The 254,396-nt window shown below is 42.3% G+C and overlaps 15 protein-coding genes and 4 pseudogenes across 68 annotated transcripts; all 19 read right to left on the reverse strand.

Annotated features, from left to right (window-relative positions):
• Positions 1-11,976: 11,976 nt before the first annotated feature.
• Positions 11,977-180,526, reverse strand: LOC120818130 (protocadherin gamma-C5). 50 transcript variants are annotated; one of them, XM_078101229.1, is made up of 6 exons: positions 25,784-26,302; positions 23,549-25,690; positions 19,186-19,244; positions 18,291-18,344; positions 16,026-16,123; positions 11,977-14,680 (listed from the first exon to the last, which is right to left on the reverse strand). In XM_078101229.1, exons 1-6 carry the CDS (start codon positions 26,009-26,011, stop codon positions 14,391-14,393), a joined length of 2,871 nt encoding a protein of 956 aa, XP_077957355.1. In that variant the 5' UTR covers positions 26,012-26,302; the 3' UTR covers positions 11,977-14,390. The 50 variants fall into 50 exon arrangements, with proteins under 50 accessions (XP_077957355.1, XP_077957333.1, XP_077957334.1 ...); XM_078101207.1 differs by lacking the exons at positions 23,549-25,690; positions 25,784-26,302 and adding an exon at positions 177,883-180,526; XM_078101208.1 differs by lacking the exons at positions 23,549-25,690; positions 25,784-26,302 and adding an exon at positions 177,883-180,517 and having other exon boundaries at positions 11,977-14,677.
• On the reverse strand, positions 33,918-36,823 carry LOC144406193 (protocadherin gamma-C5 pseudogene; annotated as a pseudogene). The gene has a single exon (XR_013467397.1). The product of XR_013467397.1 is annotated as a protocadherin gamma-C5 pseudogene (transcript).
• LOC120818135 (protocadherin gamma-C5) lies at positions 37,782-40,339 on the reverse strand. Its single transcript, XM_040174985.2, has one exon. It carries the CDS (start codon positions 39,970-39,972, stop codon positions 38,035-38,037), a length of 1,938 nt encoding a protein of 645 aa, XP_040030919.2. The 5' UTR covers positions 39,973-40,339; the 3' UTR covers positions 37,782-38,034.
• On the reverse strand, positions 40,908-44,098 carry LOC120818132 (protocadherin gamma-C5). The gene has a single exon (XM_078101252.1). The coding sequence runs from the start codon at positions 43,755-43,757 to the stop codon at positions 41,277-41,279; it is 2,481 nt and encodes an 826-aa protein (XP_077957378.1). The 5' UTR covers positions 43,758-44,098; the 3' UTR covers positions 40,908-41,276.
• On the reverse strand, positions 44,431-47,080 carry LOC144406194 (protocadherin gamma-C5 pseudogene; annotated as a pseudogene). The gene has a single exon (XR_013467398.1). The product of XR_013467398.1 is annotated as a protocadherin gamma-C5 pseudogene (transcript).
• On the reverse strand, positions 44,431-50,518 carry LOC120818136 (protocadherin gamma-C5). The gene has a single exon (XM_078101251.1). It carries the CDS (start codon positions 50,516-50,518, stop codon positions 48,035-48,037), a length of 2,484 nt encoding a protein of 827 aa, XP_077957377.1. The 3' UTR covers positions 44,431-48,034.
• Positions 49,815-54,107, reverse strand: LOC120818134 (protocadherin gamma-C5 pseudogene; annotated as a pseudogene). The gene has a single exon (XR_013467396.1). The product of XR_013467396.1 is annotated as a protocadherin gamma-C5 pseudogene (transcript).
• On the reverse strand, positions 109,071-112,471 carry LOC144406192 (protocadherin beta-16-like). The gene has a single exon (XM_078101250.1). It carries the CDS (start codon positions 112,469-112,471, stop codon positions 109,967-109,969), a length of 2,505 nt encoding a protein of 834 aa, XP_077957376.1. The 3' UTR covers positions 109,071-109,966.
• On the reverse strand, positions 111,884-116,387 carry LOC144406200 (protocadherin gamma-A10-like). The gene has a single exon (XM_078101259.1). The coding sequence runs from the start codon at positions 116,385-116,387 to the stop codon at positions 113,982-113,984; it is 2,406 nt and encodes an 801-aa protein (XP_077957385.1). The 3' UTR covers positions 111,884-113,981.
• On the reverse strand, positions 115,485-120,162 carry LOC144406197 (protocadherin gamma-A11-like). The gene has a single exon (XM_078101256.1). It carries the CDS (start codon positions 119,880-119,882, stop codon positions 117,420-117,422), a length of 2,463 nt encoding a protein of 820 aa, XP_077957382.1. The 5' UTR covers positions 119,883-120,162; the 3' UTR covers positions 115,485-117,419.
• LOC144406201 (protocadherin gamma-A2-like) lies at positions 124,300-127,492 on the reverse strand. Its single transcript, XM_078101261.1, has one exon. The coding sequence runs from the start codon at positions 127,239-127,241 to the stop codon at positions 124,839-124,841; it is 2,403 nt and encodes an 800-aa protein (XP_077957387.1). The 5' UTR covers positions 127,242-127,492; the 3' UTR covers positions 124,300-124,838.
• On the reverse strand, positions 135,329-148,287 carry LOC144406144 (uncharacterized). The gene is made up of 4 exons (XM_078100920.1): positions 145,732-148,287; positions 143,670-144,543; positions 142,878-143,519; positions 135,329-138,086 (listed from the first exon to the last, which is right to left on the reverse strand). The coding sequence occupies exons 1-4, from the start codon at positions 148,141-148,143 to the stop codon at positions 135,583-135,585; spliced, it is 6,432 nt and encodes a 2,143-aa protein (XP_077957046.1). The 5' UTR covers positions 148,144-148,287; the 3' UTR covers positions 135,329-135,582.
• LOC144406195 (protocadherin beta-11-like) lies at positions 148,886-154,467 on the reverse strand. Its single transcript, XM_078101253.1, has one exon. It carries the CDS (start codon positions 153,603-153,605, stop codon positions 151,137-151,139), a length of 2,469 nt encoding a protein of 822 aa, XP_077957379.1. The 5' UTR covers positions 153,606-154,467; the 3' UTR covers positions 148,886-151,136.
• LOC120818139 (protocadherin gamma-A2 pseudogene) lies at positions 159,882-163,791 on the reverse strand (annotated as a pseudogene). The gene has a single exon (XR_013467399.1). The product of XR_013467399.1 is annotated as a protocadherin gamma-A2 pseudogene (transcript).
• Positions 166,123-169,909, reverse strand: LOC120818146 (protocadherin gamma-A10). The gene has a single exon (XM_040174997.2). The coding sequence runs from the start codon at positions 168,842-168,844 to the stop codon at positions 166,427-166,429; it is 2,418 nt and encodes an 805-aa protein (XP_040030931.2). The 5' UTR covers positions 168,845-169,909; the 3' UTR covers positions 166,123-166,426.
• Positions 180,527-214,762: 34,236 nt separating the features above from the next.
• On the reverse strand, positions 214,763-219,590 carry LOC144406196 (protocadherin beta-16-like). Its single transcript, XM_078101255.1, has one exon. It carries the CDS (start codon positions 219,267-219,269, stop codon positions 216,804-216,806), a length of 2,466 nt encoding a protein of 821 aa, XP_077957381.1. The 5' UTR covers positions 219,270-219,590; the 3' UTR covers positions 214,763-216,803.
• A 656-nt stretch (positions 219,591-220,246) lies between these two features.
• On the reverse strand, positions 220,247-223,413 carry LOC144406199 (protocadherin beta-15-like). Its single transcript, XM_078101258.1, has one exon. The coding sequence runs from the start codon at positions 222,771-222,773 to the stop codon at positions 220,353-220,355; it is 2,421 nt and encodes an 806-aa protein (XP_077957384.1). The 5' UTR covers positions 222,774-223,413; the 3' UTR covers positions 220,247-220,352.
• Positions 223,414-231,561: 8,148 nt separating this feature from the next.
• Positions 231,562-234,127, reverse strand: LOC144406198 (protocadherin gamma-A4-like). Its single transcript, XM_078101257.1, has one exon. The coding sequence runs from the start codon at positions 233,983-233,985 to the stop codon at positions 231,562-231,564; it is 2,424 nt and encodes an 807-aa protein (XP_077957383.1). The 5' UTR covers positions 233,986-234,127.
• A 1,659-nt stretch (positions 234,128-235,786) lies between these two features.
• LOC144406191 (protocadherin beta-15-like) lies at positions 235,787-238,710 on the reverse strand. Its single transcript, XM_078101249.1, has one exon. The coding sequence runs from the start codon at positions 238,337-238,339 to the stop codon at positions 235,787-235,789; it is 2,553 nt and encodes an 850-aa protein (XP_077957375.1). The 5' UTR covers positions 238,340-238,710.
• Positions 238,711-254,396: the final 15,686 nt, after the last annotated feature.

The following is a 254,396-nucleotide window of genomic DNA, read 5'->3' on the forward strand; positions in this document are numbered from 1 at the left end:
AGTAAATTTGTAAAAAAGTCAGTGTATGTGAATGTCCAAAGAAGTGTACTGAGTGTTTGACATTAGAAAAATGAAAAAACAATAAAGAAAATCCTCATTCAAATATTAAGATATTGAAAAGAAACCGACTAATCATAACTTTTATGAACTAACAACACTATTGTATGTCAATTTTTCTGTATTTCTAAATGTTATAAAAGACAGAAGAAGTCATAGTATACACGTTTCTTGACATGATTTACTAACATAGTATTTATAAAGTTTGTGCGTTATACTATTTATTCATACATTTTTTTATAATTCATCACGAACATGAGAACAAAGGTCCTAGTTCAGCATAATTTAGCCAGAATATTTTAAACAATGTCATAAAAAGATCATTGTAAAAAGTGATTAACAGTTTCAGAAAGAAATGCTTTGGGTGGCATTTCATAAAAAGTCAAATATTTATCAAAAAAGTCATTGTATTGCATGAAAAACGAATACTATATCATAAAAAGTCATGTTATACTGTGTCCTAAAAAGTTATATAATCATGGTAAAGCTCAATTCACTGGTTCTTTAAATCATTCCACACAGCGCCATCTCATAAGAAGTCATCACACTCAGTATATCGTGTATTTGCATGCTAACATGCTAACAAGGTAAACATGGTGGACATATTACCTGCTGGAACTCTCTAGCGTGGCTAGACTTCTATTATTGCCCCGCAAAGAAGGAATACATTTTTAACATGAATTGGTTTGTCACTTTGAAATCAACCTCATTATAATCCGTGAATTATTTCAGAACATCAGCCCTCTAATCTGCAACAGAAACCAAACATGCTGAGGTTTAGTCCAGTAGAGTCCGTTCAGAGAGACTTCTCATATGTTCAGATCCTCCTGATTCCCAGACTCCTGCCTCTTGCTGTCACACTCTGGGCAGAAGGGGCGTGACCTCTAGACGTGGGCGTCTGCGTGGACGCCCTTATGTGTGTGAAGGGGGTCCGCTGGAGACAACGGGTCTGAACAAAGAAAGAGGGGCAGTATAATTGGCTTCAGCACTGCCAGACGACACAATGACACAGCCACTGATGGCGCAATGAGTTCCTGGGAGCGGCGGACCAATGGCCGAGCAGCGGCCTGTTTTTCAGAGCTTCCGATTGGCCGGTTGAGGGAGGCTGTCGGTCTCCAGGTAGCGGAGTAACCCCCCCTGCCTCCTGGAGGAGGGAGGGAGCACTGGATGTGGAGGAGAAGACGTGACCTCTGTGGAAGGAAGAAAAGAATAGATTCACATGCACACCTCATATTGTCATTCATTTTTGTGCGACTACCCTCCTATTTCCTTGTCGCTTCTACATCGAACTGTCTTCTCCTCTTCTCAGACCCAGACGTTTTGTCTGTGAGCTTTTCTCTGGCTGCCATCAGCTCCCACATTGCCAAGGCTGTAAAATAAATGGGCTTCATTTGTGTCTGACTTGGCTGTACACTCCACAGCTTCTCCCGTTGTCCATTTCAGAGAACCGCGGATTAAAGCCTCACTTCATTTGTTTAGATTGGCCATTTCTCAACCACCCTGCTGCTGCAGGAGAGAAACGCACACTACGGGGGCCATTCAACTCCAGAGAAACGGGGTTTAAATAACTAGTGAAAAGGGGGAGGAAGAAAAAACCCTGCTTTAACTGTTCAGCGACTGCATATTTAGAATTCATGCCATGTGCATTTCTGTCCTTATTTTCTATCATTATGAATTTTCCTGACAGGACATAAATTCACGCGCCTGCTTCGTAGTGTGTAAATGTGTCCCTCCCTGCATCGGCCCTGATATCTTAATAATATCACTTAGATCAAATGACTCGCTTCCTTGTATAACACTCTTCATGTGACACACAATTAGCAGACTATTAACATGGAGGCCAGGGAGCGTCAACCGATTGGCTGCGCCATCACACCGATGAGTGACATCTCCATCACCACCGCGCTGCCAGACTCGCCCCGAGGCGTCCAGTTAAAAGCCACCGCCCGCCCGCCTGAGAAATCTGTGTCAGTCTGGTTCTCCTTCTCCGTCAACCCATCTGTTGAGTTGGTTATTTTTCTCCTTTATATTCCCTTGCATCCTGTCTCGCTTCCTACAGGAAGACTTCTTCCTGCCTTCCTCCATCCCTTTGTTTCTAATTATTTCCCCGTCTCCCGCCTGCCGTAAGATTTTTCCGACTATACCTCTTCAGTTTGTGTGTTTGTTCATCTGGAAGTGAAGCTCTAAAACAACGGGATGTTTGTCTGATGAGAAAACCTTCAGCATGTTCTGCAAACAGGCATGAACTTTTGTGACCCGCAGGCTCTTATGATGTGTGTGTGATCTGAAGACGCCGAACGTAGAGAGACGATCTAATCATTGAATCCCATTAAAGAGAGACTGGTGCTGTCTGAAACAGACTTTTTGTGTATCTGTATGTTTTTATAGGAAATGTGTAAAAGTTTGACAAACCAAACAAATTTGCTTGGCTCCGTTTGCTCGCTCACTTTTCTGTGTTACCCATCATCCTCGTCAATAGTCAACACGCTATGATGAAATATCGATCCATCATGTATTTATGCAACAGGCTTGTTTATGTCGACATTTTCCCCTTCTATTATTGAGGGAAGCTGATCTCACGCATGCGCATATCCATGAACCCCACAATCCCTAAAGCCCTTCACATAAATACAAATAAATCCTGCCATCACCCCACATTTTATTTTATTTTTTCTTTCCCTAATCCACAATATTATGGCTCATCCCAGCAGATCAGTGGGTTTCTCGGGGGAAAGATTTTGTGCCATTTAGTGAGAAGAGGGTCTGTCCGCTCAGGCCGATGCAAACAGAATATCAATAAGGGGTCACACAGCCACATTCATGGCCATGAAGCTCTCTCCCTCTCTACCACCTAGCAGTAAGGAATACATACACAGTCCTCCCTTGTATAGTAAACAAATACAGATACTTATGGAAGAAGCACGTTGTTTGTTGCTTAAATAGACAAAGGCCCTTGTGGAGGTTTTGAGACCGGTAGCAGTACAGAGTGGATGCACTGCTTTGGTGCGATTCTCTGTCACATAAGTCCAGTGTTGTGTGAGCCGCGCTTCCTAATGCTGTTGATAGTTCGGACAAAGTGTTAATGTGACTAAAGCTGAACGGGATGGGTTGTGAATACACTGCAAGTTTAAATGTCCCATCTTTTATCAGGCAACCAGTGATTAGAACAGAAATTTAAAAAAAAATACATATTTTGAGGCCTCTAACACAAGATTAGTGAGCCTGAGGTGTTTTTGCTGAATAGTTGGGACAATGGAGGCGTTCTGTATGTTTGTGTTTCATAAATACTGAATGTTTGTGTTTCATAAAAGACAGTCATGGTTTTTCACCCCCGTGTCCAATGTTGCTCTCAATGTGCTTTGCTGTGTTGGCGTGAACCACATCTTCTAAATAGTCGTCATTGATGAGACAAAAACTGGCACAAACTGCCGAGGTGCAGTAGACTGTGACGGAGCGCTAACGCTGACCTGAAGACGCTGATCGCGGCGTCCACGTGGAAGCCTTGGGGCTGTTGCGTCTGTCCCGACTCGGGCTCTAATCACACGGGTCTGAAGTGTGTCTTTCTGTTTCACACACACACATTGTGTTTAAGTTTACTGGTCACATTTTCAGGATATTGTGAAAGGAGGGATCAAGCATTTCTTTCTTGAGTGTCTTTGGTTGTGTGTGTGTGTGTGTGTGTGTGTGTGTGTCCCTGCCCCCTATCTGTCCATACACATTGATGGACGTAGTCGATTGACCTAAATTAGCTGAGCCTGCAGCAGTCTGATTTCCTCGAGGGGCAGTAAAGTATAACCCCATCAGAAGAGGGTGAACAGGGGGGGTGAAGATAACCTGTCTACACCCACAGTGACATTTAGGGGTTGAATGGCGCGGACTCTAACGCATACAGACCTTTAAACCTCACACAATGCCGTTTGTCTCAAAAAGATGTAGATGAGTGTTGGTGACAGATTATATTTCCATGTCCAAGATCCTTTCTGATAATAAAGGGACTGCATGTCCATGTTCTTAATGTAGACTTCGATCTATGTGCAAAACGTCCATAAACACATTTTCTTTTAGTAGTTGATTAATACACAGAAAGAAATTACATTTAAATAACATTTAATGTTAACACTTTCTTGAAAAAATGCCGAATCAGATTTTATGGCTTTTCTGTCTCATATTTTTTTAATAATGAATTGTTTTTAAAACAAAAAGCTATTTTTGTTCTGGGAAATTCTAATTGGTATTTTTTTTTGCAATTAATGACTGTTTATTTTCTTAATGAATGTTTTAAATAATCAAAGGATTGATAATTATCTTATGTCAGATTAGAGCAGATGTTGCAGCTTTTTTCTATATATGAAGGACATGAAACAAGGTTTGATGAAAGGAGAAAAGGGGTTTTCAAAGACATGAAACACAAATATGTGATTTACAGGAAAATGGCTATTTTTAAATAAATAACCCTTCCCTATTTATCTTCACCCTCAGCCGTTTAAATAAACGATCGTCACTGACATACCCGCCTCCCCAAAAAAACACTGCCACTATCTGAGGCAATGACATCATTCCTTTGCTTAGGTTACCATGGTTACACGTACCTCCTGCTGGCCCAAATCGTCTCCCATACCCGACATTCCTTGATTTCCCAGCCGGTCTCGTCTGCTTTCCTCACCTCTCGGTCTGCTTCACCTCAGTGTGTTTCTTTGTCTCTTCCTCTTCTCTCATCATCAGGGGCTCCATGTATTTTGTCTTCAAATCTCGGATGGTTTCCTCCTCTGCTGTTTTACCTTAAAATGGAGGGATAACCAGAGACCAGATTGAAACTTGAAAGAAGGGACGCACAGATGTGAAATCACTACAGCTGCAGCTGAAAAGTCACTGAGTCTTTAATGGAGGACGTTAATCAATCAGGCATAAAACCGGAATTGCGGCAGAGTGCAATGAGAAGAAAAGATCAGTCCTATAAACAAGAACAAAGTGACACTAGTGGACAGTTACAGCTGAACCGTTCCGGCTTTATGGTTCACCGCTCTATAGATAAGGCAAAGGGACAGAAGGGTCAAGTGCTGCATTCAATTCTAGTCGTAGTTTATCAGAAGGGAAGCGTATACAACGCGCTGCGACACCCTGTATTCAGAAACGCTACATCCCAGAAGCAACACTGTAAAGAGGTACATGAGGATGGGGGGGGTCGGCAGTGCACTGCATTACAATCCATTTTGCAGACAGGCTGAGTGAGTGGGGGGTAAAAGAGGAGTATTAAGAGGCATTGTAAAGCTGTATTATAGTAAGCAGCTTACAGTCCCTTCGGCGGGCTGCTTCTTTATGGGGGGGGGGGGCATTGAAAGGACAAAGAAGCAACACAGAGGAGGGCATCGGGAGAGGCACGCGGATGGGAAGATCTGACTTGGTATCCTCCTCTCTTTAGAGTGGTTTGTTTTTTGTTTCTTCATTTGATGTAAAATGACCAAATATGTTTTATTTGCCATTATTGTCTGTTTCTCTCTTACCAACATGAATTATTAGTGGTTTATATCCCCTCTCCTACCCCTCCATCCTGGTGATCTACTTCCTGTGATGCTAACATGTCTCCCCCTGTTGCTACATGTTGCCTCCCTAACCACCCAACTGAGTGGAGGAGGGGAGGGGTGGTGGAGGTTGCCATGGAAACTGGGAGTCTGTTTCCGCCGACATCATCTGTTGTCACTCGGTCCGGAGCGGCGCATGAATATTTGAGCTTAATGGACACGGACAGACGAGTGACACAAGTGCTCCCTGGACCTCCAATGCCACCTCGGATGGGAAATGCAGGAAGGTTACCAACGGGGGACAGGAGGGAAGGCAGGAAAGGGGTGGATGGATGAATGGAGTAAAGGCGGGGTCACAAATGGAGACTGACAGACCTCCATTTCATCTAGGGCAGAGTATGTCTGGTTTTCTGGGTTCAACCAGAGTGATGAAAAAGATGGATCTAGGGACAGTGTCTGAAATAAAATGAATAAATTAACTTAAATAAGTATCACGTGCCAACAGAAATGCGGGGGGGGGGTAATGGGAGGCAGAGAACAAAGACAAAGATGAGAAGGAGGAGGTGGGGGAGGCGTTAGATGAGAAGAGTAAAATAGGGCACAGGACATTTTTTCCCCCCTGCTTCCCCCCTCCTTTTCTCTCCTCAGCGGCTTGCAGTATTTTCTGGTTGTTCCACAAGCCAGTCATGATTCCCAAACATTCCCAAATGAGAGCATGAATTGATTTGGCGAGTTTGACTGTGCACAGTCTGACTGCACTGCGTCAAAAGGCACAGAAACCAGAACAAATAGGACCAATGTGTGTCCGTTACCTCGCCAGATCACCACTCTGTGTCATCATGCGTCACATGGATTTTCTTACATTCTTAAAATAAATGCTAGAATGGGTCTCATGCAGTTGGAATGTGTCTGTCTGCCATTATGCATATGATCAGTTTACACCTCCGGTATGTCTCGCATTCGAGTATTTTCCATGGTGCAACGATTCACTCAGTTCCCAGTTTTGTAATTGTCCTCCACTTGCATCAATAGACCATCATCATATTTAACTATTTAATTCCCGGGCAATCAGACCTTGGAGGGGTTGCTGAGTTCTAGACAACGTGAGAAACAAGTATATTTACGCTCTGGCAGCAACGCTCATCGGCTTTCGTAAGACAGTGCCGGGCGAATTTGAACTATAGTTAAAATATTTTAACTTTGGGGAAAAAAAGCAATTTATTTGCTTCGCTCCGTTTGCTTTTTCACATCTCCCGCACAGCGCCTTCTGTCCCCTGCACCGCCGAAAATTTGCTTCCTCCTCAACCATTCGGGTCAGTGCATTGGCTTTGCATGGAATAATTGGCTCTGCTTTTTATATGTTAACCTATATAATTCATGGTTTGTAGGAGAAAAGCCCTGCAAGTACTTTTTTCCCTGCAATTTGAAAATCCTTATTTTAATTATCTGTGTGCCAAACAAATATATAGATATACATACTGATAGGTAATTGGTTAGCTTAGCATAACGTCTGGAAACCCCTGGCCTGTTCATACTTCTGCCTGTACCAGCATCTAAAAAACTCCATTGTATCTTTTTTCTTTCTTCTGTACGTAAAGATAAAAGCTTCTTATTTTTCAGGCAGTTGTAACTATTTCTTGGTGAGCAGTGACTCCTTTGAGTCTTATTGAGGTTGCCGGCAAGAGTTACAACACGTAACTCCCTGTAAAAACACAACTTGTTTTGAAATGTTTGTTCATGCACATATTAAATAAACTAAGTATTATTCTCATTTAATACTTGTAAACAAAGTAAATAAGTCTTTCCCAAAATGTCAAATCACGTTTTAGTGCGATTATAAGTACTGATGCTTTCCGGGTACAACATGTTTGTGTTTTTGGATTAATATTACTCAGGTTTGTTGTTCATTGTATAAGTTAGGTCATAGCAGGTCTTAGGTTTTTAAGTTAAGTTTTCGAAATGTTGAATATGTTTTTGGGGGGGAAAATCTCCACAACCTGCATCTGGTTTCTTCTATCAACCAGCTGAACATGTACTAATCAACGCGGTTATATGTTTAGTCCTTTAATAAGGACACTCTCTCTAAAGTTTGCCTTCCATTCTCCTGAATCAGGCAGCGTTGTTTCAGGGAACAAGTAGAGAGGAGAGAGAGAGAGAGTGGACAAGCTTCATGGTCCGCGCTTGTTAGCCTGAAATATCCATGCAGCAGCTGCGCCATTTCCGCGGCAACACCTGTCGCCATGGCGCTGAGTTGTCGAAATACCCCTATGTCCGAGTCTGCATGTCTGGGCGCTGCAAATTCATAGCGTGTCCGACCTCTGTGAACCCTTGGACCCCCACACGCTGAGACGAGCACATCCGGAGCACACGCTTACTTACCCAACCATTGCTTAGACGTGTGCAAAATCTCACACTACATAGCACAGCATCTTAATATGCATCGGTGTCAACAGCTACACACACACACAGACGCACCCATAACGGTAGTGTGTAAGAAACCGTTGTAACGAAAGGACATTTTAGCTTAGCGGTTTCTTTGTTGCCTTCTTACACGGCTCTCCTTTCTCCCCTGCTCCCTCTTCTTTTTATTCCTAGTCACGCAGATGGGGAATTTTGCGTTTCCATGACAACGACAGCGGTGGAGGAAATGGATTAGATTCTCTGCACTGCTCTGGGGTGTGATGGGGGGTTGCTGTCTGTGTGTATGTGAGTGCTGAATATGGGGGATGGGGTACTTATGGGGTGTATGGCTTGTAGAGAGGGATTGGGGGTATGGTTGAGTGCAGTTTGTGTATATACGCGTGTGTGTGTGTGTGTGTGTGTGTGTGGCAGCAGGAGATGCCCCCAACCACATTACACCAGATGGAAGCATACGAGCCGTTCAAAACACACCCATTGTTCTATCTGCGCGAGGGAATGAAGAACGAATAGAAGTCCATTGGATTTCACTTCATTTAGTTTTTTTCTGCCTGTGAGAATATCACATGCTTTATTTAACACACTGTACCCTTGACTTGTAACCTTTACAAGACACCATGAAAGGATATTTCCAGTGCTCATCTTCTGCCCCCCAAACTGGTTGCAGCCAAATTATACTGAGGCAATTAACCCTGTTTCTTCATCATCCTAATAAATTCAAACCTCAGTACCACTTAATGTGTCCTCTCCTCATTCATTCCTGTCTTCCCTGTCTCCCGGTCTCCCCCCATGTCGGATTTCCATCCTTGCAGCTGGGAAAACAGGGGCGAGAGCTCTTGGCAGCGATGAAGGCAGAAAGGGAGAGAAAAGGAGAGTAGAGAGGGGGCTTTTCAGAAGAAGAGAGAAAAAGGGTTTTCTGCTTTGAAAGGGAGCATTGTCTTCTTCTTCCATTCTAGCTCCATCTCCGTGTTAGTCGAGCCAGCAGTCAGCACATTACTGTGTCTCTTTAGATCAGGGTGCTGTTAGCCTTAGCAACGTTCAGGCTCCAGTGCTCCATTGCTCCTGCATAATGGCCTCCTCCTCTTCTGTCAGCCAAAGACCACCGAACTCCCTGTTAATTCTGCCTCAGAGGCACATTCCAATTGAATGAAAACGGACCTTTTGGAAGTTACATAAGAAATATGTCAACTACAGTGTGCATACAGACGATGATTACAACGGTAAGACAATGCATGTATGACGTGTTTTCAGGAGAGCAGTGGGACAGGCGCTGTATTTATGAAGCGGCCTGCTGTGAGTGTGCCAACCGAGAGAAAGTTCTCATTACTGTACATTTTTTACCAGGGACATCAATCTAGTGTCTTTCTCTGCGCAGCACGAGAATAAATCACAGTAATCCACTGCTGTCTGTTTCTGGGTTTCTGAAACTTTCAGCTGTAATCTCCACAAAGTGTGTCATTTGGATTTAGTCCCTGCTTAACTCGACTCTGTGATAAAACCTATATATTTACATTGACAGAGTTTTCCCTTGCAAAGTCCAGATTATTAAGCTCGTCGTCCATGTGTTTGTGCATATCCATAGAGCAGTGCTCTGTCCTTCAACACGTGGCGACCCAACACTGCAGAAACAGCTGCAGGATGGGAGGAAAGAGGGGTGGCGGGCTGGGGAGGAAGTCAGGGGGGGAGGATGACAGAGGTGGTCTCGCTTTTTGCTGCTGAGCTTCCTTTCGCGCCACAAGCAGCCGTGGCGTCACATCCTTTTCTGATTTCTTTCAGATGTGATCCTCCACGTCCTGAATGAGATCCTCCGTCTTCCCCCTGCTCATCCGGCAGCTCACAGGAAGGTGTGAGGGAGGAAATGCAGCCCTGCTCTATTTGCTTGCCCAATAATCCGATGAGAATGCAAAGAAAATATATTTTTTTAGTTAGAGATTTTTCTTTTAAGTGCAGTGTTTAAATATGTGACATTCAGGGTGGGATGTTGCCTCTTCTTCTTACTCATGTCCAGGCTGTCTGACTAATTTTGTTATCACTCACAGACAGTCCATTGTGAAGTTCCAGTCTGCTACTACTTTTTCCATGCGTGTGTGTCACTGTATTGTCCATATCTCTGTGTCTAAGAATGTGCTTGATTAAGCGAGATGGCCGGTGTAAAGGGGGCCATAAAAGAACAATCTTACCATTCTGCTGTGTCTCCCCTCCAGGGGATGGCTGACATATGGGGACAGTGAGGACAGCAGGAGTCTCTGTGTCTGTGAGTCACGGGATGATAAACATCAGCTGACAAAGTAGCTCTCGGGTTATTGTAAAGCCTAATGGTATATATGTAGTGCCCATGTGAACAATTTCCTTGTTTCTTACCATCTCAAATAAAAGCTCACACTGGTCTCCAGTGAATCAAACTAGGACCAACCCACAGTGTGTTATTCCCTCTGACTCATCCACTCTGCGGATCTGTGTGGGATATTTGCATCCTTCCTGCATATGCCTCAGAGCTGCCAGGGTTCGGTAATGACTGGATATGTTTGTCTTCTTGCTGGTCATTCAGCACAGCCAGACCCGAGTGAAGCCAATAATGGCCAATGCATAAAGCTGTGGTGAAGATGTGGAGAACAGAGAAAAGCATGCACCGTCTATGGGGCTGACAGTTGCTGTGGCAACCACATCACAAATAATTCAGAATTATTCAGTCGAGTCGGCCATTTTGGGAATGTGTCTGCAGTGTTTGATGTTGGAATGCTGTCATGTGAACTGGATCGTCATGTTGGAATTTTTTACAGAATTCTCTTTTAGCTCAGGCAGTAAGTTTAATTTGGAGAAAATGCATTAGCTGGACTGAATAGATGCCACGTCTGATTGAAGAACACGTTCATCATCTCCATCCCTCGAGCTCCTCAGTCCCTCCTTCCATCCCCCAACATATGCAGCAGAGCAGTGGAAGCCTGCTCCCTTTGTTTGGCTCAGTGACGTCCCATGGGCTATTTATAGGGACTTTGGTATTGTGTAAGACCTTGTGAAAGGCAAAAAGCAGGCTGCCGTGTTCCCTTTAGTGGCCCCGGGATCTGTGAGAGGAAAGCTAAAGAACATGTAGCTCTTGAATGGTAAGAGGAGGAGGAGACAGTTTAGATGGAAAGAACCGTATGACATTCTTTTTTATTTGATACCATCAATTTATTCTCAATAAATAGATAATTGCAGACAAGATACAATATATATTGAGGCCATGCTCTTTTACCTTATATCAAATGCATTAATCATGACTATAAAGAGAGCAGTGGGGGAGTATTTTAGGTATTATCTGTACTACAGGTTATTATCCTCAAAATTAAAAATGATTGAAAATATATTACATAGAAATATTTTTTAAAATATGCTAAAGTGTCTTTTTTTTTGCAGCTGTAGTGTCATTGAGTTAATTGTCTTCTTGCAGCAAGTCAAAGAGAATTTCAGTCAATTCAATAACAATGCAATTGCCGTTTGATTTATTGGATATATTTGTGAATCATTTTCAGTAAACAAAGGTAGCATGGTAAGTAAGCGTCCCATTAATAACTCCCATGTATCATATAACAAGGGAACCGTATTAGCCTATGAGCAATGTTACTTTAACTGTAGATAAGTGGCCACATTTGGTCTTTTTCTAGTCCTTTCTATCTGCCACAGTCAAACATGACATTCAGGTTTGCATCAGTGCCAGACTGGATCTCCGGTGTGGGCTTAACCCCTCGACTCCACCACGAAAGGGTGGTCTCAGACTTCTGTTGACTCTTTAGCCCTTTTCGAACTAGAAAGCTTCTGCTTTTCTGTCTTCAGGCCAACTAGTAGCATAATTGTGTCTTTGTTACCACTAAATTTAATGTACATAACACAAATGAAATAAAATAAAAACTACAGCAAACATCCCCAATGCACAAAATGTACTCTCTGTCTGTTTCAGAATGACATACACACACAAGTGTAAAACAAACAAGCCACGCATGTATTTTTAAATGATTTCAGAATCTTTTTATTTGAAATGTCAGTGTTCAAGAGAAAATAAAACAGCAATATAAATATTAGCATCAAAATAAGAGTAACACAGAGGGGAAAGCGTGGGGGCTAAGCATTTGATAAGAAAGATAATACAGCAGGATAGAGTAGTATTAATTCAGCAGCAGACGGACTTACACATATATAATATTTATAATCATTTGCTCATATGGACAGAAAGAGAATGAGAGGCATTCTTTCACAAATGCACAAGATAAAATCACCGCAAAAGAACATTAAGAGGTTACAGAAGGATAGAAACATTTCCATATTTTTTTTTGTTTTGTTTTGTTTCTTTAAAGGGTGACAAAAGATAGTAGAGAGAAACTGAACACAAAAATATGCGCAACACATATCACAAGTTAACTAGTCTACGTGTGTCACTTTGTTTACTTATCTAAAGTTGTCTTTAAGTCATTTATTTACACGGGAGAGTTAGTTGGCTTCCATGGTGCTTAGTTACTACATTGCAACACAAACTGTTGAAGAACATCTCAGATTTTTATTCATTATTGATTCTTTTTTTTTTTTTTTTTTAACTGTGGTTTTCTTATTTTTCTTGAAAAACAAAATGCAACACATTCCAGTAGTAAGCCACGCCTGTGGGAGGGAGTTGTATTTTTAAACCGTTGGACGTGGTCCCTACTATACAAACAACTGGCTCATACGACAGGAGTTGTGTTTTATTTACAGTGAGGAAGAGCCTCTAAAGGCCAGGGAGCGGAGCAGAGAGGCGAGTGGCAGAGAAGCTAAGGTTTTTTTATCATGTCAATAGGGGAGGGGAAATTTCAAAGAGCTCTCGAGTGGTATCGCCTTCCCGACAGGGACAGCTTTGCTCGGCTCTGTTGACCTCTACCTGGGTCAGTGTATTGGAGAAGGTTTAAGGGGTGGGCAGATCAACAGTGGTTCCCCTGTACATTCAGTGGGTAGAGCTAACGTTGTTCATCACCCCTCTGTTTGATGTTATGGTGCCACCTCAGTCTGTGAACCCCTCACCGCACCCCATCCAGTCCCCCCTGACCCAGCCTGCGAGACGCTTCTTCTCATGCAATAGTATCTGGACCGAGGCCTCAGACAGATGGACGGCAAAGTAAAGACTTCATGTCTTGTACAAACACTTCTTCTATGCCATTGAATCATTATCTCCCAAAGGAAAAAAAAAACATGTTACTGTGTCACATCGAGAAGTTCTTCAACCCTTCAGGATAGTGAGGGGTAATACTCAGTCAAAGCCCTCAAATTTACCACCCCTATATGCATTTCCCTAAAAGACCGAAGTGATTATTACCCCTTCGTCGTGTGATCTTCAAAATACAAACAGTGCATTTTTCTCTGTTTGGCCCTCGACGTGGGGCGGTGAGAGAGGGGAGAACACAGGCTGGGTGTGAGGAGGGGAGGGTAGAAGGTGCAGGGGAGCAGGACATGTTTGTGCCCATCTGGAGTCTCTGCTGCTACACCACCTTTATGGACAGCATGTACAGTGAGTTGATGACACAATACCGTGCCCCACGCCACCCCACCCTCTGCCAGCCCCTTTCCTCTGGATGCATGCTCAGGTCATACAAATATCAGGAGATTAGGATTATTATTTTTTTAACTATGCTTACAAAAGTTATTTTTATTCTGTGTCAAGTAAATGCTACATGTGCATCACACTGACCTGCGATTGGAGGGGAGATAATGGATTCAGGATGTCCTCCTCTTTGCTTTTGCAATGCATGGTTTGCAACTATAAACTAGAACATGTGGTTTGAACCTTTAAGAGCATGCAGAAGAGTTTGTAATACCTGTCAAACAACAGCCTTATATCCGCAGGACTCATGGTTTAAGACCCTGCAAGGCCGACCTTATATAGTAATCTAATTGATGGCAAATAGCGTACTTTACAATAGCTGACGTTCCATGTCAGGGAAAGAGCACAATAAATCCAACGTGAAAGACGTTAACATTTCATCTCTGAATACATCACTGAGTACAGCCGTGTCATCCCAGCAAGGTTCCTTACAATGAATCTCTTTATCCAAGTTCATCTGATTTTACGAAAAGAAAAAAAGAAAATCACAATAACCCCCCCATACCCCGCCGAAATGATCTACCAAGAGAGAGTATGTGAGCAATACTTAAACCTTTAGCACAGCACATGTTATCAACACCAACAAAAAGCCTTCAGAACATTCAAGACACTTTCAAAGAACCATCGACATCTATCCAACGTCCATGTGGTCAAAAGCAATCACTATTTAGACCGTGGCTAATGAGTGACAGCAGAGCGGCAAGATACCTTATGGGGGCGGGGAGTATGAGGGGGTTAGATTTATCATCAGATCAAGCCAGGTTCAAAATTCCTCCACCTCTCTCCGTCCAACTCTACTTCTTCTCTTTCTTGGTGGACTTCTTCTTGGAGGCAGGGGTCTGGGCGGCCTTGGGCGGCTCGGACTGAACCTGCTGCTGCTGCTGGGGCGGGGGCAGCGCCTGCTGGGCCGCCTGCTGGGCCGTCGCCTGCTGCTGTTGGGGGTTGGAGGTCAGGGTGGCCGTGCTACCGGGGATGTAGACGTTCTGGCGATAGTCGGGCACGTGCTGCAGGGTGAACTGGGGGCTGTAGCGGGTGCTAAGGCCCATGGTGCCGGGCCCCAGTGTGGCCGTAGCCTCACCAACTGCTGGGGGGGAGAGAGAGACAGAGTGGGGAACGGACAGGGGGAGGAAATTTGTTAAAAAACAATATTTCTGTGTTATATTAAAGGAGGAAAAGCAAAATGGGTAATAAAAGGAGTTTCGAACATGAGATAAAGTACTTAATTGAAGGGAGATGCTGTCTGAATATTACATTTGATATAAACAAATCCCACTGCTCAGGCAAACCATGAGGTTGCAGTGAACTATTGAGTGGCATGAGCAGAAAAGCATGAACAAATGAAGGGCAAAAGATGTGCTCCACAGCTGATTGGGCACAGATGCATTTTTTCTCTTAACATAGATGATGATACTGTCGCTTCAACATACTCCTCATCCTCATTCCCTGAGTGTGTGTGTGTGCGTGCGTGACGTAGCTGCTCAGCTCATAATTCTCCCACAGCCCCTGCATTGCAGAACCAAAGACACAAGCGCTCCCTCCCCCACCGCCTCTCAGCCTGCACATATGCTCACGAAAACTGTACTGCTGCTCACTGGCTTCCAAAATGTCAAAGCAGTATGTGGAAACATATTTTATGATAAATCTCTCTGCCCTCACGCAGTTTTTTGTTACGGGTTGCAGGATTACTCCCATGTTGTGCTTAATAATTACAGACCGGAGCTGTTCCATGTTTAACACAGGCACTATTTCTTCGTTCCTTCCGGATGCCACTAACATGTGCATTCTGTTCTAACTTTGCTCTGACATGCCGGTTACCACAATGCCCAATGCAGAGTCTTTTCTCTCTCTGTTCACTGCAATGGAAAAATTCCCCGGAACGTCCAATGCAGTGTGAAAGAGGGGCGAGGGCGGAGGGGGGAGGGGAGGATTGTGTGTCTTGGGGGAGAGAGATGTGATTTGTAAATGTTGTTTTTTTTAATCCATCTTTTCTTCATATTTCTTTTGTTCTCAAGGCCAATGTTACGTGTAGTTTTCCCCCGTCGTTATAAGGCGTCGACGTTGAAAGCTCCGTGACGAATAACTGTGTGTGCCTCTGCAGTGCCTGGTTAGGCATGCACTGCAGGAAAAGAGAAATGGGGCAGTCACATTGTGCAATATGGGAATCTTTCGTTATGTATGCCCCTAAAGGTTGTGTGTTACATAACTGTCCATATAGGTCTATAGCTTATGCGTATAGTAAAACACAAATCAACTATCCCAACATTAATGTGGATGGAGAGAGCTTTATTAATGAGCGAGTCTTGCTAGTTGTCCTCCTACCAAACAGGAACATAAATAAACAACCTCTGCCCAAGCACCCTCACTAAGGTTATGAAGAGATCGATGAATCGATAGAAGGGAGGGAAATGACAACAAAGTGTAGGACTCACCGTTAGCTGCAGCCATCAGGGCCTGAAGCTGCTCAGCCTCAGTTGGGGGCTGGGGCCAGGGACCAGTTCCCATGGCAACCTCAGGTCCTCCAGTGGCCCTATGGTGAAGACAAGGAAGGACCGACTGTAAATAACTGGTTGTTCATCCTCTCCAGTGCGTGTTTGTTTAGCTCACTGGTTTGACAGTCGGTGGTTTATTACGGCAAAGCAGCTGATGGCCAAACGTACAGCCTGACAGGAACTCGGCAAAGGAAAACAAGGATGTATAGTTTACAAAACAGGGTGTGTCCCAAACAAATACGCACTCTTAAACACACTCTTGTCTTTCTGCACAATTACACACAGAAGCAAGCGTGTTCGCGCAGTCACACAGTCAACATTGTACGACGTTCACACTGTCTCTACTATGACCATGAGCACTGCGCCGTCTAGCAAATCTTAATAAATATTTAATGATCCCACTTTTAAAGAAAGTTGCTGTCTGCCTAGTTACACATGCAGCGCTCAGCAGGAACTGAGCATTTCCATCTGGGCAAACAGGACCTTCAAGAGGCCTGTTTATTTTAAGTCTGCAATTTGCCCGTGCAAAGAACAAAGGAGACTGCGATCTATTATGCTCAACTTATTTACACCTGTGACACACCAGCAAAAACCGTACAACTAGATGTAATTTGCAGCGCTTTAATACTGACTCTGCTCCTTCTCCAAATGTGACAATAAACCTCCATAATGTTATATTGTACTGTATTATTTCTATAAAATAAAATTTCTCTGGTACACTGTCAGAAAATAAGAACAGATACATTTCTCTTCACTTTAATATAATCTCAGCAGAGTCACAACAAATTGTATAAAACCTTAATGGATTCTGCTTCTAAAGACGTGTGAGTGTTTTTTACGAATCTCTCAAGCTGATGAATTGTGTGTCTGTGTGTTAAATACATTAGTTGTTTGACCCAAGGACATTTAGTGGATGATGATTAACCCACAGGGACATGGGTAAAATGTTCTGGTGGAGTTGAAAGGTCCAAAGAGGACAGTACATTACAAATGTTTAGTAACCGATGAGGAAAACTGGACTGTATAACTAAAGATAGCTTGTTGAAGAGATGGGAGATAAAGAGGGACCTTTTCTTATTTCTAATGTAAAACCACCAAAGAAAAATCTACATTAGGGCGTAAAGGGCAAGTAAACAACAAGAAAGGAATTTAACATAAAAAGAGGCATTTGCTCAAGAGCAGGTTGCCAGATCTTGCTGCCAAAACTCTGAAGTGGTTCTGAGTTCGGCGCCAGAGACTGACGGAGAGAAACATGTTCGGTCTGCCCCAGACAGCCAATGAGTAACAGGCAGAGTAAATAAAGCCAGTGCAGCCATTTTGTGCCTCTTCACATCCTTAGATAAAGGGCATGCTTAATTTGAGCTAAATTAGCATCTTTCTGCTCTGTAATTTCCTATAATTTCCTCTGGTTGTGTTAGGCGCTTCCTGTGGTCGGGATCTTCCCTTCCTATGGGCGGGATTGTCAACTGTGGTGTTGTCTTTGGTCGGGCAGACAATGATAGTGGTTCCCTCTGCAACGTTACGTGACAAGTTGTTGGCTCTCTTTGGTGTTTTGAAGAGAATCTTCTATGACGGTAACTTCAAAGTTAGTTTAAGCCGTTCAACCAGTCACATGGGGTACATGCTGGAATTTGACCTCAGGAGTTTTACATGAAGTGTTGTTTACAACGTTGTAACGCCTAATGGGTGTTTTAATGAAACCAATCATGAAACAGATGTCTGTATTGCCTCTTTCATTTCGTTGCCACGTTGATAAATCACATGAAAAAGTCACATGTAGTGATGTTGAGCTACAATCATCACAGACACACAGCAAAGTCAACGCAAAGTTTGGTAAGCCAGTCTTCTCAGCTTAAAGGGTACAATGACTATATATTTATATATATGGCACACATAAAAAGGCATAACAAATCTGAAAAAAAACAATGCACGGGAAGTCATAACTGCCACAATCCTTTCTACACCACAGCAGGCATTGTGGCCTAAGCACATCGATCAACAAACCCCAGCAAACTTTTAGGGAGACTAACAAAAGCTATGGGTTAGCTACATCTACACACAGTACGGCACTCCACTGCAGGACACTATCTAACATATGTTAGACTCTCTGCCCTTATCAGCTGAACAGTGACTTGACAAAAGTCACCACTGATCCGCTTCTAAGGACAGAAAGTGAGCATTTGGTTTCTACGTCTAAATTAGTACCTTGTCCCACTCTTCGGCGTCCATCGTATGTGTGTACCGTATGGCATGTGGGGACTAAAAACACAACAAGTTATACAGCCTGCAAGAACCATCGTGTATTTGACTGAAAGCCGGAGTTAGGGTTAGTTTGCTTTTCCCCCCACCACCAACGACGGCGGTATTTGTGTCGGTGCGTGTCTAACATTTTCCTAACTTGGCTCAAAAGAGCATTTTGCCACAGCTGGTGTGTTTCGGGGCGATGTCTTGACTCGTGGAATGTGTGGTGCAATCATTGCTGTGAAAACTGCTACTGCCAAGCACTCCATTTTAGCCGACTAGATATGGGCAAAGTAGACATGATTAAAAACTGTCCTCAGCTCACTAAAACACGCGACTGAAATAGATTATCCCGATTATTACAGACTGAAAAGAGTGCAAGAAGGATAAATACACCGTCCGACCCCCACTATCTTTGGTCACCGCCCCTCATCAGTAGTACTGAGTGATGGCGCACAGGCTGCACGGAGGAGAGGAACAGGAGGCGAGGGGGAGGGGGAGCAGAAGCTGCGGCAGCCATTTTATAAAGCAACCAGGAGCCAGGCAGAGATGCTCATTCAGGAGCGTAATTCTAGAATTGCAATTCATTGAGCAAAATCATGCAATGAAACCATCACCACGATGTGATTTAAAGTCCAATTCAAATGGTATGTATTGTGACTTTAATATGATTCGTTCTTCATAATCAGTACTCTGCAGGCAGCGTGTTCTTATGGCTGCAGCGCGCACTCCCATCCCCCTCGTTTTCACTCCTCATCCTCAGTCACTCCCTCTGTCTCAGAGATAAGCCTGACTCGTGCAGCACAACATTACCGGGCATTTAATCATTGTGTGTATGTATTTGTCTCAGTTTACTCACCCACTGGGTCCAGGTCTCGGTCCTTGGGTGAAGCGCCAGTCATTGTTGGGGGGCTTTTGCTACAAAGAGAACAGAATTTGCAACATGAATTGATTGTGTCATTGCAACACCAGCAAAGCGTTTTTGGAAATTCCACCTTTGGTTCAAATGATGCTTTGTGACCGACACATCTGTGTGATGGTGTATATCTGTCTTTTAAGAAAAACTGTTCGTTTTTTTTCAATGCGTCTAAACAAAGGGTAGCAGATGGGAAAAAATGGACAAAGGTTGGGACAGGATGCCAAAAGCTGTGGAGCAGTAAATGCTGCAAAGGAACTCGCGCACAAACACGAACGAAAAACAAACAAAACAAAGACCCAAACTGGGGCCCCACACATAAAACGACACTCGCATCAAAAATTAAAAGCAGGTAATATCAAAAGGAGAGTTACAGGGCCGCGTGCGCCACAAATCAGTTATAGAAGCCAAAAAACACTGCAAGATCTTTGAGAAAAAATTCTGAAAGAAATAGAGACAAAATATGACACCAGAACATGACTTTTTGGGGTGACAGCTTGGTGAGTCTTCCTGCCAATTGAGTAGCTACAGAGCTCTCCTAAGAATATGTTTATCAGACGCAGAGGACAGAGAGAGTCCTTGGAAGGTAACACAGTGTTATTTTAATACCAAAACATCATGGCGATAAGGCAACGTTTGTGGCTCACCAGCACTAAAAGCCTCTCTCTCCTTTATATGTCCCTCCTTCTCTCCATTAATGTCTTCAAGCCGCTCTTGTCCATTTCTACCTCGCTGGCCATACCGCCACGTCTTTCCCATCTCTGTAGCTCTTTCCCTCTCTCTCTCAGGCTCTCTTGTGCATTGATGCGGTGAATAAACCTCGGCTCGGCTCCAGATTCTGCCGTCTAATCGACACAAGAGCTCGCAGGAGAGACGGGCCAGCAGGATAATGTGCTGCATTATTAAAAGGGATGTTCTACCCGAGGGAATGATGGAAAGAAGCGGGAGAGCAGGAGAGAAAAACGAAAGAGTAAATACCTAGACAAAAGGAGAAGCTGAAACTGGAGCATCTATTAGCATACCGGTAAACATGGAACAAATGCACCAGTGAATGGAGACTTATTGAATGCACAGAAAGAACAGACAAGGAACCCACGGGTGGTTAAAACAAGTGGAATCGGGAATAGTGTTTAGTATCCATAACAAGCGACTTCCACGCCACAAAAAGACCTAAATAGGAGGGAAAGAAGCAACTTTTGTATATTGTCTGGTCTACTTTGAAGGACACCACACAAAAGGACACCACAACTAGTGACAGGGAGAGAGAATGATGATGTGACGAGCGAGTTGTACGGCAATTAGTGTTTTTTCAATAATCCACCTATTGACCAACGCTGGCTATGATCCATGAACTTTTGAGGAAAAATTGTTTGTAAAAAAAAATTTGTTAATAATTATTTGATTTCCATTTCTTCTTCAAAAGGGTCCATTTTTACTTTGGTGGCTACTCAACAAATAAGTTAAGTGTTAGACACTCAAGGAAAATGTCTGAGGAAGAAAAGTATACTTAGAATTCACAAGCTGTCACTGGTTCCACAGTAGTAGATGAGGATGAGAAGAGGGGAACGGAATCTGCTCAATGTTTAGAGTTAAAAGTAGACTCAAAGACGTGTCTCTGTGCGTAGGCATGTAAGTCTGCCGGAGCTTTGGTATAGAGAGAAAAAAACATTAGCGCTGAGAGTAGGCAGACATCCGCAAAGAGGCCCAGCATTCCAGCCGTGTGACCTGCTCTGACCACACAAACAAGACACACGCTTGTTATTTCCAAGGTCTAATCGCATACAAACATGAATAATAAAGGTTAACAGACTTATCTGGCCCCACTGCTAACTAAAGGTAAACAGTACCGTATCCTGCATGCCGAAAACTACACACCAGAGGAAGACTGGTAATATCCATAATAATGAGTCACTTGCCAGAGAAAACAAATTTCATGCCAGGTCTCATGACGTGGGATTCAAAATGTAATTGATTTCAGTTCCACTTATCAGATAATCTTCAGATGTGCTTGTTATTGTTTTTTCATAGTCTCTGAAGTGAGTTGGTTACTTAAATGCACAAGTTCAATTTAAAAGGCAGGGAATAGAGAGAGGATGTCAACTACCAGTAAGGCAGACTAGGTCAGTGGATGAAGGGATTACAGCCTTGTGGGCCCTGATTCTCATCCATTGGAAACACTTTCATACCACTCATAACCTCACATCTTTAGAATGAACGAAAGAGCTTTGAGGACATTCCAAACTGACCCGGTTCCTTAATACAATATACTATAACCAATATATAAAGTGATAAGATGAATGCTCAATATGCGTGTGATTATGTGAACACAGGATTCCAAATGAGATATTAACTAGATTGCTTAGCTCTGCAATCTGGACTGAATCAAGCATGTTTGAACAAATTTGAGCTAAAACATCAGGTTTTCTGCCTAAATACTTCTCCAACAGGTTTATCGGGTGAGAAAAAACAAATGAATTTTCCCTTTCTCTCCCTCTGACAGGGCTGAAGAAATGCAGTATGTGCAGAAACTCCCTTCAAACATACACGTCGATCTGGTACTGTTCATGGAAAATTTAGTTTCCTATCACATGCACATATCATCATTGCTAATTCTTTAAAAGGAAAAGACGACAACATGTGACAAGAGACAAGTCCAATGTGTGCTTTTTGATTTAAACACGCCTCTGCCTTAAACAAACATATTGTCTCAACTCACAAAACCCTTAACGACAGTTATTTCTGAGCAGCGTGAGCCAGTTTGTTGCATGTTCAGCTTCGTCATCCATATAAAAGTGTATTTACAAAACACTCGGCCTAAGTCAGTGCCCGTGCCCACTCCTGTAAACTCTCACAGCCTCAGACTGAACAAACAGATGGTAATGCAACTATTCAGATCCTGCATTAAGTCTATGAATTTTCTCCAAATTGCCCCCTAAATTGTCTGTGTAAAAAAAATAAAACAGCACACGGCTGCTGAATAGAGCAGACAGATAAAGGTGAGGAAGTTACTAATAAATGGGCACTATGGCCTCACGGTCCTGCTAAAATTACACACTACTGGAGGCTTCTTGAGCCTGACGTTTTCTACACACAATCTTGCATGCAAACATATGGACATCCAAAGAGATGGCTGCCGCTGTAAAGCCATTACAGGCTGTTGCCATGGCACGCATGAATAAAGAAAGACCCATCCGTCCTCTCTCTCTCTCTCTCTCTCTCTCTGCCTCTGTTGTCCACATAGACACGTGTCACTAGAGCAATGAAACAGATGGTATCCTGCTGACCTCAGGAACAACCCAATTCAGCAACGAGAGAGGGTCTGTGTAATAAAGACTCATGACTCATGTGTCTTTAATAAAGATATCAAAATACTAAATAGGTTGTCTCTGTCTTGTGTATGGGATTATTATCGGTTTAGCTTTGCTTAACACAGGGAGAAGGGTAGATGCTAATCAAGAATGTAAGAAAAGTAAAAATGTCCTGTGCAAAACTTACACAGTGAATACATCCTCACTCATGTGATGCGGGGTCCTGGAACCAATCAACAAACGTTCAGAGGACAACAGGAAGTCAGGGTTCAAGCCACTGACCCCATGAATTCCTGTTTTCCAGCTTCTGCTTTATTCTTTGGCTCCCCCACCCAACCCCTCGTAGCCTGTTCTTTCCTTCGCCCTTTTCCTCTCCTTCCCCCCATCTCTCCCTCTGTCATCCTGTTCCACTCTGTCTCCCAGACAACACTGAGCCAACACTGCAGGATATTTTCATCTGTCTGTCTACTCCTCCTCCTCCTCCTCCTCTTCATCTGTTAGGAGCACTATGTTTCCACCTCCTTTGACATTCCCTCTCCCAGCGTTGACTTCCAGCATGGAATTGACTTGTAACTTTCTATCCATAGGGAACAGGTCCTATCTGCTGTTTAGTTACTGAACGGAGATGGTAACCACATTTTCTAGCCTCTGGTCAGATTAAATATTAAAATGTTCTTCACAGAGAGAGAGAGAGAAAAAGAGAAAGAGAGAGCGAGAGATGGGGAGAGAGAGAAAGATTCTCCAGAAAAAACAAGCAACGTCTAAGTGACATGTGGAATCTAGGTTAGGACTCTACTTCCAAGAGCTAATGCAACATCACATGAGTTTTTTTTTTTACACATGCTTGTACAAACACAGCAAAGCAATATCAAAACTGCATGTGAACAACATTATTATTGGTATTTCTTAAACCAACCTATAGATACTGAAACCCTTGTATTGGTCTCAAACCACGATGGCATATCCCACCAAATGCCATGCTTGCTCTAATCCCTCACCTCACTGGCTGAGTTCATAAGGTGCTTCCTGCTGAGTGTCATGTTCAGCGTGTTGTTTTGACTCAGCATGGGGGTCTTCATAAATACAAAGTCACTTCGGCTGGATAGGGTGGAGTAACAGGGTCTGTATGTCCGTGTGTGCGGGTCCTGGGAGCCACCCACAACCTCCATGTACCGTATGGGTCCATCAGTATTGAGCTGCAGGTGCAGGTCCTTGCTTGGCCTCTGATGGTAGCGGCTGGTCCTGTGACGACCGTAGCAGCAGCAATCCGAATCTCCGAGGACTGGGTCACGGTGCCTTAGGCAACGTACCATGAGGATAACAAAAGTGATAAAGCACACCGCTGATACGCAGGCTATAGAGATGATGAGGTACAAAGTGATGTCCGCCATCCCAGTGCGGTGGTAGAAAGGTGTGTGGCGAGGGCTTACTGCAGCATTGTTGGTTGTTTCTTTCTCATCTACGGTTACTGTAATGTTCACTGAACTGGACTTTGGCGGCTCACCATTGTCCTGAATGATGACCACAATGTCAAAAGTCGAGCCGGTTTCCTCCTCCGCCCACTTGCGGGCTGTGCGGAGCTCACCAGTGTGTGCCCCGATGCGGAACATCCCAGCATTTTGTCCAGGAGCGATGGAGTAGAACAACCATGCATTGTGCCCACTGTCTGCATCCACCCCTACAAGTTTATTTACGAGGTGCCCCGGGCCCACTGATGGGGGCACAGTGAACTGTAATCCTTTGTCTTTGGGGTAGGAGGGATGTACAATCACTGGAGAATTGTCATTCACATCCACCACAAATACATGCACAGTGACGTTGGCTGTCCTTTGGGGAACCCCAGCATCCCGGGCCTGCACCTCAATACGGAAAGCTTTAAGTTGCTCATGATCCAGGGAGCGCATGCTATAGATCTGGCCACTCTCTGGGTTAATGTAGACATACGAAGAGATGGGTGAACCCTGCACCATGCTGGGAAGGACAGAGTAGGAGATGCGGGAATTGTCACCAAGGTCTGGGTCAGTGGCAGAAACAGCAGCAATAGGGGCACTTGGCGCATTGTTCTCTGGGATGTCCACAGAGTACGAATGCTGAGAGAAAGTGGGAGCATTGTCATTTACATCAGAGAGCTTCACCACAAAGGTGGTTTGTGTTGAGAGGGGAGGGGAACCGGCATCAGTGGCCTTGATGACCAATGTGTACTCTGGGACAGTCTCACGGTCCAGGATTCCAGCGGTGGTGAGGCTGTAATGCATCGCAAAAGCTGAATTGAGTTTAAATGGTAAACCTGGTTGGACAGTTAATGTAACCTCTCCATTTAAACCAGAGTCTAGGTCACGTGCACTTATGAGCGCAATCACAGTCTCTGGGGCCGAGTCCTCTCTAATAGGACTGTCCAGTTGTGTCAGTGTCACCTCAGGGGCGTTGTCATTCGCATCGATGATGTCAATTATGACGTTACACGATCCCTCCATGGCGGGAAATCCACCATCTCTGGCCTGCACTGTGATGTGGTATGCGGTGGATTTCTCGTAATCCACGTCACCCTTCACGCGGATCTCCCCGCTTTTAGAATCCACACTGAAAATGTTTACAATGCGTTCCGATGTGTACTTACTGAAAAGGAAAGATATTTCTCCGTTGTTACCCGAATCCGCGTCAGTCGCGTTCAATTTCGTAACTAAAGTGCCCCTTGCAACATTTTCTAAAAGACTAACTTTCTTGACTGGCTCGTCAAAGACGGGCGCATTGTCATTGACATCCAGAATTTTAATGAGCATGAGCGTTGAGCCAGATTTCACCGGCTGACCCCCATCTACAGCAGTGAGCAAAAGGCGAAACGAGGCCTGCGTCTCCCTGTCCAAAGGTTTATCCACCAGCAGCTCTGGAAATTTACTGCCGTCACTTTTAGTTTCCACTTTCAAAATGAAAAAGTCATTTTCCGCCAGGTGGTAAGTGCGTAACGAGTTGGTACCCACGTCTGGATCGTGTGCGCTCTCCAAACGGAACTTTGTGCCCGGAGCGGCCGCCTCTGATATCTCCAGAGAAATGTTGCTGGTTGAAAACTGCGGCGCGTTGTCATTCACATCCAGAATGGTCACCACGACGCGATGAATGTCTAAAGGGTCCTCCAGAAGTATCTGAAAGTGTAGTGAACATGCTGAACTTTGTTCGCACAGTTGCTCCCGGTCAATTTTTTGCTTGATGACCAAATCGCCGGTCGCCTGCTTTACCTCAAAATACTGCGTTGTGGATTCCGACACCATCCGCAATCTCCTCTGAACAATCCCCTGAGATGTAAGACTCAAATCTTTAGCAATGTTCCCAACGACAGAGCCCGGGCTGAGTTCCTCCGATACGGAATAGCTGAGCTGGGCCGAGGCACAAGGGAGGCAAGCTAGATAGAAGCAAAGCCTCCACAGCCTCCCTCCTCCGGAGCGCTTCCGCTGTTTGGAGTCCATTGTGCTGCGCTCCGAGGATCGGAGAGTGGGAAAGTTTTCAACTTATTCTTTCAGCGTAACGTATCCATTTTAAGGTTAAAACGAGGCGGCTAGGCTTGATGATAAACATTTCCTTTTTAGAAATAGAGCGATGGGAAGTTTTGATGTGATCATTTCGACCGTCTTTAAAAAAAAAAAAAAAAGAAACGAGAACGAAAAAAGTATTTTCTGCCTACACTGAAACTCCGTCCTCTGCCTCTGCCTCACTCCACACATGGGCGGGGAGAGGCAACAGAGGCCTCCCCCATCGGAGGGCAGGGCTGGACCAGCTCAGTCCCTCAGCTCACACAAATGGTGAAAACTTTCCAGTGACTCCACGTCCACCGGCAGACAAGGACCAGCTTAATTCTTATTACCTAAGTTTGAGAAGGCAAAACCAACGGGAAAAAACAGAGGAATATGCCAGACATGTGGGAAAAGCAATTGTTCCTCATCCAAGGAGAAACTATGGAAAATATATCCTATCTTATTGTTAGTTATATGGTTTAACAATACAGGGAGAGCTCCCCATTATGAAAACACAGCCGAGCATCAACCAGCTGTTATTTATAACAATGCTATTTGAATCCGCAGGGGGGCGTGATTTCCAAACACGCTTTCCTGACGCAGGTCTACAAATTGGAAGTTAAAAAAGTAACATATAATATAATATGTATACAATAATAATAATATACTGGGGTTTGGGCGGGGGAGAAATATTTGAGTAGTTTTCACTGTTGAAAAAATGAAAATAAAATGTAGTGTATAAAAATGGTAACTTTAAAAAAAAGAATGAAATATACAGACATTGTTTTCGGATGAGGCAACGGCAATGCTTGAAATCTTTTAGGTATGTAATTGTTCTTTGAAATAAAAGATTCAAATTATCTTGCTAAAACGTGTTTTTTCTATGGAAGTTATTACTCTTTCTAAGCCTGTAATACACACACGCCATATTATATAACGTAGACTTAATTTAGGATTTTCTTTTCCCAAGGTGATACAATATTATAGTATATACAAAATTGCTCTGTAAAAAGAATTGAAACCCTGGAGCTGACCAAAAACTATAGCCATGAATATGAGCTATAACCCTACAACTTCACACCAAAATTGAGTGATTTGGTTTTCTGGAGAAACACATAACACATGTTTAGAAGAAGAAGGAACAATCAACATATTTGTTGACAACTTGACTACGACACAATGACTTATGGTTTTCTGCTCACCTGCTGGCTCTCAAAGGTCCAGGTGCTGTCGGGTAAAGACGCATCCAGAACACTGATCACCTCGTTAAAGTCAGTGGTGCTACTGGGTTTGATCATAGTGAAATCACTGTACTCTGACATTGGAGACATTGGAGACATACAGGACCTGAAGGACTGACTCTGAGACAACATGTCTCCTCCCAGGACCTCCACGTACTTTATAGGTCCATCAGTGTTGAGCTGAATCTGCAGGTTTCTGTTGGGGTTCTTGTAATCATCACAGTCAGTCCTTCCCATGCAGCAACTACCGCTGCTTCTGCTGTTCCTCACGCATTTAACCGCTAAGATGAGAAAAGTCAGCAGAGACAGCACGGACACCGAGGCCAGAGAGAGAATCAAATAAAGAGTTATTCTCCCAGTTTTCTTGCTGGGCTCGGGCATTTTATGTCGGAGGTCTAATATGGGCTCATGTAGGCCGTCCTCCAGCAGGATGGACACCGTAGCGGTGGTGGACTGGACCGGTTCCCCGTCGTCCTTGATCTCTATAAGCAGCCTCTGAGAGGAGTCGTCCTGCTCGGACACGGCGCGTTTGGTCCTCACCTCCCCTGTGTACATATTGACAGCGAACAGAGAGGCGTCTGTGGCTTCCGCCAGTTTGTAGGAGATCCAGGCGTTGTGGCCCGAGTCAGCGTCCACGGCCGTCACCTTGGTAACCAGGTGACCCGCTTTAGCGGAGCGGGGCATCCTCTGATGAGAGAGGGAGCCCAGGGCAGCGGAGGAGGGGTAAATAACCGCGGGGGCGTTGTCGTTCTGGTCCAGGATAAAAACATGGACGGTGGCGTTGCTGCTGAGAGACGGAGAGCCCTGATCCTTTGCCTGAACCTGAATCTGGAGCACCTTCAGTTTCTCATAGTCAAACGAGTGCATGCTGTAGATGCTGCCGTTATCTGAATTGATGTAAACATATGATGAGACTGAAACGTCCTGCACTTTGGAGTCCAGTATAGAGTAAGAGATTTTGGCATTTTCACCAAAGTCCACATCAGCTGCTGATACTGAGTACAGGATAGAGCCTGGTACCCCATTCTCTTTTAAATACACATTATAGGATGGCTGAGTGAATATTGGGGGGTTATCATTCACATCAGTGATGCTGACTCGTACAATTCTCCTACTGGATAGAGGAGGAGAGCCTGAATCTGTGGCTGTTATCTCAATATCATAGTCCGAACAGTTTTCTCGGTCCAATGCACCAAATGTAATCAATGCGTAGTTATTAGAAAATGATGGTTTCAGATTAAAAGGAGAGCCTTTGGTCAGTTGCAATGTCACTTTGCCGTTATTATCGGAATCAACGTCACGTGCACTGATCAAAGCAACTACTGTCCCACTCGGTGCGTCTTCACGTACTGGCTTCGGCTGAGAAGTAAAAATGATTTCTGGAACATTATCATTGAAATCAGTTATGTCGATCTGCACGCGACAGTGGCCCTCCATTTCAGGGCTTCCTTTATCTTTTGCAGTTACATCAATGTCATATGACTTGGTGGTTTCATAGTCCAACTCCCCTTTAAGAGTAATTTCCCCAGTTAAAGTGTTGATATCGAAGATTGACAATAAATAATCTGGTGTCCGAGAGCCAAAAGAGAATTCGATTTCACCATTTAAACCTTCATCTGCATCTGTTGCTTTGGGCGCAATAACAACTGACCCCTTTGTGCTTGTTTCACCGAGGGTTACTTTGTAAACGTTTTTTTCAAACACAGGGAAATGATCATTTATGTCTAGCACGTTTATGGTTATCTGCGAGGTTCCGGATCTTGGTGGATTCCCCCCGTCTAATGCCGTCAGTAATATTTTGTGAAAAGCTTTTTTCTCTCTATCGAGGGGTTTTTCTAAAACAAGCTCCGCAACGGTCTTGCCACCCTCATTTTGTTTTATTTTAAGGGAACAACACTCATTTTTACTAAGTGTATATGATTTCAAGGAATTGCTTCCAACGTCTGGGTCCGTCGCACTCTCCAGCGGGAAGCGCGTGCCAACTGCGGCCGATTCGGCTAATTTTAACGATAATTCATTTGAAAGAAAACTCGGAGAATTGTCATTAATATCCCGAATTTCTACTTCAATTCGGTGTAACTGAAGCGGGTCCTCAATAACCACTTGCAGAGGCAACACACAGCTGGCGCTTTTTCCACATAGAGCCTCTCTGTCTATTCTGTCATTTACCACCAGCTCGCCCTTCCCCGCATCCACAGTGAAATACTGTTTACCAGCTTCAGAGGCGACGCGAAGCTTACGGTCAAAAATGTCTGATAATCCCAAGCCAAGATCTTTGGCTAGATTTCCTACCACCGAGCCCCGTTTCAGTTCCTCCGGGATGCTGTAACGAGTCTGTCCGTTTATTGTACTCCACAGGAGAAAGAAATAATGCCACCAAAGAGCCTGCCATCTCCAGTCTCGGTATCCCATTGTCTTTGTCATCCCGGATTCAGTAAAATGCATCACTTCCAGTCCACAAGAACGGGGAAAATGAAGTCGGATTCCGTATTATGAAGGGGTGACATATTCCGCGAAAAAGACCACTGTTCATAATGAATTAATATATAACATTAACTCCGATGTGGCGATACGAACGAATTGCCTATTCTCTTCCAACCCCGAGCGTTGTGATTTGGTGCTGAAGCTGCATGGGGGAGGGAGTAGATCTCTTTGTACGGTTCAGAATTCTATTGGTGTACATCATTCGTCTCGCACAGCCAATGAGAGGAAAACCGAGAAGGCTCGTTAAAGATGCACTAACCCGTTTGCACTGTCATGAAAGACAGTTACACATAAAGCGGATGTACAATGAACAATTGCATGATTAATAGAAATGTTTAACAAATGCATTACTTAAAATTAAGCTCTAATATACCAACGGTTTGCTTTTGATTTAGTAAGAATTATGTATTGGGCTTTTCCTTTTCAATGCAACAATCAGTGTTGTTGTAAGTTTCTAAGTACAGGACATTTACTGAGTGAAATAGGGTATTATGCTTGCTAATACGATGCTAAAGCATGTTCCAAGTTACCCAAAATCTATCCGGAACAGTGTAATACTGAACCCATCCGCTTCATGTGTTGAGTCGCTGTCCAAAACCCCGGTGCTGAAATGCTCTACTCAAAAAGCTTTTCAACATTCAACTCACTAAGTAAAAAAAACATGCTGTTGAGCTTAGCTAAGAAAATTCCACCGTTTTATGTAAAGTTTTTATGTTTACAATTTAAATATACCAACTAACAATAAAACAAAAAAAGTAAAGGATCTCTTAGAATTTCTTGTTTTTTCATAGCGAAAGGAAAAGTTGTGCTTCCCTTCGTTTTACATACACAGTAAAATACCATTCTTACACCACTGAACAATGTATTGGTTCATTTTCCTGACTGCTCACCTGCTGGCTCTCAAAGGTCCAGGTGCTGTCGGGTAGAGACGCATCCAGAACACTGATCACCTCGTTAAAGTCAGTGGTGCTACTGGGTTTGATCATAGTGAAATCACTGTACTCTGACATTGGAGACATTGGAGACATACAGGACCTGAAGGACTGACTCTGAGACAACATGTCTCCTCCCAGGACCTCCACGTACTTTATAGGTCCATCAGTGTTGAGCTGAATCTGCAGGTTTCTGTTGGGGTTCTTGTAATCATCACAGTCAGTCCTTCCCATGCAGCAACTACCGCTGCTTCTGCTGTTCCTCACGCATTTAACCGCTAAGATGAGAAAAGTCAGCAGAGACAGCACGGACACCGAGGCCAGAGAGAGAACCAAATAAAGAGTTATTCTCCCAGTTTTCTTGCTGGGCTCGTGCAGTTTATGTCGGAGGTCTAATATGGGCTCATGTAGGCCGTCCTCCAGCAGGATGGACACCGTAGCGGTGGCGGACTGGACCGGTTCCCCGTCGTCCTTGATCTCTATAAGCAGCCTCTGAGAGGAGTCGTCCTGCTCGGACACGGCGCGTTTGGTCCTCACCTCCCCTGTGTACATATTGACAGCGAACAGAGAGGCGTCTGTGGCTTCCGCCAGTTTGTAGGAGATCCAGGCGTTGTGGCCCGAGTCAGCGTCCACGGCCGTCACCTTGGTAACCAGGTGACCCGCTTTAGCGGAGCGGGGCATCCTCTGATGAGAGAGGGAGCCCGGGGCAGCGGAGGAGGGGTAAATAACCGCGGGGGCGTTGTCGTTCTGGTCCAGGATAAAAACATGGACGGTGGCGTTGCTGCTGAGAGACGGAGAGCCCTGATCCTTTGCCTGAACCTGAATCTGGAGCACCTTCAGTTTCTCATAGTCAAACGAGTGCATGCTGTAGATGCTGCCGTTATCTGAATTAATGTAAACATATGATGAGACTGAAACGTCCTGCACTTTGGAGTCCAATATAGAGTAAGAGATTTTGGCATTTTCACCAAAGTCCACATCAGCTGCTGATACTGAGTACAGGATAGAGCCTGGTACCCCATTCTCTTTTAAATACACATTATAGGAGAGCTGAGTGAATATAGGCGGGTTATCGTTCACATCAGTGACGATAACAGGTAGAATTTTCTTACTGGATAGAGGAGGAGAACCTGAATCAGTTGCTATTATCTCAATATTATACTCGGGAAAATGTTCTCGGTCTAATAAATTACTGGTTACCAGTGCGTAATTATTAGAAAATGATGGCTTTAAACTGAATGGAGAACCCTCTGCCAGTTTCAACGTTACTTTACCATTTTTACCAAAGTCGTTGTCTCGTGCTCTGATTAAGGCTACAACTGTGCCTCGTGCTGCATCCTCACGTACAGGGTTTGCGTTTGAAGTGAGAACTATTTCCGGAGCATTATCATTTAAATCCACGACCATGACTTGCACGCGACAGTGGCCCTCCATCGCAGGGATACCTTTGTCTTTTGCAGTTAAATCTATTTCATGCATTGCACTGTTTTCATAATCTAACGAACGTACTAAAGAAAGCTCACCTGTATCCGGATTTAAATGAAAAAGTGAGGTCAAAATATGTGGTGTGTGCTCTGCAAATACGTATTCAATCTCCCCATTAACACCTTCGTCTGCGTCGGTTGCTTCAACTTTTAAAAGTACAGAACGAGGATCCATATTTTCGTGGACTGTGATATTGTAGAATGGCTTTTTGAAAACGGGGACATTGTCGTTGATGTCGAGGACAGTCACTAGGATTTTTGTGGTTCCAGTTTTGACCGGATTGCCTCCGTCTAAAGCTGTCAGTAATAAATGATGGACACTTTGCTTTTCTCTGTCAAGTGATTTTTCAAGAACTAGTTCCGGAACCTTTCGATTTCCGGACATCTCTTTAATCCTTAAACTAAAACACTCATCTTTGCTTAGAGTGTAAGATTTTACCGAATTACCGCCAACGTCCAGATCTTGTGCTGTTTCTAAAGGAAAGCGTATGCCCGTGGCTGTAGATTCTGCTATCTTTAAAGATCGCTCCTCTGTTAAAAACATTGGAGAATTATCATTTATGTCTCTTATTTCCACTTCTATTCGGTGAAGCTGTAGCGGATTTTCTGTAATAACCTTTAAAGGCAACACACAGCTGGCGCTTTGTGCGCATAACGTCTCTCTGTCTATTCTGTCATTCACCACCAGTTCGCCCTTCCCGGCGTCCACGCTGAAATACTGCTCGCCTGCCTCAGAGGAGAGACGCAGCTTACGGTCAAAAATGTCTGATAGTCCCAAACCCAGATCTTTGGATAGATGTCCTACCACAGAGCCCCGTTTTAGTTCCTCCGGAATGCTGTATCGAGTCTGCCCGTCTATTGTACTCCACAAGAGAAAGAAATGATGCCACCAAAGCGCAAGCCATCTCCAGTCTCGGTATCCAATTCTCTTTGTCATCCTGGGTCCGTTAGAATACGTTATTTCCCTTCCACATAGCGGTCAAATCAGACAAATAGTTTTATCCATCGCCAAAATAGAAAATGTAATATTAATAAATCCTTATTCCATTTTTCATGGAAGATACATTCCGGTCGCCTTCGATAAGCTCATCTCTTCTCCAGCTCACTGTGAGGGTTACCGTGGTGTGACTGAATGGGGGAAGGAGTAGATCTCTTTGTAAAGACCTAAATTCTATTGGTTCACGGCATTCATCCCTGCTATCCAATCCCAAAGACCTAACCCGGTTTATAAAGCTACTGCAGCCCCATGAGGCCGCAATGCATTTGGACAAATGTAATAATATTGAGTTTGAGATTCGGGTGACTGTCTACAGAGAAAATAAAAAATAATATTCACTGGTGAAATATTAAATAGAATAAAAACGATCTACTGTGCAAATGATTTGCAATTGATTAGCAACTAATAATGATTAAGATACCATACCATTTAAAACATTGATATCTAAATCTGAAATAGATTTTTTTAAATGGAATCTGAAGAGAAAAAAAATGGTTTTCTAAAAAGCACAATTAACAATAAATGGGTTAAATGGTTCAGGCTGTAAAAATGGAAACATTGTTATTATTACGTTTAAGACTTCGCACTTATGCAATATTATGTTAAAAATTGATTAGGAAATTCATTCATGTGTTTCAATACTCTGACGCTGAAAGTAAGAATGAGTTGTGTAGATATCTGAATCTTAAATAACTCTGGTTCCCAAAAGACCAGAGGCAAAGGTTTTGTCATATATTTTGTCTTTATCGGGATTCTGGCAAAACACATAAAACCATTACAACAGGAAATACAAATTTAGGATGTATGTGTGTACAATTGGAAAAACGTGTTAATGGAGAAACGAATTTCCATATTAAAACAAACTTGCTGGTCATTGAACGATAAAATGTCATTCGCTGTTATAATGACGGAAAACATGTGTAACCTGGTCTACCATTTGGTGCTCACCTGCTGGCTCTCAAAGGTCCAGGTGCTGTCGGGTAGAGACGCATCCAGAACACTGATCACCTCGTTAAAGTCAGTGGTGCTACTGGGTTTGATCATAGTGAAATCACTGTACTCTGACATTGGAGACATTGGAGACATGCAGGACCTGAAGGACTGACTCTGAGACAACATGTCTCCTCCCAGGACCTCCACGTACTTTATAGGTCCATCAGTGTTGAGCTGAATCTGCAGGTTTCTGTTGGGGTTCTTGTAATCATCACAGTCAGTCCTTCCCATGCAGCAACTACCGCTGCTTCTGCTGTTCCTCACGCATTTAACCGCTAAGATGAGAAAAGTCAGCAGAGACAGCACGGACACCGAGGCCAGAAAGAGAACCAAATAAAGAGTTATTCTCCCAGTTTTCTTGCTGGGCTCGTGCAGTTTATGTCGGAGGTCTAATATGGGCTCATGTAGGCCGTCCTCCAGCAGGATGGACACCGTAGCGGTGGCAGACTGGACCGGTTCCCCGTCGTCCTTGATCTCTATAAGCAGCCTCTGAGAGGAGTCGTCCTGCTCGGACACGGCGCGTTTGGTCCTCACCTCCCCTGTGTACATATTGACAGCGAACAGAGAGGCGTCTGTGGCTTCCGCCAGTTTATAGGAGATCCAGGCGTTGTGGCCCGAGTCAGCGTCCACGGCCGTCACCTTGGTAACCAGGTGACCCGCTTTAGCGGAGCGGGGCATCCTCTGATGAGAGAGGGAGCCCGGGGCAGCGGAGGAGGGGTAAATAACCGCGGGGGCGTTGTCGTTCTGGTCCAGGATAAAAACATGGACGGTGGCGTTGCTGCTGAGAGACGGAGAGCCCTGATCCTTTGCCTGAACCTGAATCTGCAGCACCTTCAGTTTCTCATAGTCAAACGAGTGCATGCTGTAGATGCTGCCGTTATCTGAATTAATGTAAACATACGATGAGACAGAAACGTTCTGCACTTTGGAGTCCAGTATAGAGTAGGAGATTTTGGCGTTTTCCCCAATGTCCACATCAGATGCTAATACTGAGTACAGGATAGAGCCTGGTACCCCATTCTCTTTTAAATAAACATTATAGGAGGGCTGAGTGAATATAGGCGGGTTATCATTTACATCAGTGATGCTTACAGGTATCATTTTCTTACTGGATAGAGGAGGAGAGCCTGAATCAGTGGCTGTTATCTCAATATTAAAGCCAGAGAATCTCTCTCGGTCCAATAAACCACTAGTTACCAGGGCGTAATTATTAGAAAATGATGCTTTTAAACTGAACGGATAATTTTTGGGGAGTTGTAATGCCACTTTGGCGTTGTCGCCAGAGTCAAGGTCTCGGGCTCGGATTAAAGCAACTACTGTGCCTTTTGGTGCGTCCTCACTTATTGTGTTTGGTTTTGACGTGAGCACTATTTCTGGAGCATTATCATTAACGTCTATTACCATGACTTGCACACGGCAGTGACCCTCCATCTCAGGGATCCCTTTATCTTTTGCAGTTATATCTATTTCATGCATTGCACTGCTCTCATAATCTAACTGACCGGCCAAGGAAATTTCACCTGTACTTGAATCCAACTGAAAGATAGATAACATTGAATGTGGTGTGTGCTCTGCAAATACGTATTCAATCTCCCCATTAACACCATCGTCTGCATCAGTTGCTTCAACTTTTAATAATACAGAACCAACGTCATTATTTTCATGTACTGTTACATTATACAAAGGCCTTTTGAAAACGGGGACATTGTCGTTGTTGTCGAGGACAGTCACCGTGATTTTAGTAGTTCCTGTTTTGACCGGATTGCCTCCGTCTAAAGCTGTCAGAAATAAATGATGGACACTTTGTTTCTCTCTGTCAAGTGATTTATCTAATACTAGTTCAGGAACTTTTCGATTACCAGACATCTCTTTAATCCTTAAACTAAAACACTCATCTTTGCTTAGAGTGTAAGATTTTACCGAATTACCGCCAACGTCCAGATCCTGTGCTGTTTCTAAAGGAAAGCGTATGCCCGTGGCTGTAGATTCTGCTATCTTTAAAGATCGCTCCTCTGTTAAAAACATTGGAGAATTATCATTTATGTCTCTTATTTCCACTTCAATTCGGTGTAGCTGTAGCGGATTTTCTGTTACAACCTGTAAAGGCAACACACAGCTGGCGCTTTGTGCGCATAACGTCTCTCTGTCTATTCTGTCATTCACCACCAGTTCGCCCTTCCCGGCGTCCACGCTGAAATACTGCTCGCCTGCCTCAGAGGAGAGACGCAGCTTACGGTCAAAAATGTCTGATGGTCCCAAACCCAGATCTTTGGATAGATGTCCTACCACAGAGCCCCGTTTTAGTTCCTCCGGAATGCTGTATCGAGTCTGCCCGTCTATTGTACTCCACAAGAGAAAGAAATGATGCCACCAAAGCGCAAGCCATCTCCAGTCTCGGTATCCAATTCTCTTTGTCATCCTTGGTCCGTTAGAATATGTTATTTCCCTTCCACATAGCGGTCAAATCAGACAAATAGTTTTATCCATTGCCAAAATAGAAAATGTAATATTAATAAATCCTTATTGCATTTTTCATTGATAATATATTCCGGTCGCCTTCGATAAGCTCATCTCTTCTCCAGCTCACTGTGAGGGTTACCGTGGTGTGACTGAATGGGGGAAGGAGCAGATCTCTTACAGACTTAAATTCTATTGGTTCACGGCATTCATCCCTGCTAGCCAATCCCAAAGACCTAAACCGGTTTATAAAGCTACTGCAGCCCCATGAGGTCGCAATGCATTTGGACCAATGTAACAATATTGAGTTTGAGATTTAACGGGTAACTGTGTTCTGAGAAAATAAAAAATAAAAAAATTCACTGGTGAAATATTAAATAGAATAAAAAATGATTCAATGTGCAAATGATTTGCAATTGATTAGCAACTAATAATGATTAGATATAATTCCATTTAAAACGTTGACAATTCCATCTAAAATAGATTTAAAAACAAAATTGGAATCAGAAGAGACTAAAAAGGGTTTTCTAAAATACCCAATTAACGTGCAATTGTTAATGAAACAAGTTGGGTTAAAGGGGTTAGGTTTTAAAAATCGATACATTGTGATTATTACGTTTGAGACTTCGCACTTATGCAATATTTTGTTTAAAAAAATATTAGGAAACGGATTAATGCGTTTGAATACTGTGACGCTTAAAATAAGAATGAGTTGTGTCACTGGCGTGTTCAGGGAGTGGCCTAGGGTGGCACGGGCCACCCCTGAAATTAGCCACCCCAAGTGCCACCCCAATATCTTAAAATATGATAAGCTATATGCCCAGTCAGAGGCGGGCCACGGCACTTCATGTAAACTGCTCTTGTTTAGAGTTGCAGTTCCTTCTCAAACCTGAGTGGCAGAGATGAGCTAAATTAATGCTATGCCGACACCTGGGTGTGGGTGTGTGTTTTCTCGTGTGTGTGTGTGTGTGTGTGTGTGTGTGTGTGTGTGTGTGTGTGTGTGTGTGTGTGTGTCTGCGCAGGCGGTCCTGCTCACACTTCAAGCCACCCCTATAAAAAATGTCTGGACACGCCCCTGAGTTGTGTAGATATCTGAATCTTAAATAACTCTGGTTTCCAAAAGTCCAGAGGCAAAGGTTTTGTCATATATTTTGTCTTTATCGGGATTCTGGCAAAACACATTAAAAACTATTACAACAGGAAATACAAATTTAGAATGTGTGTACAATTGGAAAAAAATGTTAATGGTCAAACGAATTTCCATATTAATACAAACTTTTCATCTTCATTATAGAGATATTTAAATACAGAAAAAACTAATGCAAGGCTGGTCATTGAACGATAAAATGTCATTCTGGGTTATAATGACGGAAAACATGTATAACCTGGTCTACCGTTTGGTGCTCACCTGCTGGCTCTCAAAGGTCCAGGTGCTGTCGGGTAGAGACGCATCCAGAACACTGATCACCTCGTTAAAGTCAGTGGTGCTACTGGGTTTGATCATAGTGAAATCACTGTACTCTGACATTGGAGACATTGGAGACATACAGGACCTGAAGGACTGACTCTGAGACAACATGTCTCCTCCCAGGACCTCCACGTACTTTATAGGTCCATCAGTGTTGAGCTGAATCTGCAGGTTTCTGTTGGGGTTCTTGTAATCATCACAGTCAGTCCTTCCCATGCAGCAACTACCGCTGCTTCTGCTGTTCCTCACGCATTTAACCGCTAAGATGAGAAAAGTCAGCAGAGACAGCACGGACACCGAGGCCAGAGAGAGAATCAAATAAAGAGTTATTCTCCCAGTTTTCTTGCTGGGCTCGTGCAGTTTATGTCGGAGGTCTAATATGGGCTCATGTAGGCCGTCCTCCAGCAGGATGGACACCGTAGCGGTGGCGGACTGGACCGGTTCCCCGTCGTCCTTGATCTCTATAAGCAGCCTCTGAGAGGAGTCGTCCTGCTCTGACACGGCGCGTTTGGTCCTCACCTCCCCTGTGTACATATTGACAGCGAACAGAGAGGCGTCTGTGGCTTCCGCCAGTTTGTAGGAGATCCAGGCGTTGTGGCCCGAGTCAGCGTCCACGGCCGTCACCTTGGTAACCAGGTGACCCGCTTTAGCGGAGCGGGGCATCCTCTGATGAGAGAGGGAGCCCGGGGCAGCGGAGGAGGGGTAAATAACCGCGGGGGCGTTGTCGTTCTGGTCCAGGATAAAAACATGGACGGTGGCGTTGCTGCTGAGAGACGGAGAGCCCTGATCCTTTGCCTGAACCTGAATCTGGAGCACCTTCAGTTTCTCATAGTCAAACGAGTGCATGCTGTAGATGCTGCCGTTATCTGAATTGATGTAAACATACGATGAGACAGAGACGTCCTGCACTTTGGAGTCCAGTATAGAGTAGGAGATTTTGGCGTTTTCACCGAAGTCCACATCAGATGCTGATACTGAGTACAGGATAGAGCCTGGTACCCCATTCTCTTTTAAATACACATTATAGGAGGGCTGAGTGAATATAGGCGGGTTATCGTTCACATCAGTGATGCTGACAGATATAATCTTCTTACTGGATAGAGGAGGAGAGCCTGAATCAGTGGCTATTATCTCAATATTATACCCGGAGAACTTCTCTCGGTCTAATACACCACTTGTAACCAGTGCATAATTATTAGAGAATGATGGTTTCAGAATAAAAGGAGAACCTCTATGAAGTCGCAAAGTCACTTTACTATTATTACCGGAATCAGCGTCACGCGCGTTGATCAAAGCCACCACCGTCCCACTTGGTGAGTCTTCACGCACCGGCTGCGGTTCAGATGTGAGAACAATTTCTGGATTGTTGTCATTTACATCTACAACATCTATCTGCAGGCGACAGTGACTCTCCATGCGAGGAACCCCCTTGTCCGTCGCAGTTATTTCAATTTTGTAGAACGTCGATTTTTCATAATCCAAGTTTCCTTTCAAATATATTTCCCCTGTTAATGAATTGATTTCAAATACTGATAAGACTGAATCCGGTGTCCGCGACGAAAAAGAGAACTCAACCTCTGCGTTAGAACCCTCGTCAGCATCAGTTGCTGCAATTTGTGTAACGAATGTATCTTTCGCACTATTTTCCCTCAACATAATTTTGTATATATTCTTATCGAAAGCAGGGAAATTGTCGTTTACATCAAGCACTGAGACAGTAATCTGTGATATTCCAGACATGACTGGATTTCCCCCGTCTAAGGCGGTTAGTAGCAGCTGATGAACTGCTTTTTTCTCCCGGTCCAGGGGCTTCTCTAACACTAACTCCGGAACTGTTTTACCATCTTCAACTTCTTTCATTTTTAATGTAAAACATTCATTTTTAGTCAAAATATAGGATTTAACTGAATTACTTCCGACGTCAGAATCTTCTGCACTCTCCAAAGAAAAACGAGTTCCAACTGCTGCCGTTTCAGAGATTTGCAAGGACAGTTCTTTTGTATGAAAACTAGGCGAATTGTCGTTTATATCTTTTATTTCTACCTCAATCCGATGTAAACTAAGCGGGTTTTCAAGAACAACTTGTAGGGGCAACACACAGCTGGCTCTTTGTCCGCATAAAGCCTCCCTGTCTATTCTGTCGTTCACCAGCAGCTCGCCCTTCCCTGCATCCACACTGAAATACTGCTTATCAGCTTCCGAGGAGACTCGCAAATTACGATCAAAAATGTCTGTTAGTCCCAAACCCAGATCTTTGGCTAGATTTCCTACCACAGAGCCCTGTTTCAGTTCCTCCGGGATGCTGTAACGAGTCTGTCCGTTTATTGTAATCCACAAGAGAAAGAAATGATGCCACCAAAGCGCCTGCCATCTCCAGTCTCGGTATCCCATTGTCTTTGTCATCCCGGATCCGTTAGAATATGCCACTTCCCATCGAGAAAATCGACGTTAATATCCGGTTCCAACGAATATAAATTATCCCTATACAAATATGTGAAGCATTTTTGTTCATGTTTGATGTTTAAATTAGCGATTCCTTTTCATTTATGGGGTGTGAGCGCATCACCCAACATCCTCCTGCTCTTTGCATGGTTGAAGTCTACAATTCTGAGTCTGCAACAGGGGGAGGGGATGGATCTCGTTGTACGCGATTGGTGCAGAGCGTCCATCCTTACCATCCAATAGAAAGGGGAGTTAACAGTGCTTTTGCGGCGCTCATCAAACTCGGCCTATGTATTGGGTGTGAAATGTGTCAGATGCACGGTATTCCTATGGCGTATGAACTGTGTTGATCAAATTAAATGTCGAGAAACGAATATAAACAAAAGTGAGCTAAATCAAAAAGTAAATCTCGGCAATGAAAACAAATAAGAAAAAAAGTCTAACAGATAAAGATTGTATTTTGTATAATATTTCCAACATTTTGTTTGGGTTATTTAGGTGGTGCTAAATATGCACTTTTCTGATGCGTGTAAAAAAAAAGCATTACAAATATATATTTACACATTAAATGAGACTTATGAATCAAGCCGGGCCTTAATGTCATTTTAATCTATAAAAAACAGAATTTCAGACAATAGCCAGATAGCAAGATGTAAATCAATTTTAGAAATTAATATGGTATTTTTTTTTAAACCTCCCAGAGAATATGAATTTTGAATCAATTAATTTGTTTTGCTCACCTGCTGGCTCTCAAAGGTCCAGGTGCTGTCGGGTAGAGACGCATCCAGAACACTGATCACCTCGTTAAAGTCAGTGGTGCTACTGGGTTTGATCATAGTGAAATCACTGTACTCTGACATTGGAGACATTGGAGACATACAGGACCTGAAGGACTGACTCTGAGACAACATGTCTCCTCCCAGGACCTCCACGTACTTTATAGGTCCATCAGTGTTGAGCTGAATCTGCAGGTTTCTGTTGGGGTTCTTGTAATCATCACAGTCAGTCCTTCCCATGCAGCAACTACCGCTGCTTCTGCTGTTCCTCACGCATTTAACCGCTAAGATGAGAAAAGTCAGCAGAGACAGCACGGACACCGAGGCCAGAGAGAGAATCAAATAAAGAGTTATTCTCCCAGTTTTCTTGCTGGGCTCGTGCAGTTTATGTCGGAGGTCTAATATGGGCTCATGTAGGCCGTCCTCCAGCAGGATGGACACCGTAGCGGTGGTGGACTGGACCGGTTCCCCGTCGTCCTTGATCTCTATAAGCAGCCTCTGAGAGGAGTCGTCCTGCTCTGACACGGCGCGTTTGGTCCTCACCTCCCCTGTGTACATATTGACAGCGAACAGAGAGGCGTCTGTGGCTTCCGCAAGTTTGTAGGAGATCCAGGCGTTGTGGCCCGAGTCAGCGTCCACGGCCGTCACCTTGGTAACCAGGTGACCCGCTTTAGCGGAGCGGGGCATCCTCTGATGAGAGAGGGAGCCCAGGGCAGCGGAGGAGGGGTAAATAACCGCGGGGGCGTTGTCGTTCTGGTCCAGGATAAAAACATGGACGGTGGCGTTGCTGCTGAGAGACGGAGAGCCCTGATCCTTTGCCTGAACCTGAATCTGGAGCACCTTCAGTTTCTCATAGTCAAACGAGTGCATGCTGTAGATGCTGCCGTTATCTGAATTGATGTAAACATACGATGAGACAGAGACGTCCTGCGCTTTTGAGTCCAGTATAGAGTAAGAGATTTGGGCGTTTTCACCGAAGTCCACATCAGATGCTGATACTGAGTACAGGATAGAGCCTGGTACCCCATTCTCTTTTAAATACACATTATACGAAGGCTGGGTGAATATAGGAGGGTTATCGTTCACATCCGTGATGCTGACTGGTATGGTTTTCCTACTGGATAGAGGAGGAGAGCCTGAATCAGTGGCTGTTATCTCAATATTATACTGTGAGAAACTCTCTCGGTCTAAAGATCCACTGGTAACCAACTCATAATTATCGGAGAACGATGGTTTCAGTGTGAAAGGCGACCGCTTGGGAAGTTGTAACGTCACTCTACCGTTATCACCGGAGTCAAGGTCTCGTGCACTGATCAAAGCCACTACTGTGCCGCGTGGTGCATCCTCGCGCACAGGACTGGGTTTGGAAGTTAGAACAATTTCTGGAGCGTTATCATTTATATCGTCCACGTCCACCTGCACAGTGCAGTGACCCTCCATTTTAGGCGATCCCTTATCTTTTGCACTAATATCTATTCGATATGAGGATTGAGTTTCGTGGTCCAGCTGTTTTTTCAAAAATACATCTCCCGTTACGGCATCGATATGAAATAATGACAGCACTGCTGGTGGTGTGTGCACACCAAGTGAATACTCGATTTCTCCATTTGGACCCTCATCTATGTCTGTGGCCTTTGTTGTAACTACAAACGAGCCATTTGCACTGTTTTCTTGAACAGAAACTTTATAGATTGAATTTTCGAATAACGGCCTATTGTCATTATTATCGAGCACATGAACAGTTATTTTAGAAGTTCCGGACCTTACCGAACTTCCCCCGTCCATAGCGGTAAGAATCAAATTGTGAGTGGCTTTTTTCTCTCGATCCAATGACTTATTCAGTAGTAATTCTGGTATTTTACGTCCATTTTCAATTTCCTTAACCTTTAAGGTGAAGCAATCATCTTTGCTCAATGTGTACGTTTTTAATCCGTTACTGCCAACATCGGGATCCTCCGCACTCTCTAAAGGAAAACGCACACCGACGACGGTGGATTCAGCTATTTCTATTACGTGATCGCTCTTGAGAAAACTGGGAGAATTGTCATTTACGTCTCTTATTTCCACTTCTATTCGATATAACTGTAGCGGGTTCTCCATCACAACCTGCAGAGGTAATACGCAGCTGGTGCTTTGTCCACATAAAGTCTCTCGGTCTATCCTGTCATTCACCACCAGCTCGCCCTTCCCCGCCTCAACACTGAAATACTGCTTACCAGCCTCGGAGGCAACACGCAGTTTACGGTCATAAATGACTGATAGTCCCAAACCGAGATCTTTGGCTAGATTTCCTACCACAGCTCCTTGTTCCATCTCTTCTGGGATGCTGTAACGAGTCTGTGCGTCAATTGTCCTCCACAAGAGAAATAAATGATTCCACCAAAGCGCCCACCATTTCCAGTCCCGGTATCCCATTCTCTTTGTCATCCCCGGTCCGTCACAATACGACGTTATTTCCCATTGAAATATTGTTCGGAATGAGGAGGTCAATGTGAAAATCCATCAACGACACACTTGCAGTAATCCAGAAAAATCCATTTTTACGAAAGCAGATCGAGGATGTTTTATTCAATGTAAGTGTTTAAACGCATCCTCCTCTCGACGCGAGCTCAAGCAACATACTGACAATGCTGCGGACGGGTGGGGGAGGGAGTAGATCTCTTTGTACAACTACTCATGCTATTGGTGCACATCACCCACCCATCATCCAATCAAATAAAAAAAGCAATCTGTTCAAAGAACCGCCATTCAACTCAAAACTGAATGCAATTGCGTAAATGGGGTTATACCAATGAACACTATAAACGTATACACAATGTCCATCCTTATTTTCGATATTAATATGTTAAAATGTCCTTTGAATTAAAAAAATATTGACATTTCTATATTAAAAGTTGATCTATTTCCCAGGTGTTAAACATGAAATCCATGGAATTGAATTAAACACATGCGAATATTTTAATACAGTTGACAATGCATTTTAAATAGTTTCCGATTATTATATTTGCTTACTTTTTTGCATAGGTGTTTGAGTCAAATAATCAAAGAAACACTGTACATATCTTACAAAATGGGATCTGCTGAAGGAATTATTATTTCATTTTTATTTGGTGGTATTCTGCGAACTGTTTCCGAGGATATGAAGGTATTTAAATATGAAGTCACAAAGTTTCGTTGCAGCAAGAATATTATTGTCATGTGAGAATGCCTACGATTCACAAACAAAATATACAAATATGAACCTGAGTGATGATAATTTGTAGAATAGTGTTTTACTCTTTGCTCACCTGCTGGCTCTCAAAGGTCCAGGTGCTGTCGGGTAGAGACGCATCCAGAACACTGATCACCTCGTTAAAGTCAGTGGTGCTACTGGGTTTAATCATAGTGAAATCACTGTACTCTGACATTGGAGACATTGGAGACATGCAGGACCTGAAGGACTGACTCTGAGACAACATGTCTCCTCCCAGGACCTCCACGTACTTTATAGGTCCATCAGTGTTGAGCTGAATCTGCAGGTTTCTGTTGGGGTTCTTGTAATCATCACAGTCAGTCCTTCCCATGCAGCAACTACCGCTGCTTCTGCTGTTCCTCACGCATTTAACCGCTAAGATGAGAAAAGTCAGCAGAGACAGCACGGACACCGAGGCCAGAGAGAGAATCAAATAAAGAGTTATTCTCCCAGTTTTCTTGCTGGGCTCGTGCAGTTTATGTCGGAGGTCTAATATGGGCTCATGTAGGCCGTCCTCCAGCAGGATGGACACCGTAGCGGTGGCGGACTGGACCGGTTCTCCGTCGTCCTTGATCTCTATAAGCAGCCTCTGAGAGGAGTCGTCCTGCTCGGACACGGCGCGTTTGGTCCTCACCTCCCCTGTGTACATATTGACAGCGAACAGAGAGGCGTCTGTGGCTTCCGCCAGTTTGTAGGAGATCCAGGCGTTGTGGCCCGAGTCAGCGTCCACGGCCGTCACCTTGGTAACCAGGTGACCCGCTTTAGCGGAGCGGGGCATCCTCTGATGAGAGAGGGAGCCCGGGGCAGCGGAGGAGGGGTAAATAACCGCGGGGGCGTTGTCGTTCTGGTCCAGGATAAAAACATGGACGGTGGCGTTGCTGCTGAGAGACGGAGAGCCCTGATCCTTTGCCTGAACCTGAATCTGCAGCACCTTCAGTTTCTCATAGTCAAACGAGTGCATGCTGTAGATGCTGCCGTTATCTGAATTGATGTAAACATACGATGAGACAGAAACGTCCTGCACTCTGGAGTCCAGTATAGAGTAAGAGATTTTGGCGTTTTCACCAAAGTCCACATCAGATGCTGATACCGAGTACAGGATAGAGCCTGGTACCCCATTCTCTTTTAAATACACATTATAGGAGGGCTGAGTGAATTTAGGGGGGTTATCATTTACATCAGTGACGCTAACATGTATACTTTTCCTACTGGATAGAGGAGGAGAGCCTGAATCAGTGGCTGTTATCTCAATATTATACTGTGAGAAACTCTCTCGGTCTAAAGATCCACTGGTAACCAACTCATAATTATCGGAGAACGATGGTTTCAGTGTGAAAGGCGACCGCTTTGGAAGTTGTAACGTCACTCTACCGTTATCACCGGAGTCAAGGTCTCGTGCACTGATCAAAGCCACTACTGTGCCGCGTGGTGCATCCTCGCGCACAGGACTGGGTTTGGAAGTTAGAACAATTTCTGGAGCGTTATCATTTATATCTTCCACGTCCAACTGTAGACGACAGTCACCCTCCATTTCAGGAAAGCCTTTGTCTTTAGCAGTTATGTCAATAAGGTATGATTTATACATTTCATAATCTAACGCTCCATTTAATACGATTTGTCCTGTTATCTCATTGATTTCAAATGTTGATAAGATAAAGTCTGGAGTGCGAGACCCAAAATAATATTTAACTTCGCCATTAACACCATCATCGGCATCCGTTGCTTTTACTTTGATTACAAATGTTCCTTTTGTACTGTTCTCCTTCAGTAACACTTTGTACTCATTTTCGTTAAATATTGGAAAATTGTCGTTATTATCAATTACTGTAATAATAATCTTACATGTTCCCGTTTTAACCGGATTTCCTCCGTCTAATGCTGTCAACAGCAGATTATGGACAACATTCTTTTCTCGGTCTAATGGGTTTTCTAAAACCAATTCTGGGACTGCTTTGCCGTTTTTTGTGTCTTTAAATTTAAGAGAAAAATATTCGTTTTTGCTCAGTGAGTACGTTTTCAAAGAATTGCTTCCAACGTCAGGGTCCTCCGCGCTCTCCAAAGGAAAACGTTTTCCCAGTGCCACTGATTCTGGTATCTTAAGGTCTACCTCCTTTGTAAGGAAACTAGGCGCATTGTCATTTATGTCTCTTATCTCCACTTCAATTCGATGAGAACGCAACGGATTTTCAACAACTATTTGTAGAGGTAGAACACAGCTGGCGCTTTGTCCACACAGAGTCTCTCTGTCTATTCTGTCATTCACCACCAGCTCGCCCTTTCCCGCATCCACACTGAAATACTGCTTACCCGCCTCAGAGGCGACGCGCATTTTACGATCAAAAATGTCTGATAATCCCAAGCCAAGATCTTTGGCCAGATTTCCTACCACAGAGCCCTTTTTCAGTTCTTCCGGGATGCTGTATCGAGTCTGTCCGTTTATTGTACTCCACAGGAGGAAGAAATAATGCCACCAAAGCGCCTGCCATCTCCAGTCTCGGTATCCCATTGTCTTTGTCATCCTTCGTCCGCTATAACAACTTAATTCCACTCGAGATCGTGTTCATAAAAATGATGGGACTCCATGTGAATATGGGTTACCCCAAAATGAAAAATTCCACAATGTTTCATCATGGCTGTGAACTATACGACCGATGATTACATCTGAGAAAATACGACCTCATTGCCGTCTCTCCACGAGCTCTTTGCATTCTAAGTATGACAGCGCAGAGGCTGCGTGGGGGCAGGGACTGGATTCCCTTTACAAGTTATAAATCCCATTGGTTCACGTCATACGTTTCCACCATCCAATGGCAGGCAATCTGACCGAGGCTCTTGCAGTGGCGGCATACATTCTACCTGCGAGCTTTTAGATAAGGAGAATACGACGAAAACCACTGAATAGATATTATGAGACAACAGTGTAAAAAACTGAAGGGTAAATAAAAAAACACCTTTCAGTCTTTCCCACACGAATTAATAAAATGAAATACATTGTGTGTGACAAAACTGTAAAAGAGTCAGACATATTTGACAGTTGTGGTGGTTTGTCAATTTAATTCTAAGGATCTAAATCAATTCGAATATGCGGTAAATGATCGAGTGGATATTTCACGTTCGTTTGGTGCTCTCGTTGTTTGTGAAATGAACAAACGTAAGCAACTTGATAGATGCCCCAAAATACCTATTTGAACGTCTTTGAATGAATAAATTGAACCCACCTTTGGTTTACACACAGGGGGATCATTTGACATTATTCAAAAACGTATTTTGGAAACTGTAGTAAAATTATGAGATGCGGGGAAAAAAGGCTAAAACGCTAAACGAATGACAAAGAGCCTATTTAAAAAACCAACAGCAATAAATATGTAGATATGTTATGCTTCCACAGTAGACAATCATAACAGATTCTGCTTTGATTGAGCAGTTTCTGTAGAAAAGTATTAAAGCAAAACTATTATTGTTTCCTTGAGTATTATGTGGTTGTTTTGCTCACCTGCTGGCTCTCAAAGGTCCAGGTGCTGTCGGGTAGAGACGCATCCAGAACACTGATCACCTCGTTAAAGTCAGTGGTGCTACTGGGTTTGATCATAGTGAAATCACTGTACTCTGACATTGGAGACATTGGAGACATGCAGGACCTGAAGGACTGACTCTGAGACAACATGTCTCCTCCCAGGACCTCCACGTACTTTATAGGTCCATCAGTGTTGAGCTGAATCTGCAGGTTTCTGTTGGGGTTCTTGTAATCATCACAGTCAGTCCTTCCCATGCAGCAACTACCGCTGCTTCTGCTGTTCCTCACGCATTTAACCGCTAAGATGAGAAAAGTCAGCAGAGACAGCACGGACACCGAGGCCAGAGAGAGAATCAAATAAAGAGTTATTCTCCCAGTTTTCTTGCTGGGCTCGTGCAGTTTATGTCGGAGGTCTAATATGGGCTCATGTAGGCCGTCCTCCAGCAGGATGGACACCGTAGCGGTGGCGGACTGGACCGGTTCTCCGTCGTCCTTGATCTCTATAAGCAGCCTCTGAGAGGAGTCGTCCTGCTCGGACACGGCGCGTTTGGTCCTCACCTCCCCTGTGTACATATTGACAGCGAACAGAGAGGCGTCTGTGGCTTCCGCCAGTTTATAGGAGATCCAGGCGTTGTGGCCCGAGTCAGCGTCCACGGCCGTCACCTTGGTAACCAGGTGACCCGCTTTGGCGGAGCGGGGCATCCTCTGATGAGAGAGGGAGCCCAGGGCAGCGGAGGAGGGGTAAATAACCGCGGGGGCGTTGTCGTTCTGGTCCAGGATAAAAACATGGACGGTGGCGTTGCTGCTGAGAGACGGAGAGCCCTGATCCTTTGCCTGAACCTGAATCTGGAGCACCTTCAGTTTCTCATAGTCAAACGAGTGCATGCTGTAGATGCTGCCGTTATCTGAATTAATGTAAACATATGATGAGACAGAGACGTCCTGCACTCTGGAGTCCAGTATAGAGTAAGAGATTTTAGCGTTTTCACCGAAGTCCACATCAGATGCTGACACCGAGTACAGGATAGAGCCTGGTACCCCATTCTCTTTTAAATATACATTATAGGAGGGCTGAGTGAATTTAGGGGGGTTATCGTTCACATCAGTGATGCTGACAGGTATGATTTTTTTACTGGATAGAGGAGGAGAACCTGAGTCAAGGGCTGTTATCTCAATATTATATTCCGAGATATTTTCTCTATTCAAAACACCACTTGTAACTAGGGCGTAATTTTGAGAAAACGATGCTTTTAGCGAGAATGGGCAGTTCTTGGGGAGCTGTAGTGTTACTTTTCCATTAAAACCAGAGTCAAGATCTCTGGCACTGAGCAACGCTACAACGGTGCCATTCGGCGAGTCTTCTCGCAGTGGCTTTGGATGAGAGGTGAGTATTATTTCTGGTGCATTGTCGTTAACATCTAAAACTTCAACATGGACAGTACAATGCCCCTCCATCCTCGGACTGCCTTTATCTTTTGCACTGATGTCTAATTCATAATTTGGAGTATTTTCGAAATCTAATTTTCCTTTAAGAAATATTGTCCCCGATATATGGTCAATATCAAAGACAGAAAGCACTGTATCTAATGTGTGCGCTCCAAATGAGTATTCTATCTCACCGTTTTGACCCTCGTCCACGTCTGTCGCTTTCGTTTGTACTATTAATGCACCATCCGCAGCATTTTCGCTAATGGATACTTTATACAACGTTTTCTCAAAAACGGGAACGTTATCGTTATTGTCAAGGACTCTAATAGACAGCTGAGCGGTCCCCGATTTCACTGGGTTTGCTCCATCTAGAGCTGTTAACAAAAGGTTATGAACAGCCTTTTTTTCTCGATCCAAATTTTTAGCTAAAATCAATTCCGGGACTTTCCTTCCACCAGCAAGTTCTTTAACTCTAATATTGAAACATTCGTCTTTACCGAGAGTGTACGACTTCAATGAATTACTGCCGACATCCGGGTCTATGGCGCCTTCTAAAGGAAAACGAACTCCTAAACCGATAGATTCCGCAACCTCTAATGTGATATAATTTGATGGAAATCTAGGGGCATTATCATTAATGTCTAGTATTTCTACCTCAACGCGAAACAGTTGTAACGGGTCGTCAATTACGACCTGCAGAGGTAACACACAGCTGACGCTTTGTTCACATAGAGTCTCTCTGTCTATTCTGTCATTCACCACCAGCTCGCCCTTCCCCGCATCGACACTGAAATACTGCTTACCCGCCTCAGAAGAGACTCGCAGTTTACGATCAAATATCTCCGATAGTCCCAAACCCAGATCTTTGGCTAGATTTCCAACCACAGAGCCCTGTTTCAGTTCTTCCGGGATGCTGTATCGAGTCTGTCCGTTTATTGTACTCCACAGGAGGAAGAAATAATGCCACCAAAGCGCCTGCCATCTCCAGTCTCGGTATCCCATTGTCTTTGTCATCCTTGGTCCGCTACAACATATCAATTCCAATCGGCATGTCGTAAAAAAATGAAGTTGAAATCCATCATGGTAGGTTTTCTTTCAATACATGATATCCCACAATTACTGCGCATTCCTGTAAACTGAATTATACGAATAAAATAAAATATGGGCTCATTGCTGTCTCTTTCCTTCTGCTCATTGCATTGAAAGGTTTACGGCGCTGAGCCTACATGGGGGCAGGGACTCGATCTCTTTGTACAGTTCTGAATCCTATTGGTGCACAGCATCTTCTTCCACCATCCAATGAGAGGGAAACTAATCATCACTCTTAAAGCCACAGTACCTACTCACGTTGTGCCCCATCACTTTAACCGATGGAATTTGTTTTGAGTCTAATGCAACGTCACAAACTACGAATACACAATATGAATATAATATCATTATTACACTACTAGCAGTAAAAACAGAGTGAAAACAAACTAAATAAAAGGATCAAACATCAGTTGTTAACACATTTATTCTCCACAGGTCCAGAGTGCTTAATTCAACCAATCACAAAAAATTCGCACACATATTCTATGTTGTATTCAACTACCATTCGCTGTCCCCCTTCATGGTGCTGGAATATTCATAATTGTGTGACAAAAATTACAATGTCTCAAACATATTTATTAACAGTTTCTGCAGGCACTCCTCTATGACCTTTTAACTATTTAAAGCAGACATAACACTAATTTACCAATGGGGAAACTATATAAATATTCTATTTAGCAACTCAGAGAAAATAAATTTTGAATCAATTAATTTGTTTTGCTCACCTGCTGGCTCTCAAAGGTCCAGGTGCTGTCGGGTAGAGACGCATCCAGAACACTGATCACCTCGTTAAAGTCAGTGGTGCTACTGGGTTTGATCATAGTGAAATCACTGTACTCTGACATTGGAGACATTGGAGACATGCAGGACCTGAAGGACTGACTCTGAGACAACATGTCTCCTCCCAGGACCTCCACGTACTTTATAGGTCCATCAGTGTTGAGCTGAATCTGCAGGTTTCTGTTGGGGTTCTTGTAATCATCACAGTCAGTCCTTCCCATGCAGCAACTACCGCTGCTTCTGCTGTTCCTCACGCATTTAACCGCTAAGATGAGAAAAGTCAGCAGAGACAGCACGGACACCGAGGCCAGAGAGAGAATCAAATAAAGAGTTATTCTCCCAGTTTTCTTGCTGGGCTCGTGCAGTTTATGTCGGAGGTCTAATATGGGCTCATGTAGGCCGTCCTCCAGCAGGATGGACACCGTAGCGGTGGCGGACTGGACTGGTTCTCCGTCGTCCTTGATCTCTATAAGCAGCCTCTGAGAGGAGTCGTCCTGCTCGGACACGGCGCGTTTGGTCCTCACCTCCCCTGTGTACATATTGACAGCGAACAGAGAGGCGTCTGTGGCTTCCGCCAGTTTGTAGGAGATCCAGGCGTTGTGGCCCGAGTCAGCGTCCACGGCCGTCACCTTGGTAACCAGGTGACCCGCTTTAGCGGAGCGGGGCATCCTCTGATGAGAGAGGGAGCCCAGGGCAGCGGAGGAGGGGTAAATAACCGCGGGGGCGTTGTCGTTCTGGTCCAGGATAAAAACATGGACGGTGGCGTTGCTGCTGAGAGACGGAGAGCCCTGATCCTTTGCCTGAACCTGAATCTGGAGCACCTTCAGTTTCTCATAGTCAAACGAGTGCATGCTGTAGATGCTGCCGTTATCTGCATTAATGTAAACATACGATGAGACTGAAACACCTTGCACTTTGGAGTCCAATATAGAGTAGGAGATCTTTGAGTTTTCACCCAAATCAGTATCAGCTGCTGACACTGAGCACAACACTTTTCCAGGAGCATGATTCTCTTTTACATAAACTACATACGAGTGTTGTGAGAAAACGGGGCGGTTGTCATTTACATCCAACAATTCAACAAGTATTATTTTATCACTCGACAATGGGGGCTTTCCAGAATCAGTTGCACGTATCTTTACACTATATTGGCCATTTTCTTCACGGTCGAGCGGCCCTGTCGTCACTAATGAGTAGTGATTAGAGACTGAAGGGTTTAACTTGAAGAGGGATTTGGAAGACACGCTTAATGTAATCTTACCGTTGTCCCCCGAATCTGGATCTCTTGCACTCAACAGTGCAATAACTGTTCCAATTGCGGAGTCTTCTGGAACAGGTGTTGTTAAAGACGTCACAATTATTTCTGGAATGTTGTCGTTAATGTCCGCGATTTTAATTTCTACGCCACAGTGACCATCCATTTTGGGGTTTCCTTTGTCTCTAGCAGTTATGTCAAATCTATGTACAGGGTTAATTTCATGGTCTAAAATTCCTTTGACAATAATAGCTCCAGTAGAAGGTTCAATCTCAAATAGTGATAAAATCAGATCCGCAGTTTGCTCTGCAAAGTAGTATTCGATTTCTCCATTTAGTCCGTCGTCTGCATCTGCTGCTTTAACGTGCAATATTTCACTCCCAGGTCTGGCATTTTCACTGATATTAGCTTCATATACCAGCCTTTCAAATTGCGGTGCATTATCATTGTTGTCAAGAACTATAACTATAATTTCACATGTGCCCGAGCGCACCGGATCTCCACCATCTACAGCTGTGAGGATAAGATTGTGTACCGGCTGGGTTTCTCGATCAAGAGGCTTTTCAAGCACCAGTTCGGGGATTTTCCTTCCATCCTTGTGGGTTTTAACAGTCAATTTGAAATGATCATTTTTGCTTATAAGATAAGACCGTACAGAATTAGAGCCCACATCGGGATCCTGTGCACTTTCTAAAGGAAACCGCGCGCCCGGATTTACCAGTTCTGCGATTTGCAATACTTTCTCTTTAGTGTGAAAACTAGGAGAATTGTCGTTGGTATCCTGAATGTCAATTTCGACCCGATGCAGCTGTAGGGGGTTATCTATGACTATTTCCAGAGGCAACAGACATGACGGTCTTTGTCCACACAGATCTTCCCTGTCTATCCTATTAATCACCACTAGTTCTCCCTTCCCCAAGTCCACACTAAAATACTGCTTACCAGCTTCGGAGGTGATCCGCAATTTACGTCGGTACAGTTCAGATACAACCAACCCCATATCTCTGGCTAGATTTCCAACCACTGAGCCCTGTTTCAGTTCCTCCGGGAGACTGTAGCGAGTCTGTCCGTCTATTGTAGTCCACAAGAGAAAGAAATGATGCCACCACAAAAACACCTGCCATGCAGGCAATTTGTTCCTCCTTATTGCTCGTTCCATATCTTCTCACGCCAATCTCAATTTCTGAACTGATGTGTGAAGTGTGAAATGTTTATAATCCAATGTAAATGACTCCACGGAGACCGTCATGCTTTGTTTCTGCACATGCATTCCTCCTCTCCTGTGCAGACATTGCAAGGGCTACGACGCTGACGCTACTCGATGAGAGGGAGTAGATCTCTTTGTACAGCTCTGAATTTCATTGGTCGGTAGAGAATACCTATTTTCACCAATGGTAGCATCATACAGCGCATATCAAAGAGTGACGTAAAAATACAATTCATAGAAAGATGATCATGGTTATTATGATATGAAATACAATTTATAATAAGCCCCCAAATCACCCTCGAGATTATTAATATATATATATATATATATATATTAAATATGATATGATTTTTTTTATATAAATGCTGTGCATAATAGACGGCTATATATACAATTAAAAACATTTCTTAATGCCTGATGCTTCTGATTACTCGTAAAATGCTTTGTTTCAAACCAACATTTATCCTCTTGTCTGTTACTGCATGCACGCACATGCCTTTGTGGTTGACAAGGCTCTTCGTTGCCTTCCTGCGGCCAGAGAAAGCAAATGCAGTCTGTACACGTCAGTGCGTCTTCCCAGCTCTCCACAAGCCGCGGATTAATAATACTGTCAGCGGCCAACGTGAAATACCCGTATGAAAAGAGAGGGGGAGTGCAGATGGTGCCCCCATCCCTCTCTCTCCATTTAATGGACCTATTAGCCATGTAGGGTCATGGGTCATTTATAAATGTTTGGTCACCACTTACGATCAAATCATTATTTAAACCATGAACTATATTCATAGAAATATCTCTGCGTTAGAGGCTTTAAAAGCGGACATGCAAAAAAATATTAGCGTTCAAAACGCACGAATTGAATGGTGCAAATGCTAAAATAAACCGCAATACCATTTGCAAATGCATATGAAAAATAGACAGCCATACATACATCTGTATAAAACTCCTCCGTTGTAAATGGAAGTGGGCGACAGAGGGAGATGTAGAGAGGCAGTGTGAGAAGCAGCGCGAGGGAGGGGGAGAGCGCCTGAGCTGATTTCAGCACCACACGTGTGGACAGCGCCACACAGGCGGCCAACGCCTGCTGCTGCATGCTGCTGCAGAGGCAGACAGCATAGCTGGCCCTCCATGAACTCAGCAGGGGGCCAACAAACCAAATCATGATTTCATTACTACTTTTATGATGCTAATTTTTCAGTATGGAGGAATATAAATAGGAAGTGATCGCCCAGAGAACTAAAATAAGCAATTTCATTTCACTGCGGCATGAAAAGAACAACACAACACAAAAGACAACCGACTAGCTTTTTCACATTTTCTCATTAATTAACATACATTGTGCTAGTATGTATTTGAATATATTCAAACCATTATAATAGTAATTGTGGTAAAAAATGTTATATATATATATATGGGAAATAAATGAACCAATAGATATTGAGATATTGGTTCATTTATTTTCCATACATATAAAAAATCATAAAAAGCTAGCCAGGACATTTGAACTTGTTTTGAGGTGACGTGTGAATGGCAGTGCCACCGCATCTTCATACATTCATTGTTCCACATGAACAGTTTAATTGAACAGCAGAATTGTATCACCCAAACATCAGATTCAATGACACTGAATGATTGGAAAAACAATAACCTAGGTAAGATGTTAAGCAATATTAAACAAAACGCCGAAATGTTATAGTAAGTCTGTTTAGTTGGTCATTGTTGTGTTAATTCGGTTGTATATTTGTTAAGCTGTAGTGTGTGGTATTGGTCAACTCTATATAGGACATGTATATTCATAGTATTTTTCCACCTCAATAACACATTAAATCATTTCCACTTGTTTAGGCAACTTGGTGAAAAGGAATACCATTTAATACAATAGACTTGTTCAGTTTTATGAGAGGTGTTGATTGAACTCACTTTTGCGGCTGCAGTCTGTGATACTATTGAATTATGTATTTTGTCTTTTTGTTATAGTCCACCCTATTTATTTGAATGGGGCTACAATAATAAATAAATAGCAGAAACAACCCATCCTCCATGATGATCATGCAGTTTAACCAAAACCTTTACATTACAGTTTCAAACAAAATTTTATATTTTAACTGTCGTAATGATCCATGGAACAGGCAAGTGAGGGTGTGAAGAATGCCTTACAATATACTTCAATCCAAAACACCAACACTACACATTACATCCCCTTTCTTTTCTTTAATTGATTTTCACACAATTTCCACTGATAAGTTCACTCATGACGTCCTCTTAACATGCCAGGTTTGTGTCACATTTGTGAATATTTGTTCTGCATTTTCTTAACCCACTGTATTCCAATAGTTTGTTTAACAGCGTGTAAAATCCAAAATACAGTGCTTGACATTATAATCACTGCAACCTCCATTTTAGCATACTATACTTTACCAGCTGGGTCCCTCTGCCAGTACTTTCCTTAAACTTAACATAAGCCTGTTAGTAGGGAGAGCTGTCCAACTAGTTCTTCAAGTGCAAAGTGCCTTGGCTTTGTACATGCTGTAAAACAGCATGTACAAAGCCAAAAGGCTGATTGAAAATAGGCTAAAGTTTAAAAGTTGAACATGTTGTTCACTAAAGGTACTACAGTATTGTTTTCAAATTGGGTTGGTAGGATAAGGACAAGCCAGTAAGAAAAGAAACACAGCATATTTTGTTCATAAAGCCACTCACTTTCAATCATCAGGGACGACAGACGTTTTGCGAGGTATGTGAAAAGATATGGTGAAAAGATATGTTGCTTGAGGATAATCTGGTTATCTAACTCAATGCCAGTGTAATGTTTGAACATGTAAAATACACAGTATCTTTTGCTATAGTTTTTTTGAATAACTGCATGATGATCTAGTGTTTGATGATCAGTGTATAAATGATCGGTGCTATTTGTGGAATCATGAACGCTTGAAACACTTTGTGTTTGATGGCTATGAAGATTCAATATGAAAACTTTTTCTTACCTTATTTGGTGAGTCAGGATTTAACAGCAGTTGGGAAGGAGACAGGGACCGCACAAGGCAACAAGAGGGACGCATGAAAGAGAAAAACAAGGGACAAAGCATATCAGTTAGACTGGAAGTCAGCATATACATTTTGGCTTTGGGAAGCAACAAACATACTTACCATGTAGCTCACAACAAATGCGTGTTGTGATTCATGTGGAGATTCATAGAGTTTTGATTGAATAATACATCAGTGCTCACAAAAACACTACTGTGTCTGTGCACATTATTTTTAAGTTTTAAAATGTCTACAATGAAGTGTTGAAACTATTGAAATAATTTATACTGTGGCTTATCTTGCAACAAAAAGTATTCAAATACAAAATAATGACACATTCATTTAACATATAATGCAGTGAGAATTTGAGAGATTTGTTTTAACAAAAGTGAACAGGGATTTGTATATAATCTTCATGTAAAGAATGAACCATTGTGTAGAAGATCAAACTTGCTTAGGATAAACATTGCAATGAGAGTGTGTTTATGTGTCAACAAAAGAAACGGCGAGAGACAGAGAGAAAGAGAGAGGATAGATCTATAAATAAACATTGTTTCAGCATTGCTGTCGTTGTGTGTGGGATGATGATAACTATTAGTTGCCTAAAATATATTCAGTCATTCTTTCTGAACCATATTCAACAGCGATGGCTGAATAGTCTATGATATGTTAGATTACTAGTCTAGAAAGTTGGTATATACGACCAACTTGCCCTTCACACAGAAGCATTAACATCCTTTGATACAGTAAAACTATTTTAGTTTAAACCAAAATAATGAAACAACCACCAATGTGTGAATCATAACAAAAACACTGCACTGCTGCACAAAGCCACTACCCCAAAAGCAACAGCAGAGGGCCTCAAGGCGATGCCCTGAGATAAATCCATGCATTATTAATGAGACGAGATTCTTTGCTCTGTAACCCTGTGCTTGTCACAGCTGATGTGTGTGTGTGCGTGTGTGAGATTGTCTTTGTGAGAGCACATATAAGCTTCTTAGATAAAGCAAAGCTGCTAGTGTTGTTTTTACTTTGACTGGTGTGCTGTAACTTAAATAGAAATAATAATAATACTCAGGAGCAAATATGAAGTAATAACCTAAACAAACAGATCAACATGAATAAAGAAATGAACGACAAAAAAAAAGCAGTCATTTTTTTTCATTCAAAAGGAGTGAATTTAACAAGAAAGGGGTATTTTAAGCCCATATATTAGTCAATATACATTGGGGCTTTTGAAACAGGGGAAGGCAAAACTAATAGGGAAGCATCCATCAGAACAAATATCCAGAGCAGCCATGTTCACCCTCTTCCCCTCCCCTTTCTTTATCATTCCTCAACCCAAGTCTGAGGATGCTGCACCTATAAGCACATATAAGCTTCTTAGAAAAAGCAAAGCCGCTACTGTTGTTTTTACTTTGACTGGTGCACTGTAACTTAAATAATTCTTTTACACCTTTTGTCACGAGTAAATTTGAAGTAGTAACCTAAATAAACAGGTCAAGATGAAAGAAGAAATGCATGACACATAAAAGCTTTCATTTAAACACACACATCGCTTTTTTCATTTAAAAGCAAAGAATTCAACAAGAAACTGGACATTTTAAGCCCATAGATTAGTCAATTTACATGGGGGCTATTCAAATAGGGGAAGGCAAAAGTAAAAGGGGAGCATCCATCAGAACAAATATTCAGAGCAGCCATGTTCACCCTCTTCCCCTCCCGTTTCTTTATCAATCCTCAACCCAAGTCTGAGGATGATGCACCTTATTGCCCAAAACAGGGGTGTCTCGTGTCCTCCAACCATCAACACATGCTGTGAGCCATCACGGCTTCAAGGCTGTATCTGCTGCTGATCCCCTGTGGCTTAATGGGAAATGGTACGACCCTGCCCGTGAGTCAGCTTGTTGCTATGGCAACACATCCCACCTCCTTTCCTCCCATCTCACCCTGCATCCTGTGAGTTGGCAATGGTGGCAAAAAAGAGCTACAGAAATAAACATTGACAATAAAAAAGGCAGAGGAAGAAAGAGAAATAATGATCACAGACATTTGTACATTGATAATATGTTGTGCAAACAAAATGTGTGTTTGTGACGCCTCATGGTGAATGCCTGATAAGTGATACGTATGATGTAGTTGTTCTTGTCATGAACGAGGATGAAATGACATTGTTCGGTGTATACTTTCTTTTAATAGAGAGGACAAAATGTCCAATACTGAGCAATCCTCCTCTCCCTTTCTCTCTGTCTGTTTCTGTCTCTGCAGCAGAGTGGTGCAGCTGGAGAGGGGGAGGGGAAGGATGCAGTAAATGAGACCAGGAGGAAAAAGGGAGACTGTTGGAAACCAAGAATGACTGCTGTATGCTGGCTAACCAATTTTAGCTGCAATTTCACACAATGATAGTGACACTAGATCATTTTTTGAAATGGTCATTTCTGCTGCAACGCAATAACAAAGTAAATAACCAATGTTAAATGTGGAGGTCTTATTATACAAGAATATAATAATATAATGACAATATCCATATATTTATACTATATACAAATATATAAGAAAGAAAAGTCATTTTTCCGAACCAAATTTGTGTGTGTTTGAATAGAAAAATCTAACACACATACAATAAACTGATATCAAAGTTTGACCTTTCACAATATATTTTTATAATTTATCTTTTGTGGCTCTGTAGTCTTTCAGACAACACACAACATTGCCAATGCCCTATATTGAATAATTGTAATCCCTAATCCTTCCCTGGGAATCAGCCAGTGCAGAACTCCACAATTCAACCACCGAGACACCAACACAAAATGCAATAAAGTATGCATGTTCTCACAACACACACGTCGGTTTGAACCACTTCATGCAAAGAAAGGTGCACTCAATTAAAGTATGCCTGTACACCATTTTGTTGTAAATAAACTGCGCTCAAATCTGTTTTTGTCCTCCCATTAATCTGATGCACCAGAGGAACAAAGGACAATTCATTTCTGCACCGTACTATATTATAAATACTATAGTATATTTGCCATCTGTATATGTTTGATCAGGTACTGTATTAATAACTTGTTCTCCATCTGCAGGATCCAGTCAAGTTCCAGTTTATATATACCCTTTTTATCAAGGAGTATAACAGCAGTCCCAGAGACCATCAGTCATCCCATGGAGCATTTGTTTTCTTATTGATGTTTGCAACTGATCAGTGTGTTCATGTGTTTGTCTGCTCTGTGGGAATGAAGTTAGACCCTAAGGTCCCTGTTATCTGGGAAATCTTGTAAACCAAAACAAAATAAAAGGTAGTAGCGTGAACATTAACCACATCCTCAGACACACAAATAGTTCACACAAATACACAAATAGTGTGTGGACAAGCCCCAACGGCGTACACATGGGAACACAGCTGCTCACCAGACAGGCAGGGCACTTAAACAAGAGTAAGGTCCTTAAACCAGGAGCTTCTGTACGTAATTATAGTTCTGTGGTCAACAGGTTCAACAACAGAATGAATGACAACAGCTTCAAGGTAGTTGTTTTAACAAAAGAAAGACAAAAACAATAACACATCAAGTTAAAAAACAGGTTGAAAAATGTAGCTGCATCAAAATATGAGCTTTGCACTATGGAGACTCTGGTCAAAATAATTCATGGTAGTTGAAACAAAATAGATTTAAAAGTTGAAACAGGTAAAGCAGACAAAGAGGCCGATAATGATTACGGACTGCTTCCAGCAGATACAAGAGTTAAGACAATTAACCTACATTACTGCCCTGCACACACGTGGCTTTATTTTTATTTCCTCTCTCTCTCTCTCTCTCTCTCTCTCTCTCTGAGTGACGGAGCGTGGAGCTGAGAGCGATACTGTTTTCCGTGTGGATATTTCCACTAGTTAATGTGGAGAACCTAGAGAGTTTGTGTGGACTTGGTTTTTAGAGGTCTGTGTTTGTGCAGTGCGCGTTTTTTGCGGCTGATCGGCTCGCGCTGGTCGGCGTGCTAAACGCCGCCATGGACCTGACCCGACTGACGCGGAAGCACGGCGTTAAGGTTCCGCCGGGCTTCCCGTGCTCGGTGGAGGACTGCAGCCTGGCCGTGGGGGAGATGGTCGGTCACGGCAGCGTAAAGTCCGCCGCCCGCATGAACAACGCGGTGGTGATGTTCATAGACAGCGTGGACAAAGCCAACATGGTGGTGGAGAAGGGGATCGTGGTGAACGAGACGTTCGTGCCCGTCCTGCCTCTCGCCACGCCAGCGACCCGAGTCACGGTCTCTAACGTGCCCCCGTTCATCAGGGACGAGATGTTGACCAGAGAACTGTCGAGACACGGGGTGGTCGTGTCTCCCATTAATAAGGTGTCCTCGGGTCTCAAATCCCCTCTCCTGAGACACGTGGTATCTCACAAGAGGACGCTCTACATGATCCTCAACAAGAAAAACGAGGATCTGAACGTGGTGTTCAAATTAAGGGTGGATGGGTTTGACTATGTGATGTTTGTCAACTCTGACAGCACGAAATGTTACCGGTGTGGCAGAGAGGGACATCTGAGCAGGACATGCCCAGAGAAGACCTCTACTGGTCACAGCCAAGGTGGGCAGGAAAGACAAGAGGGGACAGTTGGGGTCCAACAGGGAGGTGAAACGGGGACAGGTCAAGTCCAGAAGGGTGCAGTGAGTGAGGGGGGGGGGCGCAGAGTCCAGCTGGTGGAGAGAGGGACTGACGGGGTAAATGAAGACACGGGTGGGGCCCAGCAGGTGGGGCAGGCGAGTGACGGAGTGAATGAAGGGGTGAGTGGGGCCCAGCAGGTGGGGCAGGCGAGTGACGGAGTGAATGAAGGGGTGAGTGGGGCCCAGCAGGTGGGGCAGGCGAGTGACGGAGCGAATGAAGGGGTGAGTGGGGCCCAGCAGGTGGGGCAGGCGAGTGACGGAGCGAATGAAGGGGTGAGTGGGGCCCAGCAGGTGGGGCAGGCGAGTGACGGAGCGAATGAAGGGGTGAGTGGGGCCCAGCAGGTGGGGCAGGCGAATGAAGGGGTGAATGAGAAAGCAGACGAGGTCCAGCTTGCGGGTCAAGGGGGCGTAGGGATGGAAGAAGGGGCGAGTGGGGTCCAGCAGGTGGGTCAAGGGAGGCAAGAGGAGCCGGGAACGGGTTTGGGGACCTACATTGAAGGGACCCTGTCCACGGACAGCGACATGGACATGGAGGGAGAAGAAGAGGCGTTAAAAGTCCCCCGCCTGAAGAGAAAGACGGAGAGCAGAGGGGGCTCTCAGGCCAAGAAGGGGTCAGGGAACAGAGAGGCAGAGGGAGGGGGGGCAGCAGGAGCGGAGTCTTCTGTGGACAGCGTCTCCTCTGGCGGGACGGCCACCAATTGCTACAGCGTGGGGAGGGTGAAACTCTTCCTGAAGACCACAAAGAACATGAAGGGGATTAAGCTGGAGGACTACTTTCCGGATATGGAGAAATTCGGTCGTACTGCTCGGGAGGGTGCGAGCAAACGAGGCAGTTCCCGATACACGCAGCAGGAGGTCTTCCGGCTGCGAAAGATTGTCCAGAAGATCAACAGTGGCAACGAGAGGGCTGCTGGGGACTGAGTGGGGTACCGGCGGAGGTGAGGAGCCAGTGACCAGATGGACTACCAGTTCATCGGCGGAGTGGGCGGTGTGCGTTGATGCTGCAGAGGAGCCTGGTGTGGACTGGCTGATAGGAGAGCGTGGCGTTCTTCTGTGTATTGATTGGACCTTTATGTCATCAGGCATTATTCTTGTTTGTGTTTGTTTTTTATAAGAAAATAAAGGTTTATCAAAATCAAAAAAAAAATCTCTCTCTCTCTCTCTCTCTCTCTCTCTCTCTCTCTCTCTCTCTCTCTCTCTCTCTCTCTCTCTCTCTCTCTCTCTCTCTCTCTCTCTCTCTCTCTTTCGATTCCTAAATTTTTCTTCAGGAAACATGTCAGTAAATCTAACTTTTTCACACATAATACTTCGCCCAGCTCTCTATCTCGGCACACACAGAGGGGTTGCAGATCAAAATGGCTGCCATGCTTCACTAACATAAATGCTGCACAGGGATGGTGGAGACTGTGCTGGTTAACACGTGCCTCTACCCCTCCCCCACTGCCTCTCTCTGCCTCTCCATCACAGTACTTTCCTCCCTTGTGCTCAATCTTCCAAGCACCAGTAGTGATCATTCCCTCTTTCCTAAAACTACATTTTAAATGTCTTAATCTATACCATTGTGTGAATATTTGCATAGTGGTTTGCATGGCCTCCCTTTCTTATAGTTGGCATGCATATATCCCTGCTCCTTTTATGTGTGTGGATCCCTGCCCACGGCTGCACGGTGTTATGAGGAGAACTAGGTCACTGTAAAAGTAGTGCACGTGGCTCTGTGTTTCTATGCAGAATAATATCTATGGTAGTGCTTTAAGGGTTCTCACAAAAATAGAATGCTATGTCTGTTACAATTGAAAGGGATCATAGGACAGAACTATATATGATAAGCTAATTCACAGACCTAAATATTATAAAATAACCAAAGTGAATGTCATAGAATAAAATTGAGCTGAAAATATTGCAAAATACATCATGGAGGAGAGAGTCTCATAAAGCAATAGCAACTCGTAACAACCGATTAGTGCACACAGGTAGATACACATAATGAATTTGTTTAAAGCGTCCTATAACACTGTGGTTGTTTATTTGAAAAACAGGTTTTAAAATGAATAAGGAAGTGAGTGATCTCACCGTGAGCAAACTCTCTGGCTCTGTTTTATGCCTTGGAACTGTCCTGGTGCCACAATTGTCAACACTCAGATTGCTCTGACTGAAGGGTTGGGAGCAGTTAAAATCACTTTTCCGGGAGTCAGTCGTTCCGTACACCTCGTAACTGAATGCTTGCTTCAACGTACCGGTACCTACGTCTGCGTAAAGCGGTGGGTAATACGGAATAACAGGAAGATTCCCGCCCGATTTAAAAAACGCGCCCTTGTGTCTCCATCTGTAGATCTTCACTGATATAATAACCACTAAACACGTGATGAAGAGGAAGGAAACTACAGCCAAAGCCAGCACTAAGTAGAAGGTCAGGTTGTCATTGTACTCCTTGTCTTGTGTGTAGTCAGTGAACTCAGACAGCACTTCAGGGAAACTGTCCGCCACCGCCACGTTAACAATGACTGTAGCTGAACGAGAGGGCTGCCCGTTGTCCTCCACTATCACAGTCAGTCTTTGTTTCACAGCATCTTTATCAGTGACTCCGCGGATAGTTCTTATTTCTCCATTCTGTAAGCCCACTTCAAACAGCGCCCTGTCTGTGGCTTTCTGCAGTTTATAGGAGAGCCAGGCGTTCTGTCCAGAGTCCACGTCAACAGCCACCACTTTAGTGACCAGATAGCCCACATCTGCTGAACGAGGAACCATCTCAGCCACCAGAGAGCCTCCAGTCTGCACCGGGTACAGAACCTGAGGAGGGTTGTCGTTCTGGTCCTGGATCATTACTTTCACAGTCACGTTGCTACTGAGTGGAGGGGAGCCTCCATCTTGCGCTTTGACGCAAATATTGAACTCTTTAATTTGCTCATAGTCGAAGGAACGCACAGCAAGTATCTGTCCACTCTCTGCATTAACTGAAAAATAAGCAGAGGCTGACCTTCCATTCAGCTGGCTATCCTCAAGGAAATAGGAAATGCGCGCATTGTTGCCATAGTCTTTGTCACTGGCTTTGACAGAAAGGAGTGTCATACCAGGTGAATTATTTTCAGTAATGAAAGCTGTGCTAAATGATCGGGAGAACATTGGGGCGTGGTCATTTATGTCCGATATTCTTAAATTAACTGTTTTGCTCGTAGAATAAGGCGGGGAACCCTCGTCCATTGCAGTTATAGTTATGTTATATTCCGGGACTGTTTCGCGATCCAAAATATCGTCAGACATCAGGCTATAAAAATTTGACGATGACGACTTAATTTTGAAAGGCATATCTTTGCTAATAAAACATTTAACTTGGCCATTTTTATCCGAATCCGCGTCTTTGATATTTAGCATTGCTATAACAGTGTCTGGAGCTGAATCCTCCGGTATAGGATTAGAGAGGGAAATTATGCTTATTACAGGGACATTGTCATTAATGTCGGTCACCTCAATCAGCACCTTGCTTGTGTCTGTCAGTCCTCCTTTGTCCATAGCTTCGATGTTTATTTCATAATGTTTAACTTTTTCATAATCTAATTGACCAACTACGGTTATTTCCCCAGTTTGGGGATCCATATTAAACAGCGACAATGCGCTATCGGTATGTTGAGAAAACGAATAGACTATCTTCTCATTTCCTCCTTCGTCTTTGTCATTCGCACTGACTGTTAAAATAACAGTGCCTGTAGAAGTGTTTTCAGGAACGGCTAATCTGTAAACAGACTGACTGAATGTTGGTGCATTGTCGTTTGCATCCAAAACGACAACATTTATTCGAACTAAACCCGATTTCTCAGGATTTCCGCCATCAAATGCTGTAAGCGTTAATTTATGTTCTTCTTGTTTTTCCCTGTCAAGTGAAGTGTGGAGTACCATTTCAATATATTTCGTGCCATCAGGCAGTGAGACAACATTCAATTTGAAATGATCTGTTGGGTTCAGTTTGTATGTTTGAACGGCGTTGTGTCCTACATCTGGATCTTTGGCACTCTCAAGTGAATAGCGAGCCCCTGGGGACGCAGATTCAATAACCTGGAAACTGTATTCCTTTTTGGAGAAAAACGGAGCATTATCATTAATATCTGTAACCTCTACATCAATTCGATGCAACTCCATAGGATTTTCTAGGATAATTTGAAAATGAAGAGAGCAGGGAGACACTTGATTGCACAGTTCTTCTCTGTCTATTCTCTTAGCCACCACCAAAGTTCCCTTTTCTGTATTAAGACCAATGTACTCACTGCCGTCCTCGGTAAATATCCTAGGTTTCCCAGATTTCATTCGTTTAACATCCAAGCCTAGATCCTGGATGATATTTCCAACAACCGACCCCGTTGTCATCTCCTCGGGAACAGAATAACGGACCTGCCCGAAAGCCATGTCTGCGACACAAATGCAGTAAAGCAGCAGCCACCACGACATGTATATTTTTTCGGTCGCACAGCCAAGAACACCAATCATGACGCGAGCCTTCGTACGATCCGTGTAGAAATACAAAACCACCGTATAAAAATCCAACCAAATGATAGGCGCACTACTGGCCGTCTTTGTGAGCCGAGTCACGATTGCAATAAAGCCCTGAAACACATCCGGCTGACGAGGGAGTACTTCACTCAGAAATTGAAGCGAATTTTCCTTAAACTAACCAACAGCGGCACATAGGGACTTCAGCAGAAACTGCATCGAGATCAATGTGGATTATATACAGTAGAACATATACAGTAGAACGAATAGATATATCAATGGATCGATGGAAAAATAGATTGATGAAAATAAAAATAAATACAGACTCAAAAATAGATTCATGCATATAACATTGCCAGATGATGGGTCTCTGGCCATGGTACTGGACAATAAGGCGGTGGTTTTCTTACTAGAATCGCTAACCTCTAGAGGAGAGTCTGGTTCATCCAGGATGTTCTTCTCACTCTGTATCCGCTGCATCGTTCCTGTAGAACTTGGGTCCATTATCAGCACGTTCTGACTACCGACTGTGCCGAACTTACAGTCACTCTTTCTGGAGTCATTCGTCCTGCACACCTCGTAGTTGTACACGTGTGGGAGAGTCCCTGTCCCCAGAGTGTCTGAGTAACGTGGTGGATAATACGGAATCACAGGGAGATTGGAGTGATACAGGACGCGAGACTGTCTCCATCTGTAGATCTTCACTGATATAATAACCACTAAACAAGTGATGAAGAGGAAGGAAACTACAGCCAAAGCCAACACTAAGTAGAAGGTCATGTTGTCATTGTACTCCTTGTCTTGTGTGTAGTCGGTGAACTCAGACAGCACTTCAGGGAAGCTGTCCGCCACCGCCACGTTAACAATGACTGTAGCTGAACGAGAGGGCTGCCCGTTGTCCTCCACTATCACAGTCAGTCTTTGTTTCACAGCATCTTTATCAGTGACTCCGCGGATAGTTCTTATTTCTCCATTCTGTAAGCCCACTTCAAACAGCGCCCTGTCTGTGGCTTTCTGCAGTTTATAGGAGAGCCAGGCGTTCTGTCCAGAGTCCACATCAACAGCCACCACTTTAGTGACCAGATAGCCCACATCTGCTGAACGAGGAACCATCTCAGCCACCAGAGAGCCTCCAGTCTGCACCGGGTACAGAACCTGAGGAGGGTTGTCGTTCTGGTCCTGGATCATTACTTTCACAGTCACGTTGCTACTGAGTGGAGGGGAGCCTCCATCCTGCGCTTTGACGCGGAAGTGGAAATCTTTGATCTGCTCGTAGTCAAAAGAGCGCACTGCATGGATGACTCCACTATCAGCACTAACGGACACATACGAGGAGACTGGCACACCGTTAACAGAAGAGTCCTCCAGGATGTAAGAAACACGGGCGTTCTGGTTCCCGTCAGCGTCTCTGGCTTTCACTGTGAATATAGAGAGTCCCGGTGTGTTGTTTTCTACAATATAGGCCTCATATGAGCTCCTCTCAAATGCAGGCGCGTTATCATTAACATCAGAGATTTGTAAGGTGAGAGTGACGCTGCTGGAGAGGGAGGGGACTCCTTCATCAGAGCAAGTCACAGTAATATTATACTCAAAGGATCCCTCTCTGTCTAATTCATTATCAGTGAGTAAACTATAGAAGTTATTTGAAGTCGATTTCAAAACAAAAGGAGTATTGTCATTTATAAAACATTGAACTTTTCCATTTTCTCCTGCGTCTGGGTCTTGAATGTTAATTATTGTAACGACTGTGTTGGTGTTTGCACTCTCTGATATAATAGCGGATTTAGACATTATTTTAATCACTGGTTCGTTGTCATTTATATCAACGACATCAACAACCACTTTACAAGAATCAGTTAACCCCCCATTGTCCATTGCGCGTAGATTGATATGAAAATTTCGTTTCTTTTCGTAATCTAATTGTCCAGTCAAACTAACTTCGCCACTGTCCTCATTAACTTCAAACATGTGTCTAACGTCATCCATAGTGTTTGTGATTGAGTATGTTACTTTGCCATTTAATTTACTATCAGCATCTGAAGCACTGACAGTGGTCACGATCGTGCCCTTTGCAGCATTTTCAGCCACACTGCCCTTATATATGGGCTGTGTGAAAACAGGTGCATTGTCATTGGCATCTAAAACTGTGATGAGGATCTGCATTGCTCCCGACATCTGTGGTTCTCCTCCATCTACAGCCGTCAGCGCCAAAGATATCTTCTCGTTTTTCTCTCTATCCAAAGGTTTTTGTAAGACCATTTCAACATTCTTTGTACCATCGGCTTGGTTGTGCAATTTAAGTACAAAATGATTACTCGGTTTGAGAACATAGCTTTGGAGACTATTTAGACCTACATCCAAATCAACCGCTCTTTCTAAAACAAATTTTGACCCGACAACAGCGGATTCACTAATAATGAATTTTATTTCGTGTTTATCAAAGGTTGGTGCATTGTCGTTTATATCTGTAATTTCAATTGATACGCTGTAAAATTCCATAGGATTCTCTAACACAATCTGAAAATGCACAGCACACGGTGTCGTATGAGCGCACAACGCCTCTCTGTCTATTTTATCTTTGATAAGGAGGACTCCTCTTTCGCGATTCAACTCGATGTACTCTCTGCTATCACCAGAATATACACGAGCGTTACCCAACCTCAGTCGTTTAACATCCAAACCTAAATCCTGAGCTATATTACCGACTAGAGAGCCTTTCGCCATCTCCTCCGGAATCGAGTAGCTGGCCTGGCCATATACTGCACTAAAATAGAGGATCGGGATAAACAACAGTACTTGCCGTCTCATTGTTTGAAATAATATCGGCAAGATGAAACAGCGATCTTGAAATATCCGTCAAAAAGATGAAAACGCAGTCACATAAAAACCAGAACAAATTCGATTGCCAAATTTGAAGCAAAAACATGAACGTTGTGTCTTGCGGTGCATAGATCCCTCAACAGAAGAGAATGCGATCTGCGTCCGCCCCTTCTCTCTAATACATCGAAATGAAGAGGCGGTACTGCTGTAAATATCCGTTGACTGCGACAGACTAGGCAACAGCGGCCCATCGAGTTCAGAAAATAAAACTGCAAAACACGTTTGGTGAGTAGAAATAGTAAAAAAAAGGCATTCAATTTGAAACCAATTTGCTATTATAGTTCCACAAAAAAGAAATGAAGTGTACTTAAAATAAAATCTAAAAATATGGTAAAGTATTTAAAATTAGTTGAATACATAAAACGTACACGGTTGCCCTTCTCTATAATAAAAAAGAACACCTCTCGCATTTAAAAAAACACCATGTTGCTCTCCGTGGTGCTGAAGAATAAGAGACCAAATATATTAAACAAAATACAAAAATATTAAAACATTGACGATAAGTTAAGGACTACACATTTCGTGAATCACCGTTCTAACCTCTAGTGGAGAGTCTGGTTCATCCAGGATGTTCTTCTCACTCTGTATCCGCTGCATCGTTCCTGTAGAACTGGGGTCCATTATCAGCACGTTCTGACTACCGACTGTGCCGAACTTACAGTCACTCTTTCTGGAGTCATTCGTCCTGCACACCTCGTAGTTGTACACGTGTGGGAGAGTCCCTGTCCCCAGAGTGTCTGAGTAACGTGGTGGATAATACGGAATCACAGGGAGATTGGAGTGATACAGGACGCGAGACTGTCTCCACCTGTAGATCTTCACCGATATAATAACCACTAAACACGTGATGAAGAGGAAGGAAACTACAGCCAAGGCCAACACTAAGTAAAAGGTCAGGTTGTCATTGTACTCCTTGTCTTGTGTGTAGTCAGTGAACTCAGACAGCACTTCAGGGAAGCTGTCCGCCACCGCCACGTTAACAATGACTGTAGCTGAACGAGAGGGCTGCCCGTTGTCCTCCACTATCACAGTCAGTCTTTGTTTCACAGCATCTTTATCAGTGACTCCGCGGATGGTTCTTATTTCTCCATTCTGTAAGCCCACTTCAAACAGCGCCCTGTCTGTGGCTTTCTGCAGTTTATAGGAGAGCCAGGCGTTCTGTCCAGAGTCCACATCAACAGCCACCACTTTAGTGACCAGATAGCCCACATCTGCTGAACGAGGAACCATCTCAGCCACCAGAGAGCCTCCAGTCTGCACCGGGTACAGAACCTGAGGAGGGTTGTCGTTCTGGTCGTTGATCATTACTTTCACAGTCACGTTGCTACTGAGTGGAGGGGAGCCTCCATCCTGCGCTTTGACGCGAAAGTGGAAATCTTTGATCTGCTCGTAGTCAAAAGAGCGCACTGCATGGATGACTCCACTATCAGCACTAACGGACACATAAGAGGAGACTGGCACTCCGTTAACAGAGGAGTCCTCCAGGATGTAAGAAACACGGGCGTTCTGGTTCCAGTCAACGTCTGTGGCGTTCACTGTGAATATAGAGAGACCTGGTGTGTTGTTTTCTACAATATAGGCCTCATATGAGCTCCTCTCAAATACAGGCGCGTTATCATTAACATCAGAGATCTGTAAGGTGAGAGTGACACTGCTGGAGAGGGAGGGGACTCCTTCATCAGAGCAAGTCACAGTAATATTATACTCAAAGGATCCCTCTCTGTCTAATTCATTATCAGTTACTAAACTATAGAAGTTATTTGATGTTGATTCCAAAACAAAAGGAATATTCTCAGTAATGAAACACTGAACTTTACCATTTTCTCCTGCGTCTGGGTCTTGAATGTTAATCATTGTAACCACTGTTTTGGGCTTTGCACTCTCTGATATAACAGCTGATTTAGACATTATTTTAATCATTGGTTCGTTGTCATTTATATCAACGACATCAACAACCACTTTACAAGAATCAGTTAACCCCCCATTATCCATGGCAAGTAAATTGATCTGAAAAATTCGTTTCTTTTCATAATCTAATTGTCCAGTCAAACTAACTTCGCCACTGTCCTCATTAACTTCAAACATGTGTCTAACGTCATCCATAGTGTTTTTGATTGAGTATGTTACTTTGCCATTTAATGTACCATCAGCATCTGAAGCACTGACAGTGGTCACGATCGTGCCCTTTGCAGCATTTTCAGCCACACTGCCCTTATATATGGGCTGTGTGAAAACAGGTGCATTGTCATTGACATCTAAAACTGTGATGAGGATCTGCATTGCTCCCGACATTTGTGGTTCTCCTCCATCTACAGCGGTCAGCGCCAAAGATATCTTCTCGTTTTTCTCTCTATCGAGAGGTTTTTGTAAGACCATTTCAACGTTCTTTGTACCATCGGCTTGGTTGTGCAATTTAAGCATAAAATGATCACTTGGTTTGAGAAAATATCTTTGTAGACTATTTATACCTACATCCAAATCAACTGCTCTTTCTAAAAAGAATTTTGCCCCGACAACTGCAGACTCGCTTATTAAGAATTTAATTTCGTTTTTTTCAAAGGTTGGTGCATTGTCGTTTATATCTGTAATTTCAACTGATACGCTGTAAAATTCCATAGGATTCTCTAACACAATCTGAAAATGCACAGCACACGGTGTCGTATCAGCGCACAAAGCCTCTCTGTCTATTTTATCTTTGATAAGGAGGACTCCTCTTTCGCGATTCAACTCGATAAACTCTCTGCTATCACCAGAATAAACACGAGCGTTACCCAACCTCAGTCGTTTAACATCCAAACCTAAATCTTGAGCTATATTACCGACTAGAGAGCCTTTCGCCATCTCCTCCGGAATCGAGTAGCTGGCCTGGCCATATACTGCACTAAAATAGAGGATCGGGATAAACAACAGTACTTGCCGTCTCATTGTTTGAAATAATATCGGCAAGATGAAACAGCGATCTTGAAATATCCGTCAAAAAGATGAAAACTCATTCAAATAAAAACAAGGAAAAAAATTATGTCCAAATTTAAAGCAAAAGCGAGAACGTTGTGTCTTGCAGTGCATAGATCCCTCAACAGAAGAGAATGCGATCTGCGTCCGCCCCTTCTCTCTAATACAACTAAATGAAGACGCGGTACTGCTGTAAATGTCCGTTGACTGCGACACACTAGCCAACAGCGGCCCATCGAGTTGAGAAAGTAAAACTGCAAACCATGTTTGGTGATATAAATAGGACAAAAAAACATCAAATTTGGAATTACATTCCACAAAAATAAAATGAAGTGGACTTGAAATACATTCTAAAAATATGGTAAAGTATTTTTAAATACACAAAGTACACGGTGGTGCTTTTCTATAATAAAAAAGATGATATCATGCATATAAAAGAAAAGGATTTTGCTCTCCATGGTGCTGAAGAATGAACGACCAAATATATTAAACAAAATGCAAGACGATTAGAACGTTGCACAAGTTAAGGAGTACGGATGTGATGAATCACCGTTCTAACCTCAAGAGGAGAGTCAGGTTCGTCCAGGATATTCTTCTCATTCTGTATCCGCTGCATCGTTCCTGTAGAACTGGGGTCCATTATCAGCACGTTCTGACTACCGACTGTGCCGAACTTACAGTCACTCTTTCTGGAGTCATTCGTCCTGCACACCTCGTAGTTGTACACGTGTGGGAGAGTCCCTGTCCCCAGAGTGTCTGAGTAACGTGGTGGATAATACGGAATCACAGGGAGATTGGAGTGATACAGGACGCGAGACTGTCTCCATCTGTAGATCTTCACCGATATAATAACCACTAAACACGTGATAAAGAGGAAGGACACTACAGCCAAAGCCAAGACTAAGTAGAAAGTCAGGTTGTCATTGTATTCCTTGTCTTGTGTGTAGTCAGTGAACTCAGACAGCACTTCAGGGAAGCTGTCCGCCACCGCCACGTTAACAATGACTGTAGCTGAACGAGAGGGCTGTCCGTTGTCCTCCACTATCACAGTCAGTCTTTGTTTCACAGCATCTTTATCAGTGACTCCGCGGATAGTTCTTATTTCTCCATTCTGTAAGCCCACTTCAAACAGCGCCCTGTCTGTGGCTTTCTGCAGTTTATAGGAGAGCCAGGCGTTCTGTCCAGAGTCCACGTCAACAGCCACCACTTTAGTGACCAGATAGCCCACATCTGCTGAACGAGGAACCATCTCAGCCACCAGAGAGCCTCCAGTCTGCACCGGGTACAGAACCTGAGGAGGGTTGTCGTTCTGGTCCTGGATCATTACTTTCACGGTCACGTTGCTACTGAGTGGAGGGGAGCCTCCATCTTGCGCTTTGACGCGGAAGTGGAAATCTTTGATCTGCTCGTAGTCAAAAGAGCGCACTGCATGGATGACTCCACTATCAGCACTAACGGACACATAAGAGGAGACTGGCACTCCGTTAACAGAGGAGTGCTCCAGGATGTAAGAAACACGGGCGTTCTGGTTCCAGTCAGCGTCTCTGGCTTTCACTGTGAATATAGAGAGTCCCGGTGTGTTGTTTTCTACAATATAGGCCTCATAGGAGCTTCTCTCAAATACAGGCGCGTTATCATTAACATCAAAGATCTGTAAGGTGAGAGTGACGCTGCTGGAGAGGGAGGGGACTCCCTCATCAGAGCAGGTCACAGTTACATTATATTTAGAAGCGACCTCTCTGTCTAATTTACTGTCTGTAACGATGCTATAGAAGTTACTCGACGTAGGTGTGATTAAAAATGGGATATTTTTATCAATTACACATCGGACCTTTCCGTTTTCTTCAGAATCAGGATCATTTACACTCATTGCAGCTACCACTGTGTTGGGAAGTATATCCTCTCCTATTAAATGTGAGAATGAAATCATATTGATAACAGGACTATTATCATTTATATCACCTACATCAATGACTATTTTACTTGAATCAGAAAAACCACCTCTGTCAACTGCCTCTATATCTATCTCATACTTTTTGGCTTTTTCATAATCTATTGGCCCATTCAATATAAGAAGACCGTCGTCAGTAACTTGGAACAATTTTGAAATGCTCCTCATACTGTTTCCAATTACGTAGGTAACTTCTCCATTAGAGCCTTTGTCCACATCGGAGGCACTCACCTTTGTAATGAGCGTTCCCGTAGTGGAGTTTTCTTTTACACTTGCTTTGTAAATGTTTTTCGTAAAAACAGGAGCGTTATCATTTACGTCTAACACATTAATATGAATCTGCATTGTTCCAGACCTATGCGGTTCTCCTCCATCAATAGCCGTTAACAATAATGCTGCGAATTCCTGCTTTTCCCTATCCAAAGGTTTCTTTAAAATCATTTCTACCTTTTTACCACCATCAGACTGACTATGCAATTTAAGCACAAAATGATCATCGGGCTTGAGCGTATAGCTCTGTAGACCATTCTGTCCTATATCGGCGTCTATTGCTTTCTCTAGCATGAACTTAGAGCCAACAACAGCAGACTCGCTTATTTCAAACCGCCTCTCTGCCTTTTCAAATACGGGAGCATTGTCGTTAATATCTGTAATTTCGACAGTAATCGGGAATATTTCTATTGGGTTTTCCAAGGCAATTTGAAAATGCAGAGCGCAAGGCGTTGTCTGACCGCAGAGGGCTTCGCGATCTATTCTCTCTTTGATAATGAGGAGTCCTTTTTCCTTGTTAAGTTGGACGTATTCCGCACTGTCTCCTGTGTGGATGCGAGCTTTTCCGGCTTGTAATCGTTTAACATCCAATCCTAAATCGTGAGCTATGTTACCGACCAAAGACCCCTTTGCCATCTCCTCTGGAATTGAGAAGCTGACCTGGCCGAGCGCCGAGCTGAGGAACAGGACCGAGAAAAACAACAGTACTTGCCGTCTCATTGTTCTGTCAGGCTCACCCGCAAATCAAATATAACGCCCTCCCCTCCCTGAAACGAGCGTTACCGATGCAAATAGAATTGCTGTTTAATCAAAAATTAACGACGAAATGGTTCCAGCTTGATATTCCGTGTTTCATCCACGACCAACTGTGCGCTATGCTTCGGAGTGCTCCGCTTGTGACAGTACAGGGGATGTCTTAAATAAAAATAAATGTGAACGCCAAGATGCTGGTCAACAGCGGCCCACTGAGTTCAGAGGACGAAATCACATGATATAAAGAAATTATAATCTTGGTCTCATTATTACCTACGTTGACAATTTATAATAAAACACTTAGAAAAAAAATATTGGTATAATTTACGGTCTTATTGGCAGATTAACAGCGAATAATCACTGGGTGTATGACAATAAAAAGTGTCCCAAGACAAGCATCAGCAGTGTGAACAAACAACAACAGAAATAAGACAGAAACTCGTGTTTCAATTTAAAGACAAAGAGAATGGTGGATATGCTCTTCCCTTTCTATTTGACTGAAATAGAATGGACAGAACATTGAAGAGTAAATAAAACCAAGAGTCTGGAGGTTATAGTTTCAAGATCCTAACCTCTAGAGGAGAGTCTGGTTCATCCAGGATGTTCTTCTCATTCTGTATCCGCTGCATCGTCCCTGTAGAACTGGGGTCCATTATCAGCACGTTCTGACTACCGACTGTTCCGAACTTACAGTCACTCTTTCTGGAGTCATTCGTCCTGCACACCTCGTAGTTGTACACGTGTGGGAGAGTCCCTGTCCCCAGAGTGTCTGAGTAACGTGGTGGATAATACGGAATCACAGGGAGATTGGAGTGATACAGGACGCGAGACTGCCTCCATCTGTAGATCTTCACCGATATAATAACTACTAAACACGTGATGAAGAGGAAGGACACTACAGCCAAAGCCAACACTAGGTAGAAGGTCATGTTGTCATTGTACTCCTTGTCTTGTGTGTAGTCAGTGAACTCAGACAGCACTTCAGGGAAGCTGTCCGCCACCGCCACGTTAACAATGACTGTAGCTGAACGAGAGGGCTGCCCGTTGTCCTCCACTATCACAGTCAGTCTTTGTTTCACAGCATCTTTATCAGTGACTCCGCGGATAGTTCTTATTTCTCCATTCTGTAAGCCCACTTCAAACAGCGCCCTGTCTGTGGCTTTCTGCAGTTTATAGGAGAGCCAGGCGTTCTGTCCAGAGTCCACGTCAACAGCCACCACTTTAGTGACCAGATAGCCCACATCTGCTGAACGAGGAACCATCTCAGCCACCAGAGAGCCTCCAGTCTGCACCGGGTACAGAACCTGAGGAGGGTTGTCGTTCTTGTCCTGGATCATTACTTTCACGGTCACGTTGCTATTGAGCGGAGGGGAGCCTCCATCTTGCGCTTTGACGCAGAAGTGGAAATCTTTGATCTGCTCGTAGTCAAAAGAGCGCACTGCATGGATGACTCCACTATCAGCACTAACGGACACATACGAGGAGACTGGCACTCCGTTAACAGAGGAGTCCTCCAGGATGTAAGAAACACGGGCGTTCTGGTTCCAGTCAGCGTCACTGGCTTTCACTGTGAATATAGAGAGTCCAGGTGTGTTGTTTTCTACAATATAGGCCTCATATGAGTTCATCTCAAAGACAGGCGCGTTATCATTAACATCAGAGATCTGTAAGGTGAGAGTGACGCTGCTGGAGAGGGAGGGGACTCCCTCATCAGAGCAGGTCACTGTGATATTATACGCAGAGTCGGTCTCTCTGTCTAATTCTCTCTCTGTCACTAAACGATAAAAATGATTTGATGTAAATTTGATTTCAAACGGGATATGTTCATTTATCACACAGTTGACTTTTCCATTTGTATCAGAATCAGGGTCATTGACACTCATTAAGGCTATTACTGTTTTTGGTGTTGAGTCCTCTTGTACTGAGCTTGATGTTGATATTATATTTACAACAGGGCTATTGTCATTAACGTCAATTACATCAATTATTACCTTACTTGAATCCGATAGCCCGCCTTGATCAATTGCCTCTATATCAACGTGATAATTTTTTTCTTTTTCATAGTCTACTGGTCCATCTAGTATCACTTCACCTTCACCATTAATGTGAAATAATTTTGACACAGTATCAATGCTATTCCCGATGACATAGATCACCTCTCCATTTGATCCCTGGTCTGCATCTGAAGCACTGACCTTTGTAACTAGTGTCCCTATTGGGGAGTTTTCTATAATGCTGGCTTTGTAAACGGACTTAGTAAACACCGGAGCATTGTCGTTTGCATCCAGAACCGTAACATGGATGTGCATTGTTCCGGTCATTTGTGGTTCCCCGCCATCCTCCGCTGTCAAGAGTAAAGATATGTGTTGTTGTTTTTCTCGGTCCAACGACTTTTGTAAAATCATTTCAACCTTTTTGCTGCCATCAGATTGACTTTGCAATTTAAGCATGAAATTGTCACTTGGTTTTAAAGTGTATTTCTGAAGCCCATTCAGCCCGATATCAGGGTCTATCGCTTTCTCTAGCATAAACTTAGAGCCGATCACCGCCGATTCGCTTATTTCGAATCTTCTCTCCACATTTTGGAATGCTGGAACATTGTCATTAATATCAGTAATTTCTACAGTAACTGGAAATAATTCTAGTGGGCCCTCTAACGTAATTTGAAAATGCAAAGCGCAAGGCGTTGTCTGTCTGCAGAGGCCTTCTCGGTCTATTCTTTCTTTAATAACGAGGATTCCTCTTTCTCGGTCTAGCTCGATATACTGGACACTGTCTCCCGTATAAATGCGAGCTTTACCTGACTGGAGACGTTTGCCATCTAAACCCAAATCCCGCGCTATGTTACCGACCAAAGACCCCTTTGCCAGTTCCTCCGGAATCGAGTAGCTGACCTGCCCGATCACAGAGCTGAGGCAGAAGGTGGAAATTAACAACAGTACTTGCCGTTTCATTGTTCTCTCGGATAGCTCTGTGGCACGAGAGCTTGTTTTTTATAGTCCGTTAAAAAAGAGGAAATTCCGTTTGGTTTAAATAAAAAGTATGGAAGGAAATGTTTTAATCCCGAGAAAAACCGAATCCCACCCTGAGATATCGGTGGAAAATAATGTCCGATCTCCGGAGTGCGCCTTCTACGTATGCGACAGTGCCTCCGTTAGATGCTGGAGCAATGCCTGTGAGAATGAGTCACAGAGGCAATGCGAAACAAAAAGATATTGGGCAACAGCGGCCCGACGAGTTCAAATTATGAAAGTACAAGACTAAGACATGCCTATAAATTGAGAAACACTATATGTACACATTCATTTCACGTAGCAAACAGATAACCTGCAGAACAGAAAGTTAAACGAAATAAAATTTAATTATCCTTTATGTAGTGAGACATATTTAATTGGAAGTACAGTACTTAACGAATGAGTGTACCACGTAAAGGAAAGCAAGCATCTTAAAGAAGTGTGCAAAAGTGAATTCAATTGGAGTCGGGACTTGAATGTTGCTTTCCAAGGTGCTGAAAATTTGCCTCTATCAAAAAACGTTTTAAGGTCCTCCTGGGCCAACACTTATCACATTAGCAGCTTATGACAAACCTCTAAGGGAGAATCTGGTTCATCCAGGATGTTCTTCTCACTCTGTATCCGCTGCATCGTTCCTGTAGAACTGGGGTCCATTATCAGCACGTTCTGACTACCGACTGTTCCGAACTTGCAGTCACTCTTTCTGGAGTCATTCGTCCTGCACACCTCGTAGTTGTACACGTGTGGGAGAGTCCCTGCCCCCAAAGTGTCTGAGTAACGTGGTGGATAATACGGAATCACAGGGAGATTGGAGTGATACAGGACGCGAGACTGTCTCCATCTGTAGATCTTCACCGATATAATAACCACTAAACACGTGATAAAGAGGAAGGAAACTACAGCCAAAGCCAACACTAAGTAGAAGGTCAGGTTGTCATTGTACTCCTTGTCTTGTGTGTAGTCAGTGAACTCAGACAGCACTTCAGGGAAGCTGTCCGCCACCGCCACGTTAACAATGACTGTAGCTGAACGAGAGGGCTGCCCGTTGTCCTCCACTATCACAGTCAGTCTTTGTTTCACAGCATCTTTATCAGTGACTCCGCGGATAGTTCTTATTTCTCCATTCTGTAAGCCCACTTCAAACAGCGCCCTGTCTGTGGCTTTCTGCAGTTTATAGGAGAGCCAGGCGTTCTGTCCAGAGTCCACGTCAACAGCCACCACTTTAGTGACCAGATAGCCCACATCTGCTGAACGAGGAACCATCTCAGCCACCAGAGAGCCTCCAGTCTGGACCGGGTACAGAACCTGGGGAGGGTTGTCGTTCTGGTCCTGGATCAGTACTTTCACAGTCACGTTGCTACTGAGTGGAGGGGAGCCTCCATCCTGCGCTTTGACGCGGAAGTGGAAATCTTTGATCTGCTCGTAGTCAAAAGAGCGCACTGCATGGATGACTCCACTATCAGCACTAACGGACACATACGAGGAGACTGGCACTCCGTTAACAGCGGAGTCCTCCAGTATGTAAGAAACACGGGCGTTTTGGTTCCAGTCAGCGTCTGTGGCTTTTACTGTGAATATAGAGAGACCTGGTGTGTTGTTTTCTACAATATAGGCCTCATATGAGCTTCTCTCAAAAACAGGCGCGTTATCATTAACATCAGAGATCTGTAACGTGAGAGTGACGCTGCTGGAGAGGGAGGGGACTCCCTTGTCGGAGCAAGTCACAGTTATGTTATATTGGGATGCTACCTCTCTATCCAAAGCTACCTCTGTAACTAAACTATAAAATCCATTCATTGTGTTATGTATTTTAAAAGGAATATCTTCATTAATATTACACGTCACTTCTCCACTCTTTTCAGAGTCAGGGTCATTTATGCTAAACATAGCAATCACATGATTGTGAGGAGAATCTTCTGAAATGGCTTCAGATTTAGAGAGTATCTTTAACTGAGGACTGTTGTCATTTACATCAGTGATATCTACAATAATCTTACTGGAATCAGAGAGTCCTCCATTATCCATAGCTTCTATATCAATTTGAAAGACCGTAGCTTTTTCGTAATCTAATTCACCGATTAAGATAACTTCTCCCGTTTTCGTATCAATCTGAAATAGATCAGATAATCGGCGCTTGCTATTCGAAATAGCGAATGAAATGTCGCCATTAGAGCCTCCGTCTTTGTCAGATGCACTTACAGTTATAACACTGGTTCCCCTGGGGGAATTCTCGGTAATTGTTGCTTTATATACTGGTTTAGTGAAAACCGGTGCATTGTCGTTAACATCTAACACGTTAACCGTTATCTGCATTTTACCAGACTTGCGCGGCTCTCCACCGTCTAGAGCAGTTAATAACAGTGATATCTGATTCTGGTGCTCTCGATCTAGAGGCTTCTGTAGAACCATTTCCACCTTTTTACTTCCGTCCGCTTGATTCTCTATTTTCAAAGCAAAGTTGTTTGCTGGATTAAGCGAATAGCTTTGCAGATCATTTACACCAATGTCTGCATCGATGGCTTTCTCAAGCACAAATTTAGAACCAATAACGGCGGACTCACTGATTTCAAAACGTGTTTCACTCGACGCAAAGCAGGGAGCATTATCGTTTATGTCTGTAATCTCTATTGTTATGCGAAACAATTCCATCGGATTTTCCAAAATCATCTGCAAATGCAAAGCACAGGGCGTTGTTTCTCCACACAACAATTCCCTGTCTATTCTTTCCTTGATAAGCAGGACACCCCTGTCTTTGTTCAGCTCGATATATTCTGCACTGTCACCCGAATGAATACGCGCTCTGCCCGATTTGAGCCTTATAAAATCCAAACCTAAATCTTGACCTATTTTACATACTAATGAACCTCTTTCCATTTCCTCGGGAATGGAGTAGCTGACTTGCCCGAACGCCGAAGTGAGTGAGAGAACCAAGATGAGCAACGGTACTTGCCGTCTCATTGCTTCGTCGTTGTATTCCATCTTCAATTAAAACAATGCAATCCGTATGAATGCGGTTGAGTTTACGATGCTGTATCAAAAAATGATCCACGGAAATGAAAGCTTTCCATATACGTGAAGCGAGCACACATGCTGTTAGTCCCTTTTTATTGTCTATGTCACAATCTAAGGGGGAGGTACAGTTGCGTGCCCCACTGAAGACTGCCGCTCTCAAGCCAATAGCGGCCCTTTCTGTTCAATATACCGAACAACAACTATTTTCATAGAAGAGAATTGTGGGAGCAAAAGACAAGAACACGAGGCGTTAGAGCTATATGATAACTACAACAATTACTATGACAGAGATTTCTAATTAGTATCAGGAGTATTGCATCGATTATATTTTTAGAATAATACTATGAATAGATTATTAAACTGTGAAGAAGAAATTAATTGTCTGGTGTAGGATTTTAGCTCAAGTCGGTGAAAGTGATTAGATTTGTGCTCAGAGTACAGCGAAATTATATTCAACTACAAGGAGCCAAATACATAACTATACAGATATCCCTTATAACATTAGCCTTCAATAAGCTAGACAAATAATGAAACAGAATGTATATCAGACAAAACCAAATAACAGCAAAGTCAATGATTGAATCAACAATAATGCAATAATTAAAAAAGTCTATGTAAACGACAAAAGCACAAGAGTCGAACCTTGCTCAGTGTTAGTTGAGTGAACTTGCAAGAGGGAATTAATGTGACATTGTGCTTTCATTGCCGCTTTCCATGGTGCTGAAATGTTGTTTTACTGGCAAATTCAAACTGACTTATCAAGCTAAATAACTGTGGGCCAACAATTATACCGAGTATGACTCACCTCTAGAGGAGAGTCTGGTTCATCCAGGATGTTCTTGTCACTCTGCATCCGCTGCATCGTCCTCGTAGAACTGGGGTCCATTATCAGCACGTTCTGACTACCGACTGTGCCGAACTTACAGTCACTCTTTCTGGAGTCATTCGTCCTGCACACCTCGTAGTTGTACACGTGTGGGAGAGTCCCTGTCCCCAAAGTGTCTGAGTAACGTGGTGGATAATACGGAATCACAGGGAGATTGGAGTGATACAGGACGCGAGACTGTCTCCATCTGTAGATCTTCACCGATATAATAACCACTAAACACGTGATAAAGAGGAAGGAAACTACAGCCAAAGCCAACACTAAGTAGAAGGTCAGATTGTCATTGTACTCCTTGTCTTGTGTGTAGTCAGTGAACTCAGACAGTACTTCAGGGAAGCTGTCCGCCACCGCCACGTTAAGAATGACTGTAGCTGAACGAGAGGGCTGCCCGTTGTCCTCCACTATCACAGTCAGTCTTTGCTTCACAGCATCTTTATCAGTGACTCCGCGGATAGTTCTTATTTCTCCATTCTGTAAGCCCACTTCAAACAGCGCCCTGTCTGTGGCTTTCTGCAGTTTATAGGAGAGCCAGGCGTTCTGTCCAGAGTCCACGTCAACAGCCACCACTTTAGTTACCAGATAGCCCACATCTGCTGAACGAGGAACCATCTCAGCCACCAGAGAGCCTCCCGTCTGCACCGGGTACAGAACCTGAGGAGGGTTGTCGTTCTGGTCCTGGATCATTACTTTCACGGTCACGTTGCTACTGAGTGGAGGGGAGCCTCCATCTTGCGCTTTGACGCGGAAGTGGAAATCTTTGATCTGCTCGTAGTCAAAAGAGCGCACTGCATGGATGACTCCACTATCAGCACTAACGGACACATACGAGGAGACTGGCACTCCGTTAACAGAGGAGTCCTCCAGTATGTAAGAAACACGGGCGTTCTGGTTCCAGTCAACGTCTGTGGCTTTTACTTTGAATATAGAGAGTCCTGGTGTGTTGTTTTCTACAATATAGGCCTCGTATGAGGTTCGCTCAAAGTCAGGCGCGTTATCATTAACATCGGAGATCTGTATATTTAGAGTGACGCTACTAGAGAGGGAGGGGACTCCTTCATCAGAGCACATTACCGTTATATTATACTCAGAGGATTTCTCTCTGTCTAATTCACCGTCAGTTACTAAACTGTAGAATTTTTTTGATGTCGATATTATCGTTAAAGGGGTGTTGTTGTTGATGAAACAGTGAACTTTTCCGTTTTCCCTTGAATCAGGGTCTTGAACGTTAATCATAGCTACAACAGTGCTCACCTTAGAGTGCTCAGATATCATGTTTAATTTTGACATTATATTTATTGCTGGTTTATTGTCGTTTATATCCACCACTTCTACTATGACTTTGCATGAATCTGTAAGTCCACCATCGTCACTTGCACGTATATCAATATGGTAATTTTGCATTTTTTCATAATCAATATTTCCAATCAATCGAATTTCACCACTGTCTTCATGAATCTGAAACAATGCGTGTGCTTGATCTAAACTGTTAGTAATTGAATACTTAATTCTGCAATTCGTTCCATAATCTGCGTCGGACGCAGCCACGCCTGTAACAATTGTCCCAATTGGTGCATTTTCTAAGACTGTGGCGGTGTACGTTGACTGTGTAAAAACAGGAGCGTTATCATTGGCATCCAACACTGTGATGGAAATCCTAATTGTCCCTGACATTTGGGGGTCTCCTCCATCAAACGCTGTTAAAACTAAAGAAATTATATCTTCCTTCTCTCTGTCGAGGTGCTTCTGTAAAACCATTTCCACTTTTTCTGTTCCATCCCCCTGACTATTTCGTTTGAGTATAAAATTATCGGTAGGTTTCAGCTCGTAGTTTTGAAGACCATTTTTGCCGACATCAAGATCTATTGCTCTATCTAATCCGAAGGTTGCTCCAATTACAGCAGATTCGCTTATTTTAAAACTGACTTCGTTCTTTTCAAAGGTCGGGGGACTGTCATTTATATCTGTTATTTCCACTGTGATGCTATAGAACTCCATCGGATTCTCCAAAATAATCTGGAAATGTAAAGCACAAGGCGTAGTCTGTCTGCAAATCGCTTCTCTGTCTATTCTGTCTTTGATAAGTAGGACTCCTCGTTCTGTATTTAGCTCGATGTATCCCACCCCGTCTCCTGTGTACACCCGAGCTTTGCCTGATTTCACTCGTTTAATATCTAATCCCAAATCTTGAGCAATACTGCCGACTAAAGAGCCACTCGGCATTTCCTCCGGGATCGAGTAGCTGATTTGGCCGAGCACTGTACTTAGATGAAGGACCAGAGAAAACAACAGTACTTGCCGTCTCATTGTTCTGCTCGATATTTCCTCGCAAAATTCAATGTGACAAATTATCTTCCAAATTGAACGGATTTTTATGGTCCATAATATTTTCCGAAAAGCAAGTGAACGGTATCAATCCATAATAGTCCACATCCGTTAGAAAAAGGTTTTTTTTTTTACTACATTGGTTAAAAACGTTGCCGACGGTGTAACCATGTGAATGGCTTTCGGTGTCTGATAGACATTATGGGGAGGTTTCTTTTCATACCCAGCGTGAAACATTGACACACTGGCCAACAGCGGCCCTATGAGTGCACAGCATTGAATTACACGACACACCAGCAAAATAAAGTTCTGCATATTTAAATGTTCCATGATTAAAAGCCTTAAAAGTTGATTGACGAATGCAAAATGCAAAAATAAAGGACTTTCCTTCACACTAGTGTGGAGAATTTTATTAATAGATGTAATCATGAACGGTGGAAATAAAAAACTATGATGTACGGATGAAAAATTGAATTCAAGTAATCAGTAAAACAAACACGTGACAGCCAAACATTTGGTTAAGCTATGTAATGTTTGCCAAAAGTAGACACATAGGTATATGGGTAGAAAGACAAATTAGACAGAGAGACAGAAAGATACAGAGAGATGGGTGGATAGATTTATAGGAAGAAAAAAATGAAATAAATAGTTTATAGAAATAATGTACATTCATCGGTTGCGGGATCAATAAGAGCTCATAACCAGACATAACCACCCACAAGCATAAAAAACAAAAAAATAGTCAATGCTGCAGCTGCAAATAATTAAAAAGGTTCAGGGCAAAAGTAACACCAGTGCCTCTGTCCATGGTGCTAGTTGCAAACCCATGAAAATGGGACAGGGTAAGGACTTCCTCAGTTGTAAGAAACATGCAAATGTGTTAAAATGTGTTATTATACCAAATGACCAACCTCTAGAGGAGAGTCTGGTTCATCCAGGATGTTCTTCTCACTTTGTATCCGCTGCATCGTTCCTGTAGAACTCGGGTCCATTATCAGCACGTTCTGACTACCGACTGTGCCGAACTTACAGTCACTCTTTCTGGAGTCATTCGTCCTGCACACCTCGTAGTTGTACACGTGTGGGAGAGTCCCTGTCCCCAGAGTGTCTGAGTAACGTGGTGGATAATACGGAATCACAGGGAGATTGGAGTGATACAGGACGCGAGACTGTCTCCATCTGTAGATCTTCACGGATATAATAACCACTAAACATGTGATGAAGAGGAAGGAAACTACAGCCAAAGCCAACACTAAGTAGAAGGTCAGGTTGTCATTGTACTCCTTGTCTTGTGTGTAGTCAGTGAACTCAGACAGCACTTCAGGGAAGCTGTCCGCCACCGCCACGTTAACAATGACTGTAGCTGAACGAGAGGGCTGCCCGTTGTCCTCCACTATCACAGTCAGTCTTTGTTTCACAGCATCTTTATCAGAGACTCCGCGGATAGTTCTTATTTCTCCATTCTGTAAGCCCACTTCAAACAGCGCCCTGTCTGTGGCTTTCTGCAGTTTATAGGAGAGCCAGGCGTTCTGTCCAGAGTCCACATCAACAGCCACCACTTTAGTGACCAGATAGCCCACATCTGCTGAACGAGGAACCATCTCAGCCACCAGAGAGCCTCCAGTCTGCACCGGGTACAGAACCTGAGGAGGGTTGTCGTTCTGGTCCTGGATCATTACTTTCACAGTCACGTTGCTACTGAGTGGAGGGGAGCCTCCATCCTGCGCTTTGACGCGGAAGTGGAAATCTTTGATCTGCTCGTAGTCAAAAGAGCGCACTGCATGGATGACTCCACTATCAGCACTAACGGACACATAAGAGGAGACTGGCACTCCGTTAACAGAGGAGTCCTCCAGGATGTAAGAAACACGGGCGTTCTGGTTCCAGTCAGCGTCTGTGGCTTTCACTGTGAATATAGAGAGACCTGGTGTGTTGTTTTCTACGATATAGGCCTCGTATGAGCTTCTCTCAAAGACAGGCGCGTTATCATTAACATCAGAGATCTGTAAACTGAGAGTGACGCTGCTGGAGAGGGAGGGGACTCCTTCATCAGAGCAGGTCACAGTTATATTATAATGAGAAGCGACCTCTCTGTCTAAATCATCTACTGTAACTAAAGTATAAAATCCATTTAAAGTAGTTTGAATTTTGAAGGGATTATTACCGTCTATATTACAATCTATTTCACCATTACTTGCTGAATCTGGATCATTTACACTTAACATAGCTAAAACAGTATTTGGAGAAGAATCCTCGAATATGGACTCGGATTTTGAAATAATATTTATCTGAGGAGTATTGTCATTTACATCAATAACATCAACTAATACTTTCGTGGAATCGGAGAGTCCCCCGCTGTCCACAACTTCAATATCGATTTGATACATTTTTGCCTTTTCGTAATCTAATTCACCGACAAGAAGAATTTCTCCTGTTTTTGAATTAATGTTAAATAGTTCGGATAAAATACGCTTGCTGGAAGATATTAGATATGATAATTCTCCGTTAATGCCGATGTCTTTATCAGAAGCGCTTACAGTCGTTACGCTGGTGCCTTTGGGGGAATTCTCAAGTATTTTTGCTCTATACAGTGGTTTTGCGAATGTAGGTGCGTTGTCATTCACATCCAAAACATTTACAAATATTTTCAATGTCCCTGACATTTGCGGCTCTCCTCCATCCACTGCAGTTAACAGCAGCGAAATTAACGCCTGCTTTTCTCTATCAAGAGGCTTTTGTAGAACCATCTCGACCTTCTTACTGTCATCTGCCTGATTTTCGATTTTTATTACAAAGTTATCAGTGGGCGCAAGTGAATATCTTTGTAAACCATTCATTCCGATGTCCAAATCGATGGCTTTCTCCAACACAAATTTCGATCCAATGACAGCGGACTCGCTGATTTCAAGGCGTTTTTCTGCATTCGTAAAAGTAGGTGTATTATCGTTTATGTCGGTGATCTCCACTGTTACACGAAACAGCTCCATTGGATTTTCCAGAATCAACTGGAAATGCAAAGCACAAGGTGTTGTCTCTCCGCATAAAGCCTCTCTGTCTATCCTCTCTTGGATAAAAAGGACCCCTCTTTCTTTATTCAGCCCGATATATTCAACGCTTCCTCCCGTATACACACGAGCTTTACCTGATTTCAGCCTATTAAGATCCAAACCTAAATCTTGCGCTATGTTACCAACGACAGAGCCTTTCGCCATTTCTTCGGGTATGGAATAGCTGACCTGCCCGAGCACGTAGCTGAGACATAGCACCGAGAGAAGCAACAGTACTTGCCGTCTCATTGTTCTGTCCGTAGTGGTGTCCTGCGCCATTACATTGAAAGCTTTTCCAAAGCAATCAATGTGAAATTTAAAAAAAGGTCCACTCCAAGTAGTAGAAGCGAAAATTAATGTCCAGTGAGATATAAATTCCTCGCAGGTTTTTTGAGAACGCGCACCGTGTATGATGTCGTTGTCTGCTCATGTCCTGTGTATGTACACGTAGAGGCAGGACACTGCCGGAAAATTAGAAAAAATCTAGTTCAATTGCCACGCGCTTGCCGACAGCGACCCTCTGAGTTGAAAACACGGATTACAAAAGAGAGAACAAGTTCAGTATAAAACAATGTTGATCAAGAGGAATTGAAATCAGAGAGTAGCTGCTTTTCATTTTAAACATTGACATTTCACGCAAGTACTGTTTGAAAGCTGTGACAATGTGTTTTTGAGTTATCATATACTTGAATAGGCGGCATGAAGTCAACAACAAAAACATTAACACCCCCACACATCATTGTATTCACTTTTGTTAGCAGTGTTATTTACTGTGCGTGGTGTTAGTTTTGAATAGTATGGCAACTCAGACATTTCTTTGTGTTCAATTTGTGTGCTGCAGGACAAGTTGATTTGAACATCGGTTAAAATAAAAATAAAATGAAATATTAAAGCTATCGAAATGGTCTAACCTCTAGTGGAGAGTCTGGTTCATCCAGGATGTTCTTCTCATTCTGTATCCGCTGCATCGTCCCTGTAGAACTGGGGTCCATTATCAGCACGTTCTGACTACCGACTGTTCCGAACTTACAGTCACTCTTTCTGGAGTCATTCGTCCTGCACACCTCGTAGTTGTACACGTGTGGGAGAGTCCCTGTCCCCAGAGTGTCTGAGTAACGTGGTGGATAATACGGAATCACAGGGAGATTGGAGTGATACAGGACGCGAGACTGTCTCCATCTGTAGATCTTCACTGATATAATAACCACTAAACAAGTGATGAAGAGGAAGGAAACTACAGCCAAAGCCAACACTAAGTAGAAGGTCAGGTTGTCATTGTACTCATTGTCTTGTGTGTAGTCAGTGAACTCAGACAGCACTTCAGGGAAGCTGTCCGCCACCGCCACGTTAACAATGACTGTAGCTGAACGAGAGGGCTGCCCGTTGTCCTCCACTATCACAGTCAGTCTTTGTTTCACAGCATCTTTATCAGTGACTCCGCGGATAGTTCTTATTTCTCCACTCTGTAAGCCCACTTCAAACAGCGCCCTGTCTGTGGCTTTCTGCAGTTTATAGGAGAGCCAGGCGTTCTGTCCAGAGTCCACGTCAACAGCCACCACTTTAGTGACCAGATAGCCCACATCTGCTGAACGAGGAACCATCTCAGCCACCAGAGAGCCTCCCGTCTGCACCGGGTACAGAACCTGAGGAGGGTTGTCGTTCTTGTCCTGGATCATTACTTTCACAGTCACGTTGCTACTGAGTGGAGGGGAGCCTCCATCTTGCGCTTTGACGCGGAAGTGGAAATCTTTGATCTGCTCGTAGTCAAAAGAGCGCACTGCATGGATGACTCCACTATCAGCACTAACAGACACATACGAGGAGACTGGCACTCCGTTAACAGAGGAGTCCTCCAGCATGTAAGAAACACGGGCATTCTGGTTCCAGTCAGCGTCTGTGGCTTTTACTGTGAATATAGAGAGTCCCGGTGTGTTGTTTTCTACAATATAGGCCTCATATGAGCTTCTCTCAAATACAGGCGCGTTATCATTAACATCAGAGATCTGTAAGGTGAGAGTGACGCTGCTGGAGAGGGAGGGGACTCCTTCATCAGAGCAAGTCACAGTTATATTATACTCAGAGGACCTTTCTCTGTCTAATTCACTGTCAGTTACTAGACTGAAGAATTTTTTGGAGGATGTTTTCATTAGGAAAGGCAGGTTTTCTTCGATGTTACATAATACTTTGCCATTTTCCCCAAAGTCAGGATCTTCGACGTTAAATATAGTAACCACAGTGCCTGGCCCTGAGTTTTCCGATATTGAATTAGTTTTAGACATTATATTAATTGATGGATGATTGTCGTTCGTATCGGACACCTCAACAATAATCTTACATGAATCTGTGAGTCCTCCATCATCACTAGCTTGTACATGTATTTCATAGTGCTGTGCCTTTTCATAATCCAGGTTTCCAATTAAAGCTACAACGCCATTTTCTTCGTCGACTTGAAACATAACAGGCACGTCATCCAACGTATTTGTTATGGAATACGACACCTTTCCATTCGACCCTTGATCTGCATCTAAAGCACTAACTGTACTCAAAATTGTGCCCTTCGGAGCAGTTTCTATTATATTAACCTTATACACTTCCTGCGTAAATACGGGGGCATTGTCATTTACATCTAGCACGGCAATTTCAATTCGCATTGTTCCCGACAGCTGAGGCTCTCCACCATCGGTAGCGGTGAGAGTTAAAACGAGGTGGTCTCGATCCTCTCTGTCAAGCGGTTTTTGCAAAACCATTTCTACCTTTTTACTCCCGTCTTGTTGATTTTGGAGCTTCAAATGAAAATTGTCTGTAGGATTTAAGGAATAACCCTGCAATCCGTTCACAGTAACGTCCAGATCCATAGCCCTTTCTAGCACAAATTTCGCTCCAATCACAGCCGACTCACTGATCCTAAATTTCATCTCATCCTTTTTGAAGCTGGGTGCATTATCGTTAATGTCATTAATTTCGATAGTAACAGAAAAGAATTCTATCGGGTCTTCCAGCGTTATTTGAAGATGTAAAGCGCAAGGTGTTGTCTGTCCACAGAGCGCCTCTCTGTCGATTCTCTCTTTCAAAAGCAGGACTCCTCTCTCTTTATTCAGGTCGATGTATTCTGCATTGTCGCCTGTATATATGCGAGCTTTACCAGCCTTCAGTCTTTTCACGTCCAATCCTAAATCCTGCGCTATGTTGCCAACTAAAGAGCCTTTTGACATTTCCTCCGGAATAGAATAAGTGACCTGCCCAAACACTGAGCACAGGGAAAGTAGCGAGATAAACAATAGTACTTGCCGTCTCATTGTCCTGTTCGACATTTTAAATTCGATAAAACACTGCAGACCTAAAAACATATATTCCAAAGCGATAAGGTCCCTTTGTGACGAACTCCAAATGATGATGTAATTTCGTTGTGTTTCTTGAATAAAAAAGAACCCGAATGAATTGCAGCGCGGATACCTCCCAGTGTCTGCTACGGAGCTTATGGGTGTCTCTTTCTCTGTTTAATATATTACATTATGTGGTTGGGCTGCGCGTTGGCCTACAGCGGCCCGAAGAGTCCAAACACTTGCACTGCAGATACCCGTAATAAGCAGAGGAGGTACAATATGAAGAAATTAAAAATACTTGAAGTCAATAGAAAGAAAGTCATGCTATGCCTTACTTAAAAAAAATAGAACTGCTCAACTATTATGCCTCATATGTTGGGAGCTCGGTTGTTGCAGTTGTCAAGTAATGTTATTTAATCAATAGTGTATTCTTTTTTTTAGAACAAAACATAAAACACGTATTGGAGTTTAGCAGAGACTTACACTTTAAAATTATATCTGCAAAAAAAAATGTTAACTATACCGTCACTTTCTATTTGAAGACATATGTAATGGCATGAAGTAGTTTGAGAAAATTAGGCGACAGTGAACTTGATCAAAATATTCATACTATCTATAATTCACCCTTTTCTTTGCTGGAATAATATAATACTTGTTATCCACCAATGGGTTACACTTTCAATGTAACAGATTATTTTTTAACATTTACTGACAATTTTTGTGTTCACTCTCTGCAAACGTCCTTTGAAATTTACTTATTAATTTACGTTCTAAACTTTTTGTTTATTAACAATAGCTCTGTCCAATTCTTAAGGCACGTATTTAGACAAAGTTAGAGCAGGAACTCAGGCAGAGTGAGTTAGTCTGTTGAATTAAAACATACGTACAGCATGACAGCCATATGTGGACTATTGATCAGATTGCTCAATAAAGCTTTCAATCGATTGCTGTTATTCTTGGTGAGAAATGTACTCAACAAGAGGTGGAAAATGCCTGCATGTGCTCTAAAAAATGATGCTTGTGGATGTATTGTTTGCTAGTTTCTTCAACACATGCAGCCAGTTCAATCTACTGCAAGTATGTTGTATCAAAATAACAAATAGAATGCAACGTTCAACCTGTAAACCCTGTTTCAGTAACTCCCTGAGTGGATTTCACACTGTTTGTGCTTTATAACTTAAACACGTGGATTCGATGTTTTACTGCAATATTTAACAGTGTGCTTTTTTGATTTTAAACAAAAGAAAACAAATAAGTGGTCATCAAGTACAAGACAATTTAAATATGGAGTTGCACAGTAAGCAAAATAACTGTGATTCTTTTGCAATCATTATTTGGGGAGTCAATTTCTTCTGGTGTACACTGCACAACAGACTCGAAAAACATATCCTTACCCAATCTTTAGCAATAGCAATATGCCATGGTATTAAATGACATAAATACAACAAGCAATATTTGAATTAACACCATAAATGTGCATTTAAAAACTAAATAGTGCTAATGCACTAACAAAATTAAAAAATAGGCAAACCAATGCATTGAATTACAAATTATGTGATAATGTTGCGTTTGGAGGAAAGACAAAATGCTATTTTGGAGACAATTATAATTTTCTTTCCCTTTATCAAAATTCCTTTCCTGATAAAGAGTTGGCACATGAGTAAATTAGGTGTCCCTACACTTTTAAACCTTACACTTGAAAACCAAACAAACGCACCACACTTATAAAATGCATTGTTTACAGGAGAAAATATAATTAGCAATCAAAGTTGTAGTAGGAAGTCCGGAACAAATGTGACAAGTAAACATAGACTGTGATTTGTGTGTGAGCATCACCTGTATGCACTCTAACAACGTCCACCAGCTGCTCAAATTCTTTACATAATGTAGTTGTTGTCTTGCAAAAAGACATCAAGTGGCAATCTTTAAGTTCTAAATGCTGTTAAAAAACTAACCCATGGCATGTTTTAAGAGAGAGAGTGAACCACAAAGTAACCAATTAACCAGATATTAAAAAATAATGAAAAGGACTGGATGATATACAACTACTATAACATTTTTTTTGCATGAATTGACTGTCTAAACGTAATTAATCCACGTTACCCAGTAACGTAACAGGACATATAACAGGACATATAAGGAAACAACAGAAAGCATATGAATGCATAAATCATGAGATTTCTGAGAGGTCCAAGCTTAGTGAGCAACATAATGAATAAATAAAAAACTGGAATATTTTTTCAAATCACAACTAACCTCGAGAGGAGACTAACCTCTAGAGGAGAGAGAGAGAGAGATAGAAAAATAGAGAATGAGGGAGGAAGTGTGTGATTTTGTACTGCTTCTGTCCAAGGTGCTGAAAGATGCCGGCAGCAATTAGACATCTCAAAATGCAGCTTTAAAAAACAAAATGACAAAAATTCAAACCTCTAGAGGAGAGTCTGGTTCATCAAGGATGTTCTTCTCACTCTGTATCCGCTGCATCGTTCCTGTAGAACTCGGGTCCATTATCAGCACGTTCTGACTACCGACTGTGCCGAACTTGCAGTCACTCTTTCTGGAGTCATTCGTCCTGCACACCTCGTAGTTGTACACGTGTGGGAGAGTCCCTGTCCCCAAAGTGTCTGAGTAACGTGGTGGATAATACGGAATCACAGGGAGATTGGAGTGATACAGGACGCGAGACTGTCTCCATCTGTAGATCTTCACTGATATAATAACCACTAAACAAGTGATGAAGAGGAAGGAAACTACAGCCAAAGCCAACACTAAGTAGAAGGTAAGGTTGTCATTGTACTCCTTGTCTTGTGTGTAGTCAGTGAACTCAGACAGCACTTCAGGGAAGCTGTCCGCCACCGCCACGTTAACAATGACTGTAGCTGAACGAGAGGGCTGCCCGTTGTCCTCCACTATCACAGTCAGTCTTTGTTTCACAGCATCTTTATCAGTGACTCCGCGGATAGTTCTTATTTCTCCACTCTGTAAGCCCACTTCAAACAGCGCCCTGTCTGTGGCTTTCTGCAGTTTATAGGAGAGCCAGGCGTTCTGTCCAGAGTCCACGTCAACAGCCACCACTTTAGTGACCAGATAGCCCACATCTGCTGAACGAGGAACCATCTCAGCCACCAGAGAGCCTCCAGTCTGCACCGGGTACAGAACCTGAGGAGGATTGTCGTTCTGGTCCTGAATCATTACTTTCACGGTCACGTTGCTACTGAGTGGAGGGGAGCCTCCATCCTGCGCTTTGACTCGGAAGTGGAAATCTTTGATCTGCTCGTAGTCAAAAGAGCGCACTGCATGGATGACTCCACTATCAGCACTAACGGACACATACGAGGAGACTGGCACACCGTTAACAGAGGAGTCCTCCAGTATGTAAGAAACACGGGCGTTCTGGTTCCAGTCAGCGTCTCTGGCTTTCACTGTAATTATAGAGAGACCTGGTGTGTTGTTTTCTATAATATAGGCCTCATATGAGCTTCTCTCAAATACAGGTGCGTTATCATTTACATCGGAGATCTGTAAGGTGAGAGTGACGCTGCTGGAGAGGGAGGGGACTCCTTCATCGGAGCAGGTCATACTTATATTATACTCAGAAGACCTCTCTCTGTCTAACTCACTGTCAGTTACTAAACTATAGAAATCATTTGAAGACGTTGAAATAGTAAATGGTAATTTGCCACTTATTCTGCAGTTAACTTGACCATTGTTATTTGAATCTGGGTCAAGGACACTGAACATAGCTATGACTGTATTTTGGGGAGAATCTTCTCGGATTAAATCAGATTTAGAAAGTATACTAATTACAGGTTTATTATCATTAACATCGATAACATCTACAATAATTTTACTAGAATCTGAAAGACCACCACTGTCTTGAGCCTCAATATCAATTCGGTAATATTTGGCTTTTTCAAAGTCAACTTCACCAACTACAATTACATCACCGTTTTCATTTATTGTAAAGCTATCTGTTTCACTATCTATAGCGGTTGATACTGAATAAGACACTTCCCCGTTTGTTCCTTTATCCGCATCAGAAGCACTCACAGTTATCAGTGTGGTTCCAATCGGAGAATTTTCAGCTATTGCTGCCTTGTAAAGCGACTGAGTAAACACGGGGGCATTGTCGTTTGCGTCGAGCACGGTCACATCAATCTTTACCGTACCAGACATTTGTGGTTCTCCTCCATCTACAGCTGTCAACAACAACGATATGTGCTCTTCTTTCTCTCGATCTAACGGTTTGTGTAAAACCATCTCGACCTTTTTAATTCCATCGGAATGACTTTGTATGCTCAGTACAAAATTACCAGTCGGTTTCAAGGTGTAATTCTTCAGTCCATTTACGCCAATGTCTGCATCAACCGCCCTTTCCAGCACAAATTTAGATCCTGTTACGGCCGATTCGCTAATTTCGAAACGTCTCTGGTCATTTTTAAAACTGGGACTGTTATCGTTGACATCGGTTATCTCTACTGTTATTCGAAAAAGCTCCATGGGGTTTTCTAGAATAATTTGCAAATGTAAAGCACAAGGCGTAGTCTGTCTGCAGAGCGACTCTCTGTCTATTCTGTCTTTCACGATGAGAACTCCCCTTTCCCTACTCAGCTCGATGTATTGCACACTGTCGCTCGTAAAAATACGTGCTTTACCTGACTTTAATCTTTTCACATCCAAGCCTAAATCTCGTGCAATGTTGCCCACAACAGAACCTTTTACCATTTCCTCCGGAATAGAGTAGCTGACCTGACCGAGGACTGAATCAAGATAGATGATCATGATAAAAATAAATCCGTGCCGTCCCATTGTTCTATCCGTTTGCGATTGCGAGGGAAAAAGCGGTGTAACACTCGGTTTCACAATAAAAATATCACCATGTGAAAATTAATTTAAAAAATAAAATAGAGTAAATCCTCACAATATACAGAAGCTGTTATCCACTCAGCGTGGACATCTAAGGGGTAATGGTCGCTTGGAGTGCGTACTCCCTTTCTCTTTAAATAACGAAATGACATGGGAGGATCTGCTTCATGTCCTTTCCAAAGCTGCAACACCTTAACCAACAGCGGCCCGTGGAGTTCAGCGAGCGATATTGCAAGATAGGAAAAGTATGTATGAGTAGAAATTATTTCAAAATTATCAATATAGACATTAAAGGTGAAATAAAATAACTTGGAAATGATTAGTTAGAAAGTTGAGCACTCAAGAGCACTCAGTTCAAACCTCGCAACAACCGAACTAGAAAACAGGTCACGCAAATTAACATCCATTACGAAAGTACACAAAAAACAGCGAGTGAGTAAATGAGTGAGGAGGAAGAGAGAGAGATGGAGAGAGAGAGAGAAAAAAAAAGAGAAAGACTGAGGGAGGAAGTGTGTGATTTTGTACTTCCCCTGTCCAGGGTGCTGAAATTGTGCTGGCAGCAATTAGAAATGTATCTCAAAATACAACAAAAAAAAGAAAAAAGAACGGAAGTTCAAACCTCTAGAGGAGAGTCTGGTTCATCCAGGATGTTCTTCTCACTCTGTATCCGCTGCATCGTCCCTGTAGAACTGGGGTCCATTATCAGCACGTTCTGACTACCGACTGTGCCGAACTTACAGTCACTCTTTCTGGAGTCATTCGTCCTGCACACCTCGTAGTTGTACACGTGTGGGAGAGTCCCTGTCCCCAGAGTGTCTGAGTAACGTGGTGGATAATACGGAATCACAGGGAGATTGGAGTGATACAGGACGCGAGACTGTCTCCATCTGTAGATCTTCACCGATATAATAACCACTAAACACGTGATGAAGAGGAAGGAAACTACAGCCAAAGCCAACACTAAGTAGAAGGTCAGGTTGTCATTGTACTCCTTGTCTTGTGTGTAGTCAGTGAACTCAGACAGCACTTCAGGGAAGCTGTCCGCCACCGCCACGTTAACAATGACTGTAGCTGAACGAGAGGGCTGCCCGTTGTCCTCCACTATCACAGTCAGTCTTTGTTTCACAGCATCTTTATCAGTGACTCCACGGATAGTTCTTATTTCTCCATTCTGTAAGCCCACTTCAAACAGCGCCCTATCTGTGGCTTTCTGCAGTTTATAGGAGAGCCAGGCGTTCTGTCCAGAGTCCACGTCAACAGCCACCACTTTAGTGACCAGATAGCCCACATCTGCTGAACGAGGAACCATCTCAGCCACCAGAGAGCCTCCAGTCTGCACCGGGTACAGAACCTGGGGAGGGTTGTCGTTCTGGTCCTGGATCATTACTTTCACAGTCACGTTGCTATTGAGCGGAGTGGAGCCTCCATCTTGCGCTTTGACGCGGAAGTGGAAATCTTTGATCTGCTCGTAGTCAAAAGAGCGCACTGCATGGATGACTCCACTGTCAGCACTAACGGACACATACGAGGAGACTGGCACTCCGTTAACAGAAGAGTCCTCCAGAATGTAAGAAACACGGGCGTTCTGGTTCCAGTCAGCGTCACTGGCTTTCACTGTGAATATAGAGAGTCCCGGTGTGTTGTTTTCTACAATGTAGGCCTCATAGGAGCTTCTCTCAAATACAGGCGCGTTATCATTAACATCGGAGATCTGTAAGGTGAGAGTGACGCTGCTGGAGAGGGAGGGGACTCCTTCATCAGAACACGTCATAGTTATATTATAATTTGAGGCTGTCTCTCTGTCTAATTCACTGTCTGTTACCAAACTATAAAAATTATTAGTTGATGTCTTTAAAGTAAATGGTGCATTTTCACCTATAAAGCATTTCACGTTTCCGTTGTCTCCCGAGTCCTTGTCTTGGATGTTTATCATTGTAACAACTGTATTGAGTTTTGCATCCTCTGTTATAACAGTTGACTTTGACATTATATCAATTTCAGGCTTGTTGTCATTTACGTCTTGTACTTCGACAATTAACTTACAAGAATCTGTTAATCCCCCCTCATCACTAGCAAGCAAGTTAATTTGATGGTTCCGCAAATCTTCAAAATCAATTTTTCCAATTAAAGTAACATCCCCGTTTTTTTCATTTACGTCAAATACTTTCCTTATATCGTCTAATGTATTTGTGATAGAATATGTAATTTCACCGTTAGAACCCTGATCTGCATCTGAGGCTGAAACGGTGGCAATAACTGTTCCTACGGGTGAGTTTTCAGTAACTAAAGCCTTGTAGGTTGGCTGAGTGAAAACGGGAGCATTATCATTAGCGTCTAACACTGAAATAACAATCAGCATTGTTCCTGACATCTGCGGCTCTCCTCCATCTACAGCCGTTAACACAAGAGATATCTGCTCTTGTTTCTCTCTGTCCAAAGGCTTCTGCAGCGCAATCTCAACGTTTTTATTACCGTCTGCGTTATTGCGCAAAATCAGAGCAAAATTATCCGTTGGTTTTAATTCATAGCTTTTAACATCATTTATTCCGACATCGAGATCGACAGCCCGTTCTAGAACAAATTTTGACCCGATAACTGCTGATTCGCTTATTTTGAATTTCATCTCATTCTTTTCAAAGGTTGGTGCGTTATCATTTATATCTGTGATCTCGACTATAACGCTGTAAAATTCCATAGGATTCTCCAAAATAATCTGGAAATGCAAAGCGCACGGCGTCGTCCGTCGGCAAAGCGCTTCTCTGTCGATTCTCTCTTTGACGAGGAGGACTCCCCTCTCTCTATTTAGCTCGATAAACTCATCACTGTCCCTGGTATAAATTCTTGCTTTACCGGATACCAGACGTTTGGTTTGTAAACCTAAACCCTGTACTATATTACCTACTAAGGACCCTTTGGTCATTTCCTCTGGAATAGTGTAGCTGACCTGCCCAAACACCGCTCCAACGGAGAGTAGACAGACAATCAGCTGTACTTGCCTCGTCATTGTTCTATCCAGACTGTATCCGTGTGATTAAAAAAAACCCGATAAAAATTGCGTATCAAACGTAAACTAATAGCCTGTAAATTCCACAATCGATAAACTCCCAGATGTCAACGTCCTTTTTCCAATTTGCTACATGACTCAACTCTCCGCTCTTTCTCTCCGTGCTCTTTCTTTATTATGTCGATGTTACATGGGAGGTGCTGCTGCAACAACACTGCTAGCCTTCCACAGTTTAGCCAACAGCGGCCCTAAGAGTGCACACTAAACAACTGCAGAAGCACAAGAAAATGTTTAGAAGATGGATTAAAAGGATAAGAATTCGGAAGCTAAACAAGAAACATACAGATCTCACGAGGCACATTTGAAAAAATAAAGGGAGAAAAAAAAAAGTAAGCCAAGTAATTATTTCTGTCCTATGTTGTAAAATGAATAGATTCTGAAACCCAATATAAGGTACTGCCAATTGACATGGATTCATCTGACAAAATGACTTGTCTGCTGCTCAAATAAATGAATGAGCAAAACAAAAAAGTATATATATCTATCTGCACAATATAATATATGCATTAACACATATATACATTATATTGTTTATTGAATTGAATAAAAAACGATGATACTGTATATAAACAGGAAGTAGCTAAAACTATCGAAAAAGACTTTCACTTTCAAGACACCTATACTAAGAGAGAAGGTAAAAAGTTATCTGCTTCTGCCTCTTTAAGCACATAAAGCAAATGTCAATACATTAATAGGATGAAAACGGATCATCATCATAAGCGGAGATCTAAAAATATGATGTATTGTTGATTAAATATATTTTGGCTACGAAATATATGGAAGGCGTAGACTCGAGCCTGCAACACAATGATTGCCAAACCATGCTCTGTACCAATATAGTATAACAGGTAATACGACCTTTAACGTTTAACAAAAATTCCTCCAATAGTGGTTTAAAAAATAATGTTTAAAAAGTCAAACCTCTAGCGGAGAATCTGGTTCATCCAGGATGTTCTTCTCACTCTGTATCCGCTGCATCGTCCCTGTAGAACTGGGGTCCATTATCAGCACGTTCTGACTACCGACTGTGCCGAACTTACAGTCACTCTTTCTGGAGTCATTCGTCCTGCACACCTCGTAGTTGTACACGTGTGGGAGAGTCCCTGTCCCCAGAGTGTCTGAGTAACGTGGTGGATAATACGGAATCACAGGGAGATTGGAGTGATACAGGACGCGAGACTGTCTCCATCTGTAGATCTTCACTGATATAATAACCACTAAACAAGTGATGAAGAGGAAGGAAACAACAGCCAAAGCCAACACTAAGTAGAAGGTCAGGTTGTCATTGTACTCCTTGTCTTGTGTGTAGTCAGTGAACTCAGACAGCACTTCAGGGAAGCTGTCCGCCACCGCCACGTTAACAATGACTGTAGCTGAACGAGAGGGCTGCCCGTTGTCCTCCACTATCACAGTCAGTCTTTGTTTCACAGCATCTTTATCAGTGACTCCGCGGATAGTTCTTATTTCTCCATTCTGTAAGCCCACTTCAAACAGCGCCCTGTCTGTGGCTTTCTGCAGTTCATAGGAGAGCCAGGCGTTCTGTCCAGAGTCCACATCAACAGCCACCACTTTAGTGACCAGATAGCCCACATCTGCTGAACGAGGAACCATCTCTGCCACCAGAGAGCCTCCCGTCTGCACCGGGTACAGAACCTGAGGAGGGTTGTCGTTCAGGTCTTGGACTATTAATCTAACTGTAGCAACTGAACTCAGAGGAGGGGATCCAGCATCACGAGCAGTTACGTTGAATTCAAAGCTTTTGATTTGCTCAAAATCAAATGACCTCACTGCGTGAATGACACCACTTTCTGAATTTATGGACACTAACGAGGACACAGCTGCCCCATTAACCTCTTTCTCCTCCAGGAAGTAAGACACCCGAGCGTTTTGGCCCGAGTCTGCATCACGAGCACTGAGAGTGAACACAGAAAACCCAGGAGAGTTGTTCTCTGGTAAAGTCTTACTGTATTCTGACTGGTGAAATTCAGGAGGGTTGTCATTCACATCAGACACTTTTACATTGATTTGCTTCCTGCTAGTCAGAGGAGGGGAGCCTTGGTCAGAGACCGTTATAGTGATGTTGTACTCAGGGATACTTTCTCTGTCTAGGACGTTATCGGTTACTATAGTATAATATCCAGTTAATGCAGACTCAATTTTGAAAGGCATGTCAGAGTCAATGGAGCATTTGACAACACCGTTACCATGAGAGTCAACATCATCCACATTAATAACAGCAATAGTTGTACCTGGAGGAGAGTCCTCGGATATCAAGTTAGCAAATGACATCAGCTGTATTGTAGGGAAGTTGTCATTCTCATCAATTATTTGAATTATTACTTTGCACGTATCTGAATATCCTCCTTGGTCACTAGCCTTAATGTTTAATTGATACGTGTTAGATTTTTCAAAATCTAGTTTACCTGCAACTTTAATCTCTCCAGTTTTGTCATTTACTTCAAAAAGCGGCTTCACTTCTCTGCTTACATGTGCTATGGAAAATGTTACTTCACCATAGTGTCCTTTATCTGCGTCATTGGCACTCACAGTGGTTACTTCTGTTCCTTCTGGAGAGTTCTCCTTGATTTCTGCTTTATAAACAGGCTGACTACAAACTGGCGCATTATCGTTAGCATCTAGCACGGTGATATGAATGCGTACTGTCCCTGATCTGTGTGGTTCTCCTCCATCTGAAGCAATCAGCACGAGTGTGTGAGTCTCCTCTTTTTCTCGGTCTAACGGGTTTTGTAAAACCATTTCGATCGATTTCCCTCCATCAGGCTGGTTCTGTACTTCTAATTTAAAATGATCAACGGGTTTCAAGATGTATTTTGTAATTTCATTTATGCCAACATCGGGATCAAATGCACGCTCTATTGAGAACCGTGTCCCAGCTGGGGCATTTTCAACAATATTCAAACTGATTTCATCCTTTGGGAACGACGGGCTGTTATCGTTCACGTCTATTACCTCCACGGTGACCCGATAAAGCTGGATGGGATTTTCTAAAATGACTTCGAAACTGAAGCTACAGGGCGTCGTCTTTCCACACAGCTCTTCTCGGTCGATTCGCTCTTTAATCACAAGGGTGCCTTTGTCCCGGTTTAAATCAACGTACTGTCGACTCTCCTTTGTAATAATCCGAGCTTTACCTGATTTGAGCCTCGCAACATCCAAACCTAAATCTCTAGCGATGTTTCCAACGAAAGACCCCTCTGCCTGTTCCTCTGGCACGGAATAGCGAGCCTGTCCAGTCACTGAGCTCAGCTTAAAAAGACAAAGAATGACAAACAGAGCTTGTCCTCGGCCTCTAAAATCGGTTATCCGCATAAAAGCCATCATGAATCCAACTAAAGATAAACGGTAATCCTTTTCCAAAAAAAAGATCGTTGTTGAAAAAAAGTAAACGATATCATCAGCAGAGATAATCCTCGACAAATGCTTCGTTATACCACATCAGGAGACGGACCGTGTCTTCTCTGAACAGTGAAACATTGAACGGATTGAAAGGGGTTGACTGCTGCGCTGCTTACACTGTAAGTCAGTGATGTATCAACAGCGGCGCTCAGAGCCCGTCCAAGGAAATGGAATCGAAGTCTACAATATTAATGGCCTTTTAAATATTCGATTAAAACAATTTAATTAATTTCAGTTATCGTGTGAAAAATGTATATTCAGATCATTATGAAGAATAACGTACCTTTATTTTGACAAAAATTAAACAAATACAGCGAGAATACTGTGAGGCTATTAACGAATTACAAAAACTCTATCGATTTGATCTTAATTGTGTATGTTTGTTTATTTGTAGGACACCTTTTTTCAGCCCCCCATAAGTTTGATGATTAACTATATATGGTGAAATTAATCATTATACATTAAAAAAGGTGACAATTTGTGTTATATTTCTATTTCCCCTGTGTATTTTGCTTGCATTTGTAACTCGTTAGAAAGCTACTTCAAAATGATTCCGTTTACCGTTTCAGAACCAAGGACAGTGACTAAACTATCTCCTGACATCAGTATTAACGTGCACTTTGCCTCAACTAATTCAGGAGAAAGATAGACAAACTTTTTTTAGTCACTGGTCTTGCATACCTCGTAGTTGTACACACGCTGCTCTTGTCTATTTTTTCGTTGACGATTAAAATACCCTCGTCTGTTTTCATCTAAGCGCACTGAGTGCTTTGTTTAGTCGAAAAACGGGCACGACCTCAACGCAGCGTTTGCACATCCACACCAATGTCTTAAAAAAATTGCTCCGATAAGTGACGTGCTTTTAATGTCCTCCCTATTCACATATCTCATTTTCCGGCGCACGGCATTGAAACAAGGAAAGAACACCAGTGGTGTGTGGGGGTAGTTGTCGTTGCGGGTGGAACGAAAACAAAACTGGGCGGAACTGCCGTGCACGGGTTATAGGACAATTGTAAACGTCAAGAAAAACGCCTGGTGACGCGTGGGGAATATGTCAGAGGGACGAGCGCATATAATTGGTAGAAAAGCCGGTCAATTTTCAAAATAAAACATTTTGCAGAAAATATATATATATTCTTTCTGTGGTGTAGCCTGGTAGCTAATGGCCCACGGACCGGTACTGGTCCGCGGCCCGGTGGTTGGGAACCACTGGGTTAGCAGGCACACTTGAAAGGCAACCATACCTTTTTAACAACATCAAAAAGCACTTACATAATAAAATGTGAAGATCAACATATCAAAGACCTCACCTCTAGAGGAGAGTCTGGTTCATCCAGGATGTTCTTCTCACTCTGTATCCGCTGCATCGTTCCTGTAGAACTGGGGTCCATTATCAGCACGTTCTGACTACCGACTGTGCCGAACTTATAGTCACTCTTTCTGGAGTCATTCGTCCTGCACACCTCGTAGTTGTACACGTGTGGGAGAGTCCCTGTCCCCAGAGTGTCTGAGTAACGTGGTGGATAATACGGAATCACAGGGAGATTGGAGTGATACAGGACGCAAGATTGTCTCCATCTGTAGATCTTCACTGATATAATAACCACTAAACACGTGATGAAGAGGAAAGAAACTACAGCCAAAGCCAACACCAAGTAGAAGGTCAGGTTGTCATTGTACTCCTTGTCTTGTGTGTAGTCAGTGAACTCAGACAGCACTTCAGGGAAGCTGTCTGCCACCGCCACGTTGACAATGACTGTAGCTGAACGAGAGGGCTGCCCGTTGTCCTCCACTATCACAGTCAGTCTTTTTTTCACAGCATCTTTATCAGTGACTCCGCGGATAGTTCTTATTTCTCCATTCTGTAAGCCCACTTCAAACAGCGCCCTGTCTGTGGCTTTCTGCAGTTTATAGGAGAGCCAGGCGTTCTGTCCAGAGTCCACGTCAACAGCCACCACTTTAGTGACCAGATAGCCCACATCTGCTGAACGAGGAACCATCTCAGCCACCAGAGAGCCTCCAGTCAGGACCGGGTACAGAACCTGAGGAGGGTTGTCGTTCTGGTCCTGGATCAATATTGTTACCCTCACGTTGCTACTGAGTGGAGGGGAGCCTCCATCTTGCGCTTTGACGCGGAAGTGGAAATCTTTGATCTGCTCGTAGTCAAAAGAGCGTACTGCATGGATGACTCCACTATCAGCACTAACGGACACATACGAGGAGACTGGCACTCCGTTAACCGAGGAGTCCTCCAATATGTAAGAAACACGGGCGTTCTGGTTCCAGTCAGCGTCTCTGGCTTTCACTGTGAATATAGATAGACCTGGTGTGTTGTTTTCTACAATATAGGCCTCATAGGAGCTTCTCTCAAAGACAGGCGCGTTATCATTAACATCGGAGATCTGTAAGGTGAGAGTGACGCTGCTGGAGAGGGAGGGGACTCCTTCATCGGAGCAGGTCACAGTAATATTATACTGAGAAGTGACTTCTCTGTCTAATTCACTGTTGGTTCGTATGCTGTAGAAACCATTCGATGTATTTTCAATGACAAAAGTTAAACTGTCACTCAAAAAACATTTAACTTCTCCATTCATATCTGAGTCAGCGTCATCCACATTCATAACAGCAACAACTGTTTGAAACGTAGAATCTTCTGGAATAGAATGTATTTTTGACATTAAATCTATTATTGGAATATTGTCATTCACATCGATAATGTCCAATAATATTTTGCATGAGTGAGTCAGCCCCCCTTGATCTCGTGCTTTAACATCGAGCTGATAAAGTTTTGATATTTCATAGTCTATTTTGCCAATCAAACGTAACTCACCACTTGTCGCATTTATTTCAAATACATCAAAAATTCTCTCATTGTTACTGGAAATGGAATATGTTACGATACCATTCGTGCCTTGATCTCTGTCTTTTGCTGTTACAGTCATTAATGAAGTTCCCTTCTCTGAGTTTTCCATTAAACTTGCTTTATAAGTTGACTGCGTGAACAAAGGAGCATTGTCATTTGCATCCAATACCGTAACATGAATTTGAACTGTTCCTGACAGCTGAGGTTCCCCTCCGTCGACTGCTGTTAGTGTTAACGTGAGATGCTGTATTTCCTCCCGATCGAGAGGTTTCTCTAAGACCATCTCTACCTCCTTTTCTCCAGCAGCATTGTCGTTGAGTAATACAACAAAATGATCTGTCGGATTTAGGGAGTAGCTCTTAAGTCCGTTCATACCGACATCATAATCCAATGCTTTCTCCAATATAAATTTGGAACCCCTTACAGCCGATTCGCTAATCTCAAATAGCATATTACTCATTTTAAATATTGGGGCGTTGTCGTTTATATCGGTTATTTCCACCGTAATGCGAAAGAACTCGATGGGATTTTCCAAAATGATTTGGAAATGTAAAGCGCACGGAGTCGTTTGTTTGCATAACGCCTCCCTGTCAATTCTCTCTTTGACGAGAAGGAGACCCTTTTCCTTATTCAACTCGATATATTCGGCGCCGTTTCCTACATGCAGGCGAGATTTTCCGGTCTTCAGACGTTTTAAATCTAAACCCAAATCTTGCGCTATGCTACCAATCAACGAGCCTTTTGACATTTCCTCGGGAATTGAATAGCTGACCTGCCCGCACACGGGGCTGACAAAAAGCATCGAGAAAAACAACATTACTTGCCGTCTCATTGTTTCGTTCAAGATCAAACCGAATACACAAAAAAGGGAAATTTGCAAAACAGACAGTCGTATCCCAGTCAATCGATGACTAATGAAGAACCACAGAAATCTCGATCACTATATTTCCAGTTTCTTTGCCCGTGTGCAGTTTTCGGTAGCTCGCGGTGTCCATTGTCTCAGCCTTGCTTCTCCCAAATATAAAGGATCAGGGAGGTGCTGCTGAAATCTGCAGTGAAACTACCTAACACTGGCCAACAGCGTCCCTAAGAGTACAGAATATGAAAATGCACAAGACACATAGGGAGTCAAAATGCAGCACTAACAGAGAGAAAATACTATATTTCAAATAACTGGTAATAATTGCACAGTGTAGCGTGATTATCGGGATTGCAAAATTTGCTTTCAATACGTTATCAGAATAGAAATGAAAGGAAGAAAAGAGAATTGAATTCTCTAAATAAAATTGGAGTGAAATGGCTTTCCTGATAAAGTGAAGTAAATTAAACTACTGTCAATGATATATACAGTAATATACACACAATCATGCGTAACTTTAACATTGACAAATAAAGGCTAATTTAACTCCTGCTATGATTTGAAGTAACAATTCGTAAACTACTGCCCGTGCTGCTGAAACGTACATATTATAGCAGACCGAAAAGGTGGTTAATATAACAATGAAACGCTTCTCTTTGTCCCTAAAAAATGCTATTGCTGTGTGCATAACGCCACACCTAAGGCGACACCAGTGCCTCTGTCCATGGTGCTTGTTGCAAACCCATTACAAAATGGGACCTGGTTAGGATTTCCTCAGTTGTAGGAATCATGCAAATGAACGAAAATGTCATTACACCAAATTACCAACCTCTAGAGGAGAATCTGGCTCATCCAAGATGTTCTTCTCACTTTGCATCCGCTGCATCGTCCCTGTAGAACTGGGGTCCATTATCAGCACGTTCTGACTACCGACTGTGCCGAACTTACAGTCACTCTTTCTGGAGTCATTCGTCCTGCACACCTCGTAGTTGTACACGTATGGGAGAGTCCCTGTCCCCAAAGTGTCTGAGTAACGTGGCGGATAATACGGAATCACAGGGAGATTGGAGTGATACAGGACGCGAGACTGTCTCCATCTGTAGATCTTCACGGATATAATAACCATTAAACACGTGATGAAGAGGAAGGAAACTACAGCCAAAGCCAACACTAAGTAGAAAGTCAGGTTGTCATTGTACTCCTTGTCTTGTGTGTAGTCAGTGAACTCAGACAGCACTTCAGGGAAGCTGTCCGCCACCGCCACGTTAACAATGACTGTAGCTGAACGAGAGGGCTGCCCGTTGTCCTCCACTATCACAGTCAGTCTTTGTTTCACAGCATCTTTATCAGTGACTCCGCGGATAGTTCTTATTTCTCCATCCTGTAAGCCCACTTCAAACAGCGCCCTGTCTGTGGCTTTCTGTAGTTTATAGGAGAGCCAGGCGTTCTGTCCAGAGTCCACATCAACAGCCACCACTTTAGTGACCAGATAGCCCACATCTGCTGAACGAGGAACCATCTCTGCCACCAGAGAGCCTCCCGTCTGCACCGGGTACAGAACCTGGGGAGGGTTGTCGTTCTGGTCCTGGATCAGTACTTTCACAGTCACGTTGCTCCTGAGTGGAGGGGAGCCTCCATCTTGCGCTTTGACGCAGAAGTGGAAATCTTTGATCTGCTCGTAGTCAAAAGAGCGCACTGCATGGATGACTCCACTATCAGCACTAACGGACACATACGAGGAGACTGGCACTCCGTTAACAGAAGAGTCCTGCAGTATGTAAGAAACACGGGCGTTCTGGTTCCAGTCAGCGTCACTGGCTCTCACTGTGAATATAGAGAGACCCGGTGTGTTGTTTTCTACAATATAGGCCTCATATGAGCTCCTCTCAAATACAGGTGCGTTATCATTAACATCGGAGATCTGTAAGGTGAGAGTGACGCTGCTGGAGAGGGAGGGGACTCCTTCATCGGAGCAGGTGACCGTGATATTACACTCAGCTAATGTCTCTCTGTCTAATTCACTGTCGGTAACCAAACTATAGAAATTACTGGTTGACGTTTTTAAAATGAATGGTACATTGTCACTAATAAAACAATGCACTTTTCCGTTTCCTCCAGTGTCCTTGTCCTCAATATTTATCATAGTAACAACGGTATTGAGTTGGGCATCTTCTGATATAATATTTGATTTCGACATTATATTAATTTCCGGCATGTTGTCATTTACATCTTGAACATCAACAATCAATTTACAAGAATCGGTGAGTCCTCCATCGTCACTTGCACGTATATTTATTCGAAAATTGCGCGACTCCTCGTAGTCAATACTTCCAATTAAACTAACTTCACCATTTTCACTATCGATTTTAAACACTTTTCTGACATCATCAAATGTATTTGTTATTGAATATGTTATTTTACCGTTAGTACCCTGATCTGCATCTGAGGCTGAAACACTGCCAACGACTGTTCCCACGGGTGAGTTTTCAGTAACTAAAGCCTTGTAGGTTGGCTGATTGAAAACGGGAGCATTATCATTAGCGTCTAAAACTGAAATAACAATCCGCATTGTTCCTGACATCTGCGGCTCTCCTCCATCTACAGCCGTTAACACAAGAGATATCTGCTCGTTTTTTTCTCTGTCTAAAGGTTTCTGCAGCACCATCTCAACGTTTTTATTACCATCTGCGTTGTTGTGCAATTTCAGTGCAAAATTGTCAGTTGGTTTTAATTCGTACCTTTGAAGATCATTAATTCCAACATCAAGATCCTCAGCCCTTTCAAGCACGAATTTTGCTCCGATGACAGCTGACTCACTTATTTTGAATTTGATTACTCCTTCTTCAAAGCTTGGTGCATTATCATTGATATCTGCGATCTGGACTGTAACGCTGTAAAATTCCATGGGATTCTCCAAAATAATCTGAAAATGTAAAGCACAAGGCGTCGTCTGTCGGCAAAGCGCTTCTCTGTCTATTCTCTCTTTGACGAGGAGGACTCCCCTGTCTCTGCTCAGCTCGATGTATTCGTCGCTTTCTCGAGAATAAATTCGAGCTTTACCAGCAGCCAAACGTTTTATATCCAAACCTAGATCTTGTGCTATGGTACCGACTAAAGAGCCTTTCGCCATTTCCTCCGGTATAGTGTAGCTGACCTGCCCGGTTACTGAACCAAGAGAAAGGAGAGAAAGGAACAACAGCGCTGGTCCTTTCATTGTTCAATCCGTGTATTTTCTTCGCAAGGCTCGACAGTCCGGTTAAATATCCGATGTTCTGAACTTAATCATGATGTCAAAAATCAACGTTTCAGGAGTTACGATCCGGCAAACGAAAATAAACGTCTCAGAAGTCGTCGTGTCCAATATAATATATCCCGATAGTGCGGTCTCTCTCTTTTTTTAGCTTCCTTCGTTATGGTGATATTACATGGGAGGTGCTGCTATAGCATCACTCGCAGTCGTGCACACATTGGTCTACAGCGGCCCTCAGAGTTCACCACGTAAAACTACAAAGAACGAACAAAGTAATCCGTTTAGCACACTTACTAATAGGTAACTTGATGAACAATAATAATAACATTAGCAACAAGGTGAGATGATTCTATAAAATTCTGACTAGGATTTTTTTTGTCTGAATCATGTGCATTAAAATGTTTCTGTAAGAGATATTAAACATAATTGAACAAAATTGTGAGAATAAAAAATAAGTATTAATTAGAAAGGAAGGGGGAAATAACTACCGAAAGCTTGAAATACTTAATACACCAAACACTTCTCGAAAGGAAATGGACGAGTCAAACATGACCTTCAGACCAAGGAGCCGTAAAGAAGAACGTTTAAAGATGGTCAATGACCACCCTATTTTCTTTTTAATGCAGATAGAAATATTAAATGTGACAATTATACCATATAAAAAACTATATTCTTAAAAAACACATTATTGAACCATGTGTTTAATATGCATTAAAAAGGTATGCACTGCATGTTTAATCTGAACTCAAATGTAATAAATCTAAGAAAAAAATGTTTATTTGGAATATTAGTAAATAACTTCACCAGGAACTATACCAAGGTGATTGATCTATAAAAACCTTGCCAAAATACCATCTAAAAAGAACCAAGAAAAAACATTTACTTTAAAAAAAATATTGGACAGTAGAGAAGTGACAGTGAAAGTGACGGAAGCAAATACAACAATACAAATGTGACTTTGTGACAAAGATTGCCATCCACCTTAATTGAGAATAAAAGCCAAAATCAGTGTGAAAAAGGTTCAGATAAGTCTTACCGTTAAATGATATAGGGGTTGACTTTAACATGAGATGCAACAAAGTAAAAGTGAAATCCATGTTACATGAAATAAAACCGACTAATAACTGAGAATGTAGACGTTCTGTCCATGGTCCTGAAAATGCAAAACCTCTTCCCAGCACTTTACTATAGCGCAGATAAACCGTGAAAGACAAGTGAAGACGTATATACGAAGCAACATTATTTAACTGACCTCTAGAGGAGAGTCTGGTTCATCCAGGATGTTCTTCTCACTCTGTATCCGCTGCATCGTTCCTGTAGAACTGGGGTCCATTATCAGCACGTTCTGACTACCGACTGTGCCGAACTTACAGTCACTCTTTCTGGAGTCATTCGTCCTGCACACCTCGTAGTTGTACACGTGTGGGAGAGTCCCTGTCCCCAAAGTGTCTGAGTAACGTGGCGGATAATACGGAATCACAGGAAGATTGGAGTGATACAGGACGCGAGACTGTCTCCATCTGTAGATCTTCACCGATATAATAACCACTAAACACGTGATGAAGAGGAAGGAAACTACAGCCAAAGCCAACACTAAGTAGAAGGTCAGGTTGTCATTGTACTCCTTGTCTTGTGTGTAGTCAGTGAACTCAGACAGCACTTCAGGGAAGCTGTCCGCCACCGCCACGTTAACAATGACTGTAGCTGAACGAGAGGGCTGCCCGTTGTCCTCCACTATCACAGTCAGTCTTTGTTTCACAGCATCTTTATCAGTGACTCCGCGGATAGTTCTTATTTCTCCATCTTGTAAGCCCACTTCAAACAGCGCCCTGTCTGTGGCTTTCTGTAGTTTATAGGAGAGCCAGGCGTTCTGTCCAGAGTCCACATCAACAGCCACCACTTTAGTGACCAGATAGCCCACATCTGCTGAACGAGGAACCATCTCAGCCACCAGAGAGCCTCCAGTCTGGACTGGATATAGAACCTGGGGAGGGTTGTCGTTCACGTCTTGAACTATTAATCTAACTGTAGCAACTGAACTCAGAGGAGGGGATCCGGCATCACGAGCAGTTACGTTGAATTCAAAGCTTTTGATTTGCTCAAAATCAAACGACCTTACTGCGTGAATGACACCACTTTCTGAATTTATGGACACTAACGAGGACACAGCTGCCCCATTAACCTCTTTCTCGTCCAGGAAGTAAGACACCCGAGCGTTTTGGCCCGAGTCTGCATCACGAGCACTGAGAGTGAACACAGAAACACCAGGAGAGTTGTTCTCTGGTAAAGTCTTACTGTATTCTGACTGGTGAAATTCAGGAGGGTTGTCATTCACATCAGAGACTTTTACATTGATTTGTTTCCTGCTAGTCAGAGGAGGAGAGCCTTGGTCAGAAACCGTTATAGTGATGTTGTACTCATGGATACTTTCTCTGTCTAAGACGTTATCGGTTAGTATAGTATAATATCCAGTTAATGAAGACTCCATTTTAAAAGGCATGTCAGAGTCAATGGAGCATTTGACAACACCGTTACCATCAGAGTCAACGTCATCCACATTAATAACAGCAATAGTTGTACCTGGAGGAGAGTCCTCGGATATCGAGTTGGCAAATGACATCAACTGTATTGTAGGGATGTTGTCATTCTCATCAATAATTTGAATTATGAGTTTGCACGTGTCAGACAGTCCTCCGTGGTCACTAGCCTTAACGTTTAATTGATGTGTTTCGGATTTTTCAAAATCTAGTTTACTTGCAACTTTAATCTCTCCAGTTTTGTCATTTACTTCAAAGAGCTGCTTCACTTCTCTGGTCACATGTGCTATGGAAAACGTTACTTCACTATTGACTCCTTTATCTGCGTCATTGGCACTCACAGTGGTTACTACTGTTCCTTCTGGAGAGTTCTCCTTGACTTCTGCTTTATAAACCGGCTGACTACAAACTGGCGCATTATCATTGATATCGAGCACAGTGATATGAATGCGTACTGTCCCTGATCTGTGTGGTTCTCCTCCATCTGAAGCAATCAGCACGAGTGTGTGAGTCTCCTCTTTTTCTCGGTCTAAAAGGTTTTGTAAAACCATCTCGATGGATTTCCCTCCTTCAGGCTGGTTCTGTACTTCTAATTTAAAATTATCAACGGGTTTCAGGATGTATTTTTGAATGTCATTAATTCCAACATCTGGGTCGTATGCACTCTCTAATGAGAAGCGAGTCCCCGTTACAACACTTTCAAAAATATTCAAACTGATTTCATCCTTTGGGAACGACGGGCTGTTATCGTTCACGTCTATTACCTCCACGGTCACCCGATAAAGCTGGATGGGATTTTCTAAAATGACTTCGAAACTGAAGCTACAGGGCGTCGTCTTTCCACACAGCTCTTCTCGGTCGATTCGCTCTTTAATCACGAGGGTGCCTTTGTCCCGGTTTAAATCAACGTACTGTCGTCTCCCCTTTGTAATAATCCGAGCTTTACCTGATATGAGCCTCGCAACATCCAAACCTAAATCTCTAGCGATGTTTCCAACGAAAGACCCCTCTGCCTGTTCCTCTGTTACGGAATAGCGAGCCTGTCCAGTCACTGAGCTCAGCTTAAAAAGACAAAGAATGACAAACAGTGCTTGTCCTCGGCCTCTAAGATCGGTTTTCCTAATAAAAGCCATCATGAATCCAACTGAAGATGAACGGTAATCCTTTTCCATCCAAAACTGGTCGTTGTTGAAAAAAGGAAACAATATCATCAGGAGAGATAATCCTCGACAAATGCTTCGTTATAACACTTCAGGAGACTGACCGTGTCTTCGTTGTACGTACTGAACGGGGTGGACTGCTGCTCTGCTTACACTGTTAGTCAGTGATGTATCAACAGCGGCGCTCAGAGCCCGTCCAAGGAAATGGAAGTGAAGACTACAATATGAATCCCAATTTAAATATACGATTCAAACATTTTAAATAAATTCTGTTCATGCATGAAACATTTAAATGCAGATTATTATTAAAAAGCACGAGTTTTTTAGACAGGATTAAAAAAATACAACGAAAATACTATAAAAGCCTTTTAACATATTAATAAAACTTTATCGATTCGATATTATTTTTGTTGACATCACAATAATGTACTACAGTGAAAGAATAATCATCACTGGTTGCAGAAAGCTTTTTTGCGAAGTATCTTTTCAGCTGTTTAATTTTCGTCAAACCTATAAAATATTTTTTAACATTAAAGATGATTTTGTTTGAAAATTAATACTATCAATTTAATGAATGAGAGAGACAGAAAACTGACATGAATAAGACTGAATAGATGAGAACCCCATCCCTTATCCGGAGGATGATTGTCAACAATGCTGAGATTAATTTGAATACAACATTATAACATTACGCATTAAAAAAAAGTAAGGATTACGGTTTGAGTTTTTTTTCCGGTTCCCATATGCATTTGGCTTGCATTGCAAACTCGTTAAGAAAGCTACTTCAAAATTATTACATTTACCGTTTCAGAACCAAGGACAGTGACTCAATTTACCTCCGGACATCAGAATAAATGTGCACTTTGCTTCAACTGAGTAGAAGAGAAAGAGAAAACACGTCACTCTTTCTTGAGTCACTGGTCTTGCCCACCCCGTACTTTTACACATTCTTTTCTTACCTATTCTGTCGTTGACGATTAAAACAATCTCGTCCGTTTTCAGCTCGGTGCACTGAAAGCTTTGTTTAGTGAAAATACGGGCACGACCAGAACTCAGCCTTTGTACATCCAAACCAATGTCTTGATCAATGCTAGCAATAAGTTACGTAATTTTAATCTCTTTGATTTGGCGTCACACGATGTGATTGAGACAAGGAAAGAACAGCAGAAACGGCAACAACCAACCACAATTCAAACGCCCCTTTTTGGGAGGAGATTTTCTCAAACGCCACTCGAAATTTAATAATATATGAGAGCAAACGCCTTCTGTGTACAATTCATTTAAAAAACAAAGTAAGTTAAATAAAGTATTCCTTTTATGTTACAGTCTTTGTTTGAAATACAATTGTGGGAGAAGTTGTTATGTCTTGTTCTTCTCTTTATATATGGAAAAATGAGCGCTGTGCCTCCACTGAATCATGATCAAAATCATAACTCCTGTGACTGTAACTTGAAATATTCAAGTTGTGTGTGTAAATGGTCATGGGTTAACATACACTTGAGACTAAAAGGCAACCTTACTTTTTTAACACAGACAAAAAAGCACCTACGTGATAAAAAGTTCAACATATAAAGGACCTCACCTCTAGAGGAGAGTCTGGTTCATCCAGGATGTTCTTCTCACTCTGTATCCGCTGCATCGTTCCTGTAGAACTGGGGTCCATTATCAGCACGTTCTGACTACCGACTGTTCCGAACTTACAGTCACTCTTTCTGGAGTCATTCGTCCTGCACACCTCGTAGTTGTACACGTGTGGGAGAGTCCCTGTCCCCAGAGTGTCTGAGTAACGTGGTGGATAATACGGAATCACAGGGAGATTGGAGTGATACAGGACGCGAGACTGTCTCCATCTGTAGATCTTCACCGATATAATAACCACTAAACACGTGATAAAGAGGAAGGAAACTACAGCCAAAGCCAACACTAAGTAGAAGGTCAGGTTGTCATTGTACTCCTTGTCTTGTGTGTAGTCAGTGAACTCAGACAGCACTTCAGGGAAGCTGTCCGCCACCGCCACGTTAACAATGACTGTAGCTGAACGAGAGGGCTGCCCGTTGTCCTTCACTATCACAGTCAGTCTTTGTTTCACAGCATCTTTATCAGTGACCCCGCGGATAGTTCTTATTTCTCCATTCTGTAAGCCTACTTCAAACAGCGCCCTGTCTGTGGCTTTCTGCAGTTTATAGGAGAGCCAGGCGTTCTGTCCAGAGTCCACGTCAACAGCCACCACTTTAGTGACCAGATAGCCCACATCTGCTGAACGAGGAACCATCTCAGCCACCAGAGAGCCTCCAGTCTGGACCGGGTACAGAACCTGGGGAGGGTTGTCGTTCTGGTCCTGGATCATTACTTTCACAGTCACGTTGCTACTGAGTGGAGGGGAGCCTCCATCCTGCGCTTTGACGCGGAAGTGGAAATCTTTGATCTGCTCGTAGTCAAAAGAGCGCACTGCATGGATGACTCCACTATCAGCACTAACGGACACATACGAGGAGACTGGCACTCCGTTAACAGAGGAGTCCTCCAGGATGTAAGATACACGTGCGTTCTGGTTCCAGTCAGCGTCTCTGGCTTTCACTGTGAATATAGAGAGTCCCGGTGTGTTGTTTTCTACAATATAGGCCTCACATGAGCTTCTCTCAAATACAGGCGCGTTATCATTAACATCAGAGATCTGTAAGGTGAGAGTGACGCTGCTGGAGAGGGAGGGGACTCCTTCATCGGAGCAGGTCACAGTTATATTATAATCAGACGCTTTCTCTCTGTCAATTTCACTATCTGTCACTAAACTATAAAAGTTATCTGTTGATGTTTTTAAAATGAACGGTAAGTTTTCGCCGATAAAACATTTGACGTTTCCGTTTTCTTCAGAATCTAGATCTTCAATATTTATCATTGTAACCACTGTGTTGAGTTTGGCATCCTCTGATACAACAGTTGACTTGGACATTATGTTAATTTCAGGCTTGTTGTCATTCACGTCTTGTACATCAACACTTAACTTACACGAATCTGTGAGTCCTCCGTCGTCACTTGCAAGTACATTTATTTGAAAGTGTCTAGATTTTTCGAAATCAATATCGCCGATTAATAAAACCTCCCCGTTTTCATCATTTACCTCGAATACTTTGCGGACATTATCAAACGTATTTGTTATTGAATATGTTATTTTACCGTTAGAACCCTGATCTGCGTCTGACGCTGAAACAGTGGCAACAACTGTTCCTCGAGGAGAGTTTTCAGTAACTGAAGCCTTGTAGGTTGGCTGAGTAAAAACGGGAGCATTATCATTAGCGTCTAAAACTGTAATAATAATCAGCATTGTTCCTGACATCTGCGGCTCTCCTCCATCTACAGCCGTTAACACAAGAGATATCTGCTCTTGTTTCTCTCTGTCCAAAGGCTTCTGGAGTACCATCTCAACATGTTTATAACCATTTGCATTATGATTGAGTTTTAAAGCAAAATGATCTGTTGGTTTTAATTCATAGCTTTTAACATCGTTAATTCCTTCATCAAGATCCATGGCCCTCTGTAGAACAAATTTAGCTCCGGTGATCGCCGACTCGCTAATTTTGAATTTCATCTCACTCTTTTCAAAGGTCGGTGCATTGTCATTGATATCTGTGATCTGGATTGTGACACTGTAAAATTCCATAGGATTCTCCAGAATAATCTGAACATCCAACGCGCAAAGCACTGTCTCCGGACACAGCACCTCCCTGTCGATTCTCTCTTTGACGAGGAGGAATCCTCTGTCTCTGTTCAGCTCTACGTACTCGTCGCTGTTCCTCGTGTAGATCCTGGCTTTACCGGACACCAAACGCCGTCTATCTAAATCCAAATCTTGCGCAATATTTCCCACTAATGAGCCTCTCGACATTTCCTCCGGAATTGAGTAGCTGACTTGTCCAAACACGGAGTAGTGGTAAAGGAGAGCGATAAACAACAGCACTTGCCGATTCATTGTTCTTTCTGATTTTCCCCAGTGAGGCTTCACGTCGGATGATATTCGAGAAAAAAAAGAAAATATTCCTCCTCAGCTTCCAATGTCGAATATCAAATAAACCACGGCACAATCGACTCGTCGGATGCAAATGTTTTGCATTACGAAATGTATCCTCTTTTTAAATAAAACGTATTCAGCCAACAGAAGTATCCGCTCGATGTTCTTCGTGGTCTCTCTGTGATGTGTCGAAGTGACTTGGGAGGTGCTGTTTAAACCCTGTTTTCATTCAACAACCCTCTGGTCAACAGCGGCCCTAAGAGTCTACACTATAACACTGCAGAACACCGACCGAAATTCAACTATGGGGATCTTAGCATGAGCAATATAGGAAGTAATGAAATATGTAATATCCGGGACAAACGACTGCAGGACGATTTTATCAAAAAACATCTAATGTACGATTTAAGTAATCATAATATTAGATTATAATTGAACAGATGCCCAACTAATGACACTATGTTACTCAGATGTTGTCAAAGACGGAATCTAAAACATTGCTCGAGACATATACGGAAGAATGAAAGCATGAAAATATGACGGGAGGAAAATTATAAAATAACGATATATAGGGCATAACAACAGTCGATAAAGCTTTAATTTAGATGGTACATTTCGCTGTCTAAACTTAGTAAGAACCAACTCGGACGAACAACACAAATCTTGAGGCTGCAAAGGTATTTCAAATATTGTGATAACCTCAAGCAAGAAAAGATCAGTAAATATGTTGTAATTACCTAACAATATTTCTAATACTACTACCAAAAATCATGATATTACAAATTGTGTAATTAATATTGATGAGATGAGATCATATTCAAACCAATGCATCGTGTCTTTGAACAAAGCAGTTGTAAATAAGAATGTATTTGACATTTCTAAGGGAACCGCAGCTAAACATGAACCATATGTGCAATGGTTGTAACTTAAATAATAAACCGACATGAAATCTTTTCATAAAAGTATGAATTCAGTGAAAGGGTATTTAAACATTCAAACCTCTAGAGGAGAGTCTGGTTCATCCAGGATGTTCTTCTCACTCTGTATCCGCTGCATCGTCCCTGTAGAACTGGGGTCCATTATCAGCACGTTCTGACTACCGACTGTGCCGAACTTACAGTCACTCTTTCTGGAGTCATTCGTCCTGCACACCTCGTAGTTGTACACGTGTGGGAGAGTCCCTGTCCCCAGAGTGTCTGAGTAACGTGGTGGATAATACGGAATCACAGGGAGATTGGAGTGATACAGGACGCGAGACTGTCTCCATCTGTAGATCTTCACCGATATAATAACCACTAAACAAGTGATGAAGAGTAAGGAAACTACAGCCAAAGCCAACACTAAGTAGAAGGTCAGGTTGTCATTGTACTCCTTGTCTTGTGTGTAGTCAGTGAACTCAGACAGCACTTCAGGGAAGCTTTCCGCCACCGCCACGTTAACAATGACTGTAGCTGAACGAGAGGGCTGCCCGTTGTCCTCCACTATCACAGTCAGTCTTTGTTTCACAGCATCTTTATCAGTGACTCCGCGGATAGTTCTTATTTCTCCATTCTGTAAGCCCACTTCAAACAGCGCCCTGTCTGTGGCTTTCTGCAGTTTATAGGAGAGCCAGGCGTTCTGTCCAGAGTCCACATCAACAGCCACCACTTTAGTGACCAGATAGCCCACATCTGCTGAACGAGGAACCATCTCAGCCACCAGAGAGCCTCCCGTCTGCACCGGGTACAGAACCTGAGGAGGGTTGTCGTTCAGGTCTTGGACTATTAATCTAACTGTAGCAACTGAACTCAGTGGAGGGGATCCGGCATCACGAGCAGTTACGTTGAATTCAAAGCTTTTAATTTGCTCAAAATCAAACGACCTCACTGCGTGAATGACACCACTTTCTGAATTTACGGACACCAACGAGGACACAGCTGCCCCATTAATCTGTTTCTCCTCCAGGAAGTAAGACACCCGAGCGTTTTGGCCCGAGTCTGCATCACGAGCACTGAGAGTGAACACAGAAAACCCAGGAGAGTTGCTCTCTGGTAAAGTCTTACTGTATTCTGACTGGTGAAATTCAGGAGGGTTGTCATTCACATCAGACACTTTTACATTGATTTGTTTCCTGCTAGTCAGAGGAGGGGAGCCTTGGTCAGAGACCGTTATAGTGATGTTGTACTCAGGGATACTTTCTCTGTCTAGGACGTTATCGGTTACTATAGTATAATATCCAGTTAATGAAGACTCAATTTTGAAAGGCATGTCAGAGTCAATGGAGCATTTGACAACACCGTTACCATCAGAGTCAACATCATGCACATTAATAACAGCAATAGTTGTACCTGGGGGAGAGTCTTCAGATATCGAGTTTGCAAATGACATCAGCTGTATCGCAGGGATGTTGTCATTCTCATCAATTATTTGAATTATAACTTTGCACATATCCGAATATCCTCCTTGGTCACTAGCCTTAACGTTTAATTGATACGTTTTGGCTATTTCAAAGTCTAGCTTACCTGCAACTTTAATCTCTCCAGTTTTAACATTTACTTCAAAAAGCTCCTTCGACTTTTTGGTGGCATACGGAATGGAAAATGTTATTTCACCATTGACTCCTGTATCTGCGTCATTGGCACTCACAGTGGTTACTACTGTTCCTTCTGGGGAGTTCTCCTTGACTTCTGCTTTATAAACAGGCTGACTACAAACTGGCGCATTATCGTTAGCATCTAGCACAGTGACATGAATGCGTACTGTCCCTGATCTTTGTGGTTCTCCTCCATCTGAAGCAATCAGAACGAGCATGTGAGTCTCTTCTTTTTCTCGGTCTAACGGGTTTTGTAAAACCATTTCGATGGATTTCCCTCCATCAGGCTGGCTCTGTACTTGTAATTTAAAATGATCCACGGGTTTGAGGATGTATTTTTGAATGTCATTAATTCCAACATCGGGATCATCGGCACTCATGAGAGAGAAGCGAGTCCCCGTTAAAACACTTTCAACAATATTCAAACGGATTTCATCCCTTGGGAACGAAGGGCTGTTATCGTTCACGTCTATTACCTCCACGGTGACCCGATAAAGCTGGATGGGACTTTCTAAAATGACTTCGAAACTGAAGCTACAGGGCGTCGTCTTTCCACACAGCTCTTCTCGGTCGACTCGCTCTTTAATCACGAGGGTGCCTTTGTCCCGGTTTAAATCAACGTATTGTCGACTCTCCTTTGTAATAATGCGAGCTTTACCTGATTTAAGCCTCGCAACATCCAAACCTAAATCTCTAGCGATGTTTCCAACGAAAGATCCCTCTGCCTGTTCCTCTGGCACGGAATAGCGAGCCTGTCCAGTCACTGAGCTCAGCTTAAAAAGACAAAGAATGACAAACAGTGCTTGTCCTCGGCCTCTAAGATCGGTTATCCACATAAACGCCATCATGAATCCAACTGAAGATGAACGGTAATCCTTTTCCATCCAAAGCTGATCGTTGTTAAAAAAAATAAGGAAACGATATCATAATTAGAGAAAATCCTCGATAAATGCTTCGTTATAACACATGAGGAGACTGACCGTGTCTTCTCTTAGCAGTGAAACATTGAACGGATTGAAAGGGGTGGACTGCTGCGCTGCTTACACTGTTAGTCAGTGATGTATCATCAGCGGCGCTCAGAGCCCGTCCAAGGAAATGCACGTGAAGTCTACAATATTAATACCAATTTAAATACACGATTCAAACAATTTAAATAAATTCAGTTCTTCTATGAAATATGTTAGATTATTTTTTTTGAGAACACAGTAATGTACTATCGAGAAACAACAAGAAGCATTTAAAAAATGAATCAAAAATGAAATGTAAAGTACACTAAAAATTCTACTAATTAGTGTATTTGATATTAATAAGTGATTAAGAAAAAGGTAGCCGAATGTTTGTTTTTGGGATATCTTCTATTCAGCCATTCCACTTTTTTTGTTAAACCTGTTACATTGTTTTTTTTTTTCATTAAAGATGTTTTTGGTAAAACATTGATACTATTAGTTAACTAATGGTTGAGATAGATAGCGAGAGAGAGAGAGCGAGAGCGAGAGCGAGAGCGAGAGCGAGAGCGAGAGCGAGAGCGAGAGCGAGAGCGAGAGAGAGAGAGAGAGAACTGTCACGAGTACAACAGGGAAGATAAGGAAAGCCCTCCCTCAGAAGTATGATGATTAACTAAATATGTGGTGATTAATCTTAATAATGGAATATTATATATTAAAACATTAAGTTTGCGGTTCGTTTTATATTTCGTGTTCCCCTATGTAGTTGGCCTGCATTTGAAACTCGTTAAGACTTTGCTTCAAAATGATTGCGTTTACCGATTCAGCACCAAGGACAGTGACTCAAATTATCACCGGACAGCAGTATAAATGTGCATTTTGCTTCAACTAATTCAGAAGAAATAAAGTCACTCTTTCTTGAGTCACTGGTATTGCCCACCTCGTAGTTTTACACATCCTGCTCTTGTCTTTTCTGTCGTTTGCGAATAAAACAACCTCATCCGTTTTCAGCCCGGTGCACTGCTGCTTTGCTTAGTGGAAATACGGGGACGACAAGACCGCAGCCTTAGCACATCGACACCAATGTCTTGAACAACACTACCGATAAGTTACGTCTTTTCAAGCTCCGTGATTTGGGGCATGATGTGATTGAGACAAGGAAAGAAGAGAAGAAACGGCACAAATAACCTACAATTCAAACGCCCCTTTTTGCGAGAAGGTTTTCTCAAACGCCACTGCAAATTTAATAATATATGAGATCAATAGCCTTCTGTGTACAATTCATTTGAAAAACAAACCAAAGTAAATAAAGTAATCCTTTGATGTTACAGTCTTTGATCGAAATAAAGTTGTTAAGTATTGTTCCTCACTTTATACATGGAAAAATGAGCGCTCTGCCTGAACACTTGTTTCACCGACAGAGACTTTTCAATATGGTCCAAATCCCAAATGTCATGAATGAGGGGAAAAAATCATAACTCCAATGGCTTGACATATCCATAAGTTGGTTCTGTGTAAAAGGTCATGGGTTAACATGAGGGAAACCACACAACAAACACTTACATGATAAATAAATGTGAAAATCAACATATCAAAGACCTCACCTCCAAAGGAGAGTCTGGTTCATCAAGGATGTTCTTCTCACTTTTCATCCGCTGCATCGTCCCTGTAGAACTGGGGTCCATTATCAGCACGTTCTGACTACCGACTGTGCCGAACTTACAGTCACTCTTTCTGGAGTCATTCGTCCTGCACACCTCGTAGTTGTACACGTGTGGGAGAGTCCCTGTCCCCAAAGTGTCTGAGTAACGTGGTGGATAATACGGAATCACAGGGAGATTGGAGTGATACAGGACGCGAGACTGTCTCCATCTGTAGATCTTCACTGATATAATAACCACTAAACAAGTAATGAAGAGGAAGGAAACTACAGCCAAAGCCAACACTAAGTAGAAGGTCAGGTTGTCATTGTACTCCTTGTCTTGTGTGTAGTCAGTGAACTCAGACAGCACTTCAGGGAAGCTGTCCGCCACCGCCACGTTAACAATGACTGTAGCTGAACGAGAGGGCTGCCCGTTGTCCTCCACCATCACAGTCAGTCTTTGTTTCACAGCATCTTTATCAGTGACTCCGCGGATAGTTCTTATTTCTCCATTCTGTAAGCCCACTTCAAACAGCGCCCTGTCTGTGGCTTTCTGCAGTTTATAGGAGAGCCAGGCGTTCTGTCCAGAGTCCACGTCAACAGCCACCACTTTAGTGACCAGATAGCCCACATCTGCTGAACGCGGAACCATCTCAGCCACCAGAGAGCCTCCCGTCTGCACCGGGTACAGAACCTGAGGAGGGTTGTCATTCTGGTCCTGGATCAGCACTTTCACAGTCACGTTGCTACTGAGTGGAGGGGAGCCTCCATCCTGCGCTTTGACGCGGAAGTGGAAATATTTGATCTGCTCGTAGTCAAAAGAGCGCACTGCATGGATGACTCCACTATCAGCACTAACGGACACATACGAGGAGACTGGCACTCCGTTAACAGAGGAGTCCTCCAGTATGTAAGAAACACGGGCATTCTGGTTCCAGTCAACGTCTGTGGCTTTTACTGTGAACATAGAGAGTCCTGGTGTGTTGTTTTCTACAATATAGGCCTCATATGAGGTTCGCTCAAATTCAGGCGCGTTATCATTAACATCGGAGATCTGTAAATTTAGAGTGACGCTACTAGAGAGGGAGGGGACTCCTTCATCAGAGCACATCACCGTTATATTATACTCAGAGGATTTCTCTCTGTCTAATTCACCGTCAGTTACTAAACTGTAGAATTTTTTTGATGTCGATATTATCGTTAAAGGGGTGTTGTTGTTGATGAAACAGTGAACTTTTCCGTTTTCGCTTGAATCAGGGTCTTGAACGTTAATCATAGCTACAACAGTGCTCACCTTAGAGTGCTCAGATATCATGTTTAATTTTGACATTATATTTATTGCTGGTTTATTGTCGTTTATATCCACCACTTCTACTATGACTTTGCATGAATCTGTAAGTCCACCATCGTCACTTGCACGTATATTAATATGGTAATTTTGCATTTTTTCATAATCAATATTTCCAATCAATCGAATTTCACCACTGTCTTCATGAATCTGAAACAATGCGTGTGCTTGATCTAAACTGTTAGTAATTGAATACTTAATTCTGCAATTCGTTCCATAATCTGCGTCGGACGCAGCCACGCCTGTAACAATTGTCCCAATTGGTGCATTTTCTAAGACTGTGGCGGTGTACGTTGACTGTTTAAAAACAGGAGCGTTATCATTGGCATCTAACACTGTGATGGAAATCCTAATTGTCCCCGACATTTGGGGATCTCCTCCATCAAACGCTGTTAAAACTAAAGAAATGATATCTTCCTTCTCTCTGTCGAGGTGCTTCTGTAAAACCATTTCCACTTTTTCTGTTCCATCCCCCTGACTATTTCGTTTGAGTATAAAATTATCGGTAGGTTTCAGCTCGTAGTTTTGAAGACCATTTTTGCCGACATCAAGATCTATTGCTCTATCTAATCCGAACGTTGCTCCAATTAGAGCAGATTCGCTTATTTTAAAACTGACTTCGTTCTTTTCAAAGGTCGGGGGACTGTCATTTATATCTGTTATTTCCACTGTGATGCTGTAGAACTCCATCGGATTCTCCAAAATAATCTGGAAATGTAAAGCACAAGGCGTAGTCTGTCTGCAAATCGCTTCTCTGTCTATTCTGTCTTTGATAAGTAGGACTCCTCGTTCTGTATTTAGCTCGATGTATCCCACCCCGTCTCCTGTGTACACCCGAGCTTTGCCTGATTTCACTCGTTTAATATCTAATCCCAAATCTTGAGCAATATTGCCGACTAAAGAGCCACTCGACATTTCCTCCGGGATCGAGTAGCTGATTTGGCCGAGCACTGTGCTTAGATGAAGGACCAGAGAAAACAACAGTACTTGCCGTCTCATTGTTCTGCTCGATATTTCCTCGCAAAATTCAATGTGACAAATTATCTTCCAAATTGCCCGGATTTTTATGGTCCATAATATTTTCCGAAAAGCAAGTGAACGGTATCAATCCATAATAGTCCACATCCGTTAGGAAAAGGTATTTTTTTTACTACATTGGTTAAAAACGTTGCCGACGGTGTAACCATGTGAATGGCTTTCGGTGTCTGATAGACATTATGGGGAGGTTTCTTTTCATACCCAGCGTGAAACATTGACACACTGGCCAACAGCGGCCCTATGAGTGCACAGCATTGAATTACACGACACACAATAAAATTAAAGTTCTGCATATTTAAATGTTCCATAATTAAAAGCCTTAAAAGTTGATTGACGAATGCTAAATGCAAAAATAAAGGACTTTCCTTCACACTAGTGTGGAGAATATTATTAATAGATGTAATCATGAACGGTGGAAATAAAATACTATGATGTACGGATGAAAAATTGAATTCAAGTAATCAGTAAAACAAACAAGTGACAGCCAAACATTTGGTTAAGCTATGTAATGTTTGCCAAAAGTAGACACATAGGTATAAGGGTAGAAAGACAAATTAGACAGAGAGACAGAAAGATACAGAGAGATGGGTGGATAGATTTATAGGAAGAAAAAAAATGAAATAGTTTATAGAAATAATGTACAATCATCGGTTGCAGGATCAATAAGAGCTCATAACCAGACCTAACCACCCGCAAGCATAAAAAACAAAAAAATACTCAATGCTGCAGCTGCAAATGATTAAAAAGGTTCAGGGCAAAAGTAACACCAGTGCCTCTGTCCATGGTGCTAGTTGCAAACCCATGAAAATGGGACAGGGTAAGGACTTCCTCAGTTGTAAGAAACATGCAAATGTGTTAAAATGTGTTATTATACCAAATAACCAACCTCTAGAGGAGAGTCTGGTTCATCCAGGATGTTCTTCTCACTTTTCATCCGCTGCATCGTCCCTGTAGAACTGGGGTCCATTATCAGCACGTTCTGACTACCGACTGTTCCGAACTTACAGTCACTCTTTCTGGAGTCATTCGTCCTGCACACCTCGTAGTTGTACACGTGTGGGAGAGTCCCTGTCCCCAGAGTGTCTGAGTAACGTGGTGGATAATACGGAATCACAGGGAGATTGGAGTGATACAGGACGCGAGACTGCCTCCATCTGTAGATCTTCACCGATATAATAACTACTAAACACGTGATGAAGAGGAAGGACACTACAGCCAAAGCCAACACTAGGTAGAAGGTCATGTTGTCATTGTACTCCTTGTCTTGTGTGTAGTCAGTGAACTCAGACAGCACTTCAGGGAAGCTGTCCGCCACCGCCACGTTAACAATGACTGTAGCTGAACGAGAGGGCTGCCCGTTGTCCTCCACTATCACAGTCAGTCTTTGTTTCACAGCATCTTTATCAGTGACTCCGCGGATAGTTCTTATTTCTCCATTCTGTAAGCCCACTTCAAACAGCGCCCTGTCTGTGGCTTTCTGCAGTTTATAGGAGAGCCAGGCGTTCTGTCCAGAGTCCACATCAACAGCCACCACTTTAGTGACCAGATAGCCCACATCTGCTGAACGAGGAACCATCTCAGCCACCAGAGAGCCTCCAGTCTGCACCGGGTACAGAACCTGAGGAGGGTTGTCGTTCTGGTCCTGGATCAGTACTTTCACGGTCACGTTGCTACTGAGTGGAGGAGAGCCTCCATCTTGCCCTTTGACTCGGAAGTGGAAATCTTTGATCTGCTCGTAGTCAAAAGAGTGCACTGCATGGATGACTCCACTATCAGCACTAACGGACACATACGAGGAGACTGGCACTCCGTTAACAGAGGAGTCCTCCAGTATGTAAGAAACACGGGCGTTCTGGTTCCAGTCAGCGTCTCTGGCTTTTACTGTGAATATAGAGAGACCCGGTGTGTTGTTTTCTACAATATAGGCCTCATATGAGCTCCTCTCAAATACAGGCACGTTATCATTAACATCGGAGATCTGTAAGGTGAGAGTGACGCTGCTGGAGAGGGAGGGGACTCCTTCATCAGAACAGGTCATAGTTATATTATAATTTGAGGCTGTCTCTCTGTCTAATTCACTGTCTGTTACCAAACTATAAATATTATTAGTTGATGTCTTTAAAGTAAATGGTGCATTTTCACCTATAAAGCATTTCACGTTTCCGTTGTCTCCCGAGTCCTTGTCTTGGATGTTTATCATTGTAACAACTGTATTGAGTTTTGCATCCTCTGTTATAACAGTTGACTTTGACATTATATAAATTTCAGGCTTGTTGTCATTTACGTCTTGTACTTCGACAACTAACTTACAAGAATCTGTTAATCCCCCCTCATCACTAGCAAGCAAGTTAATTTGATGGTTCCGCAAATCTTCAAAATCAATTTTTCCAATTAAAGTAACATCCCCGTTTTTTTCATTTACGTCAAATACTTTCCTTATATCGTCTAATGTATTTGTGATAGAATATGTAATTTCACCGTTAGAACCCTGATCTGCATCTGAGGCTGAAACGGTGGCAATAACTGTTCCTACGGGTGAGTTTTCAGTAACTAAAGCCTTGTAGGTTGGCTGAGTGAAAACGGGAGCATTATCATTAGCGTCTAACACTGAAATAATAATCAGCATTGTTCCTGACATCTGCGGCTCTCCTCCATCTACAGCCGTTAACACAAGAGATATCTGCTCTTGTTTCTCTCTGTCCAAAGGCTTCTGCAGCGCAATCTCAACGTTTTTATTACCGTCTGCGTTATTGCGCAAAATCAGAGCAAAATTATCCGTTGGTTTTAATTCATAGCTTTTAACATCATTTATTCCGACATCGAGATCGACAGCCCGTTCTAGAACAATTTTTGACCCGATAACCGCTGATTCGCTTATTTTGAATTTCATCTCATTCTTTTCAAAGGTTGGTGCGTTATCATTTATATCTGTGATCTCGACTATAACGCCGTAAAATTCCATAGGATTCTCCAAAATAATCTGAAAATGCAAAGCGCACGGCGTCGTCCGTCGGCAAAGCGCTTCTCTGTCGATTTTCTCTTTGACGAGGAGGACTCCCCTCTCTCTATTTAGCTCGATAAACTCATCACTGTCGATGGTATAAATTCTTGCTTTACCGGATACCAGACGTTTGGTTTGTAAACCTAAACCCTGTACTATATTACCTACTAAGGACCCTTTGGTCATTTCCTCTGGAATAGTGTAGCTGACCTGCCCAAACACCGCTCCAACGGAGAGTAGACAGACAATCAGCTGTACTTGCCTCGTCATTGTTCTATCCAGACTGTATCCGTGTGATTAAAAAAAACGATAAAAATTGAGTATCAAACGTAAACTAATAGCCTGTAAATTCCACAATCGATAAACTCCCAGATGTCAACGTCCTGTTTCCAATTCGCTACATGACTCAACTCTCCGCTCTTCCTCTCCGTGCTCTTTCTTTATTATGTCGACGTTACATGGGAGGTGCTGCTGCAACAACACTGCTAGCCTCACGGTTTAGCCAACAGCGGCCCTAAGAGTGCACACTAAACAACTGCAGAAGCACAAGAAAATGTTTAGAAGATGGATTAAAAGGATAAGAATTCTGAAGCTGAACAAGAAACATGCAGATCTCACGAGGCACATTTGAAAAAATAAAGGGAGAAAAAAAAGAGTAGGCAAAGTAATTATTTCTGTCCTATGTTGTAAAATGAATAGATTCTGAAAACCAATATAAGGTACCACCAATAGACATGGATTCATCTGACAAAACGACTTGTCTGCTGCTCAAATGAATGAATGAGCAAAACAAAAAAGTATATCTATCTGCACAATATAATATATGCATTAACACATATATACATTATATTGTTTATTGAATAGAATAAAAAACGATGATACTGTATATAAACAGGAAGTAGCTAAAACAATCAAAAAAGACTTTCACTTTCAAGACACCTATGCTAAGAGAGAAGGTAAAAAGTTATCTGCTTCTGCCTCTTTAAGCACATAAAGCAAATGTCAATAAATTAAACTAATATGGTGAAAATGGATCATCATCATAAGGGGAGATCTAAAAATATGATGTATTGTTGATTAAACATATTTTGGCTACGAAATATATGGAAGGCCTAGACTCGAGCATGCAACACAATGATTGCCAAACCATGCTCTGTAAAAATATAGTATAACAGGTAATACGAGCTTTAACGTTTAACAAATATTCCTCCAATAGCGGTTAAAAAAATAATGTTTAAAAAGTCAAACCTCTAGCGGAGAATCTGGTTCATCCAGGATGTTCTTCTCACTCTGTATCCGCTGCATCGTTCCTGTAGAACTGGGGTCCATTATCAGCACGTTCTCACTACCGACTGTGCCGAACTTACAGTCACTCTTTCTGGAGTCATTCGTCCTGCACACCTCGTAGTTGTACACGTGTGGGAGAGTCCCTGTCCCCAGAGTGTCTGAGTAACGTGGTGGATAATACGGAATCACAGGGAGATTGGAGTGATACAGGACGCGAGACTGTCTCCATCTGTAGATCTTCACCGATATAATAACCACTAAACACGTGATGAAGAGGAAGGAAACTACAGCCAAAGCCAACACTAAGTAGAAGGTCAGGTTGTCATTGTACTCCTTGTCTTGTGTGTAGTCAGTGAACTCAGACAGCACTTCAGGGAAGCTGTCCGCCACCGCCACGTTAACAATGACTGTAGCTGAACGAGAGGGCTGCCCGTTGTCCTCCACTATCACAGTCAGTCTTTGTTTCACAGCATCTTTATGAGTGACTCCGCAGATAGTTCTTATTTCTCCATTCTGTAAGCCCACTTCAAACAGCGCCCTGTCTGTGGCTTTCTGCAGTTTATAGGAGAGCCAGGCGTTCTGTCCAGAGTCCACATCAACAGCCACCACTTTAGTGACCAGATAGCCCACATCTGCTGAACGAGGAACCATCTCAGCCACCAGAGAGCCTCCAGTCTGCACCGGGTACAGAACCTGAGGAGGGTTGTCGTTCAGGTCTTGGACTATTAATCTAACTGTAGCAACTGAACTCAGAGGAGGGGATCCAGCATCACGAGCAGTTACGTTGAATTCAAAGCTTTTGATTTGCTCAAAATCAAATGACCTCACTGCGTGAATGACACCACTTTCTGAATTTACGGACACTAACGAGGACACAGCTGCCCCATTAACCTCTTTCTCCTCCAGGAAGTAAGACACCCGGGCGTTTTGGCCCGAGTCTGCATCACGAGCACTGAGAGTGAACACAGAAAACCCAGGAGAGTTGTTCTCTGGTAAAGTCTTACTGTATTCTGAAAGGTCAAATTCAGGAGGGTTGTCATTCACATCAGACACTTTTACATTGATTTGCTTCCTGCTAGTCAAAGGAGGGGAGCCTTGGTCAGAGACCGTTACAGTGATGTTGTACTCAGGGATACTTTCTCTGTCTAGGACGTTATCGGTTACTATAGTATAATATCCTGTTAATGAAGACTCAATTTTGAAAGGCATGTCAGAGTCAATGGAGCATTTGACAACACCGTTACCATCAGAGTCAACATCATGCACATTAATAACAGCAATAGTTGTACCTGGAGGAGAGTCCTCGGATATCAAGTTAGCAAATGACATCAGCTGTATTGTAGGGACGTTATCATTCTCATCAATTATTTGAATTATTACTTTGCACGTATCTGAATATCCTCCTTGGTCACTAGCCTTAATGTTTAATTGATACGTGTTAGATTTTTCAAAATCTAGTTTACCCGCAACGCTAATCTCTCCAGTTTTGTCATTTACTTCAAAAAGCGGCTTCACTTCTCTGGTCACATGTGCTATGGAAAATGTTACTTCACCATGGTGTCCTTTATCTGCGTCATTGGCACTCACAGTGGTTACTTCTGTTCCTTCTGGAGAGTTCTCCTTGATTTCTGCTTTATAAACAGGCTGACTACAAACTGGCGCATTATCGTTAGCATCTAACACAGTGATATGAATGCGTACTGTCCCTGATCTGTGTGGTTCTCCTCCGTCTGAAGCAATCAGCACGAGTGTATGAGTCTCCTCTTTTTCTCGGTCTAACGGGTTTTGTAAAACCATTTCGATGGATTTACCTCCATCAGGCTGGTTCTGTACTTCTAATTTAAAATGATCAACGGGTTTCAAGATGTATTTTGTAATTTCATTTATGCCAACATCGGGATCAAATGCACGCTCTATTGAGAACCGTGTCCCAGCTGGGGCATTTTCAACAATATTCAAACGGATTTCATCCCTTGGGAACGACGGGCTGTTATCGTTCACGTCTATTACCTCCACGGTGACCCGATAAAGCTGGATTGGATTTTCTAAAATGACTTCGAAACTGAAGCTACAGGGCGTCGTCTTTCCACACAGCTCTTCTCGGTCTATTCGCTCTTTAATCACGAGGGTGCCTTTGTCCCGGTTTAAATCAACGTACTGTCGACTCTCCTTTGTAATAATTCGAGCTTTACCTGATTTGAGCCTCGCAACATCCAAACCTAAATCTCTAGCGATGTTTCCAACGAAAGATCCCTCTGCCTGTTCCTCTGGCACGGAATAGCGAGCCTGTCCAGTCACTGAGCTCAGCTTAAAAAGACAAAGAATGACAAACAGAGCTTGTCCTCGGCCTCTAAAATCGGTTATCCGCATAAAAGCCATCATGGATCCAACTAAAGATAAACGGTAATCCTTTTCCAAAAAAAATGATCGTTGTTGAAAAAAAGGAAACGATATCATCAGCAGAGATAATCCTCGACAAATGCTTCGTTATAACACATCAGGAGACGGACCGTGTCTTCTCTGAACAGTGAAACATTGAACGGATTGAAAGGGGTGGACTGCTGCGCTTCTCACACTGTAAGTCAGTGATGTATCAACAGCGGCGCTCAGAGCCCGTCCAAGGAAATGGAATCGAAGTCTACAATATTAATGGCCTTTTAAATATTCGATTAAAACAATTTAATTAATTTCAGTTATCGTGTGAAAAATTCATATTCAGATCATTATAAAGAATAACGTACCTTTAGTTTGACAAAATTAAACAAATACAGTGAGAATACTGTGAGGCTATTAACGAATTACAAAAACTCTATCGATTTGATCTTAATTGTGTATGTTTGTTTATTTGTAAGACACCTTTTTTCAGCCCCCCATAAGTTTGATGATTAACTATATATGGTGAAATTAATAATTATACATTAAAAAAGATGACAATTTGTGTTATATTTCTATTTCCCCTGTGTATTTTGCTTGCATTTGACACTCGTTAAGAAAGCTACTTCAAAATGATTCCGTTTACCGTTTCAGAACCAAGGACAGTGACTCAAACTATCTCCTGACATCAGTATTAACGTGCACTTTGCCTCTACTAATTCAGGAGAAAGACAAACTTTTTTTAGTCACTGGTCTTGCATACCTCGTAGTTGTACACACGCTGCTTTTGTCTATTATTTCGTTGACGATTAAAATACCCTCGTCTGTTTTCAGCTAAGCGCACTGAGTGCTTTGTTTAGTCGAAAAACGGGCATGACTTCAACGCAGCGTTTGCACATCCACACCAATGTCTTAAAAAACGCTCCGATAAGTGAAGTGATTTTAATGTCCTCCCTATTCATATATCTCATTTTCCGGCACACGTCATTGAAACAAGGAAAGAACACCAGTGGTGTGTGGGGGTAGTAGTCGTTGCGGGCGGAACGAATAACGAAACTTGGCGGAACTGCCGTGCACGGGTTAGAGGACAATTGTAAACTTCAAGAAAAACGCCCGGTGACGCGAGGGGAATATGTCAGAGGGACGAGCGCATATAATTGGTAGAAAAGACGGGAAATTTTCAAAATAAAACATTTTTCAGAAAATATATATATATATTCTTTCTGTGGTGCAGCCCAGTAGCTAATGGCTCACGGACCGGTACTGGTCCGCGGCCCGGTGGTTGGGGACCACTGGGTTAGCAGGCACACTTGAAAGGCAACCATACCTTTTTAACAACAACACAAAGCACTTACATAATAAAATGTGAAGATCAACATATAAAAGACCTCACCTCTAAAGGAGAGTCTGGTTCATCCAGGATGTTCTTCTCACTCTGTATCCGCTGCATCGTTCCTGTAGAACTGGGGTCCATTATCAGCACGTTCTGACTACCGACTGTGCCGAACTTACAGTCGCTCTTTCTGGAGTCATTCGTCCTGCACACCTCGTAGTTGTACACGTGTGGGAGAGTCCCTGTCCCAATAGTGTCTGAGTAACGTGGTGGATAATACGGAATCACAGGGAGATTGGAGTGATACAGGACGCGAGACTGTCTCCATCTGTAGATCTTCACCGATATAATAACCACTAAACACGTGATGAAGAGGAAGGAAACTACAGCCAAAGCCAAGACCAAGTAGAAGGTCAGGTTGTCATTGTACTCCTTGTCTTGTGTGTAGTCAGTGAACTCAGACAGCACTTCAGGGAAGCTGTCCGCCACCGCCACGTTAACAATGACTGTAGCTGAACGAGAGGGCTGCCCGTTGTCCTCCACTATCACAGTCAGTCTTTGTTTCACAGCATCTTTATCAGTGACTCCGCGGATAGTTCTTATTTCTCCATTCTGTAAGCCCACTTCAAACAGCGCCCTGTCTGTGGCTTTCTGCAGTTTATAGGAGAGCCAGGCGTTCTGTCCAGAGTCCACGTCAACAGCCACCACTTTAGTGACCAGATAGCCCACATCTGCTGAACGAGGAACCATCTCAGCCACCAGAGAGCCTCCAGTCTGGACCGGGTACAGAACCTGAGGAGGGTTGTCGTTCTGATCCTGGATCATTACTTTCACAGTCACGTTGCTGCTGAGTGGAGGGGAGCCTCCATCTTGCGCTTTGACAGAGAATACAAGCTGCTTGATTTGCTCATAATCAAATGAGCGCACTGCATGAAGAACCCCAGTTTCGGAGTTTATGGATACATAAGAGGAAACTGGGCTGCCACTGACTTGTTTGTCTTCTAGAAAGTACGAGATTCTTGCGTTTTGATTCCAGTCTGAGTCTTGAGCGCTCAGAGCAAATATTGTCGTACCAGGGACATTATTTTCAATGATGAAGGCAGAATAACTTGTCCTAGTAAAGAGGGGAGCATTATCGTTAACATCAGAGATCTTCAGTTGTAACGTTATTTTAGTAGAAAGAGGAGGTGACCCTGAATCAGTTGCCGTTATCGTTATGTTATATTCTGGAATTGTTTCACGATCAAAAGGTACATTTGAAAGCAAATTGTAATAATTAGTCAAAGACGACTGGATTTTAAATGGAAGATAATAATCTATTGAGCAGGTAATTTGACCGTTTCTTTCAGAGTCTGCATCTCTAACATGAAAAACGGCAATAGTTGTGCCTACAGGGACGTCCTCCGATATCATGCTGGAATATGACATTATATTTATAACTGGAGCATTATCATTTTTGTCAGCAACTTCTATCATAACTTGCGTTGCATCACTTAGGCTACCCTGATCTTTGGCAATCACTCTCATTTCATATTTTTTATCTTTTTCGAAATCGATATTATCAGCTACCGTTATTTTGCCAGTTAAGCTATCGATTTCGAATAGTTCGCCTGTCTTCCCGTTCACGTTAGAAAACGTATATGTGATTAAGCCATTAGACCCAGTGTCAGCATCTGAAGCATTTACAGTCGTAACATATGTGCCAATTGGTGCATTTTCTATCACTGTAGCAGTGTAAAGAGATTGATTAAACACAGGAGGATTATCATTGGCATCAAGAACAGTGATCTCTACATTTACTGTACCAGATCGTGGTGGAGTTCCTCCATCTACTGCAATCAGCTTTAGTGAGAGGTGTGGATTCAACTCTCGGTCTAGTGGCTTCTGTAAAATCATTACTGCAAGCTTGTTTCTATCAGCGTTGGAGTGTTGCTTCAAAACGAAATTATCATTCGAGGATAAAACATATTTTTGTAATCCGTGAATGCCTGCATCGGGGTCATAGGCGTTTTCCAAATCGAAATAAGATCCCACTGTTGCAGATTCACTGATTTCTAGGTTAATTACATTATTTTTGAACGTTGGCGCATGGTCATTTACGTCCAATATCTCGACTGTCACCCTGTGCAGTTCAATTGGGTTTTCCAAAATGATCTCGAAGCTGAAGCTGCACGGTGTAACGTCTCCACAGAGCTCTTCTCGGTCGATTCTCTCATTCACGACTAAAATCCCTTTGTCTGTTTTTAGCTCGGTTAACTGATTGTTTTCTCCGGTCACGATGCGGGCCCGACCGGAGCGGAGCCTTTTCAGATCCAAACCGAGATCTTGTGCTACATTCCCGACAAGCGAACCTTTCTTCATCTCCTCCAGAATTGAGTAACGAATTTGACCGTTGACGGTGGAAATCACGAAGACAAAAATGAACAGCTGCGTTGCAAGTGTCCAACAAGAAAGCCATTTCCCGCATCGTCTCTGGCTATTCCCCATGTCGTTACCAGTAAAATCCAAAATGTAAAAATGATTTATATTCCACGTTCAACTAATTTGAAATTCGGCTGCACTATTCGTACTATTAATCATACAATTAATGAAACAAAAAATGCCGTGAAAAGACGAGTGTGTGTCCGTTAAACCTCCCTACATGAAATAAAGCGTTCCTCCCCCTGCGCTTTCTCTCCACCTCTCCCTGCACAGTCAGAACAGTATAATCTGTTTTACTGATCAACAGCGTCCCTTAGAGTTCATGTAGAGGAAATAACTCAAATGCACATAGAAAAACTATTTTTTAGATCCAACATGGGAACCGACGGCAACAAAAGTAAAGTTAGTGCAACGTAAACGATTAAATACGGGATTTGGTAACAGAGGAATTGACGTACGATCAAATGCTACTCAAATACTGCAACCACAAAAAGAAAAACGGAAACACAGCAGTGTTACTAGACCAGTCACATTAGTAGCAGCTGTCCAACACTAATGTGCTGAACTTGTGAATAACAGCTTATTGTAAAAAGGATGAGTTTGGACTTGAGTGGTAATTAAAGAGGTTTAGCAAGGACGGCACAATGAACACAAAATAGTCAATAAAATTACAGTAATCATAAAACAAGAGTCAGTGAAGCCCATGAAAAACTTCAAAGCAATTAATTAATAGCAATGTAAGAAATTCTTTAATATCTAGAGCTAAAATAAGACTATATTATATGTTAATGTTTTTTAATTATAATAGTATTTTAGGAAAACAATAACAGCAGCAACATATAAAATATAGAACATGTTCAAGAATATCTTCGTAAAAATATATAGGAACGTTTTCTTCAAAATATTAAAATAAAAAACACAAGAAAGTGATTTTGAAATTAGGTTTTGTTCATTATGCTGAAAGATATACGATATCATCTCATGCTATTCCCGTCCTTTTTATTTTAACATCGTTTTTTATTTCATACGTTTTAATTTCATTTTGATAAAATTTGATATTTGAGAACTTTGTCTTGAGACGGTTTATTATATATGTAGAGAATGATGACTTGCATTGTCTATTAAATAAAAGGACTAAACAGATCTAACAGAAGAATAAAACAACAATTAGGAGCTATATAAAAGTAGCCACATTATTTAACTAACCTCTAGAGGAGAGTCTGGTTCATCCAGGATGTTCTTCTCACTCTGTATCCGCTGCATCGTCCCTGTAGAACTGGGGTCCATTATCAGCACGTTCTGACTACCGACTGTGCCGAACTTACAGTCACTCTTTCTGGAGTCATTCGTCCTGCACACCTCGTAGTTGTACACGTGTGGGAGAGTCCCTGTCCCCAGAGTGTCTGAGTAACGTGGTGGATAATACGGAATCACAGGGAGATTGGAGTGATACAGGACGCGAGACTGTCTCCATCTGTAGATCTTCACCGATATAATAACCACTAAACACGTGATGAAGAGGAAGGAAACTACAGCCAAAGCCAACACTAGGTAGAAGGTCAGGTTGTCATTGTACTCCTTGTCTTGTGTGTAGTCAGTGAACTCAGACAGCACTTCAGGGAAGCTGTCCGCCACCGCCACGTTAACAATGACTGTAGCTGAACGAGAGGGCTGCCCGTTGTCCTCCACTATCACAGTCAGTCTTTGTTTCACAGCATCTTTATCAGTGACTCCGCGGATAGTTCTTATTTCTCCATTCTGTAAGCCCACTTCAAACAGCGCCCTGTCTGTGGCTTTCTGCAGTTTATAGGAGAGCCAGGCGTTCTGTCCAGAGTCCACGTCAACAGCCACCACTTTAGTGACCAGATAGCCCACATCTGCTGAACGAGGAACCATCTCAGCCACCAGAGAGCCTCCAGTCTGCACAGGGTACAGAACCTGGGGAGGGTTGTCGTTCACGTCTTGGACTATTAATCTAACTGTAGCAACTGAACTCAGAGGAGGAGATCCAGCATCACGAGCAGTTACGTTGAATTCAAAGCTTTTGATTTGCTCAAAATCAAACGACCTCACTGCGTGAATGACACCACTTTCTGAATTTACGGACACTAACGAGGACACAGCTGCCCCATTGATCTCTTTCTCCTCCAGGAAGTAAGACACCCGGGCGTTTTGGCCCGAGTCTGCATCACGAGCACTGAGAGTGAACACAGAAAACCCAGGAGAGTTGTTCTCTGGTAAAGTCTTACTGTATTCTGACTGGTGGAATTCAGGAGGGTTGTCATTCACATCAGACACTTTTACATTGATTTGCTTCCTGCTAGTCAGAGGAGGGGAGCCTTGGTCAGAGACCGTTATAGTGATGTTGTACTCAGGGATAGTTTCTCTGTCTAGGACGTTATCGGTTACTATAGTATAATATCCTGTTAATGAAGACTCAATTTTGAAAGGCATGTCAGAGTCAATGGAGCATTTGACCACACCATTACCATCAGAGTCAACATCATGCACATTAATAACAGCAATAGTTGTACCTGGAGGAGAGTCCTCAGATATCGAGTTTGCAAATGACATCAGCTGTATTGCAGGTATGTTGTCATTCTCATCAATCATTTGAATTAGGAGTTTGCACGTATCAGATAGTCCTCCTTGGTCACTAGCCTTAACGTTTAATTGATACGTTTTGGCTATTTCAAAGTCTAGCTTACCTGCAACTTTAATCTCTCCCGTTTTAACATTTACTTCAAAAAGCTCCTTCGACTTTTTGGTGGCATACGGAATGGAAAATGTTATTTCACCATTGACTCCTGTATCTGCGTCATTGGCACTCACAGTGGTTACTACTGTTCCTTCTGGGGAGTTCTCCTTGACTTCTGCTTTATAAACCGGCTGACTACAAACTGGCGCATTATCGTTAGCATCTAGCACAGTGATATGAATGCGTACTGTCCCTGATCTGTGTGGTTCTCCTCCATCTGAAGCAATCAGAACGAGCGTGTGAGTCTCTTCTTTTTCTCGGTCTAACGGGTTTTGTAAAACCATTTCGATGGATTTACCTCCATCAGGCTGGCTCTGTACTTCTAATTTAAAATGATCCACGGGCTTGAGGATGTATTTTTGAATGTCATTAATTCCAACATCGGGATCATCGGCACTCATGAGAGAGAAGCGAGTCCCCGTTACAACACTTTCAACAATATTCAAACGGATTTCATCCCTTGGGAACGACGGGCTGTTATCGTTCACGTCTATTACCTCCACGGTGACCCGATAAAGCTGGATGGGATTTTCTAAAATGACTTCGAAACTGAAGCTACAGGGCGTCGTCTTTCCACACAGCTCTTCTCGGTCGATTCGCTCTTTAATCACGAGGGTGCCTTTGTCCCGGTTTAAATCAACGTACTGTCGACTCTCCTTTGTAATAATGCGAGCTTTACCAGATATGAGCCTCGCAACATCCAAACCTAAATCTCTAGCGATGTTTCCAACGAAAGACCCTTCTGCCTGTTCCTCTGGCACGGAATAGCGAGCTTGTCCAGTCACTGAGCTCAGCTTAAAAAGACAAAGAATGACAAACAGTGTTTGTCCTCGGCCTCTAAGATCGGTTATCCACATAAACGCCATCATGAATCCAACTGAAGATGAACGGTAATCCTTTTCCATCCAAAGCTGATCGTTGTTGAAAAAAAGGAAACGATATCATAAGTAGAGAAAATCCTCGATAAATTCTTCGTTATAACACATGAGGAGACGGACCGTGTCTTCTCTGAGCAGTGAAACATTGAACGGATTGAAAGGGGTGGACTGCTGCGCTGCTTACACTGTTAGTCAGTGATGTATCATCAGCGGCGCTCAGAGCCCGTCCAAGGAAATGCACGTGAAGTCTACAATATTAATACCAATTTAAATATACGATTCAAACAATTTAAATAAATTCAGTTCTTCTATGAAATATGTTAGATTATTTTTGTTGAGAACACAGTAATGTACTATCGAGAAACAACAAGAAGCATTTAAAAAATGAATCAAAAATGAAATGTAAAGTACACTAAAAATTCTACTAATTAGTGTATTTGATATTAATAAATGGTTAAGAAAAAGGTAGCCGAATGTGTGTTTTTGGGATATCTTCTATTCAGCCATTCCACTTTTTTTGTTAAACCTGTTACATTGTTTTTTTTTTCATTAAAGATGTTTTTGGTAAAACATTGATACTATTAGTTAACTAATGGTTAAGATAGATAGCGAGAGAGAGAGAGCGAGAGAGCGAGAGAGAGAGAGAGAGAGAGAGAGAGAGAGAGAGAGAGAGAGATTTGATTTTGAAAAACCTTTATTTATATAAAATCAAGGACACACAATACATAAAACATGGGCCATCTTCCATGACCATACAACATACCCAAAACAAAACGATGTCTCCTCAAAAAGAGCTAGAAAGGTGGCCTAAAAATTAGGTCATCTCCACTAACACAGCAGATTGCCTCCTTGAAGCACCACTTTCCAATGAACTCGTCTACGTTGTTCATGCTTTTGAAAAAATTGAAATCGACCCAGACTCTGGCCTTGACCAGGGACACGAAGGCCGGGAGTGCCTCTTGTCCGGCCCTGCCCTCTACTCTGTTCTTCCTGCTACAATAAATTGCAAGTTTAGCTGCTCCTACTACAAAGTTGAGCAGCTTCCATTTTGTGGCGTGTTTTTTATTGTAGCTGACACCTACTATGAAGGTGTTCTGAGACCATCCTTCCTCAAAATGGTTAAAAACATTCTGCAGTGCATTGAAGAGGGAGTAGAGCCTCTTGCAATAATAAAAACAATGAAAAACAGTCTCTACTTCGCCACAAAAAAGACAGTGTCTGGCTACACCTGGGTTGATAACAGAAATAAAAGCGTTTACAGCAATCGCCCCATGTAAAATCCTCCATTGTAAGTCACCAGTTCTCTTTTTGATCGGAGGTTTGTATAAAACCTTCCATCCCACTTTGCTGCCAGTGCTTATACCCAGCTCTTTTCTCCACACTGTGTCTGCTCTCCTATTCAGCTTTCTCCAGTTCAATGCTTTAACACACCGCGCATAGATTGCCTTCCCTTTTGCAGTGTGCAGGTCCAGCTTCTCCTTTGCTCCGTCTAGTAGTGGTCCCGAGCCCCCTTGCAGCATCGGAACAAAGCCTAGGTCTGGAAACGGATCATCTTCTCTTGGGGTTTCCTCTCCTCTGCTGTACTCCTGCAGCATCTTTCTTTCTTCTCCTGTCAGTTGGTCAGCCCACCTGTTGAGTATCCTTCTGCTTTGCCGAATGGATTTCAACCCAAGCAGACAAGCCACTGCAGGTGCATTTGTCATTTCAGGACCGGCCACCGCCACCACTTTCCTCAGGGTGGTGGTCCCAGAGGAACATAGCAGGCTGTTAAGACCTGGTGTAGTGCCGTCCTGTACGTCCAACCTGGCTCCATTCACCAGAGGTTCCTCGAGCAGCCAGTGTAGGGAGCAGGCCGGCCCTAGTCTCTCCCAGCTAAAAAAGTTCCATGCCCGAAAAAGGGACTGATAAAAAGGAGATAATCCACGTAGTTTGACAAGATTAAAATCCATTAAAAAAAGTGCAGTGTCTATTCCCAGGCCCGCTGCTTTCCTCAAGATGAAGCTGGTCAAGTCTCTCCAAACCACTTGTGTTGGACCTGTAAGGTATCTTTGTGTAAACTGGAACCTAAAGGTTGCCACTCTACTAGGAATGTGCACCAGCCCCTGCCCCCCTTCCCCCTTTTCTAGAAAAAGGACACTTTGAGGGACCCAGTGCATTTTGTCCCAAAAAAAGTCCACTAAAATGGCCTGCACTCTCTGTAAGAGACCTTTGGGTGGTTCCATACAGGCCAGCCTATGCCATAGGGCAGATGCCACCAGGTTGTTGATCACAAGGGTTCTCCCTCTGTATGACATGTGTGGTTTCAGCCATTTCCATTTTCCCAGTCTTCCTTTAATTTTCTCCTCCATCCCCTCCCAATTTTTTTGGACTGTGTCATTACTACCCATATAAACGCCCAGGTATTTGAACCCATCTGTCTTCCAGGTTAAGCCCCCCGGTAGACTGGGTAGATCCCCTTTCCAGGTTCCCACTGCCAGTGCCTCACTTTTGGCCCAGTTAACTCTTGCCGCCGAAAGTTTACCAAAGTCTTTCACAATCGTACCCAGTCTACCAACCTCTTCCTGATTTTTAATAAACACGACAATATCGTCGGCATAGGCTGACAGAATAAGATTTTTGTGAAAGCCCTTTAAAACCAGCCCTTCAATGTTTGCCCTTATTCTGCATAACATTGGTTCTATAGCCAGGGCGTAGAGCATCCCTGAGATAGAGCAGCCCTGTCTTACTCCTCTGCACACTTTAAATGGGCCACTAAGACTCCCATTAATTTTTAGTACACTCTCAATGTCCCGATACAAAACCTTAATCATTGCCATAAGCCCTGGGCTGAGGCCAAAACTCTCTAGAGTCCTCCAGAGGTAGTGGTGCTCAACCCTGTCAAATGCCTTTTCCTGGTCTAACGAAATGAGACCAGCCTTAATGCCCAATGAACTAGAGATGTCCAAAATATCCCGAATTAAGGACACATTGTCCAGTATGTTCCTGCCGGGCACACAGTAAGTTTGGTCTTGGTGGATGACCAGGTCCATTACCTCCCGTAGCCTGTTGGCCAATGCTTTGGACAGGATTTTGTAGTCTGCACAGAGAAGGGACACCGGACGCCAGTTCTTTACTTCTTGCAGGTCTCCTTTTTTCGGCAGTAAGGTCAGCACTGCTCTCCTGCAACTCAGCGGCAAATTCCTGTCATTAAAACTCTCATGAAAAACAGTTAAAAGGTCTTCCCCCATCACGCTCCAGAACTCTCTGTAAAACTCCACTGGAATCCCGTCGATTCCCGGGGCCTTACCCCCCTCCATGCTCTGTAGAGCCACATAGAGTTCGGTTGCCAACAGAGGGCCCTCCAACGCGGCATTTACATCCTCTGGAACTTTTGGAAGCTCAGTGCAAAAACAGTCAAATAGTCCATCCTCCTCTCTGTACTCACTGCGGTATAGTTCAGAGTAGAATGTCACAGCTCTCTTTCGGATGTCTTTGGGGTCTTTTAGTTCCTGGCCTGTCGCTGAGCGTAGAGTGTGCACGACCCTGCTTTGGCCATTCCTCTTCTCCAGTCCAAAGAAAAATCTAGATGGTGCGTCCATCAATGTTGCACTCATGAAGCGTGACCTCACCAATGCCCCTTGAGCTTTAGTGCCCAGCAGGTCTGCCAGCGCAGATTTTTTTGACTTGAGATCTTTAATGTGCTCTCGATTTCCGGTGGATTCTGCTATGTTCTGCAACTCCACAATTTCAGACTCTAGATTCCTCATAGACCCAGTGATGTCTCGTGTGACATTGAGAGTGTACTGTTGACAGAGCTGCTTTATTTCTATCTTCCCATAATCCCACCACTGTTTTAGAGAAGTAAAATCATGTTTCCTGTTCTTAAAACCACTCCAAAAGAACTTAAACACGTCCTTAAAAAGTGTGTCCTCTAAAAGAGCTGTGTTGAAATGCCAGTATGCACTCTTGGCCTTGCAGTTATTTATAAAAACTTTGCATAAAACCAGGGCATGATCAGTAAAACCCACAGGCACCATCCTGCACACTTTGTAGATGTTAAAATGGTGTCTAAAACAATAAAACCTGTCCAGCCTGGCTAAGGAAATGATACTCCCTCTGGAGTGGGCCCAAGTGTACTGCCTCTCGTTCCCGTTCAAACACCTCCACACATCCACGACCTCGTGTTCTGCTATCAGCTGCTTCAGAGCTCGCTGTGACGGACCGTGAGGTTCTATGTGGTTCCTGTCTAAAAGATCATTTTCCGTGGAGTTAAAATCCCCTCCCAAAAATAAAAAAGCTTCCTCACTCACACTGCCTAAAACAGTGCTTAAAGCATGTAAAAAAACCACTCGATCAGGTCCTGAAACAGGAGCATAGACATTCACAAAAACGCAGGTAATGTGTTCAAACATTGCTTTCACCACCAACAGTCTTCCCTCCACCACATGCTTTACCTCCATTGACTGTGGCATGAAGGTTTTTGAAAAGAGGACACCGACCCCCCCACTGGTTGTGGTGTTGTGACTAAGCACAATGTCGCCCCCCCATTCCCTTTTCCAGTCGGTCTCATTAGACTTATCGCTGTGCGTTTCTTGTAAGAAACAGACATCGATGCCTTTAACTTTCATCAACTGATACAGCAAGGACCTTTTCGTTGCATCCCTGGCCCCGTTGATGTTTAATGTGCTAATGTTGATGTGGCTCATGATTATTGAGATAAAGAATAAGCAAAGCGAGATCTTCGAGCTGCTGTTGCGTTTCCATTCTGCGTCATTCATCAGTGACTTCTTCATCAACATTGAGATCATTATTGATTTTCTGTACTATTTTCCTCAGCCGGTATACTTCCTGCCTTATTAGGCCTCCCCTGTCCTTACTGCTCATATGCATCCGGACAAACTTAGCGAACTCCTCTTTATCGGAGAAGTAGTCCTCTACCTTAACTCCCTTCATGTTTTTCGTTTTTTGTAAAAACACTTTAATCTTCCTCACGCTGTATTCTCTGGTGCTCCTCTGACTGTCAGCCTTGAAGTCAGAGGACTGACTGTCAGCAGAGTCTACCTCCATGTCAGACCCAGACCTTGCTTCTTCGCTCCCTTTCCTCATGTTTGCAGCTCCTTTCTTCGCCTGTGAGCTCCCATTTTTGCTCTTCGTTTTCCTTTTCCGGCGAGGGATTTTGAGCGCTCCTTCATCTCCCTCCATGTCTATGTCGCTTTCCATCACCATCCCTGTCTCCTCCTCTCCTTCAGCACTCCCCTGACTCCTCGCCTGACCCTCCTCAGCTCCCTCTATGCTCACCTGGCTTACCTGTTGGGCCACCCCTGTCTCTTCTTGCCCCCCCCCACCCACCTGACTTATCTGCTGCGTTTCAACTGTTCTCTCCTGTCTCCCTTCAAGCCCCTGGCTTTCGTTCTCAAACCCCCCCCCGCCCTCCTGGCTCCCCTGCTGGACTTCCCTACTTATTTGCTTAAACTTGTCTGTCTCACTCGCACACGTCATCCTTCCTTGCTTGACCTCACCTGTTCCCCCCACCCCCGACTGCCGGACTTCACCTTCTCCCTCCTCGCTCGACATGCTCCTCTGTTCGACTTTCCCTGTCTCCTCTTCACCCGCCTGACGGACTTCACTGGTCCCCTCCTCACCCTCCCTAGACCCCCGCTCAACCTCACCTGTCCCCTCCTCACCCACCTGCGGGACTTCGCTCATCCCCTCTTCGCCCACCGTGCTCCGTTGTTGAACCTCATCAGTCCCCTCCTCGCCCACTGTGCTTCGTTGTTGAACCTCACCAGTCCCCCTCTCACCCTCCTTCCGGGCTTCGCCTGTCACCTCCGCCCCCTCCTGACTAACCTGCTGGACCCCTCCGGTCTTGTCCCTACTTCCCTGCTGCGCTTTGCCATCCCCCTCCTGCCCTTCCCTCCCATTGTCCCCTCCCCTAATGTTCTGGACAGAAGAGGTCTTTGCTGGACATTTTCTGCTGAGATGTCCCTCCTCCCCACAGCTAAAACATTTGGTGTTCTCCGAGGTCGCAAACACTACGTAGTCAAAACCATCCACTCTAATCCTGAAAACCAGATTGAGATCCTTGTCTCTGTCATTTAATATCATTAGAAGTGTTCTTCTGTGTGATACCACATGCCTCAGGAGAGGGGATTTGCACCCCGAAGGCACTTTCCTGATCTGAGACATAATTTTTCCATGCCTCTCCAGCTCCTTAATCAGCGTCTCGTCTCTGATAAACGGAGGAACGTTAGACAGCGTGACTCTGGTCGCTGGTGTGGTGAGAGGAAGGACGGGCACCAGCGTGTCGTCTACCACGATCCCCTTCTCTACCACCACGTTGGCTTTCTCAACGCTCCCTAGAAAAATCACCACCGCGTTATTCATGCGGGCGGCGGATTTCACGTTGCCGTGGCCGACCACTCTCCCCACGGCCAAGCCGCATTCCTCCACCGAGCACGAAAAACCCGGTGCGATCCTGACGCCGTGTTTCCTCGTCAGGCGAGTGAGTTCCATAGTGGCGTTCAGCATGCCGACCAGCGACAGCTGATCGGCTGCAAAGAAACGCACACTTTAGGAAAACAAGCCCCCCAACAAGTCCACTCAACCACTAACACACGTATGCGCTACAATCCTATGTCTATCTCACATCCACCAGTGGACAAATTACGCTCGAAACAAACCTATACCGCTCTCAGCAACACGCTCCGCTCGCGCAAACCTCCTTCACTCAGAGAGAGAGAGAGAGAGAGAGAGAGAGAGAGAGAGAGAGAGAGAGAGAGAGAGAGAACTGTCACGAGTACAACAGGGAAGATAAGGAAAGCCCTCCCTCACAAGTATGATGATTAACTAAATATGTGGTGATTAATCTTAATAATGGAATATTATATATTAAAACATTAAGTTTGCTGTTCGTTTTATATTTCGTGTTCCCCTATGTAGTTGGCCTGCATTTGAAACTCGTTAAGACTTTGCTTCAAAATGATTGCGTTTACCGTTTCAGCACCAAGGACAGTGACTAATTTAGAAGAAATAAAGTCACTCTTTCTTGAGTCACTGGTATTGCCCACCTCGTAGTTTTACACATGCTGCTCTTGTCTTTTCTGTCGTTTGCGAATAAAACAACCTCATCCGTTTTCAGCCCGGTGCACTGCTGCTTTGCTTAGTGGAAATACGGGGACGACAAGACCGCAGCCTTAGCACATCGACACCAATGTCTTGAACAACACTACCGATAAGTTACGTCTTTTCAAGCTCCGTGATTTGGGGCATGATGTGATTGAGACAAGGAAAGAAGAGAAGAAACGGCCAAAATAACCTACAATTCAAACGCCCCTTTTTGCGAGAAGGTTTTCTCAAACGCCACTGCAAATTTAATAATATATGAGATCAATAGCCTTCTGTGTACAATTCATTTGAAAAACAAACCAAAGTAAATAAAGTAATCCTTTGATGTTACAGTCTTTGATCGAAATAAAGTTGTTAAGTATTGTTCCTCTCTTTATACATGGAAAAATGAGCGCTCTGCCTGAACACTTGTTTCACCGACAGAGACTTTTCAATATGGTCCAAATCCCAAATGTCATGAATGAGGGGAAAAAATCATAACTCCAATGGCTTGACATATCCATAAGTTGGTTCTGTGTAAAAGGTCATGGGTTAACATGAGGGAAACCACACAACAAACACTTACATGATAAATAAATGTGAAAATCAACATATCAAAGACCTCACCTCCAAAGGAGAGTCTGGTTCATCAAGGATGTTCTTCTCAGTTTTCATCCGCTGCATCGTCCCTGTAGAACTGGGGTCCATTATCAGCACGTTCTGACTACCGACTGTTCCGAACTTACAGTCACTCTTTCTGGAGTCATTCGTCCTGCACACCTCGTAGTTGTACACGTGTGGGAGAGTCCCTGTCCCCAGAGTGTCTGAGTAACGTGGTGGATAATACGGAATCACAGGGAGATTGGAGTGATACAGGACGCGAGACTGTCTCCACCTGTAGATCTTCACTGATATAATAACCACTAAACAAGTGATGAAGAGGAAGGAAACTACAGCCAAAGCCAACACCAAGTAGAAGGTCAGGTTGTCATTGTACTCCTTGTCTTGTGTGTAGTCAGTGAACTCAGACAGCACTTCAGGGAAGCTGTCCGCCACCGCCACGTTAACAATGACTGTGGCTGAACGAGAGGGCTGCCCGTTGTCCTCCACTATCACAGTCAGTCTTTGTTTCACAGCATCTTTATCAGTGACTCCGCGGATAGTTCTTATTTCTCCATTCTGTAGGCCCACTTCAAACAGCGCCCTGTCTGTGGCTTTCTGCAGTTTATAGGAGAGCCAGGCGTTCTGTCCAGAGTCCACGTCAACAGCCACCACTTTAGTGACCAGATAGCCCACATCTGCTGAACGAGGAACCATCTCAGCCACCAGAGAGCCTCCAGTCAGGACCGGGTACAGAACCTGAGGAGGGTTGTCGTTCTGATCCTGGATGTTTATTCTAACTGTTGTATTGCTGCTTAAAGGTGGGGAACCTCCATCCTGTCCTTTTACGAGAATATAGAGATTTTTAATTTGCTCATAGTCAAATGATCGAACTGCCTGTATAAATCCACTTTCTGCATTAACAGATATGTAGGTTGATATTGGGTTACCGTTTAATTGAGTATCAAGGAGAAGATACGACAATTGTGCGTTTTGGCCCAAGTCAGAGTCGTGAGCTTTAACGGAAAAAATAGACATTCCCGGAGAGTTATTCTCCATAACATTAGCTTCATAATAACTCTGTTCAAACGTGGGGGCGTTATCATTTACGTCGGACACTCGAAGCGTTATTGTCTTGTTGGTCGAAAGTTTTGGGCTCCCTTCATCCATAGCCGTGAAGGTGATATTGTAATAAGGGTTACACTCTCTGTCAAGGACACCGTTTGTTACTAAGGTATAATAATTCTTTAGAGACGAGTGAATTTTAAACGGAATATTGCCGTTAACTGAGCAGTCTACTTTACCGTTCTGGCCCGAGTCTAGATCTTTGATGTTTATTATAGCCACAGTGGTCCCGCTGGGAGAGTCCTCAGCGATGACGCTAGAGAACGAGGTTAATGTTATTACAGGTGCATTGTCGTTTACATCCGTCACCTCAATTATGACATTAGTTGACGTGCTCTGTCCACCTTGATCTTTTGCTTGAACACCAATCTCATATATTTTACTTTCCTCATAATTGATGTGACCATTCACAGTTAAGTAGCCGGTGTTTTCATCCAGGTTAAATAGTTCGGCAACATTACTAGACATGCGATTAAAGTGGTATGTGACACGGCCATTCATCCCGTCATCTGCATCGTTTGCGCTCAAGACCAACACTAAGGTTCCTTTTGGAACATTTTCTTCAACTGAAGCCTTGAAAATCGTTTGAGTAAAGACCGGAGCGTTGTCGTTTGTGTCTCGAACATTTACGTGGATTTTAAGTGTCCCTGATCTCTGTGGTTCACCACCGTCCACCGCAGTAAGTGTGAGAAGCATATTTTCCTCTTTCTCGCGGTCCAAAGCAGAAGAAAGAAACAACTGTGCATATTTATGACCATTTGGGCTAGAAAGGACCTTGATGTTAAAATGTGTCGTCGGATGTAACGTATAAATGTGTAAAGCGTTCATGCCAACATCCGGGTCGATTGCACTCTCCTGTAATATTTCAGTTCCCGGGAGAGCAGATTCTAGTATGTCTATACGCACTTCTTTCTCATGAAACACGGGTGCATTGTCATTAACATCCAACACTTCAACAACGACGCTATGAAGTTGCATTGGATTCATAAGAATCATTTCAAAATTCAAGCTGCAGGGCGCTGACTGTCCGCAGAGCTGTTCTCTATCTATTCTTTCCCCAACGACAAGAATCCCTTTGTCTGCATCAAGTCTAATATACTCGCTGCTGTCGACGCTAACAATTCGGGCACCGCTTGTCATCAGTCTTTTCGCGTCGATGCCTAAATCTTCGGCAACGTTTCCTACGAAGGATCCCTTTCTCATCTCCTCGGGTACAGAATAACGGATCTGACTGACAGTCGCATCAATTACTATAATGAGGATAAAGGCCCGTACTTGCCATGTAATCTTGGCTTCGCTGCTGAAAAAAGCCATTTTCCAAAAGCAATCCAATAGTGTGTTGAGAAGAAAATAAGTGAAAAGAATAGTCGTTCTGTTAAAGTCCTTATAATCCAAAGTGTGACAACGTATATATTAAAAGCATAACATTCATTGATGAAAACGAACGCCGAATGTCCTGCTCCCTGCAGTACAACAAAACAAGTACTGGAGGTGTAGCTGCATTTCCAAAGCCTCAAATGTATTTTAAAGACCAACAGCGGCCCTTAGAGTTGGATATGAAGCAGTGTTAATTTTGGCCGCTATTTTTTATTTAGTCTTAGTCTTAGTCGTTAGACGAAAATGCATATTAGTTTTAGTCACATTTAGTCATTTTAATCCTTCTTATCTTTAGTCTAGTTTATGTCGACGAAAACTAGACTAAAATGTAATTAGTTTTTTTTAGTCAGATTTAATTTACAACTTGTCTATACAACCTCATAATGGTCTAGCTTGCAGTACTTGGTTGTCCATCAGATGTCCCTCCTAGGACAGGTCTATAGCAGGGGTCGGCAAACTTTTTGACTCGCGGGCCACAATGGGTTGTAAAATTTGACGGAGGAGCCGGTCCAAGAACAAATGGTTGAAGTGTTTGTGTAAGCTAATATAAATGACATGTGAAAAATCATTACATGAAAGGATTTGGATTTTAACAAATAGCAAAGCATTTATTTGCAAGGCAATTTAACAAATTGGCAAAGGTGTAACAACTTCATGAGGACCAGGGATCTAAACAGTCTTTTCTTTCTCTTTGTGTCTTTGTTTATTTGTTGGTTTCATAACCAGTTCTTCTCTCTTGTGTCCTGCGTGTTTTCCTCCACCTGCTCTGTGCCGCCACATCCTTCACCTGCACTGCGCAGTTATATCAAAAGGATCCACCTGTCACGTGTGTGCGCGCCTCTATGTTGCTTAGTAACGAACGTACGGTTGCCGAGACGGTTTAACACAGTCTTCTCACGATGTGGCGTGTGAACTTTAGTTGAAATGCGTGAGGCTTCAGAACCTGCAATGAGTTTATTATGTTAGACGTGTTAACAGCCCCGAGCTGTTAAACTGGTCTTCATGTTTCTCTGAAGCACCGCGGCTTCAGCCTGCTAACAGTCAGCTAAACCGAGACAGCTGAGCTAAACTAAGGAAGTGCACATTCAAACTCGCCGAGGCGTGAAATAGTCGTCTCGGTCCGTAGTCCGTGCACAAGAACGAGCGAGCGTTCTGGGTTCGTGGATGATGTCATCATGACACGTTAATATCCGCGTACGGGGCCGTACTTTGTCTGTCTGTTGTCGGTTAGCTGCATGCGAATTTAGGGGGTAAAGGGTTTTGTGACTTCGTCAACCACCAACATTTTCGTCTCGTCTGGTCGCGTTAACAAAATTTAGCGTAGATTTAGTCATAGTTTTTACTTTTTTAAGATCGTTTTTGTCACGTCCAGTCTCGTCTTAGTCATGGAAAAAAGGTTCGTTAACGAACATTTTTCGTCATAGTTTTCGTCGACGAAATGAACACTGATATGAAGATAACAAGTTCCGTGAGAAAAGAGAGAGACAACGTTTTGAATACCAAGTGAAAGGATGTATAAAAAGATACGTTTTCTTCTGAGTTATTCTTACTTCGAATGAGTGTAGTTTAATTTAAATATAAAATAGTTAATAATGAATAAGAGATGCAATTTCAGACTTATTATTTCTTTAGGAGATGTTAGGGATTTAAGCCAGAAGTGCACCCCTAGTCATGGAATTATAATACGTGTATGTTTAGTGCTAGAATAGTAGTTTGTGATGTTAGATATTAGTTATTACATTAACATGTTAGATGAAGTGAATGCAATTTGAACAAACACAATGTATAGTCATTTAAAACCTATAAACACTATACACATTAACTTTGTGTGACAATGAGATGGTAAAACCTGGGGACGGATGCCAATTGCCGTCCTTTATGGATTTCTCCCAATTTTATCCCCAAAGAGGGTTTTTTGGGAGTTTTTTCTCCTGTCAGGTATGAACAACTTATTGCGAGGCAGCCGACTGAGGCAAACGTCTTGAGAATTGGACCACATGAGCTGTCTTAGATCTTATGATGAAGTGTGATGAACGGTGATCATTAATGATGTGTTGTAATTAAGGTGTACTAGTTAAAAGATGAAGACAAACTATGCATGCTTTGTTATATTCACTCATTGAGGCATAAAGCCAACTGTATCTACATTGAATGCATTGGAATGTGAGGGACAGGTAGGACGGAGAGGTTCAGGTTACAGCTGCAGCTTCACACCTCGATAAGAAGGGGACAGTCCAGGAGGGGACACTTTGAAGGAGAAGCCAATGGCATTCAAAAGACATACCTCAAGAGTTTTCAAAGGACCAAAGCGAGGAAAGGACTGTTAGAATTTTCCTGAAGCCGCTTTGATAAGTCACTTTAGACTTGCTCAGAGGATTCTCTAATTCGCGCAATATTTACTGTTCGTTTTGTATTTCACTTTGTAATTGTATTCCGTATAACGTTGTTTAGTTATTAAATACTTTTTGATTTTTGAATTTACGCAAGCTGACTCTTTTGTATCTTCGTTTCCAGCCGGGACGAGAACAAAGGAGTGAGGCCTCCCTCGAGAGCTTTCAAAACCCTAACAGAGATACGATAAGATAAGGTGCACAGCAAAATGCATTCAGCCACAATTACTGTGAAGTGAAAACAATAAAGAAGTACTATGTAATTCGTTATCAAACTCACCAAAAAATAAAAAATAACACTGGAAGAACAAGGTGACACAAAATAGTTAATGCAGTAAGAACAACTTTACAGAAAACGGCCTACTGATGAATTGCATAATTACCGTCAGCTGAATCTGTTAATTGAGTAATTGGCCCAAATTGGTAATTGAGTAACTTTGAAAGGAGCTATCCGTGAACACTGGTGCTGAAATTGACAACTGCACGGGCAGTGAAAAACGTAATGAAAAAAGAGGAATACATGTTATCTAAAAAGGAAAATCACCGTGTGTGATTGATCAAATAACCCACCTCTAGAGGAGAGTCTGGTTCATCCAGGATGTTCTTCTCACTCTGTATCCGCTGCATCGTCGCTGTAGAACTGGGGTCCATTATCAACACGTTCTGACTACCGACTGTTCCGAACTTACAGTCACTCTTTCTGGAGTCATTCGTCCTGCACACCTCGTAGTTGTACACGTGTGGGAGAGTCCCTGTCCCCAAAGTGTCTGAGTAACGTGGTGGATAATACGGAATCACAGGGAGATTGGAGTGATACAGGACGCGAGACTGTCTCCATCTGTAGATCTTCACCGATATAATAACCACTAAACAAGTGATGAAGAGGAAGGAAACTACAGCCAAAGCCGACACTAAGTAGAAAGTCAGGTTATCATTGTACTCCTTGTCTTGTGTGTAGTCAGTGAACTCAGACAGCACTTCAGGGAAGCTGTCCGCCACCGCCACGTTAACAATGACTGTAGCTGAACGAGAGGGCTGCCCGTTGTCCTCCACTATCACAGTCAGTCTTTGTTTCACAGCATCTTTATCAGTGACTCCGCGGATAGTTCTTATTTCTCCATTCTGTAAGCCCACTTCAAACAGCGCCCTGTCTGTGGCTTTCTGTAGTTTATAGGAGAGCCAGGCGTTCTGTCCAGAGTCCACATCAACAGCCACCACTTTAGTGACCAGATAGCCCACATCTGCTGAACGAGGAACCATCTCAGCCACCAGAGAGCCTCCAGTCTGCACCGGGTACAGAACCTGAGGAGGGTTGTCGTTCTGGTCCTGGATCATTACTTTCACAGTCACGTTGCTACTGAGTGGAGGGGAGCCTCCATCCTGCGCTTTAACTACTAGCTGAAGCTGTTTAATTTGTTCATAATCAAAGGAGCGTACTGCATGTAACCCTCCACTTTCTGAATTTATAGAAACATATTCTGAGAGATGGGACCCACCAATATAAGCATCTTCCAGAATATAAGATACACGGGCATTTTGGTTTTCATCAGGATCTTTAGCCCTAACAGTAAGAATTGAAACCCCTGGCGCATTATTCTCTGCAATAAATGCATTGTAAGCACCTTCCGAAAATAGAGGAGCGTTATCATTCACATCAGAGAGTTTCAAATAAAATATTTTTTTGGTTGAGAGAGGAGGCTTTCCTGCATCCGTAGCAACAATTGTGATGTTATATTCTGAAACAGTTTCACGATCTAATACAGTATCTGTTGCCAAAGTGTAGTAATTTCTTAAATTAGATTTAATCTTAAAAGGTGCGTTTTGTTGTATTCTACAGTGTACTTTTCCGTTATCACCTGCATCAAGATCCTTTACGTTAATAATGCCAATAGTTGTACCAGGTGGAGAGTCTTCTGACACAGGACTAGTGAATGACATCACACTTATTGTAGGGGCGTTGTCATTTACATCTGTCACTTCAATTATGACTTTGCTTGAATCTGTCAAACCTCCTTGATCTTTTGCCTCGATTCGAAGTTCGTACTTTTTGTCATTTTCATAATCAATTAAACCTGTTATTGTTATGACGCCAGTTTTTTCATCAATTGCGAACAAATCGGTGATACCGTTATTAAGATCTGACAAATGATACGTTACAAAACAATTTGACCCAGAATCTGCGTCACTCGCATTAACAGTGGTAACGTACGTGTCTCTTGGAGAGTTTTCCATGACTGTAGCCTTGTACACAGATTGATTAAATACAGGCGCATTATCATTGGCATCAAGAACCGAAATATTTATATTTACCGTACCAGATCTCTGCGGACTTCCACCGTCTACAGCTATGAGCTTTAGAGACAGATTTGGGTTCGTCTCTCTGTCTAATGGTTTCTGAAGCACCATCTCGGCATATTTCTTACCATCTGCATTAGAGTTTTGTTTCAAAACAAAATTCTCATTCTCGGTGAGAAAATATTCTCTTAGTCCATTGACGCCCACATCTGGGTCTTCTGCACCCGCCAAAGGAAAACGAGCAGCAGTATTAGCTGTTTCGCTTATTTCAAATTGAATGGCGTCTCTTTTAAAGGTCGGAGAATGATCATTTATGTCAGTTATTTCAACGGTAATCTGATGTAACTCCATTGGGTTTTCTAAAATCACCTCAAAGCTAAAACTACACGGCGTCACGTCTCCACAAAGCTGCTCCCGGTCCATTCTCTCATTCACCACTAAAATCCCTTTGTCTGTCTTCAGCTCGGTGTACTGGATGCTCTCTCCGGTCACAATCCGGGCCCGACCAGAGCGGAGCCTTTTCAGATCCAAGCCAAGGTCCTGCGCTACATTACCGATTAGGGAGCCTTTCTTCATCTCTTCCGGGATTGAATATCGGATATGTCCGCTGACCAAATGGTTGAGACAGAAAGAGAAAAACAGAAGCTTCCAATAGTGTTTGCAGCAAAAGCGCCATTTTACGCACTGGGAGGAGGATGGTATTCCACACGCCATATCAAAATAAATATGTTCTTGACAACGTAATCGCTCACGATGAAAAACAGTTATTGTGTATCCAAAGAAAAACGACGTCGACTGTTATACTCAACAACTGAATGAGACGTTAATATCTCCAAGTCTGCTTTCCTCGAACGTCAACCGATATAATGCATACTCCCCGATGAATGTAATAGGAGGGACTGAGCGGTACTGTTTTAGTTATTACGTTGGATTGACCAACAGCGTCGCTTAGAGTCCAAAATTTGTAATATCGCGGGTATGGACACAATAATAATCTGAACGGTAATAACTGAAAATAAAAAAATATATATTAAAACGCAGTACTCAGTAAAATTATGATTAGCATTGAAACTATTACCACGGTGGCCTTATTATGGTTGTATGCAGTCCACAATTTAAAACAAAAATCAATTAATTTGCTGAAGAGTAATATAAAACAAAAATGAGGAAAAATAAATAAAACTTAGATTTAAGAATGCATTGGGAAAAAACACATAAATGGTCTCTGTTGCTGAGAGCCGTGCAAAGAGTCATTTTTTAGGTACACAATTTATATCAGATGGAACAAATGTTTTTTAAACATCAAGAGAAAATTAATTAGAGTCCAATATAATATAAAGTCCAAATATTATAAAAAATATACAAGCAATATAAACATACTAGTCACAGAAAAGCACATCAAACCTACGTGGGTTGAAAAGGTAAAACAAAGAATTCACTAACTGCTAATGCTAATAAGTTGAAAATTACAGCGGCAGTATTTTTATCAAGCGCTTGAAAAGGCAGGTGTTGTCCCAAGTGGATAAATACCAACGCACTGTAGGACTTCAATATTAATGGCAAGATAACGGCATGCAGACGGAGCAATATTATTTGACTCACCTCTAGAGGAGAGTCTGGTTCATCTAGGCTGTTCTTCTCACTCTGTATCCGCTGCATCGTTCCTGTAGAACTGGGGTCCATTATCAGCACGTTCTGACTACCGACTGTGCCGAACTTACAGTCACTCTTTCTGGAGTCATTCGTCCTGCACACCTCGTAGTTGTACACGTGTGGGAGAGTCCCTGTCCCCAGAGTGTCTGAGTAACGTGGTGGATAATACGGAATCACAGGGAGATTGGAGTGATACAGGACGCGAGACTGTCTCCATCTGTAGATCTTCACCGATATAATAACCACTAAACAAGTGATGAAGAGGAAGGAAACTACAGCCAAAGCCAACACCAAGTAGAAAGTCAGGTTATCATTGTACTCCTTGTCTTGTGTGTAGTCAGTGAACTCAGACAGCACTTCAGGGAAGCTGTCCGCCACCGCCACGTTAACAATGACTGTAGCTGAACGAGAGGGCTGCCCGTTGTCCTCCACTATCACAGTCAGTCTTTGTTTCACAGCATCTTTATCAGTGACTCCGCGGATAGTTCTTATTTCTCCATTCTGTAAGCCCACTTCAAACAGCGCCCTGTCTGTGGCTTTCTGCAGTTTATAGGAGAGCCAGGCGTTCTGTCCAGAGTCCACATCAACAGCCACCACTTTAGTGACCAGATAGCCCACATCTGCTGAACGAGGAACCATCTCAGCCACCAGAGAGCCTCCAGTCAGGACCGGGTACAGAACCTGAGGAGGGTTGTCGTTCTGGTCCTGGATCAGTACTTTTACAGTCACGTTGCTACTGAGTGGAGGGGAGCCTCCATCCTGCGCTTTGACTACTAGCTGAAGCTGTTTGATTTGTTCATAATCAAAAGAACGAACTGCTCTAAGAACTCCAGTTTCAGAGTTTAGAGATACATAAGTTGAAACTGGACTACCACTGACTTGTGTGTCCTCTAAAAGGTACGAGATTCGTGCGTTTTGATTCCAATCAGAGTCTTGTGCGCTCAGAGCAAAGATTGAAATTCCAGGAGAATTGTTCTCTGTGACGTAAGCAGAATAGCTCTTTTTATCGAAAGAAGGTGCGTTGTCATTAACGTCAGAGAGTTTAAGATACAACTTTTTGAAGCTAGAAAGTGGGGGTAGACCTAAATCAGTAGCTGTTATTGTTATATTATATTCTGAGACAGATTCTCTATCAAAATATTGATCGGTGATTAAATTGTAATAATTTGTTAAAGACGATTCGATCTTAAAGGGAAGTTTTCCATCTATAGAGCATTGTATTTGCCCATTTTTTTCAGAATCTGCATCTTTTATATTCAATATTGCAACAGTTGTACCAGGAATTGCATCCTCAGATATGGGGCTAGAAAATGACATAATGTTAATAACGGGGGCATTATCGTTGATATCCAAAACGTCTATTGTAATTTTACTTGTTCCGGTTAGGCCACCTTGATCCTTTGCTTCGACCCTGACCTCGTATTTTCTGTCTTTTTCATAATCTATTTGACCAGAAACAGAAACTGTGCCTGTGCTTTCATCAATACTGAATCCATTCCCTGCATTTCCTTTCGTCTTGGACAGACTGTAAGTAATGATTCCATTTGAACCACTGTCCGCGTCCGTGGCATTTACTGTGATAATACTAGTGCCTTTTATTGTGTTTTCCATCACAGATGCTTCATACACGGATTGGTTAAACACGGGAACATTGTCATTGGCATCCAGCACAGTGATATCTATATTTACTGTACCCGATCTCTGTGCTGTTCCTCCGTCAACAGCTATAAGTTTTAAAGACAGATGGGGATGTCGCTCTCTGTCTAAAGGTTTTTGAAGCACCATTTCGACATATTTACTTCCATCCGGATTTGCATGTTGCTTCAATATAAAATTGTTGTTTGGCGACAAAATATAATCTTGCAAAGCGTTTTGCCCCACATCTAGATCCTCTGCACTCTGCAGTGGGAACTGCACCCCAATTGCAGCTGATTCACTTATTTCAAGGCAGATAGGCTTATCTTTGTTTGGGAAGACGGGAGCGTGATCATTAATATCTAAAACTTCAACAGTTATTCTGTGCAATTCCATTGGATTTTCTAAAATCACCTCAAAGTTGAAGCTACATGGAGTTACTTCACGACAAAGCTGCTCTCGGTCTATTTTCTCATTCACAACTAGAATTCCTTTGTCTGCCTTCAGCTCGGTGTAGTGGATGTTTTCTCCGGTCACGATACGGGCCCGCCCAGACCGGAGCCTCTTCAGATCTAAACCAAGATCCTGCGCTACGTTACCAATAACCGAGCCTTTCTTCATTTCCTCTGGTATAGAATACCGAATCTGACCACCTACCATGTTAACCGCAAGAAACAGCAACACGAGCAGTCCTATTTGACGTCGTAATCCATTAAAAAATATTGCGCAAGCGAGAGATCCCCCAGATGTCATTGCGTTTGGAAAGAATATTGATAATTAAAAAAAAAAAAAAGCTGAATCCGATTCATATGACAACGAGGCTCGTTCCGAAACAAGTAGACACGTCTTCAACCTTTACATGCAAGTCAGTGAGACTATGTTCTCCGAATAGCACCACAAACACCGACGAACACGGAGAACCTTCTCGCCTGCATATTAATTCAGAGGACGTACTGACTGACGACGCAACATAGAACATATTCCACTGACCAACAGCGTCCCTTGGAGTCTAAAAGCTGAATGTCAATTAATAAGGGCCGTGCCGCTAAGGTCTGAAGCAAACGGACTAAATACACTGGTAGAAATCCAAATAAAATGACTTTAAATATACCATTTGTTTATTAAAACGCATTTAAGTCTCCACGATGTATTATGTCAGATTCCTTTCCAAACAAAAACACAATGCACTTCTCAAAAATCTTAGGAGCTGTAATCTGATTATACAATATTTGACTAAATAACAGCCTATTGCAAATATAATGCAAACTAAAAATATAGGGGAAACAACTAAAACCATATTAATAGGTTCATGAACTATACTGGACTGAAGTATAATGATGCCCAAATATCGATTAGGAAATGATCAATATCACAGAGACGAGAAAAGCAAATACTGCAAGACAGATGCCCCAATTTCTGTTCTCAATATAACAGAGACTATAGCCTTAAATTCTGCAAAGCTGAATATTGATATTTCGAAGCAATTCTTCGTATATTCCTATTGCCTCTAACCCTCACCTTAACAGTAATAACATCTTTCCCTCCAATAGAAAAAAATGTAAATAAAAAATCATGGCTTTGGTAATCAAAGAGGATAGGGACGTTTGAACAACACAAAGTATGACTTAACAAAACACATATAGGTAGTAAACATTTATAAAAACGAGTACATTAACTATACAAATGTAAATGTAAGCAGAATTAGCAAAACAGCAGCACTGGAGTCATGAAAAGCCAAGAAAGATGCTGTCCATGGTTCTGAAAGTCTACGTGTGGGGAGCAACGCAGGTTATCATTTGAAGTAAATACAACCAGTACAAAAGCCGGAAATAATCAAAGCTCAAATATTTAACTAACCTCAAGAGGAGAGTCTGGTTCATCTAGGATGTTCTTCTCAGTCTGTATCCGCTGCATCGTTCCTGTAGAACTGGGGTCCATTATCAGCACGTTCTGACTACCGACTGTGCCGAACTTACAGTCACTCTTTCTGGAGTCATTCGTCCTGCACACCTCGTAGTTGTACACGTGTGGGAGAGTCCCTGTCCCCAGAGTGTCTGAGTAACGTGGTGGATAATACGGAATCACAGGGAGATTGGAGTGACACAGGACGCGGGACTGTCTCCATCTGTAGATCTTCACCGATATAATAACCACTAAACACGTGATGAAGAGGAAGGAAACTACAGCCAAAGCCAACACTAAGTAGAAGGTCATGTTGTCATTGTACTCCTTGTCTTGTGTGTAGTCAGTGAACTCAGACAGCACTTCAGGGAAGCTGTCCGCCACCGCCACGTTAACGATGACTGTAGCTGAACGAGAGGGCTGCCCGTTGTCCTCCACCATCAAAGTCAGTCTTTGTTTCACAGCATCCTTATCAGTGACTCCACGGATAGTTCTTATTTCTCCATTCTGTAAGCCCACTTCAAACAGCGCCCTGTCTGTGGCTTTCTGCAGTTTATAGGAGAGCCAGGCGTTCTGTCCAGAGTCCACATCAACAGCCACCACTTTAGTGACCAGATAGCCCACATCTGCTGAACGAGGAACCATCTCAGCCACCAGAGAGCCTCCAGTCTGCACCGGGTACAGAACCTGAGGAGGGTTGTCGTTCTGGTCCTGGATCAATACTTTCACAGTCACGTTGCTACTGAGTGGAGGGGAGCCTCCATCCTGCGCTTTGACTACTAGCTGAAGCTGTTTAATTTGTTCATAATCATAGGAGCGTACTGCATGTAACACTCCACTTTCTGAATTAATAGACATATATTCTGAGAGATGGGATCCACCAATGTAAGCATCTTCCAGAATATAAGATACACGGGCGTTTTGGTTTTCATCAGGATCTTTAGCCCTAACAGTAAGAAGTGAAATCCCTGGCGCATTATTCTCTGCAATAAATGCATTGTAAGCACCTTCGGAAAATAGTGGAGCATTATCATTCACATCAGAGAGTTTTAAATAAAATGTTCTTTTAGATGAGAGAGGAGGCATTCCTGCATCCGTAGCAACAATTGTGATGTTATACTCTGAAACAATTTCACGATCTAATACAGTATCTGTTACCAAAGTGTAGTAATTTCTTAAATTAGATTTAATCTTAAAAGGTGCGTTTTGTTGTATTCTACAGTGTACTTTTCCGTTATCACCTGCATCAAGATCCTTTACGTTAATAATGCCAATAGTTGTACCAGGTGGAGAGTCTTCTGACACAGGACTAGTGAACGACATCACACTTATTGTGGGGGCGTTGTCATTTACATCTGTCACTTCAATTATGACTTTGCTTGAATCTGTCAAACCTCCTTGATCTTTTGCGTCGATACGGACTTCGTGTTTTTTGTTGTTTTCATAATCAATTAAACCTGTTATTGTAATGACGCCAGTTTTTTCATTAATTGCAAACAAATCGGTGATACCACTGTTAAGATCTGAAAAATAATACGTTACTAAACTATTCGATCCAATATCTGCGTCACTCGCATTAACAGTGGTAACATACGTGTCTCTTGGAGAGTTTTCCATGACTGCAGCTTTGTACACAGATTGATTAAATATAGGCGCATTATCATTGGCATCCAAAACAGATATATTTATATTTACCGTACCAGATCTCTGCGGACTTCCACCGTCTACAGCTATGAGCTTTAGAGACAGATTGGGGTTCGTCTCTCTGTCTAATGGTTTCTGAAGCACCATCTCGGCATATTTCTTACCATCTGCATTAGAGTTTTGTTTCAAAACAAAATTCTCATTCTCGGTGAGAAAATATTCTCTAAGTCCATTGAGGCCCACATCTGGATCTTCTGCACTTGTCAATGAAAAACGAGAACCAGAGTTTGCTGATTCGCTTATTTCAAATTGAATGGCGTCTCTATTGAAGGTCGGAGAATGATCATTTATGTCAGTTACTTCAACAGTAATCTGATGTAACTCCATTGGGTTCTCTAAAATCACCTCGAAGCTAAAACTACACGGCGTCACGTCTCCACAAAGCTGCTCCCGGTCCATTCTCTCATTCACCACTAAAATCCCTTTGTCTGTCTTCAGCTCGGTGTACTGGATGCTCTCTCCGGTCACAATGCGAGCCCGACCAGAGCGGAGCCTTTTCAGATCCAAGCCAAGGTCCTGCGCTACATTACCGATTAGGGAGCCTTTCTTCATCTCTTCCGGGATTGAATATCGGATATGTCCGCTGACCAAATGGTTGAGACAGAAAAATAAAAACAGAAGCGTCCGTTTGTGTTCGCAGCCAAAGCGCCATTTTACGCACCGAGATGAGGGTGGTATGCTAGACATGTGGAAATCAAGATGTTATATAAAGCTGCAAAATACCGGGGACGATACTAAAAAAAAGACGTTAGCGTACAGTTAAAGAAAAACGATGTCAAGGCTGTTCTCGTCGACTGTCACCCAATATAATCCTTACCGACGGTTTTCCTGTCATTATCAAATGTTGTAAAGGAGGGGACTGTGTGGTACTGTTTTATAAATTATGTTAGATTAACCGACAGCGTCGCGTAGAGTCCAAACTGTGTAATACCGCTGGTGTGGACCACCATGCTTGATTAATCTGATACTCAAAATAATCTTAAAAAAATTATAACGAGGTGTCAAGCAAAATACCGATTGAAATACAAACTCTACTATGGTTGATAAGCATCATTCTCGTATATGCAGCCATCAACAAAATCATGAAATCAAATAAGTAAATAGAAAACGCATTGCAGCATAACACATACCACTACAATTATAACAGGATGAAGCACTGCGAAATAAAAAAAATCAAATAGGTCTCTTTGTAGATGTTTAATGAGACCACAGAGTCATTTTTTTGTTTATATTAGATGCAAGACACTTTTGTTAACAATCACAAGTGGAATCCTAACAGGAGACTCCAGAGATCAAACATGTACTAGCACATAAGGGAACGAGTAATGAAATGTACATAAATCAAAGTAATATAAGTGTTGAACTTTTTTTTTAAAGCAAAATTTAATAACTGCGATTGATGGGTGGAATAAGTTGAACATGTATGACCTAAGCAATATTTTTATCTCCAAAAAGTCAGATGCTGTCCCAAGGTGCACAACATGAAGCCATGGCAGCGCTATCAATGTTACCGAGAAAGAAAATGAACGATAAGAAGATGAGGCTATATTATTTGACTCACCTCTAGAGGAGAGTCTGGTTCATCCAGGATGTTCTTCTCACTCTGTATCCGCTGCATCGTCCCTGTAGAACTGGGGTCCATTATCAGCACGTTCTGACTACCGACTGTTCCGAACTTGCAGTCACTCTTTCTGGAGTCATTCGTCCTGCACACCTCGTAGTTGTACACGTGTGGGAGAGTCCCTGTCCCCAGAGTGTCTGAGTAACGTGGTGGATAATACGGAATCACAGGGAGATTGGAGTGATACAGGACGCGAGACTGTCTCCACCTGTAGATCTTCACCGATATAATAACCACTAAACACGTGATAAAGAGGAAGGAAACTACGGCCAAAGCCAACACCAAGTAGAAGGTCAGGTTGTCATTGTACTCCTTGTCTTGTGTGTAGTCAGTGAACTCAGACAGCACTTCAGGGAAGCTGTCCGCCACCGCCACGTTAACAATGACTGTAGCTGAACGAGAGGGCTGCCCGTTGTCCTCCACTATCACAGTCAGTCTTTGTTTCACAGCATCTTTATCAGTGACTCCGCGGATAGTTCTTATTTCTCCATTCTGTAAGCCCACTTCAAACAGCGCCCTGTCTGTGGCTTTCTGCAGTTTATAGGAGAGCCAGGCGTTCTGTCCAGAGTCCACGTCAACAGCCACCACTTTAGTGACCAGATAGCCCACATCTGCTGAACGAGGAACCATCTCAGCCACCAGAGAGCCTCCAGTCTGCACCGGGTACAGAACCTGAGGAGGGTTGTCATTCTGGTCCTGGATCAATATTGTTACAGACACATTGCTGCTGAGTGGAGGGGAACCTCCATCTTGAGCTTTGACAGAGAACACAAGCTGCTTGATCTGCTCATAATCAAATGAGCGCACTGCATTAATTACTCCACTTTCTGCATTTATAGAGACATAATCAGTAACTGGAAATCCGCCTATATCAGATGCGTCCAACATGTAGGAAACACGGGCGTTCTGATTTTCATCTGGGTCTTTAGAATGAACACGTAGAACCGATACACCTGGAGTGTTATTCTCTGTGAGGAATGCACTATATGAGCCTCGTTGAAATATTGGGGCATTATCATTGACATCCGAAACCTTAAGATAAAATGTTCTTTTTGTCGAGAGTGGGGGCAATCCTTTGTCTGAGGCAATAACAGTGATGTTGAATTCTGACATATTTTCTCGATCTAATTCACCATCAGTCATCAATGCATAATAGTTTCGAACATTGGATTTAATTTTGAAATAAGAATTGCCTTCAATTGTGCAACTCAATTGTCCATTTCCACCAGAATCAATATCCTTGACATTGATTATGCCAATAGTTGTCCCGGCAGGAGAGTCTTCAGACACAAGACTGGTGAATGACATAACGTTAATGACCGGAGCATTATCATTTACATCAATTACATCTATTTCTACCTTACTAGAATCTGTAAGTCCACCTTGATCTTTGGCTTCAACCCTAAACTCAATTTTTTTATCTTTTTCAAAATCTATATCCTTTGCCACAAATATGATTCCAGTAGCTTCATCTATATCAAACAGGTCGGCAATTCCTGCTTTTGATTTTGAAAAGGAATACGCAATCTTCCCGTTGGAACCGCTATCTATGTCGCTTGCATTCACAGTAACAATGTGAGTTCCTTTTTGTGCATTTTCAACCACAACTGCTTTATATAGGGATTGGTTGAACACGGGAGCATTGTCATTGGCATCTAGTATGTGGACATCTATATTTATTGTACCCGATCTCTGTGGATTTCCGCCGTCAACAGCCAACATTTTTAGGGACAGGCGTGGCTGCTCCTCTCTGTCTAAGGATTTCTGAAGCACCATTTCAGCATATTTACTGCCGTCCGGATTCACATGTTGTTTCAAAACAAAATTATCGTTTGGAGTTAAAATGTAGTTTTGCAGACCGTTCTCCCCCACGTCAGCGTCGTCCGCAATTTCCAAATTAAAACGGGAACCAAGCACAGCGGATTCGCTTATTTCGAATTTCAGATGACTGTTCTGAAAAGTGGGAGCGTTGTCGTTTGTGTCCAATACTTCGATGGTCACAGGGTGCAACTCCATTGGATTTTCCAATAAAATCTCGAAGGTGAAGCTACACGGCGTTACGTCTCCACAGAGCTGCTCTCGGTCTATTCTCTCGTGCACGACCAAAGTCCCTTTGTCTGTCTTCAGCTCGGCGTACTGCATGTTTTCTCCGGTGACGATGCGGGCCCGGCCAGAACGGAGCCTTTTTAAATCCAAACCAAGGTCTTGCGCAATATTACCCACAAGTGAGCCTTTCTTCATCTCCTCGGGGATCGAATACCGGATCTGAGTCTCCACTTGATTGAGAAAAATGAATAGAAAAATGAATAGATAAACGGTTCCTCGCAAATGTCCAAGCAATCGCCATTTTGCTCCTCCGTCATGGGGATATTCTTTAAATGCCATGTGAAAATAGGGTCTTAAAGCAAACTAAACAATGAACTATAATTCCAATTCACTAGGGAAAATATATAAATCCCTGGGAATTTTCAATGTAACGTTAAAAGTGTTAACTGTGTCTCCGATGAGCTCGTATGAAACGAAGAGCATGTACAGGAACAGGGGAGGGGAAAGAAAAGTCTCACCCTGCACGGTTGAATTGATTTACCAGGCAACAGCGTCACTTAGGGGATAATATATGAATATTGTACAACCAAATCCAGCTCCAGCTCCACGAGTTTGGCGTTTAGTATAATAATAAATATTCTAATGGGATATTTAATAATAAAAACAACAATGAAATGTTGGCTCAATATAATGCAACGAATAATACCTTCCTCCTTTTTCAAGATTTGAGTGGAAAAAATGAGTAAATACAGAGAAAATGCTATTTTTGTTTTGTTTTCAGAAAAGCTTGCATTGTTTTCAAAACTAACTTTTTTAGTGGGAACAATTCATACACGTATCAGGAAACTCCTAACAAATGCTATTGTCTGTGGAAAAGATTGAAACAACTTCATTCTAAAGTGTATGTCCAGAAACGTCATAAAAGTAAGGATGTCTAACCAGTGCACTGCTGAAGAAAAAAATGAGAAAGTGTAGCAGGATGACTGCCCTTTTACGGTCCTGCCCCTTTAATCGTCTGCCACGTGAGAAGGGATCGGTAGAACTGCGCGCTCTCTCTCTCTCTGGCGACGGGTGCGTACTTTCTGCTTCCGGGTTGCCTGGCTGCAGGTTTTTGCAGACGCTCCGCACTCTTTGGTGTGGCGCAAAATTGTGTTCCTCCGCGCAGGTATGTCATAATTAATTGCACGCCAACGTGTCCCTCCCTGCAGCATTAATAACGTGCATTTGTGTGCAGGCGCTGGCAGGTTGGATGGCGTGTGTCGGCTAGCTTCCCTTTCGGTGCCGGAGCGATGTTACGCTGAGGGCTCGGCACCCGGCTACCCCGAACCGTACTGTGTTTGGACTGCTGCTGCTTTTTATAGGGTTAAAATTAACTTTTTTTAATGGGGATAAAACAAGCCTCTTTTTAAGGACGTTGCAGTTTTATGGGGATTGATGTCCAACACCTAATATTCCTTATTTTGATTTTGTTTTGTTACCTGAATCAACAGGAGGTGGATGGCAAGGGAGACTTTTTGGGATTATTTTGTAATTGTGATCATTGAATTGATTAGTTATCTTGAGTTTACACTGTATAATTTGATATTATTTTTGGATTTGTCTTTTGAACCTGTAAATTCTGTTTTTTTCATTTAACTGTTTTTAACTGTCCCATTTTTGTGATTCCAGGTGCTGAGGGCCTCACTGGTGAACCCTTTTTGGAGATGGTGTCCCCTCGTGTGTAGTGTCTTATTCACTCCCTTTTTGCTTTACCCTTGTGTGTGTTTTGGAGTGTTTTTGAGTGGATTGTGGTGCTCCCAGCACGAATGCCCCAGCCCTGGAAAACACGGTAACCCTTTCGATATATTTTAATTGCGAATGAAATAAACTTTGTATATTTATTTTGGAAACACGTCTCCCGCCTGCTCAGTATAACGAACTTGTGTTGTCCTTTGCTTAAATTTAGTAATTTACTTTTTTCCCTGGGTTACTTCCCGGGGTGGCGTTGATGGTTTCCTCTTTTTCCAAATTTAAAATCCAAACGATCGGGGCAGTCTTCCCCGACCTCACGCTTGCCACAAAAGCAATAACAACTATTACAAAGCTAACACAATCTAAAATTCTTCAATATCACTAAACACTACGACTTGATTAATCATAAACATTCATGGTGATACTATTAATTAGTATTGGTAATTGTTATAGTACATTCAACCAGGATTTTCTTTAATTAAGCAAGACAGTCTTCAAATGAAAATCTTAGTGCAATCCATTGACTTCAGCACCACGGAGAGCGACATAACTCCACGGACTGACCGCCAGTACACCATCCTAAATCATGCTCTTACACCCCCTTATTTCATTTACATTTTGTTTCTTTACAAATACATGAACATAAACTTTCTGTTAACGTTATATAATAAAAGTGTAACATCTGATATGACTTGAGTGAAGTCCCACGGACCAATTTATCAGAGAAGACATACTGCTGATGGCTGCTCGCCATTCTGCGCACAGTTACATCGATACCCACAAACTAATCTTTGATTAATGGTTTGCGCATGATTCAAGTCATTCTTTCTGGAGTCAGTCGTCCTGCAAAGCTTGGAGTTGTACACATGTTGGAAAGTCCCTGTCCCCAATGCGTCTCTGTTACGTGGTACGGAATAACCGCAAATCTGGTTGGGGGAATGGGTATAAATATTTGAATTAACAAGATGTCAGGGACCCGCAAGCTTTACGAGTAAAATCATAGCAAGAGACCGAGGGGTTACCTAAATCGTTTAAGCTTACTAAAAAACAAAGCAGCCAGTCCGCCTGAACATAAAACGCGACCAAGTCAAAGTAATCAGCCTATTCAAGTACCGTTTCACTAACTAATAGCATAAATTAAACATGACAGTGTTCCGAAAAAGTGAATACAATGACACGCTTCAATATCATTATTAATACACAGAGAAAGAATAATAACTGTACAGATATGAGGCAACATTATTTAACTAACCTCAAGAGGAGAGTCTGGTTTATCCAGGATGTTCTTCTCACTCTGTATCCGCTGCATCGTTCCCGTAGAACTGGGGTCCATTATCAGCACGTTCTGACTACCGACTGTTCCGAACTTGCAGTCACTCTTTCTGGAGTCATTCGTCCTGCACACCTCGTAGTTGTACACGTGTGGGAGAGTCCCTGTCCCCAGAGTGTCTGAGTAACGTGGTGGATAATACGGAATCACAGGGAGATTGGAGTGATACAGGACGCGAGACTGTCTCCACCTGTAGATCTTCACCGATATAATAACCACTAAACACGTGATGAAGAGGAAGGAAACTACAGCCAAAGCCAACACTAAGTAGAAAGTCAGGTTGTCATTGTACTCCTTGTCTTGTGTGTCAGTGAACTCAGACAGCACTTCAGGGAAGCTGTCCGCCACCGCCACGTTAACAATGACTGTAGCTGAACGAGAGGGCTGCCCGTTGTCCTCCACTGACACAGTCAGTCTTTGTTTCACAGCATCTTTATCAGTGACTCCGCGGATAGTTCTTATTTCTCCATTCTGTAAGCCCACTTCAAACAGCGCCCTGTCTGTGGCTTTCTGCAGTTTATAGGAGAGCCAGGCGTTCTGTCCAGAGTCCACGTCAACAGCCACCACTTTAGTGACCAGATAGCCCACATCTGCTGAACGAGGAACCATCTCAGCCACCAGAGAGCCTCCAGTCTGCACCGGGTACAGAACCTGAGGAGGGTTGTCGTTCTGGTCTTCTACACGTACAATAACAGTTGCGTTACTATTTAGAGGTGGCGACCCTCCATCCTGTGCTTGGACTCGAATTTTGTATTCTTTGACTTGTTCAAAGTCAAACGAACGCGTAGACTTAATGATTCCACTCTCTATATTAATAGAGAAATATGTGGATACCGGATTCCCGTTAACGTCGCCGTCAATAAGAAAATACGATATCCGTGCATTCTGTCCCTGGTCTGAATCAGTGGCGCTAATCTGCAACAGAATTACACCAGGCAAATTATTTTCCATCACCTGTGTGCTGTAAATACTTTGCTTAAAAGTTGGCGCGTTGTCATTGATATCAGTAACGTCTAAAACGACAGTTTGTTTGCTTGATAAGGCAGGGAAGCCCTCATCTGTGGCAGTGAGTGTGATGTTGTACTTGGAAAGTTTTTCTCGATCGAGGAGATCCTTCGTTACTAAGGTGTAATAGTTTCTGAGAGACGATTTAATTTTGAATGGGAGACTATCTTCAATATTTAAATGAACTTGGCCATTTTTACCGGAATCTTTATCTTGGACACTAATTAAAGCCACAACTGTGCCAAGGAGGGAATCCTCTGATATTTTGCCAGAATATGAAGCCATTGTGATTACTGGACTGTTGTCATTTACATCTGCTACGTCAATTATTAATTTGCTGGCGCCCGTTACACCCCATGGGTCTTTTGCTTGAAGATTTATTTCGTAGTTTGGAGAAACCTCGTAATCGATGTCACCGGTGAGTTTAACCTCTCCCGTGTAAGAATTGATTTCGAAAGGACAGGACGAATCCTCCTCTAAGTGTGTGAAATAATATGTAACGTTACCATTGTAACCTTGGTCTGCATCTACGGCACTGACTTTAGCAATAACGGTGCCTTTCAAAACAGTTTCCAAGACAGATGCTTTGTATACGGAATGGGTAAAAACGGGTGCGTTGTCGTTTGCGTCCAGAACAGCAATATGTATTTTCACTGTCCCAGACCTCTGCGGTTCCCCACCATCCACAGCAGTTAATACAAGCGCATGTTCGCTTTGTTTCTCGCGGTCCAAAGCCGTCTGCAGCATAATTTCCGCGAATTTACTCCCATCTGCGCGAGAGCGTTGTTTGAGGATAAAATGGCGATTTTCTTTTAAAGAATAACTTTGCAGCGAGTTTATTCCTACGTCAGGATCAGCTGCGCTATCAAGCAGGAATACTGTACCGGTTGGCGTCGATTCACTTATTTCCAAATTAATCTCCTTTTTAGGAAAAGATGGAGCGTGATCATTTATGTCTTGTATTTCGATGGTTATGGAAAACAATTCAAGTGGATCTTCGAGGACAATTTCCAGACTAAAGCTACATGGTGATTTCTTGCCGCATAATTTTTCTCTATCAATTATTTCACTGACTACAACATGCCCTTTGTTCTGGTTGAGTGCGACATATTGGTTATCATCAGCTATAACAAGTCGAGCACGACCAGAAACCAACCTGTCAACACCCAAGCCTAGGTCTTTTGCAATGTCGCCAACAAACAGCCCTTTTCTCATCTCCTCTGGTATCGAATAACGAATTTGTCCGCTAGACGCAGCAACAAGACAGGAAAGGAAAATGGAGACTGTCCAACCCAACGAGGTGCTCTTGCTCTTCAGTATATCCATTTCTTCTCATGAATCAGATCCAAACGAAAACAGTTATCCACAAAGGGAGAGATGCCCTATATATCGCTTACAAAAGTGTGCCTTAATCGCTTCACTCAAACACAAAGCCAACCGTCTATATGTACAAAACCTTATTCACCCAGACGACGGGTGGGGACTTGTGGTACGGTTGGCGTTTGAATCAAAGTCTGCTTAGGCAACAGCACCACCAGCAGTGACTTAGAGAAACAAAAAAAATCATCATCTTAAATCATCAGTATGTGCGGACCAATGATTCAACTGTACAATCACCGTGTGCGCTCTTCCTGCCTTATTTGTAGTAGGTAATCGAGATGTGCAACATTCAATTTGGAGAAATAAAATAACTTAGAAAATACAAGGCTTTCTACAATGCCCCATTTTGTGTTTTCTCAGTTCCGGAATGGACAGAGAACCATTGTGTGTGTGTATATATATTCCTGTCATTTTCCAATATATACATGTAAATAGAAAGTCTTTTCTCACCTGATGCAAAATGACTATGACTAGAGTAGTCAATGTCCATCAAGTATGAAACTACTGCAAAGCTCAACAACACAGACACATTTTGCAGCAGTATATTTTTTCTCCTTGCAGTTAGAAATATTCATTTTTAGCATACCTGTTTAATTACAGTATTTGCTTAATTCCGCAGAACATACAATTCTGCACATCATGATCTTGCATTATTCATTAAGTGGCTTCACATCAGGATGATTAATATGCATGTAGTTTAAAAAACCCTCGAGTCGAATCACACAGCTCACAAAAAATGAGCAATGCAGCTGCTTGTGCTCCTGCAAGCGAAAATCTCAGTTTTGTATGACTTTGACTTTCATAGCAACATTTGGAAAGATATGTTTCAGACCAACATTGAAATTGCTAGTTTTTCATTTTTAATTACAGCCTATGTGTTGTCAAAATAGATGCAGAGGAAGAGAGAAATAGTAAAGAAAAGATATGGGGAATGAATCTTGTTTTTGGTAAATATGGTCTCACTTTCGTGTTGACAGAGATGAAGGACAAAAGGAAGAAAAATGAAAATCATCTTACCTGCTGTATTGAATGTGATGTTTCATCAAGGAGTGCACAAAAAAAGAAAAGAGGGGAAAAAAACAGTTACTGTGCGTCCAAAAATAAAAGTAAAAAAATCACATTTTGACATTTCCTTTTAAGTTAGACATTGCAGACAGTGCAATACAGACTTATGTTTGGACCTTGTGACATATATAAATGAAATAGTCTGACTCCAAATGAATCTCAAAGGTGAGTGAAGTGAACAAAGCCGTCTCATTCTTGACTTACCAGGAATATATTTGTTTGAGCTGCAGAGCTGCACAGCTCTGAATATTGTCAGCAAACTAAAAATAGAGTCACATTCTTCCTTTTTAAACTTCAGAAAACAACTGACTTTCAATTGGCAGCAGGTAATTACATAGGTGTCACGGTGTGGGTTTGTTTCCTGTTTTTTTTGTAGTTTCCTGCCCCTTATGTCCCTGGGTTAACTTCACTTCCTGCCTTGTCCTGTCATCCCCTGTGATTGTGTGGTTGTTTCCACCTGTGTCCATGTTATGCCTGCATGTTATGCCTGCTTGTTATTCCCTTAGTGTCTTATGAGTTCCATGGTCCCGGCCTGCATTTTTTGCCCCTTGGCATTTTTTGATTTTGATTTTGACTATTAAACTCTTTTTGTTTCCAAGTCTGCGTTTGAGTCCTGTCTCCAACTTCCCGTTCCTGACAATAGGGCTGGTAAGCAGCTGGTGTATATACCCGTCCGTGTAAAATTCTCACTCCCAGAATAAGAAATGTCACAACTTCGGTACTATAAAGATGAATTTGATGATTAAAATGAGCCATGATTTTAAACTGACATAGTTTCCTGTCATTTTCCAATTATTGTCAACCACACTGCATAAAACATTGATCAGGTTGCCCAGATAACAATACACCAAAATGAAGCCTTTTTTTCCACTTCCCTCGGCGACTGAAATTAAGAGCAATAATTAGAATGAAGCTGTAACAAGACTCAGCAACACAAATTAATTAACATAGGAACTATTTTTGATGACAAACCCGCTCTTTCTCATGACATAGTAACAAGCGCAGAACATGCGCAACACACACACACACACACACACACACACACACACACACACACACACACACACACACACACACACACTGTGCGATGGAGGCTATAAACAAACTTTTAATTTAAGACTCCAACTGCTATTCTGAGTGCAGCCCCACACTGCATTACTATGCTAGATTAACATGCAAAAACATGTTTGTCATGCACTGCTTTTGAATGTAAGTGCTTTAGGTAACTGTTATCCTTATGTTAGAGGTAAAGGTGAATTGACATAACTGTCCTACATTACATGCTCTTTGCAAAATGTCAAATGGAAAGGTACAACACAATCTTCTCTAGAAGTTTATTTTTCATCAGTGTACACTCGTGATCGGTTCACATGTGATTCAATACATAATATGGCGCGAAGGTTTTATTAATCCTGTCACACAATAAATTATTTAAATTTTGTAAAAACACAACATGGCATTCTGAACTTGGCGCCAGTCAGAAAATAGACAATGAAGAAAAGTGTAAAGGCTGTTTTACACAACAAAATAATGAAAGCAAAGAGGAATTTAGCAGAGACAACATAATAATAGTAAGCGCTATAACTTTGGTTAACCAACTGTATTGTTTTCATGAATTCAGAACATGTGTCCATAAATAGAGGAGTAAAAACGTTACACCATGCATTTCAAAACAGAAAGATGTAGAGAGTGACTACTAACATATACAAAAACAACAGTAAGAACAGGCAAGGAAACCAAACAGGCCTGATGAAGTAAAGGCTCTGCAGAAAAAATGTTTTGATTAAAAAAAATAAAAACATTACAAAAAAATCGATGTAAATAGAATACTAACTTATTTTTTTTAAATATCTCGTCAACTATTCTCAATAATAATCCAAAAGGTCTACACTTGCATGAGTTAAGGTTAGCACAGATATTCACGGTCAGATGGACAGGTGAGGTTTAGGTTATAAGCAAAACTCTAAGAACATTAAAATACATTTCCAACAAGATATACATATTTACGTACAAATACACTTTTACTATTTGGCAGGCAAAGGGTTGAAATGTAATTCTGCGCACTTGGATTATTTAACAATATCGATAAAATATTGCTTTACTGACTTTTATTTTACCAAGTAACAAGGATGCGGTGCACCTCCCCTCACCTTCACACTAGCTCTACCTGCACTTGCCTGCCGAAGTGTGTTTTTTTGATAGGCTGCACTTCTTTGCTTCAGTGTGTCAGTGTCCGTGCTTGAGCCAAAACGAAAATCGCCTCTCCATGACCCTGTGGTCAAGAAGGAATCAAATCGATCATCTTTTATCAGGGTCCCACAGTGGCTTAAATCTGTGAAACTAGGAGGGAGGTAGGTTGTGGGGAAAACGGGGAGACCATCGGTGGTTGACCGGTAAACATAACTACGCCTGCAGAGCCTAAAATAAAACACACCACTAATTAGAAGGATTAGAAGAGAGGAAACAGTTGCAAGTGCAACAACCAAATAAAGTGTGAGGTTATCGGTGCCCTGTGACTCATCTGCAAACTCAAAGAGTTCGTTTAAAACGGGCAGCCCGTCGCCAATCATTACGTTGATGGTAGCGGTTGTAGAAAGAGATTCAGGCCCATTATCCTTTATTGAAAGGACAATAGTGTGTTTTGGTTCATCGTCCTCCATGAATGTTCGCACAGTGCGAATTTCCCCTGTATGCAGACCGACCATAAACAAGTTAGGCCGCGTTGCTTTGATTATTCTGTAAGAGAGCCAGGCGTTATGACCAGAGTCTGCGTCCACAGCAACCACCTTAGTTACCAGGTAACCTTTAGGCGCTTCCATTGGCACCATATCCTCAGCAATGAACCCGGTGGTCTGGACGGGATATAGGACAAGAGGCGCATTGTCATTTTGGTCTTTGATAAAAACGTTAATAGTGCAGGTGGTGGAGAGTGGAGGGTTGCCTCCATCTTGAGCCTTCACCTTAATCTGAAAGTGGGCTGACTGTTCGTAATCGAAGAGGCGGGATGTGAAGAGCTCACCAGTCTCTGAGTTGATGCTGAGGAAGGAGGACACCTCCGACTCTGTGACCTTTGATATTTTGTACAGTATTTGAGCATTAGATCCGTTGTCAATGTCCACGGCTTTCACTTGCTTGACAAACGTCCCAACGGGTTGGTTTTCCAGGATGTTGGCATTGTACTCGCTTTGCGTAAAAGTTGGGGGATTATCATTTATATCATTGACCATGACTGTTATAACTTTAACACTGGACAACGAGGGAGAGCCCGCATCCGTGGCAATAACTGTAATGTTATACTCGGATTGAAGTTCTCTGTCTAGTAATCCTTCAGTCACTAACATGTAATAGTTTTTGACCTCTGAAATTAATTTAAATGGCACATCGTCTGGGATTGTGCACGTGACACGCCCACTGCTTCCAGTGTCCAGGTCATATACATTAATCAGAGCAACCATGGTTCCCGGTTTAGAGTCTTCCTTCAAGTTAGCGGACGCTGACTTTACTTCTATCATTGGTTTGTTGTCATTCACGTCAATGACATCAATTAAAAGTTTACAGTGAGAGGCCTGACCACCTCCATCTTTGGCCTGGACGTCCAGCTCGTGCATACTAGCCTCTTCGTAGTCAATGACACCTGCCAGGCGAACTTCTCCAGTCAGAGGGTCAATTTCAATAACTCCTCCCAACTTGTCTGACAGGTGACTGAAAGAGTACGTTATATCTCCATAAAAACTTTCATCGGAATCCGTGGCATTCAGTGTGGCTATGATAGTCCCTGTGGCAGAGTTCTCTGGTACAGATGTTTTGTAAACTCGTTGGCTAAAAACTGGGACATTGTCATTGGCGTCCAAAACACGGATATGAATAGCCGCAGTTCCTGATCTGACTGGATTTCCTCCATCAATTCCATTGATTTTCAGCACATGTTCAACTTGTGCCTCCCGGTCCAAGAACTTTTTAAGAACTAATTCCGGATAAGTATTTCCATTAATCTGGGTACTCATTTCCAGTGCAAAATGATTACTCGGGCTAAGCTTGTATTCACGGACTGAGTTGGTTCCCAGATCGGGGTCATGCGCGCTCTCCAACGGAAAGCGCCTCCCCAAAACAGTGGATTCGACTAAATCTATTTGTATCTCCGATGTGGTGAACACTGGGCTGTTGTCATTTATATCTGCAATATCCAAAACTATGCTGTATGCTTGAAGTGGCTCTTCAACTAAGAGTTGATACTGCAGGATGCAGACACTGGCTTGCACGCACAGCTCCTCTCGGTCAATCCGTTGGCTGATCAAAAGATTGCCTGACGCAGTGTCCAGTTCACAAAGCTGGTTAGTTCCTTCTGCAACAACGCGGGCTCGACGAGCTTCAAGCTCCGTCACCTTCAGATCCAGATCGCGTGCAACATTCCCGATGACCGAACCCCGCAGCATCTCCTCTGGAAGGATGTAACGGATTTCTCCAAACGAAACAACAAAATAGAGCCACAACGATAAAAAATGCAGCCACTGTTTAAAGTTTAATGGCAAATGCATTATTAAATGTGCTTTTGGAAAAAATATATACTGTCGACACTATAGCTACAGTAAATACTAAATATATACATCCAAATATCGAAGTAAAAATGCTGCTGTAATCCAACGGTTGCCTGCTTCTCTATTTGAGTTAATCATGCTCTAGAGAAGCTGTCTGCTCAGATTCCTCTCTCTGTCCCAATTTCTCTCACACACACACACTCAATCTCTCTCGCTTGCTCCCTCTCACCCCGCACCCAGTGTGTATGTATCTCTCTCTCTCTCTCTCTCCCCCTCTCTCTCTCCCCCTCTCTCTCCCCCCCTCTCTCTCCCCCTCTCTCTCTCTCCCCCTCCCTCCCCGTCGGGCTCTACCCCGATGCTCCAGTTCCACTGACACAGATGATGTGAGGCACGCCATAGCAGCCATGAGTCAGACATTACCAAGGAGCGTCACCATGAGACCGAGAGATGTATTACAACAGTGGAGAACGTGAAATTACCTTGCATTGTGAACAACATAAGGAAATTCATCTTAATCTTAATATACTAGTAATCTTAAACTTATCTTATTTTAACTAGTAAGCTCTCTTGATACTGTCGACCACTCAATACTTTTGGATAGGTTGGAAAACTTGGTGGGGCTCTCAGGCACAGTCTTAAGCTGGTTCAGGTCATATCTACAAGACAGGAACTATTTTGTTTCCATTGGTGACTTTGTATCAGAAACAACCGACGTAACGTGTGGAGTCCCCCAAGGTTCGATCTTAGGGCCGACTTTATTCAACATCTACATGCTCCCACTAGGACAAATCATGCAAAAAAATAAAATTGACCACCATTGCTACGCTGATGACACCCAAATCTATGTAGCGCTATCACCAAACGACTATCGCCCCATAGATCTTCTGTGCCAGTGCATTGAACAAATCAAAGACTGGATGTGTCAAAATGTCCTACAACTAAATGAAGACAAAACTGAGATCATTGTATTTGGCGCTAAAAAAGAAAGGTTTAAAGTAACCCAACACCTTCACTCTCTGTCCCTGAAAACATCAAATGAAGCCAGAAATCTGGGGGTTATTATGGATTCAGATTTACACTTGGAGAGTCACATCAAATCAGTAACAAAATCGGCCTACTACCACCTCAAAAATGTAGCACGACTTAGAGGGCTCATGTCAGCTCAAGACTTAGAAACACTTGTACATGCCTTTATAACTAGTAGGCTAGACTATTGTAATGGTCTCCTTGCAGGTCTTCCAAAAAAAACTGTCAGGCAGCTCCAGCTTGTGCAGAACGCTGCTGCTAGAGTTCTAACAAAGACCAAAAAATGTGAGCACATTACACCAATTCTTAAATCCTTACATTGGCTCCCAGTATGTCAGAGAATTAATTTAAAAATCCTACTGCTCACATATAAATCACTATACGGTTTAGATATATCACTGATATGCTTCCACTACATAAGCCTTCAAGATCACTAAGATCTTCTAACACCAATCTGTTAGTGTTTCCCAGAGTAAATACAAATCATGGGAAAGCATCATTTACGCAACAAACAGCTGGAATAAACTTCCTGAAGATTTAAGACTTGCCCCAACTCACGTTTAAAACAAGACTGAAAACGTTTATGTTCAGCTTCGCCTTCTGCTAAATTTTACCTACATTGCACTTTTAACCTCTGCCTTTAATTAAACACGTTAAACATTTAATTAAAATAATTGTATTTGCTGTTTTTAATTGTCTTTTAATTCCTGCATTTTATTTCACTTTATTGTATGAAATGTTATGGTGTGAAGCACTTTGAGTCTGCCTTGTGTATGAAAAGCGCTATACAAATAAAATTGCCTTGCCTTGCCTTGCCTTGCCTTAATATATTAGTACTTAACTTAATACTATCTCTGCAAATGTTTCAATGCTTACTTTTTACCTAATATGTTCAGCATTGGGTTGATTAATGTGTCTCTCAATGATTTTAATCAATTGCATTAGACAGCATTCAAGGTGGGTGACAGCCAAAATCCCAGACAATTCCAATGGTTACTAGATATGGTTTGGAATTTATTTAAATCCCAAGGTGAGACAGAGGAAGGGAAAACCAACTATTCACATCCTCTACGTTACATGAGTGAACTTTTTCTCCCAGGTAACTTTGTTAAGCAGCACTGCAACTTACTCTGCTGTCATATTGTGCAACATAACCTCATTATCTGTAAATATTGTCAATATATTCTTCAATAAATGTCCAGAGGACATACTCACTTAACTCAAGAAGAGAAAGTGACTCATGATTCAAACAATATTTTGGAGCAAGGAGAGCTTCTCTGCATGTATGTCTTTAAGAGTAAATCTATCCGACAACTTCAGATGTCTGAAGCAGCTGCAGCTCAACTGTGGATACAGTTTTTCTAGGTCTATTGTATCAAGGTAATGAATATGGAAATCACTTTTAGCGCAATGTTATGAAACAAAGTGGATGCTGAATGTTATACAACATATACAAAGTAATGGGCAAATAAGTGAGCTACTGCAATCATGGAGAGGAGAAGTTGATTAACATCAGATAAAGTTACAAAAAATATATCGGCAAGGCTAATGCTTGATGAATGTACAGTATTGTTTTACTTTTTTATAAGTAGGGATAGTTAGAGTTGAATTCGTTAAAAGTGTTACATCGCCTTAAACAAAGAAAATAAAGAATTCTTTAGAAAGTATAAAAGTCTAAATGAAAGAGGGCATTATGTAAAGCCAAAATCACGATTCAAAGCTAAAGTTACGGTACAAGGTGCACTGGTAACTGGATCTTGTCCAACATAGTATCTATATGGCAAAACATGAATAGACAATGCATCTGAGGAAAAGTGAAATTCAGCACCAAGGATAGAGGCATGACAAAATATATGTATCTCCATTAAAGTAACAGGGAAGAACCTAACGTATGGAGCCAAATCCAGGTCAAAACTTTTTTATCATTTGAAAAACACATTTAAGTGTATTAAGTTTTGGTCTTGAACATTGATAAATACAGCAATGTATTCAAAATAAACATCAGTGGACGAAAAGTATTTTCGGGTTGAATATAGTTTTGACTAAGTTCTATCCTTTTTTTTAAATAAATATATTGTTTGAATATATCTTCTTCTTTTCAAACCGATCTTTATTTCACATTCGGATCTTTTTTTTTCATTCAGACTTTTGACCCATATGTGGCAGAGGGGGGTTTGATTCAACTGATAGGAAACCGTCAGGAAATAATTAGGGATTAAAAAAAACAAATTTATTATTATTACCCATTACCCAAAGGAAAGAAATTGAAAATATTTGACGTAAGTGTACGTGTCATCTTCTGACAAAGGCGGCAGAGTGCAAGTGAGGGAAATAGTTCAAAAGATATGTCACACCTACCTCGGGAGAATCATCACAATCTCCAAACACATCAGCAAAGTCTGATGGACTTTTCCTCAGAGTCTGGTCAGCAGGCAGAGTGTTGTCATTATAAGATGATACGAACTTGAAGTCACTGGTTCTTGAACCGGTTGTCATGTATGCGTCATAATTGTAAGTGCTGCGTAAAGTTCCGGTTCCGTCCACGTCTGCGTAATTAGGAGGGAGATACGCGCTGGGGATGGCAACTGCTCCATCAAACAGCAGTCTGGGCTTTCTCCTGCCACAAAACCTCACACCGAGGATGATGATGATGAAGGTCAGAAAAAAGGTGGACACGGAAACCAGCGCGATAATCAGATAAGAGGTCAGTTTGGAGTTCTTCTCGTCATAAGAAATATCCTTCAGTTCTGGCACCTCAGCCAAGTTATCAGAAATAAGTAAATACATGGAACAGGTGGCAGAGAGAGAGGGCTGTCCGTTATCTTTCACCGACACAATGAGGTTCTGCTTCATGCTGTCAGATTCAGAAATGTCCCGCTGTGTCCTGATCTCTCCGCTGTGGAGACCGATAGTGAAAAGTCCCGGATCAGTGGATTTGACTATACGATAGGACAGCCAGGCATTCTGTCCGGTGTCCGCGTCCACCGCGATCACTTTGGACACCAGAGAGCCTCCGTGCGCAGCTTTGGGGACCAGCTCGGTCATGAAGGAGTTTCCCTCCGGGTTGGGGTACAATATCTGAGGAGAGTTGTCGTTCACATCCGATACGAACACACTGACGGTCGCGTTGCTGCTGAGCGGAGGAGAACCGTTGTCTCTGGCCATCACGTGGACTTTAAAGCTCGTCAACTGTTCATAATCAAACGACCTTACAGCGTGGATCACCCCCGTGTCTCCGTTAACAGACAAATAAGAGGACACCGGGGCACCGTTCACCTCACCAGGTAAGAGGGAATAAATGACTGTGCCGTTTTGTCTCCAGTCGGGGTCTCGAGCGGTAACGGAACATAAAGTGGCGCCAGCTTTGTTATTTTCAGTCACATAAGCGCTGTAGGATTGTTCCTCAAACACAGGTGGGTTGTCGTTGATGTCTGCTACAGACAACTGAACGGTTTTAGAGGAGGACAGAGGTGGAGAGCCCTCGTCAGTGGCAGTGATTGTAATGTTGTAATCGGACTGACGTTCGCGGTCCAGTTGTCCTGTAGTCACCAGTGAAAAATAGTTTTTAATAGACGGAACCAACTTAAAAGGGACGTTTTGCTGAATGGAGCAGCGGACCTGTCTGTTAGCCTCTGAGTCTCTATCCTGCACGTTAACGATGCCCACCTCTGTACCAGGTGACACGTTCTCGGGTATGTGATTAGTCAAAGATTTCAAACTAACTACAGGGGCGTTGTCATTCACATCAGTAATTGCAATTATTACCTTGGCATAAGATGATAGCCCTAATCCATCTTTCGCTTTTACGCGTATTTCAAACGATCTCGTAGTTTCATAATCAACAATGCCAATTACTTGAATCTTACCGACATTACGGTCTATGCTAAACACCTTCTTTACGTCATCAGAAACGTGTCCAAATTCATAAGTCACATCACCATTCACTCCCTCGTCTGCGTCACTCGCACTCACTTTGACCACTACAGTGTCTGGAGGAGAGTTTTCAGGCAGACTGGCTTTATAAACGGCCTGACTAAACACCGGCGCGTTATCATTAGCATCCAGTACAGTGACGTGTATGACGACAGTACCTGATCTCTGAGGAGAACCTCCATCTAATGCTGTGAGAAGCAAATTGATCCCGTGTTGTTTTTCACGATCAAGCTCTTTTTCAAGAACAAGCTCTAATGTATTTCCAGCTGGAGCTAAAATAAAATTTGCGTTATTTTTAAGGCTGTACTGCTGAACTGAATTCGGACCTACATCCGTATCGTACGCCTCTTCGATCACAAAACGAGCTCCCTTATCTGCTGATTCTCTGATTTCTATATTGATCAAGTCTTCCTTAAATTGTGGGGAGTTGTCATTAAGATCTTGGATGTGTAGATGTATCAAATGGAGCTCGAGAGGATTCTCCAGCACCAGCTCGTGTTTTAGGATGCACGAAGCCTTTTCTCCACAAAGAGCCTCTCGGTCAATCCTGTCGGCGACAATCAACTCTCCGTTATTCAAGTTTATGTCACAGTAACGTTTTTCAGTCCCATCCATTTCAATGCGGGCTCTTCTGGTGGAGAGTGCACCCCTGTCGAGCCCAAGATCCTTGGCCACATTTCCGATAATTGATCCTCGTTTCATCTCCTCTGGAAAAGAAAAGCTCAGATCTCCATAAGCGACACGCGCAAAAAGTAGGACGAAATAGAATCCACACGTAGGAAACGCAAATATTTTTGAATACATATTCGATGGATTGTCCATAAAAAGTGGAGGAATGAAGCCAAAATTAACGTTCAACCACACGGAAAGCAACACCGGGTCCAATATGATTGTCTCTATTGTGACACAGGAGCAAGAATGGGCTTCCACGCTACAGGAGAGTAATTCAACAACATTAGGCTGGTGTATAGCGCCACCGTGAGTGTAGTTTAACAAAAACATGTATGCTGATGAATAAAAAGGGTGCACTTTCAATTGACTTCATCCTCTCAAATATTTATTTTTATCGATGAATAAATTTAACACCACATACAAGCAATAGTTGGACATGCAGTAAACCTTGAGGTTCAAACCAGGAAACAGTAGAGCAACAATGTCAACAAATACGCGGACATTAGAGACTTAAATTATATGTGTATAATGAATAAACAATGAACATTAGGGCATATACAATTATGATATGTTTAATATCGGAGGTTTTGTTGCAATGCGTGTCCTGACTTCTTTATATCTTTCCTCTACTAAGATGCCATGTTAACCTGCTCAAATTTAGCCTTTGCTGACATCAGAAAAGTGGATTCTCTCCCTAAATATATTGCAATTGTTTGTTGTTCTGTTTGCATTGTTTTCCTTTGAAAGTGTTAGGGATTTAGGCCAGAAGTGCACCCCTAGTGGTGGAAATTATAATATGTGTAACAATGCTTAGTGATAGAATTGTAGTTTGTGTGTTATTAGATATTTGTAAGTACAAAAGCACGTTAGATGAACAGAATGCAATTTGAATCAAACACAATTTATAGTCATGTAAATCATATGAACACACATGTTTTTATTGCCGTCCTTTATGGATTTCTCACAGTTTTATCCCCAAAGAGGGTTTTTTTTGGGAGTTTTTTCTCCTGTCAGGTAGATGAGCAACTGAATGTAAGTCAGCCTATTGAGGCCAATGTCTTGAACTGTATTACATCTTATGATGTAGTGTGATGAACGGTGATCATTTATGATGTGTTGTAATTAAGGTGTACTAGTTAAGATGAAGACTCAAACTATGTATGCTTTGTTATATTCACTCATTGGCATAAAGCCAAATGTATCTACATTGAATGTATTGGAATGTGAGGGACAGATGGTACAGAGAGGTTTCAGGTTACAGCTGCAGCTTCACACCTCGATGTGAAGGGGACAATCCAGGAGAAGACACGTTTGAAGGAGAAGCCAATGGCATCCAAACGCACCCAAGAAGACACACCTCAAGAGTTTTCAAAGGACCAAAGCGGGGAGAGAACTGATAGAACTTTCCTGCCGCCGCTTTGATAAGTCACTTTAGACTTGCTCAGAGAATTCTCTTTTCGCGGAATATTTTACTGTTCGTTTTGTATTTCACTTTGTAATTGTATTCCTTATAACGTTGTTTAGTTATTAAATACTTTTTGGATTTTAGAATTTGAGCAAGCTGACTCTTTTGATTCTTCGTTTCCGGCGGGGCCGAGAACGAAGGAGTGAGGCCTCCCTTGAGGGCTTTCCGAACCCTTAACAAAAGTAAATCTAAATTCACCACAGTTCTAAGATTTGCCAGTTTTTAGAGATGTAGGTTTGCTGTCCCACTGACCCTGCAGTGGATTTTGAAAAAGAGAAGCAGTTATCTGAAATTATTCATAGTTAAGTTCTTTTTTTCTTTTTTTAGAAGGAAACATCCCTCATTGTGTCAACAGGAAATGTCTGGACTTCACTCACACTGCATTTAATAAAACATGTGATTCAGTCAACTTTGGGAACTCCGTACTAACGCCCACTTTGACCGCTAAGAACCTCGGCGTCACACTCGACAGCCAACTCTCCCTGACTCCCAACATCACCGCGACAACGCGATCCTGTAGATACACGCTCTACAACATTAGGAGAATACGTCCCCTTCTCACTCAGAAGGCAGCGCAGGTACTGATTCAGGCTCTTGTCATCTCCCGCCTGGACTACTGCAACTCCCTCCTGGCAGGTCTCCCTGCCACCGCCATTCGACCTCTGCAGCTCATTCAGAATGCAGCAGCTCGACTGGTCTTCAACCTTCCGAAATTCTCCCACACTACTCCACTCCTCCGCTCTCTTCACTGGCTACCGGTGGCTGCCCGCATCCAGTTCAAAACATTGGTGCTCACGTACCATGCTGTGAATGGATCGGGTCCAGCTTACATCCAGGACATGGTCAAACCCTACATCCCAACCCGCACTCTCCGCTCTGCATCTGCAAAACTACTCGTCCCTCCCTCACTGAGAGCAAAACACTCGACTAGATCTTGACTCTTCGCTGTCCTTGCGCCGAAATGGTGGAACGAGCTCTCTGAAGACATCAGGACCGCAGAGAGCCTTCACATCTTCCGCCGCAAACTAAAGACACACCTCTTCAGACTCTACCTCGACTAAAGACTAACAAACTGTAGCACTTAAATTGTACTTGTAACGTCACTCATCTATAGCAAATTGGAAATTGGCTTATTTGAGGAAATTGCACTTTCTTGTTTCTTGTTCTCCTGAGTTTGTACCCTATGATTGAATGCACTTATTGTACGTCTCTTTGGATAAAAGCGTCAGCTAAATGACATGTAATGTAATGTGACTGATGTTATTTCATTTCATGATTTGGCAGAAAATGAACGGGTCTAGGACAGAAAACAAATTGCAAAAAACACAGAGCGAATAAAATACAAATGTCTTTCATAATGTTTTAAATGCAATAAGGGTTATTCATTGTAAATATGTGAAACATGCACAATCACTGCTGAAAAGTAGCTGGGAAAGACACTACACTACTGAACAAAAACTGACTGAAAATAACTTGTTTCACTACATTTTGGTTACAATCACTAATATCTGTATGTCATGATGACAGTAAGACTTTAAAGCAGTAAGCCATAACTAAACGCAAACAGGAGGAAGCATGAACTAATAAAATTTAAAATTGAGTGGACTGGAATCAAGTGGAAAGAAGTACACTGCAGGTGATGCCATCTGCCTGAATAAACAAGAGTATAAAGCCTTTCAGACATTCAGACACACTTGCACCCGTATTGCAGTCAAAACAATTGTAGATGATGACCGAGCTCTGCCATAAGTGGCACAAGATTGAAAGGGTTTGAAGTAAACAAGTAAGAAGTTTTATTGTTTTAGTTCCTTTTGTCTATTTCATTAGACGAGGCAGGGATTAATGGGCATCTCAAAAAACGTGCAGACATATAAAATGTATAACTGCTTGTTAGAATGTGGGAAAAATAAACTTAGTTGTATTGACAAATTCGTACTGCAGCTGATCATCAAAGGATAATGTTACTAACTTGATAATAATTTGACTAAAGGGCGGCATGCCGTCAGATATGAAGGTTTTGAAGCAGAACAATAGAGATCTTTAAAAAAAAAAACGTCACAAGATTATAACTTCACATGAGCAATACATACTTTATCCTAAACAAATTATTGACAATACAACTAATTATATCTAGCACAGCGAACTGAAAATGAATTATTGCGGATCTAGACTTAAATTAAGAGAATACGTTTTGTATGGAAAAGCCAACTAAAACAAAATAGGACTAAGAAGGTGTCAAAATGAAGGCAAATGAGACTGAAAACAAAAATATAAATGTTACAACTCATTTTAAAAAGGATTGATGGAAGGAAAGACAGAGATAAGATGGCCATGAAAAACGCAAAACATTTTGACCAACGAAATGAGAATGTAGAGACAACTTTGATTTCAGGATGTATGGTTGCAAGCCCCTAAAAATTACGTGTTTGAGAATAAATAGTATGATTTGACTGTTTTTAAAAAGGTAATAATATCATATTCATACCTCTAAAGACTCTTCCGTTTCACCAAACACATCAGCAAAGTCTGATGGACCTTTCCTCACAGTCTGGTCAGCAGGCAGCGTGTTGTCATTGTAAGATGACACGAACTTAAAGTCACTGGTTCTTGAACCGGTTGTCAGGTACGCGTCATAATTGTAAGTGCTGCGTAAAGTTCCTGTTCCGTCCACGTCTGCGTAATTAGGAGGGAGATACGCGCTGGGGATGGCAACTGCTCCATCAAACAGCAGTCTGGGCTTTCTCCTGCGACAAAACCTCACACCGAGGATGATGATGATGAAGGTTAGGAAAAAAGTGGACACAGATACCAGCGCGATAATCAGATAAGAGGTCAGTTTGGAGTTCTTCTCGTCATAAGAAATATCCTTCAGTTCTGGCACCTCAGCCAAGTTATCAGAAATAAGTAAATACATGGAACAGGTGGCAGAGAGAGAGGGCTGTCCGTTATCTTTCACCGACACAATGAGGTTCTGCTTCATGCTGTCAGATTCAGAAATGTCCCGCTGTGTCCTGATCTCTCCGCTGTGGAGACCGATAGTGAAAAGTCCCGGATCAGTGGATTTGACTATACGATAGGACAGCCAGGCATTCTGTCCGGAGTCCGCGTCCACCGCTATCACTTTGGACACCAGAGAGCCTCCGTGCGCAGCTTTGCGGACCAGCTCGGTCATGAAGGAGTTTCCCTCCGGGTTGGGGTACAGTATCTGAGGAGAGTTGTCGTTCACATCCGATACGAACACACTGACGGTGACGTTGCTGCTGAGCGGAGGAGAACCGTTGTCTCTGGCCATCACGAGGACTTTAAAGCTCCTGAACTGTTCATAATCAAACGACCTCACAGCGTGGATCACCCCCGTGTCTCCGTTAACAGACAGATAGGAGGACACCGGAGCACCGTTCACCTCACCGGGTAAAAGAGAATAAATCACTGTGCCGTTTTGTCTCCAGTCGGGGTCTCTAGCGGTAACGGAACATAAAGTGGAGCCAGCTTTGTTATTTTCAGTCACATACGCGCTGTAGGAGTGTTCCTCAAACACAGGTGGGTTGTCGTTGATGTCTGCTACAGACAACTGAACGGTTTTAGAGGAGGACAGAGGTGGAGAGCCCTCGTCAGTGGCAGTGATTGTAATGCTGTAATCAGACTCTAGTTCACGGTCCAGTTGTCCTGTGGTCACCAGTGAAAAATAGTTTTTAACAGAAGGAACCAACTTAAAGGGGACGTTTTGCTGAATGGAACAGCGGACCTGTCTGTTAGTCTCAGAGTCTCTATCCTGCACGTTGACGATGCCCACCTCTGTACCAGGTGCGGTATCCTCTGGAATAGGATTCGTTAGTGATTTCAAACTAACTACAGGGGCGTTGTCATTCACGTCAGCAATAACAATTATTACCTTGGCATAGGATGATAGCCCTAATCCATCTTTTGCTTTTACGCGTATTTCAAACGATCTCTTAGTTTCATAATCAACAATGCCAATTACTTGAATCTTACCGACATTACGGTCTATGCTAAACACCTTCTTTACGTCATCAGAAACGTGTCCAAATTCATAAGTCACATCACCATTCACTCCCTCGTCTGCGTCACTAGCACTCACTGTGACCACTACAGTGTCTGGAGGAGAGTTTTCAGGCAGACTGGCTTTATAAACGGCCTGACTAAACACCGGCGCGTTATCATTAGCATCGAGTACAGTGACGTGTATGACAACAGTACCTGATCTCTGAGGAGAACCTCCATCTAAAGCCGTGAGAAGCAAATTGATCCCGTGTTGTTTTTCACGATCAAGCTCTTTTTCAAGAACAAGCTCTAATGTATTTCCATTTACAGTTAAAATAAAATTAGCGTTATTTTTAAGGCTGTACTGCTGAACTGAATTCGGTCCTACATCCGTATCGCGCGCCTCTTCGATCACAAAACGAGCTCCCCTGTCTGCCGTCTCTTGAATTTCTATATTGATCACGTCTTCTTTAAATTGTGGGGAGTTATCATTAACATCTTGAATGTGTAGATTCATCAAATGAAGCTCGAAAGGATTCTCCAGCACAAGCTCGTGTTTTAGGATGCACGAAGCCTTTTCTCCACAAAGCCCCTCTCGGTCAATCCTGTCGGCGACAATCAACTCTCCGTTATTCAAGTTTATATCACAGTAACCTTTTTCAGTCCCATCCATTTCAATGCGGGCTTTTCTGGTGGAGAGTGCACCCCTGTCGAGCCCAAGATCCTTGGCCACATTTCCGATAACTGATCCTCGTTTCATCTCCTCTGGAAAAGAATAGCTCAGGTCTCCATAAGCAACACGCGCAAAAAGCAGGACGAAATAGAATCCACACGTAGGAAACGCAAATATGTTCGAATTCATATTCGATGGATTGTCCATAACAAGTGGAGGAATGAAGCCAAAAAATAACGTTCAACCACACGGAAAGCAACACCGGGTCCAATATGATTCTCCCTATTGTGACACAGGAGCACGCCGAAGGAGAGCAATTCAACAACTTAAGGCTGGTGTATAGCGCCACCGTGAGTGAAGTTTAACAAAAACAAGTATAATAATAATAAATAATAATACATTTAATTTGTAATGCTCTTCATATTTAAGAAAATCCCAAAGTGCTACACGATAAAAGAGGTAAGTGCTATCAATAAAAACACATGGAGAGTTTGAAAAAGAAAAAGAAAAAGGTCACAAGTTCACTAAAAAGCTCTCCTAAAAAGTTGGGTTTTTAGGCCACGTTTAAAAAAGCATCCACAGTCTGTGGTGTCCTCAGGTGGTCAGGGAGAGCATTCCACAGACTGGGAGCAGCTGAGCAGAAAGCCAGATCTCCCATACTACGGAGCTTTGTCCTGGGAGGTTTTAAAAGATGTGCTGAGGCAGATCGGAGGGTGAGGTCTCTGTGTGCACGGTGAGGAGTTCCTTGAGGTAAGGGGGGGGGGGGGGGCTTCACCATGGATGCACTGGTGGGTGAGGAGGGAGACCTTGTACTCAACCCTGAGTGAGACAGGAAGCCAGTGGAGTGATTTGAGGATGGGGGTGATGTGGTCATGTTTGAGCACCCTCAACAGGATCATAGCAGCGCTGTTCTGGATGTACTACAATTTCTGGAGGCTTTTCTCAGGGATCCCGCAATTGCAATAGTCCAGCCTGGAGGAGACAAAAGCGTGGACAAGCTTTTCCGCATCTGCAAGAGTGAGTGTGGGACGGAGTTTGGCGATGTTCCTGAGGTGGAAGAAGGAGGTCTTGCAGAGATGTTTGATGTGCGCCTCAAAGGTCAGATGGGAGTCCATTTTAACACCTAGGTTGGTGACTGATGTTGAAAGTGGAATATTTTGGTCAGAGAAGGTGATGCTGGTAATGTCAGATGACCGAACCTGGTGTGGAATGCCGACTAAGATGGCTTCAGTCTTGGAGCTGTTTAGCTGCAGAAAGTTTTGCTTCATCCATGCCTTTATCTCCTCCAGGCAGGTGGTCAGAGTGGATGATGGCAGGGCAGCAGAGGGGGTTGGGTTTGTCCTAAAGTAGAGTTGAGTGTCATCAGCATAGCAGTGGAAGGAAATGCCATGCCGGCTGATGACACGGCCAAGGGGGAGCATGTAGATAATGAATAAAAAGGGTGCACTTTCAATTGACTTCATCTAGTCTAATATTTATGTTTATCGGTGAATAAATTAAACACCACATCCAAGCAATAGTTGTACATGCAGTAAAACTTGATGTTCAAACCAGGAAACAGCAGAGCAACAATGTCAACAAATAAGTCTAGCGGACATTAGAAACTTAAATTAATGGCCAGTATATGAATAAACTATGAACATTAGCATATATTCAATTTTGATTTCAAACTGGAGGTTTTGTTACAATGGGTATCCTGACCTGGATGTATCTTTCCTCTGCTAAGATCTAATAACCTGCTCAAATTTAGCCTTGACTGTTCTGATCTTCAGATCAGTGGATTCTTTGTTCTGTTGATAATGTTTTTGCTTTGAAAGTAGTAAATCTAAATTCAACACAATTCCTATAATTTGCCAATCTGTAAAGATTGCTGTGCACCTGTCCTTAGTTAATTTTCAAACAGGAAAGAAATTATCTTAAATCATTTAAAATTAATTTTTTTTTTTAATTACACCCACTACGAATATTTAAATGTTGATATTGTCATACAGCTTGAATTATTGATTAAAGGATATTCATGTGTTTTTTTCATCACAACCCTTGACTTCACAACAGTTATTGGATTTATTTGGTCACACCTACGCTACAGTGGTGTGACATTGATAAAAGTGTGGAAAAAGTGAACACAGCAGTTGTCAAGAGACCGCTGCTGTTGAACTTCAAGGACAGAGAAATTATTTGAAAACATTTTCCAATGTTTGGGTTTTGTTTTCTGAAAAAGGCACTGACCCTACCTCTAAAAACGTTTTTAAGACTTCATAAGTCACATCACCATTCACTCCCTCGTCTGTGTCACTAGCACTCACTGTGACCACTACAGTGTCTGGAGGAGAGTTTTCAGGCAGACTGGCTTCATAAACGGCCTGACTAAACAACGGCGCGTTATCATTAGCATCCAGTACAGTGACGTGTATGACAACAGTACCTGATCTCTGAGGAGAACCTCCATCTAAAGCCGTGAGAAGCAAATTGATCCCGTGTTGTTTTTCACGATCAAGCTCTTTTTCCAGAACAAGCTCTAATGTATTTCCATTTGCAGTTAAAATAAAATTAGCGTTATTTTTAAGGCTGTACTGCTGAACTGAACTCTTCGATCACAAAACGAGCTCCCCTGTCTGCCGACTCTTGAATTTCTAAATTGATCACGTCTTCTTTAAATTGTGGGGAGTTATCATTAACATCTTGAATGTGTAGATTCATCAAATGGAGCTCGAAAGGATTCTCCAGCACAAGCTCCTGTTTTAGGATGCACGAAGCCAACACTGACCCTGCCTCTAAAAACATTTTTAAGACTTAAAATCTACAATCATGGTGAACCAAGCTGATTACAATACCTGGCTACAACAATTACTGAGGGATTGAAACAGGCTTTGGACTTTTCTGATGAAAAATATTAAATAATAACTCCTCTAATGCATCAACCCAACAAGGTTGATGCATTAGATCGGACATTCTCTAGATAAATAAATGCATTTTAAAACAACCATTTGTAAACACAGTCAATCAAGTTATAACAAGCAGTGTTACCAAAATGTACTAGTCCAACTTGAGTAACCTAGAAGGAAACATCCCTCATACGTCAATAGGAGATGTCTGGACTTCAAACACACTGTAGTTTAATCATACATCCATCCATCCATTGTCAAACCGCTTATCCTGCACACAGGGTCGCGGGGGGTCTGGAGTCCATCCCAGCCAACTTCGGGCGATAGACAGGGTACACCCTGGATTGGTCGCCAGCCAATCGCAGGGCTACACAGAGACATACAGTACAACCATTCACACTCACATTCACACATCTACGGGCAATTTAAAGTCCCCAATTAACCTGATCCCCAGAGCATGTCTTTGGACTGTGGGAGGAAGCCGGAGAACCCGGAGAGAACCCACGCAGACACGGGGAGAACATGCAGACTCCACACAGAAAGGCCACTGGGCGGAACCGAACCCAGGACCTTCTTGCTGTGAGGCAACAGTGCTAACCACCACGCCACGTGCCGCCCGTAGTTTAATCAAAATATGACTAAAACAAACCAATCATCATTGCAAAGGAGACAGATCGAATGAAATACAGATGTCATTCAATGTTGTGAGTGCAATAATGGTTATCAATTGTGATCATGTCTAACATAAAGGATCATTGTTGAAGGGTCTCTAGGAAAGGCACTGCTAAACAAAAAACTGACTTAAACCACATTGTTTCTTCAACCTACATTGTTGTTATAATTATTATCTGTATGTCATAATGACAGTAAGACCAGAGAGAAGTAAGCCATAACTAAACCCAAACAGGAGGAAGCATGAACTAACACCTTTTAAATTTGAGTGGACTGGAATCAAATGGAAAGGCGTAGACTACAGGTGATGCCATCGGCTTGAACAAATAAAACTATATAAGAGTGTTTAGGCTCTCATGCTTACAGATCCAACCCATTTACCTGATGCGTATAAAAAAAAAAGTTACTTTCCCACGCTGTAATTGTAAGAATTATATCTACACGCTTTTATTTATGTGGCACTCTTTTTCCAAAAGGTTAGTGCACATATGTTGCAGTCAAAACAAGAGTAGATCATGACCGAGCTCTGACATAAGTGGCACACGATTAAAAGTGTTTTAAGTAAACGCATGGGAAGCATTATTGTTTTTGTTCATTTTTGCTTGTTTCTTTAGACGAGGCAGAGATAAATGGCATATAAAATAACTTAATGCAAACATATGAAAAAATACCTGCTTTTTATCATGTGGGGAAAATTGACGTGGTTATATTGATCCATTTATACTCCAGCTGATCATCAGAGGATAGTGTTACTAACTTGATGATAATTTGACAAAAGAGCTTCATTCCCACTACTCAGAAGATTTTGATGCAGTAAAATAGAGATCTTAAAAAAGTCACAAACTGATACTTCACATGAGCAATAAACTGTATCCTGAACAAACTAATGCCAATAAAACTAATTATTCTTCAAGCACATTGAACTGAAAATGTATTATTGTAGATCTGAGTAGGTTTAGATTAAGAAAATACTTTTTGTATACAGCAAAATCATTCAAGTTATTTTTCCAGTGTTAGGCAAACGTGTTGAAGTGCAGAGTTGAAATCAAACTGCAAAACGTTGATTGAACTGTTACAGAGTCATTTGTACGAAAGAGTTGCAGTCATTATCCAGTGTCAAGGATGTAACTCTCGTGTTATGAAACCACGCCTCTCCTGACATGAGCAGATTTGCTTTTTTGACACATATTCCACGTTAAATTGTTAACACTTCGTTGAGTGTTGATTTAACACCGACAAGATTGGGACCGTATAAACATCAGCTTGGAGTTCAAAATGAATCTCACAGAGTCGATTTAACTCTCTGAAATTAGCTGTGAAGCCAACTAAATAACAGTAAGACTAAAAGTAAGTGTCAAAATGAATGAACATTAGATTGAAAATAAAAATATGTTACAATTCATTTTAAAAAGGCGTAATGGACAGACAAAATGAAAGACAGCGATAAGATGGCAATGGCAAACACAATACATTATGACAACGAAATGAGAAGACGCCACTTTGATTCCAGGATGCATAGATGAAAGCCCCTTATAATCAACGTGTTTAAGAAAAAATCAGTATGATTTGACTGCTTTTGAAAAATTAATAATGTCATATTCATACCTCTAAAGACTCTTCCGTTTCACCAAACACATCAGCAAAATCGCTTGGACTTTTCCTCAGAGACTGGTCAGCAGGCAGAGTCTGGTCATTGTAAGATGATACGAACTTAAAGTCACTGGTTCTTGAACCTGTTGTCAGGTACGCGTCATAATTGTAAGTGCTGCGTAAAGTTCCTGTTCCGTCCACGTCTGCGTAATTAGGAGGGAGATACGCGCTGGGGATGGCAACTGCTCCATCAAACAAAAGTCTGGGCTTTCTCTTGCGGCAAAACCTCAGACCGAGGATGATGATGATGAAGGTCAGGAAAAAAGTGGACACGGAGACCAGCGCGATGATCAGATAAGAGGTCAGTTTGGAGTTCTTCTCGTCATAAGAAATATCCTTCAGTTCTGGCACCTCAGCCAAGTTATCAGAAATAAGTAAATACATGGAACAGGTGGCAGAGAGAGAGGGCTGTCCGTTATCTTTCACCGACACAATGAGGTTCTGCTTCATGCTGTCAGATTCAGAAATGTCCCGCTGTGTCCTGATCTCTCCGCTGTGGAGACCAATAGTGAAAAGTCCCGGATCATTGGATTTGACTATATGATAGGACAGCCAGGCATTCTGTCCGGAGTCCGCGTCCACCGCGATCACTTTGGACACCAGAGAGCCTCCGTGCGCAGCTTTGGGGACCAGCTCGGTCATGAAGGAGTTTCCCTCCGGGTTGGGGTACAGTATCTGAGGAGAGTTGTCGTTCACATCCGATACGAACACACTGACGGTCACGTTGCTGCTGAGCGGAGGAGAACCGTTGTCTCTGGCCATCACGAGGACTTTAAAGCTCCTGAACTGTTCATAATCAAACGACCTCACAGCGTGGATCACCCCCGTGTCTCCGTTAACAGAAAGATATGAGGACACCGGAGCACCGTTCATCTCGCCGGGAAAAAGAGAATAAATCACGGTACCGTTTTGTCTCCAGTCGGGGTCTCGAGCGGTAACGGAACATAAAGTGGAGCCTGCTTTGTTATTTTCAGTCACATAAGCGCTGTAGGATTGTTCCTCAAACACAGGTGGGTTGTCGTTGATGTCTGCTACAGATAACTGAACGGTTTTAGAGGAGGACAGAGGTGGAGAGCCCTCGTCAGTGGCAGTGATTGTAATGTTGTAATCAGACTCTAGTTCACGGTCCAGTTGTCCTGTGGTCACCAGAGAATAATAGTTTTTAATAGAAGGAACCAACTTAAAGGGGACGTTTTGCTGAATGGAGCAGCGGACCTGTCTGTTAGTCTCAGAGTCTCTATCCTGCACGTTAACGATGCCCACCTCTGTACCAGGTGACACGTTCTCGGGTAAGTGGTCAGTCAGTGATTTCATGAATATCAATGGGGCGTTGTCGTTTACATCTGTGACATCAATAATAACTTTTGTTTCTGAGGAGAGTCCATAACCATCTTTAGCCTCAACAAAAACTTCATACCTCGATCCATCTTCATAATCTATGTTACCTGTCAAACTGATTTTACCAGTTTTTTCATTTAATGAAAAAAGCTTCCGTGATTTTTCAGAAAGTCGGCTAAATTCATAAGTAACCTCCCCGTTGACACCTTCGTCTTCATCTGATGCACTTACAGTAATAACTGGTGTGTTGATAGCAGAGTTTTCGGGTACTGTGGCTTCATAAACGGAGTGAGTAAAAACTGGGGCGTTATCATTAGCATCAAGTACAACGACATGTATGAGCACTGTTCCGGATCTCTGAGGAGAACCACCGTCTACAGCTGTAAGTAATAATTTAATTTCCTCCTCCTCCTCTCGGTCTAAATCATTATCCAAAATTAACTCGCCATATGTCCTACCTGCACTTGTTGTCTGAATACTAAATAAAAAATTAGGATTTTGTTGTAAAATGTAGCTTTCAATCGCATTCTTGCCTATATCAGCATCGTGTGCTGCATTAATACGATACCGAGCTCCTTTGGCAGCTGACTCTGTTATTTCCAGCTTCACAGTGTCTTTGGGGAAACTGGGTGCATTGTCGTTTATGTCCTGCACCTGCAGGGACAACCGATGTAATTCCAAAGGATTCTCAAGCAGCAAGTCGAATTTAAGAACACACGAGGGTTTTTCTCCACAATGCTCCTCTCTGTCGATTCTTTCCGCAACAATTAAATCCCCGCTCCGAAGGTTAATCCCACAATACTGTCCGTCGTTTCCTTCCATGTCAACACGAGCTTTTCTAGCAGACAGTCTGCCCACCTCCAGGCCGAGATCCTTGGCAACATTTCCAATAACGGATCCGCGCTTGAGCTCCTCCTGTACAGAATAGCTCAGGTCTCCGTGTGCGGACTGCACCACAACAAAGAAAAGGACAAAGCCAAAGATTTGAAGATCACGCCGCGTAGTCATCATCCTCAGAGTGAACTAGAAGTTATTTACTAGTATTGAAACGATGATTCGACGAATACATCTGTCTGCTGAGCATTAGTCGTTGGTGTTGAATTATATAAAGAACCCAAGGCTGGTCCATCCAAATAATGGGTGTTGTGCAAACCAGGCTGAACACTCGACTCCTCAGCTGGTCTATAGTGACACCGTGAGTATAAACTTAATATGGCAAGGTATCCTGAACTCCACCTTTCGTTTTTTGATAAAATTGACTTTAGATTAGATTAGAAAACTTTAATAATCCCCAGTGGGGAAACTCATTTCTCACCAAAAAATGTGTACAGACTCAGGCAACAATGGACGAAGTCCACAGAGCACAACAGACACGAAAACGTTACAAGGAACAAACACGACCAGAAGATGCTTTATAAAACATGATTGATATTAAAAAGTTGTCAAAGCAAAAGGTTTTCTTTCAAAAATCAAACTGCTGCTAGATTGAACGTCCTCCTGAGTCGTTCATTAGAATACGTACGCATCTGGAGTCGCTCAGTGAAAGAGCTTCTGAGTCCAATTAAAAAAACACTGTGTCGTGAATGGCCTTCAAAATAAGTTATTGTTTTAATTGGACATCAAACATTGTAATATTAGAAAAATGAATTAATTCTTTTAAAGAATAATTTCATGTAGATTTATTGTGTTTTTCGATTTTACAAACATAAATCCACGATTCATCCGCTTTGATGATGTAATTGTTATAATAATGAATCAAAATGTCTCAATTATTTAAAACAATGTTCGACCTTAGATTGGTTTTGAACGATGTTTTAATACCGTATGTTATATCAGTAACTTGGTAAAAGTACAGAATCTTCTATTTAATTAATTGTTTTTAATTATGTTTTTAAATATCTCACACGTTTTTAAGGAGACTTTGCATTCAAGTCAACTACTAGATGAAATGGAGAAACTTCCTTTTTGAAAAAGCTAATGCTCATTCTTCGTACTGTATTTTAGAATACATCTTTAGTAAGAGGAAAGTTTTTGAAAGTGAATATCGTATTGGGTAGATTATTGTTAAAAATGTAGATATGTAATTTAAGGAATACGTCGTTGTTAAACACTTGTGTTAAAACAAGCACTGCTGTCATTGATATCAATACAAATATTAATAAAATCAATAAGTATAATAATACACAATGAAGACATGTAGAAAACATGTTAAAAAAAACAGTGCAACAGTTGTAAATGAAAAAATATTTGGTGCACATACCCTCAACTCAGGACAAATTATTGTATTTTCTTGAAATTGAATCTGTACTTGTTTCACAGTCACTGAACATTATAGCACCAGATCAACTAATGATGGGAACATTGAAATCAATAAAGCATACGTGAGATTTAAAAGGAACACAATTCATTCCACTTTACTAAACGACATTAACCTGCTTATAAATATAATTATTTTCATCATCTAAGACCGCACGTATACGTTTCTTTACAAAGTGGAAATATATATAATTGGTCTTTCGACAAAAGAAAAATACATTGGTCCAACATATTATCTATTTCAATTTCAAAAGTTGCAAAGAAATGAATAGAAAATTCATCAACAGAAGAAAAGTGATGTTCAGCACCAAGGACAGGGGCACGGCGAAATAGTCATCTCCATTACTCACACGGAAGAAAAAACGCGGATTGATTAAGTAGATAAACTGGGGATTGAACAGGACATACAAGAAACAATATTTGGGAGTCCTTCATGGTTCAATTGAAATAAGAAAAAAAGAGCTCCACCAAATAAGATGCAAATTACGTTTCTGTGTGTTGGAAAATAGCATAATGGTGAATCCTACAAATTGAGCAACATAATGAAACCGTCGGAAAAAAACTCCTCCCAAAACTTAATACTAGTAATAATCAGGGAATCTGAAAGTACACATTGTAATAATCAAGGTAAAACAATGACTGAGATAGGCCTAGACTAAGCAAACGCTCGTAGATTAAAAATATAAAAAATAAAGTCTGCATATCGATAGAACAGATTCACCCGGAGGAAAGAATTTTTTTGATGGTATTTGACACAGCGTAAGTGCATGTGTCATCCTCTGACAAAGGCTGAATAAGTGAGAAAAAATGTTCAAAGGATATGTAAATTATGTCCAGAAGAGTCATCACAACCAAGGGAATTTATATCAATCTCAGCATTGCAAATTAAAATAGCAATACATTAAATTGTAACTTCCTCGCGTAAGATAGAACGTTTCCTACCTCAGGAGAATCATCACAATCTCCAAATGCATCCGCAAAGTCTGATGGACTTTTCCTCAGAGTCTGGTCAGTAGGCAGCGTGTTGTCATTGTAAGATGACACGAACTTAAAGTCACTGGTTCTTGAACCGGTTGTCAGGTACGCGTCATAATTGTAAGTGCTGCGTAAAGTTCCTGTTCCGTCCACGTCTGCGTAATTAGAAGGGAGATACGCGCTGGGGATGGCAACTGCTCCATCAAACAGCAGTCTGGGCTTTCTCCTGCGACAAAACCTCACACCGAGGATGATGATGATGATGAAGGTCAGGAAAAAGGTGGACACGGACACCAGCGCGATGATCAGATAAGAGGTCAGTTTGGAGTTCTTCTCGTCATAAGAAATATCCTTCAGTTCTGGCACCTCAGCCAAGTTATCAGAAATAAGTAAATACATGGAACAGGTGGCAGAGAGAGAGGGCTGTCCGTTATCTTTCACCGACACAATGAGGTTCTGCTTCATGCTGTCAGATTCAGAAATGTCCCGCTGTGTCCTGATCTCTCCGCTGTGGAGACCAATAGTGAAAAGTCCCGGATCAGTGGATTTGACTATACGATAGGACAGCCAGGCATTCTGTCCGGAGTCCGCGTCCACCGCTATCACTTTAGACACCAGAGAGCCTCCGTGCGCAGCTTTGGGTACCAGCTCGGTCATGAAGGAGTTTCCCTCCGGGTTGGGGTACAATATCTGAGGAGAGTTGTCGTTCACATCCGATACGAACACACTGACGGTCACGTTGCTGCTGAGCGGAGGAGAACCGTTGTCTCTGGCCATCACGCGGACTTTAAAGCTCCTGAACTTTTCATAATCAAACGACCTCACAGCGTGGATCACCCCCGTGTCTCCGTTAACAGACAGATAGGAGGACACCGGAGCACCGCTCACCTCACCGGGTAAAAGAGAATAAATCACTGTACCGTTTTGTCTCCAGTCGGGGTCTCGAGCGGTAACGGAACATAAAGTGGAGCCAGCTTTGTTATTTTCAGTCACATATGCGTTGTAGGATTGTTCCTCAAACACAGGTGGGTTGTCGTTGATGTCTGCTACAGATAACTGAACGGTTTTAGAGGAGGACAGAGGTGGAGAGCCCTCGTCAGTGGCAGTGATTGTAATGTTGTAATCAGACTCTAGTTCGCGGTCCAGTTGTCCTGTGGTCACCAGAGAATAATAGTTTTTAATAGAAGGAACCAACTTAAAGGGGACGTTTTGCTGAATGGAGCAGCGGACCTGTCTGTTAGTCTCAGAGTCTCTATCCTGCACGTTAACGATGCCCACCTCTGTACCAGGTGACACGTTCTCGGGTATCGGGTTAGACAAAGATTTCATGAATATGAGTGGGGCGTTATCATTCATATCAGAAATTTTAATTATGACTGTTGTATATGAGGCCAATCCCAAACCATCTTTTGCAATAATCTGCATTTCATACGAAGACTCCTTTTCATAATCAATAATTTCAGACACTTTAACCTCCCCAGTTTTCGAATTTAGAGAGAAAACTTGCTTTTCATCTGAAACATGATCCAATCCATATGTAATTTCACCATAAAGCCCTTCGTCTGCATCAGTAGCACTGACTTTGACTACTAATGTATCTACAGGGGAGTTTTCGGGCAGCGTTGCCTCATAAACGGCCTGGCTAAACACGGGTACGTTATCATTAGCATCCAGTACAGTGACTTGTATCACCACAGTACCTGATCTCCGAGGAGAACCTCCATCGAATGCGGTAAGCAACAACATGATCTCTTTTTTGTCCTCTCGGTCTAATTCTTTCTTTAACACTAATTCACCATATTTTCGTCCAGCCCCCTTCATTTTCACATTTAATTTAAAATGATCATTCTGCTGGAGTAAGTAGTCCTGAACCGCATTCTCTCCAATGTCCGCGTCGTGCGCCTCGTCAAGCATAAATTGTGCACCTTTGATAGCGGATTCCTGTATTTCAAATAGAAGTGACTCCTCTTTGAACTGTGGTGAATTGTCGTTGATGTCTTGAACGCGGATACTAATACGGTGCAGTTCTAACGGATTTTCTAACACGAGTTCCTGTTTCAGAACACACGATGCCTTTTTAGCACAAAGCCCTTCTCTGTCAATCCTTTCTTGTACAATCAAGTCTCCGGTGTTGAGATTTATACCGCAGTACTTTGCACTGTTGTCTTCCGTATCGATACGGGCCTTGCGAGCAGAGAGTCTCCCGAGATCAAGTCCAAGATCCTTAGCGATATTTCCAACGATAGATCCACGTTTCATCTCCTCCGGAATAGAGTAGCTCAGGTCTCCATTGACAGGGTGGATGACGAGAAATATAAAAGCAAGGCCGAAAAGCAGCGCTATTTTTCTGTATCCCATTGTTGCTTCAAAAAGACCTCCAATGCCAGTAAATATGTCAAAATATTTAGAAATGTAGTTGATTTACGCTAATATAAATAAAACCTTTACTCTGCAGTTGTATCATGAAGTGATATCGTCAACCGGTGTAGAAGAGAAGAGACACGTTTTGAATTCGATGAGACAGAAGGGTGGGGAAGCAGCGTGCCCTCTGGTTTACTGGTACACACTGACACCATGAGTACTCGTCGAGGTATAACAACACTGTGTGGAAATTTGGACATATTTAAATAGGAAAATGAAAAAGGAAATAACACAATAGGGATCAACATGAAACAATTTACTCTTGCATCCAAAAAAAGTCTGATGCATTAAAATGATCCCTGAAAAATATTAAAATGGCCCATACTTTGAATGTAGATGAAACAGTGAAGCATGTTGTAAAATATCCTATAATATAGTTTGTGTTTAGAACCTTTTTTTATCGTTAAATGATTTAGTTTGAAAGACTAACAGGGTACAAATTTAGTAATAATGAATTAGATTAAAAGGAATTGGAAAATCAGTTATAATTAATGTGAATTGAACCTTTTTTTAACTCCAAATATCACCAATAGTGTTGTACTTCTGTAACAATTTAAATCTTTCTCATTGAATTCAGAGAAAAAAAATGTGTCTATTTTGATTTGGTTTTACTAAACCTTTCTTCAGGCTTAGACAGAGAAAACACAAGTCACTATTCAAGACACTTGTATGAATGACGCCTCTCCTGATGTTCAGCTATGGACATTTTGTAGTAAACATCAGTTACATGAGATTTATTTTTCAGTAAGATCTTTACACTTGAATATATTCTACATTTATTTAGCAATGAATTCTGACACCTTTATGAGAGGCTGATCTAAAGCAGAGGTTCTGTAAGACACATTGCCATTAAAAGGATGATGTTATCCGTACAATGACTAAAAACTGCACAATTTGAATTGGACGCAAAGCATATAGTTATGCCATAGGTTCTTTATTGAAAAATATACTTCTTTTTTTGCATTTCAATGGAGATAATATTTTTATATTTTTCCCTCTCTCGATGAAACCTTTGGTCAATCTATTATTGTCAATGTTTACTTTGTTATCAACTATACTTGCATAGGATATTCCAAAAAGATATGACACATGTTCTTTGATTTACAAACATAACATGGTGGAGCACGTTAAAATCGAACCAGTATGTGCTGGAGAACAAACACATTTTAGAAAATGTAAAGCCAATAACTTTGGCTAATTTCTGATATCGTCATCAAGCAATTTAAAGATTACGTAAGTCCAATTTAAATCAGAGAGAGGACCATTGCAAGTTTAAAAAGCAAAACATTAAATTTTAGAAAGTTTCCTACCTCAGGAGAATTATCACAATCTCCAAATGCATCCGCAAAGTCTGATGGACTTTTCCTCAGAGTCTGGTCAGCAGGCAGCGTGTTGTCATTGTAAGATGAAACGAACTTGAAGTCACTGGTTCTTGAACCGGTTGTCAGGTACGCGTCATAATTGTAAGTGCTGCGTAAAGTTCCTGTTCCGTCCACGTCTGCGTAATTAGGAGGGAGATACGCGCTGGGGATGGCAACTGCTCCATCAAACAACAGTCTGGGCTTTCTCCTGGAACAAAACCTCACACCGAGGATGATGATGATGAAGGTCAGAAAAAAGGTGGACACGGACACCAGCGCGATGATCAGATAAGAGGTCAGTTTGGAGTTCTTCTCGTCATAAGAAATATCCTTCAGTTCTGGCACCTCAGCCAAGTTATCAGAAATAAGTAAATACATGGAACAGGTGGCAGAGAGAGAGGGCTGTCCGTTATCTTTCACCGACACAATGAGGTTCTGCTTCATGCTGTCAGATTCAGAAATGTCCCGCTGTGTCCTGATCTCTCCGCTGTGGAGACCGATAGTGAAAAGTCCCGGATCAGTGGATTTGACTATACGATAGGACAGCCAGGCATTCTGTCCGGAGTCCGCGTCCACCGCGATCACTTTGGACACCAGAGAGCCTCCGTGCGCAGCTTTGGGTACCAGCTCGGTCATGAAGGAGTTTCCCTCCGGGTTGGGGTACAGTATCTGAGGAGAGTTGTCGTTCACATCCGATAGGAACACACTGACGGTGACGTTGCTGCTGAGCGGAGGAGAACCGTTGTCTCTGGCCATCACGAGGACTTTGAAGCTCCTGAACTGTTCATAATCAAACGATCTCACAGCGTGGATCACCCCCGTGTCTCCGTTAACAGACAGATAGGAGGACACCGGAGCACCGTTCACCTCACCGGGTAAGAGGGAATAAATCACTGTGCCGTTTTGTCTCCAGTCGGGGTCTCGAGCGGTAACGGAACATAAAGTGGAGCCAGCTTTGTTATTTTCAGTCACATATGCGCTGTAGGATTGTTCCTCAAACACAGGTGGGTTGTCGTTGATGTCTGCTACAGATAACTGAACGGTTTTAGAGGAGGACAGAGGTGGAGAGCCCTCGTCAGTGGCAGTGATTGTAATGTTGTAATCAGACTCTAGTTCACGGTCCAGTTGTCCTGTGGTCACCAGAGAATAGTAGTTTTTAATAGAAGGAACCAACTTAAAAGGGACGTTTTGCTGAATGGAGCAGCGGACCTGTCTGTTAGTCTCGGAGTCTCTATCCTGCACGTTAACGATGCCCACCTCTGTACCAGGTGACACGTTCTCAGGTATGTTGTTAGTCAGTGACTTCATGAATATCAATGGGGCGTTGTCGTTTACATCTGTGACATCAATAATAACTTTTGCTCCCGTGGACAGTCCATAACCATCTTTGGCTTCAACAAACACTTCATATTTTGACCCTTCTTCATAATCGATGTTACCTATGAGACTGATTTCACCAGTTTTTTCATTAATCGAAAAAAGCTGCCGTGATATTTCAGACATTCGGCTAAATTCATAAGTTACCTCCCCGTTGACACCTTCGTCTTTATCTGATGCACTTACAGTAATAACTGGTGTGTTGATGACGGAGTTTTCGGTTACTGCGGCTTCATAAACGGCCTGAGTAAAAACTGGGGCGTTATCATTAGCATCAAGTACAATGACATGTATGACTACTGTCCCGGATCTCTGAGGTGAACCACCGTCTACAGCTGTAAGTATCAATTTAATTTCCTGCTGCTCCTCTCGGTCTAATTCTTTATCCAAAACCAACTCACCATATTTACTAACAGCATCTGTCGTCTGACTATTGAATACAAAGTGAGGATTTTGTTGCAAAATGTAGCTTTCAATCGCATTCTTGCCTATATCAGCATCGTGTGCTGCATTGATACGATACCGAGCTCCTTTGTCAGCTGACTCTGCGATTTCAAGTTTGATAATATCCTTTGGAAAAATTGGTGCATTGTCGTTTATGTCCTGCACCTGAAGGGACAACCGATGTAATTCCAAAGGACTCTCAAGCAGCAAGTCGAATTTAAGAACACACGAGGGGTTTTCTCCACAATGCTCCTCTCTGTCGATTCTTTCCGCAACAATTAAATCCCCGCTTCGAAGGTTTATCCCACAATACTGTCCGTCTTTTCCTTCCATGTCAACACGAGCTTTTCTAGCAGACAGTCTGCCCACCTCCAGGCCGAGATCCTTGGCAATATTTCCAATAACGGATCCGCGCTTGAGCTGCTCCTGTACAGAATAGCTCAGGTCTCCGTGTGCGGACTGCACCACGACAAAGAAAAAGACAAAGCCACAGCTTTGAAGAACACGCCGCGTAGTCATCATCCTCAGAATGAACTACAAGTTATTTACAATCGAGCATTGAAATGACTGTTCGACGAATATATCCCTCTGCTAAGCTTTAGTCGTTGGTGTTAAATGACATAAAGAACACAAGGCTGGTCCATCCAAATAATGGGTGGTGTGCAAACCAGGCTGAACACTCGACTCCTCAGCTGGTCTATAGTGACACCGTGAGTTTAAAAGTTAATATGGCAAGGTATTCTTAACTTCACAACCGGATAGTAATATCTTTCATTTTTTGATTAAATTGACTTTAGATTACATTAGAAAACCATAATAATCTCAAAATATGTATTCAATTAATTGATTTTGATTATGTTTTTATATGTTTCACAAGATTCTAAGGAGACTTTGCATTCTTGTCAACTACTAGATGAAATGGAGAATCTTTCTGAAAAAGCTAATGTTCATTCTTGATACTGTCGATTGTTTGTAAAAAAAAATTGTAGCCATATAACTTAAAGACTACGTTGTTGTTAGATACTTGTGCTAAACCCAGCACTACTGTCAACGATAGCAATACCAATATTAAAAAAATATATAGGTAAAATAATACAAAATGAAGACATGTAGAAAACATGTTCAAACAAAACAGTGAAACAGTTGTAAGTGGAAAATACTTGGCGCACATACCCTTAATTGGACAAATGATTGTATTTACTTGAAATTAAACTTGTACTTGTTTCACAGTCACTGAACATTATAGCACCAGAACAAGGAATGATGGGAGCATTAAAATCAATAAAGCATACGTGAGAATTAAAAGCAACACAATTCATTCCACTTTACGAAACCACACAAACCGACTTATTAATATAATTATTTTCGTCATCTAAGACCGGACGTATACTCTTCTTTACAAGGTGGAAATTTGTACAATTGGTCTTGTGACTGAAGCAAATAATCCGGTCCAACATATTATCTGTTTCTATTTCAAATAGGGAAAAGAAATGAATAGAAAATGAATCACCAGAAGAAGAGTTATGTTCAGCACCAAGGACAGAGGCACAGCGAAATACTCATCTCCATTTCTCATACGGAAGAGAAGAACGCTGATGGATGAAGTAAATATACTGGGGATTGAAAAATATTTTTGAGTCTTTGCTGGCTCAAGGGAAATAAAAACAAAGAGCTCATCCAAATGAAATGCAAATCACGTTTCTGTGTGTTGGAAAATAGCATATTGGTTAATCCTACAAATTAAGCAACATAATGAAACCGTCGGAAAAAATCCTCGCAAAAACTTAATAATAATAATAATCATGGAATCTGAAACTACAAGTTGTAATAATTAAGGTAAAGCAATGACTGTGAGACAGGCCAAGACTGAGGGAACGCTCGTAGATGAAGAAGATAAAAAGAGAAGTCTGCATATCGATAGAACCGATTCACCAGGAAGAAAGAATGTGTTTGATGATATTTGACACGGCGTAAGTGCATGTGTCATCGTCTGACAAAGGCTGAGGTGAGAAAAGTAGTTCAAAGGATACGTAAATGATGTCCATCTGAATCATCATAACCCAGGGAAACTACATCAATCTCCGCATTGCAAATTAAAAAGCAATACATTAAATTATTACTTCCTCTGAGAAGATAGAGGGTTTCCTACCTCAGGAGAATCATCACAATCTCCAAATGCATCCGAAAAGTCTGATGGAGTTTTCCTCAGTGTTTGGTCAGCAGGCAGCGTGTTGTCATTGTAAGACGAAACGAACTTAAAGTCACTGGTTCTTGAACCGGTTGTCAGGTACGCGTCATAATTGTAAGTGCTGCGTAAAGTTCCTGTTCCGTCAACGTCTGCGTAATTAGGAGGGAGATACGCGCTGGGGATGGCAACTGCTCCATCAAACAGTAGTCTGGGCTTTCTCCTGCGACAAAACCTCACACCGAGGATGATGATGATGAAGGTCAGAAAAAAGGTGGATACGGAAACCAGCGCGATGATCAGATAAGAGGTCAGTTTGGAGTGCTTCTCGTCATAAGAAATATTCTTCAGTTCTGGCACCTCAGCCAAGTTATCAGAAATAAGTAAATACATGGAACAGGTGGCAGAGAGAGAGGGCTGTCCGTTATCTTTCACCGACACAATGAGGTTCTGCTTCATGGTGTCAGATTCAGAAATGTCCCGCTGTGTCCTGATCTCTCCGCTGTGGAGACCAATAGTGAAAAGTCCCGGATCAGTGGATTTGACTATATAATAGGACAGCCAGGCATTCTGTCCGGAGTCCGCGTCCACCGCTATCACTTTGGACACCAGAGAGCCTCCGTGCGCAGCTTTGGGGACCAGCTCGGTCATGAAGGAGTTTCCCTCCGGGTTGGGGTACAGTATCTGAGGAGAGTTGTCGTTCACATCCGATACGAACACACTGACGGTGACGTTGCTGCTGAGCGGAGGAGAACCGTTGTCTCTGGCCATCGCGTGGACTTTAAAGCTCCTGAACTGTTCATAATCAAACGACCTCACAGCGTGGATCACCCCCGTGTCTCCGTTAACAGACAGATAGGAGGACACCGGAGCACCGTTCACCTCACCGGGTAAAAGAGAATAAATCACGGTGCCGTTTTGTCTCCAGTCGGGGTCTCGAGCGGTAACGGAACATAAAGTGGAGCCAGCTTTGTTATTTTCAGTCACATATGCGCTGTAGGATTGTTCCTCAAACACAGGTGGGTTGTCGTTGATGTCTGCTACAGATAACTGAACGGTTTTAGAGGAGGACAGAGGTGGAGAGCCCTCGTCAGTGGCAGCGATTGTAATGTTGTAATCAGACTCTAGTTCGCGGTCCAGTTGTCCTGTGGTCACCAGAGAATAATAGTTTTTAATAGAAGGAACCAACTTAAAAGGGACGTTTTGCTGAATGGAACAGCGGACCTGTCTGTTAGTCTCTGAGTCTCTATCCTGCACGGTAACGATGCCCACCTCTGTACCAGGTGACACATTCTCGGGTATGTTGTTAGTCAGTGACTTCATGAATATCAATGGGGCGTTGTCGTTTACATCTGAGACATCAATAATTACTTTTGCTCCTGTGGACAGCCCATAACCATCTTTGGCTTCAACAAACACTTCATATTTCGACCCTTCTTCATAATCTACGTTACCTAGTAGACTGATTTCACCAGTTTTTTCATTTATTGAAAACAGTTTCCGTGATTTATCAGACATTCGGCTGAATTCATAAGTTACCTCCCCGTTGACACCTTCGTCTTTATCTGATGCACTTACAGTAATAACTGGTGTGTTGATATCAGAGTTTTCGGGTACTGTGGCTTCATAAACGGAGTGAGTAAAAACTGGGGCGTTATCATTAGCATCAAGTACAATGACATGTATGACTACTGTTCCGGATCTCTCAGGTGAACCACCGTCTACAGCTGTAAGTAATAATTCAATTTCCTGCTGCTCCTCTCGGTCTAATTCTTTATCCAAAACCAACTCGCCATATTTACTAACAGCATCTGTCGTCTGACTATTGAATAGGAAGTGAGGATTTTGTTGCAAAATGTAGCTTTCAATCGCATTCTTGCCTATATCAGCATCGTGTGCTGCATTGATTCGATACCGAGCTCCTTTGTCAGCTGACTCTCTGATTTCAAGCTTCACAGTGTCTTTTGGGAAACTGGGTGCATTGTCGTTTATGTCCTGCACCTGCAGGGACAACCGGTGTAATTCCAAAGGATTTTCAAGCAGCAAGTCGAATTTAAGAACACACGAGGGTTTTTCTCCACAATGCTCCTCTCTGTCGATTCTTTCCGCAACAATTAAATCCCCGCTCCGAAGGTTTATCCCACAATACTGTCCGTCTTTTCCTTCCATGTCAACACGAGCTTTTCTAGCAGACAGTCTGCCCACCTCCAGGCCGAGATCCTTGGCAATATTTCCAATAACGGATCCGCGCTTGAGCTCCTCCTGTACAGAATAGCTCAGGTCTCCGTGTGCGGACTGCACCACGACAAAGAAAAAGACAAAGCCACAGCTTTGAAGAACACGCCGCGTAGTCATCATCCTCAGAATGAACTACAAGTTGTTTACAATCGAGCATTGGAATGACTGTTCGACGAATATATCCCTCTGCTAAGCGTTAGTCGTTGGTGTTAAATGACATAAAGAACACAAGGCTGGTCCATCCAAATAATGGGTGGTGTGCAAACCAGGCTGAACACTCGACTCCTCAGCTGGTCTATAGTGACACCGTGGGTTTAAAACGTAATATGGCAAGGTATCCTTAAATCCACATTTTGATATTTTTCGCTTTTGTTTTTTGCTATTATGCACATTAATCGGACATCAAACAGTGTAATAATAAAGTAATGCGTTATATACTATTTTAAAGGGTATTTACACACTGATTCATAGTTTTTATATTTTACAAACATTAATCCACAATGCATCTGGTTTGAGAATATAATTTAGATAATATTAAATTAACATTTGTCAATGATTTATTTTAAACAATGTCTGACCGTAGATCTGTTCTGCACGATGTTTTACTTAATACTGTAAATTATATCACTTACTTAGCTAAAAGGAAAAAATCTTCTCTTAACGTGTTTTTTTATTTTTTTTTATTATGTTGTTAAATGACTCACGGGTTTCCAAAGAGACATTGGCACTCGGGTCAACTAATAGACAACATTGTTACGGCTGCCGTCGGCAACCTCGCGTGTAAGTTAATGATATGCAAAGTATGCTGTGACATCCCCCACTCTTGATTGGAGTATCGAGAAGAACCGCCCAGCAGTCCCGGCCAATCGGAGGTTCGTCATCGCGGTCCCGCCAGCTCAAAAGGCCTGACTGAACGCAGCTGAGGGCGGCTGCCAGACCAGATTGAGGAAGAGCGGTTGGAGTGCGAGAAAGCGGGCCTATACAAAATACTGATACCACCGGTTGCACTTAACATAATCTTGTTGTTTAGTCTAATTAGGTTCAGGGGTGCTGTGAGTATTGTCCCTTTTGGTTATTTGTTGATTAAGTTTGTGAGGACTTCTTTTGTTTAACCATTTGTTTTCTTAGCTAGATAAAGATAATCTTCCTTTTGAGGATCTCTTTTGGTTGTATTCTGTTTTTGAGTTCCACAGCACCCGTTGGCCCCATTCTCTTTCTTTGTAAGCTATGTTCATTGCCCAATTAACAATAAATATCCTTTTAAATACCAATTCCATCTGGTTTTATGTTCATGTCCGTCTCCCCCTAGCTACCCGACGTAACAACATGAAGAAACTTCCTGTTTGCAGAAGCGAATACTTGTTCTTCATGTTGTAATTCAGATTACATCTTTACAGGGCTAAATACAATTTGCAAGGAAGGGTGGTGAAAGTTATACCACCGTATCGGTCTATATTGTTGGTACAAATTTCGACATGTCACTTGAATAATAACTCATTCTTTAATATTTGTGATGAAACTTGCTCTATTATCAACAATATTCATAATAATATTACTGAAATGATTAAGTATAATAATCCAAATGTAGAAAACATGTTTAAAAAAAACCAAAGTGCAACAGTTGTAAAATAAAAATATTTTGTGCACACACCCAAAACTAAAGACACATTACTGCATTTTCCTAGAATTAAACCTTTACTTGTTGCACTGCCACTGATTTATTGTACCTTATCAACAAAGCACATGTTAGATTTAGAATGAAATAGTTTCCACTTTACTAAATTACACATATTCCCATTCTACTTGTTATTACGTCCATCGTTTAAGACCAGACGTGAAGGTTTCTTTACAATGTGGAAAAATATGTATGTAAGGACGTATTATGAAAGGACAAAACCGGGTCAGACATATTATAAATGTATAGTTAAAAGAGAAAAAAATAATTATTTGAAAACGCATCAGCAGAGTAAAAGTGATGTTCAGCACCAAGGACAGAGGCACGACGAATCAGATGCATCTCCATTAAAGTCACACGGACGAACGAACCTTTGCTCGATTAGGTAAATGTAATTAGCTAATAAGGAAATTAAAATTGTTAAAGGGGGAGACCTAAATAAGGTAGATTATTTGGAAAGGCGATGGTTCAACGGAAATACAAGGCTAACCAAATTAGACGAAATAATTTTTTGATATAGTATTGGAAAAGAATCCATTGGTGAATCGTTACATTTTAGGAAATGTGATGAAACCGTCGGAAAACAAATCCTTCCAAAACTTGAGAAAGCAATCATCGTATCTGAAACTAGTTTGGATATGTTAACATTTGCTTTTGTCCGGGACTTCGGGAACACGTGTTGAAAAAAATAGATCAAAAGCAAATGTTAACATATCCAAACTCTTTTCACGATTTACCAAAAGGAAAGATTGTTGAAAATATGATATATCATTGTCTGAGAAAGGCTGAATAAGTAAGAAAAATAGTTTACAGGATATGTAAAATATGTTCCTACCTCAGGAGAATCATCACAATCTTCAAATGCATCCGAAAAGTCTGATGGACTTTTCCTCAGAGTCTGGTCAGCAGGCAGCGTGTTGTCATTGTAAGATGACACGAACTTAAAGTCACTGGTTCTTGAACCGGTTGTCAGGTACGCGTCATAATTGTAAGTACTGCGTAAAGTTCCTGTTCCGTCCACGTCTGCGTAATTAGGAGGGAGATACGCGCTGGGGATGGCAACTGCTCCATCAAACAGCAGTCTGGGCTTTCTTCTGCGACAAAACCTCACACCGAGGATGATGATGATGAAGGTCAGAAAAAAGGTGGACACGGACACCAGCGCGATGATCAGATAAGAGGTCAGTTTGGAGTTCTTCTCGTCATAAGAAATATCCTTCAGTTCTGGCACCTCAGCCAAGTTATCAGAAATAAGTAAATACATGGAACAGGTGGCAGAGAGAGAGGGCTGTCCGTTATCTTTCACCGACACAATGAGGTTCTGCTTCATGCTGTCAGATTCAGAAATGTCCCGCTGTGTCCTGATCTCTCCGCTGTGGAGACCGATAGTGAAAAGTCCCGGATCAGTGGATTTGACTATATGATAGGACAGCCAGGCATTCTGTCCGGAGTCCGCGTCCACCGCTATCACTTTGGACACCAGAGAGCCTCCGTGCGCAGCTTTGGGGACCAGCTCGGTCATGAAGGAGTTTCCCTCCGGGTTGGGGTACAATATCTGAGGAGAGTTGTCGTTCTTATCCGATACGAACACACTGACGGTGACGTTGTTGCTGAGCGGAGGAGAACCGTTGTCTCTGGCCATCACGTGGACTTTAAAGCTCCTGAACTGTTCATAATCAAACGACCTCACAGCGTGGATCACCCCCGTGTCTCCGTTAACAGACAGATAGGAGGACACCGGAGCACCGTTCACCTCACCGGGTAAAAGAGAATAAATCACGGTGCCGTTTTGTCTCCAGTCGGGGTCTCGAGCGGTAACGGAACATAAAGTGGAGCCAGCTTTGTTATTTTCAGTCACATACGCGTTGTAGGATTGTTCCTCAAACACAGGTGGGTTGTCGTTGATGTCTGCTACAGATAACTGAACGGTTTTAGAGGAGGACAGAGGTGGAGAGCCCTCGTCAGTGGCAGTGATTGTAATGTTGTAAATAGACTCTTGTTCACGGTCCAGTTGTCCGGTGGTCACCAGAGAATAATAGTTCTTAATAGAAGGAACCAACTTAAAAGGGACGTTTTGCTGAATTGAGCAGCGGACCTTTTGGTTGTTGTTAGAATCGGAATCCTGCACGTTCACGACGCCCACCTCTGTACCCGGTGAGACGTTCTCATGAACAGAATTTGCCAGTGAGTTCACATATATTACTGGTATGTTGTCATTGACGTCTTTGATTTCAATAATCACCTTTGAATATGACGATAATCCTAATCCATCCTTTGCTTTAATGCGGAAATCATATTCTGTTACAGTTTCAAAGTCAATAGCACGATTCACTTTGATGTTGCCATTTTTACGATCAATACTAAATATTCTCTTCACGTCATCGGTAACGTGTCCAAAATCATAAGTTACATCACCATTGACTCCCTCGTCTGCGTCACTAGCACTCACTGTGACCACTAAAGTGTCTGGAGGAGAGTTTTCAGGCAGACTGGCTTTATAAACGGCCTGACTAAACACCGGCGCGTTATCATTAGCATCCAGTACAGTGACGTGTATGACGACAGTACCTGATCTCTGAGGAGAACCTCCATCCAACGCTGTGAGAAGCAAATTGATCCCTTGTTGTTTTTCATGGTCAAGCTCTTTTTCTAAAATAAGCTCTAATGTATTCCCATCAACAGCCAAAATAAAATGATCATTCTTTTTGAGATTGTAATGCTGAACCGAATTCTGTCCTACATCCACATCGTGTGCCTCTTCGATCACAAAACGAGCTCCCTTATCTGCTGATTCTCTGATTTCTATATTTACCGATTCTTCATTAAATAGTGGCGAGTTGTCATTAATGTCCTGGATGTGTAGAGTGAAAGGATGTAGTTCCAGAGGATTCTCCAGAACAAGATCGCGTTTTATCACACACGACAGCTTTTCTCCACAAAGCTCCTCTCTGTCAATCCTCTCGGCAACAATTAAATCTCCAGTGCGGATATTGATGTCACAATAACGCTTGCGATTTCCTGCGGCATCAACCCGGGCATTTCTACCAGACAGTTGCAGCGAGTCCAGGTTGAGGTCCTTCGCTATATTCCCCAGAACAGTTCCACGCTTCAATTCCTCTTGGAAGGAGTAGCTAGCGTCCCCATTCACGGTTTGCCAAATTAGAAAGAAAACGAAGCACCACATTTGAAGTCCCATCATTGCAATGCAATAGTTACAGAAACACTGTGTTGGTATAAAGCTCAAGTCATTTAAGGATAATACATTTCGGTTGAAAGAAAATCGAGAGGTATCAGCTACTCCGACTGCGTGAAGAACTGCAAAATCATCCTTTCATTACTGATTCACTAGAAGGTGGAGTGGACATGTTTTACATAGACTGGCTGATAGCGACACCATGAGTGGAATTAAGAAATGGCAGGCTTGAACATTTAAAATTAGTATTATGACTCGTAATATTAGTTGTAGAAGTATTGATTATATAGTATAATTGTTTAATTCGTGTCTTACAAAGGAGCGTCATGAATACCAGAAAGTGGTTTTGCAAAGTATTATTTTTATTTTCTCTGCTACACCTGGTTGTCCTTCGGGAAGGTTGTACTAGTTTGTTTGTAACATACCATTAGGAAGAAATACTTCATGTTTTAACGTCCCTTTTTTATTTGTAACACGAAGGTACAGTTCATTTTGTTATTTTAAATGAGCTGAATTTCAGGTGAAGTGAAGGAACATGGAGAGCGACAAATCTTAGCACGAAACTTTGGTGTAGTTATATTTGCTGTTTTAAAAGTCCATGTTTACAAAGGCAATAGTTTGTTACCACTAGGATTGTGAAATATAAGTGCTGAAGGTAAAAACAACTGTAAAGTGAAGCGATGTATTGTTCTTAATTGCATCTGTATTTAAACATTTTCAACAATAACTTTAAATCCACTTTGTAATCTAAACGTCCCTGAAATAATGTATGTAAATCTGGATTTTTTTTAAGTGACCAAAACATTTTTTAACAATAAAGTCTCAAACGCTCCTAAAACGTACTGTGTCAGTATTAAAAACGGGATTAGGCGGATAAGGCCAGGAAAACAAAAATACGTATTATTATTATTTTAAATCACAGACAGCAAATAATTTTACAAAGCAACCTTGTTTAACGAGATGTGGACTGCTGAAAGATCCGATAACAAACTCCACGGATCCACGTTGAAATAACACAAGTTAATAGGACCATCATGCATGAACATGGGAAGCCGCAGTATTGAGCAGGTTAAACAAAAATAAAAATCATCAGTCACCAAAGAATATAATGTTTAGACGTACCTCTAGAGACTCCTCTGAATTACTGAACACATCCTCAAAGTCTGATGGACCTTTCCTCACAGTCTGGTCAGGAGGCAACGTGTTGTCATTGTAAGATGATAAGAACTTAAAGTCACTGGTTCGTGAACCGGTTGTCAGGTACGCGTCATAATTGTAAGTGCTGCGTAAAGTTCCTGTTCCGTCCACGTCTGCGTAATTAGGAGGGAGATACGCGCTGGGGATGGCAACTGCTCCATCAAACAACAGTCTGGGCTTTCTCCTGCGACAAAACCTCACACCGATGATGATGATGATGAAGGTCAGAAAAAAAGTGGACACAGATACCAGCGCGATGATCAGATAAGAGGTCAGTTTGGAGTTCTTCTCGTCATAAGAAATATCCTTCAGTTCTGGCACCTCAGCCAAGTTATCAGAAATAAGTAAATACATGGAACAGGTGGCAGAGAGAGAGGGCTGTCCGTTATCTTTCACCGACACAATGAGGTTCTGCTTCATGCTGTCAGATTCAGAAATGTCCCGCTGTGTCCTGATCTCTCCGCTGTGGAGACCAATAGTGAAAAGTCCCGGATCAGTGGATTTGACTATACGATAGGACAGCCAGGCATTCTGTCCGGAGTCCGCGTCCACCGCGATCACTTTGGACACCAGAGAGCCTCCGTGCGCAGCTTTGGGGACCAGCTCGGTCATGAAGGAGTGTCCCTCCGGGTTGGGGTACAGTATCTGAGGAGAGTTGTCGTTCACATCCGATACGAACACACTGACGGTGACGTTGCTGCTGAGCGGAGGAGAACCGTTGTCTCTGGCCATCACGCGGACTTTAAAGCTCCTGAACTGTTCATAATCAAACGACCTCACAGCGTGGATCACCCCCGTGTCTCCGTTAACAGAAAGATAGGAGGACACCGGAGCACCGTTCACCTCACCGGGTAAAAGAGAATAAATCACTGTGCCGTTTTGTCTCCAGTCGGGGTCTCGAGCGGTAACGGAACATAAAGTGGAGCCAGCTTTGTTATTTTCAGTCACATACGCGCTGTAGGATTGTTCCTCAAACACAGGTGGGTTGTCGTTGATGTCTGCTACAGATAACTGAACGGTTTTAGAGGAGGACAGAGGTGGAGAGCCCTCGTCAGTGGCAGTGATTGTAATGTTGTAATCAGACTCTAGTTCACGGTCCAGTTGTCCTGTGGTCACCAGAGAATAGTAGTTTTTAATAGAAGGAACCAACTTAAAAGGGACGTTTTGCTGAATGGAACAGCGGACCTGTCTGTTAGTCTCTGAGTCTCTATCCTGCACGTTAACGATGCCCACCTCTGTACCAGGTGACACATTCTCGGGTATGTTGTTAGTCAGTGACTTCATGAATATCAATGGGGCGTTGTCGTTTACATCTGAGACATCAATAATTACTTTTGCTCCTGTGGACAGCCCATAACCATCTTTGGCTTCAACAAACACTTCATATTTCGACCCTTCTTCATAATCTACGTTACCTAGTAGACTGATTTCACCAGTTTTTTCATTTATTGAAAACAGTTTCCGTGATTTATCAGACATTCGGCTGAATTCATAAGTTACCTCCCCGTTGACACCTTCGTCTTTATCTGATGCACTTACAGTAATAACTGGTGTGTTGATATCAGAGTTTTCGGGTACTGTGGCTTCATAAACGGAGTGAGTAAAAACTGGGGCGTTATCATTAGCATCAAGTACAATGACATGTATGACTACTGTTCCGGATCTCTCAGGTGAACCACCGTCTACAGCTGTAAGTAATAATTCAATTTCCTGCTGCTCCTCTCGGTCTAATTCTTTATCCAAAACCAACTCGCCATATTTACTAACAGCATCTGTCGTCTGACTATTGAATAGGAAGTGAGGATTTTGTTGCAAAATGTAGCTTTCAATCGCATTCTTGCCTATATCAGCATCGTGTGCTGCATTGATTCGATACCGAGCTCCTTTGTCAGCTGACTCTCTGATTTCAAGCTTCACAGTGTCTTTTGGGAAACTGGGTGCATTGTCGTTTATGTCCTGCACCTGCAGGGACAACCGGTGTAATTCCAAAGGATTTTCAAGCAGCAAGTCGAATTTAAGAACACACGAGGGTTTTTCTCCACAATGCTCCTCTCTGTCGATTCTTTCCGCAACAATTAAATCCCCGCTCCGAAGGTTTATCCCACAATACTGTCCGTCTTTTCCTTCCATGTCAACACGAGCTTTTCTAGCAGACAGTCTGCCCACCTCCAGGCCGAGATCCTTGGCAATATTTCCAATAACGGATCCGCGCTTGAGCTCCTCCTGTACAGAATAGCTCAGGTCTCCGTGTGCGGACTGCACCACGACAAAGAAAAAGACAAAGCCACAGCTTTGAAGAACACGCCGCGTAGTCATCATCCTCAGAATGAACTACAAGTTGTTTACAATCGAGCATTGGAATGACTGTTCGACGAATATATCCCTCTGCTAAGCGTTAGTCGTTGGTGTTAAATGACATAAAGAACACAAGGCTGGTCCATCCAAATAATGGGTGGTGTGCAAACCAGGCTGAACACTCGACTCCTCAGCTGGTCTATAGTGACACCGTGGGTTTAAAACGTAATATGGCAAGGTATCCTTAAATCCACATTTTGATATTTTTCGCTTTTGTTTTTTGCTATTATGCACATTAATCGGACATCAAACAGTGTAATAATAAAGTAATGCGTTATATACTATTTTAAAGGGTATTTACACACTGATTCATAGTTTTTATATTTTACAAACATTAATCCACAATGCATCTGGTTTGAGAATATAATTTAGATAATATTAAATTAACATTTGTCAATGATTTATTTTAAACAATGTCTGACCGTAGATCTGTTCTGCACGATGTTTTACTTAATACTGTAAATTATATCACTTACTTAGCTAAAAGGAAAAAATCTTCTCTTAACGTGTTTTTTTATTTTTTTTTATTATGTTGTTAAATGACTCACGGGTTTCCAAAGAGACATTGGCACTCGGGTCAACTAATAGACAACATTGTTACGGCTGCCGTCGGCAACCTCGCGTGTAAGTTAATGATATGCAAAGTATGCTGTGACATCCCCCACTCTTGATTGGAGTATCGAGAAGAACCGCCCAGCAGTCCCGGCCAATCGGAGGTTCGTCATCGCGGTCCCGCCAGCTCAAAAGGCCTGACTGAACGCAGCTGAGGGCGGCTGCCAGACCAGATTGAGGAAGAGCGGTTGGAGTGCGAGAAAGCGGGCCTATACAAAATACTGATACCACCGGTTGCACTTAACATAATCTTGTTGTTTAGTCTAATTAGGTTCAGGGGTGCTGTGAGTATTGTCCCTTTTGGTTATTTGTTGATTAAGTTTGTGAGGACTTCTTTTGTTTAACCATTTGTTTTCTTAGCTAGATAAAGATAATCTTCCTTTTGAGGATCTCTTTTGGTTGTATTCTGTTTTTGAGTTCCACAGCACCCGTTGGCCCCATTCTCTTTCTTTGTAAGCTATGTTCATTGCCCAATTAACAATAAATATCCTTTTAAATACCAATTCCATCTGGTTTTATGTTCATGTCCGTCTCCCCCTAGCTACCCGACGTAACAACATGAAGAAACTTCCTGTTTGCAGAAGCGAATACTTGTTCTTCATGTTGTAATTCAGATTACATCTTTACAGGGCTAAATACAATTTGCAAGGAAGGGTGGTGAAAGTTATACCACCGTATCGGTCTATATTGTTGGTACAAATTTCGACATGTCACTTGAATAATAACTCATTCTTTAATATTTGTGATGAAACTTGCTCTATTATCAACAATATTCATAATAATATTACTGAAATGATTAAGTATAATAATCCAAATGTAGAAAACATGTTTAAAAAAAACCAAAGTGCAACAGTTGTAAAATAAAAATATTTTGTGCACACACCCAAAACTAAAGACACATTACTGCATTTTCCTAGAATTAAACCTTTACTTGTTGCACTGCCACTGATTTATTGTACCTTATCAACAAAGCACATGTTAGATTTAGAATGAAATAGTTTCCACTTTACTAAATTACACATATTCCCATTCTACTTGTTATTACGTCCATCGTTTAAGACCAGACGTGAAGGTTTCTTTACAATGTGGAAAAATATGTATGTAAGGACGTATTATGAAAGGACAAAACCGGGTCAGACATATTATAAATGTATAGTTAAAAGAGAAAAAAATAATTATTTGAAAACGCATCAGCAGAGTAAAAGTGATGTTCAGCACCAAGGACAGAGGCACGACGAATCAGATGCATCTCCATTAAAGTCACACGGACGAACGAACCTTTGCTCGATTAGGTAAATGTAATTAGCTAATAAGGAAATTAAAATTGTTAAAGGGGGAGACCTAAATAAGGTAGATTATTTGGAAAGGCGATGGTTCAACGGAAATACAAGGCTAACCAAATTAGACGAAATAATTTTTTGATATAGTATTGGAAAAGAATCCATTGGTGAATCGTTACATTTTAGGAAATGTGATGAAACCGTCGGAAAACAAATCCTTCCAAAACTTGAGAAAGCAATCATCGTATCTGAAACTAGTTTGGATATGTTAACATTTGCTTTTGTCCGGGACTTCGGGAACACGTGTTGAAAAAAATAGATCAAAAGCAAATGTTAACATATCCAAACTCTTTTCACGATTTACCAAAAGGAAAGATTGTTGAAAATATGATATATCATTGTCTGAGAAAGGCTGAATAAGTAAGAAAAATAGTTTACAGGATATGTAAAATATGTTCCTACCTCAGGAGAATCATCACAATCTTCAAATGCATCCGAAAAGTCTGATGGACTTTTCCTCAGAGTCTGGTCAGCAGGCAGCGTGTTGTCATTGTAAGATGACACGAACTTAAAGTCACTGGTTCTTGAACCGGTTGTCAGGTACGCGTCATAATTGTAAGTACTGCGTAAAGTTCCTGTTCCGTCCACGTCTGCGTAATTAGGAGGGAGATACGCGCTGGGGATGGCAACTGCTCCATCAAACAGCAGTCTGGGCTTTCTTCTGCGACAAAACCTCACACCGAGGATGATGATGATGAAGGTCAGAAAAAAGGTGGACACGGACACCAGCGCGATGATCAGATAAGAGGTCAGTTTGGAGTTCTTCTCGTCATAAGAAATATCCTTCAGTTCTGGCACCTCAGCCAAGTTATCAGAAATAAGTAAATACATGGAACAGGTGGCAGAGAGAGAGGGCTGTCCGTTATCTTTCACCGACACAATGAGGTTCTGCTTCATGCTGTCAGATTCAGAAATGTCCCGCTGTGTCCTGATCTCTCCGCTGTGGAGACCGATAGTGAAAAGTCCCGGATCAGTGGATTTGACTATATGATAGGACAGCCAGGCATTCTGTCCGGAGTCCGCGTCCACCGCTATCACTTTGGACACCAGAGAGCCTCCGTGCGCAGCTTTGGGGACCAGCTCGGTCATGAAGGAGTTTCCCTCCGGGTTGGGGTACAATATCTGAGGAGAGTTGTCGTTCTTATCCGATACGAACACACTGACGGTGACGTTGTTGCTGAGCGGAGGAGAACCGTTGTCTCTGGCCATCACGTGGACTTTAAAGCTCCTGAACTGTTCATAATCAAACGACCTCACAGCGTGGATCACCCCCGTGTCTCCGTTAACAGACAGATAGGAGGACACCGGAGCACCGTTCACCTCACCGGGTAAAAGAGAATAAATCACGGTGCCGTTTTGTCTCCAGTCGGGGTCTCGAGCGGTAACGGAACATAAAGTGGAGCCAGCTTTGTTATTTTCAGTCACATACGCGTTGTAGGATTGTTCCTCAAACACAGGTGGGTTGTCGTTGATGTCTGCTACAGATAACTGAACGGTTTTAGAGGAGGACAGAGGTGGAGAGCCCTCGTCAGTGGCAGTGATTGTAATGTTGTAAATAGACTCTTGTTCACGGTCCAGTTGTCCGGTGGTCACCAGAGAATAATAGTTCTTAATAGAAGGAACCAACTTAAAAGGGACGTTTTGCTGAATTGAGCAGCGGACCTTTTGGTTGTTGTTAGAATCGGAATCCTGCACGTTCACGACGCCCACCTCTGTACCCGGTGAGACGTTCTCATGAACAGAATTTGCCAGTGAGTTCACATATATTACTGGTATGTTGTCATTGACGTCTTTGATTTCAATAATCACCTTTGAATATGACGATAATCCTAATCCATCCTTTGCTTTAATGCGGAAATCATATTCTGTTACAGTTTCAAAGTCAATAGCACGATTCACTTTGATGTTGCCATTTTTACGATCAATACTAAATATTCTCTTCACGTCATCGGTAACGTGTCCAAAATCATAAGTTACATCACCATTGACTCCCTCGTCTGCGTCACTAGCACTCACTGTGACCACTAAAGTGTCTGGAGGAGAGTTTTCAGGCAGACTGGCTTTATAAACGGCCTGACTAAACACCGGCGCGTTATCATTAGCATCCAGTACAGTGACGTGTATGACGACAGTACCTGATCTCTGAGGAGAACCTCCATCCAACGCTGTGAGAAGCAAATTGATCCCTTGTTGTTTTTCATGGTCAAGCTCTTTTTCTAAAATAAGCTCTAATGTATTCCCATCAACAGCCAAAATAAAATGATCATTCTTTTTGAGATTGTAATGCTGAACCGAATTCTGTCCTACATCCACATCGTGTGCCTCTTCGATCACAAAACGAGCTCCCTTATCTGCTGATTCTCTGATTTCTATATTTACCGATTCTTCATTAAATAGTGGCGAGTTGTCATTAATGTCCTGGATGTGTAGAGTGAAAGGATGTAGTTCCAGAGGATTCTCCAGAACAAGATCGCGTTTTATCACACACGACAGCTTTTCTCCACAAAGCTCCTCTCTGTCAATCCTCTCGGCAACAATTAAATCTCCAGTGCGGATATTGATGTCACAATAACGCTTGCGATTTCCTGCGGCATCAACCCGGGCATTTCTACCAGACAGTTGCAGCGAGTCCAGGTTGAGGTCCTTCGCTATATTCCCCAGAACAGTTCCACGCTTCAATTCCTCTTGGAAGGAGTAGCTAGCGTCCCCATTCACGGTTTGCCAAATTAGAAAGAAAACGAAGCACCACATTTGAAGTCCCATCATTGCAATGCAATAGTTACAGAAACACTGTGTTGGTATAAAGCTCAAGTCATTTAAGGATAATACATTTCGGTTGAAAGAAAATCGAGAGGTATCAGCTACTCCGACTGCGTGAAGAACTGCAAAATCATCCTTTCATTACTGATTCACTAGAAGGTGGAGTGGACATGTTTTACATAGACTGGCTGATAGCGACACCATGAGTGGAATTAAGAAATGGCAGGCTTGAACATTTAAAATTAGTATTATGACTCGTAATATTAGTTGTAGAAGTATTGATTATATAGTATAATTGTTTAATTCGTGTCTTACAAAGGAGCGTCATGAATACCAGAAAGTGGTTTTGCAAAGTATTATTTTTATTTTCTCTGCTACACCTGGTTGTCCTTCGGGAAGGTTGTACTAGTTTGTTTGTAACATACCATTAGGAAGAAATACTTCATGTTTTAACGTCCCTTTTTTATTTGTAACACGAAGGTACAGTTCATTTTGTTATTTTAAATGAGCTGAATTTCAGGTGAAGTGAAGGAACATGGAGAGCGACAAATCTTAGCACGAAACTTTGGTGTAGTTATATTTGCTGTTTTAAAAGTCCATGTTTACAAAGGCAATAGTTTGTTACCACTAGGATTGTGAAATATAAGTGCTGAAGGTAAAAACAACTGTAAAGTGAAGCGATGTATTGTTCTTAATTGCATCTGTATTTAAACATTTTCAACAATAACTTTAAATCCACTTTGTAATCTAAACGTCCCTGAAATAATGTATGTAAATCTGGATTTTTTTTAAGTGACCAAAACATTTTTTAACAATAAAGTCTCAAACGCTCCTAAAACGTACTGTGTCAGTATTAAAAACGGGATTAGGCGGATAAGGCCAGGAAAACAAAAATACGTATTATTATTATTTTAAATCACAGACAGCAAATAATTTTACAAAGCAACCTTGTTTAACGAGATGTGGACTGCTGAAAGATCCGATAACAAACTCCACGGATCCACGTTGAAATAACACAAGTTAATAGGACCATCATGCATGAACATGGGAAGCCGCAGTATTGAGCAGGTTAAACAAAAATAAAAATCATCAGTCACCAAAGAATATAATGTTTAGACGTACCTCTAGAGACTCCTCTGAATTACTGAACACATCCTCAAAGTCTGATGGACCTTTCCTCACAGTCTGGTCAGGAGGCAACGTGTTGTCATTGTAAGATGATAAGAACTTAAAGTCACTGGTTCGTGAACCGGTTGTCAGGTACGCGTCATAATTGTAAGTGCTGCGTAAAGTTCCTGTTCCGTCCACGTCTGCGTAATTAGGAGGGAGATACGCGCTGGGGATGGCAACTGCTCCATCAAACAACAGTCTGGGCTTTCTCCTGCGACAAAACCTCACACCGATGATGATGATGATGAAGGTCAGAAAAAAAGTGGACACAGATACCAGCGCGATGATCAGATAAGAGGTCAGTTTGGAGTTCTTCTCGTCATAAGAAATATCCTTCAGTTCTGGCACCTCAGCCAAGTTATCAGAAATAAGTAAATACATGGAACAGGTGGCAGAGAGAGAGGGCTGTCCGTTATCTTTCACCGACACAATGAGGTTCTGCTTCATGCTGTCAGATTCAGAAATGTCCCGCTGTGTCCTGATCTCTCCGCTGTGGAGACCAATAGTGAAAAGTCCCGGATCAGTGGATTTGACTATACGATAGGACAGCCAGGCATTCTGTCCGGAGTCCGCGTCCACCGCGATCACTTTGGACACCAGAGAGCCTCCGTGCGCAGCTTTGGGGACCAGCTCGGTCATGAAGGAGTGTCCCTCCGGGTTGGGGTACAGTATCTGAGGAGAGTTGTCGTTCACATCCGATACGAACACACTGACGGTGACGTTGCTGCTGAGCGGAGGAGAACCGTTGTCTCTGGCCATCACGCGGACTTTAAAGCTCCTGAACTGTTCATAATCAAACGACCTCACAGCGTGGATCACCCCCGTGTCTCCGTTAACAGAAAGATAGGAGGACACCGGAGCACCGTTCACCTCACCGGGTAAAAGAGAATAAATCACTGTGCCGTTTTGTCTCCAGTCGGGGTCTCGAGCGGTAACGGAACATAAAGTGGAGCCAGCTTTGTTATTTTCACTCACATACGCGCTGTAGGATTGTTCCTCAAACACAGGTGGGTTGTCGTTGATGTCTGCTACAGATAACTGAACGGTTTTAGAGGAGGACAGAGGTGGAGAGCCCTCGTCAGTGGCAGTGATTGTAATGTTGTAATCAGACTCTAGTTCACGGTCCAGTTGTCCTGTGGTCACCAGAGAATAATAGTTTTTAATAGAAGGAACCAACTTAAAAGGGACGTTTTGCTGAATGTAACAGCGGACCTGTTTGTTTGTCTCAGAGTCTCTATCCTGCACGTTAACGATGCCCACCTCTGTACCAGGTGTCACGTTCTCAGGTATCGGGTTAGTTAGTGATTTAATGAATATCACTGGTGCGTTATCATTTAAATCTGTAATATCGATAATTACCGTTGCATATGATGCCAATCCCAGACCATCTTTAGCGGTAATCTGGAATTCATATGAGGATTCTTTTTCATAATCAATAGATTCAGCCACTTTAATTTCTCCATTTTTAGAATTTAAATAGAATGCTTGTTTATCATATGAAACATGGTCAAATCCATATGCAATCTCACTATTTAAACCTTCGTCTTCGTCAGTGGCACCCACTGTTATTACCAATGTATCTACAGGAGAGTTTTCGGGCAGCGTTGCTTTATAAACGGCCTGGCTAAACACGGGTACGTTATCATTAGCATCCAGTACAGTGACTTGTATCGCCACAGTACCTGATCTCTGAGGAGAACCTCCATCGAATGCGGTAAGCAGCAACATGATCTCTTTTTTGTCCTCTCGGTCTAATTCTTTCTTTAACACCAATTCACCATATTTTCGTCCAGCCCCCTTCATTTTCACATTTAGTTTAAAATGATCATTCTGCTGGAGTAAGTAATCCTGAACCGCATTCTCTCCAATGTCTCCGTCGTGCGCCTCGTCAAGCATAAATTGTGCACCCTTGTCTGCAGATTCGCGTATTTCAAATAGAAGTGACTCCTCTTTGAACTGTGGTGAATTGTCGTTGATGTCTTGAACGCGGATACTAATACGGTGCAGTTCTAACGGATTTTCCAACACGAGTTCCTGTTTCAGAACGCACGATGCCTTTTTAGCACAAAGCCCTTCTCTGTCAATCCTTTCTTGTACAATCAAGTCTCCGGTGTTGAGATTTATACCGCAGTACTTCGCACTGTTGTCTTCCGTATCGATACGGGCCTTGCGAGCAGAGAGTCTCCCGAGATCAAGTCCAAGATCCTTAGCGATATTTCCAACGATAGATCCACGTTTCATCTCCTCCGGAATAGAGTAGCTCAGGTCTCCATTGACAGGGTGGATGACGAGAAATATAAAAGCAAGGCAGAAAAGCAGCGCTATTTTTCTGTATCCCATTGTTGCTTCAAAAAGACCTCCAATGCCACTAATTATGTCAAAATATTCAGAAATGTAGTTGATTTACGCTAAAATAAAATAAAACCTTTACCCTGCAGTTGTATCATGAAGTGATATCGTCAACCGGTGTAGAAGGGAAGAGACACGTTTTGAATTCGATGAGACAAGGGTGGGGAAGCAGCGTGCCCTCTGGTTTACTGGTACACACTGACACCATGAGAACTTTATGGGGTATAACATGTTGATGGGGGAAATTTGGACATATTGAAATAGGAATAGTAAGACAATGTTGTTGTTCGAAAAGAATATTAACAGCGGTGTCATTTTAGGAGTACATGTCTTGACACATGACTGCTCTGTCCTCGTGTGATGTAAAACAATTTAAGAAAGGAAATATCACATTGTAAATCAACACGAAACTACTTAATCTTGGAACAGAAAAAAGTCTGGTGCATTAAAATGATCCCTGAATAAGATTGAAACTACTTTGATTTTAGATGAAACAGTGAAGCATATTGTGAATATGGTATAATATGATTTGTGATTAGAAACGCTTTACTGTGAAAAGATTTGGATTGAAAGATTAACAGGGAACAACATTTAATACTAATAATTAATTTTATTAAAAGGATTGCGCAATCAGTTGAAGTTTAAATTGAAACATTTTCTACTTCCAAATATCACCAATAGTTTTGTACTTTTGTACCAGTCAAAACATTCTCATTGAATTCAAAGAGAGAATGTCTGCATTTTGATTTGATTTTACTAAACTTTTGTTGAGACGGGGAAGAAGAAAACAAGTCACGTATTTATCTCCCAGACATTTATATGACTGACGCTTCTTTTAAAAATAAACTGGATTTTGTAGTAAACATCAGTAAAAGGAGATTTCTTTTTTGGAAAGACCTTTACGCCTGAAGATATTCTACATTTATTTAGCAATGAAATCTGACACATTTATGAGCGGCTGATCTACAGCAGAGGTCCTGTAAGACACATTGGCATTTAAAGGATGATGTTAACCGTACAATGACTAAAAACTGCACAATTTGAGTTGGACGCAAAGCATATAGTTATGCTATACGTTCTTTGTCAAACAATAAAGTTAATTTCTTTGAATTTCAATGGAGATAATTTTTTTGGAAATAATTGTGGCTAATTTCATAAATCGACTTGAAGCAATTTAAAGAATTGAAGAGAGGAGCATTACAAGTTAAAAAAGCAATACATTAAATTGTAACTTCCTCGGGGAAAATAGAACGTTTCCTACCTCAAGAGAATCATCACAATCTCCAAATGCATCCGCAAAGTCTGATGGACTTTTCCTCAGAGTCTGGTCAGCAGGCAGCGTGTTGTCATTGTAAGACGAAACGAACTTAAAGTCACTGGTTCGTGAACCGGTTGTCAGGTACGCGTCATAATTGTAAGTGCTGCGTAAAGTTCCTGTTCCGTCCACGTCTGCGTAATTAGGAGGGAGATACGCGCTGGGGATGGCAACTGCTCCATCAAACAACAGTCTGGGCTTTCTTCTGCGACAAAACCTCACACCGAGGATGATGATGATGAAGGTCAGAAAAAAGGTGGACACGGACACAAGCGCGATGATCAGATAAGAGGTCAGTTTGGAGTTCTTCTCGTCATAAGAAATATCCTTCAGTTCTGGCACCTCAGCCAAGTTATCAGAAATAAGTAAATACATGGAACAGGTGGCAGAGAGAGAGGGCTGTCCGTTATCTTTCACCGACACAATGAGGTTCTGCTTCATGCTGTCAGATTCAGAAATGTCCCGCTGTGTCCTGATCTCTCCGCTGTGGAGACCGATAGTGAAAAGTCCCGGATCAGTGGATTTGACTATATGATAGGACAGCCAGGCATTCTGTCCGGAGTCCGCGTCCACCGCGATCACTTTGGACACCAGAGAGCCTCCGTGCGCAGCTTTGGGGACCAGCTCGGTCATGAAGGAGTTTCCCTCCGGGTTGGGGTACAGTATCTGAGGAGAGTTGTCGTTCACATCCGATACGAACACACTGACGGTGACGTTGCTGCTGAGCGGAGGAGAACCGTTGTCTCTGGCCATCGCGTGGACTTTAAAGCTCCTGAACTGTTCATAATCAAACGACCTCACAGCGTGGATCACCCCCGTGTCTCCGTTAACAGACAGATAGGAGGACACCGGAGCACCGTTCACCTCACCGGGTAAAAGAGAATAAATGACTGTGCCGTTTTGTCTCCAGTCGGGGTCTCGAGCGGTAACGGAACATAAAGTGGAGCCAGCTTTGTTATTTTCAGTCACATACGCGCTGTAGGATTGTTCCTCAAACACAGGTGGGTTGTCGTTGATGTCTGCTACAGATAACTGAACTGTTTTAGAGGAGGACAGAGGTGGAGAGCCCTCGTCAGTGGCAGTGATTGTAATGTTGTAATCAGACTCTTGTTCACGGTCCAGTTGTCCTGTGGTCACCAGAGAATAATAGTTTTTCATAGAAGGAACCAACTTAAAAGGGACGTTTTGTTGGATGGAGCAGCGGACCTGTCTGTTTGTCTCAGAGTCTCTATCCTGCACGTTAACGATGCCCACCTCTGTACCAGGTGCGGTATCCTCTGGAATAGGATTAGTTAGTGATTTCAAACTAACTACAGGGGCGTTGTCATTCACGTCAGCAATAGCAAGTATTACCTTGGCATAAGATGATAGCCCTAATCCATCTTTTGCTTTGACTCGTATTTCAAACGATCTCGTAGTTTCATAATCAACAATGCCAATTACTTGAATCTTACCGACATTACGGTCTATGCTAAACACCTTCTTTACGTCATCAGAAACGTGTCCAAATTCATAAGTCACATCACCATTCACTCCCTCGTCTGCGTCACTCGCACTCACTGTGACCACTACAGTGTCTGGAGGAGAGTTTTCAGGCAGACTGGCTTTATAAACGGCCTGACTAAACACCGGCGCGTTATCATTAGCATCCAGTACAGTGACGTGTATGACGACAGTACCTGATCTCTGAGGAGAACCTCCATCTAATGCTGTGAGAAGCAAATTGATCTCGTTTTGTTTTTCACGATCAAGCTCTTTTTCCAGAATGAGCTCTAATGTATTTCCATTTGCAGTTAAAATAAAATTAGCGTTATTTTTAAGGCTGTACTTCTGAACTGAATTCGGTCCTACATCCGTATCGCGCGCCTCTTCGATCACAAAACGAGCTCCCTTAACTGCTGATTCTCTGATTTCTATATTGATCAAGTCTTCCTTAAATTGTGGGGAGTTATCATTAACATCTTGAATGTGTAGATTCATCAAATGGATTTCGAAAGGATTCTCCAGCACAAGCTCGTGTTTTAAGATGCACGAAGCCTTTTCTCCACAAAGCCCCTCTCGGTCAATCCTGTCGGCGACAATCAACTCTCCGTTATTCAAGTTTATGTCGCAGCAACGTTTTTCAGTCCCATCCGTTTCAATGCGGGCTTTTCTGGTGGAGAGTTCACCCCTGTCGAGCTTGAGATCCTTGGCCACATTTCCGATAATTGATCCTCGTTTCATCTCCTCTGGAAAAGAATAGCTCAGGTCTCCATAAGCGACACGCGCAAAAAGCAGGACGAAATAGAATCCACACGTAGGAAACGCAAATATGTTCGAATTCATATTCGATGGATTGTCCATAACAAGTGGAGGAATGAAGCCAAAAAATAACGTTCAACCACACGGAAAGCAACACCGGGTTCAATATGATTTTCCCTATTGTGACACAATGGGCTTCCACGCCAAAGGAGAGTAATTCAACAACTTAAGGCTGGTGTATAGCGCCACCGTGAGTGAAGTTGAACAAAAACATGTATGGTAATGATTAAAAAGGGATGCACTCTCAATCGACTTCATCCTGTCTAATATATGTTTATCGGTGAATAAATTAAACACCACATCCAAGCAATAATTGCACATGCAGTAAAACTTGACGTTTAAACCAAGAAAACCGGAGAGCAATAATGTCAACAAATAAGTTCACGTGGACATTACAGACTTAAATTAATGGCCAGTATAACAATAAACTATGAGCATTAGGACATATACAATTATGATACGTTTACATTTGGAAGTTTTGTTGCAATGTTTATCCAGACTTGAATATAGTATCTTTCCTCCACTGAGATGTCATGATAACCTGCTTAAATTCAGCCTTGGCTGACATCAGATCAGTGGATTCTCTCTCTCTCTCTCTCTCTCTCTCACTCTATTGTAATTGTTTGTTGTTCTGTGAAATTAGTAAACCTAAATTCACCACATTTCCTATAACTAGACTTGCCAATCAGTAGAGTTGTAGGTATGCTGTCCACCCATAACTGCACAGTGGATTTTTAAAAACTGAAGCAGTTAACTGAAGTCATTTAGAGTGAGGATATTTTTTTAGTTACATACCTACAAAATTTTAGACATATGTAAACGTCGATATTATTATACAGATTGAATTATTAACCAGGCTATATTCGGACAACTGTGGTGTTATTATCATATCTCTGTCTTCACAACATTTAATTGGGTTATTTGATCACACCAATGGTAGAGTGCTGTCGCATTGATAAAAGTGTGGAAAACGTAAACGAAACGTTTCTGAAGAGACATTTTCTGTTGAACACCAAGGACTTAGAAATTATTTGAAAACATTTTCCACTGTTTGGTATTTGATTCAGACAAAGGCGGTGATCCTTATAGACCCCCGATGATAAGTATCCCTCTAAAAACTTTTATAAGACTGCAAATCTACAATCACTAACCAAATTGATTACAATACCTGGATACAACAGTTAATCATGGATTGAAAAAAGCTTTAGACTTTTCTGATAAAGAATATTAAATAAATTCTCTCTCGCCATTTCTGAAATCGACATCAGGCAATTTACAGAGTACGCGAATGCAATCCAAATAAGAGAGAAGAGCATTGCAAGTTAAATAAGCAATACATTAAATTGTAACTTCCTCGATGAGGATAGAACGTTTCCTACCTCAGGAGAATTATCACAATCTTCAAATGCATCCGAAAAGTCTGATGGACTTTTCCTCAGAGTCTGGTCAGCAGGCAGCGTGTTGTCATTGTAAGATGACACGAACTTAAAGTCACTGGTTCTTGAACCGGTTGTCAGGTACGCGTCATAATTGTAAGTGCTGCGTAAAGTTCCTGTTCCGTCCACGTCTGCGTAATTAGGAGGGAGATACGCGCTGGGGATGGCAACTGCTCCATCAAACAACAGTCTGGGCTTTCTCCTGTGACAAAACCTCACACCGAGGATGATGATGATGAAGGTCAGAAAAAAGGTGGACACGGACACCAGCGCGATGATCAGATAAGAGGTCAGTTTGGAGTTCTTCTCGTCATAAGAAATATCCTTCAGTTCTGGCACCTCAGCCAAGTTATCAGAAATAAGTAAATACATGGAACAGGTGGCAGAGAGAGAGGGCTGTCCGTTATCTTTCACCGACACAATGAGGTTCTGCTTCATGCTGTCAGATTCAGAAATGTCCCGCTGTGTCCTGATCTCTCCGCTGTGGAGACCGATAGTGAAAAGTCCCGGATCAGTGGATTTGACTATATGATAGGACAGCCAGGCATTCTGTCCGGAGTCCGCGTCCACCGCTATCACTTTGGACACCAGTGAGCCTCCGTGCGCAGCTTTGGGGACCAGCTCGGTCATGAAGGAGTTTCCCTCCGGGTTAGGGTACAGTATCTGAGGAGAGTTGTCGTTCACATCCGATACGAACACACTCACGGTGACGTTGCTGCTGAGCGGAGGAGAACCGTTGTCTCTGGCAATCACGTGGACTTTAAAGCTCCTGAACTGTTCATAATCAACCGACCTCACAGCGTGGATCACCCCCGTGTCTCCGTTAACAGAAAGATAGGAGGACACCGGAGCACCGTTCACATCACCGGGTAACAGAGAATAAATGACTGTGCCGTTTTGTCTCCAGTCGGGGTCTCGAGCGGTAACGGAACATAAAGTGGAGCCAGCTTTGTTATTTTCAGTCACATATGCGCTGTAGGATTGTTCCTCAAACACAGGTGGGTTGTCGTTGATGTCTGCTACAGATAACTGAACGGTTTTAGAGGAGGACAGAGGTGGAGAGCCCTCGTCAGTGGCAGTGATTGTAATGTTATAATCAGACTCTAGTTCACGGTCCAGTTGTCCTGTAGTCACCAGAGAATAATAGTTTTTAATAGAAGGAACCAACTTAAAAGGGACGTTTTGCTGAATGGAGCAGCGGACCTGTCTGTTAGTCTCAGAGTCTCTATCCTGCACGTTAACGATGCCCACCTCTGTACCAGGTGACACGTTCTCAGGTATTGGGTTAGTTAGAGATTTCAAAAATATCACTGGGGCGTTATCATTCATATCATTAATCTCAATGACCAACGTTGCATAAGAAACTAATCCCAGACCATCTTTTGCGCTGATCTGCATTTCATAAGTTGAAACTTTCTCGTAATCAAGACTTTCAGCTATTCTCACCTCTCCCGATTTAGAGTGCAAAGAAAAGACGTTGCTGTTTTCATCTGAAACATGGTCAAATTCGTAAGTTATTTCACTATTCAAACCTTCGTCTGCATCAATGGCACTTACTGTGACTACCAATGTGTCCACGGGAGAGTTTTCCGGCAGACTCGTTTTATAAACGGCCTGGCTAAACACGGGTACGTTATCATTAGCATCCAGTACAGTGACTTGTATCACCACAGTACCTGATCTCTGAGGAGAACCTCCATCGAATGCGGTAAGCAGCAACATGATCTCTTTTTTGTCCTCTCGGTCTAATTCTTTATCCAATACCAATTCACCATATTTTCGTCCGCCAGATTTCGACTTAACATTTAATATGAAATGGTTATTCCGCTGAAGTGAGTAGGTCTGTATCGCATTTTCCGCAATATCTCCGTCATGTGCTTCCCCTAAAAGAAAATGCGCACCTTTATGTGCTGATTCCTGAATTTCTATTCTAATCAACTCCTCTTTGAACTGTGGTGAATTGTCGTTGATGTCTTGAACGCGGATACTAATACGGTGCAGTTCTAAAGGATTTTCTAACACGAGTTCCTGTTTCAGAACACACGATTCCTTTTTAGCACAAAGCCCTTCTCTGTCAATCCTTTCTTGTACAATCAAGTCTCCGGTGTTGAGATTTATACCGCAGTACTTTGCACTGTTGTCTTCCGTATCGATACGGGCCTTGCGAGCAGAGAGTCTCCCGAGATCAAGTCCAAGATCCTTAGCGATATTTCCAACGATAGATCCACGTTTCATCTCCTCCGGAATAGAGTAGCTCAGGTCCCCATTGACAGGGTGGATGACGAGAAATATAAAAGCAAGGCCGAAAAGCAGCGCTATTTTTCTGTATCCCATTGTTGCTTCAAAAAGACCTCCAATGCTACTAATTATGTCAAAATATTCAGAAATGTAGTTGATTTACGCTAAAATAAAATAAAACCTTCACCCTGCAGTTGTATCATGAAGAGATATCGTCAACCGGTGTAGAAGAGAAGAGACACGTTTTGAATTCGATGAGACAGAAGGGTGGGGAAGCAGCGTTCCCTCTGGTTTACTGGTACACACTGACACCATGAGAACTTTATGAGGTATAACATGTCGATGGGGAAATTTGGACATATTTAACTATGAATTCATAGACAACGTTGTTGTTCAAAAACACCAATAACAGCGTTGTCATTTTAGGATTACATGCCTTGATACAGGACTGCACTGTCCTCTTGTGATGTAAAAAAATATAAAAAGGAAATATCACAGTGAGGATGAACAAGAAAATATCTACTCTCGGAACTGAAGAAAGTCTGGTGCATTAAAATTAGCCCTGAAAAACATTGAAATGAATAATATACTTTGATCATAGATGAAACAGTGAAGAATGTTGTAAAATATTGTATAATATAATTTGTGCTTAGAATCTTTTTTATCTTTAAATAAATTAGAAGATTAAGGGGGAACAGGATTTAGGTAATAATAAGTTATGCGCAATAAGTTGAAGTTACTGCGAATTTATACGTCTTCTACATCCAAATATCACCAACAGTTTTGTTTGGACTGGTCCAAACCTACTCATTGAATTCAAAGAGAAAATGTGTTAATTTAGATGGGATTTTACTAAACTTTTGTTGAGACGTGGAAAAGGAAAACATAAGTGACGTATTTATCTCCAAGACATTTGTATGAATGACGCTTGTATTAATATTCAACTGGACATTTTGTAGTAAACATCAGTTACACAAGATTTATTTTTTGGAAAGACTTTTACAATTAAAGTTATTCTACATTTATTTATAAATTCTGACACATTTATGAGAGGCTAATCTACAGCAGAGGTCCTGCAATTCATATTAACATTTAAAGGATGATATTAACGGTACAATGACTAAACACTGCACAATTTGAGTTGGACGCAGAGCATATAGTTATGCTTTAGATTCTTTGTTAAAAAATAAACTTCAATTTTTTGCATTTCAATGGAAATAATATTTTGAACATTTCCGTCTCTCGATTAAACAATTGGTCAATCAATTACAGTCAATGTTTACATTGTTATCAACTAAACTCACATGGGATATTCCAAAAAGGTATGACACCTGTTCTTTGCTTTAAAAACATAACGTGGTAGAAGGCGCACTTTCAAATCAAACCACTATACGCTGGTGAACAAACACATTTTGGAAAACGTAAAGGCAATAATGTTGGCTAATTACTGAAAACGGCATCAGGCAATATAAAGAGTATCCAATCCTAATCAGAGGGAAGAGCATTGCAAGTTTCCTACCTCAGGAGAATCATCACAATCTCCAAATGCATCCGCAAAGTCTGATGGACTTTTCCTCAGAGTCTGGTCAGCAGGCAGCGTGTTGTCATTGTAAGATGATACGAACTTGAAGTCACTGGTTCTTGAACCGGTTGTCAGATACGCGTCATAATTGTAAGTGCTGCGTAAAGTTCCTGTTCCGTCCACGTCTGCGTAATTAGGAGGGAGATACGCGCTGGGGATGGCAACTGCTCCATCAAACAGCAGTCTGGGCTTTCTCCTGCGACAAAACCTCACACCGAGGATGATGATGATGAAGGTCAGGAAAAAGGTGGACACGGACACCAGCGCGATAATCAGATAAGAGGTCAGTTTGGAGTTCTTCTCGTCATAAGAAATATCCTTCAGTTCTGGCACCTCAGCCAAGTTATCAGAAATAAGTAAATACATGGAACAGGTGGCAGAGAGAGAGGGCTGGCCGTTATCTTTCACCGACACAATGAGGTTCTGCTTCATGCTGTCAGATTCAGAAATGTCCCGCTGTGTCTTGATCTCTCCGCTGTGGAGACCAATAGTGAAAAGTCCCGGATCAGTGGATTTGACTATATGATAGGACAGCCAGGCATTCTGTCCGGAGTCCGCGTCCACCGCTATCACTTTGGACACCAGAGAGCCTCCGTGCGCAGCTTTGGGGACCAGCTCGGTCATGAAGGAGTTTCCCTCCGGGTTGGGGTACAATATCTGAGGAGAGTTGTCGTTCACATCCGATACGAACACACTGACGGTGACGTTGCTGCTGAGCGGTGGAGAACCGTTGTCTCTGGCCATCACAAGGACTTTAAAGCTCCTGAACTGTTCATAATCAAACGACCTCACAGCGTGGATCACCCCCGTGTCTCCGTTAACAGACAGATAGGAGGACAGCGGAGCACCGCTCACCTCACCGGGTAAGAGGGAATAAATCACGGTACCGTTTTGTCTCCAGTCGGGGTCTCGAGCGGTAACGGAACATAAAGTGGAGCCAGCTTTGTTGTTTTCAGTCACATACGCGCTGTAGGATTGTTCCTCAAACACAGGTGGGTTGTCGTTGATGTCTGCTACAGACAACTGAACGGTTTTAGAGGAGGAGAGAGGTGGAGAGCCCTCGTCAGTGGCAGTGATTGTAATGTTGTAATCAGACTCTAGTTCACGGTCCAGTTGTCCTGTGGTCACCAGAGAATAATAGTTTTTAATAGAAGGAACCAACTTAAAAGGGACGTTTTGCTGAATGGAACAGTGGACCTGTCTGTTAGTCTCAGAGTCTCTGTCCTGCACGTTAACAATGCCCACCTCTGTACCAGGTGACACGTTCTCGGGTATGTGGTTATTCAGTGATTTCATGAATATCAATGGGGCGTTGTCGTTTACATCGGTAATATCAATAATTACCTTTGCTTCTGAAGATAGGCCATAACCATCTTTAGCCTCAACAAAAATATCATATGTTGATGCGTCTTCATAATCTATGTTACCTGTCAAACTGATTTCACCAGTTTTTTCATTTAATGAAAAAAACATCTGCAATTTATCTGACAGTCGGCTAAATTCGTAAGTTACCTCCCCGTTGACTCCTTCATCTTCATCGGATGCACTTACAGTAATGACTGGTGTGTTGATAGCGGAGTTTTCGAGTAACGTTGCTTTATAAACGGCCTGAGTAAAAACGGGGGCGTTATCATTAGCATCAAGTACAATGACATGTATGACTACTGTTCCGGATCTTTGAGGTGAACCACCATCTACAGCAGTGAGTAATACATTAATTTCCTGCTGTTCCTCTCGATCTAATTCTTTATCCAAAACCAACTCCCCATATTTTCTTCCTGCACTTGTTGTCTGAATATTGAATACAAAGTGAGGATTATTTTGTAAAATGTAGCTTTCAATCCCATTCTTGCCTATATCAGCATCTTGCGCTGCATTGATACGATACCGAGCTCCTTTGTCAGCTGACTCTCTGATTTCAAGCTTTATAACATCCTTTGGGAAACTGGGTGCATTGTCGTTTATGTCCTGCACCTGCAGAGACAACCGGTGTAATTCCAAAGGATTCTCAAGCAGCAAGTCGAATTTAATAACACACGAGGGTTTTTCTCCACAATGCTCCTCTCTGTCGATTCTTTCCGCAATAATTAAATCTCCACTTCGAAGGTTTATCCCACAATACTGTCCGTCGTTTGCTTCCATGTCAACACGAGCTTTTCTAGCAGCCAGTCTGCTCACCTCCAGGCCGAGATCCTTGGCAATATTTCCAATAACGGATCCGCGCTTGAGCTCCTCCTGTACAGAATAGCTCAGGTCTCCGTGTGCGGACTGCACCACAACAAAGAAAAAGACAAAGCCACAGCTTTGAAGAACACGCCGCGTAGTCATCATCCTCAGAGTGAACTATAAGTTATTTACCATCGAGCATTGAAAAGACTATTTGATGAATATAGTTGTCTTCTAAGCAGTAGTTGGTGTTGAATGAAATAAAGAACGCAAGGCTGGTCCATCCAAATAATGGGTGTTGTGCAAACCAGGCTGAACACTCGACTCCTCAGCTGGTCTATAGTGACACCGTGAGTTTAAAACATAAAATGGCACGGTATTCTTAAATCCACTTTTGTATAGTTTTAGCTTTCGTCTTTTGTTAACATGCACATTAATTGGACATCAAACAGTGTAATACTAAGGTAATGTGTTATATACCATTTCAAAGGATATTTACACACTGATTCATAGTTTTTATATTTTACAAAAATTAATCCACAATGCCTCTGGTTTGTGATTGTAATTGAGGTATTATTGAATCAACATTTATAAATTATTTATCTTAAACAATGTCCGACCGTAGATTTGTTTTGTACAATGTTTTACTTAATGGTGCAAATTATACCGGTAACTTAGCTAAAAAAGACTAAGTCTTTCCTTAATGTGGCTTTTTCTTTTATTATGTTGTTAATTGTCTCACAGGTTTCCAAAGAGACGTTGGTATTCGAGTCAACTACTAGATAAAATGAAGAAACTTACTGTTTGCAGAAGCAAATGCTTGTTGTTCATGTTGTGTTGCGTATTTCACATTAAATCTTTGCTATTGTCACGGTGTATTTCACTTCCTGTCTTATTATGTAGTTTTCTGCCACTCGTGTCCCCGGGTAACTTCACTTCCTGCCTGGTCCTGTCATCCCCTGTTATTGTCAGATTGTTTCCACCTGTGTCCAATCACCTGCACCTCCCTAAGCAGTGTGTGTTGTTTGTCACTTGTGGCGTCATTGTCTATTGTCACGGATGTTCCCTGTCTTTTGTCCTGGATCTTTCTCGTTCCTGCCAGACTTTTTCCCCCCGGTACTTGTATGTGTTTTTTGCCCGTTAGCATCTTGCTTTGTTGGAGTCTATGACTATTAAAGTATTTTTGCTTTAAAGTCTGCGTTTGAGTCCTGCCTTCCTACCCAACCCTGACAACTATGAGCTAAATACGATTTGCAAGGAAGGGTGTTGAAAGTTATACCATCGTATCGGTCGATATTGTTTGTACAGATTTCGACATGTCACTTGAGTAATAAGTCATTCTTAAATACTTGTGATAAAACTAGCAGTACCATCAAAAATATAAATAATATTACGGAAATGATTAAGTATAATAATCCGAATGTAGAAAACATGTTTAAAAAAAAAGTGCAATAGTTGTAAAATGAAATTACTTTGTGCACACACCCAAAACTAAAGACTCATCACTGATCATTATTGAACCTTATCAAAAAAAGCACAAGTGAGATTGAGAATGAAATAGTTTCCAATTTACTAAATAACACATATTCCCATTCCACTTGTTATTACGTCCATCATTTAAGACCAAACCTAAACGGTTTTTTTACAAAGTGGAAGTATATGTATGTAAGGTATTATTATAAAAGGACAAAACCGGGTCCAACATATTATAAATGTATAGTTAAAACGAGCAAAAAATAATAATTAGAAAAAAAGTGATGTTCAGCACCAAGGACAGAGGCACGACGAATCAGATGCATCTCCATTAAAGTCACACGGACGAACAAAAATGTGCTCATTAGGTAAATATAATTAGCTAATAAGGAAATTAAAATTGTTAAAAGGGGGAGGACCCGAATAAGGAGGACTATTTGGCCGCCGACGGAAATACTAGCAAAAGGCTACCCAAATTAGATGAAATATTTTTTTATATATTATTGGAAAAAAAATCCATTGGTGAATCCTTACAATTTAGGAAATGTGATGAAACCGTCCGAAAACGTATTCTTCCAAAACTTGAGAAAGTAATCATCGTCTGACAAAGGCCCAAAAAGTAAGTAAAATAGTTTAAAGGATATGTAAAATCTGTTCCTACCTCAGGAGAATTATCACAATCTTCAAACGTATCCGCAAAGTCTGATGGACTTTTCCTCAGAGTCTGATCAGCGGGCAGCGTGTTGTCATTGTAAGATGACACGAACTTAAAGTCACTGGTTCGTGAACCGGTCGTCAGGTACGCGTCATAGTTGTAAGTGCTGCGTAACGTTCCGGTTCCATCCACGTCTGCGTAATTAGGAGGGAGATACGCGCTGGGGATGGCAACTGCTCCATCAAACAACAGTCTGGGCTTTCTCCTGCGACAAAACCTCACACCGAGGATGATGATGATGAAGGTCAGGAAAAAGGTGGACACGGACACCAGCGCGATAATCAGATAAGAGGTCAGTTTGGAGTTCTTCTCGTCATAAGAAATATCCTTCAGTTCTGGCGCCTCAGCCAAGTTATCAGAAATAAGTAAATACATGGAACAGGTGGCAGAGAGAGAGGGCTGTCCGTTATCTTTCACCGACACAATGAGGTTCTGCTTCATGCTGTCAGATTCAGAAATGTCCCGCTGTGTCCTGATCTCTCCGCTGTGGAGACCAATAGTGAAAAGTCCCGGATCAATGGATTTTACTATATGATAGGACAGCCAGGCATTCTGTCCGGAGTCCGCGTCCACCGCTATCACTTTGGACACCAGAGACCCTCCGTGCGCAGCTTTCGGGACCAGCTCGGTCATGAAGGAGTTTCCCTCCGGGTTGGGGTACAGTATCTGAGGAGAGTTGTCGTTCACATCCGATACGAACACACTGACGGTGACGTTGCTGCTGAGCGGAGGAGAACCGTTGTCTCTGGCCATCACGTGGACTTTAAAGCTCCTGAACTGTTCATAATCAAACGATCTCACAGCGTGGATCACCCCCGTGTCTCCGTTAACAGACAGATAGGAGGACACCGGAGCACCGTTCACCTCACCGGGTAAGAGGGAATAAATGACTGTGCCGTTTTGTCTCCAGTCGGGGTCTCGAGCGGTAACGGAACATAAAGTGGAGCCAGCTTTGTTATTTTCAGTCACATACGCGCTGTAGGATTGTTCCTCAAACACAGGTGGGTTGTCGTTGATGTCTGCTACAGATAACTGAACGGTTTTAGAGGAGGACAGAGGTGGAGAGCCCTCGTCAGTGGCAGTGATTGTAATGTTGTAATCAGACTCTAGTTCACGGTCCAGTTGTCCTGTAGTCACCAGAGAATAATAGTTTTTAATAGAAGGAACCAACTTAAAAGGGACGTTATGCTGAATGGAGCAGCGGACCTGTCCGTTAGCCTCAGAGTCTCTATCCTGCACATTAAGGATGCCCACGTCTGTACCAGGTGACACGTTCTCAGCTATGGGGTTAGTCAAAGATTTCATATAAATCACTGGTGTGTTGTCATTAATATCAGCAATATCTACAACAATTTTGGCGTAAGAGGTTAGTCCTAAACCATCTTTTGCTTTCACTCGCATCTCAAAAGATCTTTGTTCTTCAAAATCAATCACACCAGTTACTTTTATTTCTCCAGTTTTTGTATCAATAGAAAATACATTTATATTATCATCAGAAACGTGGCCAAAGTCATAAGTAACATATCCATTCACTCCTTCATCAGCGTCACGTGCGGTAATATTAATCACTACAGTACCAGGAGGAGAGTTTTCAGGCAGACTGGCTTTATAAACGGCCTGACTAAACACTGGCGCGTTATCATTAGCATCCAGTACAGTGACGTGTATGACGACAGTACCTGATCTCTGAGGAGAACCTCCATCTAAAGCCGTGAGAAGCAAATTAATGTCTTTCTGTTTCTCTCGATCAAGTTTATTCTCGAGCACGAGTTCAACCTTGTTGCTGTCAACAACGAGAATAAAGTTATCGTTCTTTCGCAGGTTGTATCTCTGAACAGCATTTTGACCTATATCTGCGTCATGGGCCTCTTCGATAGAGAAACGGTTTCCCTTTTCTGCGGACTCTGTTATTTCCATTTCGAAAAAATCAGCCTTAAATTTTGGCGAGTTGTCGTTTACATCTTGAACATGAAGACTTAATCGATGAAGCTCCAAAGGATTTTCTAACACAAGATCTTCTTTCACAACACACGAGGGTTTCTTTCCACAAAGACTTTCTCTGTCAATTCTCTCCAACGTGATCAAATCTCCGGTTCTCAGATTAATATCACAGTACCGTTTACGAGCGCCCTGAAAATCAACTCGGGCCTTCCGGAAGGATAAAGTCCTCAAATCGAGACCAAGATCTTTTGCTATGTTCCCAATAACAGTCTCTCGTTTCATCTCTTCTGGAATAGAATAACTCAGGTCTCCGTTAACGAGGTTCAGCGTTAGAATAAAAGAAGCGATGCCGAGAAGCGAACGAATCGCTGGAAATCCTTTGTCTCCCATCCTGACGCAATTCGGCACCTTTTGCTCAATATCCCTGTTGAAAATGCCAAATACATCCAAAAAGAATTGTATTCCAAAGCACTGCAGCAGTGTTCACAAAATGATGTCCACGATCTGACAAATTACCTCGAAAAAATACCACTGAGATTCTTCGAGGTGGAGTAGAGTGTATTTCTGTTATGCGGGCCAACAGTGACACCGTGAGTCACTTGTTATCCTCACAGTGTTACGATTTAATATGGCTATGTCTATATGTACTCTACCATTTTACCGTTCAGACATCTTAAATTTCACTAAAACATTTCCCTGTCAGTAATTTCTTCTCCAGCAAACAATTGAGGTACGTTTCAGCATCATAGTGGTTGAAGAACAGCTCTGATTATTTGTTAGAAAAGTAAACACGAAGTGTTAAAACGTCCACATCTCATAATAGACGCAAGTCCTCCATTTGAACTTAAACCTTTTCGAAAAAGTAAACAACTAGTAGCAGTCCAAATAAAATAAATGTTGAAAATAAAAATCGGTGTTTCAGGTGAAGAAGCCCCCAGTGACTCATATATTATCATGTGAGAAAATATTAGATTATTTGTGGCGATGCAATGTTCAAGCAGTATTTCTTTTGAGAGGCTTGTGGACGTGAAATTAGACATCATTTACAAGCAGTAAATCCAAAGGTTTCAGACTGTCGGTTACCTCTGAAGAGTAATTAGATTCTTGATATACAAAGTAACTAGCTGTCAAATTAATGTGGTGAAATAAGACAGCCTAATTAAACATTAAAATAGTGGGAAACAATGAATAGCAGAAGAGGGAAACGCCAGAGTAAAGAATCAATCATCCAAAATGTTACTTAAGTTCAGTGTTTGATTTAAAATATTTACTCTCCGCTATAAAAAATAAAACGAGGCGATTCAAGTTGTTATTCTTTACAATACAACAAACTACAGGCAGAAAGTGGTCCGTGTAAACAATGTACCTGAAATACACAGACCATGCATCTCTTCATCCAGTCATCGTGATGTCACGGTGTGGGTTCATGTCCGGTTTTATTTTTTTTAGTTTCCTGCCTCTGGTGTCCCTGGGTTAACGTTATTTCCTGCCTTGGTGCTTTTTTTTCTCTTGTGAGTGAAATGTTTTGCCGTGTCCCTGTTTTTTTCATACTCTGTAAAATCACCTGCACCTCCCAGTGTATTTACTCCATGTCCATCCCTTGTCTCGTTCTTCATTCGTTGTTGGTGAGTCTTGTTACATGTACGTTCCTGCATTTTGCTCTTTAGCAAATAGTGTTTTTGTTTTGGAAAAGTGACGGGTTAGGGTTTGAGTCCTTATTCTGATGAAGCTAATATATTATTTATTCCGTAGTTATGTGCATTAAAACAGAGGTGGATGGCGTTTATTTTTAGCAGTTACAACACCTTTTCAATATTAATGTGTGTGATGCTTTTATTTATATCAAAATTTCGTTATAGATGTTAGCTCTACATCACCGTACATCACAAATTACATGTAATCACAACAAATTGTGATGATCACGTCAAAGAATGCCAACATGAATTTAAGGATTACACTATAAGATACACTGGGTTGCAACCGGACATACCAAGGGGGGAATTCTTAGCAGTCAGGGAATAAAACCAATTGTAAAGACATTTCAAATTTGACAAAATTGCATTAACAAACGCAGAGAAACTAACATGTCTACTAATTTTTTGCTCTTATGAAAGCTTGTTAGGAATTTTGATTCAAAAGATATATGCATTTGCATATATAAGGGAAAGTTACTAACATATTAAATAACATATTTATTAAAAGAATAACGTAAGAAATTAGCCATGATTGTCTTTACTGACAGACACATAGGTGGCTTTGATGCCGATAAGTGACAGTGATCATTAAGCTGTTTAAAAAAATTATGATGGAAATGAAAACTTCTAACAGCGGACGCTAAATGAACGAATCAAAAAGACTAAATATTCCATGAAAGCTTCATGTAAAACACTTTTTGTAAAATATTTTGAGAAATCAATCCTCTCTACTGGCGGGTATTGATCGCGGATATTATCTTTATGAGAATAACATCTCGCAAATTACTGTGTTTTCTTACTGCCAACATTTACATAATTCACAAAAATCTAAATGCATGAAACTATGACGGTTAACTGCCTGGAGAGAATGACATTCAGAGTAAGGCCTTTTATAAGAAAAGGGCCTTACAACAATGTACAACTGTATCGGTAATGTATTGTTAGAAATGAAACAGCTATAGCTGTAATAGTCCTATGAGTGTCAGGCGTATCTGACAAATTTAAGAGCTGTCGGGAAAAACGTTTTTTCCTCGATAATTCACAACGTTAACTTTAAAAGATAAAATACCGGACAGAAAAACCAAACCATACTGCAGGCAGGAAGGCAGACGTTAAAAAGACAACAACCCGAAATAGATAGTGACAGGAAGTATACTCTGAAAGGGTCCTACCTCAATGGAAGGCTCTAAAACATCAAAATTGTCGGCAAAGTCTGATGGACTTTTCCTCAGAGTCTGGTCAGCAGGCAGCGTGTTGTCATTGTAAGATGACACGAACTTGAAGTCACTGGTTCTTGAACCGGTTGTCAGGTATGCGTCATAATTGTAAGTGCTGCGTAAAGTTCCTGTTCCGTCCACGTCTGCGTAATTAGGAGGGAGATACGCGCTGGGGATGGCAACTGTTCCATCAAACAGCAGTCTGGGCTTTCTTCTGCGACAAAACCTCACACCGAGGATGATGATGATGAAGGTCAGAAAAAAGGTGGACACGGACACCAGCGCGATGATCAGATAAGAGGTCAGTTTCGAGTTCTTCTCGTCATAAGAAATATCCTTCAGTTCTGGCACTTCAGCCAAGTTATCAGAAATAAGTAAATACATGGAACAGGTGGCAGAGAGAGAGGGCTGTCCGTTATCTTTCACCGACACAATGAGGTTCTGCTTCATGGTGTCAGATTCAGAAATGTCCCGCTGTGTCCTGATCTCTCCGCTGTGGAGACCGATAGTGAAAAGTCCCGGATCAGTGGATTTGACTATATGATAGGACAGCCAGGCATTCTGTCCGGAGTCCGCGTCTACCGCGATCACTTTGGACACCAGAGAGCCTCCGTGCGCAGCTTTGGGGACCAGCTCGGTCATGAAGGAGTTTCCCTCCGGGTTGGGGTACAGTATCTGAGGAGAGTTGTCGTTCACATCCGATACGAACACACTGACGGTCACGTTGCTGCTGAGCGGAGGAGAACCGTTGTCTCTGGCCATCACGAGGACTTTAAAGCTCCTGAACTGTTCATAATCAAACGACCTCACAGCGTGCATCACCCCCGTGTCTCCATTAACAGACAGATAGGAGGACACCGGGGCACCGTTCACATCACCGGGTAACAGAGAATAAATCACGGTGCCGTTTTGTCTCCAGTCGGGGTCTCGAGCGGTAACGGAACATAAAGTAGAGCCAACTTTGTTATTTTCACTCACATACGCGCTGTAGGATTGTTGCTCAAACACAGGTGGGTTGTCGTTGATGTCTGCTAGAGACAACTGAACGGTTTTAGAGGAGGACAGAGGTGGAGAGCCCTCGTCAGTGGCAGTGATTGTAATGTTGTAATCAGACTCTTGTTCACGGTCCAGTTGTCCTGTGGTCACCAGAGAATAATAGTTTTTAATAGAAGGAACCAACTTAAAAGGGACGTTTTGCTGAATGGAGCAGCGGACCTGTCTGTTAGTCTCAGAGTCTCTATCCTGCACGTTAACGATGCCCACCTCTGTACCAGGTGACACATTCTCGGGTATGTGGTTAGTCAGTGACTTCATGAATATCAATGGGGCGTTGTCGTTTACATCTGAGACATCAATAATTACTTTTGCTCCTGTAGACAGTCCATAACCATCTTTGGCTTCAACAAACACTTCATATTTCGACCCTTCTTCATAATCTACGTTACCTAGTAGACTGATTTCACCAGTTTTTTCATTTATTGAGAAGAGCTTGCGTGATTTATTAGACATTCGGCTAAATTCATAAGTTACCTCCCCGTTGACACCGTCGTCTTTATCTGATGCACTCAGAGTAATAACTGGTGTGTTGATGACGGAGTTTTCGGGTACTGTGGCTTCATAAACGGCTTGAGTAAAAACTGGGGCGTTATCATTAGCATCAAGTACAACGACATGTATGAGCACTGTCCCGGATCTCTGAGGAGAACCACCGTCTACAGCTGTAAGTAATAATTTAATTTCCTGCTGCTCCTCTCGGTCTAATTCTTTATCCAAAACCAACTCACCATATTTACTAACAGCATCTGTCGTCTGACTATTGAATACAAAGTGAGGATTTTGTCCCAAAATGTAGCTTTCAATCGCATTCTTGCCTATATCAGCATCGTGTGCTGCATTGATACGATACCGAGCTCCTTTGACAGCTGACTCTGTGATTTCAAGCTTTATAACATCCTTTGGGAAAATTGGTGCATTGTCGTTTATGTCCTGCACTTGCAGAGACAACCGGTGTAATTCCAAAGGATTTTCAAGCAGCAAGTCGAATTTAAGAACACACGAGGGTTTTTCTCCACAATGCTCCTCTCTGTCGATTCTTTCCGCAACAATTAAATCTCCGCTTCGAAGGTTTATCCCACAATACTGTCCTTCGTTTGCTTCCATGTCAACACGAGCTTTTCTAGCAGCCAGTCTGCCCACCTCCAGGCCGAGATCCTTGGCAATATTTCCAATAACGGATCCGCGCTTGAGCTCCTCCTGTACAGAATAGCTCAGGTCTCCGTGTGCGGACTGCACCACAACAAAGAAAAAGACAAAGCCACAGCTTTGAAGAACACGCCGCGTAGTCATCATCCTCAGAATGAACTATAAGTTATTTACTATCCATTGAAAATATTATTCGACCAATATATACTTGTCTTCTAAGCAGTACTCGTTGGTGTTGAATGAAATAAAGAACACAAGGCTGGTCCATCCAAATAATGGGTGGTGTGCAAACCAGTCTGAACACTCGACTCCTCAGCTGGTCTATAGCGACACCGTGGGTTTAAAACGTAATATGGCAAAGTATTCTTAAATCCACTTTTGGATTTTTTTAACTTTTGTTAACATGCGCATTAATCGGACATCAAACTGTGTAATGCTAAAGTAATATCTTATATACAATTTTAAAGGATATTTACACACTGATTTATAGTTTTTAGATTTTACAAACACTAATCAACAATGCATCTGGTTTGAGGATGTAATTAAGATAATATTAGATCAACATTTGTCAATGATTTATTTAAAAAAATGTCTGACCGTAGATTTGTTCTGCATGATGTTTTACTTAATACTGTAAATTATATCAGTAACTTAGCTAAAAGGCCAAAATCCTCTCTTAACGTGGATTTTTTTTGATTATGTTGATAAATGTCTCACGGGTTTCCAAAGAGACGTTGGTATTCAAGTCAACTACTAGATAAAATGAAGAAACTTCATGTTTGCAGAAGCGAATCCGTGTTCTTCATGTTGTACCTCAGATTAAATCTTTAGAGAGCTAAATACAATTTGCAAAGAAGGGTGTTTAAAGTTATATCACTATCATTTTATATTGTTCGTACAAATTTTGACATGTCACTTGAGTAATAAGTCATTCTTAAATACTTGTGATGAAACTAGCACTACTATCAACAATATTCAAAATATTACTGAAATGATTAAGTATAATAATCCAAATGTAGAAAACATATGTAAAAAAACCAAGAGTGCAACAGTTATAAAATGAAAATATTTTGTGCACACACCCAAAACTAAAGACTCATTACTGCATTTTCTTTGAATTAAACCTTCACTTGTTGCACTGCCACTGATCATTATTGAACCTTGTCAATAAGACACAAGTGAGAATGAAATAGTTTTCACTTTACTAAATTACACATATTCCCATTCCACTTGTTATTATGTCCATCATTTGAAACCAGACAAAAACGTTTTTTTTACAAAGTGGAAGTATATGTATGTAAGGTCTTGTTATAAAAGGAAAAACCCGGGTTCAACATATTATAAATGTATAGTTAAAACGAACAAAAAATAATAATTAGAAAATGCATCAGCAGAGGAAAAGTAATGTTCAGCACCAAGGACAGAGGCACGACGAATCAGATGCATCTCCATTAAAGTCACACGGACGAACAAACCTTTGTTTGATTAGGTAAATATAATTAGCTAATTAGAAAATTACAGTTGTTAAAGGGGCAAGACCCGAATAAGGGTGAGTATTTGGCCACCGACGGATACAAAGGTCTGGCAAAATTAGATAAAATATTTTTTTTTTATATGGTATTGGAAAATTATCTATTGGTGAATCCTTACAATTTAGGAAATATGACCAACCAGTCGGAAAACGAATCCTTCCAAAACTCGAGAAAGTTATCATCGGATCTGAAACTACAAATCGCAAAACCAACGACTGTCAGACCGTCCAGGACTTCGGGAACAGGTGTTGAAAAAATAAATGAAAAGAAAAGCATGTTTGCATGTCCAAACTCTTCATAAATTACCAAAAAGAAAGACTGTTCAACTGTGAAAATATGATATGTCATCGTCTGGCAAAGGCTGACTAAGTAGGAAAAATAGTGTAAAGGATATGTAAAATCTGTTCCTACCTCAGGAGAATCATCACAATCTTCAAACGTATCCGCAAAGTCTGATGGACTTTTCCTCAGAGTCTGATCAGCGGGCAGCGTGTTGTCATTGTAAGATGACACGAACTTGAAGTCACTGGTTCGTGAACCGGTTGTCAGGTACGCGTCATAATTGTAAGTGCTGCGTAAAGTTCCTGTTCCGTCCACGTCTGCGTAATTAGGAGGGAGATACGCGCTGGGGATGGCAACTGCTCCATCAAACAGCAGTCTGGGCTTTCTCCTGCGACAAAACCTCACACCGAGGATGATGATGATGAAGGTCATAAAAAAGGTGGACACGGACACCAGCGCGATAATCAGATAAGAGGTCAGTTTGGAGTTCTTTTCGTCATAAGAAATATCCTTCAGTTCTGGCACCTCAGCCAAGTTATCCGAAATGAGTAAATACATGGAACAGGTGGCAGAGAGAGAGGGCTGGCCGTTATCTTTCACCGACAAAATGAGGTTCTGCTTCATGCTGTCAGATTCAGAAATATCCCGCTGTGTCCTGATCTCTCCGCTGTGGAGACCGATAGTGAAAAGTCCCGGATCAGTGGATTTGACTATATGATAGGACAGCCAGGCATTCTGTCCGGAGTCCGTGTCCACCGCTATCACTTTGGACACCAGAGAGCCTCCGTGCGCAGCTTTGGGGACCAGCTCGGTCATGAAGGAGTTTCCCTCCGGGTTGGGGTACAGTATCTGAGGAGAGTTGTCATTCACATCCGATACAAACACACTGACGGTCACGTTGCTGCTGAGCGGAGGAGAACCGTTGTCTCTGGCCATCACGAGGACTTTAAAGCTCCTGAACTGTTCATAATCAAACGACCTCACAGCGTGGATCACCCCCGTGTCTCCGTTAACAGACAGATAGGAGGACACCGGGGCACCGTTCACCTCACCGGGTAAAAGAGAATACATCACGGTACCGTTTTGTCTCCAGTCGGGGTCTCGAGCGGTAACGGAACATAAAGTGGAGCCAGCTTTGTTATTTTCACTCACATACGCGCTGTAGGATTGTTCCTCAAACACAGGTGGGTTGTCGTTGATGTCTGCTACAGATAACTGAACGGTTTTAGAGGAGGACAGAGGTGGAGAGCCCTCGTCAGTGGCAGTGATTGTAATGTTGTAATCAGACTCTAGTTCACGGTCCAGTTGTCCTGTGGTCACCAGAGAATAATAGTTTTTAATAGATGGAACCAACTTAAAGGGGACGTTTTGCTGAATGGAGCAGCGGACCTGTCTGTTCGTTTCAGAGTCTCTATCCTGCACATTAACGATGCCCACTTCTGTACCAGGTGACACGTTTTCAGCTATGCGATTAGTCAAGGAATTAAGATATACAACAGGAGCATTATCATTCATATCAGTAACATCTATAATAACTTTAGCGTAAGAGGTTAATCCTAAACCATCTTTAGCTTTCACTCGCATTTCAAAAGAACTTCTTTCCTCAAAATCAATCAAACCAGTTACTTTTATTTCACCAGTGTTAGCATCAATAGAAAACGTTTTTACATTTTCTTCAGACACGTGGCCAAAGTCATACTTCACATCTCCATTTACTCCTTCATCCGCATCAGTTGCACTAACAATAACTACTACAGTACCAGGAAGAGAGTTTTCCGGCAAACTGGCTTCATAAACGGCCTGACTAAACACCGGTGCGTTATCATTAGCATCCAGTACAGTGACGTGTATGACGACAGTACCTGATCTCTGAGGAGAACCTCCATCTAAAGCTGTGAGAAGCAAATTAATGTCTTTTTGTTTCTCTCGATCAAGTTTATTCTCGAGTACGAGCTCAACATTGTTGCTGTCAACGGCGAGTATAAAGTTGTCATTCTTTTGCAGGTTGTACCTCTGAACAGCATTTTGACCTATATCTGCGTCATGGGCCTCCTCGATAGAGAAACGGTTTCCTTTGTCAGCGGACTCCGTTATTTCCATTTCAAACAAATCATCTTTGAATTGCGGCAAATTGTCGTTTATATCATGAATGTGAAGACTCAGTCGATGAAGCTCCAGAGGATTTTCTAACACCAGATCCATTGTCACAACACACGAGGGTTTCTTTCCACAAATACTTTCTCTGTCAATTCTCTCTGATGTGATCAAATCTCCGGTTCTCAGATTAATATCACAGTACCGATATCGAGACCCCTCAAAATCTACACGGGCCTTTCGGAAAGATACAGTCTTTAAATCGAGACCGAGATCTTTTGCTATATTTCCAATGACAGCCTCGCGTTTCATCTCTTCTGGAATAGAATAGCTTAGGTCTCCATTAACGAGATGCAGCGTTAAAATAAAAGAAGCGATGCAGAGGAGCGGACGAGGCGCTGTAAATCCTTTGTCCTCCATCCTGACCTCATGGGAGTCTTTTGCTTTTTGGCCGAAGGGAAATGGTTAGTTCGTCCAAAAATATTTGATAATCCAGACACAGTGTTCACAAAAATATGTCCGGGATTTAACAAATGATCTAGGAAGAATACTGGTGACGTCCATCTAGTAATGGGTGGAGTATGTATTTTCGTTGCGTGGGCCAACAGCGACATCTTGAGTTATCTTCAGTGTTACAGTTTAATATGATCATGTATATGTACTCAAGATTTTAAAATCAAAACATGTGAATGTAAATAGTAAACTTCATTGTCAGCTTTTTTTGCTACAACAACAAAATGAGGTAAGATTCAGCACCATGGACAGTGGTTGAGGAAATACTCTGATCATGTGCTAGAATATGTGACACAAAACCAAAATGCTTTACAGGCAACAATCTAAAAATCTAGACTGACGAAAGCCCAAATAATGCAGGTTAATTAGAAAGAGTATATTATTGCTTATGCTTTGGTGGAAATAAATATTATTTCACTGTAGTCGCAAATTTACCCTAATCAAACAGTCCAAATTCGCAAGACAGAACTGTATTAGTTCTGAAACAAATAATCTTCTAAGTGAATCCCTCTGAGAAAGCACATAAACCGAATTCACAATTGTTTATAGATGCATCAGAAGAAAGCATCAAAATAAACAATAGATGATTCACATCGTTTTGAAGTACAAGCCGTCGTTTTCAAATTTGAAGGAATAACTGACATATGAAGGGAGGTTTGAAAATAAGACGTGTTCTATCAGAGAATAGTGTTATTCTCATCAGAAGACACTGTTCGGCCAAAAAAAAAGTTATAGTGATTGACATATGATGCAGTCTGATGAAAAAAACAAACATTAAAAAGACTCGATAAATAAGCAATCTGTCAGGTGACTAAAAATATTTAAATGTTCCTACCTCTGCAGATTCCTCTAAATCATCAAAAGGGTCGGGGAAATCTGATGGACCTTTCCTCAGAGTCTGGTCAGCAGGCAGAGTGTTGTCATTGTAAGACGAAACGAACTTAAAGTCACTGGTTCGTGAACCGGTTGTCAGGTACGCGTCATAATTGTAAGTGCTGCGTAAAGTTCCTGTTCCGTCCACGTCTGCGTAATTAGGAGGGAGATACGCGCTGGGGATGGCAACTGCTCCATCAAACAACAGTCTGGGCTTTCTTCTGCGACAAAACCTCACACCGAGGATGATGATGATGAAGGTCAGGAAAAAGGTGGACACGGACACCAGCGCGATGATCAGATAAGAGGTCAGATTGGAGTTCTTCTCGTCATAAGAAATATCCTTCAGTTCTGGCACCTCAGCCAAGTTATCAGAAATAAGTAAATACATGGAACAGGTGGCAGAGAGAGAGGGCTGTCCGTTATCTTTCACCGACACAATGAGGTTCTGCTTCATGCTGTCAGATTCAGAAATGTCCCGCTGTGTCCTGATCTCTCCGCTGTGGAGACCGATAGTGAAAAGTCCCGGATCAGTGGATTTGACTATATGATAGGACAGCCAGGCATTCTGTCCGGAGTCCGCGTCCACCGCGATCACTTTGGACACCAGTGAGCCTCCGTGCGCAGCTTTGGGGACCAGCTCGGTCATGAAGGAGTTTCCCTCCGGGTTGGGGTACAGTATCTGAGGAGAGTTGTCGTTCACATCCGATACGAACACACTGACGGTGACGTTGCTGCTGAGCGGAGGAGAACCGTTGTCTCTGGCCATCACGAGGACTTTAAAGCTCCTGAACTGTTCATAATCGAACAACCTCACAGCGTGGATCACCCCCGTGTCTCCGTTAACAGACAGATAGGAGGACACCGGGGCACCGTTCACCTCACCGGGTAAAAGAGAATAAATGACGGTACCGTTTTGTCTCCAGTCGGGGTCCCGAGCGGTAACGGAACATAAAGTGGAGCCAGCTTTGTTATTTTCACTCACATACGCGCTGTAGGATTGTTCCTCAAACACAGGTGGGTTGTCGTTGATGTCTGCTACAGATAACTGAACGGTTTTAGAGGAGGACAGAGGTGGAGCGCCCTCGTCAGTGGCAGTGATTGTAATGTTGTAATCAGACTCTAGTTCACGGTCCAGTTGTCCTGTGGTCACCAGAGAATAATAGTTTTTAATAGAAGGAACCAACTTAAAAGGGACGTTTTGCTGAATGGAACAGTGGACCTGTTTGTTTGTCTCAGAGTCTCTATCCTGCACGTTAACGATGCCGACTTCTGTACCAGGTGACACGTTCTCGGGTATGGGGTTAGTCAAAGATTTCATATAAACCATTGGTGCATTGTCATTAATATCAGTGACATCGATTATAACTTTAGCGTAAGAGGTAAGTCCTAAACCATCTTTAGATTCCACTCCCATTTCAAAAGAGCTCCTTTCTTCGAAGTCAATCCCACCAGTTACTTTAATTTCTCCAGTTTTAGGATCAATGGAAAACACATTTACATAGTCGTCAGACACATGGCTTAAATCATACGTCATATCTCCATTCACTCCTTCATCTGCATCAGTTGCACTAACAATAATCACTACAGTACCAGGAGGAGAGTTTTCAGGCAGACTGGCTTCATAAACGGCCTGACTAAACACCGGCGCGTTATCATTAGCATCCAGTACAGTGACGTGTATGACGACAGTACCTGATCTCTGAGGAGAACCTCCATCTAAAGCCGTGAGAAGCAAATTAATGTCTTTTTGTTTCTCTCGATCAAGTGTATTCTCCAGCACAATCTCGACCTTGTTGCCGTCCACGGCGAGTATAAAGTTATCATTCTTTTGCAGGTCGTACCTCTGAACAGCATTTTGACCTATATCTGCGTCATGGGCCTCCTCGATAGAGAAACGATTTCCTTTGGCAGCTGACTCTCCGATTTCCATTGCAATCAATTGCTTTTTGAATTTGGGCGAATTGTCATTCACATCCTGAATATGAAGACTCAGCCGATGAAGCTCCAGAGGATTTTCTAACACCAGATCCACCGTCACAACACACGACGGTTTCTTTCCACATATACTTTCTCTGTCAATTCTCTCCGACGTGACCAAATCTCCCGTTCTCAAATTAATATCACAGTACCGCTTACGAGATCCCTCAAAATCCACACGGGCCTTTCGGGATAATAAAGTCCTCAAATCAAGACCGAGATCTTTTGCTATATTTCCAATAATAGACTCACGTTTCATCTCTTCTGGAATAGAATAACTCAGGTCTCCATTAACGAGTTGCAGCGTTAGAATAATGGAAGCGAAGCAGATGACCGGACGAAGCGCTGGAAATCCTTTGTCTTCCATCCTGAGACAAAATTGTAGTAATATCCAGTTGTTGAAAAATAAAAGCAGTCCAAAAAACAGTAAATACCGAATAAAACCAAACACCTTACAGCAGTGTAGACAAGTATATATGTTTGGAAATGTAAACCAAATGTCGCAAAAAAATCTGCAGGCAATATCTGCACCGCAGTAGTGGGTGGAGTGGCGAGAGCTTGTTATCGGTCAGTCAACAGCGACCCCTCGAGTCACTTCATCTTCACAATCTTCAATATGAATTAAAACATTAATAAAACTGTCGGGCTGCATAAAGGTTCATTTTACCAACGTTTACATTAAGTGCACAGACGTTACATTTGTAGGACACACATTATTTTGCCTCATACTTATGTGTATTGCTCCTCCAGTACATCGAATTGCAGAAATATTGTCACGGTGTGGTTCACTTCTTGTTGTATTTTGTAGTTTTCTGCCACTCGTGTCCCCGGGTAACTTCACATCCTGCCTTGTCCCGTCATCCCCTGCATGTGCTCGTCTAATAGTTTCCACCTGTGTCCAATCACCTGCACCTCCCTTGTGCATTTAAGCCGTGTGTCTCTTGTGTCACTTGTCACGCGTCATTGTCTATCGTCGTGGATGTTCATAGTTTCTTGCCTGCTGTTTTTCCCCTGGTTCCTGCATGTGTTTTTTGGCCTTTTGACTATTAAAGTCTTTTGTTTTCGGAGAAGTCTGCATTTAAGTCGTGCCTTCCACCCGCATCCCTGACAAATATGTTGCCTTTGCTTCAGATTTAAAAAGAAATATCATATACAGTAAGTTGTATATAATTGACGGTTTCAGTACAACGCTGTATGGAGCATAGAGCACTTCTCATCAATTGATTTTAATAAATGATCTTACAATCAAAGTCTTTGTAATACTTTGTAACACCACGGACAGACACGAAAAGATGCTGGCTTTAATACATTGAACACCGTATTTGGTATTCTGATCCGATCTGAACAAAAATAACTTGTCTTTTCAATATTTTTCTTCATCGGCAAAATATTCCTCTATAAAGGATCTTTTAGATCCGCATATTTCTTACGGCATGGATGAGTTTCAAGGAATTCCTGGGTTGTGATTGTCTAATAAGCAGTGAACACCAACCTCATAAAACAAACAATATCGATGGATGTGGACATTGATGTGAATAACATTCAACGTGTATCTATCAGGAAAAAGCAGAAACGTTCCAGAAAATGCACAATGACCATGTAGAATAGTCTTCGGCTATATTTCCAACATACTCTTATTGCAACTCTTCTGGAATAGAATAATATCCATTAACGTACTGAAACATCACAATAGAGAAGTGATTGCCTAAAAATCGGATTTCCTTTGTCTCCCATTCTCGACAAAAAACACTTCAACTGCTTCTACAAATTACACAGGATTAATACAAAACGTCTTACTATTCCGTCTATTCATTGAGGTGCGTTAATACCGAGCGCCCAGTTCGGTGTCAACGCAGCATGAGTTTTAGCTTTCTCCGTACGTTTTGGGCTACCCAAGCCACCGTACCGTTATGCTGCGCCGGTGTGAACGCACCTTAATGAATAGACGGGCTTCTACAACAAGTGTAAAGCAGAAATAGTGGTTATTTCAATGGTGGATGGCGTAAACGGTACTGTTTTTAGGGAGGTAAGCCACGGAGATAAGCCCCGCCCCCTTTCAGGCGCGAATGTGTGTGCTTGTGTGCGCGCGCGTCGGTGAGTGCGCTGATGAAGCTCGCAGGGTTCAGCACCTCCAATATGGTTAAGAACCACTGACCTAACGTTAGTTGCATATTGTCTAGCCTATTGATTTACGTGGCCTTTAAAACGTATAAAGTACATTTACATTGTCTTTGTACTGGTCACGTGACGATCAAAATTAAACAAAGTGGCAAGAAGATGGGAAAAATCAGAAAAAGAAGAAGAAGAAAATAACAAACAGCGGCAGAAGAAAGAACAGCACAATAATGTGAAGAAGGAGAAGACGACGCAGAGTCAGGTTTTTAAAACATTCTAAACATCGCTTTCGGTACAATGAGTAGGAGGACGACGAGCTCTTTCTTACCGACCTGCTTTTGGAAGAATGTAAGGTAAAAAGAATATATTCTGAGAAATGTGAGTGCAGAGATATTTTTTCTTAATTTGCACCTCATAGCCATGATTACGATGATTATTAAGATGATTACGGCTACCCTCTCCGAAAAAGACGTAGGACTGGGAAGAAACGGAAAATGGGGACACTGGTTGGTGGTCTTCAAGCTAATTATTTATTTTAATAAAACCAAATTATTAGTTTCGCTTATTTAGTTTATATATTTTCATATATAAAATAGATCATATTCTGACTAATGTGAAAAACACGAAGATTCATGATTACTGTAAATTAGTTATACAAATAACTAGTATGCAGATCAACTGAGTTATGGGGCCCTGTCATTTTTCGTATCCTTGTTTTTTGGATTGACAGTAACTGTTAAGATCCCTGCGATCTGAATGGACAATTTCAATATTATCACTGTGTTTTGTTATACCACGTGGTTCCCCGTTTATTTCGTCATGTGTTTATCGTGATCAGGCTATGTGCATTCTTTCATTGTTTTTATCACTGTTTTGTCATCTGTTACCCCTTATCTCGGATTGATTGCCTGATTTGTTTCACCTGTGTCTTGTTAATTCCCCTCATTTGTAAGAAATAAATCTACAATTATTTTTTGCAACTTGGTCTGCGATTGAGTCCTTATTGCGAGAAAGCCTAACTGTCATACAAACTCAACTATAACTATCACTTCAAATGGACATTAATCCTTTCCAGTTTTTGTGATGTGGACTTCTGGATGATATTTTTGATTTTTTGAATTCACAAAAACAATTTTCCCTGAAGTTTGGAATATGTTCTGCAATCTAGCGGTTAATTTCTTTTGAGTTGGGCATAGTTCGTAGCTTGTTATCAGAATACTTTAAAAATCCCACAAGTGGAAATTTAGAAAGTGCTTTTCGTTGGTATAATTATGGCAGTTAAATACTTTTCTGATAATGTTGGTAAGGGAAAACATGTTTAAAATGTAGAAAAGAAGAGAGCCCAGTAAGAAGTCTGACTTTATTTTTGGCAAAATAATTGATATTAACATGAAAAACATTGTAACTGTATACTTTATTTTTCACTTTTAGAATGCAGCCACAGGATGTCTGGTACAGAACAATTTTATCCAGTCAAGAGGGTCGTAAACCACAAAAGGCTAAAGGTTTGTTTTCTCATAACATGAGATGAAATATCTGTGAAAGGGACAGATACAGGAAATCTTTCCTGACACATGCCATGACACTATACAATAAGAACTAAGTACCAGTGAGAACTGGACTTATTCAAGTAAATTTATATATGGCAAGAATGTAATAAATAAACAGTATGGTATGAGTAAGTTTTACTATATATTTTCACATAATATTCAAAAGGTTTCATATCATTGCGCATGAATTTAGAAACACCAAGTAAGCGTTTTGAATCCGCACATGCGCCTGGTAACGTGCCTCCAGGACGCATGCGCTCCTTTCCCCGCGAAAACACATGAAGACAGTGAATGGCTAAATCACCTTGATGGTAAGTCATTCTGGGTTTTTACTGCATACGAAATGGAGTTTAAATATAATTTGTTAATATAAAGTGTAACATGACCCCAGTTTC

Source organism: Gasterosteus aculeatus, chromosome 4, assembly GCF_964276395.1.
Source record: "Gasterosteus aculeatus chromosome 4, fGasAcu3.hap1.1, whole genome shotgun sequence".
In the NCBI taxonomy this organism is placed as follows: Eukaryota; Metazoa; Chordata; class Actinopteri; order Perciformes; family Gasterosteidae; genus Gasterosteus; species Gasterosteus aculeatus.

Excerpts from the sequence above, each read along its gene's own strand:
- LOC120818135 (XM_040174985.2), bottom strand. The coding sequence starts at position 39,972 with ATGAAAGAAGTTGAAGATGGTAAAACAGTTCCGGAGTTAGTGTTAGAG.
- LOC120818132 (XM_078101252.1), bottom strand. The coding sequence starts at position 43,757 with ATGACAAAGAGAATGGGATACCGGGACTGGAAATGGTGGGCGCTTTGG.
- LOC120818136 (XM_078101251.1), bottom strand. The coding sequence starts at position 50,518 with ATGACAAAGACAATGGGATACCGAGACTGGAGATGGCAGGCGCTTTGG.
- LOC144406192 (XM_078101250.1), bottom strand. The coding sequence starts at position 112,471 with ATGATATTGTTTCCTTTTTTCAACAACGACCAGTTTTGGATGGAAAAG.
- LOC144406200 (XM_078101259.1), bottom strand. The coding sequence starts at position 116,387 with ATGAATCGGCAAGTGCTGTTGTTTATCGCTCTCCTTTACCACTACTCC.
- LOC144406197 (XM_078101256.1), bottom strand. The coding sequence starts at position 119,882 with ATGGAAAAGGATTACCGTTCATCTTCAGTTGGATTCATGATGGCGTTT.
- LOC144406201 (XM_078101261.1), bottom strand. The coding sequence starts at position 127,241 with ATGACGAGGCAAGTACAGCTGATTGTCTGTCTACTCTCCGTTGGAGCG.
- LOC144406144 (XM_078100920.1), bottom strand. The coding sequence starts at position 148,143 with ATGGCTTTTTTCAGCAGCGAAGCCAAGATTACATGGCAAGTACGGGCC. Across the intron at positions 144,544-145,731 it reads AACCAGACTCTCCTTTGGAG|CTGTCGCTGGTCGGCATGCT; the intron begins GTGAGGTCTTTG and ends GCAGCCGATCAG. Across the intron at positions 138,087-142,877 it reads TGTCCGGATGCATATGAGCA|GATATCGTTTCCTTTTTTTC; the intron begins GTAAGGACAGGG and ends TTCTCTACTTAT.
- LOC144406195 (XM_078101253.1), bottom strand. The coding sequence starts at position 153,605 with ATGGCGTGTGGAATACCATCCTCCTCCCAGTGCGTAAAATGGCGCTTT.
- LOC120818146 (XM_040174997.2), bottom strand. The coding sequence starts at position 168,844 with ATGGATATACTGAAGAGCAAGAGCACCTCGTTGGGTTGGACAGTCTCC.
- LOC120818130 (XM_078101207.1), bottom strand. The coding sequence starts at position 180,459 with ATGTTTTTGTTAAACTACACTCACGGTGGCGCTATACACCAGCCTAAT. Across the intron at positions 18,345-19,185 it reads CCGAGACCTGGACCCAGTGG|TCCCCACATGCCATACGGTA; the intron begins GTGAGTAAACTG and ends TTGTGTTTTTAG. Across the intron at positions 14,681-16,025 it reads CCTGATGGCTGCAGCTAACG|CAGTTGGTGAGGCTACGGCC; the intron begins GTGAGTCCTACA and ends TCTCCCCCCCAG.
- LOC144406196 (XM_078101255.1), bottom strand. The coding sequence starts at position 219,269 with ATGATGGGACTTCAAATGTGGTGCTTCGTTTTCTTTCTAATTTGGCAA.
- LOC144406199 (XM_078101258.1), bottom strand. The coding sequence starts at position 222,773 with ATGGGATACAGAAAAATAGCGCTGCTTTTCTGCCTTGCTTTTATATTT.
- LOC144406198 (XM_078101257.1), bottom strand. The coding sequence starts at position 233,985 with ATGATGACTACGCGGCGTGTTCTTCAAAGCTGTGGCTTTGTCTTTTTC.
- LOC144406191 (XM_078101249.1), bottom strand. The coding sequence starts at position 238,339 with ATGGGAGACAAAGGATTTCCAGCGATTCGTTCGCTTCTCGGCATCGCT.